Raw genomic sequence first — 242500 nt, 5'->3', positions numbered from 1 at the left:
TTATAAAAGAAAATTTAAATATACCGTATATCGTTTAAAATTTATAGTTTTTCAAAAATAAGATATAACAATTGCTTTGTAAAATAAAAGAAACAAAATTTATTAAAATATTAAATGACAAAAATAACATTTAAGAATTGGTTTGAAAAATAAGAAGATATGATTTTATATAAAAACATTTTATTGGTAGAGCATTTTATAGTTTAACTTATTTAATTATATTTATAATACTTTTCATTGCCAATTAAGTAAAAGCAAATAAACAGTATAAAATAAAAGTAAAAGATTAATAAATAACGCAAAAATAAAAATAAATTTCTCAAAAAGAAGATTATCATTTAAAATGATAAAAATATATGTACAATTATTGATTAATTATGTATTAATAATCTAAAGTAATTAATTAATTAACTATTAATTATTGATTTCTAATATAAAGAAGTTTTATTAGAAAAATTTTATTCATTTTCAGTTAACAAAAGTAATTGCTTAAGTTTTGTTTTGAATTGGTTTAGAGAATAATTAGTTTTCATTTCATTATTTAATATTATGTTCCACAACTTTGGTCCTCGGTTTACAATAGAGAATTTAGTAGCGGAATAATAAGTTTTGGATTGAATGTAGTTGTATTTTGAAAATCTAGTAGGGTATACGTGATTTATTTTTTCAAAAATTGAATAAAATAAGATTGGTAATATATTTTTATCAAGTTTGAACATGAAAATAAGAACTTGATAGAGGTTTAGTTTATATACATTTAGGATATTGAGTTCATTAAATAGTGTTTGTGTGTGTGAGAAGCGATCTACGTTTGAAATTATCCTTATAGCCTGTTTTTGTTTGCTAAGCAATTTTTATTTTCGTCGCGTTAGTGCTACACCAAGCAATGTTTGCATAACTTAAGTAGCAATGAATAAAAGAAAAGTAAATGTTTTTTAAACAAGATCGATGTAATAACTGCTTTGCTTTGTACATTATACCTAAATTTTTTGATATTTTATCTTCAACTACACCTATATGTTCCCTCCAGGATACATTTTCGTCTAGAAACACGCCTAAAAACTTTATTGATTGCTCTCTCTTTATTAATTGATTGTCAATAAAAAGGTCTGGAAGTTCTAAGGGAATATCTGATTTTTTATGTAGGCGATGGAATAAAGTGTATTTTGTTTTAGTAATATTTAAAGATAACTTGTTTGATTTAAACCATTGGGTTTGTTTGTCTAGTTCTTTGTTTAATGTTTGGAATAATATATTGATATCTTTATTGGAATAAAACAAGCTGGTATCATCTGCAAATAAAATTGTATTTAAAATGTTAGAAAATTTATTTAAATCGTTTATATAAACAAGAAATAGAAGTGGCCCTAAAATCGATCCTTGAGGAACACCACATGTAATTGTCTCATAATTAGTTTTTCCTTCATCATAAACTATATACTGCTTCCTATTAGTCAAATAACTCTCGAACCAGGACAAGTTAGTATTTTTTATACCATAACTTTTGAGTTTCGATAGATGGATTTGATGATTGACTGTATCGAAAGCTTTACTTAAATCGATAAAAATAAAATGTTACAAATACTTTCGTTACTTTTTTAAAACCTTTGTGTTTTTAAGTAAAAACTTTGAGTGCCCAAATATCTAAGTGGATCATAAAAACTAGTGATCACTAAAAATTGTTTATTTGCAAAAAATTTTGGATCCACCATAACTATTTTTAAAAATATTCCAAATTTCGCTGAAGGTGTTTATTATACCCCAAATGGAAAGTTTTCAAAAATGGCAGAAAAAGTTTTTAACTAAACCCATTTCTGCAATACTTAGTGGTAAGACCGCTTGGTCCTCTTCATAGCAATTTAACTAAAATATTTATACTTTTGTGATTGTATATACAAACGAATGTACCCAGATAATAAGGATATAATGGTTCGCACTAGTTCTGTGAAGTTGGCAAAGATTTGTTTTATTTTAGAACTTTTTATGGACTAGCTGCGGCTAGCCAGTGATAGCGGGTAATCACTAAAGGACAAAAACTGGCAGAACAGCATTTAGAATTAACAAATATTGGGCAATTTTATTTTAAGCCCATATATTTTCCTTTTAGACCCCGTTTTCTTAACTATTTGAAGTTGTTTTTAGAAGAATCGGCTGTAATTTTTTAGTTAGATATTGGCGTATTTTTCATTACTTTAAAGGCAACAAAATATATTAGACACATGATTATTGACATTTTTAATTTTTATAAACAAATTTGAAAAACAGACTTGAATTTCAAAAATTATTTACGCTACAAAAACAATTATTATATAATGACTTGATTCATAACCATCGAAAGCGGTGCTATTCGGCAATTCATATCCAATCGCCAACATGTTTCTTGATAAATTTCTACTTCAATATGTAACTTTTTTTTCTTCTTTAGCGCTTGCACCTATTTTTTATGAAATAAAGATAAAGATATGCTCACAAAAATAATTTATTGCATTTATACTTATACAACAACGCAGCAACATATATACAACATGGTCACAACATATATGACATAGTTATCATGTTACAATTACATTTATTTTTATTAGTGACAAAGTTAAAGCCATTAACATGACATTAAACCATAGTTACCTAAACTAAAAATTTAGAATCTATTTTATAACTTTGTAAACTATAATATAATCAATATCAAAATGAAAACTTACAATTATAACAAAGTGTAGAATACTTACAGTTATATTTATTAAAACATGTGGTACTTGGATTATTAGGGACCAAAACCCACTCCCAATTTCAGGTCATAAGACGTTTTATGATTGTTCATTTGATTTAATTTACAGCTGAATCAAATATACAATCATAATAAATCTCCTAATCAAGTATATAACACTAAATAAAGTATTTAACATGTTGTGATTAATTAATTTAACACTTTATGATTAAATTGATTAAATTTATAGCATCTTAAACATTTCAGATAATAAAAAAAGGAGTCTGGATTTTAATTATTACCTGTAACTGGTAGGTACAAGGTGTTCAGGAGTACTAAAAATGTTAAGAAGATTTATTAATTTATAACATTTTCGGGCTAGTATCGGACATAGACACAACAGATATCGGCTCAATGTTCTGCTTTGGCAAATCTTTGTTTGACCATTAATAGTTTTTTGTGGTTACCCAGCTCTGGTAATTTTATAAAAGCTTGGCAATGGCCCTGTTACGACTTCCGTGAACTGGCAATCCATAAACGGAACTTTTTCGGTCCTTTAATGAATTTGCTAACATAGTCTAGCCATTATCGGACCAGTCTTTCCTTGCTGTCTGGGTATATATATGTATATGAATGTATATAACTTTGAACGTAAAATGATAATTAGAAAAAATTTAAAACCTGTTGATGATATCTAATTTAAAATAACATAGTAAAAAAATCTTTCAGTAAATCATTGTCTTCATGTTTAGGTTAGGGGGAGAGAATTGTTCGGAATATTTTTAATCCCTGATTCTAATGGTCCAATTTTTTTCAAAAACATTCTAATTAGACTTGAACATGCTTAAATTTAAAATTTGTTCAATATCTGAAAGTTTCATATCAGCAACATCATATATTTGTCTATGTGTGTGTATGTGTTTTATGTGTTTGTATAGAATTTAAGACAAGTCTCTTCTTTGGGATTTTAAGTCAGTTTGCTTCAACTTTTTATTAATAAAATTATAAAATGTCTTTAATTTAGATGTGATTATAGATCAAAAGAGCTAGAACTTTTAAAAACTGTTTGAATCAGTAAAATTTTCTAAAAAACATGTGTTTTTTTTCTCAAAGTTATGTTTTCCACTTAATAATTAAAATTGAACAAAAAAAAACTCTTTTTCTACTATTTCCTCAAAAAATACTCCATGGTTTGAATGTCTTTGCAATAGTCAAAATAATTTTACTACTGAGTGAAGTCATCAGAAAATAGCACTCAAGAACTTGAGATTTCACAGGTATTAAAAATTAGGCTAAAATTAGGATTTATAATGTACCGCAATTATATTATATAAAATTATATACCATATAAGGTCTAATATATTTCCATATATTTTATTTCTATTCTGATTCACTCCCAACAAGGATGCAAGCAACCACTATTAAGATGGGAGTTACTAGAAAACAAAGAATAGAGATATAGAGCAAAGAAACAGTTGACAGAAGACTTGAAAAGTTGAAGGTTGTATGATTCAGGCAAACATGAAGATAGGAGAGAGTTCCTAAGGGTGAAGTGCGGGGAAAAAATGAAAATTTTTAGAGCATGCAGAGACAGATATAGTAAAAGAATGAGACTTTGCTGAATTACAAGTCAAGCGAGAATGAGTTTTATTTGATGGAACTAGAGATGATAGTTCCTTTGAGCAGCGACCATGACAGTATTTGTAGAAAAGAAAAAGAGATGCAACTTTACGACAATGGGAAAGAGGCTCAAGCTTAGCAGATATAGCGATTCCAATTATGTTTACAATGCGTTTTTGGACCTTGTCTAGAAGAGAAGAGCATCATTAGAAAAACCAGCCCAAATATGACAACAGTATTCGAAACAGGGAAGAATAAGAGCTTTGTTAAGGTAGAGAATGGAATTAGGAGAGAGAAAATGGCGAGCACGATAAAGAGAAGCAACCTTAGCAGATGCTAATTTAGCAATCAAGTGTATATATGAAAGGTCAGAAGTAAATGATAATCCAAAAAGACATAAAGAAGAGGAATTAGTAAGAGGGTTGCCATTCATTAATATAGGAATGTCGACAGTACTGCAATAGTTGTTAGCAGAAAATAACTGAGTTTTAATGGATTTAAATTTACAAGCCACTGTGAGCCCCAATCTGTTACAGAATTAAGATCTGATTAAAGATCGGCTGCCTGTTCTAAGCAATCGAAAAGAGAAGACTTTTTGTCAAGACAGGAGTGCAAAGTTGAGTCATTAGCGAAAAGAGCTACTTTAGATGTAAGGTTGTCGGGAAGATCATTAATATATATAAGAAACAAAATACATCAAGGGTAGAACCTTGAGGTACCCCAGAAGTTACTGGAAATAAAAAAGAGTGTTGGCCTTTGACGATAACTTTAATAAAGTGGCTAGAAAAAAAAAATTTGATTATCTCAAAAAATTTCCCAAATACACCATATAAAACAAGTTTATGGAGTAGACCAGCATTGGCATGCTGGTCTTTCTCAAGTATCTTAGATATATCAAGAGCAATGGCCCTAGTCTCTCTGACTCAATCTAATGTACGATAAATTATTTCGGTCACAGCAGTTAGAAAGTCAACCGTAGAGCGAGAGGATTTGTTTGACTCAAGATGGTAAAATAATCAAAGACTCAAAGACCTTGCTAATAACAGAAAGAAGATTAATCAAACGATTATTGGAGGGGTCAGAATGCTCACCAGAGTTTTTGAAAATTGGAATAACAGATTCCAGCAGGCAAGAAAAAAAAGACTCTGTCAAGCACTTATTAAATAGTTTAGAGAGAATCGAAGAGTGTTCTGGAGTACAATTTTATAAGAGTTGTATGACAGAAATATTGTCTGGGCATCAAGCCGTAGAAGAGTTTAATCAAGACATGACTTTAGCAATGGAAGCTGGAGTGATTTGTATGTTTAGCAATGGTTAACCTGATTAATTGGAACGGAAGGAAGAGAATGGCCATAAGATTTAAGAATCGAATTAGAAGAAAAGTTCTTTGCAAACATTTCTGCCTTATCCTTGAGAGAGGTAATAAGATCATTCCACGAATTAGAGATAGAATGTTAGACTCATCTTTGTTAATGAGGCTGTTGAAGATTTGTCAAAAGTGCCTAACTTCTAAAATAAGATACGAGGTTTAGTGAACTGAGAATAATGAAGCTTAGCATGTGAAAGCACCTTTTTACATTGGTTTCTTGCAATAATAAATTGCTGTTTGTTCTCAAGAGAGTTGTTCTTTTGAAAAAGATGAAAAAAATGATTACGATTAGATATAGCAGTCGCACAAGAGGGTGAAAACAATAGAGTAGAATGAGACTTGACTCGGAACCGATGAGAAGGAATAAAAGCATCCACTCCTGCCTGAATCCAGGAAGTTACGTAGAAGGAGCATTTTTCAGCTGCGAGGGAAAAGACATCAGCCCAAGGACCGCCACGAAAAGAATCCCAGTAAGCTTTTGGGTCGTAGTAAGTAGTAAGAATGAAAGCAGAACATTGAGCCGATATCTGTTGTGTTTATGTCCAATACTGGCCCGAAAATGTTATAAATTGATTAATCTTCTTAACATTTTTAGTATTCCTAAACACCTGGAGAAAAAGGAGAAACTGAACACAAGCTAGGATCAAAGACCAGACATAAATCAAGGAGTGATGGTAAATGATAAGGGTTGTCAGGAAAATGAGTCACAAAGTTAACTATCCGAATAAGAGATTGATAAATACAGAAGTTGTTAGTACTCTGATATTTTGCAGCTGTTGATGAAATCAACCTTTCTGAGAGCTACCACAGAGTTCGGGAAACCTAACAACCACCCAGCCTGAGTTTTAAACTTTTAGAGCTGCCACTATCAAAGAGGCATAAGCAAAAACCTATGAGAAGAGTCAAAAAGATCCAGCATTCATCATCTTAGGCAGGAAACAATGTAACGCAAGTTCACATCTATGTCAGTCTAATAGATGAAGAAGGTTTCGAGGTTGTTTAGCAGAAATATTCTGCTTACCCTAAAAACTTTGCTTAGAAGACCTCCTACAAAACAGTAGCTGGATGCAGTTAACATCTGCCTAAGATTAGTATTATCGAGACACCATCTCTAGCTTTTACTCAACCAAGAGCCCCAAGGTAGGGAATTTTTAAGTTGGAGTTTGTTACTCCTAGCCTCTGCCTAAAAAAGCACGCTCTACAAGGCAGCAGAGCACGGGGCAGGTAGTACTGGGTTACATAATACCAGTATCAGAGTGATCGTGACAATCCTGGACCTTACCTGACCTAGAGTAATTAAAAGGAGCTACTTCCTTCAAACAGAACTTTTCAAAATAGATTTAAACATTCAAACAGAACATTTAAACAAAACTCATACACACATAAAGTTACTTACTGTGATCCAACACCACACCAAAGGTTCAGACAGAACACAAACACATATAAACATAAACAGACAGAAAACAAGTATACAGATAGCAACTCACGGGTAAGTGAACACCATGCCAGAGGTTCAGGAAGAATACAAACATACAAATAGCAACTTCTCAATGGGCACACGGACGTCTATAGTACATTCAAGGATGTCCAAAATGGTCCATTTAGACGTCCAAATGCAACGACTTTCGTCCGTCCCTTTTGGACCTATAAAGTACGCCCAAGGACGTCCAGTACAGTTTGCTTGGAGGTCCACAATAGACGCTTTTGGATGTCTTACGAACGTCTAAATTTTGTCCGTTTATTCAGCGTTTAATTTTATTCGGCTCATTCTCATACTGACTCCATTTCTAGCAACTATAAAAATGGAGTCTTGATATAAGAAATGAAGTCTTTTTTTCCCAACAAAGCCTTAACTTAATATACACGTGTTTTTGGGCTTCAACACGAGTGGCAAACCTCATTAGGATAATAATAGGTTACTTCATAAATAATTAAATCCCAGTATTGACACAAATCAAAAAGACCCACAGAGTTACAGCTGCAGTGCATAAACCAAGTTTGTGAACTGTTTCAAGTGGTTCTCCTGAGAGCCTTTTTCATGCATCTGTTGTTGTCAAAATTAATGGTGAATTATTAACAACACTATTTGATTCTTGTAGTTCAGATAATTTTATAAGCAAAAAAATTATTGATACTTTGAAAATAAAAACATTACCCAGTAAAAGAAAAATTTCTATGGCCCTCACAACAATGGAGTCTGGATTAGTGGGTTGTTGTTCAGTTAACCTCGAACTAAATGGTTTACTGTATAATAATGTTCAATTTGGTATCTTGGAAAATCTTTGTAGTGATATCATACTTGGCTATGACTTCCAAAAGCAACACAAAAATCTTATTTTTCCATTTGGTGGAGAAAAAGAAGACTTAATAGTCACAAGGAAAAATAACCTATGTGCACTGCAAAAGGCTAAAATAAAAATACCTTCCTTGTTTACAAGTATTTTAGATAAAACGCAGCCAATAACTACTAAATCAAGAAGATTTAATAAAGATGACCAAAATTTTATTGAAAGTGAAATATCACAGCTATTATCAGATGGTATAATTGAGCCATGTTTCTCACCATGGAGAGCCCAAGTGGTTGTAAAGGATCTTACTAAATCAAACAAAAAAAGACTCTGCATTGATTACTCTCAAACAGTTAATCTTTACACTGAATTAGATGCATATCCTCTTCCTAGAATAGATGATATGATAAATGAACTTGCAAAATACAAGGTTATCTCTACCTTCGACTTAAAAAGTGCTTACCATCAAATTCCTATAAAAAATTCAGATAAAAAGTATACAGCATTTGAGGCAAATGGAAAATTGTTCCAATTTTGCAGGATTCCATTTGGAGTTACTAATGGTGTGTCTATGTTCCAAAGATCTATGGACAAATTTGTTGAAGAAGAAAAGTTACATGACACTTTTCCATATCTTGACAATATAACCATTGGTGGCTATGATCAGGTACATCATGATGAAAATTGTCTACAGTTTCAGAGCGCCTCACAATGTTGGGACTTAACATTAAATGAATCAAAATCTGTCATTTCAGTTCCTTCGATAAATATTTTTGGTTATTGCATTAGTCATAACAATATAAAACCAGATACTGAATGATTACGCCCTTTAGATTTACTACCTCCTCCTTCTGATGTTTTATCACTTCGTCAAACTTTGGGTATGTTTTCTTATTACTCAAAATGGATCCCTTCTTTTGCTAACAAAGTTCGCCCTTTATTTAATGATAAATCCTTCCCAATCGATAGTGGAGCATTTGAAGCATTTCAATTACTTAAAAGGGTTTGAGTTCTATTGATGAGAGCTTACCTTTTGTTGTTAAATGTGATGCATCCGATGTAGCTGTATCAGCTACCTTGAATCAAAATGGTCGTCCAGTTGCTTTCATGTCTTGGACATTAAACAAAAGTAAAATTAATTATCCAGCAGTAGAAAAAGAAGCAGTAGCTATTATTGAAGCTGTTCGTAAATGGCAACATTTATTGTTACGAAATCAATTCCAGTTAATCACTGATCAGCGTTCTCTAGCTTTTATGTTTGATAACCGAAAGAAAACAAAGATAAAAAATAGTAAGATTCAGTGCTGGAGGATGGAGTTAGCAGAGTTTAGCTATACTATATCGTATCGTCCTGGAAGTGATAATGTAGTCCCTTACGCGTGCCTTTTGTGCACGATCACTCTGATACTGGTATTATGTAACCTAAGTGATATACATAACTGTTTATGTCATCCAGGAGTCAATTGTATGCTTCACTCTGTTAAATCTAAGAACTTACCTTTTTCCACGGAAGAGGTCAAGAAAGTTTGTTCTAACTGCCATATTTGTTCAGAATTAAAACCAAAATTTTATCGATCTGCGAATGTTAGTGAGTTAATCAAATCCATACGTCCAATGGATCGTGTAAGTATAGGTTCTAAAGGACCATTGCCGTCTAATTCTAAAAATAAGTATTAATTTACAGTTATTGATGAATATTCTCGGTATCCATTTGCTATCCCGTGTCCAGATATCAGCTCAACAACCGTTGAGAAATGCTTAGACCAAATATTCTCTTTTTGTGGTTTTCCAACTTACATTCATTCTGACCGAGGCTCATCATTCATATCTAATGAACTAAAATCTTACCTTACTCAGAAAGGAATTGCAACAAGTAATTCTACTCCATATCATCCTATCAGTAATGGACAAGTTGAGAGATATAATGGTTTGATATGGAGAAATATTTGTTTGGCACTAAATACCCACAACCTAGATGTTAGAAATTAGGAAGTTGTTCTATCCGATGCCCTTCACTCACTCCGTTCGTTATTATCAACTGCAACTAATTGTACACCCCATGAGAGATTATTCAGTTTCCCTCGACGTTCATCATGTGGAACTTCATTACCCTCATGGTTAACTCCTGGTCCCATTTTTCTTAGACGCTTCGTGCGAACAAACAAAAACGATAATCTTGTTGATAAAGTCGAATTAGTGGATGTAAACTCAACATATGCTAATATTCGTTAACCTGATGGACGAGAATCAACTGTTTCACTTCAAGATCTTGCACCATATTCTGTCCCACAAGAAAAGTCTTATAATATCAACGAGAATAGAATTATTGAATCTCATGATAATGTAAATGCGGAAGTATTTAATGTAAATAGAAGCCCATCACCGAAATCTCATGATAATGTAACTGCCCAAGTATTTAATGTAAATAAAAACCCATCACCAAAAATTACATCTGAAATAAGTGTTAAAGTAAATAAACCAATAAATAAGTCATTTAATGACGTTTTGCGACGTTCTACAAGAACTTGCAAAGTTCCTGTAAAATTTGATGACTTTATACTAAACTGATGAAACTAGTCGTCTTTTCTATATATATGGGAAGATTGTTGTATAATATAATATTCTCCCTTTTATTGAACCAGAACATGATCTAGACCTATGGTATGTAACACGCATAGAACTAAATATACCACTCCAGTTTTCACTATACATAATTAAGTTAGAATTAGCCTTTGATATTTCATTTTCTCTGAATGAACGTGTCTTAAATGGACAAACAACTAAAAAGCTTTGAAAACTCTGTAAACTTCAGAAACTTTTCTTGTGTCATGTTGAGATGCCTGGAAAACACTCCTCCAATCTTCTGGTGCTTCTGCTGGAAACTTTTGATTAATAATAGCCATATCTCTGCCACATTCCATGTAGGAATGACCTCTAATAGGATATGAAACTGTTATGCTGTCAAATCATTCTATTTTATAAACTAGTTGATAAAAGAAACGCAAAACTGTCCAGTTTTTATTTTGTTCTGCACAGGAATCGCAAAAAAATTTGATATGCTTTACATTTTTAGGCAATGACAATTAAAAAAATCATGAATCATAGAACATACATCATCCGAGCCTTTGTTGCCTACAGTTTCATCATAGCAATAAAAATATACTTTTTGAGTAGAAAGAATGTGAATGTTGAAAGAGTAAAATGACAGTCGCCTGGAGAAGTATACATCTTGAGTTGAAATGTTTGGGCATTTCAGATTTTTTTGAAAATCAAAGCAGATTGTTGCACAGTCTAAAGTTTACTGAGCTTATAAACGCGCAGTTCTTTTTCTTTGGTAAAACATTTCAGCTTTTCTCTGATGAAGCTCAAGCGATCCAAATAAAGCATTTTTGTTTCTTAACAGTTCATTAGCAGCAACAGAGTCAATAGGTACTTGAAAATCTATTGCAACTACTTTTTTCTTTGTTAAATAACAAAATGAGCAGGTGTCCTTTCTAGGATATCCAAATGAAATATAAAACTTTGAATTAAAAATTTTACGATAACTTTCATAGGAACACTTTTCTAAAGGATACTTTTCTTTAAGCATGCAGTACATTTTAAAAATATTTAAGTCTTCTGGAAGGTAAAGTCTGGTAGATTTTGTTCTAGCATAATGAGAAGATCGTCCTCGAAATGACTTGACATGCTGCACTATCATATCAATGTTTTCAACAGAAGAAGCATGCTTTGATACACACACATTTTTGTAGAACTCTTATCTCTAACAATGTTCAGATGATACTTAAACAAATAACTATGAAATTTAGATTGTTCAATTATTAAATTTCTGCTTCGTCGACGCATAATGCTATGAACAGAAATAAGAGAAGAAATATACAAATCCTGCTCATCCTTTGTTTTCAAGTTGTTGAAATATGATATAAGTTTTATTCTGTCATCTTCTGTTGTAACTTCAAAACATTTCAGACTAACACAGTTACATGGTATTCCTACAACATGATTTTTTAGTCTCAGATCTCGAGTAAACTCTCTTTTTCTTTCATTGACTGCCCTTTTTTAAGGTTTTTCTGTGACTGTAGGGTTGTTTAGATTAGCCGCCGCCATATCATATATATATATACATATATATATATATATATATATATATATATATATATATATATATATATATATATATATATATATATATATATATATATATACACATATATATACATATATATATATACATATATATATATATATATATATATATATATATATATATATATATATATATATATATATATATATATATATATATATATATATATATATATATATATATATATATGTGGGCAATTCCACGCAATGATCGTAACATTTGACGCTTTTTTAGCCATTAAAAATTAACCAAGAATGGTATCTACATGAAAATTTCCAGAAATGTTAAATACTATTATATAATTTAGTATGCAAAAGTTAAATTATTCAAGTGTTCCACTTTTTTGAAAAATCAACTCAACGGTCGTAACGCTCACTTTTTGACAAATCTAAACAAATAAACTTTGTCAATCTTTATGCAGCCATCCAAACAGTGAAAAAAAAAATCATTTGCTGTGTTCTTTAACTACACATTGAACTTACTATATGGTGAGTTTCATAGTTTTCGCTTGAAGTTTTCCAAGAATTTTGTTAAGCTTTATGTCGTGACAGTCGTAACTGTGACGGTCGTATTGGGTTGTCTAAAATGTACCTACGCCTTTTTTTTCGTCTATCCCACCTTCCTTCCCCCGCATTTTGCAATATGCTTTTTTAATACCCTCCACCTCCCTAAAAGTACCGATGCTTTTAACCTATATATCTAACATTTTATGATATTTTTTTAAATTTAGTGTCTCCTTTCTTTTATAATTGACCCTCTGCCCTCTCATCTCATATTCACCATTTGCCGACCCCCTCTTCTCCTCCGAGCGTACGTACTTTATGGACGATCCCTAACGAAAAAGCCAAAAATGAAAACAACAAATAACGCAATGAATGACATAAAAAATGAATGGTTATAAAAAACAATTAAATTATGTTAAAAGATATTAATTTTATAACATTATCAAGGTTATCCATGATGGTTCTTCAATACTGGGATCGTTTTATTTGGAGTAGGCAACAAACGCTTAATGCTATTTATGCTCCCTGTTTTTTTTGTTTTATTAACTCTATTTAGAACAACTCAATATCTAGGAGTATGTACTTTCATATGCCTCGCAAATGTTTTGAGGAGCCGGGAATCCAATATAGGGAAAAATATCTTAGACAAGTAAATTTTTTTTTACTAATATATAAATTTTAAAATTGTTCTGCAACCCCATTACAAAATATTAAAGAATTTTGCAACCAAAAACTTTCCATTTTTTACTTATAGAAATGCATTTTGGAAATATTTGTAACGGCTTTCGCTTTTTCTATTTTATCAGCAATTAAGGCCCACCTTAGATTAATATCATCTGTGTTGATAAGTCTAACATAAGTTTTGCACCCATTTGGTGCTAAGAGAAAGTCTTTTGCTTTTAGGACGACCACTTAACGAGATTTTACGCTGTTCCAAACAAATCGCTTTAATGACCCTCCTACTCCATCAACTGTTCCTTTACCGTGAGAGGTAGCAAAAAAGTTCCATTTTATACTTTGAAAATGATATTTCACAGAGCGATGTTGTATGAATTTGACCATGTATCTATTTTTGAATTGAGTGCATGGACCATCACTCCATAATATAACTTTTTTTATAATCAATGCAATAAAGGTCAAATATTTCGCTTAAGTGTGTAGTAGTGGCGCGTTTTGTTTTATCATTATTGTCGGATATTATTACAACTGATTTTGGCTCTAATTGGTAACGATAGATTGCAACTGTAAACAAGGTAATAGTTGACTGCGACCAATAAGCAGCTTGAACAGCATCCTGATAACCACATGTATAGTTTTGTGAATAATCAAAGTGTATCAAAATTTGGTCAGGTTCAAGATTTTCTTTTTGACTGTGGTATTGACAAGACTGGTGCTTTTAAGTGAGGTGATGCTTAGTAAACTCTGGTAAATGGTAAATAGTCGCGGAAATGTTTAAAAATACCTTTTATGTTTTTTTTCGTTTTCGGGCAAAGAAACTTTCAATAGTGTACTATCACAACAAATGAACATTTAATTATCCAATATTGGTACGTTAGGGGCTTGCAAAATACATAATATTCTAACCATTCTTCATCATTCGCATTTTCTTACCAATCTTACCACCACAAACTGGCGCATTTATTCAATATGTTGCAGATAACGCTGATATGAATGTAAAGAGTTTAGACGATAATTACACGCTTCACAAAAAGGGTATCATTCAATTAGTTACCACGAAAATTTCATTTACAAATGAAGATCAATTACCACAAATAGATCTTGTTATTAATGAGTTAGTTGCAGATCTTAATTTTACCGTTGAAAATATCATAATTAACATAATTTCATATAACGATATCGAAAGTGGTAACGATAATACAATATGTGAAGGATTTCGTTATCAGTCTAATGAAAAACTAAAAGAATTTGAAAAACAAAGACCTACAGCAAAACTATGGATTCAATAATTTAATATGGTGTTGATTGGAAAGAAGTTTGAACGCATGGTAGATTGGTAAGCTTATTTGAACAGCATTTTCTTGCTCATTATAAAGCTCCAAAAAAAAATTGTTTGTATAGACAAGTATAGATATAAAAGTTTTGTAAAAAATAAACGGAACAATAAAAGAGTGCGACTATCTTGTCTTCTTCCAACATCTGGTTCTGCTAGTCAACACGAGTATACTATCAATCGAGCATACTATATTATCGAGTATACTATCAAGTTCAAGTATGGATGGACATTCAATAGGATCCAGCAGACTGGGGTTGGAAATAAGTTGGTGGAAGTGGGAGCCAATTCAAGCTTTACTCCCATTTGCTCCGGAAATACTTCTCAAAACCATCTTTTGCAATTGCAAAAAGGGTTGTAGAGCAAAATGTAGCTGCAAAAAAGTTATTGTGTTCACCAGTATGTATTAATTGTCGAAAAAGTTATTGGTTATTGTGTTCACCAGTATGTATTAATTGTCAAAAAAGTCAGGTTATTGTGTTCACCAGTATGTATTAATTGTCAAAAAAGTTATTGGTTATTGTGTTCACCAGTATGTATTAATTGTCAAAAAGTCAGGTTATTGTGTTCACCAGTATGTATTAATTGTCAAAAAGTCAGGTTATTGTGTTCACCAGTATGTATTAATTGTCAAAAAGTCAGGTTATTGTGTTCACCAGTATGTATTAATTGTCAAAAAAGTTATTGGTTATTGTGTTCACCAGTATGTATTAATTGTCAAAAAAGTCAGGTTATTGTGTTCACCAGTATGTATTAATTGTCAAAAAAGTTATTGGTTATTGTGTTCACCAGTATGTATTAATTGTCAAAAAGTCAGGTTATTGTGTTCACCAGTATGTATTAATTGTCAAAAAGTCAGGTTATTGTGTTCACCAGTATGTATTAATTGTCGAGGCCAGTTTTGCTCCAATTTTGAATCAATTTCAACCAAATGAAGATTTTGATGATATTATTGATGAGACAGCTAATATATCTTTTTCACATTTCCTGCTAGAAAAAGAAGAAGAAAAAAGTGAAGAAGATATAATATACTAATATATATATATAATAGTATGTAGTAATAATACTAATATACAATATATAAGACATAATATACAGACTCTGTTGAATAAGACTTCTTCAACTTTAAGACTTGCAATATCTCAGGAATCGTGATTCTTAGAAAAAAAAGACAATTTTTGTAGATAAATTTGATTTTTTGTAGACAATTTTTGTAGATTTCTTAAAAGTTTTTATTTCTTAAAAAAAAATAATTCTTTACATCAGTTTTTTGAAATTAGTTACTCATAGTTTCAAAAAAGAACTTTAACAAGTTTAGTAATAAAATAAATAAACAAACTGCAAATTAAACAATAAACAAAGTTGATTTATATTATAACTTGGTTTAAATGATGTAAATCGTTTGATATAAACTAAATCGTTCGCGCTTAAACTTTTTTTTTAAAGTCAAGAAGTCGTTTGGAAAAACAAACATATCGTGATGGTCGTAACGTACTTAGTAACATGTTGAAATGGTAATCTAAAGCACTTTAATGTTTCTTTTTTTGAAACAATGATAAAATATGTTTGAGTATCTTTACTTTTACCATGGTTACCATGGTTGTAGTTTTAAAAAGTTTGATACGAAGCATAGAAAAAGCTTTTCGACTTTTTTTTTGTGTGACGTAACGTCTTGTTTTCATTAATATGCTCTTCTAGTTAGAGTTCGTTTTTATAAAAAATATTATGCATGATGTTTGATTTTGCCTTTTAGTCAAACTTAGAAGTAATAGTTATTCAAAAAAACAGCACTGAAACCTTTTTCAACGCTTCACAACATGACTATATATAAACGTGAAAAAATGCTCATAAAACCCTTACAACTTTTAAAGTATGTTATAGTATGATAAAATGATTTTTTTAATAAATTTTTTTCTTAAAAGTATTCTTAAATAGTTGGAAAATAAATTTAATGAAGTTATTATATGTCGCCGTAAATTTTCTTTTTCTCTTATGTGGTGGATTGCCCATATGTGTGTGTGTGTGTGTGTGTGTGTTATGAAAAACCTCTAAAATTTTGATTGAAAAATAAAGAAATGTAGTTTTTATTATTAGTATGAAGATGTTTGAATTTATTGATTTCAATTTTAAGTTAGATAAAGATTCATGGTCATGAGTTCACAAATAAACTTTTTGAAGGAAAAATATTTTGCCTATTTTATAGTCCGTATTAGTTAAATTTAATAGTCTAAATAAAAAGATATTATTATAGAGCTTTATAGTTAAAGCATAAGTTAATATTGGATAACTACAACTAAATAGTTATAGTTATCAAATAAGTTAAATAATTGACTACTTTCAAACTACGTTTTTTTAACCATTTTGAAAATATTTTATATTCACGCATGGGTAAAAATAAGCCCAATAACGTGCTATTTTGGACTTGGACGTTTTTGAATGTCTATTGGATGTTCAAAAACGTCTAAGTCCAAAATGGACGTCCATTGCACGCCCAAAGACGTATCATTTTGGACTTGGACGAATAGACCTAAACGGTACGTACTATGGACGTCCAAGAACGTCCTGTGCCCATTGGGTAACGGGCGATTCAACACCGCGTCAAAGGTTTAGATAGTATACATATAAAGTAGATTACAGGTGAGCTAAAACAGCAACTAAGGTTACCTTCAAATATATAAAAGACACATTATATATATATATATATATATATATATATATATATATATATATATATATATATATATATATATATATATGTGTATATATATATATTTGTATATATTACTATAGGCATGACCAATTTTAAACAGTACTAATGGCAGGAGGCAAACTCATTCCAACCTTTGCTTAGAAAGCGAATCCCACAAAGCAGCAGGACACGGATCAGGATGAACTGGGTTACATATTATCAGTAGCAGGGTGATTATGAAGACCATACACCTGACCTGACACATTTGACAAATCATCTCATTATCTTAATCTTAAAATCCAACTTCTATCTTAATTGTGAATAATCTATTAAGTGTTAAATTATCTGTTGTTTCCCTTCAATCAACTCTTTTTAAGTTTAGCACATAACTACTAATCGACTCACGGCAATTTCTTGAAAAGTACCTTTACTACGTTTAGGGCTTTCTTTAATTGCTTTAAAATCTAAACCATCACACTAATTGCGTAAACTTTAAACATGTTAACTAAATTGCGTAAACTTAAAAATATGTGGAACAATGACCTTACGGTGACCCGTATAATACGGGTCATGGTAAATCTATTCAATACCGACCGTTTCTATACTTATTCTTAAAATAGTCGTTTTAAATAAATAATTTTTAATAGTTGTTTCAATAATTTTGAGTAAGTGATAGCAAAAAAAAATCTGTCAAAATGTTTATTTTAAGTTAACGATTAACGTTCAATACTTTATAACTACTTATTGTGAAACTGATAACTTCTATAAAAAAATCAGGCACATACTTTTTTATTAAATAAGTTTTTTTCTTTTATAAGTTTTACAATTTATTTTTCTTTTATAAGATTCCATTAGGTTTTTATTACATTTTTTTCTAGGCAATCCGCAACTTATCAGGACCCTTGCCCCGTTAATTAATTTCGAAGAGAATAAAAGTTTGAAATTTAAATCATTTTTCCAATAAGAAAAATTAATTTACACATTAAAGACTTTAATGAGTGTTAAACGCGCAGACTTAACTAATTACCTATGCACACTAATAACTTAGTAACTCTATCGTGACATTAGCGCAAAAAAAATTCTTAAGCTGTTATGATGTTTGTAGTAACTTTAAGCTTTTTTAAAAATCTCCTAACCACTGCGCTACGGCTGCTCTAACATCATATAAATATAACTTTAAAAATGTTTCATTTTGTATTTTAGAAAATTGAAAAAGATTTACTGCTCTAACATCATACCAATATAACTTTAAAAATGTTTTATTTTGTATTTTAGAAAATTGGAAAAGATTTACAAAAAAAAAAAAAAAATGTGCTAGCGACCGGGATTTAAAACTTCACATTGTACTTTAGAAGCGCATCGAGCTAACCACTTTGACCACTAAGGCAAACTAATCTGCCAATTTTTAACATTATATATAACAACCAAAAACGGAATAACTCAATAAAACGGCAAATAAATGCTATAAATCAAAATAAGGTTTTTAAATGAAAGTAAAACTTTATAAAAGTGACCATATGTATAGAAACTTAAATTTTTTTAAAATTCGAAAGAGAATGCTAAAAAAAACCCGAAAGCGCAAGGATTTGAACCACGGCATTACACTTACATACATACACTTTTTGTATAAGAAAATGTGAACGAGTTTACATTTTCTTATACAAAAAGTACTGCGACTCTTTCTTGCCATTAACCAGAGCGTAATGGCTGCCTTGAGTTCTGTACAAACACGTACGAATGAGTATCGGCAGCAGGATTAAACTTGATATTAAAATATTATAGGATGATTTCATTTTTCCAAAACATTAAAGTGTTCTTAAAAAAATAATTTGAATTTCCAAATTTTTTTTTGCAATACCCCAATGTTTTTTTTTTTGAAATCTGACTTTGCCAAGTCAAGTTTACTAAATTCGTCTCTTGCATTCTACCCTAAGAGCTTTATTATTAAGAGAATTATTGTTCCAGTACTTATCTCTTGTTTCGACTACTCGATGTTTATTTCTGCAACTTTAATTTCGCAAGGAATGTATATGGTGAATTTGACCAACAGTTTTTTTTTTTTTAATGGCAATTATTTAATTACCGTATTTAATAATGTAACAAATTTTACAGATCCAACGTCAATTAATGCTATTTTCTTTTAGAGTTAGAGTTTCCTTAAAAAAAAAAAAAAATGTATATATATATATATATATATATATATATATATATATCTAAAACAACTTAAAAACGTAATGCAAGAGTAAAATTAACTTACTATGTACCGCGGTTTCATTTATCTTATAACATTTTGCCGCCGAATTAACCATCATAAAGCATTACGTTAAAGCTGGATTAAATAATACGTATTTTTAAATCCAGCTTTAAGATAATGCTTTGTGATGATTAATTCGTACCTTTTTATTGATTGATATTTAGACAAAATATTATTTGACCTTAAGCAACCTTAATCAAAATAAAACTATATTATAGTTAGAGGCGTTGTATGGATACAAAATCCGCCAAAAAACATCTCGTTCTGTAATGAGCATTTGTAGAAATTATATTTCAATGTATAATAATACGTTGAAAAACTTTCTTCGTTAAATAAATACACCGCGTTTCCGTAAAATATGACAAAAAATAAATAAATCACGCTATAATAAAAGATATAATTGATCATGATGTCGAATTTTACCGCAAAATCGTTTACAAAACTACAAATGATAAGGAAATGAACACATACATAAAAAAAATAACGTTTAAAAAAATGACGGAGATCAGGCACAGAAGCAATACCGTTAGATGGAATAATAAATGAAGGAGGAATAACAAAATCACTGTCATAGGTGGACTTAAGCTAATTCAATTTGAAAAAATATGTCAATTACTAAATAAATTATGTATATATATATATATAAAAAAATTAAAAAAATGATGTACGAATGTAATAAAATTAGCTCAAAATAAAAATAGAGAAGCGTTGTTCTCATGATTATGATATCACTAAAGCAAAAAATAAAACTTTAGTGTACCAAAAACCGCCAAATTTCCAAACCTCAAAAACCAATTTCATAGGTTTACCTAACAGAACCGTTTCGACTAATATGCACATGAACACATACCCAACGACTTCCTTTTCGCTGCCAAATCCTGCTCTCTTCTGTCTGCTCTGTTAACGGTTGTTGGTTACTAAAAATATATGATGTCATTTTTTGAAACAAAAAGATATTTTTGATGCTTTTGGATACTAAAAATATTCAAATAAAACGCAGTTAATGAATAAACAAATAAAACATAGTTAATGAATAAACAAATAAAACGTAGTTAATAAATTGTGTTGAGCTACTTTTAGAAAGAATAACACAGGCAGTGGAAAATAACCTTTTAAAATTGTTTAAATTTTTAAATTTATTAATCAGAACATAGAGAAACACCGTTGGAAAAAAAGATTTATCTCAAAAATATTTCTTTTGTTCGAAATCAGAGTTGGAAATAGTAAAAAAAATAGCTGAAAAGCGAATGCTCACGGCATTGCAAGCTTTAACTCATAAGCAATTGCTTCCGCTAAGAAGTAAATGCTTTGTGCTGAGACATAGAAATCGTTTGTTTTTATTTGTATGCTTAAAAATGGCTGAGCAGGTCCAACTATGTTTACAATGCGTTTTTGCACCTTGTCTAAAAGAGAAAGGGCATTATTGGATATCCGCCCCAGATACGGTAACAGTATTCCATACAAGGACGGATTTGAGATTTTTAGAGATAAAGAATAGAATCCGGAGAAAAAAAAGTGATGAGCACGATAAAGAGATGCAACCTTAGCAGACGCTAATTTTGCAATGGATTTGATAGTTTCCAAAAAAGATCGGAAGTAAGAGTTAATCCAAGAAGATGAAGGGTAGATGAATCATCGAGTACATTACTGTTCATAAATATAGGAAGACCTAGATCATTGCAATAACGATTAGCTGAAAAAAATTGATTTTTATCTGAGTTAAAATTCACCAGCCACTGAGAGCCCCATACTGTAGCAGAAGTGAGATCCTTTTCGAGCTAAAATGCCCCCTCCAAGCAATCAGAAAGTGTTGGCTTCCTATCAAGACAAGAATAAATGGTAGTATCATCAGCAAACAATGCCAACTAAAATGTGAGAATTTCTGGGAGATTGTTAATGTAAATTAAAAAAAGTATAGGGTCAAGGATACAACCTGATACACTGTAAAAAGAGAGCTTATGGAGAAGACCAGCATGCCGAACTTTATCAAAAATTCTTATTCTTTAGAAATGCCGAGAGTGATAGTCAGTCCCTATTTTCAAAAATTCTGGAGAGCAATTAGACTTGTCTAGGTACTGTCCCATTAGTCTTCTTCTTATCATAAGCAAGGTTTTTGAGTCTTTAATTAGCAAACACTTAATCTCTTATTTTGAATCTAATAACCTACTTTCTGATCATCGGATTTCAATTTTCTTGTTCTACTGCTGATGCCACTTTCCAGCAGGATGAAAAATAAGACTCTGATAAGCACTTGCTAAATAGTTTTAAAAGCATAGACGACAGCTCTAGAGAACACTTCTGCAAGACTACAAAAGGTATGTTGTCCGGACCACAAGCTGTAGAAGAGTCTAAGCAGGAAATCACTTTGGATACAGAAGTTGGGGTGATATGAAAGTCAGGCAATTGATTAACCTGTTTCTTGGCTATATCAGGTAGAATGTGACTAATGGAATCAAGAGATGACTTTGATGAAAAGTTCTTAGCAAACAATTCAGCTTTGTCTTTAGGTGAGGTGACAAAATCTGAACCATACAAGAGAGGTGGAACAAAAGATTTACCCTTGTTATAGATACTTTTAAAGATTTTCCAGAAGTCATGAGAGCCTAATTTTTGAGATGAAATATGAGATTTCATGACCTGAGAATAGCAGGCTTTGGCATTAGACAAAACCTTTTTATAATGGTTTTAACAGTAGTAAACAGATGTCTGTTTTCTGGAGAATTGTTTTACTGATAAATATGAAAGTAATGGTTACGATTGGAAATTGCAGCAGTACAATGAGGAAAACCATGGAAAAGAATAAGGCTTAACTTGGAATCGTCAAGACAGAATAAAGGCTGAATTTAAATTTTTTTGCGCCTTATAGTTTTTGGTACTTTAGTCATTTTTAAATTTGTTAAAGAACTTGACTCAAAGAACAGATAGTAATCAGTACACTATTTAATAGTCCAAGCAATTGTCTCATTACTACTAATACATCCTAAGCCAAACAAATTGCTCCAAATGTGGCCTCGACAATGCACGCCAAAAGCACGAAAAAAAGTTAAGCTGGAATGAAGGACGCTATTACTAATAAACGCTGGTACAAAGTTTTAGCTATAAATTCCTCCAATATGATAAAGGAAAAATATAAGGTACCTGAAAAAAAGTTATTAAACCAATTGAAGTGTTAATGACTCAAAAAGAGTATTTTGGCTTAAAAGAATAAGTTTGCACAGATATATTCTTCATAAAAAAAAGCTGGAAAGTTATTACTTTTTACTTCAATGTTAAGGTGTGATCAGGTAGATGTAATCAAGGAATAGGTTTTGTTATCCACTGTAGTTTTAGACCAATTCAGGATTGCAGATTAGACCAATTCATTGATCAGCCATATCAAGATGTACCATATCTGATAATGCTGGCAACTATCAGGGAAATCTTTCAGCTTAAGCAATGTACAATGTAAGCAGAAAAAGATATAAATTTAGTAATATGACAAACCATGTTGCTGAAAAGATAAATGTGACATCAGAGTTATTAAGGCTAAAAGTAGCAAGACCAAGGCCAAAAGTTACAAGGCCAAGGACAAGGCTAAGAGTTTTAAGGTCAAGGCTAAAGCCTACGCAAACATTTTCAAGACCAAAGACTTAAACTTTTGCCTAATTTTAAGGCCAATTATTAACAAAACTGTAGGTAGCAATTCCTGTGACAATAAACCACATGTAAAAATAAACCAAGGTTATGGGCAAAATTCTACGAAGTCAATAAGAAAACATACTTGTAGATATATATGAAAGCCAAAAACAAAAATACATAAAAACAAAGAATGAAACTTTTTATTCTTTAATTTTATGTTTGTTTTTTTTTGAAGGCCAAGGCTAAAACAATCAAGACCAAGGTCAAGGCCTTAATTTTTGGCCTTAAGGCAAGGCCAAGGACTAACAACTGTGTGTGACATGTATAGTGCAGCTGCAAAGACAAGTTTTAAGGAAATACATTGACTCTGTCATTGCATGACACAATAAAAATCTCTGAAATGGTTGATAATAACTCTGATAATAATCTTTTGACAACTGAAGATATACACAGTTTAGCTGCAAAAGTAAAAGTTGTTAAACTAGCAAAAGGAACGTTTACTGATTACTTAAGATTTGACATTTTAATTTAATTTTAATTTTTAGGCAAAGGAATAGATCAAGAGTATAGAAATCTTAAAAATATTTATATTTTTTAAATTGTTTAATTATTTTAACTATTGTATAATTGTTCTGTATTATGTATTAAGCTAAGTAATATTAAAAAGCAGGCAAAATAGATGTATGTGCTACAAAAAAACAAAAACATGCTCAGGTTTAACGAGTTCTAAAATTCTACAGCGTGGTAGAATTCTTATAAATTGTTGTTTTTATATAGCAATATAAATAATTCAATTAGGCAAAACGAGTCACTAAAAAAAAAAGGATAGATGTGATAGATATTAACTTCATTTAGATTTTGCACTTAAATAAACTGTATCTTGTCATTTGAAAGGAATACTAGTTAATACAACACATGTTATCTATAGATGTCTTCTGCCTGATTGATCTTACAGCCAAGAAATAAGATTTTCATTTTCATTGCTTCTATCAAACAAATAAATTAACAAATAAATGAGTTTCTGACTTGGATTAACTGACACAGAAAATATAGTTTTTATTTTCTATAAGTAGTTAGTGTTTATTTACCATAAAACTTTTATATTTTCAGCATTTTTTGTTCTTAAAAAGTTTGTTACTTTTATAAACTAAACTCTATATAAAACGCAGCACACTAATAAATAACTATATAAACGCTAATAATCTATATAAAACCCAGCTCTAATAAATAACTTTTTTCAAAATATAACTAATAACAATTTCATTTAAAAGTAGTTTTTATATGTATAGGGATCAAACAGGCAACAATAAAAAAAGTGATCATTACGAGAATTTCTTTTTTTATACAAAAAACTGATCAGAGCTCAAGAGTATACAAGTAATATAAATAAAATGAAAAAATGAAGCTGTTTTTAAACTTTAAACAACTACACTATTTTATGCATTTTTCAAGTAATTACTAACTGATGTTTTGAAAAAAAAAATATTTCTAATCTAAAAACCTTTTTGATTACATCTGGTATAAATTATAACAGTCATGTGCATCTTTTTACCTTGCCAAAAAATATATTCAAAGCTGGAAACAACTGATTATCTTTTAAAAAAATCATAAAATTTCAAATCAAGAATCCCAGTGAAACTTATTAAAAGGTTTTCTCTATGTTTTGACCATAATGTAAAAAGTTTAAGCAATTTGGAGAAAGTCACTAACTCAATTTCAGCAATTTGTCTGATTCTTACAAAAAATGTCTTTTAAGATGAAAAAAAAATGTCATTTTAATTCTGTGAATGACCCAGATTAAAAAGAAATGATTTGTTTTATTTCATAATTAGTACATATTCTTTTTTTTTTTCCAAATTTTTCTGCATATGCTAACACAACAAAATAAATTCTTTGGTAATTTTACAACTTAATAAAAAGCCTCAAAGCAATTGAAATTAATAATCTTTAAAACATGTTATAAAATATATTATTTATGAACTATTTTTCTAGTATTATATTTCCATCATTTACAATCAGAGCTTGATTCTCTCTTAGAAGCTTCTGGATTTTCTCATTTTCCTTAACATGAACCTGTCATATTTCCATGGAATCTGTCATGTTTCTATGAAACCTGTCATGTTTCGATGAAACCTGTCATGTTTCGATGAAACCTGTCATGTTTCGATGAAACCTGTCATGTTTCGATGAAACTTGTCATGTTTCGATGAAACCCAATTGTCAAAATTATTCAAATTAAGATTCATGCTCATCATTTTTTTTTAACCACTAGATGAACTGAGAACTGTACTTTTATATTCAACCATTAAATCTCTCTTGTTTCCTTAACTGAAAGCTTAAAAAAAAACTACACGTGTCAAGAATAGAAATTTCTAAGTAGTATTGGATTTATGCACACAATCTTCAGTACTTTGCTTATAAAGATTTTTGCTTGTAGATCTATCAAAAAAATTAATGATCAAAACAAGTTTGCTGTGGCTTTGAAATAATTTTATGTCCTGTTATATGAAATAATTTTTTTCAGCATTTTATGCATAGATATCAAATACATTTTTAATCAACAGTTTTTCTACTTTTTATATTAACTACCATTTTCCCCCTTCACATGATAGGTTTTCAGCACCCAACCCGGACAGCAATTTAAAGCATCTCCCCTCCCAAATAAAACAGAGTCCTATTACTGCAACAATCCATAAAACCAATGTTTTATGGATTGAAGTAATTGAGGAGAAGCACTGAAATAAATGGGGTTCAGAAGATTGTCTCTGGAGTACAAAATAGGTGATTTGGAAAAATATATTTCAGAATGGATAGGAGTATACAAGTAATACAAAAAGCTCAGGAGTATGCAATAGTATACAATAGTATATAAGTTCTGGAGTATACAAGCAATATAAGTAAAATCTAAAAAAAAAGTTATTTTTATACTTTAAACAACTACACTATGTTTTATGCATTTTCAAATGATTACTACACATTGAAAGTTACACATTAAGGATGACTTTATAGTTGGTCTTAAAGGCTAAGATTCAAAAGGTTTTTTTGAAAATAAAATATTTTTTTTACCCAAATATTTTATAAATAAAAAAACAAAAAGGAGTGATTTTCAGAGCTTTCTGACTAATGATTAAATGTCATTGGTCAGTATTTCTTAATTCTAGAGCCCATTTGAAGCTTAAAAAACAATAAACGGATATACAAAAAGTGATTTCTTGGTCCATGAGCATCCTAGTTTGATATTCTACAGCTAAAAATGTGATTTTAAAACTTTAATTTTTTGGGTTTTGGTGATTACTGGCCCACAGTATAATGATGATCATACTTTTAATATTCTATAATTTTTTAAATTTAGAATTGGTTTTATCTAAATCTAAAAAATAGCTTATTTGTATATTGCAAAATGTAACCAACAGTAACAACTAAAAGCAAAAAAATTTTAAAAACTTGGAGGACCAACTCAACAGAGGAAGTTAAAAGTTATGTGACAACATATAACTTAACTTCCTCTGTAAATGTAAATGGGTAAATTAGTGGTATACACTTTTTCAATATAACAACAATAATAGCAGAATCATATTATGTAAAAAATATAGAGGATATTATTATAATATAGACACTCCTGAAAAGCATTAATTAATATAACTACAGCAAGCTTTATACAACTCAATTGAATAAAACTCAGTTGAATGGTTAAAACCACAGAAATGATTATTTTTAAAATTCAAAGTGGGCAAAATATATTAATACAATAGTTTTAGTAATAGTTCTTCATGACTGATTATTATAAATACAAAAATAAGTTAATGCTTGAAAATTAACGAATTTGTATTATTTTAATAATAATTTTAAATAAAATCAATGCTTTTTTTAAAAGTGCAAACAGGCAATTGATAATTTTTAATTTATTTTAAAATAATTCATTTCATTGGAATGACTTCACAAATGGTAGGAAAAGCTACAAGAAAAGCAATTGAAAAGATTAAATGAAAAAAAAACAAAGCACAGTTGAGATAATGTTCTTAATTACTTACAACAATTTCGAATAATAATAAAATAAGAACTTTAATCTCTGAAGTTAAAAAAGAAACAACTAGTGCACATTTTATATCTCTAGAAAAAGAAGCGCAATTGCACATTTAGTTGAAAAAAAAAATTATCTTAGTTAAATACAGATATTATATATTATATAATTATTGAATATATTAAATACTTTTATTAAAATAATAAAACAAGAATTTAAAAATAATTATTTATGAAATATGGATTTTCACCAATTGATAAAATGAAAGTAATTTAAATAAGTGAAGCAAAAAACTTAATAGACATGTCGAGAATAATATTAATCGTTCAAAAGTGAATTAATGGGTTCAGCGTTTTTAAAGCGAAAAAATTTCTGGTTTCTATTAACATGCAATAATTAGATAAAAATTTTAATACATTAAATTTAATACATATACAAATATATTTTTAGTAGAACTAATCATATAAATTTATTAATAAATTATTAATTTTTAATCATTGAATTATTGATAAAAAGTTAATTTAATGCAACTTTTTAAAATAAAAGATAAAAACCAAGCAGTATTGAAAAAAATAAATTCGCATTAACATCTTTTCTCTTTTAAACTTTTTTCTTGAATGACCCACTAGCAATTAAAGTAGCAGATCGTTAACAATAAAAGTATTTTAAACGCTTTTTCAAAATTTAAACGATTTTATGAAATTTTAGTATATGCATTTTCCAAAGAGCATCCTGATTATTTGTAAAATCTTGCTTTTTTAAGTTGTTTTTTTTTTGACTGGTTGTTGTTTTCCACATTGATATACATACATATACACAGGCTTGGACAGGAATGGCGTGCGATGGAACGCTATTGCTGAACAGGCAAATTATTTTTTGCTGTTGACATCTCGACCATGACTGTTTAGACACTTTGATGTTTGAAACATTTCAGAAATGCGCTGAAAAAAGAAACGCTAAGCTAAACAGTTTAGCTTAGCATTTTTAAGTCTTTTTTTTTTTGTCTGAAAACTATGAAAAAAATTAAAAAAACAGAAAAAGAAAACAATTCCTCACTAAAAAGAAAATATATAAGCTTTAAAATAAAACTCAAACTCTTTGAAATTTAATTTTTGTTACGCTTTTAATTGCAGCGGAAATAAATTACTTTAAAACTTATCTTTCGAAACATTCTATTAAAGTTACGTAAAATGCTTTTACAAATTACTTCTAATGATTGTTTAATAAATGAAGAAATTTCATTTAAATTGTTGTTTAATTAAAAAGTGAAACTAAAACTATTGAAATGAAAAAAATACAATATTTTTAAATTGCTTAAACATTTTTTTTGAAAAAGTTGCAACAAAAAAAAAAAAAAAAAATTTTTTTTTAATAATAAAGTAATCTTTTTAAAATAGTAATTTTTAATCAATTCATTAGTAAATGAAGTTTTAAAAAAAATTCATTAGTAAGCCAAAAAAAAAATGATTTTAAACAATTCTTTATAAAAATAGAAACAAAAAAAATAAAGCAATTAAATCATTCCGTTGCAACAGGAAGATTTTAATTAAACTTATTCATAATTTAAAGTATTCAAAAAAAAAATCTTATTTAAGATTTTTAAAAAGACATGGAAAAATGGTTTCAAATGTTTAAATTTATTATAAAAAATACATGCCTACTAAAACAATTTACATTTTTACACAAAATGCATTTATTTTAAATGATCATTATAATTAATTTTTTATTTTATTTAAAGCCTTCGCGTAAAATAAAAACGTTAAATGAGATCAACAATTAACTGTTGTTCATAACGTAATGATTTTTTTATTTTTTTAAATTGTTAAAACATTAAAAAAGCTGTGGTCAAACTGTAAAAAAAAACATTAGCATGGTCAGTTACAGAGTGCAATCACACGCCATTCCTGTCCAAGCCTGTATATAGGAAGTTGTTTTAGAAAATGCTTAAAATATAAACTTGATATTCAGTTTGATGTGGTTCCACAAATATCAGAAAAGTTATAAAAAAAATAATTTTGCCAAAAAGATTATCATTTTCTTTTACATCATTTAGGGCTGTAATTAAATGAAATAACTTTAAATATTTGTGTCATACCTGTCAATCTTTTGTGTCAGTCGAATATAACTAATACAAGCAGACTCATCTGAAAGAAGTATGACATGTGGAGCAAGAATGGTGGTATTCACAGAAGAGGCAGCATTTTTTACTAAAGCAACATAATGAGATTCAAAAAAGTGTGTTAATGAATTAAACTAAAAAAAAAAAATCATTTACTAAAAAAAGTTTTTATAACATAAAAATAACTGAAGAACTCACAGTTTTCAAAGTAAAACTTATGAAAATCTAGTCCTTCAACCAAATTTCCTTTGCAAAGAGGTTCGAAACATGTCATTTTGTCATCACAAAGTTTACTGAAATTACAAATCAAATATAAAATATAAAAATTCGTAAAGAAATTAAAAAATTAAAGAAACAAAGTCTATTTAATATGTAAGCATAAAAAAAAATTTCCTTTTTTTTTTGTGCATAAAATATATATTTGAAATTTTCCCATAAATTATTTCCCCATACATTAGATTTTAAAAGATAGAGTTTAAACATAAAACTTAGGTATATAGGTTTTATGTTTTTTTTTTTCTGCATAAGTAAAAAACAAATTTTATCTAAGTGCAAACTAGCATAAGTGCAAACAGGTAAGAACTCAAACAATTTTTAAAACATTGGTTTATGTGCAAATTTACATAAGTGCATACACATGACTATACATACAAGTCAGTGTAACACTAACACTTATGCTAGCTCAAACCTAGAGTTTCTGCAAAAAAATCGCTATTTGACACTGCCCATTTTTTGAATGTACTGCATTTAGCACAACTGAATATAAACCCTTAGTTTCAAGTTATTCAATAACTGATTATTAAACAATTTAATACTAAGGTTTTACATCAGAAACTTCACGGCTAAATAGCATCCCAATATAAGATCATTGAGGGAAGGTTGCAAAAGCTGAGCATGTTAACAGTGTGTTGTTTTTTGCAGCAAAAATATTATTATATATACATATATACATATATATATATATATACACACACACACACACACACACACACACACACACACACACACACACACACACACACACACACACACACACACACACACATATATATTTGTAGTTTATCATAAACCAAAGTCGTTCCTCTCAAAGAATATAAATACTTTATAATAACACGCATAACTAGTATGCTTAAGTAATTATTAAAAACTTACGAATATGTTTCATAGTCTCCCATTGTAATGCTACCAATTAATTTTTGTGTAAGCTTAACAATTTCTTGTTCTTTGGAAACTAAAAACAATTTTGAATTAAGTTATGATATTTAAAGATATTAAATCTATAAAAAAAAAAATGAATTTTTTTTTTTTAGATTTAATTTTATTTTCTACAACAAAAATCATAAAAGATTAATTTTTTTTTTTTGAATTTTTTAATGATTAATCACAACATTTTTTTACTACTTTAAACTTAACTTTATTTAACTTAAATTCATCAGCAGGTTTTAAATTTCATCTAATTTCATTTTAGAGTTCAAAAGTTACATCAATATAAAGTTTTCACCCTCTCTAAAATAAGTGGCATATAAACCAATCAAAGTATATATAAAGTGTTTATAAACTTAACATATATTTTGATTGCCAAAAAACTGTTTATCAAAAACATCCAATATAAAACAAATATAAGTGTTTGAAAAGTTGTGTTAAAATAATCAAAACAAAATTTGTGAGCTGAACAAAACAGTAACTGTATGAGTAACTCTCTTAGAAACAATAAAACACTATGAGTAGGTACTCTCTTAGAAATAATAATCACTTGGTTGTCCTGCTATGATATAAATTTTAGTTGTGCCTTAAAAAGAATTTTTTTAACAATTTAATTAAAAAAACAAAAAATTAATTAAATAAAAACGAAAAAAACAAAAAACAAACTTCTTTGATCATCATCATCAATTATAACTTCATCATCAGATGCCTAAAAAAAAAGAGAAAAAATGAAAACACATTTTTCCTTAACAAAATAAAAATAAAAATAAAAATTATAAAATTATAAAACATACCTTTCTTTGTTTATCAGCAAGAGCTTTTTCTTTGGCTAAAAAAAAACTTATTTTTTATAAATGTTAAGAGAAAATAAAAATGCATGCATATTGTTAGTCGATAGTCAACCTACCCAATAACCCGCCGGTTGAACCAGAGATTCTGCGTGCAAAAACTGTAGTTAATATAGCCCCCTAAAAAATACAATGGTACTTAAACAATAAAGACTAAAAAAAAAAATAATTAAAATTATGTACGCAGGAAAAAACTTTCTCCATTTCTTAAGATGTGGCGGGTTATTTAGGTAGAAATGTGTTGAAATTAGTCAGCATGCATGATTGATGATCTTTGGTAGCATTTATTCTTAGATGAAACTTTTGAATAAATCAAACAGCAAAATATATGATCTACTGTTTGATATATTAAAAATGCTTTTGTTCTCATCATGCTAACCTTCATCCACAACTTCAGCAATTTTCACAGCTTTTTTTTCAATGACAGTGCCACTTCTTATTGGCGTTGATATCACTTTCGATTCATTACCCGTAGTATTTAGCACTTTTGCGCCAGCTGATACAATTAAGCTGGTAAGAAAAGCACCCTGGAGAATATAATACTTATAATAACTAACATAAAAGATGATAAAATTATTCTCGAATGCAGATATATGATAAAAATATATAAAAAATTAAAAACCTTCAGTTTTCTGCGAGCATTGAAACGCTTCAATCCATTAATAGTTTCTTGTCTGTGGAACGTTGATGCACAGGCGTGTCTGTCCTAAAAGACCATAAAACCATAAAAAAATACACAATACATTTCAATTATAGACTAGTACAATTATTTAATAAATGGAAACGCCAGCATTAGGATTTTATAAATGACAGTATAATATAAAACTCACTGAAATCCAAGGATGTTTTAATGCCTCAGCTGCGGTTACTCGTTTTTTAACATCTAATGTCAGCATTGAATCTATAAGTTCCTATTAAAAAAAAGTACAACTCCATAGTTATTCTTGTAACAAAAAATTCACAGCTGTTTTTTAGGCAATAAATGCATTGTTGTAAAAACATTGCATAGTCCTTGTAACAATTGCATATCTGTTGCAATAATTGCAAAGTTGTACTTTTTGCAATAACTGTAAAGTTGTAAAAATTACTTAGTTGTTCTTCTAATAACAATTTCACTGTTATTTTAAAATTTTAAATAACTAACTTGTGTAATTACTTAATACATATACCATATAATTAGCAAACTAATAATGATGTTAATCATAAATACCTTTGCCTCCTTAGTAACCGTATCCCACTCAGGAGATGGATACTAAATTTTAAAAATAATAACAATAACTTTTAGAAAACATCTAGAAAAAATCTACAGATATAAAAACATTTTCTCACATCATAAGCTGCAGCTTTTATTTGTGCATAAAGACGATGTTGATCTTCATCCCAGAAGGGAGGATAACCAACCAATAGAATATAAAGAATGACACCTAAACAAAAAATGTTGTCATAAATTAAAAATCAACATAAAAAAGGTTAAAAAATATTAAATTATTACAATATCATTACAATGATGTCATTATGTAAAATGTGTATATGTTGATTTAATACCACACGCCCATATATCAACAGGCTTTCCATAAGGTTCCCTTCTAAGAACTTCTGGAGAAAGATATCCAGGTGTACCAGCGAAACCATGCCAAACATTTTTATTGTCACATTCAACAGCTAGTCCAAAATCAGCTAGTTTAACAGCAGCACCTTTTTCTTTACTTGCAAGTAATAAATTTTCAGGCTGAAAATTGAATTTAATAACAGTGTAAAACAAATTTTAAGTTAAAAAAAAAATTATGAAAGGCAATATCTTTTTTATACTAATTGGACTGGGTTGATTTAAAATTTGAAGTCACTTTATGTGATGATTTTAAATCTTAAAGTCCACCATTCACTACTTTTTTAAAAAATTAAAAAAATTTTATGTATGGCATTTCAAGAACAAAATTTCAAGAAGAATTCTGTGTATACACATCTATTGATTTACCTAACTGCTTGTTTCATACAATGCTTAATGTTCTTCTCCTATCAGATAATCCTGGTGATTTCATTCATCTCACCATTATTGTGCATTATTATGACCTGTCAAGGATTCCAATATAGAGTTAAGAAATATCAACAAGCCCTCACAAACAAACTCAAAAAGCATTACAAACTAAACATTAATTGGGCTACTATTCAAGATAAACCAAATAGTGTTGTTTTTTTTTTTACCTCTGGGATAGTCAAAATTGTATACAAGGAAAGACTGGCCACTGCAGAACATGGATATATTTGGTACCAGCAACACTAGCAATGCTGGTACCAGCTATGTTCCCTTAGTTGAAAAGCAAAATGTGAAAATTCCACCTCTACACATCAAAATGGGTCTTATTAAACAACTGGAGATAACCCTTTAAAAAGAAAGTGCAGCCTTCAGAAATTTTGACATAAGACAGCTCCTAGATGATAATTAGTTCAAGTAGACCACAAATGACCTTCAATTGACAGCTTGGAAAATATTTTAAACTATGCAAAGAGTTCATTGGCAACCATGGTCCTCCAAAGACATGGATCTCATTCAACTGCTTAACTCATATGATGCTTTAGGATGTATAATTTTTCTAAAGCTCTATTTTTAAATGTCACAAGTGGACTTTTCCCAAACAATATGGGTATTGTAATAGATAAGCATGAAGAGCAATTACAAAGAAAAATGGTCACCTGCAATAGTAGCAGACTTTTGCTGGATGTTGCAACACAATGCTCCTGATGTGCTGTATAAGTGGAAATCTTACAGCAAACACTTCTAGTACTCATAGAAACTGCTTGTAAGAACTGTGTAACTGCTTATTATAGTTTATTGAATACTATGAAGTGTAGTACAGCAAAAAAATATTTTAAAAACTCAAGATTTTTGGGAAAAAAAAAATTCTTAAAAAAATCTAAACCCCTCCCCCCCCCCAATTTTTTTTTTTTTTTTGGGGGGGGGGGGTGTATAAATCTCAACTGATGCTCATACTAGATGCAGGATTGGAAACATTTAATTTTTCAAACAAATATATCAAAAGTTTTAGACAATTAAATAAAAAAGAGACTTTTTAAAATTATTTCTTTCTTGACTTGAACAGAGGTTTAACCATTACACAGGTATTGAACAGAGGTTTAACCATTGCACAGGTATTGAACAGAGGTTTAACCATTGCACAGGTATTGAACAGAGGTTTAACCATTACACATTGCAAAAAAACATTATATTAGCTCAGCATTTATACAAACCATTAAAGCTCTCCGCATTTTCTTGCTTGTGTTAAAGTCAGTAGAGGTGTCCTAAATAGAGTATCCAGCCAAATATCTGGGCTGAATTTGTATACTATCCGGTATGCGGCCCAATAATAAAATAATCTGGTTGGCTACGCCGGATATTTCATGTTAATTAATAATATAAAAAAAATTGTTTTAACTAATACTGCAATCTTAAATGTACACAATTTAAATTGTTTTAACTAATACTGCAATCTTAAATGTACACAATTTAAATTGTTTTAACTAATACTGCAATCTTAAATGTACACAGTTTAGACCTGAAAAAAAACATTCAGTAACTAACAGAAGAAGAGAACACAAATTCTAAAGTGCTAATCTTTTGAAATAATCAAATATAAGTAGATTCAAAAAAAATCTTGTTCAAGTTATACAATTCATATAAATAAGAATTAATTGTGCACAAGAGATACAGATTTTAAAACTTAAACAATAGTATTTCTCTGCATTGAGGTAACAGACTTGATCGCTTTTTCTCATAAATATTTTCATATTCAGAAAAGAATCTCTCCAAAAATGCAGAAGATGCTGGTGGTGCTAACAATTTAAGGGCTAGTTCTTTTAGCAGTATATGATAACCAACCATTTAGTATTGCTAATACTAATTGGTTGGTTATCTAAAGCAACCATCATAGCTATTTTGTATTTGCTTTGACTACTAGTCATTAATATCTTATATCATTTTATGAAATTAACAAAAAATTCTTTTTAAATAAAGTAACTAATGATTTTAATTAAAGTATCAATGATTTTTATATAATAAATGTTATTTAAAAAAAAAAAAAAAATTAAATTTTATAAGCGACGATTTTGAACAATGGTCTCTTTAATAAACTTATATAAAATCATTAAAGCTAATAGACTCAATAAGAAAAAAGATTTTGTTGAAAAGAAACAAAAGAAAAACATTTTTGAAAGCCGATTGAATTAAATAACTTTGATCTTTACTTATGTTTTTATATTATTAAAACCCATTTAAATAAAGTAACAAATCACTGCTAATGATTTTTATTATAAAGTATTAAGAAATCATACATATATATATATATATATATATATATATATATATATATATATATATATATATATATATTTATATATATATATATATATATATATATATATATATATATATATATATATATATACATATATATATATATATATATATATATATATATATATATATATATATATATATATATATATATATATATATATATATATATATATATATATATATAGTATGTATTTTTATTATAAATTTTTAATTTTTTTATTTTATGTTAATATACCTCCCTTAGGCCGAGAAGGCTACTAAAGACAAGGAGGTTACTTAATTGTGGTTATAACCCTCTCTCAACTCTATAACTCCGAAACACGAACCTTGATGAACAAGGCCGCTGCGTGGAGAAACAAGTTGAGCATGGGACGTGGTGTGGATTGAACTTGGAACCTCTTGCTTATGAAGCAAGCACTCTACCACTACACCACAACCACATAAAATAAAAAAATTATATCAACTTTTTAAAGAAAAAATTTAATTTTATCTTTTGTTTATGTTACTGCGAAAAATTGTTAAGAATCTTTTTTTTTTCAACTTTTAAATGTGCGTATTTATTAAATAATCCTTAGATGTAAGTTGTTACTTTATTCAAAAGGGTTTCCCATAATATTATATCATAAAAGTAATAGTAAAGATAAATGACTTTATGATAATGAAAGTTATTAATATTTTATCGTTATAGTTTATTATTTGTTTTAATTAAGTTTTAATTTAATTTTTTTGATTTTAATTATAGTAAAATTTTTTTTTATTTTTCATTTTTTTTTTTTATGAAGATTTATTTGGTTTCTTTAGAATAATTTTATCTTTAAGTTTCTTTATTGTTAAGTTGAGATAATTTTCAGCGCATTTTCAAAATGTATACAAATTTTCGAAACATCTTAACAGTTGTGGTCAAGTTTTCAAAATCAAATAGTATTTGCGTGGTCATATTATAGCGTGAAATCGCAAGCCTTCATGGCCAAGCCTGTGTATCCATCCGGGTATTTAAAAAATGCTATCCACAACATGCCTAATTGTCAACATTTTTTAATTCAGTGAGCATAAAATTAAAAGCAAAGTCTGCTGTAAACAGAATCTTGGTTGTCGCCAAGATTCTGTTAACAGCAGACTTTAAATCATTTTTTCTGACCTGAAAAAATGATTTAAAAAAATGATTTTTACTTTGTAAAAATCCTTCATTTAAATCATTTTTTCAATTACCCTTCATTTTGTTTGATCTCACAGAAAATCTTTCATAACTTGAAGAAAATTAAATTGTATGTAAATAATTTATACAAGTATTAAAGAAGTTTACAAATTTAAAAATAGTTTGCATATTTATTTAAATAATTACAGTACAAAATAAATTGGTATTATTTTATTATTTTTATTATTATTACTATTATTATTATTGTTATTATTAAAATCATTATTGTTATTACTAATACCATTATTATAACTACGACATATTTATAAAACTACATTTATACAACATGTAATTTCTCTTAGTGGATATAAATCTTTAACCAAGCAAATCTTTTAACATGATTTAATTAATTTATTTGAATTAAAAATTTTCAAAAAGTTGAAAAAGCCATTGTTAAAAGATTACTTTATTCATAAAATAATAGTTAATTTTGAATTACTAAAAAAAAATTTTTACCTTGAGATCTCGATGCACTATGTTATTTTGATGGCAATGTAAAACACTCTCTAGGATTTGTTGAATTACATGACTAAATTAATCAAAAAACCCTTTTTTTAAAATAAAATTTAAAAAAAAAAAATTAAATACTACTTGATTTATTATTTGGCATTTTTGAAAGTTGTCTAAAACAATTACCTTTTGAAAGTTGTCAAAAACAATTAGTTTACCTTGCATCTGATTCACTATAGTATTCTCTGGCAACAATGTCTTCAAAAAGTTCACCACCAGTAACTCTTAAAAGAAAATTAGGAATAACTTCAATGTAATTTTTTTCTATTAAAGCATAAAAAACAAAAAAACTTTGAAATTTTGAAAATGAACAAATAAATAACATTTAGAAAATAACTAGAAATTTATTTTAAAAATTTTGGTTATTTTTTATTTTGAGATACTGTATTATTTAAAATTATTTTGAGATTTGTATGTAGGATTAAAAGCTTATAACACATAAAAAAGAAAACAATTCAATAAATATTTCTTTATGATCACTAGTTATGTTGAAAATTTGATGCAAGAAATTAAGTTTACACTTTCTTGTTTTTTAATTATTTTTATTAACCATTTGCTAATCAAAAAAATGATAATATATTTTGATAAATAGCCTTCATAAGGTAATTGCTGGATAGTTAGATAACAGTTGGATGGTAAGGTTAAAGTTGGTTAGAAACCATGATTTCTCTTATCAGAAAAAAATCAAATGGTTTCAAATTTGATTGCATTATTTTTATTTTTCAAATATTGTAAAATTTTTATTTTAGTAGCAGTAAGTTTACACAAAATGAATCTTGAAAAAAATCTTTTGTGAATTTTTGATTTGTTTTTGTCTTGGCCTCTAAATTATTACATAAATTTAAAAATTACTTGCAGATCGAAGACAAGATAATGAACACTTAAACCTCTACATTATTACATTAAAAATGATTGCATAAATTTAAAAATTACTCACAGATCAAAGACAAGATAATGAACACCATCTTCTGGAATACTTGCATGAAGACGAACTAAATAATTAAACTTGAGATCATATATTTTTGCACTAACTTTTATGTCAAATTAAACAAATATATACTTAAAATTTAGAGCTTTCTTTGAGCGCTTACCAATATTAGGATGTTTTAACATCCGACAAATTTTAGCTTCTCTTTCAAGTTTTTGTAAATCTAAAAGTTTTGAAAGAATTACTATAAAACATGTACAAACATATAATCAAATCAACATGAGCAGTGAGAATAAAAAGCTTGCTTGTCTATTTTCTGAAATAAATAGTAAATGGCAAAATCTTTTTTAAAAACAGTGAAAAGCAAACTTTAAACTATCAAATTTACTTGAGCAATTATATCCTTTAAACTTGTATCAGCTATTACAAGGGAATATTGAAGTCATTTTTAACAAAGAAAAATCAATTACAATTTAAAATAAATTAATAGAAACTTGATTCTAAGGCATAAAAGAAAAAAATGTGTGAATACTTACACTGTAATTTATTCTTTATTTATTTTAATCAGTGCAACCATGCAATTATTAGAATAAATTTTTAACTAAAATTTTATTTAATTTAACCTCTAGTTGATAGTTTCTTTGTATTGAAAATTTTTGCTGCAAACTCCATACGATTTTCTTTGTGAATGCATCTTTTAACAATGCTAAAAGCACCTCTAAAAAAAGTAAAAATGTTAAAAGCATTTTTAACAAACATTCTTTAATATAAAATTATATAAAGTTATATAAAATATATACAAAAATATAAGCTAGAAAAAGTCTTTGAAAATAAAAAAAAAGTATGTATAAAAATGTTATTTAAAGAGTTCAAAAAGTGAGCAACTTCACTTTTGGTCTGTGGCATCAGATATAGTTTTTCTAATAATGATTGTATTTTATCATTGCATTGATTTGTTGCAAGGACAAAATGAAAACATTTTATCTTCGAAATAAATCAATGGAATGATAAAATCTCAGTATCTGATTTATAATTTCATATTCTATCACAAAGTAAGACTAGAAGATAGAGTTAGAAGTTAGAGTGTGGTAAATTTTAGAAGTTAGGGTGTGGTGAATTTTAGAAGTTAAGGTGTGGTGAATTTTAGAAGTTAGGGTGTGTTGAGTTTTAGAAGATAGAGTGTGGTGAACTTTAGAAGTTAGGGTGTGGTGAATTTTAGAAAATCTTTATTAGGTCATTAAGAAAGCCAAGTCAAGTATTCTCAATATAAAAATATTTTGAAAATAAAAACAAAACAGATGAACACTTTAAACAATTTTTGATTATGGCAAAAATTGGCATAATTTTTAGTAACTCTTGAAAAAACTACCAACAGCCTACCTCATCCAGGTGAGGTAAAAAAAGATACTTTGGATGTAACAAGTTTCTAAATATTTAGATAAAATTTCTTAATATTAATGGGTACAAGCGTTTCAGCAGCTTGAGAGATCAAGGATGTCAATACCATAAAATAAAATCACTTTTATGGTATTGACAAATACAAATTTTAAGCCATAACCAATGGCCTAAAATTTGAATTTGTCAATACAATAAAAGTGATCTAACTTCATAGTTCATAGTGAGAGAGGATCTCAGAAAAACTTCTTAATTTTCCTGCATATACTACTGCACTTCAACTCAACAGCATTCTATTTAAATATTGAATTAATAAACCTTAACTTTGTAAATAAGGTTTTAAATCTATCTTTATCAATACCATTATATCAGCAATTCCATTTAATTGAGAGCAATTGACAATAGTGAGGTCTTATATGATAAGCTCATTATTTTTTTCGGTCATTGACATAATGAAAATATGGTGCTTACTACACGAGAAAGTGCATAATAGTAGTATGAAAAAATTATGCAGCGATATGTGATATCAAAATTTCTGAGTCACAAAAACATATTTTGGAGTACAACTTTAACTGTGATAGCTTTGTGGCTACTTGCCTGAAATAACTTCACACCATACAGAGAAGGCATCTACCAAAATGAAAATCAAATACTATGCGTAGATACAATCTAAATGCAATCTTTAGGATGGTTTTTTCTCACAGAGCTAACTTTTTATCTCACCACATTTACACAAATTTAATCAAACTAAACAACACTTAATACAAAAGTTCAATTTTCTTTAAAATTCTAAAATATACAATGTAAAAAAATTTCATGCTGTGAACATGACATCAGTACCATATATTAAACTTGTAAAAAATTGAATATTAAATCTTTTTAATTTTTTTTTTTTTTTTTTAATCTCTTTGCTTCCAACAAGGCCGCAAGCAACCACTATTAGAGTAAAAAGTTACTGGAAGAGAAAAGATGAAGATTGTAGAGCAAGATAACGATTGAAAGACGATTTAAAAGAGATTGTTCTAGGAAAAAAACTAGAGGAATAAGAGTTTTTGGAGCACGTAGGAACAGTAACAGAAAAAAGACGAGACTTAATTGAATGACAAGTAACACGAGAGTGAATTTAAGTAGATGGCACAAGAGACGCTAGCTCTTTAGAGCAGTGCCCATTATAGTATTTGTAGAAAAGAAAAAGAGAAGCAACATTATGACTATGTGATAATGGTTGGAGGTTGGTTGTAAGAGCAGGTTCAACTATGTTTACAATGCCTTTTTGCACCTTGTCTAAAAAAGAAATGGCATCACTTGAAGATCTGCCCCAGATATGACAACAGTATTCTATACAAGGCCAGATTTGAGATTTATAGAGATAGAGAATAGAATCCAAAGTAAGAAAGTATCAAGCTAGATAAAGAGAAGCAACCTTAGCAGATGCTAATTTTGCAACAAATTTGGTATATGGTTTCCAAGAAAGATCGGATGTAAAAGTTAATCCTAGAAGATAAGGGTAGATGACTCATTGAGTACATTACCATTCATAGATATAGGAAGATCTAAATTAATGCGATAACGATTGGCTGAAAAAATTTGAGTTTTATCTGAATTAAAGTTCACCAGCCACTGTGAGCCACATGCTGTGGCAGAAGTGAGATCCTTTTCAAACTCAAATGCCCCCTCCAAGCAATCAGAGAGTGTTGGCTTCTTATCACGACAAAAATAAATGGTAGTACCATCAGCAAACAATGCCACCTAAGATGTTTGAATATCTGGAAGATCGTTAATGTAAGTTAAAAAAGTATAGGGCCAAAAATAGAACCTTGAGGAACCCCTGAAGTTACAGAATAAGAAGAAGAGTGCTGTCCATCAAGGACAACTTTTATACTACAATTAGAAAGGAAGGATTCAATAATCTTAAAGATGTTACCAGATACATCGTAAGAGAAAAATTTATGGATAAGACCAGCATGCCAAACTTAATCAAAAGTTTTAGAAATGTCAAGAGTGATGGCCTTAACCTTTCCACTTTTATCTAATGCACAATAAAACCTATCAGTTATTACTGTTAGCAAATCAGCTGAAGAACGAGAAGATTGAAGTCCATATTAATGATCGCAAAGTTGTTAGATTCAAAATGAGAGATTAAGTGTTTGTTAATAAAAGATTCAGAAACCTTGCATTTTGATAGGAAGAAGACCAATGGGACGGTAGTTAGACTCTAATAAGCACTTGTTAAATAGTTTTGAAAGTATAGACGACAGCTCAGGAGAACACTTCTGCAAGACTATAACAGGTATGTTGTCCGAACCACAAGCTGTAGAAGAGCCTAAACAGGAAATCACATTAGATACAGAAGCTGGAGTGATACGAATGTCAAGCAATAAATCAACCTGATCAACAGATTTGCCTTTATTATTGATACTATTAAAGATTCTCCAGAAGTCACAAGAGCCTAATTTTTCACAAAGATTTCATGCCAGGCTGAATCCACTAAGTTATGTAAGAAGCACATTTGTCAGCAGAAAGACGAAAGATTTCTACCCAAGGGCCATCACGAAGAAAATCACAGAAAGAGTCTCAGTCAGCTTTAAGGTAGTTGTAAGAGGTACGACGATAGGAGGATTCAGATGATGAAGAAGAATGAGATAATAGTTTTAGAGAAATCGAACCGTGATCAGAAGCACCTAAGTCTCTCCACATTCACCTAAGGGTGAATGTGAAGAGACTGAGCACTGGCTAGGATCAGAAACAAGACATAAGTCGAGTAGAGAAGGTAAATGATTCAGGTTGTCTGGAAAGTAAGTTTGAAAGTTGACTATTTGAGTTAGGGATTGAGAAAGGCAAAAGTTGTGGGCTTCAATGCTTGCAGAGTCACTGATACTAGGGCCAAGCCATTCAGTGTGATGAGCATTAAAGTCACCAATAACAACAAAATTGGCTGATGGACAAAGAGAAAGGGCTTAGTCAATTTAATCAGAAATAACATCAAAAAGAGTGCAGTCTTGAGATGAAGGAGAGCGATATAAGTAAGGCAATAGAGTGAGGTGGTGCTAAATGAAAGCAAATGAAAGAATAGTCTGTGGATTCAAACTAAGTTTCCTGACAAATAGGTGAATTCTTACAAATGTAAATGCCCAGGCCAAGCATGTGACTATTGGAGTCTTTACGAATTAAAGGAAGAAAACCATCAACACTAAGATCACAAAATGAGACAAATGAACTCAAATTAGTCTCATAAAAAGCAACCCAGCCAGCACAAACACGTCTTTAAAACGTATTTTTTCGCATCTGAAATGTTAACACTTTTTAGAGGTCAGAATTCAGATAAATATAAGACATCTAATAGTAGTCTTCTTTTAGACGGCTTAAGGTAGCTATTATTTGTTGTCTCAAAGATAAAAACTATTAGATGACTTTTTATTTGTTATTTGAATTTAGACGTCTAAAAGGTGTTAACATTTTAGATTCTAAAAACGCGTGTTTGTGCTGGCTGGGAAGTAGGTCTGGTGAACTTTGCAAGAGATAAGATTTGCTAGAAGGAAAATTACTTCAAAAAACCGCGAGTATTATTGAATGATAGGCTTAGAGAACTTGGTGATGACGATGGTTTTTTGTATTTTATAGTTTTTGGTATTTTATTCATTTTTAAATTTGTTAAAGAACTTGACTCAAAGCATAGACAGTACACTGTTTAATAGCCCAAGCAATTGCCTCATTACTATTAATAAACCCTAAGCTGTAACAAAGAGCTCCAAATGTGGCCTTGACAATGCACACCAAAAGTGCAAACAGGGACACCATCCATGCGCAACATGGCACTGTTAATACTTTGATATTTTTCAGCTGATAATGGAATCAGCCTCTCTGAGAGCTACCACAGAGTTCAGAAAACCTGACTACCATCCGGCCTCAGAACCATAAAACTGAGTTTTAGAGCTGTACCCTCATTAGGAGATAATAGAATAAGTTGCCTAGTCATAAAAACATCTTAAACTGAACACAATGTATTAAAAATACATCTGCGACAGCCTAACAGATCAATCTCTCTTAACTGAGAAGACTTATCAAGTCTTGGTCCATAATTTAATTCCAACACAACACAAAATACGATTATTGACAAATCAACTGAAAAATGTGCTTTAAATACGGAAAAAAAAGAAATGCAGAGTTTTTAAAGCAGAATGTAAGCAAAACATTAACTAAATATTTAGGAGCCAAAATTGATTGTAATATTTCAACAACTAACCTCTTGCTAGCAATGAACTAAAAAAATCAACTTGCATAAATAATATCCATTTGATAAAGGCAATGGATTTGCGATTTTGGATTCGGAATTAGCAATACAAAAAAAAAAGAACAACTTGGTAATTGCACAATATTTACTGTTGACCTAAACTAAATATTAAACTTTATTTAACATTCTGTTAGTAAATTGAAAAAAAAATAAAAAAATTAAATAAAAATTTTGAGTTGGCAATTGTCGTCAAGATCTTTATGCAAAATTATGTGAAGAACATAATCATAACTATACTATTTGTAGTGAACATTGTGATTTTTTCCGAAACTATCTTGCCAATAATGATGGTCAAAGATCACTTGTAACTGCTGAACAAACCATTTTTGACTTTACAAACCAACCTTCTATGTTAAATTTAAAGAGAAAATAGCCAACAGACTTCAGTTACTGAATAAAATACAAAAAAAGAAATCAATTATAAAATTAAATGAAATAAATGTTGCTGAAAATAGTAGTACAAATAATGTAACTGTTAAAAATACTTTTGAAAATAAGTATTTATTTTCTCAAGATTTGTCAAATTAAAAAAAAAACTCAAGAACCTAAAGATGAAGCAAAAGATGTTAAAAAAATGAGATGGTTCAATAGAATAAATTAATTTATATAAAAAAATTTTAACAAACACTCATCTAGAATTTTTTGAATGTCAATTACGTATGAATAACCATGTTAAACAAGAAAAACATTGGGTTATTAAAGATAAAATTTTAACTTTGAGGATCTTGTATCGCAGTCAGCTTTTAAAATGTTTAGAAGAGTTTTTTATTACCTGCTAGAAACACTATTATAATGTTTCTTGAAAAATCTTTTGAGAGCCTATTATCTGAGTTTTACAATGAGGGAATGACCTTACTAAAAACGTGAGTAGATACCATGAAAAAATTGGAACTGTAGCCTTTTTTTTTAATGAAGTGCCTTCAAAGCAACATCTTGATTATGACAAAAACAATAACAAGACCATTGGAATTTAATCTAATGGCAGCAGACCAAGTTCTTGTATTGATAGTTTGGGAGTTATCAGCAAAATGGAAACAACCAATTGCATATTTTTAGAGTAATACTACCATGTGTTTAATCAATTCAGCTATGATAGTAAATAATGGTATGATTCATTTGCATAAAACTGGTTTAGCTGTAAGATGTTTTGTTTGTGATCAAAGCTCAAGTAATATTAGAGCTCTCAAATTTCTAGGATTTTCATTAATAAACCAACAAATTTCACATCCAACTCAAAGCATAAGTTTATATAATATTTGATCCACCACATCTTATAAAGAATGTTAGAAACAATTTAATAAAACAAGACATTTTATCTGATGGTAAAAATATAATTGTGGAAGCATTTGCAAGAACTTTATAACTTGGACAAGGTTAATGCCCGTCCAACTTTTGCAATAACTGACAAATCATCATTTAGATCCAGGATCAATATTAGCATGAAGTATTATTGCAAAGCAAAAACACAAATTTTTAATTGTCCAGTTGTTACTGACTGAATATGCTTCTGCAAAACTATTGCCTTAAAATGTTTTGTCAACGGTCTTTTTTATTGAAAATATGGATATTTTATTTGACATCTTAAATTCTTGTAAAATAAAAGCAGATAAACCAACAACAACAACTTGAAGATTTAAAAGTTTGGATTAAGGTGTGGCATTTTTCACAGCCAAAAAAGTATATTCAGTCATTGGAGTTTAGACTATTTCTAATAATCTTTGTCTCACAAACAAGTTGTTTCATGAGGATATTTTTTTATGTTTGCACAGTTCAATTTAATCAAAACTATTAAGTTTTCTTTTTGGAATAACAGACCAACAGCAATGAAATTTAAAACAGCATATCAAAATGTCTAAGTACTACTTTCAATAGAACAATCTAATTCTAACTGTAACTGCCTCCCAAAATCAGATTTTTCTGATGCAGTTATTATTGACTTAATTACTAACATAGTATTTGAGAATCAAATCTCTAAAAATAAAAAAAAATGATTAATAACCATTTGCATAATAACCTTATGCATTACCAAATGTTTCTAGTGATGCAGCTTCACAATCAATTAAACAGGTTTTGAAATTAATTGCAGATGATTTGATAAAGAAAATTCAAGTTTGTCACAAATATGTACATATGCTTAAAGTAACTTATTTATTTACTAATTCTTTTTTACAAAACCTACTTCACAAAATTGAAACTGTTTTTACACTGAAACTTTTATTAACTAAAAAAAATATTATACAAATTATTAAAGTAATAAAAAAAGATTGCAATTTTACATTTCTTTATGATGAACATGTTGATCATGTCTCTCATGTGGAAGAAAGTTTTATTGGAAATTTTTTTATATGCAAATACCTTATTTTATAAGGTTTTTTAATCAATATCTGGTACCACGAAACAAGCTATGTAAAATAAAGTTAGCTTGCATTACGCATGTTTGATTTTATTATATAATTCTAGAAACAAGATATTTCTTTATTTATAAGATTGTTGTTTTTTTCTTTCGGTATTACCAACTATTTAGCATCCAAATAAGGGATATATATTTAAACTAATAAAAAACAAATACAGTGATAACGTGATAAAAAAGATTTATGTAAAACATGTTAAGTTTATATCAAATAATAACTTATTAACATAATAATGTTAGTTAATATAATGTTATATAAGCAATGTTATAAAATAGTTTTAAAACTATTTTAATTTATAAAAGAAAAGTTTTTTTATGGGAGGCCGTCTAGTAAGAGTAATTCAAAAGTTTTTACATTTCATTGAGAGTTCGGCACTATTATGATTATTTGGTCCCAAAAGACATCCCATAATGCAGGAACATAGGAAGATAGCATCAGAAGCCGAAGTGAGTTTAAAATAAACTAAATTAACTTTAGTAGATATACATTTACTAATTGGTCTTAGTGTTAGTAAGTGTTATTTTTAAGGGAAGACATAATATATACTCTAAAAACTCTGGTCAAATAGGTCTGTCCATAATGGTTGTTTTATCTAAGGCGTGTTACAACATATCAAATCAAATGCTACTCAACAGGCTATAAGTGTGAACATTGCACTAAAATCTTATAAATGTTATATTAATGATAACCATACTTGATTTACCAGTACCATAACACAAATTCATTTTTAACAATTTTAAATTCACAAGATTAAGCTATCCAATATACGTGTGAATATCAAAATGCAATCAATCAAATTTTTCTTATCATGCTAAAATTTTTCAATCTAACATTTTTTAGCATGATAAGCAAGTTATTTAACATTTAACCAAATTATAATTAAGAATTACTATTGCATATATGATTTCAATAAAAATTTATTTTTATCAAACTTTTTATATAAATTAATATAAATAAATAAATATATAAATATATATATATATATATATATATATATATATATATATATATATATATATATATATATATATATATATATATATATATATGTTTAAATATTTAAACAAAATATATTATATATCAAGAGTTACATTAAAAAGAATTAAATTATGTGTAAAAAGTTGCTATAGAAACTTTGAAGAAACTTTTTATTAAAACACTTTTAAGAAGTTTTAAAGTTTTAAAAAACAAACATAGTTCTCATTTTTAGTTTTTACAAAATATTTTGATAGGGTATTATTTATTTTTTTATTGTTTATAAGATATTAATTATTTTTGTTTATTTATATATACTCTTTACTAATTTAATGAATAAAGTTATATTTTTAAAAATACAAGTTTAGTATGTGTAATTATTCATTTATATATAATTCATTTTATCTTTGAAAACAATTTAAAACCTCAAACTTCCTGTTTTCTATAAAAATTAGAAGATTTAAGTTTTATTTTGAGTAAAGATGATACTTTGTTAAAGTAGAAAAAAATTGATTGTGCCAATGTTATTATTATTTCCAAAAATTTTTAAAAACAGGCTTTTTAATAAATGAGATAACCTAACAAATAACATGATAAAACATAAACATGAAAACTTAAAAATGCAATAACTTAATAATTTTATTTCTAATTTAAAAAATTGAAATCAATAAGTCTATTTTTATAATTTAATTTCTATATAATAGAACAGTATAACATTTAATAGACTATAAGAGACAAATAGACTTTACAAAAAAATGTTTATGAATATTCCTAGAAGTTCATATGGTGAACTTTTGAGTAAAATTCAAAAACTGAAAAAATGAAATCTCATATTTTAGATTGAAACTATGAAATTTAATACTTTATAAAGTTGAAAATTTCATACATATTTTGTCAATTTAATAAAAACTTAAAATTAAAAACCTAATATAATAAAGAAATAGTTTTTTGTTATAATGTAAAGTATTCCTTTTCATTTGTTATTTATTTTATTTTTTTTAATTTCAAATACTATTTTGTACTGATATTGATACTAATATAGTAATTGTAAATAAAGGCATCCTTTTAACGGTGCTGAATTATTTTAACGTTGTAGCTGTATAATGCGGTACTCTCATTGCGCATTGGAAATCACGATCGTTGGTAAAAAGTAAAAATGAGCTTACTTTCCAAGTTCTTCTTTTAATTCATATATGTCAAAAAACTTGGGACTTTCAGTTGCGGCCATTTTTCTATTCCTCTATTAAAATCTTTTTTTGTTCGTATTTTATTGCGGAGATTTATTAAGAAAAGAAACGTTGTTGTTGTTAAGGGATGGTCGTAAACGATTAAGCGTATTAGACAAAGAAAATTATCTTATAGTTACGTTTGATAAATAATCAGCCCTAAGATGGTCAGATTACTCTTTAGCCATACCTTAATTTAAAAAAAATATATAGTAAAATAAACCGCTTTGATACTGATTATTATATAAATACTCTTTTTTTTCTTTGTTTGAACCTTTTTTCATTTTATCTATCGCGTAGAACATTGAACTGAACCGCTAAAAGATTTTGCAAAACCTTGAATTGTTTCAGTCCGTTTAGTGACGTCTCAAAATATACCCTAGGCATATTTAGGGGTGGTAACTTTTATTCAAATATGGAATATTTTAATAGAGCATTTTTCTTTAAAAAACAGTAATTGTGAGTAGAAGAAGACGAGAATGGATTTTATTAATAAATTCTGAAAGAAAACGCAAGCAGTTTTTTTAAGAACAAATTAAGCAAAAATACTATATAATTTGCATTTGAATAAAGTTATTTATAGCATGAAGAATATATAAGTTACTTTGAAATCAATGAATTATTTAGAAGGGGATGACATTAGGGTGGGTAAAAAGAACTTTCCATTATGCTATAGAAAAACACAGGTTTTTTTTTTTTTTGAGCTATTCAATAAAAGAATTAACTAAACTTTCTAGCTAAAAATCTCCAAAGCCACAATGCGTTGATATAACAGCTTTGTTAAACCTGTTAGATCAACAAACTATTATCATTCATTAAAAATTAGTTTTTAGAATAAAATATTTTACTTTACTTCAAATGCTTTTCTTTTTTTTAATTTCTTACAATTTATTTTTACAACTGCATTATGTTAACTAATATAAATGACTAAATAAAAAAAATAATAATAAAATTTATAACTATTATATAATATCGGTTGATATTGGTTTAACTTCTAATAGAGCGTCGCAATTAACAATCGCGGATCGGTAGTAAGTATTTTAAAAGAACGATGGTAAAAATAGCAAAAAGTAGAAAAAATACCATAAAGAAGATAGAAAGCTTGCAGTAAGTCAGAAGGTGCAACCACGGACCGAGAATATGTGTGTTTGAAGAACAAAGTTACAAAGGGTAAAAGATAATAAATAAATAGTTAAAAAGATAACATAAAGTAACTTTAGAAGGCATAAAGAAGATAAGCAACAGTAAGTCAACATTTCATTTCATTGAATGCACCTTTAAAGAAGATGAGCTACAGTAAGTCAACATTTCATTTCATTGAATGCACCTTTAAAGATGATAAGCAACAGTAAGTCAACTTAACAACAAGTGACCAAATTACCTTTAAATGCAATTTGTAAAAGATAAGCATGATTAAAAAAATGATTAGCTATCTACTTTTTAGTTTTAATAAATCTATCTAATATTATATTTTATTTCGTTATCGACTATTTGCCATACTGACACCTTTATAATTTTTCAAGGTAATAAAAAATGTAAATCGTTTTACATTATTGTTTTACGTAATCGTTAAATGTAAAACGATTTTTACAAAAACGTAAATTTGTATATATATATGTCTAAAGGAAATTGCTGTAAAAATGTGTAAATTTTTGTAAGTAAAAGAAAATAAATATTCAAAAAAGTAAAATTAAAAAAAAAGTTCAAAACAATATCCTCAGGATGCCGGTTCAATGTTTAAAAAAAAAAGAAGACAAATAAGAAATACTTATTCGGAGTCTCTAGTAAAATATTGCTAAACTCTCGCAGCTTATCCGAATAGAACTCATCTAATGTTACTGCAATGAGGGTATTTCTTAGGGTAGATTTGATCTAAAATATTAAGTAAAACCTCAAATGTTTCACTTTTTTGCATATTTGCATCATATAGCTTCATCTTTATATTGCGGACTTATTTTATCTTCTGTAAGTTTTTAGTTAAACATTTTTTCATTCGTTGGTAATAAAAGAAGGACTATCTTAATAAGGTTACACTTTATTATTTAAATTTTTATACTGTGAATGAAGTTCGAAGCCCAATTTTTTATTTATACTCAAGATTCTTTTACGGTTTCTTTAACAGTTTGTATAATTTAATACACTATGGTTTTTTATATTCTTTTTAGTTAGTTATTTTACACATTTTACAAATGTTATCCTTAAGTTGTAATAAATATATATAATTACAATCTGACTGGAGCAAGTAGAAGACGAAATGGTTTATCATCAAGCCCCTTCGTAAAATAGAGAACAAATATAATTTTACAAGTGGTAGTATTATACAAAAGAGTGAAACTAAAAATGTCAACAAAAAAATTACAATATAGAGTTTGAAAAAAATTATAAAGTTTGCAAAGAGGAAAAAACCTTTAAATATATATATATATATATATATATATATATATATATATATATATATATATATATATATATATATATATATATATATATACAAGTCGGTACATATACGTATTGTAAATATATATATATATTGTTAGTCACATGCTTAGCATTTACATTAGTAAACTTTCACCCATTTGTAGGGAAACTAGGTTTGAATCTACAGACTATTCTTTTATGTACTTTCGGTTTGCATCGCTTCACTCTACCGTTTTTTTCTTTGTTCTATATCGTCTCTTAAATCTCAAGACTGCACTCGATGTTATTTCTAATCAAATTGACCAAGCCCTTTCTCTTTACCCAATATTGTTGTAGTTCATCATCTGAATCTCCTTATCATTGTACCTCTTATAACTACCTTAAAGCTGACTGGGACTCTTGCCGTGATTTGCTTTGTGATGATTTACTTTGGGGGTAAAAAACTTTTGTCTTCCTGCTGACAAACGGGCTTTTTACGTAACTTCTTGGATTCAGGTTGACATAATCAGTCAGAATTAGTTAATATTTAGTCAAAATCCGTCGAAAAATAGATAAAATGTTTAGCGACCTATTATTGACTAAAAATCGACGCTTGATTTGAAATGTAAATTCCAAACTTTTTTATATATACGTTTATTAAACGTTGATCTAACGTTTAGAATATCGATTTACATTAGTCAATATTGTAAACCTTTAATCGACCTTAATTAAACGTAAACCTTTATAGATTTAAAATCTACGCTTTAAATCTTTTAATATATACGTTTATTAAACGTCGATCAAACGTTTACAATATTGATTAATATGAGTCGTTATTCTAAACGTTTGATTGATGTTTAATAAACATTTATTATATCATAATATAGTGATACAGCCATTGGTCAGAAGACTCACATAAAAACTTATTATAAAATTATTTTTTATAGGCTAAATAATTAAATTAGACTTAAATGCATTTTCAAGATTTACTTCCTTACAACAACGACCGATAAATAAATAATAAACGAGTGTCGGGTGCGCTATTTTAATTCATGAAAGTTACTAATCTGCCTTACTAATCTACCTTCCTAAATGCCAACAAATCAATGGACTCCAATGTTTTAGAAGTTATTGATGGCGATATTGACACAGTTAAAAAGTATGAGTTGCTGGTCTCTCGTTATGAAAGTCCTGCTGCAAGAACTTTTTTCGTAAGTTTTATAAACAGTTTAAATTAATTTTGTAAACGCTAGTATGATTGTGTAACAGTAGGTATTCTACTTTGCAATAAGCAAGAGGTTTAATAACTAAATATTTATTTTTTTTATTTTAGATGCATTTTAGCTTAATTTAGTTACATTTTGTCGCGACGTTACTAATTTATTTATGTCCAAAATAAACATGGATGGTGCAGGAAATTTCGGAAACTTCTATTCAGAAAATCCTCTATATGTTAAGTTGTTCTGTGTAGCTCCAATTTTGATTCATGAATTTACATTTAAAATATGAACGATTTTACCCTAGATTTTTTGCGGTTAAAATCAGGTTACGAAATCAGAGAATCAGGATACAAATGTAAAAGATGATGTTGCACAAACAGGTGCATGATGAACAAGCGGTAGGAAGATTTTTGATAGGAAGATTTTTGATAATACATAAACCAGAGAAAACAGTGATCCAAAATATTTGCTTATAAGTTTATTAATTTTATTAGTAATCTTTGACTTAATGCATACTTTTATTTTCTACTCATGAGATTAAATTTAAAAAATATTTGATAGATTATATTAAATTATAAAATTTAAAAAATAATTGTTACTATAAAATTTCCACTGTAAAAAGCTTGATAATTTAATTTTTTTTATGGACGTTTTTTATGGACGTTTGTTCTAAACGTTAATCGGGATTTTATTCTAAACGGATAATCGACCAAATCTTAACGTTTTGTCGAAACGTTGTTTTGAAGTTTAATAGAAGTTTGTATCTTTACTGGGAGGTTTTTGATTCTTTAGTTTAGAAGCACTTAATTTCACATCTTGAATTTAATAACTTACATTCTGATCATCAATATGGATTTCGGTCTTCTCGTTCTATTGCTGATTTGTTAACGCTAACAATCGATAGGTTTTTTTGTGCATTAAATAGATGTGGAGAGGTTAAGATTGTCGCTCTCGACATTTCTAAAGCCTTTAATAAAGTTTAGAATGCTAGTCTACCCTATCTGCTTTCTTTATACGGTGTATCAGGTAACATCTTTAAGACTATTAAATCCTTCCTTACCAATCGTAGTGTAAAAGTTGTCCTCGATGGACAGCACTCTTCTTCGTATCCTGTAACTTACGGGGTTCCTTAAGGTTCTATCTTTGACCCTATACTCCTTTTAATTTATATTGACAATCTCCCATAAATTATTACATCTAACGTGGAACTGTTTGCTGATAATCCTACTATTTATTCTTATCTTGTGGGGCTCACAGTGGCTGGTGAACTTTAACTCAAATAAAATTCAATTTTTTAGCTAATCTTTATCCCAATAATTTAGATCTTCCTTTATTTATGAACGGTAATGTACTCGATGAGTATCTACCCTTCATCTTCTAGGATTAACTTTTACTTCAGATCTTTCTTGGTACCATACATCAAATCGATTGTAAAATTAACATCTGCTAAGGTTGCATCTCTTTATCGTGCTCGACATTTTCTTACTCTGGATTCAGTTCTTTACTTCTATAAATCTCAAATCCGTCCTTGTATAAAGTACTGTTTTCATATTTCTCTTTTAGGTAAGGTATAAAAATGAATTGTAAACATAGTTGAATCTGCTTTTGCAGCCAACCTCTTACTATTGTCACATCGTTGTAATGTTGCTTCTCTTTCTTTTTATCATAAATACTATAAAGAGTACTGCTCTTAGGAGTTAGTATCTCTTGTGCCATCTACTAAAATTTGTTGTTGTGTCACTCGTTATTCAATTAAATTTCATCCTTTTACTGTGATTGTTCCTAAGCAATCCAAAAGTTCTTATTTATCTAGTTTTTTTCCTCAAACATGAGTTCTTTGGAACTTGCTTCCATCATCTTGTTATCCTGATTCATATAATTTGCAGTCTTTTAAGTCATCTTTCAATCGTTAAAAGATGATTTAAAAGACTGCAATTTTTTCTATAAACTTCATCTTTTCTCTTCCAGTAACTTCTAACTCTAATAGCGGTTGCTTGTGGCCTTGTTGAAAGTAAAGTTAATATATATATATATATATATATATATATATATATATATATATATATATATATATATATATATATATATATATATTTGTATGTATTTATTTTTTTAACTTTACTTCCAACATGGCTGCAATCAAGCATTATTACAGTTGGAAGTTACTGGGAAAGAAAAGATGAAGTTTATAGAACAAAATAACAATTATCAGAAGACTTAACGTAAAAACACCTAATAACAGACGTTTTGAAAAAAAATTTAAAATGGCTCGCTTATTATAATGAGTTTCGAAAAAATAAAAACACTAAATTATGTAAAAACACCAAAATAAATAAAAAAAGTATTACTACGAGAATCCGGAATTGCTTACATGCAAGACGAACTAGCAATGCTGTTTGCATGTAAGCCATTGAGCATCTGTGCTACTAACCCAATCGACACTTAAAAAATAACATGAACAAATGGGCTCTTCTATCGGAATAATATTTTTTGAGTCTTGAATCTTTTTTTTTTTTTTTGCTGATTTTTCATAGCTGACTTGCTTTTAAAATTTTTTTGTCTAGTTTTCGCTTTTTTGATTCTTGTTCGGGTTTGTCAAAAGCAATAGCATCAGCTGAGGTCATATTATAATTGGCTGGCCGTTTAATTCTTCTACCTTTCTCTTTTCTATTATCTAAATGTGTAATTTAATCTTTGAGCAACATTAAAAATAATTGATATCTTTTTCTTCCTTTTTAACTGTTTCATTTATTGTATTTTTTTTTTAACTTCATGTAGGTGCCCTAAGAAGTCCTTACGGTCTGATCACAGAGCACCGCGGATGAGCATTTAATTGGAAGTTCACTCCTCCTTCCTAACCGTTGTCACAAAATTTGCCCAGAGGTTGTATTTGAACCACGGATTCTTTGTTTTTGAGACAAGTGCACTACCACTGGCAACGGTTGTGTACTACTGCGCCACGGCTACATTTAAACTTCAAAGTAACGCTTCTCGGTTTGACATTCTACTTAATGGTGTTTTAGGAGTTTTAGATGTATTGGTTACAGGCTGAAATAAACTATTAATGTTCTCTTCTTCAACAGCTTCAAAAACTTTGCTATTTTTTTCAAAATATATTTTTGATCGATTGTGTGGAAATAAACCGCTTCTGCTAAAGCCAATATGAGCGTTTTCAGGCTTAAAATGATTTTTTTTGATAAGTTCCTTAAACATGGCAGGAAGCTGTCTATTTTTTTACGATTAAAATCTATTTCTAGTCAAAAAATTGTCTTCTGGTTGCTTCCATTTGCTTTTAACTGCTTTAAGGACACCTTCGTCTAAATACTGTAAAAAATGGCTCGTATGTGTAGGCAAGCGCCAAAGTATAATATTATTATAACGTATATATAAGGTATATAATGTAAATATAAAAATTTACAAATTGCAACATATACGTATGCATATTTATATAATACGTAATAATATTACATATTATATTGATTATGTATATATACACTTATATATACCTTATAAATACGTTTTATATTGATATATGTTTATATATATTCAAGTATTTTATATATATATATATATATATATATATATATATATATATATACATATATATATATATATATATATATATATATATATATATATATATACACATATATATATATATATTTGAGTGTAGACATATATATATATATATATATATATATATATATATATATATATATATATATATACATATATATATATATATATTTGAGTGTAGACATATATATATATATATATATATATATATATATATATATATATATACATATACATATATATATATATATATATATATATATATATATATATATATATATATATATAAATGTATATATATATATATATATATGTTTAAGTGTAGACATATATATATATATATATATATATATATATATATATATATATATATATATATATATATGATTTGAGTGTAGACATCGCGTATAAGAGTGTATGTTATATTAATAAGAAAACATCAAACAATACGAATTCTCTTAATACAAATAATAATGAGAAGTCAGGTTTTTTTAGTGATGTTCATGGAATATAGTAACATAAATAACAAGTTATGGTAGATATTTAGTTCGCTTACGTTTAGAGCATTTATTTGCTTGAGTAACGGCTCGGCACTTTCGTACCTATCTGCTTCCAAAACTAATCGGCTTGCTTGCTTTTGCAAGGAGGTTTAATAAACCCCTTTTGCAAGGAGGTTTATTAAAACTTGTGCTTTTTTTTTGTTTAAATATTTTTCAGGAAAGGTAAATGATTGTTTGCCCAGGCAATATTACAATAGTTAATATAACTATGTATAAATGAACGGTATAAATTTTTTAAACATATTTTACTCAAAAGATGTTTTGCCTTGAACATAATCCCCAGGGTCTTTGAAACTTTATTTGCGACTAACTTTATTTGGCTTTTCCAATTTAAATGTTTATCGAAAATTGTTTTTTGCGTTGAAAAAATTATTATTTTTTTAATATTGTTAATTGTTAATTCTGGTAGTTTAAGTGGAAGGTTTTCATATTTAGATGGTTTAGCAAACAATATATACGCTTTAGTATTTTGAAAAAACAGGAAAATATGGAAATTACATAATACGTTCTAGTATTTTGGAAACACAGGAAAGTATGGAAATTGGTCTGTAATTAGATTTTATCGAGTCATCGACGCTTTTGTATACTGAAATTAATTTTGTTAATTTTAACTGGTCAGGAAAATTCCGTTTTTTAGAGAATTATTAAAAACAAGGGTTAAAGTAGGGGAAAACGCAGGGGAACGCCGTTCCTCTTTAGCCGAAAAATCAAGAAATCGTTCCGCTTCTTTCAATATTTCTTTGCAACGGTTCCACCATCTCGTTTTTAAATTAATTTTTTTTAAATAGGTTTTTCCACAAGTGACGCAACGCCTAATTTTTCTCTTTGTGGTAGTAGATCAATTTCACTTTGCGCGCTGATTTTTATTGAAGTTAGAGAGCTATTTTAATTTTTGGTAAAATTTTGGAAAAACTTCAAGAAAAAACTTTTGCTCACAATTAAATTTAAATTTTATGATCCAAAAGAACTTGTAATAAAATACAACAAACCGTTAAGATTTTTATTGAGTTAATCTTTATACTTATGGAAAATGAAGATTCTTTCAAAAGATTGTGATGATTTAAGCCTAGGAACAAAAAAAGCCCTAAGATTTGAGACGCCTCCCCCCCCAAACGTGACAGCAACAAATTGATAAAATACTTTTTTTACTATTATTAACTAAATTAATATTCATCAACAAATTGTAAATTTCCTAAAATAATTTCATAAACATAGCTATTTCTTGTTTATGTATATACGTTTCTGTTTGAACACCAGAAATTAGCTCATTTTAAAAGTTTTGTCGCTAATTTAACCGATTAATTTAAGCATTTGACGTAAAAGCTGAATGGGCTATTCCGCATCTCTTTGAACAAACTATTTGAACTTTTTAACACCGTTCCACTTCATTTCCTATTCTACTTTACCCCTTATTAAAAATTATAAAAAGAGGTTTCTCTATAATAACTGACACTGCTTTTACAACACCAGGGTTAATTTCATCCAGTCCTGTACTCTTATGTGTTTTCTTCATACTAATCGCTAGTCAAAGTTCGTCAACCGAAAGCTCCGACTTATCCATGAAGCAATCTAATTTTTTCAAGAAATATTTAAATGATTTTTTACTTAACTCGAAAAATTGCACTGGATAGTTTTTTCCTATATTTATGAAAAAGTTATTAATTATAATAAAAAAATATTAAATGTTTCTGCAGTTTCATTATTTACAAAAGCATTTTCTCTATTATCATCTCTCTGCAATTTAGAGAGTTATTGTAAATTGTTTAGATTTAAAGCACAAAATTTAAAGCAAAAACCTTTGCAAAATCAAAATATTTAAGACTTTATTGAAAGCTATCACCTTATCTACGGAAAGTATACGTCGATCTAGTTTTTCCTTAGCTAAATAAATACGTCTTTAGTATAATTAAGGTTATTATTCATAGTTCTTGTTTAATACAAGCCGTTTCATTATTATTTATTATACTAAGTAGGACTTTTTCCAATCTACTGGTTAATAATTTTGTTAGGATTTTATATTCCATGTTTGCGAGAGACACAGGTCTTCAGTAGCTAATACTTTTATTCATTTTTTATGAACACAAGTAATGATGTCCTCCTTTTGAGATGGTATCATTTCACAGCTAATCAGAGCATAGTTAAGCGTTTATTTTATATCTTTTCTAATTAATTCATGAAAAAAAATTGTTCAATTGTGAGCTCATGTAATTTTCTATTTTTTATTTGAGAAATAGTTTTCCTTTCGTTTTCAGGTTTACTTTATCTAACACTAAATTTTCTTGTTCCGTCATTTTTTTAACATTGGCATTTTGAAATAAAAACATTTTTTTATTTTTGTTAAGTAATTGGGTTGGGATCAAATACATATTGTACTTTTTTTTTTTTTATTGTAATAAAATTACAATAAAAAAAAAAAATGATTAAAATTAAAAAAACGTTATGAGAAAAGATTAGATAAGTTGTCTCTCACTACTTTAGTTGTAAGACGGATTCGGGGTGACTTAATTCAAATGTACAAGTTATTCAATAGAAATGAAAAAGTAAATCTAATTAATGAGGTTTTACCAAGAAGTTATCAATCAGCAGGAGGTCATCAAACAAAATATAATCGTGAAGAAACTAGTTTTTACCTCGTCATTATTTTTTAATAAATAGAGCATCTTTTTACTGGAATTAACGACTACATACTTATGTCGTTAATGCTATTTCTGTGAACTTTTTTAAAGGAATACTTGACATATGAATTTTAAATAATATAACTATGCTTCATAATAATATTGCTGTCTAAGTGTGTCTGGTACACTCACCGATTTATCGGTCACAGCTTAAATATATTACTATTATATTTGCTAATATAAGTAGCAGATAGTCTTTTTTAGTCTTTTTTTTAAGTTAAAATGTTATTGAGATATCACTTTCTTCGAAGTTTACTTAAAAATTAATAACAAATTATGATTTTAAATAGAATGAACAAAAAATAGCTTGATAATTAATATTGATTCAAGTAAAAAAATAAAGTTAGTTAAAGTTGATCTTTAGTTAAAAAAAAATAAAAGTTGAAGATATTTGTATTTTTTCTTAACCTAAAATACAAATTTTGTATTTGTATTTAAAAAGCGATTTGAGTTTGTATTTGGGAATCTAAAGTTATTGTATTTGAATTTCTATATATATTTGATCAAATGTATTTGACCCAAACACTATTTGCTGACATCATTTATGGGTGGCCCCTAAAGTACGTGTCAAAAACGTGAAATATCTAAAAGTACCGACAGGTGTATAGCCAAGGCCGTCCCGAAGAAGTCTTTTGAGACGGCCCTGTGTATAGCTGTGACTTTTCAACGCATTTCTCACATTTTTAATGAAAAAAAATTTGCTTTTCAGAATTTAATTGTTTGTAACAAAGGGATGAAATCAACCTAAAAGTATACTTTAACTAGCATTTGTTAAAAAGATTGTCTATCCCCACATGCCATCTCCCTTCCCCGTTGCGGCATGTTGTCAAAGTTTAAATTTTCTTACTGAATAAACTCTAAAACTAACCCCATTAAAAAAATTTAAGAAAACAAATCGCTAAAAGTTTACAGATGAGCTGCTGTTTATTATCAGAGTAGTTTCTGAGGTAATAATTTGGCATTTATTCTGTTATTACAATGCAAGTTATCCAAATATTATGATCAAAAAATGCGGGGTGAAGCCAAGAAAAAGAGTTCAAAAAGGTTTGTTTTTCATATAGTTTAGTATAAGAGGCAAATAAATGCATCCTTTTTTTTGAAATAGAAGTAAAGTACTACTCAAATGAGATTCAGCTGAGACTTCAAAATTTCTTAAACCATTGAACAGAAAGAATGACAAAAGTTGTCAATACAAGGTTATCCAAGTTCCAAACTTCTATTAATCAACCATATTGGATTTGATAAAGAAACAGGACAGTTTGTTTACAAAAAAAAGGCTGAATGTATATCTATTGACAAAAGTTTGTTCCTAACTTTTTTGGTAACACTTTAACTGCCTGTAGTTGCCACAGATGAGGTTTTATGTGTTGATGAAAAGTCCTTATTAACTTTGTACTGCAAACCTGTATCATTTAAACTTTTTAGAGAAAATAAAGTTGAAAATATTGTTTTGAAGCATCAATTATAAATAACCATGGTGAACAACAAAGTAGCAACAGCCCTCAGTGAGCTAGCTATTTAAACTCTATTTTATTCAAAATTTGCTCAAATTCATTTTTAATCTCTAACATTTTATCAGAAAATATAGTTAAAGATTCTTTGTAGAAATATGAATTTATGGCGTTTTTCTCTACATTTAAATGTACATAAAAACATTACTGCGTACTTTGTCTGCATTATGATTTACATAATTAGCGCAGTAACGTTTTTCTTTACATTTAAATGTAAGCGTAATGCATTACTGAATGTATTGGAGTCAACGACGGATTGAGGAATTTTTGGTCTGGCAGAGATAATTCTCTCGACCAATAACTTCCTAAATGTCCTAGAATGTTGACTATGCCATTAAAGGAATTATGCGAAAAATTGTACCTTGACTCTGGTCCGGAGGATGGATACCCCACATGTCCCCTTGGATTGAGCAAAGATTTTGAACTCCCCTTCACTGGTTGAAGTTCAAAATCTTTGCTCTGGTCTAAATGATCTAAATTTATTCTATACTATATGAACTTAATATATAAAGTTAAAAGGTCATAAAAATGAACTTTTTCATACTCTGAGCACACTTTTTATTAGAGTGTTGTACTCTATAAAACATACAACCAATTAATGCATCCAACACCGGCATACCGAAATACCGGTAATAGGGTGGCTTTATACTAGTATTTCGGTTTTGGATATATAACAAGTATTTTAATTATTTTCCCAATTTTGCTTTAAAAAATGCAGTAGTTATACAGCATAACTTGTTTAAAGGAAAATGAAATAAACTTTTCATAACTTAACAAATTATATCATAAATTGACAAATGCTGGACTTTGATTTTGCATGATTAGAAAATCTTTTTAAATCCATTTAAATTAAATTTACTTCTTCCTGGCTATTTATTATTGAACAAGTGTTTAAAAAGATAAATTTCTTAAAATTAAGACAGTTTCCTTTTTAAAAACTAGTTTTAAACACTATTTAAGACTCAATTACTTTATTAATTTAGATAGTAGACAAAGAGGCATAAGCTATGCTGTAACGGAGCAACGGTATACTGTATAAAGTTTTATAAACATTTATATTTGCGTTCAATAAGAAAAACTTTATAAATTTTGAATTAAAAAATAATAATCATTATTTTATTCCTATTTTATTTACTTATTATTATGATTTATATTACTTTAAAACCCAAAAGCACATGTTCCAAAAAGTATTCAACCAGTTTAACACCAACACAGAAAATTCTGTGTAGTGTAGATTAGGGTATTATGAGCACCTAAAGCAAAAATTAAAATAATTTCAAAAATAATTATGCAGGATCGAAAATTTTTTGAATAAACTATTTTTAGTTACTCGTGATTCACATAGATATTTTTCGTGATCCACATAGATATTTAACATAGGTATTTGGGCACTCGAAATTGTTTCTTAAAAACACAGAGGATTTTAAAAAGTGGCAAAATTGCTCATATTACCCAGACCACATAGTAATATGAGCAAATTAGCTAAAATAATAATAAGTAAAAGAAATATCATACTGACAATTAAAACTAACTTGTGGAATATAATGATTCTATATTAACAAAACTTATCATTAAAAGATCAAACTTTTTATTAAAACTATGTATACTACTATGTTTTACGCAACAACAATAAAAAAGTTTAAAAAACAAAAAAATTAGTTCATTACTTCTTCAACTTTATTAACTCAAATTTCAAAAGATAAAATAACAATTTTTTTGAATTTAAAATACACAAAAATATTTAGTATTGTAAAAATATTTAAAGCTTTTCACTATGTTTTTACTCAAAAACATAGTTTTTCACTTGTTTTTATTCAAAAAGAAATTAAAACCAATGCTATTTTACGACTTAAAAAAACTAGGTAATTCCAATGAAAAACACTGGGTAATATGAGCATGTTCGTATTACACAAAAATGATATCTTTAAATAAAGTCAAAACTAAATGTTTCTATGCGTTGTTTTTCAAACAAAAATGAAACGGATTTCTAGCTAACATATTTTTTTTATGAAAAATTAAATTTTATTAATTTGGCATCAAAGTTTCGAGCCACAGATTTATTGGTGCAAGATGATAATATTTCAACAACGCAAAAGATTTAATAGCGTTTTAATTAAATAAGAGCCGCTAATTACTGCATATAAATTTACACTAATTATACTGATTTCTGTTATCATCACATGAAGTTGATTCAAAAATACAAAGCAGCTTTAACTTCACTGCTTACATCTTAGAAATCTTTTAATATGCTCATATTACCCTAATCTAATTTTGTTTACTGCGTGATAAAATCAGTTTGCAAAGTGTAATAAATGTGACCAAGAGATAAAAGAATGGCAATGCTAGTAAAATTGAGATGCTAAAGAGATAACTGCCCCAAGATTCAGCATCGTCATTGGTTTTGTTTTCATTGACTCCGTTGCCATTGGCCAAAAGATCAAAACCTCTGATTACTAATTTCTTCCAAAATCAAGACAAAAGTTTGCTGCCTTTACTTTTTTTTAGGTTGAACACCTTTCACGAACTGCCCTTTTTGCAAATATATCATATCAGTTGAACTGAGCTCGTGGGTTTGTTGTTCCAAAATTGGTGTCGACGATTTAAAATACGCAAATGGTAGTCAAATACGCAAATACAATCAGACTGAATGTAATTCAGTTTGACATTTAATGAGTAGAATTAAATTAAAAATTGCTGATATTTAAATGTAAACGTTACATCAGTTTTGCATTGTGCATACCATTCTGAGTGTACAAAACGTTTTGTACAAAAAACAATCATCCACACCCAATAAAAGCTTGAAAGAAATCTGCAATAACAAAAATAGCAGTGAAAGTGACAACAATGATGACAAAGATAAGAGCACTGATGATGACGCAAACACAACCAATGATGATGAACAAGGTATTTCTAGCGTGTTTCAAGTAGCGATAAGTAAAAAGAATGAATGTTAATCGCTAAGGTGCGCACTGATGTGAAATTGTTTTGCCATTCTTCAACATAAAATAATCAAACGAAAAAACTTTGATAAAGTTTATTAACTAATGTGGCAAGTCTCGGCCCAATGAAATTAGTCATGGAAGCAAATTGGTACAAAATTTGATGCAACACTGTTGCAAACCAATACAACAATAATGTTCATGATAAATAAGCTTGGAGACACAGATTTTAAATTGAAAGCTATGTTAGTGAAACAACTAAATAAGTAAAGACAACGTTTTTAAGCTTGCTGCACTATTTGAACAAGGGTCATCAATGTCAATATAGAAAATGATACCAGTGTTGGACTCACTACTACTTATTGATTCGACAGAATTCGAAAAGATAATCAAAGATTCTTTTGTATTTGGTCGTCTGTAAAACTTGGGGATACTCATAAGATCAAAATTGAAGGTATAAAAATAGCCTTTCATTTTAATGCAAAATCTTTTCTTTTCAAAACTGGTAAACATTTTTATCCATCTTAACAATGATGTGTTGTACAACACGAAATTTCAAAAATTGCTAAATTCAAAGTAAAAAAAGCAACTTTACTTTAAACAATTACGATTTAGAAAATACTGAAAACAGAAAAACCTAACCTTTCAAGGAACACCCCTAGATAATGAAAATAATAAAATGAGTAGATATGAAATGAGTAGAAAATAATAAAATGAGTATATATTTTTTTCACCCGATATTTATTTCTAAGCATATTCTTGCTTATGTCAAATGAGAATGTTTTGCAAATAATCGCGGTGATTGGACATAATAGTCAAAAAAACAAAATGTTGAAAGGTTTGCAGCCTCAACCCCAAAGAGGAGGGCAATCAGTTAATAAATTGATTTAAGCATATTATACTAAACTTAAATTCAACTTAAGTTCTTAAATTTCATTTAAAAATCTTTTAACGTTCAAAAGTAATAGTAATGTATAGTTTACGCCCTCCCCATATGTAAATGGGGTTGTAAGTTTTACATGGTCATAAATTTTAAGCACTATAAGATTATTAACTCAAGTTAAAAACATGTCGACAAATTTTAGTTTAGTACAATATACTAAAAAAGTATATCTTATAGGCTTATTGCCCTCATACTTGGGGTAGAGGAGCAAATTTTTTGGGTAATTTTGTTCCCAAGCTTCAAGCAGTGCAATTTTTTGTGTTGACTTTAAAACAAAAGATTCCCATTAACCTGGAAAAAATAAAGTTCTCATTTGATATATGCATGAACAAACTAAAGTATGTTCATGCATATGTCAAATGGCACTCATGAAACATCAAAAAATTCTGCCTAAATTCTAAAAAAACATAAACATACTTTGGAGCCACGATCTTATTCTAGGCTAGACCGCCTTTACGTAAGAAAAAATTTAGACAAAATTTAGAAACCTTTTTATGAATCAGTAGGTGGTACTTGCTCTAAACAAGCTGGAGAAGAATGTAGAAAACAAAGGTATAATTTAAAAAAATGATTTTTAAAAGTTTAAAATTAACATTATAAAAAAATGGTGATAGACAGTAAAAGTAAATATTAAAAAAGTTTCAACAAAATTTAGTAAAAACTAAATCAAAACAAGAATAAAAGACCTTAAAATTATAAAACTAATGAAAAAAACATCAAAATTTGAGAGTTGTGTTCAATGATTTTTAAAATAAATTTGAGTAATTAGAAAGAGAAAAGTTCAAAGTGCTGATTTAAGAGCAAGAACCTATTGGAAATTGGAATATTATTTTTGTGGGGAAATTTTTTAGACAAACAAAAACAATCAAAACAAAAAAATCTCTCAAAAATAAAAAATAACGCCACAAAAAATAATTCCATAAAAAAATTTGATGGTAAACACGCATTTTTTATTTTATGCCAAACAGAAAGGGGGTAAAAAAACCTGATATTTTTTTAAAGGGGTAGGGGACAGCCAAAAATTGATAGTTTGACAAAGGGGGAGAGGGGGTCAAAGAACCAGGAAAAATTACTGATACCATTTGTAGACGACCTTAACAACGTTTTGAGTTTTATCCCTTACGGATATAGAAAATTAATCAAATGTATTATAAATAAATATTCTTTGCCTTTTGGGTACACACGTTAATTGCAAATGACTAAAAAAAAATAGTCAATTTATGACATTTTAGCTTTGAACATTTTCCCTATCCCTGGCCCTCAGTGCAACGCTGATACTGTTTAGATAAAACGTGCCATCAATAAGTTCTTGTTGAAATTGGATGGACAACAAAGATGGCGCTCGAAGTTGAATCGGCTGAGTATGTTTTATAATGAAACTTAAACTTTTCTTTAAATCAGTTTATATTAGTAAATGATATTGTGAGCCTAATATCATTTACTAATTTATATCAGCCTTTTTTTAGTGTTATAAGATTAATTCAACAGTATTTAAAAGAAAGCAATTTAAGAAGAACACTCCAGACACTTCAGGTAAAATATTTCAACGTGAATACATTTTGCAGCACTTCAATTTTATCTCTGACTTGATGAATTTTTATTCTTTTAAAATATTTAAAATTTTTTAAATAGTTTTCTAAAAATTCAATATTTATATTGTTGTAACTGCTTATATATACCTACTGTCATTCTACAATGACATAGTCATATTTAACCCATCATACGACTACATTGTACGGTTACATTATATACAATGTATTTCTATATTATCAATGTATTTAATTTGTTATTTTTCTGAGTAAATTAAAAATTATTAAACTAGGGTTGTCTATTTTCCAGATTTGACTAGAGTTTTCTTCATGGATTTTTTGAGGTGTACATTATTAAGTATTATTATTATTACTTTGTTGTTTTATGTAAATGTTTACAAACAAGGTGTCGCTAAAACTTTTACAACATAATTAAAACCTACTTTGGATAAATGTGTTTAACGATAACCATAACTGACTTTCAATAATTTAATCTTTTAGTAAATCAAAATGCCTATATTAACTTTACTAATATCAGTGCCATCAAAATTCGTTTGGTGGCACTGATATTGGTAAAGTTAAAAAAATCATTAAAGCCGTAGTAATGTTTATCAGATGTTAATCCTCATTTTAGAATTACTTTCAATAATTCTTTCATATCAAAACATTTATTAACTTCTTCCGCCATGTTCAAGCCTTCCCAGGAAACACATGCGGTTTTTTATCTTATATGTCCCATGAAGAATATTTTATTTTAGATAACTTGGTCACATTCTTTTGCAATTTTTGCAGAAAACTGAGTTTCCAAAACAAAGAAAGCAAAACTTACACAATAGGAAATTAAAATAAATTTAAATAGAAAAAATATTAAAGAATTAATAATTTGTGCGCTGTTTTTATTTTTGTTTCTTTAGGGTGGTTGTTTTTTTCAGCAATGAATTGGATAAGGCAAAGAAAACAAAAAAAAGTTTTAAGTTAACATTAAAAAGAATGATTTTCTTATATTTTATTTGTTTTTTTTTTTATAGGGAAAAGAAAGCAAAAGTATAAATTGCTATCTGTTTGCAAAATATATTATTGAATATATTTTACAAACCTATATGAATATATCTATGTAATGTATGCATATGAGTCATTCTATGCTCACTGGACCAAGGTCCAACATGGACCCCCTCAGATTTTGATGAAACTTGGTGGGTTTGTTAATATCAATAAGAAAAGCAATTCCTGAAAATTTCAGCATAAAATCTTTTGTGGTTCATAAGATATGGTCATTTGAAATTTCTGATTTTTCCAAAAATAAAAACTTCAGTAGCAAAAACATGTTTTGTTTATACTTTGAAGCTCTTTATTTTAAAAACGAAATTTAAGAAAACCTGGTTTTTTTATTATATACAATTCTAGACTTACTTTAATAAAACTTTGACATTGAATTCTTGTCTCATTTTTTCCATAATGGCTACCTAAAAAACTTGTTTGCAAGTATAAAAAGTTGATATTTGATGAGTTAATATACAAAACTTGCAGTATAAGAAGTAAAAAGACATATTTTTTTAGTTTCTATTTATGGAAGGCTTCTAAATTTTTAGAAATTTACTGATAAGATACAATTCAGTAAAAAATTATAGACTTCTAAAAATGGCTGTGGCTAAAACTTAATAAAATGTGCCTCCACTTTAAACCACTGGTAACCTAGGATTAACACTGGTTTTAATAAGATTTTTTTTTCTAATTTAATAGACTTTATTACAGTGATTTCAGAAAAAAAAATAGTGGGTAATCGTGGTTAGTTACAAAATCAGAACAATGAAAATTACTCAAAATGCATTAAAAATAATAAAAATAAAATTGTTGTCGTACTTTAGTTTGTATTATATATTGTAATACAAAGTATGTATGAATTTAAAAGTATTTCATAATCAGTACTAGAAATAAGTCTTTAATTAAGCCTCAATTAAACTCAGTTTTTAAATAGCCCTAGCTCTTTCCTGCCCACTTCCTCTCCCCCGTCCAATAACTTTTTAACATGCACATTTTTTCCCAAAACTTTGAAAAAATTGTAATTGAACACTTCTCCTTACATGGTGTGTCTGGTTTTATGCCTGATGTATGAAGTGCCTTTATGCCCAAACACACCACTAAACATACACATATAAAAACTGAAATTTTGTTTTTAATGTTTTCATATAAAACTTATAAGTAGTCTATTAGGTAAAACTGAAAAGAAAGACTTTTAGTCTAATTTACCTAATATTTAATATCATGACTATAAATTATATTATATTTTTCTAATACATTTACTATTTGACTCCTCCCCATTTATTTAACTTTTGTTTGACTATCATGTGTAAATTTAGATTACAACTTATGCCAAGTTATAAGAGTTGACTTGTCAACACAATGCACAAGTTGATTACATAATAAAGAATATTATTATGTAATAAACAATAAATTTTCATTGTTCTAAAAATTTAGAAGCCTTCCATAAATAGGAACTAAAAAAATGTCTTTTTACTTCTTATACTGCAAGTTTTGTATATTAACTCATCAAATATCAACTTTTTATACTTGCAAATAATTTTTTAAGTTTTTTAGGCAGCCATTATGGAAAAAATGAGACAAGAATTCAATGTCAAAGTTTTATTAAAGTAAGTCTAGAATTGTATATAATAAAAAAACCAGGTTTTCTGAAATTTTGTTTTTAAAATATAGAGCTTCAAAGTATAAACAAAACATGTTTTTGCTACTGAAATTTTTATTTTTTGGAAAAATCAGAAATTTCAAATGACCATATCTTATGAACCACGAAAGATTTTATGCTGAAATTTTCAGGAATTGCTTTTCTCATTGATATTAAAAAAAATCACCAAGTTTCATCAAAATCTGAGGTGGTCCATGTTGAAAATTTTGGTCCATTTAGAATGAAATGTATACTTTATGTTTAACTTTTTTAATTATATAATTACATTTATTTGTTTATCTTTATGCACACGTTTAGCTTATTTGGATAAGGCATTGACTTCATACACATAATGTCTGCGGATTGAATTCCACCACTATCTATTCTTGTGATTGTTCTTCTTTTAAATACTGCTGGTCATATATTTGCTTTTTAACTATTTATCTTTTCTTTTTTGTATAAAAAAATCTTTTTATTGTATGTTTTTGAATGATACACATCTCTTCACATTCAGATTTCCTATACCATTTAAGCCTTTCAGTGTATTTTCTAAGTAAGGCGTACACGCATATATACATAGTTTTTAAATTTCAACTAAGGTATGTTGTCTACAAATTTTTCACATAGCTTTAATTGTTTCATATTACCTTTCTATTCATGTACGTCTTTTATCCATTATTGTTTAGTGCTTTTTAATTTTGGATGCCTGTTGCTTTTTAACATACAACTCTATGCGCTTAGTTCTACCCACCCCCTCCCTTTTGGTCTACTATGTTATTGGTTTGCAAATAATAATTATTATTATTAATAATTGTTATGCAATTATTAATAATAATTATTAATAATTCTTTATGTATATTTCACCAATAACATAGTAGACCAAAAGGGAGGGGGCAGGTAAAAAAACAAAAAAAGTTTGAGATATGGTGGGGTTCAAATAACAACATTCCATGTATAAAGTAAGCGCCTTATCCAAATAAGCTAAATGTGCGCATTTTTATAAATAAACTAATATAATTATATAATGAAAAAAATTGTACATAAAGGTACACACATACATTACATAGACGTATTCATATAAGGTCAGTATATACTTTCACATTAAATTTAAATTTATATATATTTTACAAACAGATAGAAATTTATAATTTCGCTTTCCTCTTTAAAAGTAAAAAATAAAGTATAGGAAAATCATTCTTTTTAATGTCAACTTAAAACTGTTTTTTATTGCTTTGCTTTATCATTCTATGCTTGAAATCAATTTTTTTTCTTTTCAAAGGTCTTTCATGTTCTTCTGATTTTTGAGAAGTTAAAATAATTTTATGAGTGCTTTTAACTTTATAAATTTTAAATCCATATTAGTTTTTAAATCTTTTTGAGTAACTAATGACACAATAACTGGTTGAAATAATTTAATTCTTGTTAAAAACTCAATAAGTGAATAGTTTCCTAACAAAATATACAAACATCTTAACGTTATGTGCTGGAAAATTTCTGAATATTTGTTTTTTCTGCCTACGAGTATACGCACACAGTTTTTTTTTCGAAAAAAGAGAATATAAACATTTGCAGTCATCTATTAAATAGAAAGGTTATTAGAATATAAGTCTTTCTCTTCATTGTTACCTAATAAGCTACTTATAAATTTTTTATGCAGTCTTTTACTAAGATTACAAACTTAATGTCACAACTTTTATATGTGCATGTTTAGTAGTGTGTTTGTGCATAAAGGCACTTCATGCATCAGACACAAAACTAGACACACAGTGTAAGAAGAAATGTTCAATTATAATTTTCTCTGGGCAAAAATGTGCATGCTAAAATGTAAATAGATGAAGAGAGGTGGGGGGGGGGGGAGTAAAAGGGAGTTAAATCAATTTAAAAACTGAGTATATCTCAGGTTTAATTCAAGACTTTTTTCTAGTACTGATTATGAAAGACTTTTACATATGTAATACCAACTAAAGTACATCAATATAATCTATTTTTATTGCTTTTAATGCGTTTTGTGCAAATTTTATTGTTCTGATTTTGTAACTTCCCCATGAGAACATATTTTTTTCTGAAAGCACTGAAATAAAGTCTATTTAATCAGTATAAAACAAAAGTCTTTCGAAGTTTGAAGTGAAGGCACAATTTCTTTCTTTTCTAACTTTTTACTGAATTGTATCTTACAGCAAATTTCTAAAAATTTGGAAGCTTACCATTTATAGAAACTAAAAAATATGTCTTTTCGCTTCTTAAATTGCAGATTTTGTATATTGACCCATTAAAAAACTTTTTATATTTGCAAATGATTTTTCAGGTTTTTTAGGAAGCCATTATGAATAAAATGTGACATTCAAAAATTAAATTTCAAAGTCTTATTAAAGTAAGTCTAGAGTTGTATACAATAAAAAAAACTAGAAGGTTTTCTGAAATTTTGTGTTTCAAATATAGTTCAAATATATACATCTTTATGCTACTAAAGTTTTTATTTTTGGAAAAATCAGAAGTTTTAAATGACCATATCTCACAAATGATTTTATGCTGACATTTTCAGGAATTTTTTTTTCTCATTGATATAAACCAACACACAAGTTTCATCAAAATCTGAGGTAGTCCATGTTGAAATCTTAAAATATTGGTCCATTTGGCATGGAATGACCCAAAAATGATTTTAAAAAATTTAGATTTTGTAATTGACAACTGTAAACAGCTATGGTCTCTTTAAAAAACTTTATATAAGAATTATTAAAGTTAATTCACTCGAAAAGAAGAAAGATTTTGTTGAGAAGAAAAAAAAAGACAACCTTTTTTAAAAGCTGTTTGAATTAAATAACTTTGATCTTAAACTTATGTTTTTATATTATTGAAACACATTTAAATAAAGTAACAAATCACTGCTAATGATTTTTTATAAAAAATATTAATAATATCATATATATATTTTTTTATATTTATAAGTATGTATTTTTTATTATAAATGTCTTTAAATTAAAAAAATTATATCAACTTTTTAAATAAACAATTTAATTATTTTTTTGCTTGTTTACTTTACTATAAAGAATTGTTAAAAATCTTTTTTTATATATATATTGTTATTATATATTGGTTAAAAATCATATTTGAAGTTTATATATATATATATATATATATATATATATATATATATATATATATATATATATATATATATATATATATATATATATATATGTATATATACATATGTATATATAAACCTGAAATATGATTTTTGACCAATATAAAGTATAAGATAAAGTAAAGATAGTCAATAGTGCAATCAATTGGTGCAAATTTATGCTATTTAGGGTAAAAGCATGAAACTTGGCGGACATGTTGATCAAGTTAAAACATTCGTTTTAAGACTCAGACCCACTTTCAAATTGGCCATAGATGGTCTTCATGGAAACTAGCCCCTGTCCATAGCAACAAAATTTTATTTTTAAAATCTAATAATTTATACACCAATTGAAAGCTCAATAAAAATGAAGCAATATAATAGCAATATAGAAACACTATATAGAAAAAATTACCTGATAATAATTAGAGGGCTTTAGAATGCTATAAATTCAGGGGATAAAATAAATATAAAGTATTGCGTGCAAAAATAAATTACAGTTTTTTTTTTTTTTAAATGACAATGTACAAAATTTTGAAAGATTTTTATTTATTTAAAATATAAAATAAGTTTATTTTTTTAATTTTTCCTTATGAAAAATTACTGATAAGACAATCAAACCCATATATAGTACTTACCCCTTGAAATTATCAAAAAATTGAATAAACAGTGGAATTGAAAAGAATACTACGGAGAAAAAGCTTTTGTCATTATGGCAGGGCAACTTCATATCAAAATAGTGGTACTTTAAACAATTGGAGATTGGTTGAAAGATTCCGGGTGGTGTTCTGCCTTAGCGTAAGCAGAGATTTCATCAGTAAGCTAAGTTGTATCATACCTTAATACATCACATGTATCAAAAACAAGAAGAGTGCGTCAGGTAGATTTTAAAGTCTTTTTTTTCATTTTTGTGAAGGATGAGTTTGAAGATCTCACTAACACCTTACAATCAATTTCCAATTGTCCCTCAAAGGAAGATATCAGTAGTGCTTTCTACTTAGTTAAAAGATTTGTTGTGCTACTATATGACCCTACAAGTTCTTACAGTAGTGTAAATGAATACAGAAAAGATTTATTTTCAAAAAAAGGATGTTTCTTAGGCGCCATACCCCCATATTAGTGGGCGTTAAATTCATAATTGTGTCATAAGAGCATTTAATTATAATTAAAAATATGCTTTTACCCCCTGACTTAGGTTTTTAAAGCCCTGCCTCTTGTTACCAATTTATTTTTAACATATTGTGTTTTTATATTTTTTGCTGTGTTTTTAATGAGTTTTTTGATTGATGCATAAATGATCGTTTTTTAAGATTTTTTCTATTTTCTGCTATGGACAGGAGACAGGTGGAGCTATTTTAGAAGTGGGTCTAAAAATGATTATTTTCAATATAATCAACATGTAAGTCAAGTTTCATGTTTTTATCCCAAATTTTTTTTTTTTTTTTTTTTTTTTTTTTTACATCTTCGCTTCCAACAAGGCTGCAAGCAGCCACTAATTAAAGTTGGAAGTTACTGTAAGAGAAAAGATGAAGATTGTAGAGCAAGATAACGATTGACGGACGATTTAAAAGATTGCAAATTATATGAATCAGGAAAGCAAGATGAAGGAAGCGAATTCCAAAGAACTGATGTTCGAGGAAAAAAACTAGACGAATAAGCGTTTTTGGAGCACTTAGGAGCAGTCACAGAAAACTGATGACACTTAATTGAATGACGAGTAACACGAGAATGAATTTTAGTAGATGGCACAAGAGACGCTAGCTCTTTAGAGCAGTGCCCATTATAGTATTTGTAGAAAAGAGAAAGAGAAGCAACATTACGACGATGTGATAATGGTTGAAGGTTGGCTGCAAGAGCAGGTCCAACTATGTTTACAATGCGTTTTTGCACCTTGTCTAAAAGAGAAAGGGCATCATTAGAAGATCCGCCCCAGATATGGCAACAGTATTCCATACAAGGCCGGATTTGAGATTTATAGAGATAGAGAATAGAATCCAGAGTAAGAAAGTGGCGAGCTCGATAAAGAGATGCAACCTTAGCAGATGCTAATTTTGCAACTGATTTGATATATGGTTTCCAAGAAAGATTGGAAGTAAGAGTTAATCCTAGAAGATGAAGAGTAGGTGACTCATCGAGTACATCACCGTTCATAAATATAGGAAGATCTAAATTATTGCGATAACGATTGGCTGAAAAAAATTGAGTTTTATCTGAATTAAAGTTCACCAGCCACTGTGAGCCCCATGCTGTAGCAGAAGTGAGATCCTTTTCAAGCTCAAATGCCCCCTCCAAGCAATCAGAGGGTGTAGGTTTCTTATCACGACAAGAATAAATGGTAGTATCATCAGCAAACAATGCCACCTTAGATGTGAGAATATCTGGAAGATCGTTAATGTAAATTAAAAAGAGTATAGGGCCAAGGATAGAACCTTGAGGAACCCCTGAAGTTACAGAATAAGAAGAAGAGTGTTGTCCATCGAGGACAACTTTTATGCTACGATTGGAAAGGAAGGATTCAATGATCTTAAAGATGTTGCCGGATACACCATAAGAAGAAAGCTTATGGAGAAGACCAGCATGCCAAACTTTATCAAACGCTTTTGAAATGTCAAGAGCGATGGCCTTAACCTCTCCACCTTCATCTAATGCACGATAAAACCTGTCAGTTATTACTGTTAGCAAATCAGCTGTAGAACGAGAAGATCGAAATCCATATTGATGGTCAGAAAGTAAGTTATTAGATTCAAGATGAGAAATTAAGTGTTTGTTAATTAAAGATTCAAAAACCTTGCTTATGATAGGAAGAAGACTTATGGGACGGTAGTTAGACGAATCAGATCGCTCTCCAGAATTTTTGAAGATAGGGATAACAGATGCCGCTTTCCAGCAGGCTGGAAAACAAGACTCTGATAAGCACTTGTTGAATAATTTTGAGAGTATAGACAACAGCTCCGGAGAACACTTCTGCAAGACAATAACAGGTATGTTGTCCGGGCCACAAGCTGTAGAAGAGTCTAGGCAGGAAATCACTTTAGATACAGATGCTGGAGTGATATGAATGTCAAGCAATGGATCAACCTGTTTGTTGGCAATATCAGGTAGAATGCAATTAGTGGAATCAAGAGATGATATTGATGAAAAGTTTTTAGCAAACAGTTCGGCTTTGTCTTTAGGTGAGGTGACAAAGTCTGAACCATACAAGAGAGGTGGAATTATAGATTTGCCCTTATTATTGACATTATTAAAGATTCTCCAGAAGTCACGAGAGCCTAATTTTTGAGATGAGATACGAGATTTCATGACCTGAGAATAGCGGGTTTTGGCGTTAGACAAAACTTTTTTACAGTTGTTTCTAGCAGTAATAAACAGACGTCTGTTTTCTGGAGAATTGTTTTGCTGATAAATATGGAAGTAACGGTTTCGATTGGCAATCGCAGCAGCACAGTGTGAGGAAAACCATGAAGGAGAGTGAGGCTTGACCTGGAATCGTCGAGAGGGAATATAAGATTCCATGCCAGCCTGAATCCACGAAGTTATGTAAGAAGCACATTTGTCGACAGGAAGTTGAAAGATTTCTACCCAAGGGCCATCACGAAGAAAATCACGGAAAGAATCCCAGTCAGCTTTACTGTAGTTGTAAGAGGTTCGATAATAGGGGTATTCAGGTGATGAAGAAGAATGAGATATTAGTTTTAAAGAGATCAAACTGTGATCAGAAGCACCTAAGGGTGAATGTGGAGAAACTGAGCACTGACTAGGATCAGAAACAAGACATAAGTCAAGTAGAGAAGGTAAATGATTAGGGTTGTCAGGAAAGCGAGTTGGAAAGTTAACTATTTGAGTTAGGGATTGAGAAAGGCAAAAGTTGTGGGCTTTAATGCCTGCAGAGTCACTGACACTAGAGCCAAGCCATTCAGAGTGGTGAGCATTAAAGTCACCGACAACAACTATATTAGCTGATGGATAAAGAGAGAGGGCTTGGTCAATATGATCAGAAATAACATCAAAAAGAGTGCAGTCTTGAGATGAAGGAGAGCGATATAGAACAAAGAGAAAGGCAATAGAGTGAAGTGGTGCTAAACGAAAGCACATGAAAGAATAGTCAGTGGATTCAAACCTAGTTTCACGACAAACAGGTGAATTCTTACGAATGTAAATGCCCAGGCCAAGCATGTGACTATTGGAGTCTTTACGAATCAGAGGAAGATAACCATCAACACTAAGATCACAAGATGAGACAGCCGAACTCAAATTAGTCTCACAAAGAGCAAGTAGGTCTGGTGAACTTTGCAAGAGATAAGACTCAACAGAAGAAAAGTTACTTCGAAGACCACGAATATTAGTGAATGATAGGTTTAGAGAACTTGGTGATGATGATGGTTTTTTGTGTTTTATAGTTTTTGGTACTTTATTCATTTTTAAATTAGATTGAAGAACTTGACTCAAAGCATAGATAGTACTCAGAACACCGTTTAATAGCCGAAGCAATTGCCTCATTACTACTAATAAACCCTAAGCCGTAACAAAGGGCTCCAAATGTGGCCTCCGCAATGCACACCAAAAGTACAAACAGGGACACCATCCATGCGCAACATGGCACTGTTAATACTTTGATATTTTTCAGCTGTTGATGGAATCAGCCTCTCTGAGAGCTACCACAGAGTTCGGGAAACCTGACTACCAGCCGGCCTCAGAACCATAAAACTGAGTTTTAGAGCTGTACCCTCATAAGGAGATAATAGAATGAGTTGCCTAGTCATAAAAACAGTGACACAAGCAAACCCATGCATTGAGTCAAGAAGATCCAGCATTCAACATCCTAAACTGGAAACAATGTATTAAAAATACATCTGCGCCAGCCTAATAGATGAAGAAGGGGTGCGAGACTGGTCAACAGATAGAATCTGTTTACCCCTTAAGTCTTTGCCTAGGAGGCCTTCTACAAGACAGTAGCTGGGTGCATTTAACATCTGCCCAAGATGAGTATTTTTATCGAGACACCATCTCTAGCCTTTACTCAACCAAGAGCCCCAAGGCAGGGGGTGTTTTAAATCGGAGTTGGCATCTCCTAGCCTTTGCCTAAAAAGGCGTATCCTACAAGGCAGCAGGACATGAAGCAGATTGTACTGGGTTACATGTTACCAGTAGCAGGATAACCTGATCTGACAACTAGCACAAAAACATATAAATTTGTCACCAATTCTGACAAATAGCACAAAAACATATAAATTTGTCACCAATTGACTGCACTACAAGCCAGTAAATAAAAGTAAATCTTTTTTTCTCAAAATATTTATTATTTAAAGTATATATATATATATATATATATATATATATATATATATATATATATATATATATATATATATATATATATATATATATATATATATATATATATATATTCTTTAACTTCCAAGAAATACACTAAGACAAAGTATTTTCATATATATATAATTAATTAAACTTTAAGCACTAGAGGCCTTTCAAAAAATCATCAGTAGTGCAGTTTATTGCTGTGTATTGTTGCAAGATTTAAACTATTTTTGTATTAAAAACAAAAATAATTTAAATAGCATATTGTTGCTATGATTAACTATTGTGATGAACTAAATTCTAATAATACATAGGAAGTATCAATTAAAAAATCATATTTTTGTTTGTGCAGATGCTTTTTATAAGATGACAAAATAACTTTCATTGTTAAGTTCTAGGAAGTCAAGAAGTTGGAAAAAAAGGTTCAATTACACTTTGGTGGGAACGTTGACAGGTATAAACATGGTTGTCAAATCTATCAGTTGATCAGCCAGTTCTGCAACTAGAAATATGTCAGTTTATTCGCAATCTTAAATTGTTAGTTTTACCAGTATATGTAGCTTGTTTTTTTGCATGCCAAATGTTTAAGGTGATAAATTACATTTTTGCTGTTGCATGTGGTGCAAAGACAACTTGACCAATAGAAATAAAGCTATAAGAAACTAGAGAGAATAAAACAGCAATACTCGAAGAAAGGAAACTAAGACTATATGAAATAGAAAATCTAAATAAAATAAGCCAAAAAAAAATAAGCTAAAAAAAATTGAATATTAAAAAAAAAAGTTGTCAAAAAAATAATATACCTAATATTTTACTTTTTTTTTTTAGGGCATTTGTTCTTTTCCACTACCAAAATTGATACAAGTCGAGGAAAAAAGCAGATAAGAATATAACAAAATAAAATCATTTTTTGTTATACAATTTTTTCCTGACTTTTTTCAGACAGTATTTTTAGGAAATACTTTTTATTTGCGCTAGGAATATTGACAATTTTTAAATTTGTTTTTCAAATGTTTTTGCTAAACTTTACTGTTTTTATCAATGCACAGGAAAGCGAGAAAACTAATTGCTATTTATTTATAAAAAACATTTTTTTTTAAACTTGTTGTTCATGTAAAAAATAAAAAGTCATTAATACTTGTATTTAAATATAAAAAATTTGGTTGTTTTCACAACCCCCATTGAAAAAGTTTACACTTTTGTTGTATTATCCGAATTGTGCATTTAAACCTGTTAGTTTATTTCCTGATGAACTATTGTTATTGATGATGCTCCAAAAGCTTGTGGGTTAGTGCATTGTTAATTTACTGGAATTTTTAACAAAATTTTCCTATTTAAAAAATTTTTTTAAGTTTTTAAAAACATATTTTCAAGTATAGAGAAAAAACAATAAATATAGCAAAAACGTTTTTAAAAGCGAAAAGATGTCAAAACGAATAAACCAAAGAAAAGAAATCAACAACATTTCTCATAGTTCTAGCATACATAGCAAATTAGTTTCTCAATTATACGGGCTGAAATAAATTGTGAATAAATTGCATATAAAAACTTTCAATTGTTGTTAAATTTTTATAAAAGATAATATTTGTTGTTTTTTTTGTATTTTTTTTCATCAACTTGTACCAAATTCGATAGCTAAAAACAACAACCACTCTAAAAAAAAAAGAATACAAAAGTTGTATAAAAGTTTCAAAGAAAAAAAAATTTCTCTAAATTTTTATGTTTTAATTATTAAATTTTCTCGTTTATTTAAATAAAACTTGATATTTTGTTATAATTTTGTTTCCTTATTTTAGGATTGTTTTTTTTACTCAGATAAGTTTAGCTTTTGCTGCAAATTATTGAAACGCTTTATAAGTTAAAAGATACGAACTGCCATCGTCAGTTTGTCTAAAAAAATTACTTTAAATGTGGATGAACAAGGCGTGGGACTGCACGCACTTTCCGGGAAGGCTTGCCATGGCTGTACCAGTTGTTTAGTGAAATAATTGTTTAAAAGTGAAAAAACAAGTTTTCTTACTCTTTTTTTTTTTTCTAGGCAATTAATTCAACCCATTTTTTAAATAATTTATAAAAACCACCAATGTTTTTTGTTATCAACCAGTTAAGTCGTTATTGATTTTCCCACTAAATTTGTTTTTCTTAAACTTGCAGACATTTTAAGCAGAAAATTTAAATTGTTACTTTTTTCTACTATAACCTGTACACAATTGTAAATTAATTATGGCTTGTGAATTTTAACTCTAATAAAACAGCTATTTATTGCATTCTCAAGAAGTTTGTTTTCTGGAGAATTGTTTTTCTGATAGATATGAAAGTAATGGTTATGGTTAATAATTCCAGCAGCACAATGAGAAAACCATGAAGAGGAGTGAGGCTTGACTTGCAATCGTTGAGAGGGAATAAAATATTCCATGCCAGCCTAAATCCGAGACGTTGCATAAGAAGTGCATTTGTCAGCTGGAAGACAAAAGATTTGTACCCAAGGACCATCACGAAGAAAATTACAGGAGTCCCCGTCAACTTTATTGTATTATTGTATTTATTGGGATTCTGATAATGAAGAAGAATGAAATTATAGTTTTAGAGAGATCAAGCCATGACCATAAGCAAGGTGAATGTATAGAAACTGAGTAGGATCAGAAACAAGAAATAATTCGATTAGAGAAGGTAAATGATTCAGATTGTCTGGAAAGCAGTGAAGTGATGCTAAATGATAGCACATAGTAGAATAGAGAATAGTCTCTGGATTCAAACCTAGTTTCTTTACAAATTGGTGAATTCTTACGAATGTAAATGCCAAGGCCAAGCATGTGACTATTAAAGTCTTTACAATCTAAAAGAAGATAACCATCAACACTAAGATCACAAGATGAGAAAGCCAGTTTAAAATTAGTCTCACAAAGAGTAAGTAAGTCTGGTGAACTTTGCAAGAATTAAAACTCAGCAGAAGAATAGTTACTTCAAAGACCATGAAACAAATAAAATACAATAGAAAATCTAAATAAAATAAACTTTAAAAATTGAAAAAAATTTTTTTTTGTCAATAATATAATAAAACTAAATATTTTATTGTTTTTGTTATGTTGTTTTTTAGGCCATTTGTTATTTTCCACTACCAAAAGTCTACGAAAAAAGCAGATAAGAATATATCAAAAATAAATATTTCATACCAAAACTTTAAATTGTTATAAAAAATTTTTTTCCACAACTTGTATCAAATTTGGTATCTAAAAATAACAACCACCATAAAAAATAGAATACAAAAGTTGTATAAAAATTTTTTTTTTTAATTTTCTTTTTTCAAATTATTAAATTTTTCTAGATTATTTAATTATAATTTGATATTTTGTTACAATTTTGTTTCCCTATTTTATAATTTTTTTTTTCTCAGTAGATAAGTTTAGCTTTTTGCCATGAATTATTGAAACGCTTAAAAATGAACTGCCATAGTCAGTGTGTATAAAAAAATAAACAGAGACAAACAAGGCCTGTGCTTCCTGGGAAGGCTTACTATTTGTACTCGTACTTTACAGCTGTTGATGGAATCAGCCTTTCTGAGAGCTATTACAGAGTTTGGGAAACCTGACTACCAGCTGGCCTCAGAACAATAAAACTAAGTTTTAGAGCTCTATCCTTATTAGGAGATAATAGAATTAGTTGCCTAGTCATAAAAACAGAGACACAAGCAAAACCAATGCATTGAGTTAAGAAGATCCAGCATTCAATCTACTAAACTGGAAACAATGTATTATAAATACATCTACACCAGCTTAAAAGATGAAGAAGGGGTCTGAAGCTGGTCAACAGATAGAATCAGTTTACTTCCTAAATCTTTGCCTAGGTGGTCTTCTACAAGACAGTAGTCAGATGCATTTAACGTCTGCTCAAAATGAGTATTTTCATTGAGACACCATCTCTTACTCTAAATTCTATTCTCTACCTCTACCCCTACTCTTACCCCATCCCTGTATGGAACACTATTTTCATATTTGGGCTGGTTCTTATAAAGATGCTTTTTCTAATTTCTCTTTCTCTCCGAAGTCTAAAAATGTATTGTTTATGTTGTTAGATCTGCTCTATCTGCTAAGCATAAGCTGCCATCTCTTTCTCTTTTCAACAAATACTATTACATCTATTAGTATATACAATCACTGCTCAACCAAGCTATTATCTCTAGTTCCATCAACCAAAACTCATTTTTGCTTGAGTTGTCATCCAGCTAAATTGTGTCATTTTTACTGACACATTTTAGCTGGATGACAACTTTCCCTTCATGCTTTAAAAATTTTCATTCATCTAGTTTTTTGCTCACACTTCAATGCTTTGGAACTCTTTCCCATCTTCATGTTTTCCTGACTCATACAACCTACAACTTTTCAAGTGTTTTGTCAACCATTTCCTTGCTTTTTAATGCTATTTTTTGTTTTCTAGTAACTTCTGACTTAATAGTGGTTGCTTGCAGAATTGTTGAGAGGTGAAAAAATTTTAGAACATTTGATCAATAATAACAATTACAGTTTGTCTTTTAGTTATTTTATATTGTTTGTCCTTTTTTTATTTAAATTTTTGTAGCTCAGTATTTGAGCAAGACAACTAAATGGACTGTTTATTAATGAAACAGTTGCTGCATAGACTAAAGTACATTATAACAATAGTTTGTAAAATATTTAATGTAAAGGTAAACATTTTAATACTATCTTTTTAATAATATTATTTTTTTGACATAATAATATTTTCTTTAGTAATTTTTTTGCTTTGTTTTAATGTTATTCACCTCCCCAAGACCAAAAAGTCCACTACAGTTGAAAAGGCTGTTTTATTTTTATTACAACCTCTCAACCCTTTAACTCTGAACACAAACCTTGACAAACAGGTTGTTGTGCTGATAAAAAAGTTGAATTATTGAATTTATTGGATTATTCAAATTTTGTTTATAAAATGGTGTGAGTAATATTTGGCTTTGCCATGTATTAAAAAATTAGCACAAAATATCAACTGAAAGTTAAACTCCTAAAGTTATGAAATATTTTGTTTATAAACAAGTAATTTTTTGAATAAAATCATTTTTTTTGATTACACATACTTTAAAGTAAAAGTGTTTAAATTTATTTAGGTCATCATCAGATTGAGTTTATCTAAAATACATTAACATTAACTATAATTTATCAAACTTCTGCTACTTAAGTTAAACTTAAATTACAAAACCTCAACAAAGTCTCCAAACAGCTCATGCGGGATTTTTCTAAAAAGGCCCTAAGTTAACGGGGGAAAAAAAAAACATTCAGATGAGATGTTATCTGTTAAATAACTAGTTAATAATGCTTTTTTTGAAAATGTTTTAATTGGGTCAATTTTAACATTTTATCAGGCTGGTTCAAATAAATGAACTGTAAGGGACTAGCCTATCGTCAAAACATTTGTTTCAAGTTTTATTCTAATCAATAGATGTACCATTTCCCATTCCATGGGTACTATTCATGTATGGATAGGAAGGTTAATAAACATTCAGTTTCACAAAAAATTTGGTTCGGCTGTTGTATAAAAGGTTAGTGCTATGCTTCAAACATTGATTATTTAACTTTGAAAACATAATTCATTTAATAACTAAAAAAAAATTTTAAAAATTTATTTTAGTTACTTGTTAAGGTAAAGCAGAGGAGGAAAAAGAAGCAGAAAAAACCTTAGGAAAAAAATCAGTTGTTTCAATTCTAATGTTATTATATGTTTTTTGCAGTTTTGGTCTTCTTTTACATTCACTGCAATTTATCCCCAAAAAAAATTAGTTTGAGGAGAATTGTAAAATACGCTGAAAAAATAGATTAAAAATTGAATACATAGCTGTATTACATAGCTGTATACATAGCTATTAATGTACATATTTTACATTAGAAAATTACAAAAATATAAAGTCTACAGCCAGTACATTTGGACATCAAACTAACTGCATCAAATTGTTTGACCATGAAAGAATAAGATTTAAAAACAAAACAGGTATTTATTTGGGGTTCTTAAGTTATCTTAAAAATGAATAGACCAAAGAATTTTAACAAATAAAATATTCGCAATGATTATCAATTATTGACCTTTGCAGTTTTTGTATAAACATGGGTAATCTGCTTGATTGTAGCAAAGGAGTTAGCAATATTAAGTCACTTGGATTTTTTTTGAAGGAATTAAATTAAAAGGAGTTTTAGGAATTAAAATACATTTTCGATGCAGAAAAAATTAAAAACATGTTTTGATCTTAAAATATTTTATTTTTAAACTGAACAGCAGTAGTAACAAAAAACTATAATACCTCAGTCATATGCTACTGAAAATTAATGAAGCTGATTGAAAAATAATTTAGCTTGATGATTTTCTGACAATGAATTGCATGTGCAAAAAGACTGTTTTCCAAACTAGCAAAAAATTAACTTTGGAACTATTGGATTCAAAGTGTCTTTATGATAGCAGCAGAAAGTCTCAAATAGATTTGAAAACAAGGTAATTGAAGTTTATCAAAGAGTTGAAAAAAAGAAAGCCTGTAAATAGATCCTAATTATACTTGTGTTTTGATATATTGTTTAATATGTGCATAGAAAATTAAATATTTTTTATTATACTCTATGAAAAGAGAAAATTTGAAGTATATTTGTAGTCATTGTCTTCTAAACTCTATATAAGTAAGAGTTCGATTTCAAAGGATTTGAAAGTCACAAAATGATTATTTCTTCTTGGTTTTTAGTATTTAAGAGCTCCAAATGTAAAAAAGCTTAATGACTTCATTTGGGAAAAATCGAGACTTTTATGTTAGAGGAAAAATCAAATTTTGAACCCAGAGTCCTTATGTATAATGGTGGCAAGGTCTACAGGACACTAGAACTCCGAGCTAAAAAATAATAGGTTCCAAGAATATTTTTTTATTGCAGATCATAAGTTGCCCAACATTTTCAGGGCTTCTGTACCAGAGACCAGGAAAAAAGTATTTTTAGGACTGTGCATCCCTGTTTAAAACCTTTACTTATTTTCATAAATATTTAATATTTTTATGCATTTTCAGTAGCTATGGTTTTTGTCACTCACAAAAGCCCAGAACTTCTCAATAAGAATAAAATACAAATGTATAACAATGTACACAAAATATGATAAGGGGAAAGGGGGGTTTACAAAACAGTAATTTCCAATAGCAAAAAATTGATGAAATGAATTTTATTCTGTCTAATACTCTAATAATTGAAAATGGTTTGCAATTTGCAAAATAGTTTTTCAATTTCAAGGCTTTATAATTTTTATGTTTATTAGATTATTTAAAAATATATTTAAAAAGTAAACTTAAAATATCAGTGATACAGTGCTTAATCATTTATTTTACATTTCAATTTTGGTTCTTAAAATTGAAATTAATCTTATGAAAAGGGTTAAGTTTTTTTTCACACGGTTTTAAAGATACAAGAGGATGAGAGTTTAAGATGTAAAATTTCAATATATACATTATATATAGTTCAACTCCTCAAGGCCGAGAGGGCCACTAAAGTCAAGAAGGCTACTTTATTGTGGTTACAACCCTCTCTCAATATGTTAATTACAAAATAAAAACAAGGCCGCTGCACAGAAAAACAAGTTAATCGCAGTTCTACCAGGGACATGGTGGGAATCGAATTGTATATAGTTTTTAATATATAAGTTTTGTATGAAAATATTCTCTATTTTTAAAGCAGTTTAATACTGAAAAAACTAACAGAAAAAAACAAAATCATTTTAGCCTTAGTTATCTCTATTGCCAATTTAAACTGGAGCCAGATTTGTTTAAAAAATTTTGCTGGAGCTAAGAACCTGGTTACTAGTGACCTGCTGATTCATTGGTGTTTACATTGACTTAATCAATATATTTTACTTTTGGCATCTACTATTGGCATCAATATCACCCTATTTTCTTGATCTGTTGATTTTTTTTGCAGATTAAGATTATTATTTTAATGCTAAATTATATTAAATGAAAGTTTATAATCACTTCAATTAACTTTTGAAATAAGTTTTCACTTTAAAATTCTTTCCTGTAGTATGAAAACAATTATTTGATTTGCATCTATTAAATATTCCTTCTGTGTAAAACATCAAAAAAAAATTATATAACTTACTATTCTCAATCTTGATCTTGAATTTTGGTGATGAATTTTTAATGATGTTAATGATAATAGAAGTTAAAATGGTGATGATGATAATTTACATTTAATTGGCTTTAAACTTTTTCTCTGCTTTAATTTAACTTTTTTCTTTATTATTCACCTCTCCAAAGCTCCAGAGAAGGCCGCTATAGTGTGTGTGTGTGTATATATATATATATATATACAACCCTCGAATTTAGGAAAAATGAAGTCGGCAATAAATTGCTGACTTCAAACAAAAAAATTTGACACAAAGGGGTTACCATAAAACATAGAAACAAGGTTGGCTATTTTTTTGCCGACCTCAAACACTTTTAGGTTGACAGTTAGGTTGGCATTGCCAAATACTGACCCTAATTCCGAGGGCTGTATATATATATATATATATATATATATATATATATATATATATATATATATATATATATATATATATATATATATATATATATATATATATATATGTATGTATGTATATACCTTGTGAGAAATGAGCAAATAGCTATACAGCCATTTTTTTTTGTATTGGATGTATTTATTATGATAATTGTAATATTAGAACTTTATTATGAACTTTATTATCAACTTGTTTCTCTGCTTAGCAGCCTTGTTTATCAAAGTTCATGTTTTGGAGTTATAGAGTTAAGAGAGGGTTGTAACCACGACTAAAGTAGCCTCCTCGACTGTAGTTGCCTTCTCAGCCTTGGGTGAGGTGAATTAACATTAAAAAAAAAGATATTTTAACATTTTAGCTAGCTTCAACATCATGAAAAATCTGTAGCTAGTCAGTGGCTACATATCAAAGTCTTGTTGACAGCAATATTATTACAATATATCGATAGCTACAGTTCGTAGGTATGTAGCTAACTGTAGTTAGCTACATACCTACGAATGTAGCATAATGACAAATCTTTAGCTAGTCAATAGCTACATAATGCAGCTTTGTAGCTAGTGATATTATAATATAATTATTGCTATAGATGGTATGTATGTAGCTAACTACAACATAACTCCAAAAAAGCTGCAGCTAGTTGATGACTACATATAGCTTTGTTGCTGGCTACTACATAACAACAGTTCTATAGCTACTATGTGACTATAGCCACCTATAGCTTTAGTGGTGTGTATATACATCATGAGACTTTTTAATTAGTGATTTTAAAACAGTATTATTTTAAAACGATATGTATTTAGCTAGTGCTGTTATTATATTATTGTAGCTAACTATAACACAATGGCAATGCTGTATCTATTCGATAGCTATATATTGTAGCTATCAACTTGGTTATTTTAAATTAAACTACCAAAATAATAAGAATTTGAAAAAGATTTAACCACAAGAAAAAAACGTTAATATTTTAAGTGGAGTAAACAGAAATCTGGCTTTCATTTTTTGTAAAGTTACAAAGTAAATCAACTTAACATGTTAGCTTTTAAACAATTTTAGCAAGTTGTTTTTAAATAATTTATTAAGAAAACAGCCATTATCAAGGTCACATTTTTTGTCTATTTTAATATTTGCAATGACCAAAACAATGCAATTGATGCATCAATATTTTTATCTCAAGCCATTATGTTGAGGTGGTTAGAAGGCTTTTCCTATGAGGTAGTGGTCACACCACACTTAATTTGTTTCTCATCAAAGTAGCCATATCAAGAATTATGTTTTAGACTTTATTTAGTTAAAAGAAGTAAAAAAAAAAATTAAATAAAGGAAAACAGAAGTAAACAATTGAGTTGCCACACATACAAACACACATGCACACACGCCATAGTAGTGAACCAGAAGCCTTGCCGGGGTATCTTTATATATTGTATTATAAACTATACTTTTAATTGATGAACTATTAATTAGTCAAATCATGTAAAAGTTGTTTTTAATAAATTATCAAATTAAGTTGCTGTTATATTTTACAACAACTTTATTTTTAGGAAGAGTCAAGTGTAACTTTAAACACAGTTGATAGTGTTGATGGTTTTGTGTCAGATATTAATAATGGGCATTGGGATATAGTATTGCAGGCTATTCAATCTCTCAAGTTACCTGATAAAACACTCATTGATCTCTATGAGCAGGTGAGTGCCAATTTTATATGTTTTAAATAGAAATTTATTTAAGCCATTAAAATGTGTTTCTCATTTAAAAATTAGTTGTGGTCATTTATTTATACATATAGATATATGGGTTTAGATAGTTGTAGAGTTAATTGAACTCCGTGAGCTTGGTGCTGCTAGATCACTTTTGCGGCAGACTGATCCAATGTTAATGTTAAAAAAGCAACAAGCTGATCGATATCTTCGTCTTGAAAATCTTTTGGCAAGATCATATTTTGATCCTCGTGAAGTAAGAAGATTTTCATTCAATATTCTTTTAGTTTAGTTTAATTTAATTTTATATGTACAGTATGTAGGTACTAACTATTTAGGGATTATGGGACTATCAGGGGCTGGGACCATATTTTTATTTCATTATTTCATATTGCAATTTCTTTTACATAACTTGCAAATTGTTATAATCGTTTAAAAACTGTTATATTATGTTTCGCAGTTTCAAAATTGTTATTTTGTTATGAGAGAAATCTATAAATAAAATTTCAAAAGCATTTTGTAAAAAACTTTACATCAAATAAAGATATTTAAAAATTTATTGACAGAAATAAGGTTGCTTTTTTATAAGTTATATTATTCGGTTTGTTATATATTATGTTGTAAAAATTCTATTAACTTGAAAAAAGTCTAATCTTAACTTTATACATCAAATGAATATGTTGACAATTTTTGAAATATTTTACCTAACAAAAAGCATTTAACAAACAAGAAATTTAAGAATCAAAAGTAAAAAATTTTTGTTTCACATAATGGGAGTGATATAGTTAGATGAAATAAATTTCAGATTATAGAGTGATATATTTAGATGTAATAAATTTCAGTTAACATTATTTTACAGCATACTAATTATGTGTATGAAAATTTTTTGAATAAGTTAAGTATTAATTGTTTATAAAAGTTCAGTATTAACTAGTATTATTTGTTCCAGTTTATTAGAAAAAATCTATAATATTTTTGATACAAAATTATTGTAAGATCAATAGTTTTTTTATGTCAGATGTTTTTTGTGAAAATGTTTTTTGTAAAAATGCAGCTTTAAAATTAAAAAAACATCTTTTTTTAGTTTTAGATTTTACTTTAGATGCGGCTACTGTTCAAAAAAACTTGTTAGTTTCTTTTTGAAAGCAAAAAAGTAACTAATTATAATTTCAATTTTCAACTTAATTAAAATTTTCAATTTTAAACTTAATTACAATTATTTTATATATAAAATTCAGATGAGTTTTACGAATTATTAAAAAAGTGTATGTTTGAATATGCAATTTTTGATAATTTAATGCTAGTTATCAGTATTTTTTGTTTAAAAGAATACATATTTAAAAAAATAATATTGCTAGCTTGTTTCATCCTTTGCAAGATTACATTGGTCACATTTTCAAAAATAATGATGACAATTATAGTATTTTGTTTAAAAAGAAAACATTAGGTCCTTAAATGTCAAACGTGAAATGTTTATATAGCATTAAATATTGATTCATAACTAATCATTCAAATGAAAAAACATTTAGGCTTACCCAGATGGAAGTAGCAAAGAAAAAAGAAGGCATGCAATTGCACAAGGTTTTTATTTTACTTAATTATTTGGTTATAATAAATATAAAAAATGATTCTCCTAATTTTGGATTGGTTATAATAACATGAATTGCTTATTAGCTTTGTCTGGTGAGGTTAATGTTGTTCCACCATCACGTCTAATGGCTTTGCTTGGTCAAGCTCTTAAATGGCAGCAATATCAAGGCTTACTTCCACCTGGAACATCAATAGATCTGTTTCGTGGAAAAGCAGCAGTAAAAGGTACAGAAGAAGAGAAATATCCAACTTATTTGAGCAAAACAGTCAAGGTATTATTTGTATTTATAATATGTATGCTAAATAAAAATCAACATAAAAAATAATGATTCATATTTTATTGCCAAGAACTTGATATGAACATGTATGAAATGATTACTTTATTTTGTAAATACTGATTATTATAAAAGATTACTACCACTGTTTACAATAAAAGATCATGTTTTTGACATCAATAGTTGACTAACTTTTTAAGTTTTAAAATCACTTTTATAGGATTTTAAGGTTACCTAAAAATCCCATAATTACAGCAGGAGGACCAACAAGTATGCCACCCTTTATCTTAGCTTCACACAATTTTGGAAACATAAGTTGGATACCTTGAAAAGTTTCTTTCTCATGGTTAGAGCCTTTTACAAACTGGTTTGTCAATCCCAGCTTAATGTGAAGCTATGGAAGCGAAACTTTATTGGAGTCCACTAAAGGCTGTCTTTAGTGGGCTTCAACAAAATTCATTTTTTAAGGCACAACATTCATTTTTGGTCACTCTGTACTCTTGTAATGTTCATCATCTGCTTTACTACTCCACAAACAAAAATCATGGTATATTGTCCTTGTAATCCAAGAAAAAAAGCCAACATCTTAAAGTCACCACAAACATTCCATTTGAATTCTTTTTAATTTATTTTATTAAGAAAATCCCTGACATTATCACACTTTTCTTTCATCTGTACAGAATGAGCAGGAGACAGTGATAGATGTTGATTACCATTGTGAAGTTTTCAAACTCCTTGTTAAATATCTATAAACAATCTTTTGTTCTACAGATTTTTTATAGATAGTTTGACAAGGAGTTTGTCTTTGATTCTACAGATAGCTTAAAAAGACCCAAAAGAAGAGAATAAATCTTACAATTTTAAATTATTATCATAATGTAATTATTTGTAAATTTTTATTTCAAATTTTGATATTGAATTAAAAATGCAATTTTTTATTTATTTTTTTAAAAGCAAAATATTGCAAACAAATATTTTTAACAGTTTCAAAATTCGTTGTTACAGTTTTCTCATCATAATGTCCCATAACTCATCATATCTTCATTGTTTTTAATTCATCATATCTTCATTTTTTTTTAAACTATAAAAGATTGAAAGGACATTGTAGTTTACATATGAACAAATTCTTCATCTTAACAAACTGATATTTGGTACATAATCTATACATTCTCATGGAACTTTATGTTACAGCCATTCTTCTCAGTTTTTTTTTCATGAGAAGGATTACTTTCACTGAGCCTCTTAATAGTCTTATTAATGTTCTTGTGAACAGCTACTGAAGTTTGTTCTGATGTCAGACCAAGAGAAATGTGATGACGATACTAATAATCATTCAAGTGATATTTAATGATATGGTACTTTCGTCTGAGTGACATGTTGATGTTAAACCTTTCCTCAGTATAATCTTTCAGGTAGTCCATGGAGTCAGTAAAAGCTCCAATCTTGTCACCATAACATGGATCTAGTGTCATTCCAAAACAGGTCTCAGTTACTACAAATTAAATGAATTATCTTATTAAGATCATAGAGCATATTACTAATATAATATGTAATAATCTTTACCTGCTTTAAATTTTCTTAGTGTGTCAATACACTCATAATACTCTAGTAGTGCCACAATTATTATCTCATCTAACAACATCAGAACCTTCTAGCAATTAGGTCCATCTAATCCTCCACCATTGTAGCCATGCAGAGTAACAGTCTTTTCCTCTAAGAACTTAGTTAAGGCCTCATTTGAAAATATTACTCTATACACCTGTGTGAGAACATGTTAATAGAGATGCAGATCTGGTGGCAGTATAATATCCAATACCAGACTTTCCAGGCTCTCATTATGAAGGCATGAATTGATGGCATTAAAAAAGCTCTGCATATGCTTGTGTGGTTTACTTGTATCAACAAGTCATTGGTACGGATGGGCTAAACTCCCAAAGGTTCTGAGTTCTCCTAATGTGCCCTTTGTACCAATGCAGTAGGCACTTGCATATTTCCCACCATGGGCAGATAATCCTAGTATAATATTGATCAGCTTAAGGTCTGAAGCTAGGAAGTACTTCAGTTCATGCAGTTTGAGAAGTTAGATAATTTGGGCTAAAATGTAGCTGTTTTTTTCAACATGTCGAACTATTGCCAGTAAAACAGCTTTGTTTATACCTGAGTCTTTTTTATTATTTAGTTGATCCTCAAGTTTTGCTGAATCAAAAAGGTTCATAAAAACCTTAATTGACCCCATCAATGCCGAATCACACAGTTGCTTCTTTGAGGACTATATCTCTTTGTTTGCATATTTAATTAACAAGCACAGGTATATCTTCAATATATACCATATCTTTTTGAACCTCTATATGGTTATAGTAAATGACCAGGGTTGATATTTGACCAGGGCCTGGGCCAGGGCCGGGTTTGTGACCGGGGCAGCATAAGCATTTATACACCCTAAAGTATATTTTTTTATATAAAGTCCATGTTATATTTTGTATATATATGCATATATAAACATCATTATGATCAACATCATCATAATCATCACTAACATCATCATCATTATCATCATCTTTTCTTTCAGCAAATACTACACCTTATAAATACTAAAGTTTATATAAATATGAAAGGATATTGTAAGCCAGCATCTAAATAAATAGCAAACGTATATGTTTATGTCCATATTATGTATGTATAAACCGCATCTCAGAAGCTTTTATTCCTTCTAGACTAAAAGTTTGTAAGTTTTTATTTCTACTCTTCAATTTTAAGTCAAACCTCATTCTACTCCATATTTTTCACTATCTTTAGCAGTTGCTTTGTTAATCATTTTATTTATCTTTTTTATGAGAACATCTCTTTTAAGAACAAATATCCTTTTATTATTCCAAGAAGCCAATGTAATAAGTTCTCGTCTGATGTTAAGCTCTGTTATTCTCAATTTACTAAACTTGTTTCTTTTATCAGATGTTAGGTTCTAGAGACTTTTGGTTAATCTTCAACAATGTCATTAACTAAAGTAGGTCTAACATTTAATCTTATTATCTAACATTTAATCTTTCTTCTGTAACAACCTAAGGCTTGCTGTGGCTTATGGATTCAAATTCTGGACTTTAAATCTGCAATTTTTGTTAGCCAGCAAAACTCACTTATTTATTGCAAAAAAATATTGCAATAATGTTGGTATACCTATATTGATGAATAATAACCCTCTTACTCTCAGACAAAGTCTTAATGCATATTGCAAACGTAATGGGGTCGTGGTGTAGTGGTAGAGCGCTCGCGTCATAAGCAAGTGGTACCAAGTTCAATTCTGGTTCAATCTTGGTTGAACCAGGTTTGTGTTTCGGAGTTATATAGTTGAGAGAGGGTTATAACCACAATTAAGTAGCCTCTTCGTCTGTAGTGATGTTTTCAGCCTTAGGGAGGTGAATTAACATATAAAAAATAATAATAAATTAGACCTGCTTTATCTGCCAAGCTTGAGCCACTCTCCCATTGTTTTAAGGTTGCATTTCTTTTTTTTTCTACAAATACAATCATGGTCAATGCTCAATCAAGCTATCATCTCTATTACAATAAACCAAAACTCATTCTTACTTGTTTCTTATTCAACAAGTTGTATCTTTTTACTGTATCTGTCCCTTCATGCTATAAAAACTTTTATTAATCCGTTTTTTCTCCTTAAAAAAAAACCTTATAACTATTAGCCATCTTCATGTTTTTCTTTTGTATACAACCTACAACTGTTTTTGTCTTCAGTTAACCATTTCCTAGTATTTTTACTTATTCTCTATTTTAAAGTAACTTATAACTTAATAGTGGTTGTTTGCAATCTTGTTGGAAGTAAGTTAGAGTTTGAAAATGTATAAATATATGCCAGTATTTAATAAGTAGTAAATGTAAGCATAAAATTATATTATATTAAGTTTCTAGGCCCCGGCTATCAACCCCTGCTAAATCTTATAGTTTAGCCAGGGCCGCGTTTAAAAAAGTCTCATTTTTAGCCAGGGCCCTGGTCATTTACTATATGGTTAGCACCTTGCTGAAAGGTTAACTGCTAGACTCATTAGAAGCGATCTAGTGAATGTGACCTTGTATTCACACCAACCTCTACATTACTCTAAAATCCTAATTGACCAACATTTTTTCTTATTCCAGTCAACATGCTTTTGATTACATATTCAGGAAGATCATGTTTTCTCTTGGTATTGAATGTGTCTGTACTAATCTTCTGTTGAGAGAGACTCTCCAATCTGTGCATGTAATGATGTTTTAATTGTTGATAGTTTAACTTTACTCTGTTTTTCACTAATAGTTGTTTTCAGAACCTTTGATGCTATCTGTTGAGACAATTTAAAATCTTTGGACATGATAATTTTCTCTATGTTTTTAGCAGTTGATTTTAATTTGCAGGGGTGCCTAATACCTCTTCCTATTTATTGAAAGCAATCTCCACATATTGAGGCATTAGGATTCAAACTTGAAGTTAAACTACTTTCTTTGTCCTGTGATAAGATTGAGTGGATGTACTCCCTTAAGTTAAGCTCAATGTTACTTCTAGCATCATTTCCCAGACTTCAGAGTGGACACTCACATATTTCAACATCTACTTGTCTTACAAGCATTGAAATAGTAACTCTTCCCATTTGCCAGGAAGTTTCTGCACTTTTGACAGTTTTCTTATTCTGCAAAAAAAATAATTTATACCTTGCATTTAAAAAATTAATATTTGTAATATTGAATAAATGACATGGTGGATAAAAAAGATATACCTAAAGAAATACCTCATTCTTATAAATTGCAACTATGCATTTCGGACACAGTTCAGTGGGAAAAGAGTTCACTTCAACATTAGAGCTCCTTCTATATTCTTTCTTACTAGATTCCTTAAAGCAATCTGCACTAGGTTTTGTAGGTTTATACATTGTTTGTTCTTGTTGCAACATTCAAAACAAATTATACTTCTGCACTCCAGGTGATTTCTTTTCCGATTCAAATGTGGTAACATTTTCATTCAAATTTATTTTTTTCCCACTTAAGTACATTAAAAACTTGAAATGTATATTTGAAAATTTATTAATATATTTGAAATATTGACAAAAATAAATACATTATCATTATAATTTTAAATTGTAAAGTTAATTCTCTTCTATTGGGTTTTTAAAGCTATCTTTTAACTTTTGGCTAGAGTTATCCTATTATGCTTATCTGACAATGCTGTGGAAGAAAAATCGAAGGTATTTTCACCTTCAACCTAAACCCTCTACCTGGGAACAGTGATTTGCTTTTTTTGCCTAATAAAAAAGAGTTAAAGTTGAGAGATACTCTTTTTTTTTGTTTGTTTGTTTCTAGTACATAGTTTCAAGTGAATGTATTCAAGAATCTAGTTGTATCTCCTTATCTTGAATGTAGTTATCTCCTTTACTTTATTTTCTCACAAATTTTGAGCTTAGCGTCAACTTCATTGAAGTTTCACATAATTTCCATATAACAGTTGTTCTTGGCTTGATTGTTAACAATTCTCTAATAATAATCATTAACAACTTGTATATTTGAACAACTATTACAACATTATAAATCCCTTGGTCATTATTTCTAAAAGAAAGAAAAAACAATTTTTTGAGTGAATGCATATAAAAGACATTGTGCAAAACTTAAGCGTAGTTAGTATAAGTGAAACAATGAGTAGTTTAACACTATAGTGATTATTAATTGTAATATTCAGTGCTTTTTTTCTAGAAAAAACGGTGCCAGAGCTCATGTGAATTGTTCTTAATATGAAAAGTAAAATTCTAAGCAAATTCTTTAGCAAATTCCATAGTTTTTTACAATTTTCATCACACAAAAGAAAAATGCACATTTTGAAAATCTTCACCAAAAAAAGTTGCATTCCTAGAGAAAAAAAGCACTGGTAATATTTAATATTTGTTTAAATAAAAGTTTTAAACATAACAATATTATTCTCTTCCAAGTAATAGCAATAAAAACATTGCACACTACTAGGATTTTTAGTTCACAAGTAAAACAACTTTAAATGTTTAAGGTTTAACTTCTTTTGCTGAAATATAATTTTGTTTCTAATTACAACACAAGACTCAATAGAACGCGATGTGTTCTAAATTAAGATATTCGTTAAATTTGTTTTTAAATTTAAAACTATCGGAGCCAAAGCCAGAGGTTAAAATCAATCAGTGCTTCTAAACTTTTAAAGTCCGAAAATTCTGTGACATCCCTATTGGAAATTTATAAATATTGTTAATGTTTAAACTATAATTCTATTAAATTATTTTATGTATATATTTTTTATGAGCGTTTTTTTGTGTTGCTGTTTTTTAACTATTTTTTGTTATTATTATCAAATAGTTTGGAGTTAAGTCTCATCCTACATCATGTGTTTTTTCACCTGATGGACAATATCTTGTGACAGGAAGTGCAGATGGTTTTATTGAAGTTTGGAACTATCAAACTGGAAAAGTTAGAAAGGATTTGAAATATCAATCTGAGGTAAAAAATTTTATAAGTTACAAATAATAATGAAAATAATGATTAAAAATTGTTTCCTTGGTAATCTTGCTTGAAAAAATAAAATGAAAATACTTCAGATAAAGATAAAATTAAAATACTCAGGCCTTTATTAAAATTATGTTAATAGTTTTTCCTGGATTTTTGACTCCCCAATCCCCCATCCTCAATTAAAAAAATGCCAGTTTTTGTTACCCAGTTGTTCCCTTCATCTAAACAGAATGAGTAGTAGACAGTGATGGATGTTGAATGAAGTAACACTGCTTTCAAACTCTTTGTGGAACTGTCTATAAACATGATTGAATGACAAATTCTGTCAATTTTCTTTGATACTTTTGTGCAGATTTGATCAAAAAAAGAAATTTTGAAAAAATAATTTTCAAAAAAGTTATTGGAATTTAGTTTGTCCAATTACTTTTGAGCTGATCATTTTCGGGTTTTTTTATAAAATTTTGAGTAATCCCAAATGTTTTTCATAATGGAAGTATTATTTGACATATTTATTAGAAATTTCATTTAAAAAAGTAAACTTGATGAGAAAATGAGAAAAGTTATTTGCCCAATTTTTAGCTGTAGTTTAGAAAAAAATTAAAAATTAATTTAAATTTTTTATTTCTTGCTATTTCTTATCTAACTTCTGAAAATCATTTAATTATATATGAAACATATTAGATAGGCAGTTACAAGCTTACTAATTGAAATGCATAGAAAAATTTACCTAAGTTACATTGATTAAATAATATAAAATTTTAGGTATGTTACTAATTGTTTTATATTTTTGTTCATCATTATTTAATAATGATTTGTGTTTACTAGTTCTTTTGTCAGCATTTACTGCTTTTGTGTGACTTTTCAACAAGTTTAGAAATTATAAATATAATTGTTGTGGTTTACGATTTGTTTGTTTTTTCAATTTTTTATATTTATTAATATAATTTCTTGCACTTGGTCAAAGGTTGTATCTCTTGAAAAATGAATAAAACATTATGCTCTTAAAGGTCATGTTTATGATTATGATCATCGAAATGAAGTAACAATAAACAACAGACATACAACAAATTCCATAAAATGAAATCGCTACCAATACAAATTGATAACCAGCAAGGAAGAATTTCCCAGTAATAAAATTGACTTAAAAATATTCTGCAAGGAAACTTGTGCATTATTCATGAGTTTTTCTTTTTAGGTCATAGTAAAGTTTTTATAGCAAATGGTATTTTCTATTCTAGCAAAGCTATGTAAACTCCATCCAGTAGTTTTGTAGTTAATTGACATAAGCAAACTTGTTTTTTTGTGCAGTCACCTTGTTTGTCAAGGCTCATGTTTTGGTGTTAAATGAATGAGATGGTTGTAACAACAAAAAAAAAGGAGGCTCCCCAGTTGTAGTGGCCCTGTCGTCATGGGGAGGTGAAAAAGTCAAAAAGAAAATTGTTTACTAATGCTTTTTATTATAGTACATATTAATTTTATTTTTTAGAGAATTTGATTAAACACCAGTTAAACCCTAAACAAAAAAACTTAAATAGTTTTTTGTAAAAAATGATTCCCTCAAACATTTAAAATAAGTTGAAAATAAGTTACCCAAAAAAAAAAGAACTAAAATCTTGACCTCAGTCAGATGTTTTTTTTGAAAAAATACTAGACAAATAAGTTTTTGTTTTTTTCTAATTTTGAAAATATTTTGTTATTTAGGATAACTTTATGTTAATGGAAGATGCTGTGCTGTGTTTATCATTCAGTAGAGATAGTGAAATGTTGTTATCTGGAAGCCAAGATGGAAAAATAAAAGTAATTTGCTCTTTTAAAATAATTATTTTTGTCAATTTAATAAAAAAAGGATTCATTTTCAAAAAAAAGCGTTCTCTTTTTAATACACTTGTTTTGTTATACATAACTCATTGTAAATAAATGATTAACTTAAATTGTGGAGGTATGGAAGATACAAACTGGTCAGTGTTTGCGGCGATTTGAAACAGCTCATTCAAAGGGTGTTACCTCTGTTCAGTTTTCTAAAGATTCTAGTCAAATTTTAAGTGCTTCATATGATCACACAATAAGGTAAATTGTTTAATGGTTGCACTAGATCAATTAAAAACAAATCTTTAATACAAAAAAAATGTGCAAAATTTAACAATAATTGAAATTAGTTTTTCTCTCATTATTTTGATTACATTATATAGAATACATGGACTTAAGTCTGGTCGAACACTGAAAGAGTTTCGTGGACATACATCTTTTGTAAACGATGCCATGTTTACACAAGATAACTACCAAGTAATCAGTTGCAGCAGTGATGGTACTGTAAAGGTACATGATGTTAAATCAAGTGCAATTTATCTTGGATTACTTTATTTTTTTATTTAGTTTAACTACCCAAGGCTCCAAAACCACTAGAATTGTGGAAGCTATGCATGGTTTTTTTTTTTTATATACAAAAAAAAATTCATAAGTTTCCTATTTATTTTTCGAACCTCATGATTGTGAGCCAAGTGTTTTTCCACTAGTCTAATACCAGATTACTGTAGGCCCATTTTATTAAAAATTTCTAAAAGAGGTTTTTTAATTTTTTATTAGGTTTGGAATGTTAAGTCAGGTGAATGTGTACACACTTTTCAAGGAGGTATTGGAGGATCAACTGCTGGAATTAGAATTAATTCAGTGCATTCCCTTCCAAGAGCCATGGATCAGTTTATCTTATGTAACAAATCAAGTACAATTTTTTCAATGAATATGCAAGGGCAGGTGTGTAGTCTTTATATTTATTCGCTCCAATAAGAAAAGTTACATTAATTCTAAATTTTTTTAAATTAGTTTTTATTTTTAAAAATATCTCAAAAAATTCAAAATAAGTCAAAAAAATTTTCAATTAAGATATTGCGTTTTTGAAACTTCATATCATGTGGAAAAAAGTTTATGTATTTAAGACTAAATTAGAATCCATCTATTTATCCATCTAATATTAATTCCTACAGTATCCTATAAATTTTGAACATGGTAGTTGAACCTAACGTAAAGTGAAAAGACCATAAAATAAAGTTGTCAATCAAAATTGATTTAAGAAAAGTTAAAAAGTATTTTAAAAGTATTTTGTCTGTAGCATGCACTGTTAATGATGAGGTAAAGCAGTTACATGACTGTATCATGACCACATCATCTTTAAAAAAAAGTACAGTCCTATGATGAGTTTACTCTGCACCATTCAGTGACCTTACTTGAAATTAAAGGTTTTGAGGGAATTAAACCAACATTGCAGCATGTTGTTGTGGAGTGTAATTATCTATTGTTAAATTTAATTATCTGAAAATGAAATGTAGAAATTTGTGGGACACCCTGTATGCATCCTGACACCCTGTAAAAAATCTTGTATACTGTACTATACTATACGGTAGGACTTTTTAACTAGTGTAAGGCCATTCTTATACTTCTATGCATATGTTCTTTAAAATATTTTTTACTTTGATAAATTATAAAAAAATATAAGTACTTTATGTAGATGACTATTGTTTATGATAAATTATAAAAGCTTGTATATTACTGTTGGTTGCAAATGTATAATAAATTTAAAAAGTATGCATATGTAGCAAGTAAGGTTAGTAAAAATGAAATGTTAGTAAAAAACTAGGAAAAATAAAGTATAATTTTTTTACAAATTTATAATATACATTACTTTAAAATCTGCATAAAAAATTAACATGATTTTTTTGCGTCGATGAAATATTTTGAAAGCTCTCAATCTATAGTGTGGTAGTTTAGAAAATGTTAGCCAATCCTGTTGAAAATTTATTTTTGTTGAAACTTTTTTCTCTGTAATGGGTTATTGCACCTTTTCGATATTATACGATTTTATTTTTATTGTCAAGATAATGCGAACTTTCACATCCGGTAAGAGAGAAGGTGGAGACTTTGTTTGCTGTGAAGTATCACCCAACGGTGAATGGATTTATTGCGTTGGCGAAGATTTTGTTTTATATTGTTTTAGTGTAACTTCTGGGAAACTTGAAAGGACAATGGCTGTATGGTTTTTTATATATTTTTTTTTGGTTTAAGTGTTATAATTTTTGTTTGCTTTTGTTCTGTTCAAAATTTTAAATCTGTGCAGATGAAATAATGTATTTAATTGCTTAAAAGGTTCATGAAAAAGACGTTATTGGCTTATGTCATCACCCGCATCAAAACCTTTTATCAACATATTCTGAAGATGGAACAATGAAAATATGGAAAGCATAGGACAATAAGTTTATTAAATGAGCGCAATCATATTGAAGAAGTTGGTTCTTTTATGCGACTGAAACGATATAAGTTTTAAAAAAAACGTTAGCCCTAAAGTTAAAAACATCCATATAAATTTGAAAATCATCGGATGTAAATGGCCTGGCAATACATTGAATATATTATATTCAGCAATTCCCATACTCAGCAGCCAAGTGAAAATACATTTTAAAGTAAATTTTTTTCTGAAGATGTTGCAGAAAATGCTAAAACCCTTGTATACATATCGATAAAACATGTTACACAGGATGATGTATTTTTTGATAAATGGTTTAACCTTTATTTTTGATAAATGATTTTTCATTTGTAAAAAATTATTTTACATGTTGTATCAATAAAATCATGTTAAGCTTTCTTGAAACAAATTGTTTTACAATTAACTTTTTTTCTTTCTTTTTTTTTGTTATTTAAATGCAAGCCACACCATACAATTGACTGCTTCGTTATGTATTGTCTGCTTCAAGAAAATTAAACTTTTTGAGCAGAATATAAATATTAGCTATTCTCTGTTGTTGTTTTATTTTATATTGTTGCAGACAATTATAAAAACAGCTCTGCAGTTTTTTTTTATAGAATGGGTGTTTTTTTTTCCTCCTAAACAAACGCTACATTTCTAGTCATTCAGAAAAACACGTGTTCTAAGGCAGAGGCGTAGCAAGGGGAGGGCAGGTGGGGCGGGCGCCACTCTGAGTGGGGCGCCAAAAAGGGGAAAAAATGATTAAAATAAATGAATTCACAACTCAGATCCAGAGCCAACAATGACTAACAGTCAAACAATTACAAGATCCTGTAATGAACTTTAAAGATGCAGCATCTTGAAAATGTTGGAAAATTATCTCAAAGAATTTCGTGATCATTTGTGTCAAAATGCAATTGAGTATAACAAAGGCAGATGTATGGAATGGGGAATTGAAGTTGAGAGCAGAGTCAGGCGACGGCGAATAATGCCAGGTAAAGGGGCTGGAGATAGTGGCCTTTATGCTGAAGATGAAGTTAGCAGAGTTTTGAAAATGATATTGGATTGAATCAAACAAGAACTAACAACTCGCTTTAGATGATTAAATGATCTCAATGAAAAATTTGGATTCCTGCTCGATGTGAGAATATTACTAAAGAGGGGTGGTAATGAAAATCAAGAAAGTTTGCAGCAACATTGTTTGGATCTGGGAAACTTTTACAGTACAGATATCAGTGGAGCAGAATTATTTACTGAAATCGCAGATTGTCAGATGCTGCTTAAATCTCGTGGGGGCCCAATACCAACAACTCCGCTGGAATGACATTTTTCCAAACTTATGCATTGCATTACAAATCTTACTCACAATTGCAGTGTCAATAGTCAGTTGCGAACGTTTCTTCAGCAGGTTGAAGCTTATTCTTTCATATCTATGAGCTTCAATGGGGCAACAATGTCTTGTTAATTTGGCAATTCTTAGTGTCGAAAGAGAAACTCTAGAATCAACAGACTTTGACGACATAATAGATAAATTTGCTGCAATTAAAGCTAGAAAGATCAAATTATAATATATAAATAGTTTATTGATTATTGGATCTGATTGACCATCTGCTACTTTCAATGACTAATTCACATGAACCATAATGGGTACGTAATTGGAAACATGAGTTAGCATTATGATTAGCATTTGCATTTTTTTATTAAAATTGTCATATACTTGGAAACATTAAGTTTTTTTTTAGTTCACATGTCTGTCTCAGGGGGGCGCCAATTTTCAGCATTGTCCTGGGCGCCAGAAACCCTAGCTACGCCATTGTTCTAAGGATTCAAGCGTTTGTCGCAGTTGTATAAATATTAGTTTAAAAAGATTGATCGAAACTAAAAGTGATACATTAAAAGCTCAACAGTAATGCTTAAAGATATTAATTCCTACCTAATGTTTTAAAATGTGCGCAATTGCACGAGGAATGGCGCAATGTTTTTAATGGTATTATTTGTATGGATTATCTTATTTTCAAACGGAGGTTATACGGCATAAAAAAATATACAAAAGAAAACATAAATTTAGACAACTAAAAAAAAAACTATTTGTAAGATATATTAAACTATATTTAAATCTTGTGTATACTATGAACTGCCATGTGGCTAAAAATAGTTTCGAAAAAATAGTTTTAATTTTTTTATCTTTTTGTCATTTAAACAAACAAATTTATTAATTTATTTTGTTCAAACACCTGGACAGCGCTATTTTTTGACCCATTAAAGAGTTTATAAAAGTACAAAATTCTGTTGTTTTTTTTAGTAACAAAGTTTTTAAAGATTTTTTGGGACCTAATGACTGTTTTTTTAGAGGAGGACTCCGAACTACTAGCTACACCACTGATTATATTATTTATTATACTATTTTGTTGGAGCAATTTACTTGTAAAGATAACCTATTACGCTAACAGACCTATTTAGGAAACTGCGTAGCAGGCCATAAATACTAAAAAGGACACCAATATTTCGATAAAAGGTGCTTAAACTTTACCATAAAAGCTTATTTTAACTTTTAAAAAGATAAGAAAATATTTAAAAAATCTTTTGAAACTGCATTAAAAACACAAACGAAAACTTACTTTAAAAAAATTCTTCTAAATTAATAATTTTTCAATATTTTCACCATTAATGTTGCTGCATTTATTTCACACGTCAGTGTTTTCATCTTCCAAATAATCTTCCTTAGTAGCTTATAAATTGTTCACTATTTCATCTTCTAAATGGATAATTTCTGATGATTCTAAATCTGATGATTGTAGTTCTGACAGTTTTATTAATAACTTTTTGTCCACTAAATTAAAAAATGGAAACTTGTTCAAAACTTTCTTCATTCTTCTACGTTCCAAGGAGATAGAACTGACAAGTGGATCAGAGGATCTCATTACATGGTTAAAGACGTCTTTAAAATTTGCTTGTCTCGAACATTTACGAGCATGTAGTTCACGATATCGAGCAGTCTTATAGAATATCTTATAAAAAGGATATAGGACATTCGTATAAGAAACTAGAACAGGATTTTCTATAGGATAACGCAACCAAATACAACCTAAAGGAGTTTCTTTAGGATAGGATTCCTATACAATCCTGTTCCAAAATCTTAGAGGAGTTCTATTATAAGACACCGTAAATAAAAGTCCTGTAATTACGGGCGTACAGGATTCCTATTCAATCCTGTTCCAAAACACTATAGGTGTTTTATCCTATAAGACACCAAATGAACAATATCCTATAGTTTTATATGCACAGAAATCCTACTTATTTGAGTAGGATTTCTGTACATATAAAACTATAGGATATTGTTCATTCGTTGTCTCATAGGATAAAAACTTCTATAAGATTTTGCAACAAAATTGAATAGGATTCCTGTACATATAAAACTACAAAATATTGTTCATTCAGTGTCTTATAAGACATCGAAAGAACAATAACTTATAGTCTTATATATACAGTAAACCAATTCAATTCTCTTTGAAATTTTATTAGATTGTCTTTTGCAGTTGTTTAAGGGTATTTGATAGAAATATCATGATTCAAAACTTGTGTGTATACAGTATTGGTTATTCTTAAGCATTATCTTTTATTTCTTAATTTGATATAAACCAAGGAATTAAATTCACACACAAAAAAAGAACAACAGAATATTAATTAATTCAGCAAGTCAGTTATCATTATTAACTATATCAATTATTATTATTACTAACATAATGTTCTATATAAACAATAGTTTTCTTTAAACATTAATGTTTCGTTTTGCAAGTTTGTTTTCATCATTGCACTTTGCAGTATTTGCTTTTCTAAACATAGCATAATTAATCCTTGGAAATCGCATAGCTAAGAAATCTGAAAATAAAAATATGAACAAACTAATAGTTGTATATTATATTTATTACACAAAACAGAGAGAAATAGTAATGCCAAATAAAATAATATCAATGCATAACATTTTCAAGTTTATGTCCTCACAACGAAAATTTAACCGAATGAATTGTGTCAAATAGCCGACTAGCCGACTAAGTTCGTAAAAAAACGACTATAGATTGAAAATCACCTACTTTGGGGGAAGGGGGTAATTTTCAAGTTATACACCCCCCACCCCCCACCAAAGTTATATTTTTTTATATAAATTCAAATAAAAGGGTTTAAAAACTTTACATTTTATTGGATAAAAGAGTCTACAGAACTTGTGTAAACGAAATCGTTTACAGACGGTCTCAACTAAATAAACTTAATTTACTTGTTCTATTGGCTTGCCGTTTTTGTAAAGTAGTAAACCTTGAAAACGGGATTAGGCCTAATCTAATTTAATAAAGTTATGAAAATTGCCTTTTTTTCAAATACTAAAGTTTTAATTAAAAAGAAAATCATCTTCATTTACCGAGTTACGGGTGCGTTGTTTTAAAGTTTATATATATATATATATATATATATATATATATATATATATATATATATATATATATAAATATATATATGTATATATATATATATATATATATATATATATATATATATATATATATATATATATAATTAACTAATTAAACTTATTAAACTTAAAATAATACTAATAATAAAAAAATAGTCAAAATATATTTTGGTCATTTTTGGTAATTTTGGTGCTATTTGAGCGCATAAAATCACCCGCAAAATATAATATAAAATATAACTCTAAACTTAATTCTAGTAGAGGTTATAAACAGAGACGTCGTGATAAGTTAGACAAAGTGCAGAGGTTCACCGAGTCAATAATAGAACTGAGGGTCACCAAGTTTATTACAGGTTTGAAGAAGTTGCAGAAAAATCGTTAAAAGGATGAGTTTTGTCTTTCGGGCCACTGAGTACGTCGCGACGCCATTGGTTATAAATACAAGTGAAACTAACATTTGTGCAAAACTTCAGATCAAAAAGTTATCGGCCTTAAAAATAGCGCCTTTGCGAGAGTATAAAACATGAGAAAAACTAAATTATAATAAAAGTTATTCAAAACTCCGTTTTTCAATAAACTGCAACTTCCGACATTTCATTTTAATCGTAAAAACCTTTTTATTAAGTTTTTGTAATTTCTTGCATCTTAATTATTACTCGTACATTATTTTTCTACTTTAAATGTACGCGTATAATTATTTCTTAGACAAAAGATATGTAGATTGAAGCCTACTGTTATTTCAAACTCATCAAATAACCTCTCTAAAAACTCTCTCCAAAAGTTCTTGAGTACTATAATCAAACTATAGCAAAGCTGATTCAACTCACATACATAGGACAGCTCTTTCAACAAATATATATTTAGGACACCGCTTTCAAATTGATTTAAGGACTTGATAGAATATTGTGTTTTATTGTTCTGTCTAATTGCTTTGCTACAGTAAATTTGCAATGTGTTGGTAATATTTTTTGTCAAACTCCTAATCTTTTATCGTCACTTAAAACTTATTTGCTAGTTTTTTTTTTCTTTATTGTTTTTTTTCCCGTAGTTTTTTCCTAATTTTTTTTAAACGTGTTTTTAAGTAGTTAAATTTATTTGAAAACGTTTTTTACGTTAACTTTTTTTGACCTCCTCCCTCCCCCTTGTCAACAATTGTCTAAAATTTTCAGATTTCCCTCTCCTCTTTTTTGTTTATTTAATTATAGAATTATTATATAATTTTTATAGAAATATTATATAATTAGAGAATAACGAAAGATTTTTTTAATAATTGCGGTGCTTCGTTTCTTTGGTAACTCGCCGGTCTTCGTTTCTTTGGTAACTCGCCGATGATACGTCGCATTTAAGAAACCAATTTATTCATAAGTAAACAAAAATTACGTCAGAAGACGGTCTCAACTAACTAAGTTTAAAATATTATAAATAATAATAATTTGAAGTACTAAGCTGTTTAAGTTTACTATACCCTGTTTCAAAAATCCAATACAACTATTTGTGTTAATAAAAATCAAATAACTCTAATGTTTAAGCCCCTAAACTCTAATGAGTCCTGGTGAAATGCTCCTACTGCATTCTTTCTCATAGAATCTGGACCTAATATTCACCTTGAGTAAAACATAAATAGTATCTCTTTAAATCTAATAGTATCTCTTAAAAATTTAAAGATGTCTTATTGGTTGTGCTATTTAATTAAAAATTACGTATCTACAATTAATTAGACTAAGACTTCTGAGAAATCAATAAATATAATTAACAATTAGCAGACATTGCTTTTTTACATCCTTTAAACTTTATTTTTTGCCATTTGTCTGATTAAAAAAATCAAATTTTTACCAACAACCTTATACTTGTTAGTCCTAAAGTTGGTAAAAAAAAAATTTCAGCATTTCAAGTTTTTACTAAATAGTTTAACAAATTTTAAAATTCCGTTCATTGTCTTATTGTTCATAGATTGGTCTTGTAATTAGTTAATAACTGTTATACCTTAAACAGTAATAAAACACATTGCACTGTTTATTAAAAGAATGTCTGGGTAAGTTTATGTATGACGTCATTGGTGTTGTTTTGCATAAACGTTAACCAGCCGTACTAAAATTTATGATACTTAGTCACAATTATTAAACTGATATTGGCTTTGTTTATATTTCTAAAACTCATTATCTAATTTTTTGAGCATTTTATTTATAGCAGCCGTAGTAAAGAGCTTAGAGTTCTGGATTCAGAACCGGAGGTCAGTGGTTTGAAGCCGGTGTGGCCATTTATGCACCATTTGTAGGGAAGGAGGTGCGACTTTCTTATTTGATGCCATAACCTGGTGCTCTGTGATAAGATTACGACTTCTTATCACAAAGCATCTATATAATTAAAAAAAAACTTATAATTTTTGGAAAAAAAAAATTAAGAATCAAACATTATTCTTGAAGCAATTCAGATAATGCATTGCTTTTTTATAACATTCTTTCAAAATGTATAAGTACAAGATGAATGATACCGATTCAAGTTTTTTTCGTTGCCAATTGCATTTGATGATGGTTGTGGAATCTAATAACGCACTCGCGAACAACAAGTTCGCGAGTGCGTTATTAGATTCTTTGAATCAATTCAATTAGAACTTTGTTAATTGATCTGTACCATCAAAATTCACAAATGGTTGTTTTCTTTTCTAGTGATGGCATCTTCTCATACACCATGTGCTTTTGAACATTCACAAACATCTCGTCTCTAGCGTTACTGTTGGCCCTAGCGTTACTGTTGGCCCTAACGTTACTGTTGGCCGTAGCGTTACTGTTGGCCGTAGCGTTACTGTTGGCCCTAGCGTTACTGTTGGCTATGAATTTTACTGAAGCTATGAAACTATGAAGCTATGAAAATTTCGACAGTTCTTTTTTGCTGGACAATATTTCAAATCAAAACAAGAGTTAATCTGTGAGAATGACAACTGTGAGCATAACAACTGTGAGCATGACAACTGTGACCATGACAATGAGTACTTGTCACATGTGATGTACGTTCTAAAAACTTGGCCTGAAAACCATTAGGCGACCCACTCATTACACAAGCTCCATCATAATATTGGAAAACATAATAGTTTCAGTCAAGTTCTCCATAAACTCTCACGAATATGATATGTTCATATTTATTTGGTATGTAGTAACTACAGTTCGCTAAATTTATTTACAACTTGCTTTGCAATCTAGCAAAGTTGTAATATTAACAAACAAAAAATAATAGAAAAAAAAAAATAAAGAACTAAAATACAGAACACTCAGTTTAATATCAACAATAAGATGTCTTTGACTTTGTTTATGTTAAAACAAAGTGAAGTTAAATATAAAATTTCGGAAACAGATTGATATGAAAAATACAACCAATGTAATTATTTATATAAATTTATAAAAGTGGTTAATAAAATTATAATCTTTTGAAACTTTTATTAACATAGGTTATTTAAATTTATAAATTGGCTAACAATAAAATAAAAAAAAAGGTTTTCAAATAAAAATAAGGATGCTAAATTTTGACCAACTACGTTTTTAAAAAATATTTAAAAGAGAAGTCTAGTATGTATTACAATTGTAAAAACTTGTAAGATGACAAGACAACTTTAACATATTCTGAGATAATTGTTTGATAATTATGTAGTTAGTTAACAGCGGTTTTTTTCTAAAAATAATTGACAAGTAGTCAATGACATTATATAGCTATGATGTCGTTCTTTTCAAAAGAGTGTTCCAAAATAAAACATTGTTCAAGCCAAAATTTCATTTTGAGTACTCGGTGTAGTTAAGCCAATTTTAAAATATTATAGTGTCTGTATAATATTTTGTTGACTACGACATATTTCCCTTAAATGATCAGTAAATTATGAAAAGACGATTAAATTAAAATGATAAATTTTGCAGTATCTTAAAATATAAATGTTTGTTTCGAAAAAATCCAGACCAGAGATTCCTTTTTTTTAAAAAAGGAATCTCTGGTCTTTTTAAAAAGTCTTCTTAAAATCACAATAACTTGACCAAATATGAATAAGATTTTAAATAAATTCATTGTTTAGGTAAAATGAGCATCATAGTTTAATCATATGGTCTTTTTTGATCGTTTATTGGCAATTTTTCTAAATTATAAGCTCTTTCTTGGTCGGAATTTTGGTATTTTTTGTAAAAATTGATAGAAATATTGTATTTTGACAACTATATATAGTTAATATACGTCAGAACCGATTAGTGAGTTATATAGTGAGTTAAGGCACATTTTAAAAGGATTTTAACTAAATTCATGTTAACGCCGATGAGCCCAAGTGATCTAAAGACTCCAAAATGGTGTTCTTTAGATTCACTATTAGGGGTAGTAAAAAGATTTTGAAGATTATATATAAAAAAGAAAAGTTTCTTTAAATATTAAAAAAGCCTGAAGCAAAAATAATTATAACATCTAAAGCTTATGTTTGGACATGATACACTTATAAAATTATGTTAATTTCAAATAAAAGAATTCGAATAATTTGTAAATCACCTTAACTACACCGAGTAAGCAAATTATAATTTCGAGACAAAATATTTGTCAATAAAAAGAACTGGCATATTTGATTACACATTTATAATTTTTTCAAGTTTCGATATATATAACTTAAAGTTTTGTCAAGTAAAAATGCACAAAATTGATAAGAATGTCCAGCAATAAAAATTGCTTCGTTAACGTTGAACTTTTTAACTATTTTTTAAACACTTAAAAAATATGCTCAACCAGATACTTATTTTGCTAAATTCTTTATAGGATCTTTGATACGTTTGATGTTCCGTATTTGAATCTTTGTTGTGAGTGTATCGATCATCATTAAAACTTAAATTCATGCTCAAAATTTTCACATTTAAAATTTTCCACAGTGTGATGATAAATTTAATAAAATCAGCAACATTGCTTATGTTTAAACTGTTGGAGGTTGGTGATTAAGTTGTGTGTTTTTTGATATAGCTAGTTAAAATAAAAACTTCATTTAAATCAGTTTCGTTAAATAACTGATTCAGCTTTGTAAAGTTTTATTAAAAACTTCCAAGTTTTTAATAAAACATGGTAAAGCTGAATCAGTTATTTCTCTTTCCACGACATTTTCGTAAAAATAAGTTTTGCAGTATATTCTGTTAGCCGTTTGTTTCTGATGTTTTTGATGAAGTTGATTAAGACAAACAAAAAAAAAGTTTCATTGGTGTTTCAGAGTCTTTCAGGAAATGAGTTAAACTTTTAAAAAATTTTTTATATTTATTACACAATTACATTTGATTTACTATTTGGATTTTATATCGCGTTTATAATTGATTTTAATCATATAAAAGTTGAAAATTTAACCTGCGACAGGTAACATTTTAACAAAAAAATTTGGTCCACCTAACATGCAAGTTGTCTTGACACCTACAACAGTTTTTGTAAAAGAATCTGGGTCATTTAACGCTTTTTCAAAACCAGCACTCCATGTTACAAGAACATTTTTTTAACACACACTTTATCGTTGAGAATAAAAGGGGAGACCGGGGCTAGTTTAGCTACGCATTAAAACAAAATAAAACCCATTTAGTGTTTTATTTTGCTTTAATGGGTAAGTTTTAAGAGAACTAGCATAAAAAAAGTCTCATTTACATCAGTTTTACGAACAGACAATGCAAGTGGAACATCTTTACATTTTGCCAAAAAATCCTAAAAAAAAAAAAACTTTTAAAAAGGGCAAAAGTAATTTTTTTTCTTCCCTTTGATCCTGCTTTTTCCTTGACATCAACATAAAACAATAGTTAAGTACATTAATTACTGCTTGGCTTACTAAAATTACAACTACCATCTGGCAAATGATTGAAGATTATACTTATATCTAATGGGTAAATCCCATATTTCTTTCAAAGCCACTTAGCTACAAAGTTGCTGATTACCTTTTGATCTGAAAAAATATAATGTTTATAAGTAAAGAAAGAACAAAGGAGATTTATTTTTTGTAATTGTCTGTGCTTTTTTTGAAACAAGAGGTTTTTGATTGATCAAATATTTTCCTCTAATACTATTAAAGAAATCCAAACAATGTAACACTATTACTAATACTATTTAAGAGATACTATTAAGAGATACTCTAATACTATTAAAGAGATACATACAATGTAACTGAAACAAAAAATTTTAAACTTTTACATTTTGTGTCAATAAGAACATTCAACTTACTCAGAAATGGATTTTACAATGACGAATATTGAAAAAGGGTAATATGTTGCTGGAAAAACAAAAGAACAAAATACTTGATGAAACTAAAAAAATGTTAAAAGAACAAGAAAAATGGTTTGCTGTTATTACAGATGCTAAAATACAAACAATGTTTCTAAATTTAATGACATACTAAATGAACTAAAAGTTGCAAATAAAAAAATAAATTACTTAGAAAATGAATTTAACGAAATAAAAAAATTTATAAATACAAACGAAGAAATTGTAACATCGAAATTTGAAATTATAAAAGAACAAACTAAAAGAATAAACTCTGAAGTAAAAAACAAAAGTAGCATTTATAAAATAAATAAATAAATTACGATAAATAGAAGATAGATCTCGGCGAAATAATTTAAGAATCAATGGATTGACAGAGAGCGAACATGAAAGCTGGGAAGATAGCGAGTAAAAAGTTCTTAAATTATTTGAAGAGGTTCTTGGAGTTAAAGGTATAAAAATAGAAAAAGCTCACAGAACTGGACCAAGAGACATTAAAAAAAACGGAACAATACTTCTCAAACTATTAAACTACAAAAATAAAGTAGAAATAATTAAAAATCCTGGAAAATGAAAAGGAAAGAACATTTATATAAACGAAGATTTTTGTGGCAAAACAATAAAAATACGAAAGGAACTGAAAGAAAAAATGTTAAATGAAAGATCATTAGGAAAATACGCTGAAATTTCGTATGACAAGCTTATTGTTTGAGAATGTAAACCGAAGAAAAGCGATGAAGGCAACTAAGTATCAAAATTTTTTAGTTTTACTGTTTTGATTATTTTTTTAATGCCTTTTTAAATTAAATAAAAAAAAATAAAACATTCATTTCAAAAAGGGAAAATTTAAAAAGAAATTTCTTTATATCAAAGTTTTAAAATACTAAAATGGAGTCAAATCAAATAAACAATTTTGAGTTAAATACTTTTGATTTTTTTCAAACTAATGAGTTTGTTCTTGATGAAAATTCGGATTCTGATTTAAACTATTTTAATGAAGCAGATGCTTTATTAAACAACTGTTCTTATTTTTATAACAACGAAAATAAAAGAATTTCTTGAGCAAGATCACTTTAATATGATTCATTATAACATAAGAAGTTTAAAAAATAAGTTTGAAACTTTTTGTAATAATATTGAGGAAATGTTCAATATTTTTAGCGTAATTTGCATTAAAGAAACTTAGTGTAGCTCTGACGATGTTAAATCTAATTCAAATTTCCATCTTTCAGGTTTTAAAATCATACACTTAGCACGTCATACTTATAAGCACGGAGGTGGAGTTTTATTTTACGTAAACGAAAGAAGGAAGTTTATTAATAGGCCTGACATGAGTTTTTCTGATACCAACAAAGTGGTTCTAACAGTTGAAATTTTAGCCAAAAAACCCAAAAATATACTTTTAAGTTGTTGCTACCGACCACCAGCTGGCGACATTTATCAATACAAAAATAATAAAGAAAAGTACTAATGAAAAGAAATTAGGTTACATAGTAGGTGACATTAACTTAAATGCGTTTGAATATTACGCAAATTCCGGAATTAAAAAGTTTTACAACGATGTATTTGAAAATGGTGCAATTTCATTGATAAACAAACCAATTAGAATAACTTTAACATCAGCTTCATTAATAGATAACACAATAACGACAGATATATTTAATGCATCTCTTAAAAAAGGTATAATTAAAAATGACATCTCAGATCATTTTCCAATTTTTTTCTCAATAAATGTTGATACTGAATTAGCGCCCAAACTAAAACAAGTTTTCTTTAAACGCTGTTTTAATGCAGCAAATGTTACGTCATTCAAAGAACAATTATCGTTGCTTCACTGGAACCATATTAATACTTCCTTTAACGCAAATTTATGTTTTAACTCATTTTATAAAACTTCTTTGAAATATATGATGCAAACTTTCCGAGGAAAAAAATGACTTTAACAAATAAATGTATCGAATCACCTTGGATTACAGAAGCTCTCAGGAAATCTTCTAAAATTAAACAAAAACTTTATATTAAATATTTGAAATCAAAATCAGAAAAAAGTAAGATAATTTATAAAAATTATATAAAACAATTTGAGAGTCAAAGAAAAAACTTAAAAAAAAAATGCGCACATGGCAAATTTTAAATGAAATTACAGGAAATCATAAAATAAAAACATGCAACTTGCCTAAAGTTTTTAAAGTTAACAATAACTTTTTATATAATCCGAAAGAGATAGCAAATGAGATAAATAACTTTTTTGTAATTGTTGGGTCGAACTTAGCTAAAAATATTCCAAACATAGCTAATACAATATTTTAACCTGTTTTTCCATGTAACTCAACACTAAATATTGATATTTCATTAAAAGAATTTTATATTGCGTATAAAATGTTAAAAGTTAATAAAGCCATAGGCTATGACGATATACATTATAATCGATTGACGATAACATTATAATCGAATCATATGAGATAATAAAAACTATAGGCTTTCAGATTTTTCGGTGCGCAATAAAGCAAAGAATTTTTCTCGATTAACTTAAAATAGCTAAAGTAACACCTATATTTAAAGGAGGAGAAATTTCTAACATAACAAATTATCGTCCAATTTCTGTTTTATCTGCCTTCTCAAAAATTTTAGAAAGAATCCTTTACAATAGGTCATACGAACATCTTTCTATTAATAAAATTTTGCACAATAATCAATACGGATTTTAAAAAATAACTCCACAGAACACGCGATACTTCATCTAACACGAAATATCGCGGATTCGTTTGAAAAATCTCAATTCACTCTTAGAACTTTTATAGACTTGTCCAAAGCCTTTGATACCATAGATCATTCAATTCTTATTAAATAACTAGAGCATTATGGAATCACAGGAAATTTTTTAAATTTACTAAAGAGTTACTTAAATAATCGTAAGCAGTTTATCCAAATTAATGGTTCCTTGTCTAAATTTTTTGAATATAACCTGTGGAGTTCCACAGAGATCTATACTGGAACCTCTTCTTTTTCTTATTTATTTTAACGATTTCTTTAAAGCCACTAAATTAACGACAGTAATGTATGCTGATGACACTAATCTTTTTTTGTCAAATAACAGCAACAGTTCTCTTTTTCAAGATATGAACACTGAATCAGTAAAAATCTCGAACTGGTTTAAATCTAACAAACTTTCAATTAAAATTGGAAAAACGAAATGGATTCTCTTTTATCCAAAATCAAAAAAGAATCAGCTACCAAAGGATTTGTCTTCAATATTTATTGATAAAATACAGATAGAGAGAGTAAGTGTTATTCCTTTCCTTGGAATTCTAATTGACGAAAACCTTACATGGGGAAATCACATTACAACTCTATGTAACAAAATCTCAAAAAATATTGAAATAATATACAAAGCAAGAAACTTTGTTAAAAAATATAATTTAATTCAACTTTATTACTCATTTATCCATTGCTATGTTAACTATGCAAATATTGCTTGGGGAAGTGTTAAAAAAAGTAACTTAGAACCCCTCTATCGGCAACAGAAGCATCTTACATGTGTAATTAATTTTAAAGATCGTTATACTCATGCAAATCCACTTTTAACTGAAATGAATGTTCTTAATTTATACCAACAAAATGTATTTAATGTTCTTTGTTTTATGTTTAAATGTAAAGCAAGTATGACTCCGATATCATTCCATAATTTATATTTGATAAAAAGAAAACTATATATAACTTAAGAAATAATAATTTGATTTACCAACCTTATTTACAAACAAATTTCGGAAGATCCTTTATTTCCTATCGTGGCGCTTTCCTGTGGAACAAAATAGTTTCGAATTTTTTTGATTTTTTTAAGGGTTTGAGTTACGCAACTTTTAAAAGTGAACTAAAAAAAAATTTTAATCTCACTAGATAAAATACTTAAATATTTTTAAGCTCGGTTTTTTTTGTTTTTGTTTTTTTGTTCTTTGTTTTTTGTTTTTTGTTAATTAATATATTTTGTAAACGATTTTTAAATACTGTAAACGGTTCTTGACAATTTTTAAATATTGTAAACGGTTCTCGACGACAGGACCACTAGGCCCTCTACGAGTATCCGTGTTCTTATATTTGATCTATGTATTACGATTATTTTTTATTTTTATTTGAACATATAAGAGCTAAAAAAAAAAACATCAAGAGGTTGCAATAAATGGGTAGAGTTACCAGTTATATAACAAGATACAGCTTTCTTTTGTAAATTCAAGTACCTTTTCACTGTAAAGATTGCTTAGATTATAACTAATTTGACTAAAAATAATAACAAACCAGTCAAAAAAGTGAATACAATCAAACCGCCATGACTTTAATTGTATTGTAAATTAGGTGGTCCACTTTTGGTCCTTGTTGTTCATAAATGTTGTTCATGAAGCGGTAGTGGTGTAGTGGTAGAGCGCTCGCTTCATAAACGAGAAGTTCCGAGTTCGATCCCCACCACGTCCCTGGTAGTACCGCGCTCAACTTGTTTCTCCGCGCAGCGGCCTTGTTCATCAAGTTTCGTGTTTCGGAGTTATAGAGTTGAGAGAGGGTTATAACCACAATTAAGTAGCGTCCTCGTCTGTAGTGGCCTTCTGGATCTTGAGGAGGTAAATTAACCACAAAAAAAAAAAGGTCAGCTTTATAAACATAACCAGAGACAATTTGACTAGAAGCACATATTTGTATATTTGTATACTATGGATTTTCCATGTGTTTTCGGATTAAGTTTTTAAATTTTATTATACAAGGTGGTAACTTGCATCCAATAAACATCTGATGCTTTTATCTTATAATTTTTATTGTTACCATAAAATTTGAAAACTGGCACTCAGTATATTTAATATACTGCCTTATGTCAATTTTTTTTTCGTATAAACGCTGGATAGTACTGCTATGAAATGCTAAACAAAAACAAACTTAAAGATAAATCACAGTACTTTCAACAAACTTAATTCAACACAATATTATACATACACAATATTATATAGTACATACACATATTATATGACATATTTTTCATACAAGATTTAAAATTTATTAGTGTTTTACAACAAAAGTATTTAAATACACAGTCTCACACAGACATATATATATATATATATATATATATATATATATATATATATATATATATATATATATATATATATATATATATATATATATACATATATATACATATATATACATACACACACATCTGTGTATATATATATACATATATATACATGTATATATATATATATACATATATATACATACACACACACATATCTGTGTGTGTGAATGTGTGTGTGTGTGTGTATATTGTGTGAGTGTGTTATATATATGTGTATATATTAATATATGTGTGTATATATTATATATATGTGTATACATTAATATATGTGTATATATTAATATATATGTATGTGTGTATATTAATACATATGTGTGTATATTAATATATATGTATGTGTATATATTAATATATATGTATATGTGTATATATTAATATATATAATATATGTGTATATATTAATATATGTGTGTGTGTGTGTGTGTTTGTGTGAGCGTGTGTGTGTATGTATATGTGCGTGTGTGTATATATATGTGTGTGTGTGTATATATATATGTGTGTGTGTGTGTATATATATATGTTTATATATGTGTATGTGTATATATATATATATATATATATATATATATATATATATATGCGCATGTGTGTGTATATATGTGTGTATATATATGTTTATATATGTGTATGTGTTTATGCTTATACAGACACATATATAAATGTTTATGTATCTGTATATGTTCACATACAGAAACAATGTGTATGTATGTGTGACTTACTGTTTATACAAATGATATTTTAATTTTTATTCATAATAATATTATATATTATACATGTACGACAAAGTTATTGTTTAAGTTGTTTCATGTTTTTGACTATTTATGTAGTGGGGTTACTTTGAACCTTATTCAAAGTTACCCCATATGCGAAAAAATGTATACAATAAAGTATGTTATGCTATAGCAATGGAACATAACTATAGTAGGCTAACAAACTTCTTTAGATTTTACATGCTTAATAAATTTATAAACAAAAATTATGCAACTTAGATAACAAGCTGCTACACTAGCTGAGGCAATGTACAAAGTATTCTGACTAATTTTTTTGAGAACAATATCCGAAATATTTAATTCGTTTTTAAGAAACAATAAACCAAAAAACAAAGTAAAACTTTAAATAATCAAAATATAAACTATTTTTAACACTTAGATGTTTAAGGTTTGAACAGATTCATATAGGTTCTTGCCATAATTACATCTTGAAAAAAAAAAAGATTTGTATTCAAAGTTACCCCGCTATTCAAATTAATCCCGGCTTACGGTAGTCTCAAAGAGTATGAATTTGAGTGTATAAAACTTATAAAATTTGCATTCATTTACAAAAAAATTCTTGGGGCCCTCAAAATAATAAAAGAAAAATTTCGCCTTACAAAATTACAACTTACCCCACCGCGGGGTAAGTTGGTGCAAACTATAAAAATGATTATTAATGTACTATTAATAGGGAGTTTAGGCAATATTTATAGCAAATGTAAATATTTTTTTATATTAAATGCATTATATTCCTTAATATATTTCCTTTTCAAAATGGTTTCAACCACCTCTGTAGCTTATTTAGTTTTAAAGATATACGTGTTTTAATATTTTCAATTCATAGACTTTTTATGAAATATTTTCTTAAAGTATCTCGTTCAATTTTTGGCACCGAAAAAAAAAACTTTTTTTATCTTTTTTTTTTTGCGTAAAAAGTTGCGTAAACTAACTTATAAAATTTTATTAGAAAATAAATTGTAAATCTAAATTATTTGAACAATTCATAAGTAGAATTTTTTGGGGGGTTAACGCAGACGTACCATGAAGTAGTCAAATAACTGTATAATATGTTTGAATATGTTTTAAACCTTTTTGACACAAAATAAATTTTCAAATGTTTTAATTTATAATACGTTGAGCGTAACAAAACTTTGATGATAAATATTAACTTAAATTAATTTTATTTTTCTTTAATAAATTATCAATTGAACAACGTGGACCCAAATAAAACACGCCGAAAACGTCAAAATACGTACAAAATAAAAATAAATCTAAAATTTATTTTTACACAAACAAAAAAAGAAATTAGTCAAAGACTTGTTAATAATTTCAGTATTGTTATAGATTCAAAAAAAGATTTAACCACTTATAGTCTACTGATTCGACTAATTTATTGTTTTCAGCACCTATCATAATATAAAAAATGTTATATTTTTTAATGGGGTTAGGGTTTTTAACTTTTTAAAAATTTTGAAAACAATGAATGAAAAACTCGTTGAATTGTTCTATTTCATTGTGTTTGGCTTTATTTGATTGTGTACTCTCGAGTCCTTAACTCAAGGGGGGGGGGGGGAGGCGTTTGTTATTTTTGGGAAACTTTGCCACCCACACTAAGCTTATTAAGACCCCCTCCCGTTTAATTTTTACTTGTTTTAACAAAAAAATTATATCTAAAAACTAAAAAAAATCAGTGAAAATCAGCTTTAAAAATCAAAAAGTACATACTAGTTACTGATAAGTAATAAAACTTTCAGTGTAAATTCTGACCCTCCCCTCCCCCGGTTCATTAAATCTTGACTAAACCCCCCATCCACTTTTATTACCCCCCTCTTGTATTAAGAAATTGAGATTACATAGATTAACAGACACATGGAAATACTTATACGGATTATCTTATCTATCTATTTGTCTTAAGCTTTTTAATAGATGTTTTAAATCGTTTTGTCTTTGAAATAAATTATCGCACTATTAATGTACCCAAATTTGACTATATGTTGCAAATTATTTGAACTCAGAAAAAATATTTTAATTATCGAATTTCAATTCAAACTTCAGAGTAGGCTGTGTGTGTATTGTTAACAAACAACTTTATACATAATTTGCCTTGGCTATTCCGTTCATAAATTAGACAAAATTGTCTAACTTACTTAACGAAGTGCACCAACAAGAAGGTAAGCCATAGGACTTTGCACTCCATCCGTGAGCTGTCATGTTGCCTAAGGTTAGCCCTCCATTTCTAGATTCTTTCCTTTACTTGATAGGCAGTTCATGTAAAAGTAATAGTAAATTAGCCTAAGGTTAGCCCTCCATTTTTGGATTCTTTCCTTTACTTGATAGGCAGTTAATGTAAAAGTAATAGTATTTTTGCATAAGCTTTTTTTTTTTTTTTTTAATAATAAAAATGTACAGTTAAGCTGCAAATAAACAACAACAAATAAACAAAATTGGTACAGATAAACATATCAGATATGATTCATACTATTTGTAAAGATAAAAACCACTGAACTCAAATGCAGTAAAAACAAACTATTGGAACATAACAATAAAAGAAATAAGATTAATATATACTGTAACATAATTCTAAATTTACATTAAATAAAATTACCTCGCAACCCTAGCTACAAAGAATAAGATCACCTTTTTCAAAATCAATCAATAAAGGAAATGACCATACTTCATCAGGTTCGTTATCATACTTAACAAGGTATGTAGTTCTTCTACCGTTTAATTGATCAATTTGAACCACTTGCGCACGTTCCCAAGATACTTTAAGAGCATCTTCTTCTCTAACACGATGTTGTATAGAAAAACCTACAAAATCAGATGGATTGTTAATAAATTTTGATAAGGAGTGCTTTTTTTGTTGCTCTATTAGTTTGTTTAGTCTGCATCCTGAATTTTTTCCATTAATTCTTTTTTTTTGTTTTCAACAGCTGCATCACGTATTGTACGAGGCTTTAAATTATTACTTATATTATTACTTAAAGATTGTTTGTTTGGTGTTAAATTTGCTTGAATAACAATAAGAAGATTTTGATATAATTCCTCTGAAGACAAGTTTATTCTTTTGCTTCCTTCTACTTTTGTTTTACAAAAATGTTTTTTGTCACATTCAACACATAAGATTATGCGATAAAAATTAAGTTGAGCAAGGAGTACTTTTGATTTCAATGGCTCTTCTATATTAGAAACTGTTTTCTCTGCTTCCTCTAATGATACCCATGCCCTTACATTTAAATTTATCAAATCATTACAAGCTGCAACCTTTTTATGTTGTAGTTTAATTTCTTCTCGATTTTTTTCTTCTTGCTTAGCTAGAAGGTGCATAGCTTTATCTTTTTTAAGAGCTTCTTTTCTTTCATCATATTTGCTTTTCATTAATGTTACTTTAGTTCTTGAATATTTAAGCAATTGTTTTCTTTCTTCATCTGATTTACTATTAAGCCATTCTAATGTTTGGTTCTGAGACCACATTGTCAAAGCCTGGATAGTTTGAACATTTGCATTGGGTTTTGTGCGAACCATTAAATCCAAAATGGCAAAGTCGCTTTCTGATGCTTTATTAGTGACAGGGACATTAGAAGCAGCTTCAGAAACAGAATTAGATGGATTCCAATATTTACCACCTGGTAATTGATCAGCACACTGACGTTCCAAAATAACAAGAATTGAGTGGAAAATAATTTCAAGTGATTGAACAGTTAAAGAATCAAACTCATCATTTTGAGTGCATTCAAACAGCTTGGTGTAAACCACATCTTGATGAAGAAGATTGGTATCCTCAAAAATTTTTCCATTAGCAAACAATAAAGAAGATGCATCGATACAAAGAGATGAAAGTCTAACTTTCAAGCGAAGTAGGTAGGGGTTTACAAATAATATACTATCAAGTGATTCGATAATTCTCCACATTGGACCAGTAAGTAGTTTGTCAATACTACCTAATGCACGGACTTCAGCAATGAATAGAAGCATTAAGAAATTCTGTTATAGAATCCTTATGATAGTATAGGGCAGCTGCATTGTAATACAAAATATTAAATCGATTTCCAATAAATGGAACAAAATAAGATTTATCGTTAGGAGAGGAAAGAAAAGAATTAAACCATGATGCAACACCAGTTTCCTCACTACCCCTTGAATGAAATGCCTTACATATAGTACGAACTAACTGTACAGCACCACATTCTTTACCACTAAAAGCAAAAACAGTTTCAAAATCATTTTGAAGCAGAATTTTTTCAAAAGAATTTAAAACTTTATCAGTTTCAGAAGCAAAATTAGCAAGCAAATGAAGTTTACAGAAAAAATTACTCATGTCCTTCATATTGTCTTTGACGTTTGAGGAAAGAAAATCCCAGTTACTAATTGCAATAGGCAAAAGTTTTTCCCTTAATGTTTTTAACTGTGAGTTAAAAAGAGGATTAACCGAAGAAAGATCAGACATTGTTGATTTTATTGATGTTATTAGTTTAGCAAAATTAATTTCTTTTTCAGTAGCTGAGTTGCTAACAACGTCACAAATGTCATCTACTATATTAGTAAAGTTTTGCAAAACAGTTGCTGCATCTTTGCCAACCACTTCTGACAGACCAAAAGATAAAGTTTTCCCACTAGTTGTAGTAATTTGAAAGTTTTGATAATGCTTATGGTATTTCTGAGTACCATCACCATGCAAACAATTGCCTATATTAGAGTTTTTATTTATCAAATTATTTTCAAGCATTGCTTCCGCAACTTGAAATTGACCTAAAATTGAAGCTTCCTGCATTAACCTACATTTTACAGCGGCTGATGGCAGTCTAGATATGTTCTTTTTGGCTAGTTTGTTTAAAACTACTTTTATGACTTCGTTGACACTATTCATACTCACGTTCATTGAAAGAAGTTTCATTATTGTTTCTCGAATGTCATCACTGTATCTGCCATCTTCAAATGTTATTACTTCGTCATCATCCAGCAAAGAAACCAATTTTTGAAGTTCTAGATTCTCCTCTTTTAAAATGTTTGTCTTACTATATAACGAAACAACTTCCTTCTCTAAACTTATAACATCTTTCATATTGTTGTCATTAATATAGTTGGTTTTATTTTGCAAAATAACTTTTAAATTACTCACTTTTTTTTGCAGCTTTATTTTTTCGTTTTTTAATTCAGAAATGTTTATGTCTGAGTTTTCAAGAATTGAATTAATATCTGTTATTTTATTTTTTAATTGCAATATTATTATTTTTTCTTCATTTTTTAACGAATTTATTTTATTCTTTTTTATTTCTAGCTGAGTATCACAATATTTTATTTTTTTATTCAAATTTCTAACATTAAATGATTCTTTTTTTGACTTTAATAGCTCTAATTTGTTTTCGATATTATTAAGCTTTTCTTCTTTTTCACAATAACACTTTTTAATAAAGTTTAATTCAGCTTTTATTAGAGAGTTTTTTGAAATAAGTATTTTTAGATTGTTTGACATATCTTCAAAATCTTTTAGATGTGTAAAATAATCCATTTGTAAATCCATCATAGATTCCATTTTCCTTATTAAAATTTTCTTTTCTTTTTTAAGCATTTTGTTTTCGCTTATCAGTATTGTTTCTTTAAGAATTTCGGATGCATTCACTGTATTATCAGAAAAATTTGCCACAGGTGGAAAAAAGGCTTTACCTAATAACAATGCTAATTTTTTATTTTTTCGTTGTTTCTTTAATTTTCTGATGGTGTCAACTAATCTATTTATCTTTTTGGCTAAAGCTTTCTTGCAGCAGAACAGTTCAACTTTAAAATCCACACAATATCTACAATATATTGCATCATAAGATGTATCTTTTAAAGCCAAATACCAATCATAAATACTTTCATTTATCATTTTATCTAAATAAATAAAGATTTTCCAGTCATCAATTCGAAAAAATATATAAACATATAAATATATTATTTTAAGTCTTTTACTTATTATATATTATATATATATATATATATATATATATATATATATATATATATATATATATATATATATATATATATATATATATATATATACATATTATATATATTATATATATATATTTCTTTTTATACAATTTACTTAGTTTTTAAGTTTATATATATATATTATATATATATAAACTTAAAAACTAAGTAAATTGTATAAAAAGAAAATTGTAAGTTACAAATAAGACTTACTGATAAACTGCTGTGATTCAATTACCAAATGGTTAGCAAAAACCACATTAACAACACAAAACAAACTCACTTTAGAATACCTTTAGTAAAAATTTATAATAAAATCTCAGCTATATAAAATATTGAATTCAACGTGTGCAAAAATCTTTAGTCAAGTAAAAGAAGAAACGGCAAATTTACCAAAAATATCTAAAGACGGGGGAAATTATGATAATCTTTACTTAGAAAACAAAAAACCCACCCTATAAGACTACAAAAAAAAATTATTGTAGTACAACTTTTTCTAAAAAAAATAACATCTGCATGTACGTATATACTATTTATTTTCATGGGTGGGTTTTTATTCTTCAACACCTACATAAAATCATTTCTGGCGTTTTTTGGACGAAGTTTTTAAAAAATATATTAACGATTTTTTTCCGCGATAAAATGTCACGTGACAAAACTCCCTACCTATTAAGTGCAAAATTAATAGAAATTTTTTTACCATTAATTTTGGCAACAAATTTAAGCCAAAAATTTAATATTACTTTTAGCTGGTACCAAATATTAGTACGTATAACAGCCAAAACAGTAGCCCACTTTTTATCTGTGAAAAAATAAACTGACAAAGATTTTTTCTACGTTTTTTTGTAAGTTATCTTTCTACGTTTTTTTTCAATATTGTTAAAAATTTAAAAAAAGAATTTATATTTATAAAAATATATTTTTTTCCGTAGTAAATGCAATGAGCCAATTTACCCCATGAAAATTTTGCCAACTTACCCTGAAAGCCTTTTTTTTCAATAAACACTCTATAGATCCTAAAAAACTTTGAAAACAAGTCTGACTGGATATAGTAAACCAATTGTGACTGGAACTTTTAAAATAATTTTTTTTCATACGACTAGCTACTTTCTTTGTAAAGTAAAAAGGAAGCGATGTTCCAAAAGTTACGTTTTTGTCCAAAAAACACATAAATCCTAATATCTCCCATGCGCATGCGCGAATCCAGACAATACTAAAGAGAATGATGAAATGGTAAATTAGAAAGACTCTGTGTAATTTTTGTCACTTTCTGATGTAAGGCTCTGAAGATAAACGCAGTTCGTCAGCTTACCCCTGCGGCCCCCGTCTCCCCTACAAGTTCTTTAACGATCATTTAAAATTTTGAAAACCTCTTATCGAATTCAATTGTTCTTTGAAGTTTAAATTCTATTTCATAATAGAAGTTTAAATCACATATACATAATTTAGTCTTTAGATTTAACACAAAGTTTACTAGCACAAGTTTACTAGCTGTAATAAAAGCAATTAAAAAGATTACATTTTTATTTTTCAATGCCTCAAAAATCATTAAAGTAAAAAATAAAGCGTTTAACAAAAATAAATCAATTTAGTTGATTTATTTTTGTCCTCTCTAAAATCAGTTTAGTTGATTTTAGAGAGGACACCGATGTTGACTGAAAGCAACATTAGTCGTTCTTATTCTTTAACTTTTTCTAAATTTCTGCCCAAATTAGTTCAGACTACTGTTGCATGACACTTAAATTTGCGTTAGAAAGACATTTTATCTTTGGCGTCTTCCCTTTCTTTCTCTCTTGAAAACCTATAAACGTTTAGTGATAAGTAGATCGCAACCTTAAACACAAAATATTTTTTAAATTACCAAATATTTAAATTCGATATAATTTAGAGAGGTAACTCAAGAACAAATTGTTTTACATAAAAATAACAATAAATATTCATATATTAAGTTTCAATACAAAACTAATAAAGTAAACCAGGCAACTATAAACATTTGTTTTTAATTTAAACTTATGTAAGATTTTTATAAGATTTTATAACAGATTTTTGTTGGTACAAGTTAGTATTATAAAAATATACAAAGTCTTAATGTAAATATTCCGTTAAAACTTTTATTTTATAAAAAAAATACTTTTTATAAAAAACACGGCGCCGATAATAAAAAAAACAATTAAAACTACGACTAAAAAAATTATAAAACGATAAATTATTAAGACATCGTGCTCCAACCGAATAACACGTTTCTGCAAGCGATCAATCTAAATAATAAAATTTATTGTGAATGATTTTAAAAAATGATTCAGAAAAATATAAAAAAAATTTAAAACTAGTTTTCTTCACTAATAAAACCCAATAAAGCCATATAAAGTATATCATACAAAACCCATATAAAAATGTTATTTATTCAAATACCTTATTGTTGCAATCCTTAAGCTGCTTGGATATATAATCTTTTGGATCACTAGATTTGTCAGATTTGTGACTAGGGGAAGAGTCGTGGTCACTTTCACAAGGTAAAATAAATTGCAAACGACAACGAAGTCTTAAATATAATATTATTTCACATATATCTATCTATCTATATCTATCTATATATCTATATATCTATCTATCTATCTATCTATATATATATATCTATATATCTATATATCTATATATATATATATATATATATATATATATATATATATATATATATATATATATATATACATATATATATATATATATATATATATATATATATATATATATATATATATATATATATATATATATATATATATATATATATATATATTACACGCATATTAAAAAAAAGCTAAAATATTTTTTATTAAATATTAATAATACCTTTGCTCCATGATGCTAGATCGAGGTATCGTTTTCCACAAAGAATTAATGTCATTTATATTGTCTGGGATAACAGCGGACAAAATAAGAAACTTATCTTTTGTGATATTTTTAATATCAAATTCTAAAAAATGCAAATTATTCAAAAAAAATTGTTGGAACTATTATTTAGTAGGATTGTGAGAAGTCATTCAGAATAACTGTTATTCAGAACTCACTTTAACAAGCAATGTCAAAAATTAATTTTATTATCTATGACAGCTTCAATGCTGACAAACTTTAGAAGTTAATAATGAGTTAGTGGATCGTGTAACTTAAATATACAACTACAACTATCAATATATAACCTACATTTACAGGATGTGGAGTAGGGGTGTGCAAAAAAAAAAATTTTAGAATTTGAAAAACTAAACCGTCTAGATTTAAAGCAATTATGTTTGAGCTTACTCACAAAAAATCTCAGCGCCATTGAACCACTCTTTCCTTGCCTTCAAAGCACATATTTGGAAAAAAAAGGACCCAAAAATGACCAAAAACGGATTACTCTAAGTGTCTTGAGGGCAAGGCTAGCATAAATATTTATAATAATTTTTTTTTTCAGTTTAAATAAATATCTGTATTTTTGATTAAAAAGTATGGTCTTTTTCTTTCTTTTAAAAAAACTGTATAATTTACATTTTAAATTGGCTAAAAAACGTTTATTACGAGGTGCGGCGTTGTTTTTATAACCTTTTCAACAATTAAATTCAAACTTTGTTATTTAGATTTATAATACAGTTTGAAAATGTATATATTCAAAATAAGAATAGAATTACTCATTTTATGTACGTTTAACTTATAACTAGACTATTTTTAATTTTATAAGTAGCGATATGAAAAAAAAATTAAGATGAAATGTGTTGTATATATCATTTAACAAGTGAAATAAAACTATATAAAATGTAGCAAATATTTAAATAATGTAATAAGTATTTTTCCGGTTTTTATAATATTTACAAATACACTCTTGGTCATTTAGATTAATGATAATGATAAATAATAAACTTTACAACAAATATGTATAAAGGAAACGAAAAGCGCAAGTTTGAAAACAAATTTAAGTCAAGATCTAATAAAAAAAAGAAGTTTATTATTAAAGCAGCTAAACCTGAAGTTACAGATAACTACTAGTTTGTAAGAAATTTGAACAATTTAGTGTATATTATATATTTAAGAGAGAGAGTGATCTAAATTATCTCAATAAAATGTAATGAACAAAAACAAGTATGCATTTAGATATTCAACTTCCAAAAGGCATGGATATTCTACAACATCAAGCATACCTGCAATCTATACTGCCTAAAACCACCAAAAAAATCATGCTCGCTTTGTAAAAATTTTGAAAGATGTGAAAATTTGGATTGTAACTATGTTTTAGCTAAGGTTAAGAAACCCTGGATAAAAGCAGGGTTTGAAGTTGTTAGTGACACTCAACTATTAAAAAATCTTATTAAACTTGACAAGCAGTATTCTAATTTAAAAAAAACGAAAAAAGAGGCTCTTCTAAAGATTTATCAAATCAGAAAAGTTTTGAGAATTACTTAAAAAAGGTTTTTTAGGAATTAGATTTGAAGAACATTATTAGGACCAACAAAAAATATGTCAACCTTAGCAAAAGAGGATGTAAAAAATGCAATAGAAGCTTCTCCTTATCCATGTGTTATACATTTTGATGGAAAAACTCTTTATGAAATTAACGCAGGAAAAAAGTTCAAGATTGACAGGCTGGCAATTCTTGTGAACATTGAGGGTGAGATTTACTAGCTCCTTTAACTTCCACTTCTGGTGAGGATCAATATACAAGTATTATGAACCTAATAAAGGAATATAAACTTGAATAAAAAATTGGATGTCTGTGTTTTGATACAACTGCAAGTAATACCGGAATCAAAAATGGTTCAATCATAAAGATATCCAACAATTTAAATACATATCTTTTAAAACTAGCATGCAGGTATCACATAACAGAATTAAGAATGGTGCATTTTTGGAAACATACAACAAATGAGTTGACTACAGGACCAGAAAACTTATTGTTTCAAAAATTTAAGAGCCTATTTGAACATCCTAATTTTAGTTATGCCCCAAGTGATCTGTGCAAGTTTTACTGGAAGGAGGTGAGTGGTAGTATAAGTGAAAAGGCTGCTGAAGATTACTTTGAACTTTAGCAAAGCATATATAGAAAGAAAGGGGATAGCAGGAGAAGATAAATGTGGAGATAGAAGAGAGCTGGCTGAATTAGTTGTGACTTATCTATCACCTTCTGTTTATAAAATCAGGAAAACTAGAGCTATCCATCATGTCCGTTTTCTTGGTTAAGCAATATACTAACTGAAAATGCAGCTTTTGTTTTCTCAACTTTACTTTGTTCAAATAAACAACAATCTTGTGAAAGAAATCAAGCTTATCCCGGAGTTTGTAGTCTGTTTTTATGCCAAGTGGTATTTAAAATCGAGTAATATGTCAAAGGTTCCCAACTTAGATATTAAAGACATCAGAAAGGAGATAGAAAAAATGCTAGTACTGAGAGAGATCCACCAAGCTTAGCCCCCTTGTTTAGTTTTAGTGGTTTAAGTGAAGAAAAAATAAAAGTCTGCCTTTCACTTCCACCGCAATACTGGCATACACAGTCTTTGTTTAAAATTTTTGAAAACTATGCCAATAGCCTTTTGTTGTCAATGACCATTTGGAAAGAGCCATCGGCATGATGCAGCAATATGTTCATCATTACAACAATGAAAAGGAAAAACAGAACAGATTGATATCAGTTGACAGAGTTTGCTCTGCTTTCAGGATTTTTGGGAAAAGCTCCGCCAGCCTTACCAAAAAAAGATTATCTGATAATCTTTCCTTCTTAGCGAAGAAAAAAACACGAACAAAAAAAATTAATTAGATAAACTATAGAAGAAACTTCTATGAAATCTTTTTAAATATTGAAAATATTTTTTTTTCATTTAATAAATAATATTGAATCGTGATATGCAAAAACCATATATGTAGGTAATATTTTATATATTACCATATTTTAGGTAAATTTGAAAAAACCTTTTTATTTCTTAATTGTTAATGATTTGTTTTTGAAGACCACTTGATAACCGCGATTTACTAATGATGTAAGGTATTTTGGCACATGTTTGATTTTTTCAGAATATCATTGATACTGCACATAAGGAACATTTTTCACAATAAAATCTCCAAATTTTTCAAAAAAGTAAAAAAAATGCGAAGTGTAGTTTTTGAAGACAAATTAATAAATGTAGTCATAACTTTCATGCATTTATTTTATTCTTATTAAAATATTACAAATAATAAACGTACATAAAATGAGTAATTCTATTCTTATTTTGAATATATACATTTTCAAACTGTATTATAAGTCTAAATAACAAAGTTTGAATTTAATTGTTGAAAAGGTTATAAAAACAACGCCGCACCACGTAATAAACATTTTTTAGCCAATTTAAAATGTAAATTATACAGTTTTTTAAAAAAAAGAAAAAAATCATACTTTTTTAATCAAAAACACAGATATTTATCTAAACTGAAAAAAAAAATTATTATAAATATTTATGTTAGCCTTGCCCTCAAGACATTTAGAGTAATCTGTTTTTGGTCATTTTTAGGTCCTTTTTTTTCCAAACATGTGCTTTGAGGGCAAGGAAAGAGTGGTTCAATGGCGCTGAGATTTTTTGTGAGTAAGTTCAAACATAATTGCTTTAAATCTAGACGGTTTGGTTTTTCAAATTCTAAAATTTTTTTTTTCTGAACACCCCTAATGTGGAGTCAAGAACTTCAAAATTAGAGTTGTATGACTGACCAGTAAAGAAGTTTTTTTATTTGAGAGGGGTAGAGTTATGAAAATTAGACATCACAAATTTTCATCAAAAAACACCATACTTTTAAACATATTATGAAACAGTTTTTACAAAAAAACAACTAAATGTTGTAAACGGATAAAGAAGTAAAGACATTTACAATGTTAATTTTATGCTACAAACTATGTAGCTTGTGAAATATATAGTGCATGCATCGAAATGCTAATGAACTAAAGTGCGAAAAGGTGGAGGTGCTGAAGCCCAATAGCCTTACCCATGGAATTGATTTACAAATAATATTTATAAAACAGAACAATATAAACTCAAGAATAAATATGAAGATATAGATGTTTTAGGTGAAAAAATCTATTATTAAAATGAATATATCAAGATTTGACAAACTGTCTAATTGTCTAATTGATAACATTGAATTACTGAATTTCAAAACTCTGACAAAAAAAATACAAAACCAGATTACATTTAATAATACAGAAATAACAAAAAAGTTGCTATCTTACATACAACTCTTTATTTTAACAAAAACTTAATTGATTTATCAAAATTTATCAAAGAACAAAATAGGAAACATTTTAATTCTTCAACCTTTTCAAACTCATTTGTATTGATAAACTGCTTGCTAGGCGATTTTGTGTTCATAGCCAATTAGATTTTTTACTCAGTTTTAAAGAGATGATGATAGATACATGTTGTCTTATTTTTATGTTTTATATACTAAGTTTGCATTGAATTATATCTATAATAGCCATCAGTAATAAATTTTGTTTATTACTGATGGCTTTATTACTATTAGAAATTATTTTAGCTTTAGATCTAAAAGAATCAGTTTTTTTTCCTTTGAAGTTAAGTAATACGTATTTCAGATTTGCAACAACAGTTTTATTAAACAAGGTCCTACACAACAAACCTTGCTATAACCAAACCTTGATAAGCAAGATTGTTGCACAGAAAAAAAGTGTAGTATAGTAGTTGAGTTGCTTACAAAGCAAGCAATCTACCACTACAGGCCTTAATGACTAAAGAATCAAATTTCATCAAAATTCTACTCTTTGCACAAAGTTAATATTTGCATCAAGTTTCGAAAGTGTATCAAACTAAATTGTTATTATGTCTTAGAAACAAAAAAACTCCTTAGAGACTAAACTGTTTTGTGAAACCTTGATACTATTTTTTTCCTAGTTTACCGCTTGGTGGAAACAAATAAACTATTGCAATGAAATCTGCAAACAATCTGCCATATCCTCAATCAGCTAAACATTTTAAATCTAAATTAAAAACAAATTCAAATGTTGTACTTAATATGGTTGTACCTTGTGATTGAAGTTGTGCACACTCTACCTCTACCTTGTGATTGAAGTTGTGCACAGGCTTGTAAATAGGTGCCTTTGGTATGTTTTATGCCTCTAAAGCTTTACTGAGTGATACTTCACCTTTTTTTGACTTTGTTCTACAGCAAATTGCAATTTCTCTTTTGTCTAAGTTCTTTGTGTTTTACAAATGTAAATACAAATCATTTTTTAGATATTATTAAAAAAAAAAATATGATAAAGGCTGACATTTATCTTTTAATTAATTACTGATTAAATTAATCACTTAATCTTAATGCATAAGTCTAAGCAATAAGCTAATTTTATAAAAAATAATTTCTTAGCTTTTCACTCATAACTTTTTTATGATTGAATAATGCAAATTCAATTTTAAATTTACAAATTACAAAAAATTCAAGGCTGCCTAAATAGTTTTAAAAAAAATTAATTTTGATTTTGAGAGTTTCTCCATTTTTTGAAAAAAAAACAACTTTATTTCTAAGAAAGAGAAATTTAATGTTTGCTAAGGCAAAAATTTAAAAAAATAGTGATTAAAAAATAGTGATTAAAAAAAAAAAAGTAAAACTACAACTCTTAACAATAAAGTGTAACACAATTTTGATGATATTTACAAAATTGCAAAACCAATCACTTTTTTTAGCATTGAAAATAAATTGTTCTCCTTAATATCATCTGGAAATGTTTAAATATTTTTATATCAAATAGTCTCACCCTCTTAACTGTTTATTCTTTAATATTTTGTTCAGTTAAAACTGAAAACGAAATATTTCTCTCAACCTAAAATTGCTGACTTACCTGGTTGAAGATATATTTGAACCTCAACACTTGCACTGGGTGAGATGGGCCCAGAACTTGGACGAACTCGAAAGTTTTCTGGTGTTGTTGTTTTAATCTAAAACATAAAAAAAAGAAGTTTTAAATAAGAGTTAACTATATTTAAAAAATATATATAATAAAAGCATAAGAATACTTTAAATAAACAACACAAAACCTATGTATTAGTTTTATAATACATATATACAAACATTTGTATTTTTGTATCAAGTTTAGAAAAAAATACAAGATTTTTTCAATACTCATAAAATGTTACACTAAAAAGAAGAATTAAAACTTTTAACAAATATCTCTTAAAAACAAAGTTTTAACTTATTTTAGTGTAAAAAATGAAAAGAAACAACAAATATCTTGGTTTTTCCTAAAAAGCACTGATCAACCTAGTTTGTAGAATTACAAATACATTTTAATCAAATACAAATACAATTGTTTAAGAAATATTTTTATCAAATACAATACAAATACAAATATGCCAATTTAGCCCATTATAACCAAATACAAATACGTATTTAACCCCAAACCTGATAATATACTTTCTTTTTCATAAATAGTTTTTCAGAAATTAGAAATGTCTTTAAATAATATCACACAATGCAAAGTTTTAACTTGTGACCTTTGATGTCATAGCTTTTTGCATCTATAATTATTATATGGGGAGAGGGCATATTTTATGTAACACAATAGTATCCATAGCCCTCCTTGAGGAAAAAGATCTTTTATATTAAGAGCTTTTTTATTTAGTCCTTGCTTAGTATTTAACTTTGACTTGGGTTAAAAACAAACATCATATACTTTTATTACAACTCTGTGTTCTCAAGCAATGCTTTTAGATGAGCTTATTGAAGAAGGATATTTGTATGTGCTTACTTCACAACTTCAAAGTGACCTTATAGAGCATAGATTTTCTCAATATCAATAGATGAGTGGTGGAGTAACTAGAAGTTAGTCTAGCTTAATAAAAGAGGTTCAACATTCAGAAATTCTTTTAGTTTGTTGTACTTTAATTAAAGTGTAAAATTTTGGGTGTGTTTGATTGTTTAGGTGCCAGTCTTTAATAAGTTACAGAATGACAATAATCAAGTTTTAATAGACATTTGTTTAGTTCCTAAAGTGTTTCACATAAACTCCTGCTATCTTTGCTAATTGCTAGCAGCTGTCTCTATTGATGCAGTGTTAAATACGTGATTAAGGTCTTTTTTCTCTAGTGGATTTGGAAAGCTCTGATTTTAAATTGTGCATGTCATCAACCAACATTATCTTCAAGTGTTTGTTTTAAACTTATTGTTGTCTTTGGCAGAAAGGCACTTTAACTTATTTTTAACGAAATATTTTATAACTCAAAATATTTAAAAATATAAACAAATATAAATATTTTATAAGTTTAAATTATTGTTGATATTGTTGTGCTAATTAATCTAAAATGAAACAACTAAAACATTCTTTTTATACTTTAAATTGTTCTTAAAAAGTGTTCTAGTTTTTCAGATTGCTCAGATTTGATGTTCTTATGACATTTTCTTCATTTGATGTTGCTAAGTCAATTTTGTTTGCACTACACAGTCCTCATATGCGTTTTTCAGTTGTAATAAGTTTTTCAATATATATTGCACTTATCAATTTGCTGACTGATTTTCTTATAGTTTTTTGCATACTTATTTAGTCTTAATATTTTTTAAATCTCAATAAGATATTTATTGAAGTATATATTTTATGATTAGAGTGTTTGTTAAACTCAATTTCATCCATTATGAATAGGTAAAAAAAATTTCTAATCTAATGATATAAGAGTTTATATCTTATTTTTTGTGAGCACAACTCACAATATCTAATTTTTGATTGGTCTCATATTTCAGTTTTTGATTGGTCCTGTATCTCAATTTTGATTGGTCCTGTATCTTACTTTTTCAAAATGTTACATTTTGTTATTTATAGTCATTAGTCATTGTTCAATTATAATGACTTTATTTGAATATAAAGAATATCACAACAAAAAACCAAGGCGCATTGTTCCATATTTACAAAATTAAAATTACAGTGGTCAGATTTCTCTTTAAAATGACACTTGTCAATTTGTTTTGAATTATTCCATTGCAAGAGGTTCAAAAATAATAAGTAAAAAATAAAAAAAGTTAATGTATAGATAATAGTCTTTAAATATTTATATTACTACGAAATTAACATCAATAACAATAATCAATGATATTGATAACCTATTGATAAGGAGGGGGACCAAAATTAACTTTTTCTAGATTTTTTGTAGTTTAACCACTTTTTCTTAATTAATTTTTTATGCTGATTTCAAATTTCACAAAGTTTTTACTTCATTATCAATATTTAGCCTTCTACTTCAATTTTAATAAAAGTGATTATTTTGGCAAAACAATTTACTGTTAAATTAAATGAAATCATTACTTTCAAATATAAGCGATGTAAACACATGGTAAATTTTTTTTTTCATTTTATTAATAAAACATGTAATGATTATGCCTAGTTATAAATAATACAAAAAATTAGACATTGCACATCATCAAGATGTCTAATATTAATAATAATTTGTTTCGACCTCTATTGAAAGTGCAAAATAACTTTGTGGAAATCATCGTAGGTGATTGTGGATTGCTGTAGTTTTACAGAAAAATCGTGAAATGACTTGCATTCCAAAAGCTGCTACCATGACCAAAGTAACTATAATGTAATCAACATTCATAGAATCTCGAACTAAACAAGCAAGTTTATTTGTGATATATTCATGTTGGTTTAAAAAACTCCTTAAAGTCATCCCAGTGAAAGCAAACTTTCGAAGAACATTTCGAAAGACATTCAAATCGAACATCATTAAATTCAAAAAGAGAAATATCTTTGTTTTTACGCTGGATAAAAGTTTTAAATTCTTTATGATAATTCCATGGTTTTTGAATAAAACTTGGACCAAACAAGTTTAGTACCCATGATAGAAAGGTTAAGGATAACGTTTCCGTACTTTTGTTAATAGATATATCTAACAGAAAGCCTTTGAAAAGGTTATCCATATTCATTTCATTTTCAATTTGGTTTAGAACTTTTTCAATTGCTCTGTCAAAACCTAAAGCTGTATGTGAAATGCAAAACAGTTGACCAGCAGGAATTTCTCTATTGAGTATATCAGCTGTGATTTTAGATATTCCTATATTATGAACAGTACTCTCAGTCATATGAATATCTACCTTCTGTTATAGTTCTTCTGTGGTGTATTTTAAGGCTTCCTGTAACATTTCGAATGTTGTTTTTATTCCATCTGCAATATTTGCTGTAGATTCTGAAGCAATTGCTAATGTAGGAAAAGGAAAATAATATTCTCTGTTAATATGTCAACCAGAAGGTGTAAAGGTCCCAAAATGCTTTTGAGTGGTAGAGTCAGTTGCGTGAGTTATTATATCGCCACTATTTTTAGCTTGAACAACTCTGTCTGCAATCAAGCCAAGAGAATATGTGTGCATCTGTTTTAGTTTTTTACGTTTGGCACTGCGTGTTGGAAGTGTGTTAGAATCAATAAATGTGTTCTCAATAGCTTCGCAATCATTTTTATCGTACTTAGATATACAGTCAGTTACACCTGGAATTTTCCATTTTGTTTAAAAAATTCAATTGCCGATTACTTTCAGTGCAATTTGCATTTCCCTCATCGAGAATCCTTCTCCATCTAACTCTGCACATGCATGGTAGATATCACTTAAGACTAAGTTTTTTGATTGTCGCACATTAAGTGGAACATAAGTATTGTGAGAACTATCTTCAAATATTAATTTTGATTTTGATCTCGCCATGTATGGCAGTTTTGGTTCACTTACATCAACAAACTTAACTCTCTTTTTTTTAATTGGTTCAGTGGCTTTTTCAAAGAACTGATGTTTATTTTTTGTTAATTCTCTTTCAAGAAATTCATCTTCATCTTCAAATTCACTTAACTTGCTATCATCATTATCAACGAACATTATCTGATAAACTGCTGTTTCATTTCTTATCTTTTTCTCCATTTTTCTTTAGTCATTAATAACTTTTTGATGGAAAGTTTTATCAACATTTTGACATGTAAAATTTTTGTTACCGCGCATGTTACAAGTAGATACGAGTAGTCTTCAGCATTCATTGAAATATCGAAAAACTTCTCTAGTTTTTCACGACGTTGTGGATTGAAGCAGAAAATGTCAAAAAGTTTTTTAAGGGATTACCTTGCTTGTTTTTGTCAGCACCTTTTAAGTAGCGATTCATTGATTTCACTTTGCAGAGGTTTCAAAATGGTCTGATATGATATTGTGTAGATATTACACTCTGTCAAATGAATTTCTACTAACTTTGCAACTCTTCGACAAGCACTTTCAAAAGATAATTTATTGTTGACTTCAATAAAGACAAGTGAAAGAACATCTCAGAGTAAAGGCAACTTTGTATGATAAAATTTATCAACTACAGGGAGACTTTCTAAAGGAGTTTGTTTTTATTTTGATTTTTAACCATTTTGTTATTACGTCTTGTTACAATTTTTTTCATTTTAATTGATATCTAAATTTAGTTAACAATAATAGAAGCTAAGTATTCTCTAGCAAAGCTAGAGAATACTTTGCTTCTATTATTTTAAAACAAAAGCTATTTTTTAAGTATATATAAATTTTACGTTTTAACAAAAAAGTTTTATTACATTTTTTTTTAAAACATAACTATCGTTTATTTTAATTCTTATTTATCCAATCAAAATTTAAATTGCATAAATTTTAACATAAAGTTGCGTAACTTTATATGCAAAATAACCGCTGCAAAGATGTTTTTTTTTTGTATCTTTAAAAATGTATAAATAGAAGTAGAAGGCCCACCGCAATAAAATAGAAAAAACTGAATTGTTTTTCAAACTTTTCTAAAAAATTAATAAAGAATAACTGTTTAAACAAAAAATATAGAATTTTGGACCCTGCCTACTATTGATAATCAACAAAATGTTTTAGATGGGATCAGAAATAATACAATACCAATGTGACAATAAAATATATTGATGCTAAATGTTGAAATGATTATCCAATTGACTGCCATCTCTGCTATACCTCATTAAAGTAGTAAAAATCCACTTTATTGTATAAAAGCCAACATTTTTTAAATAAAAATCCACTTTGTCGTATAAAAATTTTTTTTTTTGTATAAAAATCTACTTTGTTGTTCAAAAAACCACTTTGTTATATAAAAATCCACGTTGTATAAAAAAATAACTTTGTTGTATAAGACAAGTATAAATTGAGAACAAAAGTGAAAAACAATTTAGAGTAATCTAATCAAGGAGGTAAAAATTAAAGATATATAACAAAAAATATAAAGTTATCTTTGAACATTATCAAAATTTTGTACTTTATCATCACATGTATATATCACCAACAGCAATTTTAAATATAAGTAAAATTTAAGATTTAGTAACCTTAAATGCAACTAGACTGGAAACAGTGTTTGTTATGGTTATTGTTTGCATTATATCACCAGATTTATTCTCACAAAATACCAACTCATTGGCTGGGCTAAAATATATATAAAAGAACAATATCATGTTTTAATTCTTTTAAAATTTAAAAGTAATTAACATTAAACAGTAATAACATTAAAAGTACACTTAAAAAATACCTTAAATTTATAAAAGGTCCAGCAGATTCCAGTTTACTTTTAGCATGGTTTCGAATATTTCTCTATAAACAAAACTTTTTTTTTGCTTAAATATCATCAAAATACTTGAGTATGTGAAAAATACACAAAGTTTTTTACAAATGAAAATAAAACAAAATATTTTCCTATATCAGTATAAAGAGGGAAAAAAAAACCATGAATGCTTATACATAGATAAGTTTTTGAAATTTTTTCAATAAAAATTCTGGAAAATCCCATATAAATTTATGGTCAACGAGTTGACAAAGGTATTTAAAAGGTAAATAAAATAATTAAAAACTACTGAATAATCATGTTTTTCTAAAATTCTATAAAATCAAAAATAAAATCTCAGTTTTACAGTAAACATCTTTTAAAGCATGATAATTTATTTACTTTTTAAATATAAAATGTCAAACAATGGTTCAGAAATCAATACTTTTTATTCTTATAATTTTCTGTTGCAAAACATTCATCAGCTCTTCTTTTTCTACACTTTTTTTGCATAATCAATAATAGATTCTTTTACTATTTTGCACCATTCATGCGAGGCAATTTTTTTTTCCACATTTATTCTGAATTTATATTAAAAAAACGTTCTTCAACTTTTCTATTTTTTGATGGAATTCTATTTTTTTTAATATAGAGTTTGCTTTCAGTTTGCAAATAACCTCATGTTTTTTTTAACTGAGTCATGCAATATATCTTGTCTCCTAAAGTACCCCAGAGCTGTATGCTAAACTCTGAGTGAGCTGTGTTCTTGTTTGCTAATAACTGATACTTAATTGAAATTATAGCAGAGTACGTTAAAGTATCAAGACAGTTTGTCTTTTTGTTAACTATGGTGTTCATCATGCTGAATGATTGCTCAACATGAGGACTACTGAATATACTTAGGCATGCCTTCAAAATTTTACTAAGCTCTGAATATTTTTTACACTTAAAAACTTCTGCCCACCAATAGATTTAATACAGGTGGAAGTGCATAACTTCTCGATTAAATACTACTTTACTTGTATATACAGTAGGAAAGAAAGCTGGGAGTTTTTTTAGCATTCTCTCTGAAATTTTGTGACCTTGAGACATTTGGTCGATCCCAGAAAGGCATTTTAATAAAGGGTTGTTGAAAGGAAATTTATTAAGTAAGTAAACTGATGATTTAAGATAAGGTTTTATGCAAGGTCTTAAAAAACGATGATTTACCAGAACTTCAAATAACTATTCTTGAAAAATATTTTTCAGCATTACTTCCAAAGTATATTTAATTCGAATATTGATACAACTTTTTATCTCTCAGGTTAAAAAATTTCAACTTTGTAAAAATAAATGATTTAAAAATAGGAAGAATTTCAATGTACTAATATATGTTTAATTACATCAGAAAAACTTTAAACAATTCTAGCTTTTCTTTCTGCACCTTGTTTTGTCAGTTTTTTCTACTCCATTTTACATTTAATTTTTTCTATTAGCTTTTTACTTTTATTTGATAGCCTCATTTTCATTTTTAAAATTTTGTCACTTTTATCTTTATAAAGAGAGATGTTCTGTTTTGATAACCAGGAAAAATAAATTAAGGTAAAAGCAGGCATCATGCTTTGTTTTAGAGTGTTGTATGTGATGCCTGTGATTTGACAAAATATTTTCAGAAATGTACAAAGATCTGCACTGAACTTAAAATCAATGAAGATATCATCCAGTAAATTTTTAGCTACCTTTTGCCAAAAAAATAAGTAAATTTTTTGACAACATTATGCACAATATGATAAATATCACCATCAATATCAAGTAAGCGAGGAACCGCTTTTTTTAACCTTGTTTCAAACCCACTTATTTTTCCTCCTTATATAATTAGTAGAACCTGATATATTGGAAACTAGATTACTTAATGGAATTGTGTCTTTGTAAAACAGTATTAAAAAACTTTTGAAGTGCTGTACCTAGCAATAGTTTAAGCGGTACCAATCCAAAAAAAAAAAAAAGGTCTTTTAGGCTGGGGGCCCCCTTGTCAAACACTTCCCACCACTCCCATCCAGTGGATTTATGAAGTTATAAATATATAACTATGAAGTGCTATAATCGTAGGTAAAAGCGTTATATACGCATTTTATGTACGAAATGGCTAATCACCTATAAGTTCAGCAATTTCCGTTTAACAAAGTCTTTAACCATTTAAAATATTTAAATTGTTTTTTAATATTTTTTATGCGACGTTTATTTATATTAGGTTATTGTAAAAATTTGAATGTATTAGTTTGGGCCCCCATGGAATAATATGGGTATGGCACTGTTTTGGTGTTTACTGTAACAAGCAATAGTGATGCATAGTATTTTAAAACAACTTTATTAGCTTTGTTGCAAAAATATGCTACAAGTATACTAAAAACCTTCTAATTTTTTACCTAGAAGCACTTATCTATGTTGGAAAACATTTTTATATCAAAAACATCCTCAGCATGAAAAGCTTTGCCTAATTTTTCTTGCAGCTTATACAGAGCTTTTTTTTAAAATAAAAAAAAAAGACAACGGTAGAGCTTTGTTTAAGTAAATTTAATCGTTGTGCAGTTTTAACAATGTATATTAGACTTCGAGTAGCTGAGTAAAGATGTTTTACCTTCACTTCCATAATAAAATTCTTTAATACATATTGTAAATCGTACCTAAAACATCAAATCAAGTAATATATAATTATGATGAAAATTATATATTTTAGTGCTCTGTTAGGGGATAAACTCACCGTTTCAGCTTCATCTATCTTTCTTATATAGGCTGAATAATAGTCTTCATTATAGTCTTTCTTTTGAATCCAATTCCAGCGAAACTTGTTTTAAATATTTTTGTCCATCTCAGAAATGTCAGATAAACCCTTAAGTTGCATTTTATAATTTTTCTTCTTGATAGTAATAAAACAAAAACTTTTGTAAACTTTTAAAATAGAATTCAAATCAATTAACTTCTTATGAAAAGGAATTTCTAATAGTCAAAAAGTTAATTTAAACGAATTAAAAAAAAAAATTATTTCGAAAATTGGTTTTGTGAAAATTTGAGCTATAGAAAACATACTTGCTTAAAAATAAATATTATCATATTTAAAATTTATATAACTTTTTCACAAATCAATAGCAAAAAACATCCTGAAATTTTCGGAAACTTAAAGGAGTTTTAAGTGAAATTCTGGAATTCCGAAAATTCACTTCAAACTCTGGAAAAAACTCATCTATGCTTAAAATTTGCATATGTAAAACATTGATAGTTTTTATGAATTATAATATTTATAATTTCACTTATTACTTAGACAAACTAACAAACTTTATTATAATATTGAAAACTGATTTTGCACTCAAAAATTGAATCTTAGTGGTTTCAATGTCCAAAGCTTTTGCTCAAGCAACAACCAAATATACTTACCCTGTGCACTGACTTTTTAGATGTTAGATCTATGTTGCTTCCATTTTGTTCCTAAATAAATTAAAAAAAAAAGGATTCTTTCAAAAACATCAATAATTTCATTTTAGCAGTATAATACATTTAATACTCAACAACATTATTTTAAACATACCACTCGGTTACTTTCACCAAAAGAGCATTCATTAGAATAACTATCAGCATTTTTTTCTGCTTTGTCCAAAATGTTTTTTTTATTTGTGTTATCTAAACTTATTGAAATGCTGTTAAATACTTCATTGGTTGAACTCACATTGTGAAGTCTAAAAAAATTCAAAATTGAAAGAATATATTTAATTTCAAAGTAATAGATTAATAGATAAAATTTATCAATTTTAACTTAAAACAAAATTTAATAATACCTTGCAGTAGATGGAGCTGAAAACATCTGAGGAGGATATTTGTAAACAAAATCATCCTGATAAGTTGTTAAGTTATTTTACAAAGATGAATAATTCATGACTTTTTAAAATAAACAACAATAGTAAATTAAGGAATCATCATCATCATCATCATCATCATCATCATCATCATCATCATCATCATCATCATCATCATCATCATCATCATCATCATCATCATCATCATCATCATCATCATCATCATCATCATCATCATCATCATCATCATCATCATCATCGTCATCATTGCAACTTAATGTTATGCTTTAAAATCTCCTTATTTATTTTTGCAATTATTTTTTGTACAACTGTCCCTCATCATCAAATCACAAATTATAAAAAACAAGCTATTGAACTGACAAGTAATACTTCTAATAAAGTGATTCAAACTCTCTAACAAGTAATACTTCTAATAAAGTGATTCAAACTCTCTCACTTGTGAAATAAGTGATGGGTTTGAGTTCTCTCGCATGTGAGACAAATATTCATTTAAATATGTTACAAATTGTATACAGTAATTGATTAGTTGACATTTAAAAAAATATTACTTACAAATGTTTTTATTCTCAATTCTATTTTATTATAGTAATGCTAGATTATACATATATATATAGAAGTATATTTGATATGTTTCAGAATAAATAAAAATTACCCACAAACATTTAAAATTTAATTTTTAATAAGTGTGGTAAAAGAGCAGTTTGATTGTTTCATAATTCTATTGCAAATTAAAAAACAGTTTTTATTTTTTTTTATTTTTGTTTCTATAGACACAAATAAAACAAACACCTAAGTCAGTTTTGATAAAATTTTTAGAAATTTTAAGAAATTCATTAAAAAATCTTTCTAAATATGGAAAATGTAAGAAAACCATAGCAAAGCAAAAAACTCTTTGTTTGATAGATTTAAAATTCAAAGATTAATAACAAATAGAATTAAATAAGCTATTTATAAAAATCAAAAGATTTTTTGATCTAAAATAAATGAAGCATCACATCTAAAACATTTACAATGACAATGATGGAGTTTGTATGAGAAAAAATGGTTCCTGATAAAAATCAGGTAATTTGATATGGTTTTAGAAAAGAACCACAAAAATTTATTCAATCAGTAATTTTTAGAGATTCATTAATATTTTGGCAAAACTAAATTTAATTTACAACTGGTAAAACAAAATTTAGTTTAGTTTACCATTTGTAACCTAAATAAGGTTTTTGTAAAGAATGAATTGTGAAGACTACAGAATGAATACTGAAGATTACAGAATGAATACTGAAAACTAAAGAGTGAATACTGAAGACTGCTGAATGAATACTGAAGACTACTGAATGAATACTGAAGACTACAGAATAAATATCAAAATTTAAAGAACAACTCTAAGGTCAATGATATTATAAAGATAAAAACATGAATTGAAGCTGAGAAAACAATAAAGCTATTTAAGTAAACTAGATAGACTGAATAGTTGTCATACTGAACTAAACACCTACAAGGGCTTTAATACATACATTAACCAAAGGTAACATACATTAACATAATTAACCTAAGATTTTTAAAAATTAAATAAGCAGTGTCAACCTAAAATGCAAAGCAGTGTGTGTGTGTGTGTGTGTGTGTGTGCACATGCGCGTTTGTATTATTAAGTAAAATAAATAATTTAATAGTCTTACCAAGCCACCCATGCATGAAAGTAATTTTTCAGGTGCAATGTAGCTAGTTATATCATTCTTTCCTACCATTCTAAATGATTGGAAAAAAAAAAAAAAACTCTATGGTTAAAAATACTTAATTAAACAAATATAATTATTACAAATATAAATATTTGCTCAGAACTCTCATGTACTAACTATAGACCAATTTCAATTTCATATCTATAATAATCTATATCTATAATAATCATAATCTAACATTAGCAAGATCCTTGAAAAACTAATGTATTTATAATCTTGATTATACTCATTTTTGAGTTCCTTTAACTGTTTAAATGATTTTCAGTTTGAATTTCCATCCAAACACTCTACATGCCACGCTTTAATAAGTATAACTGAAAAAAGAAAAAAAAGGCACTGGATACTAGTCATTTCGTTGGTGGTGTTTTTATCAACTTACAAAAAGCGTTTGATACTGTTAATCATACCATTTTAATTTCTAAACTTGAACATTACAGAATCCGAAGAGTTGCTTGTAATTGGTTTCAATCTTATCTTTCAAATCGGAAGCAGTTTGCTAGCATTAATAGTTACAAATCAAATACAAACACATAGTTTGTGGTGTTCCCCAGAGTTCTATTCTTAGCCCTTTATGGCTTTTGATTTATATTAATGTAAATCTATCCACTTCTCATCATTCCAATTGTTTGCTGATGATACTAATATCTTGCATGTTAATAAGTCTCATCATTCCTTGCGTAAGAATATAAACTTAGATCTAAAAGGTTCAGTTTATTTGCTAAATGCAAACTTAATTTTTTTGAACTTGGAAAAAACTGAACTATTTTTTTCTTCTCCAAGACAAAAACTTTTATACAACAATCATGTAACTAAATTTAAAATTAATAATTTTTATATCCAACATACATTGTTAAATATCTTGGTATTTTTATAGATTCGAACCTCTTATGGAACTTTCATATAGATGCACTCCGTAAAAACTTAATCAAGCATTATGTTGATAAAACTACCCTTAAGAATCTGTATTTTGCAACTTTTCAGTCTCATCTCAACTACTGTTGTCAGGTTTGGGGACAAATTGGCAACTGTAAAACTAATAAACTGTTTTCAGCTGAGCGCCAATCAATCTGAATGATAAATTTTCAACTCCATAATACAAAAACTTCAAACTTCTTCAAAAAACTTAAAATTCCTACCTTGTCAGCAATAGTTATATTTGCTAATTTCTTTTTGTTTTTGACTCCCTTAATAAAAATTTACCTTCCTTTATTACAACCTTCTTCACTGAAACTCAATTTATACATTCACATTTAACTAGGGCCATTAATAATGGAAAACTAAATGTACCTCACTGTAAAACTTTGAGGTCTGGTAAGTATTCAATTACACATCAATGCATCAGTGAAAAGAATCAAAGTCTTGTGTGCATTTAAATAAGTTTGAAAAATTAAAACTCAAAAGTAATTTATCTTCATTTCTTTATTAAAAATAAAATAAATTTAAACAAATTCTAAAAAAAAATTTACTTTAATTTTTTATCATAATTAACTTCTTTTAGTTTTCTTATTTTTCTTTTTCTTCTTCTATATTTATAGAAACTTTATTGTTTTTGTCATTATTATTTATTTGTTTCACTACTGCTATTTTTATTTTTACTTTTACTTTTTATTAATATTACTTAATTTTAATAAATACTATTGTTTTAGCTGTTACCTTTGCTCTATTAATGAATAAAGTTATTATTGTTATTATTATTATTTCCTAAATTAATATTATTATTATATTTATTTGGTGTCACTCCTTTGATCATGTTTCTGTATGAGTGACTCCTTCCTTGTCAATCATTTATTTATATTTATTCTTAACAATAATATTTTGGTTTTCTTATTTATAATATTATAGATATTCTTATTATTACTATAATTATTATTATTACTATTATTATTATTATTATTCATATATTATTGCAACTAGATGATTGTAAAGTTTGAGAAAAATAAATATCTTGTTGTTGTTGTTGTTGTTGTTGTTGCTTGATAACAACTTTCTTCATAATATAAACTTATTTAAAAAAGAAAAAATGTTGATACTTTATATTATGTTGTATTATATTGTGTTATGTTGTCTTGTATTGTGTTGATACTTTATATTATGGTGCATTTACAAGTTTGTTAGTGAGTTAAATGTTGACAAATGGAGAGTTCATAAGGGTTCAATGTTTATTAGAAAAGCTTAAAAAGGTTTAAAGAGTTACAACTCAAAAGTTTGTGTGTTAGTGTGCTGCTAATAACTGTGAACCAACATATGGTGTAAAGAACTACATATGGTGTAAAAACAATACATGATGTAAAGACCAACATATGGTGTAAAGTCGCAATTAGTTGAAAATAATATTGTTGGTTTTAATATAGAAAATGCAAAACTAATAGGTAAAAGTGAAGGAAAAGAAATGAAAGTACCCTTAGTTATTATGAAAAACATGGTTTATAATAATGTGGTTCAATATTACCATTGATATTCATATGGCTTCACCATGGTCATGGAAAGTGGCTTTAAAAAAATATTTTAACTCTTCCATAATGCCACTTTTAAATATGAAAATGGCATTATAGAAATCTGCTTAAGCCTTACAGTATAAATATAGTAAAAAAGATATAAAGAAGAGAAGACTTTATACCTTTAAAAACTTTTTTTTAAACATCTTACTTTATTTTTGATATTCCATCGCTACTCATCCAACCTTTCACTATCTTCCAAGCAGCTATTCAGTTTCATCATTAAAAAAAATATACTAAAATAATTTTTAGATAAAATTTTATTTTAATTTAAAAATTTATTTTAATACAATAAAATTTGTATTTTAAATTTAGATGTTTAACAGTCAAATGATGTACCTGTGAGTATCCAAGGTGTTTCATATACAATCAGGTACTCTAAATCAAAAATTGTGAGAAAAGTTTCAAGATTAAAATATTCTTTAAAAATTCTCCTAAAAAAAGTACAAAGAAAGATCTTTTTAAAAAGAAAGATCTTTTTAAGTTAATAGCTGTTATAGATGGGTTGCAAACATTTACTTTTTTTGTCATACAAATATCAGAAACAGCCTTATATCTGGTTTTTTATGTTGTCTACAAATATCAGAAACAGCCTTATATCTGGTTTTTTACGTTGTCTAGGCCAAGTTTAAAAAAATTGTGATTCAAAACCTTCACAACAACAGTAATTGTGTTTGGAAAATAAAATAGTCATGACTTTATAAAATCACTTAAAATATATAATATGACTTGATAAAATCACTTAAAATTACCTTTTAATAAAAAAAAAAAAAAATTAGTTTGAAATAATAAATTTTTTTGTTATCAATCAAACTTGTAATAACAAGTCATCACTTTCTTAGTTGATATATACACTATATCAACTAAGAAAGTGATTATATATATACACAACCCTCGGAATTAGGAAAAATGAGGTCAGCAATAGTTTGCCGACATTAATTTTTTAGAGGTCGGCATCAGGTTGGTAAAAAAAATTTTGATACAAAGGTCTTACCATAAGACATAAAAATGAGGTTGGCAATTTTTAACCTTAAGTTCCGAGGGCTGTATGTGTGTGTGTATATATATATATATATATATATATATATATATATATATATATATATATATATATATATATATATATTAGTAGAAAATCACTTGACAAAAATTTTTTTATTTATTTTTATATACACATACACATATATATACACAACCATATATATATATATATATATATATATATATATATATATATATATATATATATATATATATATATATATATATATATATATATATATATATATATATATATATATATATATATATATATATATATATATATATATATATATATATATATATATATATATATATATATGGTTGTGTATATATATGTGTATGTGTATATATGTAAGTGTATGTATATGGATATGTATATAAGTATGTGTGTATTATTATTACATTAGTATAATATTTAATGCTACTTTGTAAACATCTTGTTTTTTTGCTACCATATCATGATTTGTTAAATCTATATCCAAATAACTTAGCCCATAAACAATTCCATCTAAAATCATTCATGTCATGCCAAAAAATAACTTCATTTGTTTGTATTAATGTAATAATAAAATGTTGAAAATTTGATGTTTTGTATTTTATTTGTTTAAAGATTAAAATAAGTAAAGAAATAATTGTTTTAAAGTTAATAAAATTTTATTGACATCTTCAAACACATGACTTTGTAATCCAAATGCATGACTTTGTTATCCTAATGAAAATGCATTAGAAAAAGCAGCATTTTTTTTAGAAATATTAGATAAAAATTTATAAAATTTATTATGTACTGATATCACCATTTTTCAAATCTATAGATATATTTGTCAGCCTGTTGTTATTTTTAGGGACAATCCTTGAAACTTTATTAATCAGTTAAATATTATTTGCTAATGCTAAGTTATTTGCACTTTATCAGAAAATTTAAATAAATTTTCTTGCCAAGAGACTATATTGCCAAGTAAACAAACTTAAATGCAAATTTACTTGAAAGAAATGCTAAAAATGTAATACCCATTCTAATTTATTTTCCAACTACATTAAAAACCATTTGTAAAAGCTACATTATAGTTATTATTGGACATATCTCAAATTGAATAATTATTCAGCATGCCTTGTAGTTTTAATTAAAAATATTGTATTATTGTAAAACATAAATAACATAACAAACAAACAATAAAAGATATAATAAAATAACATTATTTATAAAAACAACTAACCTAATATATTTGGAAAGTACAACTGAAAACAAGTAATTACAAATTTTATAAGATCCATATCCTAAATAGATTTTTAAGTTATATATATACATGTATAGACACACATATATATATATATTATACATATATATATGTATATATATATATATATATATATATATATATATATATATATATATATATATATATATGTATACATATATATTACATAATATATATATATATATATATATATATATATATATATATATATATATATATATATATATATAAATATATATATATATATATATATATGTACGTATATATATATATATATATATATATATATATATATATATATATATATATATGTATATATATATATATATATATATATATATATATATACACACACACATATATATACACACACACATATATATACACACACACACGCACAGAGTTATTCCTGGCAGGTCAAACACCAGTTAACTCGAACTTTTGTTATCTCGAACTATTTTCTATAGTCCCTTAAAAGCAATTGTTTTACTAATAACATTTGACAATTGAGGACTTGTGTATGTAATATAAGTAATAATAAGCACAAAAACATTCATTAAAACACACAGAACGTAAACACAGACATAGAACGTAAACACAGATATAGAACATAAACACAGACATAGAACATACATTAAAAGTAAACATGTAGAGACCATAACTTGCAGGTTATAATAATAAAAAGAAAAAAATACTGATAATAATTGTAGTAATAACAAAAAGAAAATTAAAAGATTATTTTAATAAAAAGTAATAATAATGTCTAAAAGTTAGAATAAAATATTTTTCAGATTTTTTTCAATTGATTTTGCTTAAGATGAAGAAAGGGTATTCTAAGTTGTAGTTTTTCAGGCTCCTGTTACATTCATGAACACACTGATAGATAACCGAATGCTTACCATACTTTTGGCTTTTATAAGATGGTATATTTAGTTTTCCATTGTATAATGTGCTTGAGATTTTCTTGCGCAGCTCATCAATGTGAAAGTTCCACAAATTGCACAAATTAGTTAAGTTTTTCAATGTTAAGATATATTAGGTTAGCATTTGGCCAGTGAATATTTTTAGATCCAAATTTACATTTTTACATAAAGAATGACATGATTTGTTGATATGCAAGAGATTTGCATCATCAGCAAACAGATGAACTGACAAGAAGTGAACAGAGTTAGTTAGGTTGTTAATAAAACCAAATTGAAAATCATTTAAATAATTAAATGAGTTAGAAAAGTCACAGTCTGGAATTCATAAGTTTTTCAAGAAGCTTACTAATTTAAGATAAAAGAGAGATAGGTGTTATTGTATGAAAGTTCAGAGCCATTTTTAAATATTGGAAAATTGCAAGATAATTTCAAAATATCAGGAATTCATAAATTCCATTTATGAATGAGAATATTAAATAGTTTAGAAAGAATATTTGAAAATTCATAGTTAAAATCTATAAGAATGTTTGTGGGAATACTGTTTGGACGCAATGATTTTCTTGAATTCTATTTAAATATAGAAGATAAAATTTCAAGAATATATAATAAAAAAGATTATATATATATATATATATATATATATATATATATATATATATATATATATATATATATATATGCATACACACACATACATTTAATAATGCAGCATTAGATGCGCATTGATGTCATCATACTGAAATATGGAGCTTTGGGGGGTTCAGATTTTGGGGTTAAATATGTATTATTTAGATAAGAACAGACTTTTATTAAGGCATAAAGAATTTTTTTTTTATAAGTCTTTGTTTTTTCTTCTTTTTCTGAATAAACCAAACACACAAAAGTTATTAGGAAAATGCATTTTTAAACAAATATAGTAGATCAATTGAGAGTTTAACTCTTTTATAAACTTTTTTCTCTTGTTTAATAATACTTTAATTATTCTTGCACCAACAAATAATTATCTTACAGGTAAGAAAAAGCGAATATCACTTTATCTCAGGTAAGAAAATATCACTCTTAAAAGAGAAATAGGTTTATAGTTAGTGCATGAAAACAAGGTGAGATAACAATCTACCCAAGTCTATTTTCATGTTAAAAAATCTTTACACTGCTAATAAAATTTGATAAGTATATAACCAATATTATATAATGCATATTGTATAATTAATGTATAGTATGTAACTAATGTATAGCATACAAGTCCATGCATACATTAAACATTGAGCGCATGAATACATAAAAGATTAAGTTCATGTATGCATAAAACGTTGAACCTATGTATAAACAAAACATTGAGTTATAAAATTAATTTAAAAAAGTATAATATCACAATATAATATGTATATGCAAATAAAAAATTAAAAATTTTAAATCATCGATGTTTACCATGTTAGAAATACCAGAATCCTGCATATCAAATACCATGGTGATTTGTTTTCCAGGATATTGCAAACTCTACCATTAAAATTCAAAACAAATAAGTATAAAACAAATTGATAAATAAGTAAATATAAATATGCAAATATTTTATTTTAAGCATAAAGAAATTTAATAAGAAAAAATATAATTTAATATACAATGTAACTTATTATTTAAATATACTGCTAAAAAAAGCTGCAAAAACTTAATAAAAAAAAAAATGTTTTTTCAAAAATAAGTTTGAACTATTACTTTAAAAACAGAAAACTATTTTAAATTTAATCAAGATAATGATTAAACTTTTAATTTTTTCTAATAAGCTCCGAGGTGGTTGGAGAAACAATGAAAAATTAATAATCAGCAGGTGAGAGTATGTTAGAACATGGTTAATTTATATTAACATAATTTATTTTTATATGAAAATAATTCAAATTAAACAAAACTTACATCAAAAAACCTTACATTAATATGTCATCTTACATCATACATCAATCTTACATCAATCTTATATCAATTCTACATCAATTTTGAATCAAAAAATAAGTTGTTTTAAGGTGATTAATACATTTATGCTAGAATCTTACTGGTCTAAACTAATAAATAGATATTCCTGTACAAACCAGAACCTATATATTTTTTTTTTTTGTTATTCACCTCCTTAAGGGCGAGAAGGCTACTAAAGATGAGGAGGCTACTTAATAGTGGTTATAACCTCTCAATTCTATAACTCCGAAACACGAACCTTGACGAACAAGGCCGCTGTGTGGAGAAACAAGTTAAGCATGGTACTACCAGGGACATGGTGGGGATCGAACTCGGAACCGTTATAATTCAAAATTATAAAACAAAAGTTATTCAAAATTATAAAGCAAAAAATGCCTAAAGGCAAGCCAATAAGTATAGAAAAACAAGCAGCAATACTTACTTTGCTTCAAGAAGGATATGCTGTTAGAAAAATTGCATAGAAGTTAAATCTGATGAAATCAATGGCTAGTTACACAATTTGTCGACACAAAGAAACTGGAAGATCGGAAGACAGAAATCAACCAGCCCCTTCTTGTATAACAATAAATACTGGTGACTAACGAATAAAAATCATCAGTTAACACAATAAGAATTGAATTTGAAATTAAAAAACCCAATTATGGAACATTCTAGAAAAAGAATGGAATAATATTTACATAACAACAAATCAAAAAATTAACTGAAAGAATGCCAAGAGTAGTAATGGCAGTGATAAAAGCAAAAGGTGGTTTTTTTGATGAAAAGAAAATTTAATTAGAAAATTTTTTTTTTAAATTTAACATTATGACATGTATTTATTATGCTTAAATATTCCAATAAACAAAGTAAATCAATTTTAAATAATTTAAGTGTCCTAACTTCGATGAGCGCCAGTGTATATATATTTTTTTAAAGTTATTTAGGTGCTTCAAACAGCTCTTACATTCATATCACAGGACACCATGGATATATATATGTAAATATATATATATATAAATATATATATATATATATACACACACACACACACACACACACACATATATATATATATATATAACCAGTTAGGGGTTATATATATATATATATATATATATATATATATATATATATATATATATATATATATATATATATATATATATATATATATATATATATATATATATGTGTATATATATAACCAGTTAGGGGTTATATATATATGTATATATATATAACCCCTAACTGGTTGTCAGAAAGTTTTTCCGTATTTTGTTGACAAAAAGTTAAAATTAAAATGCAAGACTGGAATATTTTTTTTTAATTGCTTGATAGACTGCCTGCCCCAACCAAACCCTCAGTCAATGTAGCAGCACTCCCTTGTGAGTCAGGCTATTTGTCAGTCGATGTAGCAGCACTTTTTTGTGAGTCAGGCTATAAGATAGTCGATGTAGCAACACTCTGTGCATGATTTACAGTAAAAATAATAAAAATAAAAACTTTGTTTATATTATTAAAAACATTCAGAATGTTTTTAAAAACATTCTGGTCAATTAAATTTGCGTTTTTGCGATTTTTTTAAAAAATGATTAATTTGTAATTAAATTAATGGTTTTGACTTTCTGACAACACGAAAATGTTGGACGAAAGTGACATATTTGTTGACAAAAGAATCATTTTATTATATATATATATTTATATATATATAAATTTACCCTGGCGGTCTCAGGAGAGCACAGTGATATATATATATATATATATATATATATATATATATATATATATATATATATATATATATATATATATATATATATCACTGTGCTCTCCTGAGACCGCCAGGGTAAATTTTGGTTTACTCTAAAAAATTTTGTTTATTTACTATTATTGGGTTAAATAAAGTATTTTAAAATAATTTTTAAAATCTAAACTAACTTTTAAACATAGAAATTTTAGATTTAATTAAAACGTCTAAAATAAATTGCGTCATTTTATGATTACATTATCTATTCAAATTAGTACAAACTGTTGCAATACAGATGAAAATAATTATTTTTACAGTGAAAAGCGGTTTTTTTGTCAAAATGGCTGACGAAAAACGTCTAACTTGTGCATGTCGCTTTATTTCCTTTGGAAAAGGATCACATAAACTTATTAAAGTAACGCAGTACAACTTCATATTCAAAATTTATTTTGGACAGAATATGATGTAGAAAAAGAGTGTTGTTCAAAAAACATTTGTAATTCTTGCAAAACAAATTTATACGCATTGAACAGGGGTGAAAAATCAAAATTAAATGATTGGATTGAGAAAATATCTCAACACAAAAACTCAGAAGATCATCTGATATTAGTGAAATATCTGAACAGATCACAACAAATAACCAAAATATCGTTGATAAAATTGTTAAAAAGACATGTCCTTCTTGCTTTTCTACAATAGGTATGATTTCCTTAAACAAATTAAAAATATTGTATAACTTATATAAAATTTTAGTTAATAAACTATTTCTTCAATTTAAAAAAAAATTAAATTTAGCAGAGTCAATGCTACTCAATGCATAGTCTATGATAGACTTATTAAATATTAGTGTATTATTTTTATATGTTTTACAAATATAGTAATACCAGAGTTTTTCCTAGTTTAAATTTCTATTTAGGCAAAAGAATTTCTCACTTTTGGTGTAAGAGTGAAGCGTAAAAAACCTAATTATGCTGGCTGAAGGTCTTGGAAATGTATCCAGTGAGCAAGTTGCTTCTGGGATTATCAAAATAAAAATGAAAAGAGACAAAATTAAATCTGGAGACAAGTCTTCTTTAAAAACCTTTGAAAACAATCTCCTTGTTGTTGTTGGCACACCTGTTAATAAATGCAGCAGAGCATTCGTTAAAAAGTTATCTCTAGAAACTATAATGGAAATCTCTAATACTCTAAACCTGAGTAAAAGAAAGACTAAGCTACTTTGTAAACATATGTGACAAAATTTAGGGAAGAAAATGTTAGAACCTAATATATCAACTCAGATAGAGGAGCTGCATAATGTATTTTCAGATTTTTAAGATGTCAAAACTGAATCATTCATTTCAGGGGATGAAGAGATAAGTCGCAGTTTGGTATTTGTATACCAAACTTTAAAAGATACTTCTGATTTAATTCTTTGTATGATTAATGAAAGAGGTTTGAATCCTTATTGCACTATTGCTAGGATTTCCATTGATGTTGGACAGAGTTTTCTTAAATGCGTTATAAATGTTTTTGATCCACTACGTAAACTATTGAAACCACTAGCTCTGAGTGATGTAAAATATTCAATAGCATTTGATCTAAATCTTTTTATTTGGTTTAAGCAGTCACAGCGGCAAGTATGCATGTCTCTGGTGTGAAGGGGAAAGTACTCTTGAGAGCGGAAAAAAAAAAGAACCTTAGGTTCAATTGATATCAACTACAACAAGTTCGTTGAAGATGGATGCAAAAAAAATCACATGATGGAATTTAAAAACTGTATTTCTCCTTTGTTGTGTACCTTGTGTTTGTTGTGTACCTTGAGTTGTGTACCTTTATGAACCTCTAGAAACTTTAGTGGAACATCTCATTCCTCCACCAGAGTTGCACATTCTTATTGGTATTACTTCTATGTTTGTAAAAATATTAATTACACTGTGGCCTGATTTTGATTCGTGGCTAAAGTTGAATTATATAATCCTTAGAGGTTACCACGGAACTGGTTTGGATGGTAACAATTCACAGAGACTTTTAGATAAATTAGATATTTTAGAAGTTAACTTTTTAAGTGCAGCCTCTATATTACCAAATATGATATTTCTCCAACCTGTAGTTAGCTGTATTAGAAAGTTTTCAGTTATTAAAACAAAAGCTTATAGCATGTTTATTGGAGAATCTATTGCTGAATCAGTTTTAGATTTTAAAAAAGCTTTCAAAAATCTGCAGCTTCATCTTTTGAAAAAGTTTAACTACCAATTTAATATTAGATGGAAAGTTCATATTTTATGTCATCATTTTCCTTTTCTTCAGCATAGTCAGTTTAAGCTTGGTGTATATGCCGAGCAGGCAGGAGAAGGTGCTCACTACTATCACTGTCAAGTATAGAAGCGATAAAAGCGTCATTTGGAACACAATTATTATGCAAAACAGATTAAAAAAAGTGTAATTGAGTTAGGTATAAACAGTTTCAAGTAGTCCTATTCTCTCCTTTTTTAAAATTTTTAATTATTGTGAACTTTGAAGTGATTGAATTATTTTATAAGGAATTTCAATAATTCATGTTAAATTGGTACATTTATTGCATTGATGTTATATTGTTAACTCTGGAATTTATATCAATTTTATCATAAAAGATCTCATTTTTTCATTTTAAAGTTGTATTCTTTTAACAAAAATTGTTTTAGAGGTGTAATACCCTATAAACTTTGAAAAAAAATCCCCGCCTTCCCCATATTATCCCCTCCCCTCCATATGTTATTTTAGGTAAAAACTATTTTTAAAAAAAAAAAATGTTTAAAAGTTAGTTTAGATTTTAAAAATCATTTTAAAACACTTACCTAAACCCAATATTAATAATTAAACAAAAAAAATTAGAGTAAACCAAAATTTACCCTGGCGGTCTCAGGAGAGCACAGTGATATGTATATATAATATATATATATATATATATATATATATATATATATATATATATATATATATATATATATATATATATATATATGTATATATATATACAACAATGCATTGTGTAGGTGTTGTTATCAACCAATAAGAAAATATTTTATAAGCTCTATATAAAACAAAATCATGTATAACTCAATCATTATTATCTTAGAAAGCGGCTACAACATCACTTAGTGTGAATGTTAGTGCCCACACAGTTCAAAGAGGCCTTGCCAAAGAATTTAATCTTTAATCATACAATGGTGCATTAAACCACATCTTTCTCAAAAAAAAAAGATTGATTTATTCAAATTTTGGAAGGAACACAAAGATTAGACTTGTTAAATGGTGGTAATAAATTTTGTATAGTACAAAAATGATAATTTCTTTTGCGCATAACTATATAAAAACATGAACAAAGATAAAATATTTTATTTATGGACATAAGGTAATAAGGTAAAAAAATTCTGATAAAATGTGAAATATAAAGATAAAATATGCAAATGGAACATAGCAGAAGATAAAATAGCAGAAGATAAAATACTAATGGTAAAGTAAGAAAAATGTCAGATTTAGGGTAAACAAATAACAAAAAAACAACATAATTATTACAATTTTTGAAATAAAAAATTGTAATAATAATGTTTAAAGTATACTTACAAGTTTCTCCAGAGCAAATGCAAACAACTTTTTAACCTCCTTCATATCAAATAATTCTTTTTTGTACTTCTTCATATGGAAAAAAACTAAAAAAAAAGCTGAAAAGGTTAAGAAAGCAAACTAACAGTCCTTTATATAATGCTCCTTACAATTATAAAAGCATATTAGCCTTCCTTATTATTTATAAAATCATATTTAAGTGATTAATATGATAAGCATTAAAATGTGTTTTTAAATAACATTAATGATATAATATACGCTTTTTTAATCTTAAACTAATTGTAATTAAATTATAAAGATTTTATTACAGATATTTATTGAATAGTACAGCTAATTATTGAATAAAGTCTTTTTTTTTTACTTTATTCATCTCCTCAAAGTCAAGGGGAGGATTAGAGCCAATGCAATAGTAGACTAGTGGTAGAACACACAATCACAAGGATTAATGTTCTGGAAGCATTTTGCTTAACCTGTTTCTCCACACAGCGGTCTTGTTAAACAGAAGTTCAAATCTGGAGAAAAAATTACAAATAAAATAATTGAAAAAAAAACAACACAAAGATTAACAAACAAGATGGTTGCGCAGAGAAACAAGTTGACTTAGTAGTTAAAATACAATTTATGTAAAATTATATAGTAGTATAGCATGTAATTTCTTTCATAATTTCAAATATAAATAACCATACTAAATACTAAATAAAACCCAGTTAAAGTAAAAACTAGTTTATTAACTAACTGCTAACAATGCATTAAATTTTTTACAGTTTAAGTATCCCTACAAAAATCATCTAAATTTTGCATGTTGTTTTGATTTAATTCAGAAGCATTTGCAAATGAACAACTTTTCCTTCCAAAATATCTGAAGCTCTTCAGATAACTTAAGCCATTTAAACAAAAAAACTGACATTAAATGTAAAAGAATTATTTTTGCATAAATATTTATTTCTACAAGATCCATAGTTAAAAACAATACTTATGATTAGACAAATCCAATAGTCATCATGTATATATGTAAAAAAATATATAAAATATTATTATAGATATAATTTCCACAAGAGGTTTTTTTTTTTTTTTTATCAAATGATTATTTTCAATCATAAAATAAAAATCTGATGCTAAATAAACCTGCATTCTAGTGCATAGTGCATGCTGAACTTGCTATTTTAGCTTTTTTGAGGCAGCATTTAAAAAGTGGTTAAAATAAGTTCAAAAAAAATGTTACAACTATACTAAGCACTATAATTACGATAACTTTATTGTGCTAGTTATGTAGACATTCATGTAGTAACTTATTGTGGAAGTTATGCACACAAATATGTAGTAACTTATTGTGGAAGTCATACGCACATTCCTATAGGAAATTATTGTGGTAGTTATGTACAGATTCATGTAATAACATACTGTAGTAGTTATGTACACATTCAAGTAGTAAATTCAACTGTATAAACCATGTTCTGCTCCTATGACTTTACTCAGTAACGGATCCAGGATTTTTGACCATATAAAATTTGTAACTCTCAAATTGAGGGGGTTTAAACTTTATATGATCATAATTATTGAACGCTGAGATAATACTATGAAATTTAAAATTTATCAATGAATATAAGTCTAGTTGAGTATAGTACAAAAAATATTTTGTTAACTTGTTGCCCCTCACTTTTAGGGGGGGGGGGGAGAGAGAGAGAGGATGAGGTTTTTTTGTTCCCAGCCTCCAATCATCGCAATTTTTTGCAAAGCATTATTATTTGACATAAGTAGAAACATACAAATGTTTGGAATTCCAAAACATTTGTATGTGAAAATTAGCTCAAACACCAGAAAATTCTAGATCCATCACTGATCTGACTGGACAGCGTTGTTGGTCACCTGAATGCTGTCATTGTGTCACAGAAACATATAAAAAAATTTTCTTTTCATAAGATATTATTAAACTACTATTTTGATTTACTTAAAATGATAAGAAATTTACGCAAGGGGTTTCCATGTTTGTCTTTATTTCGTGGGTATAAAAATCCAAGTTCAAAAAGACGCCTGTCAATGTTTCTTTCCATTATATCTAAAAAGAAAAAATAATCAAATGTAAATATTAACTACAGATTTTGTACAACTTAAAAATTTCTAAATTTATTTTTTCAAATTTGTTGAAATTTTTACTTCACATTTCAAAAAGATTTTAAAAAGATTTTCAGTGAAATCACAGACAAGCTCTGTGATTTCACTGAAAATCTTTTTGAAATGTTAAATGTCCGAATTTTTCACTTCTTCTAGTTTTAAATCGCACTCAGTTAAAAGTTTATACAATTTTTCAAATTTGTTGTTGGGATAGTTGCTTGGGCTATAAAATTAATTTTAGAAAAATTAATTTACTGCATGACTGAGAATTCATTGCAAATTGATTCTAAAAGAGGTGGTGTGCCATACTTCTAATGTATGTAATGAATGCAAATGTATATGTACATGTATATGATGAATGCAAATATAACAAATGGTTCTATAATTTAATTCAAAATAGTCTGAATGATATCATGGTTTAACTGTTAGCAATTAAAAAAATTACAAATTAATTGCCTTTTTTTGCCCTGAAAATGTATAAATTTAAAGTACTTAAAACTTTCAAATTTTGTAGGAAAATAACTTTCAAATTTAAACAGAACAATTCTTTTAGCCAAACTTTTTAATTTGAAACAATATTACCGAACTTTTTAAATTAAAAACAAAATAAGACTTTAGCTATTAACTTCTTCTGTTCAAAATATATATATATATATATATATATATATATATATATATATATATATATATATATATATATATATATATATATATATATATATATATATATGTATGTATGTATGTATGTATGTATGTATGTATGTATGTATGTATGTATGTATATATGTATATATATATATATATATATATATATATATATATATATATATATATAAAAGGAATTTAAAGAGCTCATTCATATAAAACAAATTTTTTTTACTTTAAGACAATAATTTAAAACACAGGCAAATCTAATTTCAAAAAATTTTCAAACTGTTCCACCCTACATGACAATGCACAACAAAAGCACTAACAAAGACACCATCCATGTGCAACAACATAAAATAATTAAGATAAAATGGCAAAATGAACAATTTTGTTTAATTCTAAATACGAATCTCTTATTTAAATTGTAAAGAAAACAATTGAATTTTTAAGCAAACGTCAATCTTTAAAATAAAAGTGGACCAGCTGTGGACCAGATTTTTTCTGGTTTAAAATTAGAAAAGATATTATAAAAATTTTTCAAAATATTGGCTTTCAAATCAAAATAAACATAAATTTAAAAATTGTGAACTTTCTTGATGTCACATTTATCCTCTCTGAAAATTCATATCAAAAAACCAAACGATGAATTATTGTATATTAATATTAACTCGAATCACCCACCCCAAATTCTAAAACAAATCCCGATTTCGATTAAAAACAGGCTAAACCAAAACTCCTCTAATGAAAATGTATTCAATTTTTCAAAAAGAAAATTTGAAGATGCCCTTAAAAAAAGTGGTTTTAAAAATTTTGAACTAAAATTTGACCCTGAAAAAAAGAATACAAAAAAACGAAATAGAACTAGAAATGTAAATTGGCTTAACCCCCCATATAGCAAAAATGTTTCCACTAACATAGGAAAAGTGTTTTTAAAATTGGTCGATAAGCATTTCCCGCCTCTAATAAATTACATAAAATTTTTAATTGGAATACAATTAAAATTAGCTACAGTTGCACAAAAAATATGGAAAGAATTATAAAAGGTCACAATAATGCTTTGTTAAACAAAAAAGAAATCCTAAATGAAAAAACTACAGAAAACTGTAATTGTAAACAAAAAAACAATTGTCCAATGAGTGGAAGTTGTTTATCAAAAAAAATATGGTATATAAATGTGTTGTTTTCTCTAAGAATGTACCTGATAAACAATATATTGGTATAATAGAGGGTGAATGGAAAAAACGTTTTGCCAATCATAAGCAATCTTTCAAAAATAAAAAGTATTCAAAAGACACCATGTTGTCAAAATATATATGGGAATTAAAAGGAAAAAATATTGATGATTTTATACTGAATTGGTCCATCCTTAAAACAGTGCCTGCAAAATTTACAGTAGTTAAGACATTAGTGACATCCTGTAATTTAATTTTTGGTATAAATTGAAGTTTTATTAATTTGATCATTTATTTCTGATGAATCTTTGTTGATGCAACGCAGTGTAAAATGAAAAAAAATTTTGTTAAGTGATTTTTTACTAATATATATATATATATATATATATATATATATATATATATATATATATATATATATATATATATATATATATATATATATATATACATATATATATATATACATATATATATATACATATATATATATATATATATATATATATATATATATATATATATATATATATATATATATATATATATATATATATATATACATATATATATATATATTAATTAGGGAAATGACTAAAAATATTTTATTGTTAATTTTCTCGTAAGACCAATAAGAGGTGAAAATATAAGTTCAAACATAAAATACAGTAATAAATGTAAATTTCTAAAAAATAAGGTTTAAAAAATATATATAATGAAGACTTTACCATTTATACCAAACTGTGAGCGCCACTTAAGACAGTCAACCTAATAAAGAAATTTTTGTATTTCATATTATTATTGGGACATTTTTTAAATTAACAACCAAATTGCATTATCCTTTATTATATATTTTTCTTATTAAATTAAAACTTTTATTATTATGTAAAATATTTAAAAAGTAATAATAGTATTAGTGATGTAAATTTTCATTTAATATTTGATTCAAAATTTACCGGTAAAATTTACCTGAAAATTTACCAGTAAATTTTAAATCGAAGAGGGTAAATAAAAAACACAACCCCTTTTCCTCAGAAAAATTTTTATTTTTAGAAATGTGAAATAAAAATATTTACCAGGCGGTAAATTTTCCGGTAAATTTTACCTTTGCAACACTAAATAGTATATATATATATTAAGAATTTCTCTGCTTAATAATTCTCGTCTAATAACTATACAATAATAAATTTAAATAAATAAAAATAAAATTTAGTCTACCCTAAATTTTATTTTTATTTATTGAAATTTATTATTGTAAAGTTATTAGGTGAGAATTATTAGGCAGTGAAATTCTTAATATATATATATACTTTTTAGTGCTACGAAGTTAAAATTTTTACAAGTATCTAGAAAAATAAATTTAACAATAGAATCTGTTTCAGTAAAAGCTCAAACTCTTTTAAAACTATTAAACTTTAAAAGTTTAATTTAAACAGTAACAGTAAAACAGCTGTTTTTTCGTCAAATCTAAACTGCTTTAACCACTTTTTAAAACTTTTCTCTAAAGGAGTCTAGAATTAAATGTTTATACACGCTCTCAGTTATAGTTTATTCAACCTATACTTAGTGTTAGAGTTGTTAACAAGGCCAAAAATAGCAAGGCCATTTTCATGTGTTACAAGGCCAAGACCAAGGCCAAAAGTTACAAGGCCAAGAATATGAGTTTCAAGGTCAACGCCTACGCAAAAATATTTAAGACCAAAGACTTAAATTTTTGACTTAAGTTAATAAAGTAGTTGCGTAAAATAAAGAAAGATTAATTATGTAATTATTTACGTAAAATAAAGAATGAAAACTTCTAATTTTTTAATTTTATGCATTTTTTTATGAAGGCCAAGGCCAAAGCAATCAAGGTCAAGACCAAAAGTTTTAAGGCCTTAATTTTTGGCCTTAAGGCAAGGCCAAGGACTAACAACTCTGCTTAGTATACACTAATTCAGTGACAAATTATTTTTCATTGTGTTATTTTTCAAAATTAGTAACTTTGAATATTTAATTCCGCACAAATTAAAATGAAAATATAGCTCTTTTAATTGCAAAAGTGTTAAAACAGTAGATATATCTTTTGACAGTAAATAGACTTCTTGACATTAACAAATAGTTTTAAAGAAGACAATTTTTTTGGTATGAATCATCATAGCTGTGATGAAATAACACTTGTCTTGTCTTGTGCAAATTCTTAGTCTATTTCTGCTTTTGACATAGTTGAGGTAATGAAATGACATTTAAATGTTTGGCACTGATATGGCCAAAAAAATTGTTAAATTGATCCAAAATAGAACTGCTGGAAAAAAAAAATACATTCATCACATTAATATCATCTGACAATTTTATATCATTTACACTTAGCATTTGAGAGATTGTTTTTTTATACTTAGCATTTGAGAGTTTTTTTACATTATAGGAGAAAAGAGTTAAAGATTTTGATGAACTTGGATAGCTGTGAGATTACCAAAATTGACAACTTATATGATGAAATAAAATGATATGGAAATCCTAATCAATGTGTAGTCAATTATGTAATGGAACAGATGATGTAGTCAATGATGTAATGGAACAGATGATGTAATCAATGATGTAATGGAACAGGAAGACATGGATTATTATGACATGGATTATTATCTGCTAGAAAATTCAAGAAAACTTGTGAAATTCCTCAAGAAATTTAAAGTCTGCAACAGTACCATTCTAAGCTAAGTAAAAGGTTTTTAATTCTAATTCACCAACAAGCAACCATTATTAAGTTAGGAGTTACTAGAAAACAAAGAATAGAGTTAAAGAGCAAGGAAATGATAAACAGTAGATTTGAAAAATTGTAGGTTGTATAAGTCAGGAAAACATGAAGAAAGTTCCAATGAGTTAAAGTGCGAGAAAAAAAAACTAGAAAAATAAAAGTTTTTAGAGCATGCAGGGACAGATACAGTATAAGGATGTTACTTTGCTAAATGACAAGTTAAACAAGAATAAGTTTTTAATTTACTTTTACAAAGTGTTTTTGGACCTTATCTAAAAAAGAAAGAGCATCATTTGAGGAACAAGAACAAATATGACAACAGTATTCCATACAGAGACAAATAGGAGATTTGTAGAGGTATAGAATAATGGAATCAGGAATAAGATAATGGCAAGCGCAATAAAGAGAAGCAACCTTAGCAGATGCTAATTTTGCAATCGATTGTATATATGGTTTCTATGAGAGTTCAGTAGTGAACAATAATCCAATAAGACATCAAGAATAAGAATTCAAGTGAGATGTTGCTAGGATTAAGTGAGAGGGTTGCCATTCATTGGTATAAGAATCTCAAAAGTTTTGAGATTTTTTTCAGAATTGTTTGCTGTAAATAACTAAGTTTAATTGGAGTTAAAATTCACAAGCTATTGCAAGCCTTAATTTGTTATAAAAATTAGATTCAAGATCAACTGTTTGTTCTAAGCAATTGAAAAGAGATGACTTTTTGTCAAGACAGGAGTATAAAGTCATCAGCAAATAGACCCACTTTAGGTGTAATGTTGTCAGGAAGATCATTTATGTAGATAACAAACAAAACAGAACCATGATTTTAATAAAGCAGTTAGAAAGAAATGATTTGATAATCTCAATAACTCTCCTAAATACACCAAATGTAATAACCTTATGGAAAACCAGCATCTCAAATTTTATTAAAAGCTTTAGATATGTCAAAAACAAAAGCCCTTGCCTTGCTGCATCCATCTAAGTCAGCCATAAAACGAGAAGATCAAAAAACTATATTGATTGTCTGACAGTGAGTTATTTGACTTAAGATGGGATGTTAGAAATTTGTTGGTCAAAAATACTCAAAGCCATGAAGCCCATTAAATTCACTTTTCTTTTTATATTGTGTCTTCACCACTTAAATTCGCTAATTCAAGTGGTGAAGACACAATATAAGTGAGCGCTGAAAAATATAACAACTCATATTCAATAAACTTTCTGATTTGAACAGCAAAATAAATAAACTAATGGGAAAGTTTAAAAATGTGTATAGATGAGCAAGAATCCTGAGAATGGAAGCCTCATGAATCCTGCAGTTAATCTATAAAAAGCCATGCTAATTTTTGCAAAAATTCTAGTCTGCTGTGTTTTTGGAGTCAGTGGTTAAGTGAAGCAGCTCTTGAGCCAGCAAATATTAATAAAATTGAAAATCTTTTGCTACGAGAAAACTTAAATAAGCTACCATAAAAAAAAACTATCAGTGCGTTTTTGAGGATCAGATTTTAAGTGGCTCCTAAAATCTGTTTACTCGTATTAGTGATATAATAAAACGAGGTTAAAGTAAAAACATTTGTAAAATTCCAAAAATAATGAAAAACAGTAAAAAGTTTTAAAAATTTTATTGATTAGAAAAGTACCAATATCATGTCTTTTACATCTTGAAAAACTTATCCTGAAACTTGAAAAATCATAAATCAATTTGTTTTTTATACTTGAATTAATTTTAAACATTAAAAAAAAAATTAGCTTTTTTTTTCATTGTAAAGAAAATTGTTTACAATGATACCAAAAGCATTTTTTTTTTTTATTTAGGAAATTTTTTTTTAATCAAAAATAAAAAACCTTTACCATCATTTCAAGTGCTTTTTCCATATCTCCATGCTTGTGATTAAAAAAAAACTCAACATAGATATCATCTTCGTGGACACGCTCAATATCTCGCTTGTCAAATTCTTCTAGCTCTGGACCTAAACTCAAAAACTTTTAAATATTAAAATTTATTATAATGTTAGCAACTTACTTGGGGTGGAGTGGTAGTGTTGCAACTTATATTATTAATGTTATGGTCATGCAACTTATATTAGAGTGAATAGGGCATAAAACATAATAGGCATAAAATATTGTTTTCAAAAATACAGCTTTTGGTGCTTTTTAATACACATTTTTCTAAAACAAAACAAAAAAAAATCCTATAAATATTCCTGCAGTTACAAAACACTTGACCCCTGACAAGTTTGAAATTTAAAAAAATTTACAACTTATATACATCTGGTAGGGGCAGATCACGCATATATAATAAATAAATATATATATATCAACCCTCAATATTAGGAAAAATGAGGTCAGCAATAAATTGCCGACCTCTAACAGTTACAGGTTGGCATCAGTTCAGCAAAAAAAATTTGACACAAAGGATTTACCATAAAACAAACAAACAACGTCAGCGAATTTTTTCTGACCTCAAACACTTTGAGGTCGGCAGTTAGGTCATAACAGGGATTGCAAAATGCGATATCTAGAAAAATATCTAGACTTCAAAATTTTAGTTAATGCAAAACCGTGTACTAAAAACTACAAAACTACAAAAGACTACAAAAGTAATAACACACTAGTTACTAACTGCATTATAAAAGTAATAACACTATAATACAGTCGTGAATAGGAAAAGCGTGTGATTGCACTCTATTCCTGACCACGCTTTTTTTTTTTTGCAACACAACCACAGCTTTTTAGTTCTTGTGAAAACATTTCAAAAATGCGTTAAATAAAGTATAAGGTAATAAAGCGAGAAACTGCTTTTAAAGATTGTATACTATAAAAGACATTTAAATTATTAAAAGATATTATATTGTTAAAAAGCGGATTTTTTACAATGAATGTAAATGTTTTTTTAAAAAATGTGTACAATTAATTTTATAAACAACAACAAAAACGATTGTTTTAATAAACTTTTTGATGAACCCATATCTTTAATAGTTAAAAACATAACAAAGTTCTAGTAATATTTGTTTACACAAAGCTAAATGCTTTTAAATAAAGTTTTTAAAACCCATTAAATAAATTATTATAGAATATTGAATAAAACTTTTATTTAATTCAAAAATTTTTTTTTAATGATGAACGTAAATTTTTTAAATCAATTTGTATTCTTAATTTTATAAACAACGGTGACAACGAATGCATTTAAATAAACTATTTTTAAAAATACTTTTTGATAATTTAAATAAAGTTAGTTTTTTATTAAATGATAATTAAATGATAATTAAATAAAAAGTTTTTTTCTATTTAAAAGAGTTAGCCTAATATTATAAAAACATTAGAAAAGATCAAAGTTTTATAGTTCGCTGCGTTGGTTTGAAAAGGTTATAACTGAAATTTTTTGTATTAGGAGAATTTAAAAAAAAAATTTAATTAAAATTATTTATATCGTTATTCTTTTATTTGCATATGTATTCTTGTTTAGATTGATATACATCTAATGATATGATATCTACACAATATCATATGAGGCCATTTTAAAACGTCTGCAAAGTGAAATCAATGAATATCACTACTTAAAAGGTGTTGACAAAAACAAGCAAGGTGATGTTTTTTAAGTAGATGTATTTCTATGAACAAATCCCTTAAAAAACTTTTTAACATTTTCTAAAAGCTAGAGAAGTTTTTCCGTATTTCAATGAATGCTGAAGACTACTCGTATCTACTTGTAACATGCGCGGTAACAAAAATTTTACATGTCAAAATGTTGATAAAACTTTCCATCAAAAAGTTATTAATGACTAAAGAAAAATGGAGAAAAAGATAAGAAATGAAACAGCAGTTTATCAGATAATGTTCGTTGATAATGATGATAGCAAGTTAAGTGGATTTGAAGATGAAGATGAATTTCTTGAAAAAGAATTAACAAAAAATGAATATCAGTTTTTTGAAAAAGACACTGAACCAATTTAAAAAAAGAGAGTTATGTTTGTTGATGTAAGTGAACCAAAACTGCCATACATGACGAGATCAAAATCAAAATTAATATTTGAAGATAGTTCTCACAATACTTATGTTCCACTTAATGTGCGACAATCAAAAAAATTAATCTTAAGTGATATCTACCATGCATGTGCAGAGTTAGATGGAGAAGGATTCTCAATGAGGGAAATGCAAATTGCACTGAAAGTAATCAGCAATCGAATTTTTAAAACAAAATGGAAAATTCCAGATGTAACTGACTGTATATCTAAGTATGATAAAAATGATTGTGAAGCTATTGAGAACACATTTATTGATTCTAACACACTCCAAACAGATGCACGCATATGCTCTTGGCTTGATTGCAGACAGAGTTGTTCAAGCTAAAAATAGTGGCGATATAATAACTCACGCAACTGACTCTACCACTCGAAAGCATGTTGGGACCTTTGCACCTTCTGGTTGACATATTAACAGAGAATATTATTTTCCTTTTCCTACATTAGCAATTGCTTCAGAATCTACAGCAAATATTGCAGATGGAATAAAAACAACATTCGAAATGTTACAGGAAGCCTTAAAATACACCACAGAAGAACTATAACAGAAGGTAGATATTCATATGACTGAGAGTACTGTTCATAATATAGGAATATCTAAAATCACAGCTGATATACTCAATAGAGAAATTCCTGCTGGTCAACTGTTTTGCATTTCACATACAGCTTTAGGTTTTGACAGAGCAATTGAAAAAGTTCTAAACCAAATTGAAAATGAAATGAATATGGATAACCTTTTCAAAGGCTTTCTGTTAGATATATCTATTAACAAAAGTACGGAAACGTTATCCTTAACCTTTCTATCATGGGTACTAAACTTGTTTGGTCCAAGTTTTATTCAAAAACCATGGAATTATCATAAAGAATTTAAAACTTTTATCCAGCGTAAAAACAAAGATATTTCTCTTTTTGAATTTAATGATGTTCGATTTGAATGTCTTTCGAAATGTTCTTCGAAAGTTTGCTTTCACTGGGATGACTTTAAGGAGTTTTTTAAACCAACAAGAATATATCACAAATAAACTTGCTTGTTTAGTCCGAGATTCTATGAATGTTGATTACATTATAGTTACTTTGGTCATGGTAGCAGCTTTTGGAATGCAAATCATTTCACCATTTTTCTGTAAAACTAAAGGTAAAACCACGCATTCTAAACTGCAAATATTCTTTAGCAAGATATATGCAAGCTTATATAATGATGTCATAAATAAAAAATTCTTTGAATTTAAAGAGCCATGTGTTCAAGGAGTATCAAAGAGACTTTTTGAAAATCTCATTAAAGAAGATTATGGCTTGGAAGTTGTTGATGTAGTTCGAAAATACGCATCAAAGAACTTTGATGATTGCATTATTCTTGCAAATATAATTCGGCAAAGTTTAGCAATAGTTCATCACACCAAAGAGGAAAGCACTGTGGGTTCGGAGAAAGAAACAATGATCGATTACCTGATGAGTAGAACTCATAGCAATCAACTTCGAAAAAAACAGTCACTTTCAACAGTTTCACGTGGTAATGTTCTTAAATATTCAAACCATTTAAGAAATGAAGATTCAAATAACTTAGAGTATTTTGGAAAATGGGTCCTATTGTTAGAAAAATTGAAAGTATAGAATACAGTTGGAACCAGATAAAACTAAGACAAAGTAGCTCAACTAAAAAAGAACAACAAACTAAAAAAGAACAACAAGCTTACATCAGGCATCCAGGAGAAATTCTACTTTAACTTGTTTAAAACTACAAGGCGGCTTGTTTACTAGTGGATCAGATGTCAGTGAATATATTGCAAAAGAGCAAGATCTGATAAAATGCCAAAAACGATTGAAGAATGAAGTAATTTATTTTAGAGATACAAGTAGGTCATTGCCGCGGAAATCAACTCTATTTAAAATCATTATTTTTGATAACAATACAAAAAAGTTTATGTCTATAGAAGAATATGCTACTAATTTGAAGGTTCTACTTGGAAAGTCATCACAGCAATCCACAATCACTTACGATGACTTCCACAAAGTTATTAATATCTAATTTTTTATGTTACTTATAACTAGGCATAGATAACATATTTTATAAATAAAATGAAAAAAAATATTTACCATGTGTTTTACATCGCTTATATTTGAAAATAATAATGATTTCATTTAATTTAACAGTGAATTGTTTTGTCAAAATAATCACTTTTATTAAAATTGAAGTAGAAGGCTAAATATTGATAATGAAGTTAAAACATTGCAAAATTCAAAATCGGCATAAAAAATTAAGAAAAAGTGGTTAAACTACAAAATATCTAAAAAAAGTTAATTTTGGACCCCCCTAATATTAGTTGATTTTTTTTTTGAGCTATAGGTTTTAATTTTTTTTTAATTTCTCTTTTGTTAAGATTTCTTTCTTTTTTATTTAGTTTAGCCTGTTTATAATTTTTTTCCTTTGTCTGTTTTATTCAGCATGTTTTAAATTATCTAAAGAGCCGTGGTCAAACTTTCAAAAAAAAACAATTACACATGTGATTACACGCGCCTCCTGTCCATGACTGATAATGGTGTTATTACTTTTATAACGCATTTATAATATTTATAATTCACTTTTTGTTTTATGGTAAGACCATTGCAATTTATATATATATATATATATATATATATATATATATATACATATATATATATATATATATATATTGTAGTATATATTCAAAAATAGTATATATTCAAAAATAGTATATATTATATATATTGTAGTATATATATATATATTGTAGTATATATTATATATATATATATATCAGGCTTTGTTATGAGATTTCGCTGCGTAGCGAAAACGTGTAACGCATTTTTAAGTAACTCAACTCAGCAAATATATTTTGCATCATTAGAAGTTATATTGCGTCACTAGCGTCTTTTCAAGTACCGCATTGTAATTAAAGTTATTTTATTAACGCGTTAAAAATCATACAGTTTGTTTTTTTCTCACTATAACAAAAGTTACAAATAAAATCTAAGTTCTTATTTAAAAAAATCATTTTTATTATGTTTTTCAAATATGAACTAAATTTTATTTTGAAAAAAAAATATTTTTTTCATGAAACGTAATATAATGTTTGTTTATTTTCTTATGATTTATACAGTTGGTTTTTGGTTATCTTATTAACTGTTAATAAATTTTTTCTTATTTAATTTGTGAACTCTTTTTAATAATGTTTTTAAACAATTAAGAGTGTTTTTTTTGTTATTTATCAGTTACCGATAACATATTCGTGATCATAATTTATTTTCATAAATCAAACGAACGTCTTTAAAACTTTATGTTATTGAATTAACAATAAACAAAATATCTTATTAATAAAATATTTACATCAAAATAAATCGTGCATTTTTTAAACTATTATGACTAAAAATAATTTTTATATTTAAAAGGAATTTATATATTTAATTCCTTAAGATAAAACTTAAAACACTTTATTTTTTTTAACTAATTTTTAACAACAACAAAAAAAATTATGAAACAAACTGTTTCTTTAACAAAAAATCTATTAGTTTACAATTGTGGTTAAATGCTTTTACTTACGACTTTATTTCTTCTGAATAAACGTTACGTCACATTAACGACAATCAAAAGATAATTTAAATAATGTAAAAGATATAAGTTTTTGCGTAGCGCGAAACTGCTGAACGCATAGGCAAATCGCCTTTTCGCAAGCAAAATGCGAGCTGCGTAACGCTTCTTAACAAGGCCTGATATATGTAGTATATATTCAAGTAATGAAGTTTTTAATCGCGCTGCTACTTTTTACAACAGTGCCCTCAAGTCTAGTGGATTTAAAGAAAACATTACTGCCTTTGCCAATGATTCTATAAAAGTTGCAAAATCACGTGCACAAAATATTATTTGGTTTAACCCTCCGTTTTTAATTAATGTCAAGACAAACGTAGCCAGACTTTTCCTAAATTTAATCGATAAAAACTTCCCAAAATCTCATCAATTCCATAAGCTGTTTAACCGAAACAACCTGAAGGTTAGCTATAGCTGTCTTCCAAATATTCGCAACATTATCACTTCACATAACAATAAAATTTTATCAAATTCTTTAAACCTTAATGCTCCAATGTGCAATTGCCGACAGATTAATTTATGTCCACTTAATGGAAAATGTTTAACTAAAAATGTCATCTATTTATGTAATGTTAAGACAAATCCGCAAGATGAAGGCAGATATTATATTGGGCTTACAGAAAAAACTTTTAAAGATCGCCTTTACAAGCACAATAAATCCTTTCATTATGAAAGTGGGTCAAACTCTACTGAAATTTCTAAATTTGTGTGGAGTGTTAAAAAGAAAGGTTTAAATCCTGTCCTTTTGTGGAAAATATTAGACCAGGCTGAACCGTTTAAACCTGGTGGTAAGTCATGCAATTTATGCTTGATGGAAAAATATCATATAATTTCATCCCCATTACCTTTACTAAATAAGCGAAACGAACTTGCGTCTAAGTGTCGCCATGAAAACAAATATATGATGAATAACTTTAACGTCATCAAAGAAGACACTCCACTGTATTTTTAATATATATTTTTTTTGAGATTTGTAACATCTGATGATCGCTATTTGCGTGAAACTCGCAGTAATGTTTTAAATAAATCGAGTGTTATAATTATTTAGTTTTTTTTACTATATATATATATATATATATATATATATATATATATATATATATATATATATATATATATATATATATATACATATATATATATATATATATATATATATATATATATACTATATATATATATATATATATATATATATATATATATATATATATATATATATATATATATATATATACACACATATATATATATATATATATATATATATATATATATATATATATATATATATATATATATATATATATATATATAAGCCTGAGGTTTTTCATCTTGTATGTCCATGCATGAGTATATTATTTTAGACAACTTGGTCACAGTCGTTTTGCAAGTATTTTTTTATTTGGCGTTACGGAAAAAACTAAGTTTTAAAAGGAAAGAAAGTAAAACTAGCAAAATAGGAAATTAAAATAAATTTAAATATAAAAAAAATAATTAATAACTTAAATAATTTTTGTACTGTTTTATTTTTGTTTCGTTAGTGGTTGTTATTTTTAGCAACAAAATTGGATATGGCAAAGCAAAAAAAACAAACAGTTTTATGTCGAAAATAAAAATAATAATTTTCCTATATTTTATTTTTTTTTTAAAGGAGGAAAGCAAAAATATAAATTGTTATCTGTTTGTAAAATATATTTGTATAATTTTAATGTAACAAGTATATATTGTCCTTATATGAAAACGTCTACATAATGCATGCGTATACTTTTATGCATAACTTTTTTTAATATATAATTATATTTATTTGTTGGTAAGTATATGCACATTTAGCTTATTTGGATAAGAAATTTACCAGTAGCAACTTTTCACAGGCGTGTCCACGGCATAGGTTAAACAATTGGCAGTGCTTCAAGCACAAGATTGTCAAAATAACTTGAACCAGTTTTGGTAGATACACTAATCAAATAATCCAATTGGGGCTTTGGTAGAACTTACAATAACATCATCACACTAGTTACCGACTATTTCCAACACCAAGGTCAATCTCATTTGTTTCCTAATGGTACACCAGGAAGAGATTGGTATAACCTTTTCGTAAACCAGTGGAGTCATAGGTTGAGCATCAGAGCCATAGGCAATATTTCATCATTCAGAGCCGCTTCTTGCACGCAAGAAATAGTAGCAAAGTATTTTCACGCAACAAACTGCAAAGAGCATTCAATGTAGCAGGTATCAACAAAACACTCCATGTCATTTGTGGAATTTTGATGAAATTGGCTTCTCTGGTGATCAAGGTAAGCAAATCATAGTTTGCCGGCATGGTGCAAAGCGACCATTAAAATTGGTTGGCAACAAAGAAAAAATCCATTATACAGTTGAAAATAGCATTAATGTTGCTGGTAATCATCTTGCTCCATACATTATTTTTAAATCAAAAAAACGTCTGTACAGAGATTGGTGTTTAAGTGGTCCAGATGATGCCATATACACTATATCTTCATCCGGATGGATGGAAGATAAGCAATAAAAAAAAATTAAAAGGCCTGATATATATATGTATAAAAAATTCAAATTCACTTTTTCAAGGCCAAGGGGGCCAAGACAGTTTAGGAAGCTACTTTATTGTAGTTACAGCCCTCTCAACTCTTTAACTCTGAAACACAAACCTTGACAAACAAGGCTGCTGCATGGAGAAACAAGTTGTAAATATAGTATAAATATTTTGTTTTTTGACTATTTGATATTCAAATTTTTTTTTTGAAATATTTAAATAATTTTTTAAAAGGAAAGATTAAATTTTAAAATGAAAAACAAAAAAAGAGAAGAGAGCTTTGCAGCAAAATATAATGTAAATATTAGAATTAAAAAGAATATTTTATTCTTAAAAGAATACATTAGTATATATTATAATATATTAGATTTATTATATTATAAAGATTTCTTATGTTTAGTTATATATTTTTATTATAAAGATTTATTATATATTATTGTATGTTTTTTTTTTAATTTTCAATTTAGGTGCCCCAAGAAGTCCTAACGGTCTTGTCACAGAGCAACGCGGAAGTGCATTTAACCAGAAAGTTCACGCCTCCTTCCTTACCGTGACGCGAAAAGTTTGTCCAGAGCTCGTTTCGAACCTGGATCTCCTGCTTATAAAGCAAGCGCTCTAACCACTGCGCCACGGCCGCACAATTTATTATATATATATTATTATATATTAGATTTATTGAATAATATATAATGTTAGATATTATATATTACTACATATTAGAATATATTATAAGAATATATTACTATTAAAAAGAATTAAAAACACAAAAAAATACAAAAAATTTTTTTAACATTTTTACAAAGGCTAATGCAGAGAAACAAAAATACATTTTAGGTATGGTTTTTATTTTGTGTGGTATTATTTTAGTTGGTTTTTAAAACACAGTCAGTTATTCAAGTTGCTTATAAATGTTCGTAAATTTAATAGTTTACTATATAAATTTTACATAATCATAATCAATACTTAAAATTGTTCCATAAATTTAATTTATTTATTAAAAATAGTAAAAACATTTTCTGATAAAAATACAATTTAATGATGCATAATATAAGCTAATTAAAATTTGTAAATTTTCTTACATACTTATATCTACAATAGTTTTTGTTTTAACCATGTCAAAAAAAATTCCAGGTATGGAATTTTTTTGACATGGCTAAAACAAAAAAAACTTACTACAGTCGTCCCCCGGTTAACGAACTTAATTCGGAGTACGAACTAGTTCGTTATCCGAAAAGTTCGTTAACCGAAACGCGTTTTCCCATTGGCCGCCATTAAAAAAATTTTAATTGGTGGATTTTGCCGAAATAATGGGGGAAAAAATTCAAAAAATTGTCCAACTTGATAAATAAAATAGGCAAAGGTGAAATGATTGAAACCTGAGATTTATGCACTTTTAAAAATTGAAACAAATTGAAATTGTGCATGAAAATTGCTTGTCAAAGTTTTAGAAAAAGCTAAAAATTGAACATGAACATTGCTTATCAAAAAATGAAAATTCAACAAGAAAATTGCTTGTCAAATTTTTACCAAATTTTTATGGTGCCAATGGTTGATTTATTCACACCAAACTCCTTAGCCAGGTCACTTTGCTTTTCACCTTTTTGCACTCTTTGAATGATTGTCTTTTTCTCTTCAAGAGTGAAAACTTTTCTGCTTTTTTTCGCAGGGTTCGACATTTTGAAAAATCGCAAAATCGAAAAAATCGCAAGTGGGAAAAAAACCTAGAAAAAAGCACAAAAATGCATGAAAAATATTAGTGAAACAAGAAAAGAAAAAATGAAACAACAAAAGCACAACCATTCACCTCCCAGGCTTCCATGACACTCACAAAAGTGAGGGGGAAATGGTGGACGGCGCGCCCGACCTTCACGCGCGTGTGCACGCCATTTGGCGGTCTCGGTTTGTTAACCGAGTTCCGGTTCGTTAACCGGGGGAGGATTTTGGGCAAACTTTCGGTTCGTTAACCGAAAGTTCGCTAACAGGGGGGTTCGTTAACCGGGGGACGACTGTACATGTGGCTTCACCAATATTTTTTTTTTAAGTTCTTTCTAAAAAACATGAGTTTTTTAGAAAAAAATAAAAAAAAAATATTGGTGAAGCCACATGTGGTAAGTGCAACACGAACAAAGGATGGAAAAGTTTAACCAATGCTATGATTAACCATTTGAAGCTACAACATAACATATTGATATCTAAATCAGGATCAAGTGAAAATTATGGAGTAAAGAACATTCCTAAGAAAAAACAAAAACAAAATAAAGCAATAACTGTTTGTCAATTTGTTAAAAAAGAATCTTTACATAAATATTATCGAAAGTTGCGGCTGTTGATGGAATGGTGATCACAGCAATGAGTTAATTTCAAGCTTTTACTGGTTATGTGCAAAAAAAAGGATATAAAATGCCAAAAAGTCTGACAACTAATTCAGGGGTATCAACAGCTTTTATAAAGAAAAATGTACTGAACTTGAGAAAAATTTTGAAAAATTAAAAAATGCAAAGCGTAAATTTGCAATTACAGTGAACAAATGGACAGATTGCATTATTATATGTTGTATATACATAAGAACTCGTGTGCTTGGAATAGACTCAAATACAATTAAATGCTATGTTCTGGGTTTGACAAAAATAATTAAGCAGTCAAATGCAGAAACAATTAAACGTTTGGTCGGAGCTAAGTTGGCAGGCTTATGAACTTTCTTAAAAAATGATGTTATTGCATTAACTAATGATGCAGCAGCCGTAGTGAAAAAATTAGGCAACCTGTTAGGTGTTTTAAATCAACACTGCCAAAGAGTCAAATCATTATATTTCAACCAATTTAAAGAAAACTTTGTGGGGCACCATCTCTGATATTCCTGATTTTTACATATTTTTATGTGCATTATGTAGATAGATTAAGTTTGAAATTTCAGACTCCCAAGTACAACGGTTCAGAAATTATAGCCTTAGAAAAATGACACAGTGGCCCCCCTCAATTTACAAATGGTCAAAACAGACTACTTTAGTGCTGTATAACTTTTTTCTCACTTTCAACAAGTGTCTCATTTTTTCTAGAACTATTTTCTGGATAGTTCTCTCTTTAAAAAAGTGGTTTTTATTAACTTGTGTTAAATTAGAAAAAAATTATGACCTCCTTAAGATTGGTTGAAATATAATGATTTGACCCCAAAATCATACACTGCATTTAGATGTGATGGATTGTTTTTATATACAAAAAAATTATATTCTTGATGAAATGTTTGACAATATAGAAGATTTGGTTGATGATGAAATGGATATATAACTAAAATAATGGGGAAAAATAAAAGTAGACATAAAAACTTAACGGAATTCCATGAATGAATTCAACAATTTTTAATTCTATCAGAATTTATTACCAAATCCTTAATCAAATTGAATTTGGATTCCATTTTAGAAAATAATACTTTTGCACTACAAAACCTTGATGATGTTCTTGCACCAATTGAAACTGCCATGATTAATTTTGCACCATCTTGCACCAGTTGAAACTGTCATTATTAATTGAGTAAAAATGACGCAAACCTAATAACAGCTGAAGGCAGATCTTGTTAAGAAGCACACAAATTCAACAGATTCTGAAAGAGTATTCCCAACAGCAGGTTCAATCAAAATAAAAAGAAGAACAAAACTTAAATTTTAAAACATTCAAATCATTTTTATTTTTAAAAATGTTTTTAGAAAAAAATTATTTTAAAGAATAATAGTATCATTCAAAATTAATTAAACATTTTTTATTGAATTATTATTATTCTTCATTTTTGTTAATGCGTCATTTTACTTTTGATTAACTATTTAAATATTCAAGTACTCAAATATTTTCACATTTTTTATTCTATATTCAAATAGTTGGATGGTCTAGTTAATACCTTAGTATTATTAAAAGAGCAGGGTGTTAGCTAGCCCAATGACACAGCGTATACTGCAGAATTTCCAATGGGTTTAAAGTTCCCAAAACTCTTTTTTTAAGTAATAGGACAATTTTAATAAAAATTCCCAATATTTTGTAGAACAATAACAAGAAATATTCCCAATATGTCAAAAACACGGTAAATAATACTTGGCTAAGACTCTGAAGAGCAATTTATCTAGCTAAAAAATAATTATTGAAATTTAAAACTATATCAGTTAAAACAATTGTTTCATACCTCTTGAAAGAAACCTCTTCCGCAGTTCTTCAATCAATGGTCTATCTTCATTCTAAAATATAAACTTAATTTATAAGTGGTATAAGTAACACTTCTATAATAGAGATTCAGTATAATAGAACACTTTTGTATTAAAAGAAATAGAACACTTTTGTATTAAAAGAAATAAAATACTTTGGAACCTCTCGCTTATGAAACGCTCGCTTCATAAGCGAGAGGTTCCAAGTTTAATTCCTACCACGTCCCTGGTAGTACCGACCTTAACTTGTTTCTCCGTACATCCGCCTTGTTTGTCATGGTTTGTGTTTCGGAGTTATAGAGTTGGGAGAGGGTTATAACCACAAGTAGCCTCCTCATCTGCAGCAGCCTTCTTGGCCTTGGGGAGGTAAATTACAAAAAAAAAAATGTTTACACTACAAAAATAATAATCTGCATGATAAACTCTCAGCAATCTCCATATCATAAGTATGGCAATTGACCATACCCATGATATAGAAGAAATCACAAGATTTGAATGGCCAAGCAGAGCAGATTTAATGCAATGCCCATAATTTAATTTTGTCACCTAGGTGGCAACCAAGATAAACCTGTATGTTTCAATTTTTTTTAATAAAAAAATGATATTATCATATATTATAAAAATATTATCATAATATTATGATTTTATCTCAATTAATATTACAATTATTATTACAATAATGAGATATATGTTTTAGCTTATGTTTCTTTTATTCTATTAGTATCAAACTTCACATAAAGTTCAAACTAAACACTAACAAGAAAATCTAGTTAAACTAGTATATAAACAAAGACTAGATAAAAGATGACGATACTTTTACCCACTTTTTTAGGCAAAGGCTAGAAGAAGCCAACTCCGACTTAGAATACTCTCTGCGTTGGGGCTCTTGGTTGAGTAAAGGCTAGATATAGTGTCTCGATAAAAATACTCATCTTGTAAAAGGCCTTCTAGGCAAAGACTAAAGGGGTAAACAGATTCTATCTGTTGACCAGCAGTTGTCCCTCTTCATCTATTAGGCTGGTGTAGAGGTATTTATAATACATTATTTCTAGCTTATATTTTTGAATGCTGGATCTTCCTGACTCAATGCATGAGTTTTGCTTGTGTCTCTCTTTTTACGACTAGGCAACTCATTCTATTATCTCCTAATGAGGGTACAGCTCTAAAACTCAGTTTTATGGTTCTGCGGCCGACTAGTAATCAGGTTTCTCGAACTCTGTGGTAGCTCTCAGAAACGGTGATTTCATCAACAGCTTTAAAGTATCAGAGTACTAACAGTGCCATGTTGCGCATGGATAGTGTCCTTGTTCATACCTTTGGTGTGCATTGTTGACGCCACATATGGAGCCCCTTGTTACGGTTTAAGGTTTATTAATACTATCTATGCTTTGAGTCAAATTCTTTAACCAATTTAAAAATAACTAAAGTACCAAAAATTATAAAACACAAAAAACCATCATCACCAAGTTCTCTAAATCTATCATTCACTAAAATACGTGGTCTTCAAAGTAATTTTTCTTCTGTTAAGTCTTATTTCTTGCAAAGTTCACCAGACAAAAAATGAGTGAATTCTTAAGAATTCACTCATTTTTTGGGACACTAGGTTTAAATCCACAGACTATTCTTTTATGTGCTTTCGTTTAGCACCACTTCACTTTGCCTTTCTCTTTGTTCTATATCTCTCTCCTTCATCTCAGACTGCACTCTTTTCCATGTTATTTCAGACCAAATTAACAAAGCCCTCTCTATTTATCCTTCAGCCAATATCATTATTGTTGGTGACTTTAATACCACCACACTAAATGGCTTGGATTTAGTGTCAGTGACTCTGCAGGGGTTAAAGCCTACAACTTTTGCTTTTCTCGATCTCTAACACAAATAGTCAACTTTTCAACTTGCTTTCCAGGCAATTTGAATCATTCACCTTTTTTACTACACTTATGTTTTGTTTCTAATCCTAGTCAGTGTTCAATTTCTCCACATTCACCCTAAAGTACTTATGGTCATGGTTTGACCTCTTTAAAACTATAATCTTACTCTTCTTCATCATCAGAATCCCCCTACCATTGTCCTTCTTATAACTACCTTAAAGCTGACTGGGATTCCTTCTGTGATTTTCTTCATGATGGTTCTTGGGTACAAGTCTTTTGTCTTCCTGCTGACATTTACGCTTCTTATGTAACTTCTTGTATTTAGGCTGGCATGGAATCTTTTATTCCCTCTCAACGATTCCAAGTCAAGCCTCACTCTTCTCCATGGTTTTCTTCTCATTGTGCTGCTGCAATTATTAACCATAGCCATTACTTTCATATCTATCAGCAAAACAATTCTCCAGCCTAATGCCAAAGCACACTACTCTTTGGTCAAGAAATCTTGTATATCATCTCAAAAATTGGGCTCTCGTAGTTCTGGAGAATCTTTAACAGTATCTATATTAAGGGCAAATCTGTTATTCCACCTCTCTTGTATGGTTCAGATTTTGTCACCTCACCTAAAGACAAAGCTGGATTATTTGCTAAGAACTTATCATCAATATCATTTCTTGATTCAACTAGTCACGTTCTACCTGATATAGCCGACAAACGTTCGTATCACTTCAGTTTTTGTATCGAAAGTGATTTCTTGCTTAGTCTCTTTTACAGTTTGTAGTCCGGACAACATACCTGTTATAGTCTTGCAGAAGTGTTCTCCAGATCTGTGGTCTATACTTTTAAAACTATTTAACAAGTGCTTATCAGTCTTGTTTTCCAGCCTGCTGGAAAGCGGCATTTGTTATCCCTATTTTTTTAAATTTTGGTGAGCGATCTGATTCGCCTAACTACTGTCCCATAAGTCTTCTTCCTATCATAACCAAGGTTTTTTAGTCTTTAATTAACAAACACTTAATCTTTCATCTTGAATCTAATAACTTACTTTCTAATCATCATTATGGATTTCGATCTTCTTGTTCTACAGCTGATTTGCTAACAGTAATAACTGATGGCTTTTATCAAACATTAGATAGATGTGGAGAAGTTTAGGCTATCACTCTTTACATTTCTAAAGCCTTTAATAAAGTTCGGCATGTTTGTCTTCTCCATAAGCTCTCTTCTTATGGGGTATCAGGTAACATCTTTAGATTATTGAATCCTTCATTACCAATTGTAGTATAAAAGTTGTCGTCAATGGTCAGTATTCTTCTTTATTTCCTGTAACTTTAGGTGTTCCTCAAGGTTCTATCCTTAGCCTTATACTTTTTTTAATTTACATTAACAATGTTCCAGAAACTCTCACATCTGAGGTGGCATTTTCGCTGATGATACCACCATTTATTCTAGTCTCAGTGACCGGTGAACTTTAACTCAGATAAAACTCAATTTTTTACAGCTAATCTTTATCACAACAATCTAGATCTTCCTATATTTATGAACGGTAATGTACTTGATGATTCATCAACCCTTTATCTTCTAGGATATCTTTTAATATTAACTCTTACTTTCATACTTTCTTGAAAACCATACATAAAATTGATTGCAAAATTAGTATCTGCTAAGGTTGCACCTTTTTATTGAGCTTGTCACTTTCTTAATCAGAATTTTATTCTTTATCTCTGTATGTCTCAAATCTGTTCTTGTATAGAATACTGTTCCCATATCTGAAGCAGATCTTCGAATGATACCTCTTCTCTTTTAGAAAATTGCAAAAAATGCATTGTAAACATAGTTGGACCTGCTTTTGCAGCCAACCTTTAACCATTATCATATTGTTGTAATGTTGCCTGTCACTCGTTAACTTGCTCCATAAACATAATCTTTTCTTTGCTCTTCCAACTGTGATATGTTATGTATTAGTGTTTTTTTAAATCCTCTTTTAGTTAAAGGTAACATTTATTGTCAAAAAAAAATTCTACAACACTTTCTTTTCCAACAAGGCTGCAAGGCTTGTTGGTAGTGAAGATGTTGTAAAAAAAAAGAGGATTTAAAAAAACACTAATACGTAACATATCACAGCATATTCCAGGTTACTTCTTTTAAAATTTTGTTTGAACTAATTAAATTTGAATAGGTCTAATCAATAAATAAAAAAAATTTTTTTTGATGATAATTGATTTATCACATGGATAATGACTCCAAGTAATGCTCACTCGTAAACTATTTTATTTCAGAGAAAACTCAAGTTATTATCAATTTAACCAAATCTAAACTCAAGTTATTATCAATTTAACCAGTAACAAAGAATTATTTTAATTAAGTTATCAACTTAATTAAATGAGTTAAGTGAACAAGTTTGTAATTATTTTAATTAAGTTATCAACTTAATTAAGTGAGTTAAGTGAATGTTTGTCTCTGTTTCAGATCTTCTAAACAAAATTCTGATGCTAAATAAAATTAAACTACACTTCATTGGTTTTAAATTTTATCAAACTGGCTTTAAAAACTCTATGTTTATAAATGTTTAAAAACTTTATGTTTATAATCATTTCTTTATAAATTTCCTTTATAATATTTTTTTTATTAATAACATACAGCATAAAAATGTATACACTAGGAAAAAAATCGTCATATAATCAAGGTAATAAAAAAATCGTCATATAATCATAGGTAATATAATCAACAGTTAACTATATAACATATAGCTTAATGTGAAGAACAGTATATTGTATTTTAAGCAACTATTGCTTAATTTATTTTTAAAAAAAACTTATTTTGGCATTACTTTATGCATTTTTTATAAATAAATATATAAGCTAGCAATTTGAAACTTCATATATTGTTAAACAATATTTAAAATGAAGCACAAGTAACAATGATTGTTTATTTTTAGGTATGAGCGAATATCTGTAATTTGCCATAAAAAAAGTATTTCAAAAATCACCTATCACCTATTTTTTAACTTGGTGAAGACACTATTTATGCCAAACCACATTGTGCTGCTATTTATGAACCAAATTAATTAAAAATTGGTAGTCGTTTAATAAAAAAGTTAGGTTATATATTCATATATTTTATTTTTACTGTCATAAATGAAAAAATTCTTTATTTTACAATGTAAATCCTCAGTTTTTTAATGAACAATAGCTCTGTGTCAGTTATGGCAGGTCCTTCTTGAAATTAAAAGGCCCTTTAGATAATTTATCTGCTGTTCAAAATTTGAAGTAAATCTGTTGTGCGCATATTGTTTTCAAGAGTCATCAAGCACACTAGGTATTTCTGAGAAATTAAGGATTTCTTGCACTTTAATCTGTGTTTTACAATCAAAAGTTAACGCTAAATTATAAAGAGGGTTTAAAAATTTTGAGAGAAAAAAAGTTTAAGATTTGAAAAAGCAACTAGCATCAGTCCAGAACCAGTTATCATCTCTCACATTAATACTACAAAAGCAATTTGTTGTCAAAAATGCAGAGATTCAAGTCCTGCAGAATGATATGTCAATATTACAGGAGAAATTGCAATCTATACAGCAAATAGAACAAAACTCAAGACATTCCAAAATTTACTCATCAAGTATTAGGGCTCAAATATATGGCATGCCTATGCGTCATGTTACTTCTCACAGTGTGCCACTGCTACTACATAAAATTGGAGAACACACAGGACATTGTTTCAATGATATTCTACACCGCACTACTGTGGAGTAGATGATGCATGAACTAGGAGTTATTTCAGGCCTACAGACTGCTGAGATAGCTGAGATAGCACAAAAGATCTAATTCAAGTAAAATGCTTTGGCGTCGAAATACCCATGTTTGCTCATGGGTATTTTGCCACCAATTTTAAATGATTAAACTATGATTATACCTTTAATTTTTCTGTTATCATTCAGAACTGGAGGTCCATGGTAGGAAGCTGACTCTGGCCATATATGCACAGTTAATAAAAAATGAGGAGTGAAATTTCTGTTTAAATGCTATTCTGTAATAAGAGCCTTAGGACTTTTTGAAGCGCCTATATATTAATTAAAAATAAAATATAAACTGTACAAAAAAAAGTTTAAAAGTAGTTTTGTGACACATCAGCATAAACGCCCCGTTCTAATATATATATATATATATATATATACATATATATATATATATATATATATATATATATATATATATATATATATATATATATATATATATATATATATATATATATATATCATTGACGCCCCTAATACACCACACTTTTGTTGCTCTCTTTAAGAATCAAGACTAAAGTTTTCTCTTAGAATATTGTTCTCTATAAAACTTATCTTTACGCTGGTTTAAAAGCATTTATATTTTGTATTTAACTGAAAAAAAGAAGTTTTATATTTCATATCTAAATGCTAATAAAACGAAGGAGGCAAGCAAATCATCTCCCAGCTGTCCTATGTGAAATTTTGGTATGTTTTTACTGTATCTCTAAAAACTTTTATTTGGTACAAATTTGTGTGTACTTAGATAAGAAATAACAATACGACAGTTTAGCCTGTAGAAAGTTCTAAAATAGGTCACAGTTTTCTTAAGTAATCCTTGTACTCAAATTTTGTCACTTAAATATTCATAACTTTTTATAGAATCATCCAATTTTGATAAAACTTTCACCATTGTAATACTAATTATAAGCTCTTTCTAAAGATATATAATATCTTAGTATTTAAATAAATAAAATAAAAAATAAAAAATTTATGATCATAAAAAATCTGCTTTGTACAAAATAAAAAATTCATGATCATAAAAAGTCTGTTTTAAAAATTAATAAAAAAGTCAACATAAAATCAATGAAGTAATTTACCTGGTGTTCCATACTCAGACAATATTGACAATGTCATGACAAATACAATATGTATGCAAACAAATTTAAAACTTTGCTTAACCAAAATTAAACTATTATTTCAAAAAAAACAAAAAAATTATAAAAGCGTTCAAATATTTTGCTTTATTCCCGAGTACCCTTTTAATTCATTTATTCAAAGGTTATTAAATAACACTATCGAATATAAAACTATGGCTACAAAACAAATAACTGATTATAGCCATAGTAATTAAAATTGATAAGGGCGGGTTCCACATGCTTTGGAACTACTTACCCGTTATTATTTTTGCATAATTTTTCCTAGTGTTGTTACGACTTTTAAATAATTCAAATGTCGACTAAACCGACTATATTTTCTAAAATCGACTTTTTTGAAATCGACTAAGTCGATTTAATCGAAATATGGGAATTTTTTTTTTTCGAAGTAAATTGTGATAAGAGAAATAAAGTAATTCTTATTCGCTTTTTATTTTTAGATATCATATTTAAATGTAAATGAAACAAAACAATATAAAAGCAGGACCGCTTTGACAATGGGATAATTTATTCCCTAGTCCCAACGATTTAGGTTATTTTAATTTACAATATACTTTATATTATAAAATATAAAAAATTGTTACAATAATACAAAAATTTTTACAATAATACAAATACAAAAATATAAAATATAAAAAATTATTACAATAATATAAAAGGTTATTTTAATTTACAATAATTACTTAAATACTTGCTAAATATCAAAAAGTCTATGTAATCATATTTGCAATGGGGTTGCATAAATGAAATTTAGATTTTTGAGCTTCACGATTTAATTTTGCTCCAGGGCCCCGAGTCAGCTTGAAATGGCCCTCAATAAAAGAATTTATGAAAATCACAAGCATAGAATAAACAAACAAAAAAAGTTTATGAAAAACATAACCGAAAGTTTAATTAGGTATAAATATTGTTAACATGCAATGAATTAGATAAAGCTTTAGATTAGTAAACAAAAAACTAGGTACCATGTAAAACTAGGTATCGTGTAAAACTAGGTATCGTGTAAAACTAGGTATCGTGTAAAACTATGAAAAGCTGTAATACTACATGTTACTATTATTAATTGAACAAACAATAATTAAAGATTGAAAAAATTAAATCGAATAAATAGATATAACGATTTTCTCTTAATACTTTGTATTAAGAGAAAATCGTATTACATAATAAGATTCTTTACAACATGAAAAATCCGTAGAATTGTAAATTCAAAGTCTAGATAACAAAAAAAAATTAAATAAAGTTAAAATACAAACAAATGTATCTAGTAGAAGATTCTAATGATCTTACCTCCAGAATGATTTTATCTTCAGAACTTTTTTTCAAAAACAACATGTATTACAGTACCAAAAAGAAAAACCTTATAAAATAAATATTTATCGAATAAATTATCCTTAATAATAATCCTAAACTTTATACTATAAATAATTACCGAATAAATATAAATTATTCATCGACCGGATCGACTTTTAGTCGATTAATAGAAAATCCACAGTCGATTAAGTCGACTATTCGATTTTTCAAAGTCGACTTATTTCGACTTGTCGACTTTTAGTCGATTTAGTCGAAGTCGAAAGCAACACTTATTACACGCATACAATGTTGTTTGTATAATTTTGAAGTTCTTTTAAAGAAATAGGTTTTTATTATGATTTAAAAAAAAATAACTTATGCAATCAAACAATTTAAAAACATAATTTTTTGTCAGAGCAATTAAATGTTAAAAGTTTCTTTTTTGAAACGATAAATATATTTATATAATAACGGCACACGCGGTAAACCGTCTAGAATTGTTTTGAAAATAGAAAATTATGCTAAATAATCAAAAGAAATCGATGAAGAGGTTTTTAAATTTAATTGCTTTTGCCAAGTAGCACAACGTTGCATCAAGTGAATGAAATGCAATTTACGACTAAACGTTATAAGCTATGATATACGAAATACTTTTTGTTACTTAAAGTTTATATTCTACAATCCATAAAATTTTGTATAATTTATTGATTTCGTTTTTTTTCTTTAATAATTTGTCATATAATCTAAAAAGGCATATTTAAATATATTACTATTATTTTGTATGCATTTAACCGAAAAAAAGAAGTTTTATATTTCATATCTAAATGCTTATAAAACAAAGAGGGCAGGCAAATCATATGTCTTTTTATATATAAAGTATTACAAAGTCCATTATTGTATTTAAGCATGAGTAGAATATATTTGGTTGATGTTAATTTAACAGATATTTCAAGATTTTTGGTAAAGTCTTAAATGGGTGAATATATCTTTATTATAAACTAATCGTACTTTACTACTCAATAATCCAACAAAAATAACTTTTTTAATGCAAAAATGGGGCCCCCAAAGGTTTTAGTGTCTAGGGCCCCAGTTTTCCTTAATCCGGCACTGTATAAAACTTGAGAGTTTTTTAAATTAGGTTTTAGGTAACTAAAATATATAATGATTTTATATAAAAGTAAAAAAAATTGTAAGGTGATTTAATGTATTAAATATTAATTTTTGTCAAAGTAAATGATATATAATACATGAAATAAAAATTACTGTCACCTCGCAAGTTTTTTTATTTTTTAGAAAAACCTCAACAGAAACTGTAAATGCTGTTACTATAATGTTATTATTGTTATTTTTATTTATATCGTTGTAAATATTATTTTAAATTTTGTTTACATCTTGTTATTTATTTATATTTATTATATACAATATAATATTGTTTACATAACAATTTTAAGAATAGCTTCTATAACTACTATTCATATCTAATATAAATATTTTGTATTTTATTTAAGTACTTTAATATTTATTTGTATCAACTTAAGTTAGCATAAATAAATATTTTACTTAGTTTGATGTAGAATAAAACTTAATTAAAATTATTTTTATTTGATAAATCATGACTTACTGAGATTATTACTGATCAGTATTTACACATATGCTATGTAATACGTTTACAAACACATAATATAAAGTACTCTCTATAGCCAACACATTCTATAGAGATTGTTGGAAATCGCTACTCCCTACATTTAGATTTTACTAATCTTTCAAAGAAACTTCTTATTTTTGACGGAAATCAAATATTTTTTTGTCTCACAACTTCTCACATAGTAGAGTTTTAGAATAATTACATAATTGAAAAACTTTTTATTACATAGTTATACAAGAGTTATAGAAAGGTAATTATATATAAGGTAGTAATTGAATATATAAAATATTTTTTAACAAAATAGAAAAATATATTAATCGCAATACTTTACATTATAAAGTTTTTTTTTATTTAATTGGATAGATGAGACAGTTGTCATATTGATGTATAAAAGTATTTCCTCGTGACGCAAATTTTTCCTATTGTTATTTGTAAATAATCGCGGATATCTTGGCTTTTAAAAAATAAGTTAGCCGTCGATCTGTTAATACGTCCTTAGTATATTTTATAGGATTTTTCAAGTCTGAGCATGATATATATTTGTGTGTGTGTGTGTGTGTGGTTATTAAGGTGCTTCCAGAAGTCCTTACGGTCATTTCACAGAGCACCGCGGAAGAGCATTTCACTAAGAAGTACACGCTTCTGTCCTTACCAATGTCGCTTAATGGGCTAGAGCTGTCATCAAACTCAGACCTTTTGGTTGTGAGCCAGAACCTAACCACTGTGCCACGGCTGCTAACTTATCTGGACTCTTTGATTTAAGAAATTTTAAAAAAAAAAAAAATTTATATTTTGATGGAAGTCAAGATTCCGTGTGTAACGGTTTAAGACTTCTAATCAAGCAGGAATCGGTGACTTTTTTTAATGGTGCATGTTTGCATAAGAAAAATTTTTTTTTTAGATAAACATGCACTATTAAAAATTTTCAAAGAAACTTTTGAAAAACTCTTTAAATAAGTTATTCCTTCGAAGACATTACGTTCTTCCAGATGACTTTTAAAAAATCTTTTTATAGTTCTTCGTAACTTATTATTTTTTTTTAGTTTTGATTCTATAAAATGGGTGTATTAAAAATTGGTTTAGATGATCTGATATTGTAGCAGTTAAATTTCCTGAAAAAAGATTTTAAGAAGTTGAATTAGAAAATATGTTATAAACCAAAGTTAAAATTAGGCAAAACTATTTGCAAAGAACTTTTCTTCTAATTCAACTCTTGAATCCTATGGTCATTCTCTTCCTTCCATTCCAATTAAACAAGTTAACCGATTGTTAGACATTCAAATCACTCAATTTTCTGTTGCTAAAGCCATACCTCAATTAAACTCTTCTATGTCTTGTGGTCCAAACAACATTCCTGTCACAGTCTTTACAAAAAAAGTTCTCCAGAACTCTCTAAACTATTTAAAAAGTGATTGACTAAATTTTGTTTTCCTGCCTGCTGGAAAATGGTATCAGCTGTTCCAATATTTAGAAAACTCCGGTGAACATTCTGACCACTTCAATTATCACCCGATCAGTCTTTTTTCTGTTTATTTTATATATTTAGCATGTATATATTTAGCAAGGTCTTTGTTTCTTTGATCAACAAATTTCTAACATCATGTCTTGAGTCAAATAACTTACTATCAGACGATCAATACGGTTTTGATCCTCTAACTCTACGGCTGACTTGCTAACTGTTGTGACTGAAAGATTTTATTATGCATTAGACGGAGGCGGAGAGGATTGAGTTATTGCTCTTAACATATCTAAAGTTTTCGAAAAAATTTGGCATGCTGGTCTACTTCATATGCTTGCCTCATATCCACTAAGGTTGCTTCTCTTTATCGTGCTTGCCATTTTCTTACTCCTGATTTCATTCTCTGCCTCTACAAGTCTCTTATTCGTCTCTTTATGGATTACTGCTGTTATATTTGGGGTGGTTCTTCTAATGATGCTCTTTTTCTTCAAGACAAGGTCCAAAAATGCATTGTAAACGTAGTTAAACCCGCTCTATCTGCTAAGCCTCTTTTCCGTCAACGTAAAGTTCCATCTCTTTCTCTTTTCTACAAATACAATTATGGTCGCTGCTCAAAGGGACTATCACCTCTAGTTCCATCAACTAAAACTCATTTTCGCTTGACTCGTCATTCATCAAAGTCTCATTCTTTTACTGTATCTGTTCTTGCATGCTCTAAAAACTTTTAAGTCTATTTTTTTCCCCCGCACTTCAACCCTATGGAACTCTCTCCCATCTTCATATTTTCCTGACTCACACAACCTTCAACTTTTTAAGTCTTCTGTCAACCGTTTTCTTGCTCTATAACTTTATTATTTTTTCTTGTAACTCCTAACTTAATACTGGTTGCTTGCAGCCTTGTTGGGAGTGAATCAGAATTAAAAAAAAAAAGAGTTTTTAAGTAATTCGTTATTCTAGTAAGCAAAAAATTTAAAGGAAAAAATTTGTTTGAAGCAATGTTACTTAAAAATTCAGAGAACTATCTCAGATTAAAAGTCATTAAAAGATCTGCATAAAAATTACCCATCAAAATTATTGCATGGAAAAAAGTGGTATCAAGTAGATGTTAATAGACTCTGGAATTATGTTAATAGACTCTGGATATGACCAAAAATATTTTTCTAGTAATTTTTATTTCCCATGTTAGAATGAAAGGAAAAATATATGTTTAAACAGAAAGTGCCATAAAAATGTATCACTTCAAAAAAGGCCAAGCACCAAGACCCCACTGGTGGGTGCCATATATTATCAAAAATATATTTCTCCGAAGTATATCAAAGAAGTGAAATTTCACAGAGATTCCATAAATAACAATTTTTTTTAAAAGTAAAATAATATATTGTTGAAAGACGTCTTTAAAAAATACTTTTTTAAAAATTTTTGTTTGAAATGTTATATGTCGATGTATTTACAATTTATAGGATCTGCTGCCATATTTACATCATTTTCATTGTTGGTATATAACATGTGGGAAATTAAATAATAATAATAATGATAGGCTGCGGCGAGAAAATATTAAATATGGATTAAACTAGTAACACAAAGGAAATGAGTTTTTTTTATCTCGCTTGAAAGGGGTAGCAACCCTTTAGCTCCTTGTCGGTAGACGATGAGCTGTAGCAGCAATTCGGTAATAAATTGTAAAACTAGTGCTGGCCAGAGTGTTTGTCTATACAATGTTTAAATTCATTTAGGTTACGAGAGTCAATTGCAGTTTGTGGGAGTAAATTCCATCGGTTGACTATTTTGTTAGGAAAGAAATCAAGTCTAGTAGAGATAGTTCGCATGTTGTTGTTGAGGTCTGAAGCATTAAAGAACTCTTTGAAGAGACATTGAGAGTATCCTCGAGTTATTCGGACAGATGGATTGCCAATTTGTGGGTTAAGTCAATAAATATTTTCTAAGTTATTAATAAATTTAAAGTTGTAGATTAAGTCACTTCGAATGCGTCTATCATTTAGTGAGGTGAGGTGAAGAAATGATAATCTTGCTTCGATGGATAACGCTCTTAGAGACGAAATTGTTTTGGTGACGCGGATTTCTTTAATTGACCGAGAACAGAGTTAGCTTAACATGATTTTATTTCAATAAGAGTGACCCAATTGAGGTTGTGTGAAATGCAAATGTCAAGATCTCTTTCGTTCTAAGAGGAACTGAGAAGCTACATCCCTTGCTGAGTCAAGATATAGTATTGGTGATTAGGCTTTTTACTTTTGTTATAACTTACGATAAGACACTTTTTGTAGTTAAGACGTAAGCGCCAGGTTAGAGACCAAGACGTGATGTTTTTGTTTTGTTTGTTTTTTTATCCATTTGTTCAACCAAAAATTGAAAAATTACAAGTTTATTATAATTTAACAAAATTAGGTTAGGTGTCACTCATATAGTTAAAAACAAATCATTGGAGTGACACCTAAATAAAATAAACAAATAAAAATAAAATTAACAGCAATAATAATAAATAAAAGCATGCGTAAATTAATATAGTTTAAAAAAATAATAATAACGATAAAGCTATAATAAGTTAAATAATAAGACAAAAAATATGAAAATACTCAATAACAACAACAAACAAAAACACTCAATAACAACAGCAAACAGAAACACTCAATAACAATAGCAAACAAAAACACTTAATAACAACAGCAAACAAAAACACTTAATAACAACAGCAAACAACAATAAAAATAGTTAGCAAAACAGCACAAATAGTAACAAATTTTACACAAACGAAAAAGCAAAACACAAAAACGTTATTTTTGGCGAAAAAAGAAAGGTGTAAAAAGTTTGGTAAAATAGAAAAACAGAGAACAACAATAAAAATAATTAGCAACAAACGCACAAATAATAACAAACTTTACGCAAACAAACAAACACAAAAACTATAAAATGAAAGCAAAAACTACAGAACGAAAATGCAAATACAAAAACTTTTACAAAATAAAATAAAATAAAAAACTAATAATCTTTTGTTATTTTTGCCGAAAAAAATAGGTGTAGAAAATTGGTAGCGATTTATTTTTACGTTTTAATTAGTTCTTTCTATTATTATTTCGAACTTTTTTCGAACTTTGCTCTTTTAAGTTGGTACTTTGCTTTTAATTGATTTTTTTTTGTTTTGTTTTTGTTTTATTAAATCTGTTTGTTCTTTTATTCCTTTATTTATTTTCGTGTTTTATTTTTCTTCAATCTTTTAATTCGTTTATACCTTTCAATAATTTTCTTACTTTACTTTATTTTTAACTAATCTTTTTTATTCTTTAAAAAAATTTCCTTCGCTTTTCCTTCTCTCTTTTTTTCCTTTTCACAGTTAGGTGTCTTAGTTACTGTGAAATCTCAGTTGTTATTTACTATATATGTATGTTTGTGTTCTGACTAAGCCTCTGGTGCGGTGTCTACTTACCCGTAAGTTGCTATTAGTATATTTGTGTTCTGTCTGAACCTCTGGCGTGGTGTTCAATCACCCGCAAGTTACTTTATCAGTTACCAACTAGTGACAACAACTATATAACATACCTTAATTTCAAGTATTTCTTTAGATATGTTATTCTTAATGCGTTCTTACTTTTCTAATGCGTCTTAATCCGTTTAATGTTTTGAAGTACTGCTTACAAAAGTAACTTTTTTTAGCTATCCGAGATGAGGCCAGGTTCAGGATCATCGTAGTCACCCTGCTACTGGTAACATGTAATCCAGTACTAACTACCCCATGTACTTCTGTCTTTTAGTGTTTCCTTTTCTAGGTAAAAGCTAGAAGAAGTTAACTCTGACTAAAAGTATCCCTGTTTTTTGTTTTGTACTGTCAAGACCACATAACAAGCCTTAACTTTGGGTTAATTAGTAGGTCTGAGGCAACTGCATAGCTCATTGCTCGGGATCACACTCTCTATCTACAAACATGTCAAGTTCTATTTAACTTCAACCATGAACAAAGTGCCCAGAAATATTTTCATAAAAAAACCCATCATCATCACTTAACTTAAAATTCTTGAAACTCTTGACGAATTTAAAATAAAATTGAAGCAAATGCTCCTAGTTAGTGATGGAGTGCTTGACTTTTTCGGGTGACACAGATAAATTTTTTTGATTTAGTTTAAAGTTTATCTTTGTCAACCCTTCTAAGGTTTTGGTTGAAGCATGCTTAAATACATATAAATATATATATATATTTTTTTTAATTGGAAAGGTTCAAATCTTCTTAATTCTGTGTTTTATTAATAATTTTAGTATTTAATCTTAATTAATTAAATTAAAAAAAAAAAGTTGTTAAAATCCTTTTTTTTATTTTATTGCAAGTTTTACTTTGTGCAAATTTATATTAATCTTTATATACTTATTTATTTAATATTTATTTCTAAGAATTTGTTATTTTACTTTTTATTGATTATTTTATTACTTTAAAAGAAATTTTTTTTTTTAATTTTTAAATTTTTAAAAAAAAAAAAAAAAAAAAATTCTTTATGACCCTGTAACTTTTTTTTTTTATTTTATCTTTTTAAAAATAAAATCTTATTTTATATATATTGGTAACATTTATATACTCTATACGAAATTATTTATTTTTTACGGAATCAATCTCGGGGCTTGGCGATAAGACAAATTGTGTCTTCTTCTTGCCCCGGCCATCTATATATTGGAAATATTGGTTGTACTTATATTTTTATACGGCAAAAAATGAAGAGAAAAAAAAAAACTCAATCTTTTACAAAGATTCGTGGTCTTTGAAGCAACTCTTTATTAGTTAAGTAACAAAAGTTTAATCATTAACAGACTTACTTGTTCTATTTGAAACTAATTTGATTTTTACTGTTTCATTTTCAGATCTCAGTGCTGATGACTATTAAGTCTTGATTCAGAAAAACTCCAATGGTCACACGTTTTGTTTGAGTATATCTTACGCATCAATTCACCTATTTATTAAAAAATCAAGTTTGAATCCTCTGATTATTCTTTTATACGCTTCTGTTTTGCATTTTTTCACTTAATAATATTTTTCTTTGTTCATTATTGTTCAATAGTTATAAACTATTAAAAGTAAAATATAATAGTTATAATAAGTTATAACAATAACAAGAAAAAATCTTAAAAAGTAACTAACTATAGATAAATTAATTTGATTATACTCAACAATATATATTACACATAATACACACTAAATGTTTACATATTATACACGCTAGAAACTTTTAATTTTTGCGTATAATTATATTAATTTTGCTAACATATACGCTGTATATATTAATAAGCAAAATTAAAATAAACATGTTATATAGTAACATGTTTATTTTAACATAATTGTATATATATACATATAAAAAATTTTTTATTATTATTATGATTTTTTAAAATAATGACTTTACTTAAATCTAATTAACTTTTAATTCCTTTATTTCTATATTACTTGTTCAGATATATTTATTAGTTTTTAAGGGTTAGCAGATCTGTTAACCCTTGGTTAGCTAGCCATGGGATCGTCTGCAGTATGAGCCATGTATAGCCATGGGATCGTCGACAATAGTTAACCTTTGGTTAACTAGCCATGGTCGTCTGCAGACGATCTTAAGACGTTTTTAAAAAATTAAAAACATCTGCAGACGTTTTTAAGTAAATAAATTTATATGTAATTTTTCTTGTCTTTACATAAACGTTAAAAAGACTGATATGCAATTGCAAACACCTATTAGAACGAATTTTTGAAGTACAATGTAAATCATAAAAAATTTATTATTTTCAATGTCAAACATTTTTGAAAAGCCTATAAAAAGTCTTTATTATTATTATTAAACCGTTATTCTATTGTGTTTTGATTTTATCAGTAAATAGTATCAAAAATTTTATTTGAAAAAAATATGAAAAATATAAAAACTTTCTGAACTTTTGTTTTGAGATAAAAATTATTGAACAGTTCTAAATTGTTAAATAGTTTTTTTTTTACGTTTAATTCTGACTAGGACACCTTTTGTGATTTTCTTTGTTACGCTCCACTATGCCACTATAAGAGGGATGATAAAAAGGTTAAAGATATATTCTATCTTGTTATAAAGATATTTTCATATTCTTATTTTGTTTAAATTAGGATAATAATTTTTTTTGAATTAAAAGTTTTTATTTGTACGCAATCTTGAAAAAACTAAAATTGCGTAAGTTTTGCAACATTTTTTTTGAGTACATTTCAAAATGGTACATTACAAAAAATGTTTCAATATTACTTTTAATGGTTTTAAATAACAGGTCAATCAAAAGTGAGTGACATGAAGAATAAAGAAAATCATCATAGTTATTACATAAAATAAAAACAATAAAAAAACTTGAACCTTAACGAATCATAAATAAGATATTAACAATTACTTTAGTATATAAGTTGATTCAAAAAGTTTAACCAAGAAATATACAGTGTATTAACTTATGCTAAATGTCACGTCAACCAAGAAATATACAGTGTATTAACTTATGCTAAATGTCACGTCAACCAATGAACAATAGTTCATACACTGAATACATTCAGTACATTATTGTACACCATTAAATTTCCAAGAATCACCTGGGTAACTAATGGCAACCGAGGATATAGAGAGTACCAAGGATACAAACGATGCTAAATAATCATAAATAATGACATTAAACGATGCTAAATAATCATAAATAATAATTTTAAATAATCAAACGATATAAGACTATAATGTCATACATTTTGTGTAATGTATTATAGTTAACATAATTTGTTAATAGATTCCAAAAACTCTGATATACGATCAACAACAATTTTTAATTTATTACGTATTTCAGATATTTCTGTCGCATTTTTTATCGTCATTTGCGAGAATTTTGCTATACCGAGTTTTGTTTGAATTTCACGATCTTTAAAAACACATTCCAATGCTGCATGTAATTGAGCAAATGTTTTACAAAGCTAAAATAATGTCAAATAAAATAACATATACATTCAATAAAATTTCAATATAGATCGATAAAAATGACTTAATAAAAACATAACATTTTACCTCTTCAAAAGTATTGTCTAGATTTATATTAAATAGATGCATTCATTTATACTACAAACAAAATGAAAAATTACGTTTTGCTTGTCTCGTAAACTGTCTTGTGCAAGGGTGAATTTCTCGTAAGTATTAACAAATTCATTTTTTATTGAAATGTGCTTGCTTTGCAATAAACTGTACTTGCGTGCAAGGATTGCATTTATTAAACGGACTTCTTGGACTTGCTCCTGTATAGTAGGAAAAAAAAAACTTAATTTAAAAACTTGTTGAAAGCAAAAGTTTAATAAAAAAGTAAATTAGAAATGGAAACAAAAGAAACATTTGTAAAGTGCGTCAACTAACGCCTTAGAAGAAGTGTTTAGAACAAAAAGAAGAGATAGGGTGTTCAGAGTAATAGGTAAACAGAGGGTGTTTAGAGTAATAAATTAGTGATAGAGAATAGAGGCGTAACTGGATTTTTTATGCTTTTGGCTAATATATTTTTGCCGCCCTAGACAAATTGACATATTTCGGTTTCGAGACTTTTTGAATTGCAAGAAAACAGTAATTGAACTTTTCTTATTTTTATTACGACTATAATGTCATACAATTTGTGTGATGTATTATAAGTTAAAACAATATTGTCTTTATGTTTCACGTATGTAAAACTCATCATTAAAGTATACTAGTCATATATCAAAAGCTCAAATTTTTATTTTATTTACTTTAATATTTGCAAAATCAGTGATTGAAATTTAGTTCATTGACGTTTATTTGACTGGAAAGTCCATGATCGATGATGGGGCGCACAAAGACTTTGTGATGCCCAAGAGAAATTTAATTTTTGCACTTTAACTTAACATTGAGATTTAAAATTTAACATTTAGATAAAAACTTTAAATACTTATAAATATTTTAATTTAAATATTTAAATGCACAATTTAAAATATATTTTATTCTAACATTAAAAAAAAAAATGAATTGCGCACGTTAAAAAATTTAATTGTAGGGGAGAGTCGCCCATTATGAACCGTCCCCTTTTATGGACCACCGATGAAACAAATAAATGCGATTTTATTTTTAAATTTTGGAAACGTAGCATTAAAGAGTGACTTCCGTTCAGTTAAATCGCATTTCAATGATGGCGGTCAGCAAGATTACTTCAAAAAGCTAAGTTAGTATTTTATTTGGTTATTTTTTTCTAAAAGTACACTCGCTTTTTTTTGTGTGTCATTCTACAAATAAATGAACCAGGATAATGCTTCTATGCTAAATGGAAAGCTTTTCCATTTCATTTCTTACTAAATACAAGCGTGTTGCTCCAAATGACATCGTTTTGGTTTTATTTAGTAAAATTAGATGCCCATGTGGTTCTCCCAATATGGACCAACTGCTGTCCCTAAAATGGACCAGTGGTTCAAGATGGGAAACTGTAGTCCATATTGGGGAACATAAGTTCTTATTCTCTTGGATGTTATTATTTTATCATAGGCTATTAATAAATTAAATTATCTTAATCTTATGCTTTATTTTAATCTTTGATTATTATTAGTATTTGAAATTTGACTAGACTATAGCCAGACTATAGAATCTATAATAGATTATAATTATTTAATTATAGTAATTATAGATCTACTAAGTATTTACTATTACTATAATTGACCTATTAAATTTAAATTAGATAATTATATAATAATATAAGTTAAGATATAATTATAAGGCTAAGGGTCTAAAAATAATTACGAATCATTATTAATATTATAGTATTATTATAGTTATAGGCTATAGGCCTAATGATTAAAATTAATTTAATAATAATAATAATAGCCTATTAATAATAATAAATAATGATAAATATTTATTAAGTATTATATTTGTAGTGGTAGATTGTAGTGGGTAAATTTAGACAAATTTATTTTTAAAATTTTGCCCTGTCCTACAATTTATTTCAATCTTTTTTTTTTAATCAGGGGCTGCTGGACTAATGATGATCTTCAACGTGCTATTGAGGCGTACAGAAATGGTGATATTGGCTTGAACAAATGTGCAGCCACATGCGGCATCCCCAAAGCAACTCTAAAGAGGCATTTTGATAATGCTAACAAGTTTGCTAACGGCTTTAAAAAGCTAGGCAGAAGTACTATCCTTCCTGCGAATGTTGAGCTAGAAATACACAACCTAGTTTTAAAATTGGAGGCCATGTTTTTTGGAATGTCGAGGAAAGATTTAATGACTCTGGCATTTGAAGTTGCAGAACACAAGGGTTTAAATAACCCATTCAATAAGGATAAAGGTCAAGCTGGGAAAAAGTGGTATTACAAATTTTTAACCAGGTTCCCTGACCTCTACCTCTGCCAACTAGAAGCTACTTCCATGTCGCGAGCCAGCGGCTTCAACCTGGGGGATGTTGACAGGTTTTTTAATTTACTAGAAAATTTAATAAAAGATGATTGCCTCAAGGCCAATAACATTTACAATATTGATGAATCTGGTATTTCAACCGTGAAAAAAGAAATGCCACCGCGTGCTTGGCCTAAAAGGCAAAAAACAGATAGGTAGCATAGCCAGTGCAGAAAGGGGTGTTAACACAACAGTTGTCTGTTGCGTAAATGCTGGTGGAACACATTATGTTCCACCAATTATTATATTCAAAAGAAAACGGGTTTCTGATGAACTGGGAGATAGTGCACCAGAAGACAGCATTGTAACTTGTTCCGATTCAGGATGGATAAATTCTGAACTTTTTGTACAGTGGATGAGAATGTTCATCAGTCATGTGAAGCCAACAAAAAATGATAAGGTTTTACTTATTTTAGATGGCCACAAATCCCATACTAAAAATCTTGAGGCCATTCAGCTTGCCATTGACAACAATGTCATAATGTTGTCACTTCCACCTTACACAACACACAAACTGCAGCCTCTGGATAAAGCTTTTTTTAAGCCCCTTCAAGTCTACTACGACCAGGAGGTCGAAAAATGGCTGAGACTAAATCCAGGACGTTCAGTGAGTTCATATCAGGTGGCCAATCTTTTTCATCTGGCATATGCAAAGGCTGCTACCATGTCAAGGGCAATTAATGGTTTTGCATCGTGTGGAATTTGGCCATGCTCACGAGATGTTTTTAAACCTCAGGATTATGCGCCATCATTCGCTTTTCAAGCAGGAGACCGCGAGACCATGCTGTCTTCACCACTTACATCAGGGACATTACCAGCACAAGCCCAGGAAGCTTTGATACCAGCATTGGTATGTGTAACTAGACCAGCACAAGACCAGGAGGAGGTTTTGGAACCATCTCATCCATTACGCCTGGAAGTGTGCCACCACTTCCAGGCGTAATGGATGAGATGGTTCCAAAACCAACAACTTATGTGACCCACCCAGTGTCACTGGCTGTTGAAACGTCCCATTCCAAAACAGTTCTGCCACAGGTGCTGGAAAATTTTTTGCTCATCCCAATTTACTCTGATGGGAAATGTTTTTTTAGGTCAGTTGTTGTGTGCACAACACCAGATCTTCAGTCAGCTCAGCGATTAAACGGCAAGCTGGTCAGTCCACTGCTTCATCTGAAGGAACCTGCTATGGCTGACTCACTTCGTAATCAGCTTGTTAGCCATTTGATATCTAATTTGGAAATATTGTCTGTTGACATGCACGGGGATGCCTTAAATGCTGACCAACCCCAGCATCTTCACTTTAACTTGTTAGAAGAGCGTATTGCTCACATTGCCAAACCAGACTCGTTTGTGGGAGAATGGGAGATAAATCAGATCTCCTGTCTTCTGAAAACAAAAATTGTGATTCACAATGCAAACAGGAATGTGCTGATGTATGGTGAAGAACATAGTGGTAACCCCATCACAATGAAGTACACCATGTTTGAAAATAACTCTGGGCACTATGAGGCACTAATTTTTTACATCCGGGCTTTGTCTCCAATTCAGAGACTGGTCCCTGTTCTTCCCCCATAGGGTGCAGGCAAAAGGAAGTGTCGCAAAGAACAGTCAGAAATTCTTACTTCAAGTCTATATAAAAAGCTGTTCCTACAGAAAAGTCCAAAAACAAACACAAAAGTTAAAAAGTCCAAAAACACAAAAATAATTAAAGAAAAAGTAGTAAAGAAATGTAAGAAACCCAAAATGAATTTAACAACTAGTACCAGTATTTTAAATGAAAGTTCATGGCTTTGTTTTATGTGTGGAGAATGTAACATAGAAAATATGATATGCTGTCGATCCTGCAAAAGATGGGCACATGAAGAATGCGCAGGAACTTCAGATTGTGACTTTATTTATGAACTTTGTAAATAAATTTTGAAATATTATTACACATCAGTATTCATGTTTTTGTGTGTGCTAAATGTTAAAATAGTAAAACACTTTATAAATAAAACTGAGTGTATGCATACATGTGCATGAGACTGGTAGAATTAGAATCAAATAAATGGTGGCTCGCTTAAACTTAATACCTTTTTTTTTTTTTTACAAAAAGGACATCTAAAAACCTGTTAAAAATTAGAAGCTTACATACTCTTGAGTATTTATATTCTAATAATTCTATCTTTAGTGTGTATATAATTTGTTTAAATGACCAAGTCAAACCGTTTATAACTAGTCCATAATAGGAACCTCAATGGTCCATATTTGGAGCACAAGCTTAAAGTACCCCCAATATGGACCACTTACGTTTTTGACACATTTTATAATTATTAATAAATCAACCACTACAAGCTTCATATAATATGTTCAGCTGAAGGTAAGAAGTGGTTTACAATATAAAAGTTAACTATTTAAGCAAAAGTGAGTGAATTATACACTCTGCAACAAAAGTGGTCCATAATCGGCGACTCTCCCCTATACAAAAAATATATATTTAGTGTTTTGTTTTTTATTCTTTAGAGGGGTTGGGGGTAAATAACTAATTTTTTGTCTATATTATTTGGTTTCTGACTAGTGGGAGAATTAATATAAAAAAATGCGAAAAAATGGATTTCCAAAAATAAGAAATATTACTTGTGCTTTCTGTAACACTTGATTTCGTTGTAACATTCTTCCTTTATGAACTTCAGCTTGTGCTTCAAAGCGATCAACTATTACACAGTTTAACGTTTATTCATTTTGAACAAGATAGTAACTTTACTAAGATAAAACTTTAGCCAAAAAATAATTTACTGGCAATTTCTTTTAAAGCAGATTTAAGCGTATTTTCAATGTTGGTGTTTAAATTTATTGCCGTATCCAACTCCTCATTTTCTTCACTAAAAAAAAAAAATATCCAACCCCTCATTTTCTTTACTAAAAAATAAAAATAAGAAAGTTCAAGGTTTAGTCTTCTTTGTTATTACTATTACTATAGTTATGATCATTATTAAGGTTATTATTTATCTATTTCAGTTCACATAGATCCATAGAAAACAAAAAACAGGTACAATACATGACAAATTTAAAACGTTTAAGAGCAACATAAGCAGCTCTTAACATCTTACCATGCATTAAGAATAAATATCTAAATCGAGAGTTTGAGTTGAGCAAAATAATGTAATATGTTGGTAAACCAAGTTCAAAGAACATAGTTGTAACACTATCTTGACAATTATAACAAAAAAACTTTAAGCATTATATAGGCAGATTTGAGTCTCTTTAACACAGTGATATTATACTGTTGCCACAAAATGTAATAAAACTGGGTACAATAAGTTTTGAAAAAGCATAATGTAGAAAATGTAGAAGCACCTTAGCTCTGGCATAAAACAAATTTTTTTGATTTAAAATATCACCATTGCCATCAGATACTGTGGAAATGTGTAGGATATTAATAGGCATACCAGCAATATGACAACCAAGATTTAATTTGGCAATAGCAGTGTTTATGCCAAGCATATAGCAAATGCTTTGCTTAAGAAATTAGACAAAAACATTTTATTTAACCTGTAATTGTAAAACTGAACAATCATGACTAGTTGAATGACTAGGTTTGAAACCAAACTGATATTCATCATTTACTGGATTGTGATGAAGCTGAGAAGCAAAAGAGACTTTAGAAGTTTTCGTATACAATTAGATAAAAAAAAATTGCATTGAAGTTACTTGCATCAGAAAATCATCACCAAATTTTTTTTTAAGTAGTGGTACAATAGTTGTTTGCATTATATTCAAAGGCAAATAGCAATGTTTCACTCACATATTAAATAACAATGTTAAATGCAGAGACAATATTTTACCTTCATATTTAATAGCTTCAGCAGCTATACCATAAGGCCCGCAAGATTTGCTGGTTTTTAACCTAGTTATAGCTAAGCTCAAGTCAGAATGATTTATAACATAAAAATCAGATATCAAACCACCATTATCATGCGTGTTGTATGATTGTTTAATAGTCTCCCCAAACTATTAGCAACTGATTCATCACCAGTTACATCCCCTAAGGTGGTTGTATTAAATGTTATTTTACTACTGGACAACTTTTTATATTTTTTTTGTTCAAAAAGTTGTTTGCTAATGTGTTATTGCGGAGCATTTGTTCATTATTTTTGAAGTATGCAAATACAAGCTTAAATTAGGCATGTATATACTTCATTACCTCATAAATGTGACCAGTTTGTAGCTTGTCATATATAACCTATTCACAAAAGCTCTGGCACCTTCATGTTTATCTGCAACTAAATTAGATCATTTAGCAATGCTGTATTCATTGTACTAAATCGTTTTTGCAGGATAAAAATACATGTATCCTGTTGGATACACAAATTATTATCTTAAAATAAGTTTCAAATTTTTTTTGCTCTGCTATGAAACAAATATTTGTACCATATAACGAAGGTAATTGTACAGAATTCAACAAATGAATTAGATAGTTCGAATAGTTGCTGTCATCAGACACATAAACAAAAGAAAGCCAAAATTTACAGAGACTGGGCTTATATCACCTGAATAGGAAGTTCATGCCTCTTTTACTGTTTGTCATCTTTTTAAAAAACATGCATAACATTACAAAACTATCAACCTTCACTATTACATCATGTCGGACAAAATGATTCAGATAAATCGCAGGAAGAAGTTAATAATTTACTAAGTTTGTCATTAGGCACTAAAATGCATGTCAACAACGCAAAAACTCAATTGATTGATTTCTCCTTCGAAGGTTTTATGGGTTTGCCAATATTTGTTGCAGGCAGTAAGTTAAAAACCCAATCCTTACTCAAACTCCTCAGTGTGACCTTACAAAATGACCTTAAGTGGAACACTCATTTCAAAAACATCCATCAGAAATGTTGTGCTGGAATGTCTGCTTGATATCCCTCCTGATTTAATAAGAAAAGCTTATCTTGCCTTAGTCTTTTTGCATATGGTTTATGCTTGGCCCATGCTTTGCGATACCTCTAGCTCTCAATCCATGAAACTTTTAACCATAGAGAAACGTGCAGCAACAATATGAAACAAGCGCCCATGTTCAAATCAATCCTTAAAGCATCTTGAAAGCATCTGCTTCAGATTGACCAAAATAGTTGCCAAATTGAATACTCACCGTCTTTGAGCATTGTTTTTAGTCAAACCTATAGTGCGAAATCTCAGGAATTTGCCTAAGCTGCACCAAAAATCAACTTGATTAATAAAAATTTTTGTGAGTTTTTGTAAATTATCATAAATACTTAGATACTGTATTTACTTAAAAAAGAAATAATAATAAATTGTACAGAAAAATGATGAATTATTGTATCTCTAATAAACTGCTATAACAATGCATTTTAAAAAGTTTTATTGTCAACAGTCATTTTATTGTCAACAAAGATCTTTATATCATGTATTTGATTTTTTTTTTCAAATTTTTTTGTTTAAAAAAACTAATAAAAATTTACTAATGATGCATAACTTTTAAAATAATTTTTTTTTTTAAATAAACCATTTTTTTTTATTAACTACTCAAGTTTTTGGTTTATTACCAAATAAAATGTATTTGGATACACTAAAAGTTTAAATAATCAGTCACATCCAGTGAAATTTATTATTATAAAGTTATCACTTTCTAAGAAGATAAGTAAATATTAAAATCTATATATTTTTTTTACTTAAGATCATTGATTGCAGCCTCGATAATTGATATGCTCTTCTCTATATTAACTCTTAATGAGTTTATTTTCAACATTTTTATTTCTAAATCTGTAGTAGTATCCTCTTGTAAAATTTTATTTTCAGTTACTTCAGATATTTCTTTCTAAATTAAAAAAAAAAAATTTTAAATAAAGAAAATAAAAAACTTTCTCAGTTACTTCAGATATTTCTTTCTAAATTAAAAAAACAATTTTAAATAAAGAAAATATAAAATTTTATTCTCAGTTACTTCAGATATTTCTTTCTAAATTAAAAAAACAATTTTAAATAAAGAAAATATAAAATTTTATTCTCAGTTACTTCAGATATTTCTTTCTAAATTAAAAAAACAATTTTAAATAAAGAAAATATAAAATCTTTAAAATCACAAAAATTAAGCATTTTAATGGTTTTTTGATTAACTATCAATTATTATTCATTGCTATTATTTATTAATATTATTAGATTTTTATTAAAATTTTAATTTATTTTAATTTAGCTACTTATTGACAGTTATAAAAATTGATTTTCATAATGAAAACATTGTAACAAACCTTAAGTGCTTCTTCTTTCGACTCCAGCAATGCAATTTCATTCTCTAATGAAATTTGTTTTGTTGAATTCTTAATTACAACTTGAGATATCAAATCTTTAAATCCTTGAAGTGCCTGAAGATTACAGAAAAAAATCATTTATAGATTAAAAAGTTTATTTATAGATTACAAGCCATATAACTGTGAAAAATGCAAAATACCTTATGACTTATATCATTTTTATGTTTGAGCAAATTAACCTTTAAAAAAATAAAAATCTGATATAAATATCTGATGCATACATACATACATAGATACATACATAGATACATACATAGATACATACATAGATACATACATAGATACATACATAGATACATACATACATACATACATAAATACATACATACATACATACATACATACATACATACATACATACATACATACATACATACATACATACATGCATACATACATACATACATACATACCTACATACATACATAAATACATACATACATATATACATACATACATAAATACATACATACATAAATCTATACATACATACATGTATACATACATACATATATACATACATACATACATAAAATAAATGCTTTGATAACAATAAAGTGTTATCAAAGTTTGATAACACTGATAGTGGCTATGCAACTCTTCCTGTTATCTCCTAATGAGAGTACAGCTCTAAAACTCAGTTTAATGGTTCTGAGGCCAGCTGGTAGTAAGGTTTCCCGAACTCTGTGGTAGCTCTCAGAGAGTCTGATTCCATCAACAGTGCAAAATATCAGAGTATTAACAGTGCCATGTTGCATATGGATGGTGTCCCTGTTAATGCTTTTGGTTCGCATTGTCGAGGCCTTAAGGAGCCCTATGTTACAACTTAGGGTTTACAGGACTGAGAAAATTGCATAGCTCATTGCTTTGGAGGCTGTGCTCTATCTATAATGAGTCAAGTTCTCTTTAAACTTAAATATGCCAAAAGTAAATCAAAACATTAAACATAAAAACCCATCCCCATCACCTAACTGTTTTAATATATCTTTTACTAATATTTGTGGTCTGCAAAGCAACCTTCCATCAGTTGAATCTTACCAAAAATCTTATCTTGCAAAATTCACCAGACTTGCTTGCTCTTAGTGAGACTAACCTAAATTCTGCTAATCCTTCTTCTGATCTCAATGTTGATGGGTACTATCATTTAATTCACAAAGACTCCTATAGCCACATGCTTGGCTTAAGGGTATACATACGCATCAACTCGCCAATTTGTCGTGAAATCAGGTTCAAATCCTTTGACCATTCCTTTATGTGCTTCTGCTTAGCACCGCTTCACTCTATCACCTTTCTCTTTGTTCTTTATCGTTCTCCTTCTTCCCAAGATTGCACTCTTTTAGATATAATTTCTAACCAAATTGAACATGCTCTCTCTCTTTACCCCTCTGCCAATATTGTAGTTATTGGTGACTTTATTACTTATCACACTGAATGGCTTGGTTCAAACGCCACTGACCCTGCTGGCAATAAAGCCTATAATTTCTGCATTTCTCAATCTCTTACTCAAATAGTTAACTTTGTGACTCGTTTTTCTGACAACCCTAATCATTTACCATCACTCCTTGATTTATGTCTAGTCTCTGATCCAAGTTTGTATTCAGTTTCTCCTTTTTCTTCCTTAGGTGGTTCTGACCATGCAAGACTCACCCTATCATTGCACTACTTACTACTACCGTAAAGCTGATTGGGACTCTTTTCATGATTTTCTTTGTGATGGTCCTTGGGCTGATGTCTTTTCTCTCAGCTGAAAAATGCGCCTCGTATGCTATCTCCTGGATTCAGGCAGAAATTTTTTTTTTTTGTTATTCACCTCCTCAAGGCCGAGAAGGCCACTACAGATGAGGAGGCTACTTAATAGTGGTTAAAACCCTCTCTCTCTTGTGCAGCTGCTATATCTAATTGTAACCATTTTTTTCATCTTTTTCAAAAGAACAACTCTCTTGAGAACAGCTATTTATTATTGCAAGAAATCGATGTAAAAAGGTGCTGTCAGATACTAAGCTCCATTATTCTCAGTTCACTAAATCTCGTATCTTGTCTCAGAGTTAGGCTCCAGAGACTTTTCGAAAATCATCAACAGCCTTGTTAACAAAGGAAGGTCTAACATTCCATCTCTCATTCACGGAACTGATCTTATTACTTCTCTTAACTCTCCCAAGGATAAGACTGAACTATTTGCAAAGAACTTCTCTTTTAATTCGACTCTTGAATCTAATGGCCATTCTCTTCCTTCCATTCCAATTAAACAGGTTAACCCATTGTTAGAAATTCAAATCACTCCAGCTTCCATTGCTAAAGTCATAGCTTGATTAAACTTTTTTCTACGGCTTGTGGTCCAGACAACATTCCTGTCACAAAATTGTTCTCCAGAACTCTCTTCAATTCTTCTTCTCCAAACTAGTTAATAAGTGCTTGACTGAGTCTTGTTTTTCTGCCTGCTGGAAAATGGCATCGGTTGTTCCAATTTTCAAAAACTCTGGGTAACACTGTTTCTTTCTAACCACTGTATTGAAGTCATCCTCGAAGACCAACACTCTTTTTTATTTCCAGTAACTTCTGGGGTACCTCAAGGTTCTATCCTCAGTCCTATTTTGTTTCTTATCTACAATAATGATCTTCCTGACAACCTAACCTCTAAAGTAGCTCTTTTTGCTGATGATTCAACTTTATACTCCTGTCTTGACAAAAAGTCTTCTCCTTTCGATCGCTTAGAACAGGCAGCCGATCTTGAATCTGATTTTACTTGTGTAATGGATTAGGGCTGACAGTGTTTTGTAAATTTTAACTCCAATAAAACTCAGTTATTTACTGTAAACAACTATCACAGTACTGTCGACATTCCTATATTATTGAATGGCAACCCTCTCACTGATTCCTCTTCTTTATGTCTTCTTGGATTATCATTTACTACTGACCTTTCATGGTCATATATATTTCATGGTCAAACCATATATACAATTGATTTCTAAATTAGCATCTGCTAAGGTTGCTTAACTTTATCGTGCTTGCCATTTTCTCTCTTCTGATTCCATTCTCTACCTCTACAAATCTCTTTGTATGGTATTCGTCCCTGTATGGTATACTGTCATATTTGGGCTGGTTTTTTTAATGATCCTCTTTCTCTTCTAGACAAGGTCCAAAAACACATTGTAAATGTAGTTGGACCCGGTCTATCTGCTAAGCTTGAGTCTCTTTTCCATAGTTGTAAAGTTGCATCTCTTTCTCTTTTCTACAAATATCATCATAGCCACTGCTCAAAGGAGCTTTTATCTCTAGTTTTATCAAACAAAACTCGTTCTATCTTCATGTTTTCCTGACTCATACAACCTTCAACTTTTTAAGTCTTCTGTCAACCGTTTCCTTGCTCTATAACTCTATTCTTTGTTTTCTTGTAACTTCCATCTTAATAGTGGTTCTTGCAGCTTTGTTGGGAGTGAATCAGAATAAAAAAAAAAAAAGGTTCCTTATAAAAATTTTTGTTTTCATAACAACATTTTAAAATCAGCTTGTTTCTTTTGTTTAATATTTTATTAGTGACTCTTAATGTGGTACTTTTCAGTTAAACAAAGATTGTATGATTTTTAATGGTTGCACTTTATTGATAATTTTTCATGTTTTATAAGATATGTATATCCTTTTTTTAAATTCCCACATAAATTTTTTTCTGTAGAGCTTGCTTTATTCACATGTTGAAATGATTTTTAGTGATTTTTTTGTGGTAGTAACATGGTTGGTATGGATTTGATTAATTCACATTTGGTTGCAGTGAAATTAATACTTTTTATCATTTTTAGTAAGTTATTTTCAAAACTTATTAGTTCAGGAGACTGAGGTAGGCATTTTCTTGATTTAAAAGTTAAGTTTTTTTTTGTATTTTTCAAAAAAACTGTACCTAACTTGTCAAGATACTTTAAAAGGAACTTTGACAAAAAAATTTTTTTTTAAAACTAGTGTGTTTCAAAAGCTTCACTTGTTTTTTTTAGATCATTATGAAGAACATCAAAAATCACCTTAAAAAATGTTGCAAGTTTCCAAACTCTTACTTAAAATTTCCCTGCCTTAGGGCTCTTGTTGAGTAAATAAGTGAGTAAGTTGAGTAACTGCATAGCTCATTGCTTGAAATGCAGTGATGCAGTGAGTTCTGGCTCAGGAGGAACCAAGAGATTTGTGGTTCGATGCCCAATAAGCGACATTGGTAAGGAAGGAGACATGAATCTGCCATGCCATGCTCTATCAATAAATGAGAATTCTTTGATAGAGTATGGCATCTTTAAAATTCTCTTTAAAATCATAAAGACTGAATAAATTACATAGCTCATTGCTTAGGGTGCCATGCTCTAACTATGATTGTGTCAAATTCTCTTAAAACATGATCAAAATACCCAAAAATATTAAACATAAAACACCATAGCCACCCACTAACTGTTTCAATATATCTTTTACAAATATTAGTGACCTTCAAAGTAAGTTACTATCAATTGAATTTTATCTCTTGGAAAATTCACTACTTACTTGCTCTTTGTGATACTAATGTGAATTTGACTGTTTCAAAGACTTGCATACTTGGCACATACTTATGCATCATTTCACCTATTTGTGGGGAAATCAAGATTGATCCTTTGATCATTCTTTTGTGCTTTTGCTTAGCACCTCTTTACCCAATCACCTTTCTCTTTCCTTTCAGACAATTCACTTTCAATTCCAATATCCACATCTTCAGTGAATAATTGATTAAACTAGTCATTTTCATAAGGAATAATTTTTTAGCAGCTTTGATGAGAAAGGTAGCTCGGGAGTAGCGGTTAAATGCAAATTGACTGTGTGGGGGTATTTAATCAAAGTCGCAAGTTTTTGCCCTTTAATGCGAAAAGACAGAGCTAGCAAAATCTCTTTTAAAACTGCATCATTATTATAATGCAGGGAATCAAATAAAAATTTTAAAATTGTATCATCAGTTAGCAAATTTGCATCATAATTTACTAATTCCTCTACAGCTATTTTGATTGGTTGAAGAGCATTCAAAATATTTTTGAAAGCTGAAACATAATTATCGTTAAACTGCTCTAGAGAGTTCAAGTCATTTAATGCTTTTTTTACAGAGTTCATCACTTTTAAAAATCTTTCAACCTTTGTCACAATGCTTTTTTATCCAGTTCTGTGCTTTTCTTTTACATAGTCATGTTAATTGGAATTTCATTTTAATGAAAGTTTAAAAAACATCTAATTTACAAAACTGTTTTTCTACTCATTTGTAAAGCCATATTTATCTTATTTATGCAATTATTTTAAAAAAGTTAAAGGGGTTTGAAGTTATTCAGTTTATTACTTTCAGTTTCAGAGTTGTTACTATAGAGATACTGTTAGAGTTCTCAATGGAAAAACTGGATTCATTTTCTAAAGAATCAATGTGACAAACAAAATGGAATTTCTTTTTGGCAAAAATTTAAAAAACCTAACTAGTTTTCTTATCATATGTAAGGCCACATTTATATTATCTCTTATTTATATTTGGGGTTCAAAATCATTTAAATTATCAATTTCAGTTTCAGATTCCTTAGAGTCGTCACTAGAAAAACTTAATTCTAGAGAATCAATGCAACAATTATTAGGATTTTCATTTTATTTATAAAAAACGTCTATTACAGCCAAGTGTATGGCCTTGTTATAACACAATTGGCGTATAAAATTAGACAATCTTTTAAATATGATCATTACTGCAGCAGTTTCAGTGGCTGATGCAACAACATCTAAAGAAATAATTGTAAACTCTCATTAAATGGGTCAATTATTATCTCAGCTTATATACAGCTTTGATGAACTTTAACTACTTCTAGATTAATAAATAATTTATTGAAATCAATATTATTTAAATATCTTTGATTGAGTAGTCCATTCATCAAATGTTCATCAACTAAATTTTTCACTTTTTCTTTATGTGATTTTATTTTAACAATAAATTCTTTTTTTGCCACAGCACAATATTCCTGAATTAGTTTCATTACATTGTTTTTACCTTTTTTACCTGTAAAAATGGTCACCTATATAACATAGACTACCTTGCAAAATTTTAGCACTGATATCAAATGGGTTTTGGAGAAATTTTTACTTTAAAATCAGCTATTTTTAGCAATTTATTATGTTAGGCGGCCATTTTGATTTCAGTATAGTTTTTGTTTTACAAGTTACTGTTCAACTAAACATGTAATTAAGTTGAAAATTAGCACCGGTATAGTTTTTAGGACAAGAAATCAGAATATGGTATTTGTTTTCAATGAAAATATTTAGAACTATATCAATATGGGGATTGTACTTCACCTACAGATATTCTTGAAATTTTAACAAAGGCAAAAAGGAGACCTGGTAACCATGGTAGCATTATTTTTTGTGAATTTTTTTTCGTTTTTAATAAAATAGATATTTTAATGAGTGTTTTGGTGCAAAGTTTAGAGGTGGGTTTTTTGAAATTTTTTGTAAAAATATAGGAGTATTATATGGAAAAATAAGTATTATAGGGCTGTGTTTATGATTTTTTTTTTAATTAATTAATTGACATTGACAATTTTCATTAGTCATCAAATATTATACAAAAGAAAACCTTTTAACCTATTATTTAAAGAAACTTTAATTCAAATAAATATTTTTTTTTAATAAATTTGCTTTCTAATTACTAACATATTATGTCATCTTTCATTAAAACAAAAGAAACACTCAATATTAAAATGCTAAGACTGATATTTTAAGAGCTGTTGTTTGTTCTCTGTTGTTTGTTCTCTGCTAATCATTAAATAAAAAAAAAATAATTATAAAATCATAGTTAAAAAAATAAATACATATAATATTTAAAAATACTAATGATAAAAGTTTATTCTTTTTTAAATAAATGTATATATGTCTGTGTATTTTGTGTTTATTTATAGCTAAATAAAAAATTGAAAAAAATAAAATGAACAAGATTTTGTGTACAGTTGGTATTTTATCATATGATCAATGTCATAAAATGGTGTACACTAAATGATTTGGCTTAAAAGATTTATCAAGCTATTCAGAGAGAGATTTATTATTTTGAAGATCTGGGCTACCAATATTAAACTTCAATGTGAAAATTTGTTTACATCATGAGCAAATTTTACTTAACCGGTTTGCTAACTCCCAAAAAAATTGCATCGACCCATTTAAAAGACATAAAACTAATATAAAAGCTAACTTTTTACTTTTTTAACTTATTGTGCTGTCTTTTTACAAAAAAACACATCTAGTACACTTTCAATTAGTTTGAAAAATTTTAATTTTTTTATTTTATTTCTAATATTATTATATTATTAATTATTATTTCCTAATTTTGGTGAATTTTATTCATTTTTGATATATTTATAGGTGGTTTGCAAGAAATTAATATTCAACTGGCAAAAGATATGTGTTCAGTTGGTATTGAAACAACACCTAGTTTTAAAATGTGTCCTTTATGTCAAAAAGACGTGGTAAAAAAAATATATGATTGGTTTACTTTACAGGACCACAATGGTGAAGATGATTTTCTGAAACAAACATTTTTTGATGAAGATATAAAAATTACGCAAGAAAAAGAAACTATAAACACCAGTTTTGATAAATTATATGACCACCAGTAAAATTTCATGGGGTTCCACAACATGCTAAAATTTCTCTATGGAAAAGAAAATTAATGCAGGCTACTGATGTTATATCAAAAAAGCTATCAGTTATCCTCAATGTTAATGCAGCAGACCTGAAAAATGATGTTACTGAGGAGCCGAATGTTGAACATCAGAAGAAAGCTGAAGATCTAGATAAATTAATACTTTCAATGCAAGAAAAGCTGAAAACAGAAAACAAAAAAGAAAAGATTCAGATTTTAACATTGGTTCCAGATTCATGATCTTTAAGGAAAACAGCTGAAATATTTAATATTTCAAAGTCAACCATAATTAAAGCAAGAAAACTTAAATTTGAATAAGGAATATTAACACTTCCAGAAAAAGGTAACATTGTTAGAATTGAATCAGATATCATTGATAAGGTGGAAAGCTTCTATTGTAATGATCAATTTAGTAGGCAGTTGCTAGGTATAAAAAATTTTGTAAGTGTATCCAAAATAAACATGTATCAAAGTGATTACTTCTTTGCAATTTAAAGGAATTATTTATTGAATTCAAACTAGAGTAAGCTCAATCCAAAATGGGATTTTCTAAATTTGTTCAGTTAAAGCTAAAATAGTATATTTATGCTGGTCAAAAAGGAACCCATGCTGTTTGTATATGTGCAATACACCAAAACCTAATGCTTATGCTCAGCAGAGTTTAAACTGGAGAAGAATTACCATGAACTTATCGAGAAGATTGTTTGAAACAGAGAGTCAAGGGAATGCATGGTCCATAGATGTAATTGTTGCCCTGGAATTCAAAATATTATAAATTATATATATAACTGCAAATCTATTGCAAAATGAAGGATCATTTGAAGAGAATGACGAAGTGGATGAAGATGAAACAATTGAATACAAACAGTGAAGTTCAACAGATAGAGCAGAGTTTCTAAGTTACTCATCTACAATAAGCGAATTCATTGGAAGTCCTAGTGAAAAACTTGATAGCATAACATCTCACTTTTATATTGCTAAAGCACAAAGTAAATATTTAAATACATTAAAGTCATATATACCCATAAATGAAATTATTATTTTAGTTGATTTTGCAGAAAACTTTAAATTTGTCATACAAGACAAAATTCAGAGTTACCACTGGAACCAACAGCAATGCACACTACATCCTGTATTATTTATAACAAAAACAAAGAGGGGGCTACTAAAAGACAACCAACGTCTTTATGTTTTATATCTGATGACTTAACACATGATATTGGATTTATTTATTGTATAGTAAAAAGAACTGTCCAATTTGTACAAGAAATGTTTCCCAATACCACAAATATCCACTATTTCTCTGATGGTTGTGCTGGCCAGTACAAAAATTGCAAAAAAATTTTAAATTTATGCCATCATGTTGAAGATTTTGGGATGCAATGTGAATGGAATTTCTTTGCAACATCACAAGGAAAGTCACCATGTAATGGCATTGGTGGAACAGTTAAATGACTTGTTTTAAGTGCTAGTCTTCAATGTCCAATTGACTTACAAATTCAGAACGCTGAAGAAATGTTCAATTTTTCAAAAGATAACATATTTGGCATCCACTTCTTTTTTTTAAAAGGCGAAGATATTTTATCAGTCCGTAAATCTTCGACTCTCTGATTGAATAATGCAAAAACTTTACCTGGTACAAGAAGTTTCCACTAATTTAGTCAACAGGATGCAACAAGCATAAATGTCAAGAGTCTCTGAGCAGGAGGAATATAATCTAACATTCAACCTTAATGGCTCACTTCAATATCTTCATTAAATCATTGCAGGAAAATATTATATCTGCAAATATGATATGTTTAACTGGGTTGGTTAGGTATTTGAAGTTGATGAAAGAAATTAAGACGCCCTTGTAAAATTCATGCTTCTCATTTACCTAACACTTCATTACACTGGTCAAGTAGAGATGATTGTTGTTGGGTTCCTAAGCCTCATATTTTAATTATGATAAAAAAAACCATTATCTTCAAGAACAGGGCTCATATACCAGACACAGATGATTTTGCAAAAATCCAATCTTTAAATAAACTCAATCATATTACACCAGTTTTCTTTTATAAGCAATTTATGAATTATTCAGATGCAAGTTCTGGTTTTTTATTGACTAGTTTTTTATTTAAAACTTGTATTTGTTTGATTATTTTGACTTAATATATTGAATTTATTATGAATTTTTCATTTTAACTATTGTTAATGGTTTTTTTTTCTTATAATGGAAGTTTTCAAAATAAGCAATTTCTTAATAAGTAACATCCAATTGTACTTTTTCATTATAATTCCTTTAATTATTTATAAAAATCCTCAAAAAACCCACATCTCAATTTTGTACCAAAACGCTCTTTAATAATCTATTTTATTAAAAACAAAAAAAAATTTTTAAAAAATTAATGCTACCATGATTACCAGACCTCCTTTCCACCTGTAAAATCCAGGAGGTGCAATAAAATCCCAATATTGATAAACATCTAATTGTTTTCATTAAAAACAAATATCATATTCTGATTCCTCGTCCTAAAAACTATACTGGTGCTAATTTTCAGCTTAATCAGTTTAGTTGAACAGTAACTTGTAAAACAAAAACTATAGTAAAATCAGTGCTAAAATTTTGCAAAGTAGTCTATGTTATATAGGTGACCATTTTTACAAAGTATGAAAGAAATCTGAGATGGTGGGTTACAAACCTTAAAGATTTGTCCTACTTTCTCATGGAATACCTTATAACCAATCGAAAACTTACTTAACCAATCAAAAAATTACTTAACCAATCAAAAAATTACTTAACCAATCAAAATAACTGAAATTGTCAGTACAGTGAAAAACCGAATGTCATTTGATGTTTCTTGAAAAATAAATTTTGCTAGATTACAAGGCATTAACAATACAAATACTTTTCCCCCTGCGGATTCAGAAAAGTATGAAAATTAAACCTTGCAGTTTTTACTCAAAATCAATTTTTATATTTACTGAATTGAGAAAGGAACAAGTATTTGTATTGTTAACGCTCTGTTAGTGTTGCCAGTATTAAAAAAAAATAACCTAAGTCATGCGCAGCAAAAGTTTTGATTTGATTTTTACACTTTTCGATATTAGATATTAAATATCAATCTAAGAAAATCTAAATCATGGAAAGAACTTTAACTGATGGTATATATATGTATGTATGTATGTATTTTTATATATATATATATATATATATATATATATATATATATATATATATATATATATATATATATATATATATTATATGTATTTATGTATGTACTATGTCTGTCTGTCTGTCTGTCTGTCTGTCTGTCTGTCTGTATGTATGTATGTATGTATGTATGTATGTATGTATGTATGTATGTATGTATGTATGTATGTATGTATATTTGTATGTATGTATGCATATACATACATAATTACATGTCTAAAAAACATACTTATATTTATATATTATTAATATAAAAATGTTAAAATAGTGTCTAAAATGTTTATAAAAAATTTAGCAAAATTTTGTTTAAATAAAAAAAACCTGTTGATCTACTGTCAACATAGAACCTTCTACTTTGTCTTTTATATTGCTAAGCTAAAATATATAACAGATTTATGTTCTAGAGCAATATTCTAATTTACAGACATCTTTATTACTATTTAAAAAAAAAAAAAAAAGATAATCATCAACAGAAAAAACTACTAAAAAACTAAAATCTACAAAATAAACTGAATGCAAAGCAGAAATCTAAATACAAAAATTAACCAAAGCAATAAACTGCTAAGGTTTCTGCAAAAATGATGCTATGTTTCTGCAACATTTTTGATTTGCTACTATTTGCAAATTGACAAATGAATATCATTAAGATTTAATTCTTTAAATATTAAAAGACATTTTTTTCACATAAAAGAATTTTTTTTCTAACTTATCAATTTCCAAACAATTTTTTGATATGTTAAAAAAAACAAAAATGTTTTCAATAATATTAGAGAAAAATAGATATTCTCAAGAATGAACTTTCAAAAATTATTTTATGTAACATTTCACTAAAATACCTTTAACCGATTATCTTCGCAAACCCTTTTCTGAGCTAAAAACTCTGCTGTGTCTGACTTAATTCGTGCCTAACAAATAAAAATTAGGAAAGCGGAATTCAAAAAAAAAAAAATTTTAGTAATGGTGGAACTTTCAATTTGAAATTAAGAAGTTTGACATTCAAATTTTTGTGTGAAAATATTATATAATTCAATCAAATTTTGAGAAAATACTATATAAAAAACTATATAATACTATATAAAATAGTATATAATACTATATAAGTTTAAAAATAAAACACTCAGATGATTGTAGTAGCTACAATTGCAGTTTTGGAGTTTAAAGTCAACAGGTTTCAAATAAAAGTAAAAGAAAAATCAGTAGACTCTTCAACTGCAGTGCCCCCTGTTATTCAGTTCGAAGATTAATTTAATGACTTTTATGCTTTATTTATGATGAAACTTGCTGGAAATGAAAAGCTTAAAAAAGATATTATTTGAAAGCTAACAATGGTTTTTCTGCTCCAACAAAGCTATGTAGTGACTATTTTATTGCTAAAAACCTATTTTGCAATGTTTCTACATCACATAACAACTTAGATTCAAGACAATATGCTTTGACATTTGATAACATTATTGATATATTATTATAATATGGTAAGATCATTTCCCAATTCTACTGATAATGAAGTTTTTGCTGCACTTTCTACCCTATAGCCAAATTTCTAAAGCACTTAAATAAAATTTTTGTGTTATTAATTACCATTATCTTTGATATTATTATGAACATTATTACTTTTATTATATAAAATATATTGCTACCTTGCTTATACGTATATGGCTACCAATATGTCCTGTTGATAAACATATTGCTACCAATATATCTCCTGATAATAAATATATTGCTACCAATATAAATCTTGAATAGCAATGAATGAAATATAAAAAGTAGAACTTTATACTCAAATAAAATTAAAAACTTAAAAAAAAAGAAGGTAAAAAAGCTATAAAAAAATAAATATATTGTTTTCAAATAAAAAAAAAAAAGTAAAACAGCTGAATTTATACCTTTTGTAGCTATACAATAATAACAACTTTCTTTTGAGTTCTTATTATTTATTTATTATTTTATTGTTATATTTTTTTTTATTGTTGTACAATAAGTTTATAACAGTTTTCGAAGTTTTCATTAATTTTAAAATCTAGTAATAGATTTATCTTCATCAAAAAAAAAAAAAAAAAAAATTGATTTATATTTTATTAGTTTTATTTTTACCATTTAATTTTTTTTAAGTTGGTAAAATATTAACAACCTTTAAAATAATACAATTGTGACTTTCTTCTTCATTTTGTGTCTTGAGATCTTGACATCGAACAGATAAGTTTTCTTCGATTTCTGTTGCCTGGTCACGTTGTTTATGATATTCAGATAACAACTTATTATGAATAACTTGAAGTCTTTTAGTTTCTTCTTGGATGATCTAGAAAAAGAATTTTTATTTACATGTAGTGATCTGCACTGCATGTAAATAAAAAGTTTAACATAAAAATTAATGTATGACTTAAATTATCAAACTCATAATTGATGTCACACAACAAGGTTTGCATTAAATTAAATCAAATTTATTTATTGCACATATTTTATATATATATATATATATATATATATATATATATATATATATATATATATATATATATATATATATATATATATATATATATATATATATATGTAGATATATATATCTACATATATATATATATATATATATATATATATATATATATATATATATATATATGTAGATATATATATATATATATGTATATATATATCTACATATATATATATATACATGTATATATATATATATATATATATATATATATATATATATATATATATATGTATATATATATCTACATATATATATATATATATACATGTATATATATATATATATATATATATATATATATATATATATATATATATATATGTATATATATATATATATATACATATATATATATATATATATATATATATATATATATATATATATATATATATATATATATATATATATATATATATATATATATATATATATATGTATATGTATATAAATTAGGGTTATGACTTTTTTTCAACCCCATACTCCTGTACTGTATTTTGATGAACTTTTACCTAAAAAGCATGAAATGAACTATTATTTGCATATCTTTTGAAAAAAGTTCACCCCACCATTGAAAAATCGATTTTTAACTATTGAAATTTATTTAAATTCAGTTAAATATTTTAATGAGTATAACTTAAAATGTCAGTTTTAAGTTTTTTTAAGACCGGTAAAATTTTTTATTATTATTTTTTTATTTATTTGATAGACTGCCTGCTCAAAACAAAACCCTCAGTCAATGTAGCAGCACTCCATTGTGAGTCAGCCTATAAGGTAGTCGATGTAGCAACACTCCACACTGTTTTACAGTTAAAAAATAAAAATAAAATGTTTTTATTTTTAAAAAATAAAATAAAAATTCTAGCCTTTTAAATTGTGGTTTTGTGGTTTAATTACTTCCTGTAATTAAATTAATGTGTTTTGACATAATCTAAACTTAATTTTGTCAGTTTTAAAAGCACAAACAAGCAAAGAGCCATTTTTTACCACAAACACATTTTCTTAGCCGTAAAGTATAGGAATAAATATATATATATATATATATATATATATATATATATATATATATATATATATATATATATATATATATATATATATATATATATATATATATATATATATATATAGTACTTTTCAATATCTCTCAATTCTGGGCAGTTTGGAGGATTTTCTGTTTTAGGCACAAATTTCACATTATTCTTTTTATACCATTCCATAACTAGTTTACAATAAGGAATTGAAGCTAAATCAAGCCAGAACACAGGTCTGTTATTGTGTGATTTAATGAGAGGTAAAAGGCGTTTTTGTAAACATTCTTCAACATATATTTAACCAGAAAGTGTGGACTGAGAAATATAAGGTGCTGATTTTTTGCCGCAACTGCAAATAGCTTGCCAAATCGAAGCTTTTTTAGCAAACTTGTCATGATTTGTGTATTTAAATTTCTTATCTGCTTTTCCTCTATATTTGGCAATATAATAAACAGCACCAGGAATTTGTTGATGATCGTATATAAGTTTCATCGCCTTCAATAATACAGAAATTTTTAGCAATAAAATTGTCATACAACTTTTTGCCGCGGGTTCTTGCATTTTTTGTTGAGTTTCAGAATGATTGGGCACTTTTTGTGCTTTGAATGAATGAAAACCATGTTTGTTTCTAACTTTTACAACAAAACTATGAGAAAATCCATATATTTTTGCGCGTTCCCTTAATGAAAGGCTTGGGTTATTCTTAAAACTGTTAACCAGTTTTCTAACTAGTTTTATATCTTCCTTTCTTCCACCACCAGATTTGCGTTTGATCGACTTTGTTTGAGAAAAACGTTGAATAACATGACTACTGATGTATTTGCAACAATTTTGCTATCGAATTGTAGCTACTAGCAGGATTTTGTAAATATTTGTGCATAATTTTTTCTCTTACGTCTTCTTCTTTTGTCATTTTTAAAATTAATTTCAAGTTAAATCCAAAAACTAACATATTTTTTTGAAACCACAACACGTTGTAAACAAAATACAAAACAATTAAAAAGATTTTAATACAACTACTGAAAAAAAATGACGTGTTTATTCTTTCACATTTATTTCGTGTACACACTTTAAGAGCATCAATGTGTACATAAAATGACTGATTTGGCTGCAGTCACAATGCAGTTACATACACCAACTGATTTAAGCAGGAAAATGGTGTATTATTGTACATTATTTTTTGCATTACTATAGTTCCAATTAAAGTTGTAGAAATTAACACTGACTTTGGGGATAAATAACTTATGAAGATATTTAATTTTTGATAAAAATATAATTTAAATAACTTTGTGTAGTGTTGTGAGAACATTATATAATAAATGATAATCTATCACAACTTAATCAGAGCTGATGAAGCTGTAAACGCAACGAAGTATACTAAAATTTATGTCAATCTGAAAAGTTAATACAATATTTAAGTTAAATTGGAATAGCCTTAGTCGGGTGTACAACCATCAACTTTATGTTTAGTTAGACACTTTATTAAAAGAAAGGTTTTTCTAGATTTAAAATCTAGTGTCACAAAATCAAATAACCCATTCTAACAAATTGCTAAATAAAATCGCTAAACTTTCTCCTAACTCTTTTTATTGCATGACATAATTAAAACTATTAGGAAACAAAGTATTTAAAAAGGAGTTACTTTTTATCAAATAAAAGAATTAACTCATAATTTTTGTAATATTAAACAATACTAATATGTAATATATTTTTTTACTCAGTAATGTATATGACTTAAAATGTAGCAAAGAACAATACTTAAAAAAAAATATACTTAAGTAAAAGTACACATTTAAAAAAATACTTAAAAAGTACAAAATTTACAAAAATACTACGCAATTACAGTAACGCAAGTAATTGTAATTTGTTACTATCACTGCAAAAAAATGTACTCATAGTTGCGCACCAACAGAAATTGATATTTCCTTTTTCTATTTTTAAGACAAAAAAAACTTTCAATTTGTCTAATATTTAAATAGATGATGGATTTCAGTATATAGAATGTAGAAATGAAATGAACTCAAATTTATTTTTGTGACATGATGCGTTTTGAAAATGGGTTTCTCATATAGTTATCCTCAGCTAAAACTTAATTTAAAAATATTTTTTTTTAAAATGATAAATTATAATATGATATACAATAGCGAAAATATAATAAAAACCATAAAACTGAAAATCACAAATTTCCTATCAATAGACAATAGTATCAATTATAAACTTTTTTAAAAAATGTCCAACATAAAACAGCCATGTAAAAATTTTTATAAAATAAATAGTGTCTTTTAACATGGTTTACTTGTTTATTCATACCAAATTTTTCCCATCATTCATACTTTCATTAAATTTTAAAGTATGCTGAATTAGTATGTTGCATTAGACAGGAAGGTGGGGGAGAGTAAGAAAACTAGACGAATAAAAATTTTCGGAGTGTGAAGAGACAGATACAGTACAAGAATGCAACTTTGCTGAATAACAAGTCAAATGAGAAGGAGTTTTGGCTGATGGAACTTGAGATTATAGCTAGGTTGAGCAACAGCCATAATAGTATTTGTAGGAATATTAGATTGCAGAACCAACTGTTTAGCTCAAGCTTGGTAGATAGAGTAGATCCAACTAAGACATGTACCAGAAAAAATCTGTACGTGTTCTGATGTGGTGTTTACGGAAACTGTGCATCATTTTAAATAGCTAATTGTTTTAAAACGTCATTGTATTAGTGTTATTCAAAAATTTAAACAACTCTGTTATTTAAACAATTAGTTTTAATAAAATGTCATCAAATCAAGATAAGAAGTGAGAAAAAATTTTGCATTCTCTCGCTGAAAATCCTGGTGTATCAAAAAAAACAATTTCTAAAGAGTTGCAGATTGCTTTGAGAACAGTGCAGAGAGTTGTAAAATGATTTCAGGACACTGGCACAATCAAAAGGAAATCAGGAAGTGGAAGAAAAAAATGTTTTGTTAGACGAGATCTTGGTAAAAAAGTTAAAGATGCCTTAGACAGAAAACCGGAGATTTCTTTTCGAACTTTAGCAAATAAATTCAAAACAAGTGTTTCCACTATACAAAGAGTGAAGAGAAATTGTGGTTATAAATTTTATAAAAAAAAAAAAGTTCCTTGTCGTGAAGAAAAGCAAAAAATGTCGCAATTTGTTGACAACAGTCTTCCACACAGGAACAAATAAGAGATTTTAAAGATTTTAAAGAATCAAGAGTAAGAAAATGGAAACCACAATAAAGAGAAGCAATCTTGGCAGAAGTTAACTTTGGAATCAATTGTATATATGGTTTCTATGAGAGGTCAGCAATGAATGATTACCTAAGAAGCCGTAAAGTATAGGACTCAGTGAGAGGGTTACCATTCACCAATATTTAATTTTATATATTACTCAGTTTAACTCCCCACTTGGTGAGCTAATGTAAAAAAACTTAAAAAAAAAAAATAGGAACTTCAACAATATTGCATGAACATGAAAGTTCTTTTCACAGAACTTTGATGTTTAGCAATTTTTCATTCAAAAGTTTTTTTGAATGAAAAAATGCTTGATACCTTTTCGCATTGTGTGCCTCAAATGGTTAAACATTACAGGAGGGATAGAAAAGGGTAAAAAAATTAGAAACTTTTAGTGTAGTATGATACTCATTAAGTTAACGTAAGATTTTCATTAAACCTTCAATAAAAATCTTACGATAACTGACTTATATTGTCTCAAAAAATTGATAATTGCAGATAATCTTTATTTTGTTCAGATATTTTACCAATAAGAGAAAGTTTAAAAAAACAAAATTTTATATGGCCTTCAGATGGTAAAAAAACAGCATAACTATCTTTAAGTAAAAATTGTATATTTTTTTATAAACTAATACGAATACAGATTATGCTTAAGAATTTTAATAAAATTGTTGGTTAACAACAAGATTTAAATAACAACAAAGATTTTCATTGTTTATCTTGAAGGTTCTGTCAATTAAACATTAACACATACTTTATATGAAAATAAAGCAAGCTGTAAAATTTTATGTACAATCTTGAAAATATTTTCAAAAAAAACAGGTTCCCAAAATCCCGTTTTTTTTTTAAATCAGGATTACGCATTTAATTTGGGGATTTTTTTTTTAATTTTTTTGGCTGAGCATTTTTATATTAAAATTTCTTTGGTTGAAATTTGACTATTTTCATATTGAAATTCCTGAATTCATTTTTTTTGTTCGATTGCAATCAAATTCGAACTTTACAAATTCGAAATTCTTCCTATTATGCTTTTAATTAATTAAATTAGATTTATTATAATAATTGAAATTGGATTGCAATTGCATTTTTAAAATTTGTTGGTTCTTAGTCGCATTTATTCAAGTTTCTTACAATTTTTATAGCAATTAGATATTATTTGTTTGTGACTATTTTATGGTATTAGTTTTAATTAAATTAATATTGCTGGTTACTTGAACAGTAAATTTCCCTAAACTATAATGGCTTCTTACATGGAACATGACAAAAAAGTAATTCTACAGTTTGGAAACATTTCTTACGAGAAGAAAAAGGGCAGACAGCGATGTGTAAGTATTCTGACTGGAAAAAAATTTTTAAAATTGGAGGTGGCTCAACGCACTCTCCATACACATTTACTTTCCATCCATAAAATTAACCTGACACCAGCTATTATTTCAGCAAACACACTAGACGAACAACCAACAAAAAAAAAAAAACATTAACCAATCATTTTCTGATGTTGGAGCAAGAAGACAAATCAGTTCCTGCAACACTTGCACAATTAGCAGCCCTTGATGGGATTTCGTTCAGCGTTGTATGATTTTCTTTATCTTTTGATGAATGGACATTACGAGGTAACCGTTGCAACATGAATATTAACTTGCATGGACAAAGTTGTCAGTTCTGGAGCTTTGGCTTAATTTGTATAACAGGATCAATGTCTGCAGATAAGTGTATAAAACTATAAGAACAAAAGCTTGAACAACATGAACATGATTTGCAAAAAGATGTTGTTAGTATTATGAATGACGGAGCATGTGTGATTAAAAAAGTTAGGAGAATATTACCTGTAAATCAACAGTTATGTTTTTCCCATGGTGTGCAACTAGCTGTTATTGAAGTATAAAAAGCAGAACATAGAAAGAGAAATAGATTAACAATTCAACAAAGATGAACAATCAGATATAAAAGACAATTTTTCAGAGAGTAAATCTTGCGAGGATGATGATTTTCTGACAACAATGAATTGTTCAATCTCAATGCTAGTCATAATAGGCATTAAGGAAACCAATGTGGTGTTACTGAGGTAAGTTGTAGTCCAGTGATCAAAAAGGTATGAAAATTAATAGTTATGTTCAGACAATCACCAAAAAAAAGACGATAACTTGCAGAAATATGTTGCAGCTGAATTCGGAAAGCAAATAACTTTAAGAAAAGACTGCAAGACTAGATTGAACATTTGTCAATACTTCAATGCATCTATTTATTAAAAAATTGTTTACAAAAGGCATTAATAGACATAAGTCTACCGGAAGGTGAATCTTTGGTTTTTTCTAATAACAAGGTTAAAACTATATCTGCTACCATTAATGCACTAATCCCAGTAAAAGCAACAGTTGAGACACTTGCTGTCGGGATGCTAATTTGTTTACAGCCGATGTTGCCATAATTTTTTTGTTAAAAAAACTTAAAGATGTTAACAATGTTATAAGTCAATAATTTCATTCACCTCTCATTCTTTGAATGCAACAAAGGCGTACCAATGTAAGTGGGATCCTTCAGTATCTGCACAATCGTAGAACCAACGCTTAGTCTGAATCTGAAATAGAGCTAGTAACAGTTCTGTCTTCAATAAAATGTCACAAATTATTAGTTGAGTTAATGAACCTGAAGTTGAACTTTCTGTTTCAAATAAAGCACTACTTGAAATTGTTTCTGATTTTTCTGACTCTCCATCTGAATCTATTTCTTATGCTCTTGATAAGAGCAAAAGAATAACAGACAAATATAGTAAAGCTATAAAAAAAAGCACATTTGCCCAGCATACCAATTCGATGTGAGACACTGTTGATGAAAATTTAAAAAGAAATACTGTTGTTTGAAAATGGAGGAATATGTGATGATTTTTTGCAAAGAGCACATTATTTTTTAATGACTATTAAGCTACCAGTGTAGAATCTGAATGTGCTTTTTCTGCAGCCAGTCAATTTGCATCAAAAATAAGAAGTCGTCTGGGCAGGGTTGGCATTAAAAAACCCCCAATAAAACCCACAAACCCCAGACAATCGGGTTTTATTGGTTGTTTTTTTTTAAATATTCTATAATCTTATGAACTATTATAACCAACAGTTTAGAAAACATAAGCATATTATAGTTGCTAACTGTAAAGGGAATGTTTCAATTCAAACACAATATTTTTAATAAAAAAATTTTTCACAATGATATTTTTGGAAACTAAATAAATCAAAAGATTCATTCAATAAGATTCTTTAGTTTAAATGCACTTTGATAAAAATTATTACATTTTTGACATATTTTTTACAAAACCAACTATTTATTTTTGATACTGTCTATATATTTGGACAAGCTTTTTTGTCTTTTCACTTCTCACATATTTTATTTCTAACTTTTGACCAGATAAAACAAAAATAGGTTAAAAAATTTTCAATTGATCTAGAAATAAATTTGCCAAATCCTGCAGGTTATTTTTTCTGAGCTGATTTCTTGTTTCTTGGGTTAATGATAGACCACCAATCACTGCATAATATTGTTGATATAATTTGATCGCTTAACATTCTAGTATAAAACGCATCAACCTTTTAATTAAAGCAAAACCAACCAAGGTAAAAAATCAGGATAATGATTGTAAAGCTATTTTCTAGTCTTATTATTATTCATTAAGGTTTACCTATGAAAAAAAAAAAAATTATTTTTATTATTATTCAATCCTATTTTTAATTATTATTTTTCCCTTAGATCTATAAAGACTTATTTTGAAATGAAAGCTCTAATTTAAAAAAATCAAATCCTTGATCTAAGACAACACCAAATTTTTTGAGTTGGATTTGAAGACTGTTGGCTTCTCTAAATATTACTAGATTTTCAATGATATTAAATTGATATTGTGTATGATGGCACCAGCTGTTGCTTCTTACAATGTTTTAGCAAACTTATAAAACTAACAAATGCCAAAAAACTTGTTCCAATCAGAGCAAATTTACTAATATTTGAATCTTTATTTGAAAATCAGAAATTTTATTGAAATATTTTTACAGATTAAGATTATTACTTTTTTATCTTTCACCCAAGGCTGAGAAAACCACTACAGTCGAGGAGGCTACCTTATTGTGGTTACAACTCTCTCTCAACTCTTTAACTCTGAAAACCTGGAGAAACAGGTTTGTTCATTTGAATTTCAAGTTCAAATTTGAAGGCCGATTGAAACTTCAGTTACTTTTTCTCATTCCCCAGCTTTCTATTTCCCATTTTTCATTGACATTTTTAATTATAAAAAATAATTTGAATTCTTGTTATAAATTATTAAATAACATTATATAAAATTATTTTACATAAAGTTTAAGTAAAAAATTATACTAATTTTCAATATCATTAAACAAAAAAAAACAAAAATTTAACAGATACGGAATAAAAATAAAACCCAAAATTACCCAAAAAAACCCACTGGGCCGAGTTTATGCCAACCCTGCAACAAGACAATGAAACTTTGGATGTGTTCTGCTTCCTTAAATTATATTATAAATAGTATTTTTTTAAATCATCAAAAATAATTACATATGTATATTATATATAAAAACAATGAATTCTTTATAATTTAATAATTAAGTATGTATAATATTAAAAAACTAAAGAATTTCCTCGTAGTTTAATAAATTGTTTTTTTCTAAACATATTTTGAATGTGTTTACTTAAATAATATGTTAAAATCTTTCAAAAACAGATATTTAAAAATACTAGGATCCCGGGAATAGGTGAATTTAATCCTGAAATCTTCGGATTAAAAATATAGGTTGGGATTACAAACCCTATTTACACAGTTTTGTCCAATAAAAAAATATTTTCAGGTTTTTATCCTTTTTCATGGAAAAAAGAGGAATGTTTGTTGTCGATATACTTCAAGAACAAATATATATGGCTTTCTGAGGAAATGCCATCTACATAATACATAAAATACCATCTACATAAGGTTTGCGAAACATTGGTTTTACTCTGTTATAGGACTTGATTAAATTTTTTTTCAAAATTACTTATTTACCCATAAATCTGTCCTTTAAAAAGAGTTTAAGTAAAAAGAAAAATAATATTATTCTAAGATTGTTGATTTTAGAATTGATGTCTTTGATAATATTGACCTCTGTTATTTGTCAACTAATTTTATTTTCTGTTATTTGTACACTATTTCTATTCTCTGTTATTTGTACACTAATTTTTATGATGATTTTTTTGATAAACAATAAACCAATTATTAGTTAAAAGCTTTGTTCAATCGAACAGATCCAGTCAAATTTTAAAGTGGAGAAGAGAAATATTTACAACACATAAATATCATTCATATTTTATTAGTAGTATTAACATTATCTTTAACATTATTATGAACAATAATACTTATTTTTTTAATTATGATTGTTATTTTTGTTATTAATTTTTGTTTCATTTTTCTTAACTATTACTAAGTTATTATAAAGATTGCATTACCTGGAAATCAAAATGGACCTTTTCTTTATCTGTTATAGCACGAATGGCTGTTTTAATGTCAGATAACTTCTTTTTCTCACTGTTACATATAACATTTTTATAATTTTTAAAAATTAAACTTTTATTTAAAAATATTTATTGCAAGCATTGAAAAAAAAAATTTAGTTTATAAACTCATATAGCATGCATTTAATATTTTCATTAATATTTACAATTGGAACACTGCATCAAATTAATATTTATGATTGGAACACTGCACTAAATTAATGTAAAAAAAGAAAAAATAGCAAAATATAAAATAAGATAATTTTAAATAAAAAAAAGAAGATTTATTACTTGAGGATATTTTGAATATAGTTAAAAAATATAATAGATAAAATAGAGAATAGATAAAACAGTAAACCTTTCTGAAATTTTTGTTTGTAAGTCATTAATATCTATCTCCAACTTTTGATTAGCAAGAACTAAAGTTCTCAAACTGTTTGTTTTTTGTGAAACTTGCACATTTAATTGCTCCAGTTCAAGCTTGAAAAATTGTTCAAGATCTAAGTATTTTTGTTTGTTAAGAGTTTCTTCTTCTACTAACTCAGCATGTTCAATCTTAAGCCTAGTGCTACTTTCTGCAGTCTGCTTTATCTAAAACAAAAGCAACTTTGTAACTGCTTGTTAAAGATCATCCATATAAAAAGTACACATTTTAAAAATCAAGATCAATTGTTTTATTCTTAATAGTATCATAAACTACTTTAAATTACATCTTTTTCTATTTCTGAACTAAGCAATTCTATTTCATTGATTCTCTGATCTAAAAAAAGTTATTTTTTTAGTAATTAAATATTATTATTAAATAATATGAAAAAATCTAAATTATATTATTTTCATTATTGTCATATCATATCAAATTAGCAAGCACATTACATTCTAAGCAAGCATATGCCATTCTGAGCAAGAACATGTCATTCTATGTAAGTAAATGTCATTCATATGTCATTTTATGTTTTATTTAAATGTCAGTTGAGCAACATAAGAATTTGAGGAATTTTTTAAAGTCAAAATGTGATGTCATCCTAAATACATAGTATTCAATAATCATCAGCATTGTACGTTTGGCCCATCTGTAAGATGGGCCAAATGTACAATGCTGATGATTACAAGTTCTGAGATAAACAGATGTTCTTTACAAGTTCTGAGATAAACAGATTTTCAGTATTAGGAAACATGTTTTTTCCTCCATGTTCTTCATCCATTACTATGTGAAGGATTTGGTCAAGAACACAGCTCTTGGAATTAAGGTTGGCATTCGGCAATGCCAATCTAACTGTTTACCTAAAAATGTTTGAGGTTGGAAAAAAATTGCGGACTTTGTTTTTATGTTATATGGTAACCCTTTGTGCCAAATTTTTTTGCCCACTTTCTTAATTCTGAGGGTTGAGAACATGATGTTGATAACCCATGAATTGTGATTCTTCCAGTTTCTTTTCAATAAAAAGCCTTTGTAACTGACTGACAAACCCATTCCTTCTTCCAGTGTTTATATTGTAGTTTCTGCTACAATCATCTTTGTACTCTTTCATAAATTGTATTAATCAAGAATAGTTGTTACACCTTTAATAACAGTATCTGATTTTCTGTCTGTTAGATCTAGTGCTTGTAACTTAACTCTTTTTTATTCATTCTTTAACACTAACACTTGATATTTTAGGTGACTAATACATTTACCATCAAAGTGCAGTGACCAGTTTTCTAAATGTATTGTTTTCTTCATCTCTTCTTTAAGTTTAATAGCTTCTTTAACATTTGATCTGTATATTTCAGACTGTGAAGGTGTCTAAATGTTAATCCCATCTTGATATAGCTATCAACATATGTTTGCTTCTTTGCTAGTTGATAATTTTGAAGATGTTATTAATTTGGTTGCAGTTTTGGTTTTTCTGTAATTGTTGCTGGTACTTGTGGACTGTTCTTCTGAATCTTCAGACTCTTGATATTCAGCCACAGACTCAGATTTGAAAGTTGGCTTTCTTACTATTGCCGTTACTGTGTTGAAGTAGGCTTCAAGGACCTTTTTCCTCTTTGGATGGATGGTATTTTTTGAACAAACAGCCTTCCCAGTTGAATACCCAACTTGTGATTGCACTTCTAGTGGAACAGTTCTTCTTTTCTTTCTTTTATGTGACTTATGAATTCTTACAAGTTTCTTCATCCAAACTGCCATATTTTTTTCAGTAGTGGAAGCACTTTTCTTATAGGACATTATGATTGAAGATAATACTTGAATATAATTCTGAAAGGCAATAGTAATAAATAGAAGTACTTTTGTACTTCTATATTTGACTCCCATGTGGCGAATACGGATTCATATATAACTATTAACATTGCTCAATCAGGCAGCTTATATAGTCTAAATATTGCTTATTTCCATAACTTCTAGAAGACTCAATTAATTCTTTGCAAAAATTCTAGAAAGTTTCAGAGATTTCTATAAACATCCAGAACAGTCCAGAAAATTCTTCAAAGTTCTATAAGGTTCAAGAAAATTCTAGGCTTCAGAAAGTCATAATGCAACTGCCTACTTACATACTATTTTAAAAACTTTGTGTTGGGGGTGACCTTTTTTGAAAATTAATCAGAATAAAACCGATTTTTACTTTTGAGCAAAAGTTCATCAACTTATGACACAGGAAATTAATTATTTTACAAATATTCATAACCTTAATTAAAGCAATTTTTTACAAGGAGATGCCCTTTCTAGCATTAACCTGTTTTGCAAGTCATGGGGCTGAGTATATTTATTGTAATACTACTACTAAAAGAATAACTAAGCTTTACGAGCTCCTCTTACCCTTATATACAATTAAACTAGGGGCTTTAGTTAGTTTAATGTCAGAAGCAGAACAAAAACAAGTCATTTAAATTAATGGATAAAATAAATAATTTAAATTAACAAATAAAATAAATTAAATAAAAAGATAAAATTACTGATTTTAAATAATCAATAGGATAAATAATTTTAACTAATGAATAAAATACACAAACAAATAACAATTGAAAGTATTATTATTTAAAAAGTGTAGCTACACTTTAATTTACTACTTGCTAACTACAGATACTTACTACAGATACATGCCTACTACAGATACTTGCTTACTACATATACTTGGTTACTACAGATACTTCATAATACAGATACTTGCTAACTTTATATACTTACTACAGATACTTGCTAACTGAAGATACTTGCTTACTACAGATACTTGCTAACTACAGATATTTGCTAACTACAGATACTTACTACAGATACTGCAGATACTTACTTACCAATTACAGTTAATTCGCTTTCTAATGTTGCATAAATGCTTTGCACCTCTGATAATCTATCACTCATTTCTTTGTGTTCTTTCTGAAGATTCAGGTAAGATGTTCTAAAAAATAATTTTTTTTTAAGAGGTATACTGCTCTAAATAATCCCTATTTGAAAACTTTGAATAAAAATCTAAATGAAAAATATTAACAATACAAAAATTAATATAACTTTTAACCAAAAAAAGAAATTGAACTGGGACAACTTTTAAACTAAAAAAATTAAAAGTGAGACAACTTTTATACTAAAACAATTAAAAGTGAGACAACTTTTACACTAAAAAAATTAAAAGTGAGACAATTTTTATACTAAAAAAGCTTTTGTTCTTTAATTTTAAAGCAAAATAAAAAAACCAACTCTACTAGCCTCTGAAATTTTTAAAATAATAATAAATAAGCTATGATATACTAAAATAAAAGAAAATATATTTTACTACTTTGAAGGTAAAATAACTGTCTAATACTCAACAATGACAAAAATTTTCCGTGGTGAATAATTGTAGTTATAAATTCAACAAAAGCAATAACAAATAAAAAATTTACCCCATATCACTTAGTTTTTTTGATAACAGCATTAGGTTGTTTGCAGAAATCTCTTGTTCCTTGTTAAATATTTTACTGAATCTGACAAATTCAGACTCTTGAATATTAAGTTTTTCTTGTGCTAAACTTAATTGTTTGTTTACTATGGTCTGCTCATTTTTAATTCTTAGTTTTGCATCTTTTTCACTCTCAAGTTTTTCTTTGATCAATGGACTAAAGTAAGATAAAAAATTCTGAAAAAACAATTTATTATTTAAACTTTTAAAAAAAATTTACTTGGTAATGAGACATGGTATTGAGAAACAAACACATTAGCTTAAAAGAACTTGCGTTTCTTAAAAGAAACAGTGTAACACCCTGTTGCCAATCAATAATTAACACAATAAAGTACAAACAACATAACTAGGCCACATTTAAACATTAACTATTGGATTACACTTTGATTTTAAATATTAAAATTTATTATTCGTTAACCCATGAAGTATAAAAACTGAGCAGCTTAAGTACAGCGGTTAGAATGCTTCAGAATCAATAAGTTCAAATTTAACACCTACTATGGTCATATAGGCATAGGTAACATAGGTAAAGAAGGTAGCACGGACTCTTGTGAACTCATTAAATGTTCTTTAGTAGTGCTCTGTAACAAGGTCTTCTTGAAGGACCATAATTACCAGGAAAAAACAAAAAAACAAACCCCTTGTAAAATTATTTTATAAATTGTTGCATAGTTGAATAACTTTACCAATATTTACCAGTTAACTTCAATAGAATTTATTTCTTTATGCAACTTGGCATTGATATTACCTAAAACCAAGTAAATAATGTATCCTTAATCAATTAATGTATAACAACCAAGTGAATAATGTATGTGTAATTAAGTAATGTATAATGACTAAGTAAATAATGTATATATGTAATGTATAATAACCAAGTAAATAATGTATATGTAATTATGTAATGTATAATAACTATAATGTTATGTAAGGAAATATAAATGTATTAATTTAAATTATAATCTATATATTAACTATAATTTAAATACTTAGTACTGCCCCTAACATTTTCTCTGCGCAGCAGTCTGATTTTCCAAGGTTCATGTTCCGGAGTTAAAGAATTGGGAGAGGGTTGTAACCACAATAAAGTAGGCTCCTCGCCTATAGAGATCTTCTCAGCCTTATGGAGGTGAATAGCATTAAAAATAATAATAACTATGTTATGTAAAGATATATAAATGTTTTAACTTAAATTAAACTTTATATATTGAATATAACTAATACTGTATAACTTAGATAAAGAAAATAACTAAATATTAAAAATTTATAAAATTAAAATATTTTAAATAATAAAATAACAAATATGAAATTTTAGAAATCTTCAATCAATCAATGCTTGTCTTTTCTTTTATTTGAAATATAACACTTCTTCCCAGCAAGGATACAGGGTCAAGTATTACTATTTTGAGAAACCTACAGAGGGTCTTAAGAATATTTGAAAAAAAGCATTTTTAAGTATAAAAAATTTAATTTACAAATATAATAAAATATAAAAAATATATTATAATAAAAAAAATTGTCCTTAGTAAACAAATGAAAAAAACTGCTACAAAGACTTTTTTTTTTTCTAATTTAAATTCTTGTTACAACCCTCTCTTAACCATTTAACTCTGAAACACAAGGCTTGAAAAAAAAGGCTGTTGTGCAGAGGAACAAGTTGAGCGTAGTATCTGGGGCGTGGTAGGGATTGAGTTTGGTAGGGATTGAGTTTGGTGGGGATCAGATGAGACTGTTTGTTGTATGTATAAATAATAATATAAACTATTGTAAATAAAATACTGCAAGAAAATTTTAAAAAAAATCTGGTAAATATAAACATTAAAAATTATAAAAGCCAAACAATACTAGCTTGTCTGATTTTTTCTTTAAGACGTGATTCAATTCTTCCTTGAAAATCGCAATGCCATTTAAGTTCTTGCACATCAAACACACATTTTTCATGCTCTAAAACAATTAAAATGACAAACTATAAACAATGGACTGATGGAAGACATTTTAAACTGTCTTGTTTTTATATGAACATAATGAATTTAGTGTTTACAAAGCTATTTTTTATTATATAATATTCATGATTTCACAAATCAAAAAAAACATTTTTCATAAAATGTAAATAAGAAAAAAGGCTTGAAACACAAAGTAAAAGCAAAATCAAATGTTTGTATAATTTTTTATTTACATAAGCATTGATATAAATGAAGTATGTTGTACAAAAGTTTTTAAAAAATTGTATGCACCTCCATGAAACACTTGACTTTATTTTGTACTCTTTAGCTAAAAACAATCAGTTAGTCTTATTTATCTTGATTTTGTTGAGGCATTTAAAAACTTAAAGTGTATGTCATAAATCAAAAACTTTTCTTCATAAAAGGATTAAGGATAAGTAGCAGTCATCAAAGAGTTAAACAAGATAATGTATTATCTACATAGAAAAATGTTTTAAGTGGTAAACCTCAAGGACCCATATGATAATTATAACCTATATGTAATTATTTTGTGATGCATTATGGAGCAAAAAATTACAACAGTTTGGATTTTAATGGATGGGAGAGAACTTAATGAAAGACAATTTTAGAGACAGATTTGGGAGTAGCTTTTTCAAATGATCTTGAAGCAGAAATAATAGATTATATCATTTGCATCAATAACAAATTTAATCTTGGGTCAAATAAAAATTTGCACATCACAACAAAAGTTTACTTAAATTACTATACAAAGTATTTGTGCAATATTGAATTTGCTGTTCCAGTAAAGTCTTTAAATTAAAAAAGAGATATTCATAATTTGGAAAAAGACAATTGTGACAAGACAAAATAGTTTCCGATATAAATTTTTTACAGAAATATGTTTCAGTTATTTGTTTTAGTAACTTGTTTAAGTAATATGCTCCAGTAGTATTTTTCAGTAATTTCTTCCAGTAATATGTTGCAGTAGTTTGTTCAATAATATGTTCAAGTAATTTGTTCCATTAACATGTTCCAGTAATTTGTTTCAGTAATATGTTGCAGTTATTTTTCCAGTAATATGTTCAGTAGTCATCAGAATCAGGATTAGAATTATTATGACAACCCTGCATACAAAAAAATGCACGAATAATGGACTGATAAATATCTAGTTGAAGTTGTATCATCCTATCAAAAAATCATTGTGTTTGTATCAAAAGGTTGTAAAAAAGAAGTTTCAATAATCTTCAAAATCAACAACAAAATATCATGTGGAAAAATTGACACTGGAGCTGAAGTTGATGTTATATGAGTCTACCACCAACTTACATCATACTAAAATCTTACTTACACAAACACCAAACTAGGTGGTTATGGCAATAATTATATGCATGCTGGAACAAAAAAAAAAATTTTTAAAGTAAAAGGTTGGTAAAGTTCTATATGGTGGAAATGATAAGCAAACTTATTTTTAGCCTACAAACTTCTTCAAGACTTGCAAGTTAATTGGCAGATTCCACTGGACAAAGATAGTTCTATGTTAACAACAATGAACGAACCATTGGGAAGATTTAAGTTTACACAATTACCTTATGCTTAAGATCTGCACAAGAAGTTTTTCATATAAGATGTCAGTGATCACAAACTGTTCTCAGAAATCGCAAACTGTTTTCATTGATCACAAACTACTCTCAGTGATCACAAACTACACTCAGTGATCACAAATTGTTAAAAAAATTAACAAAATGTTAGCAAACACTCCTCCATGTCTTTAATGGACATGGAGGAGTGTTACTAAGACTGCAAAAATACTATATCAGTTTATAAAGCTGGCAAAGAAATGATTCTGGCTGATATGTTGTAGAGAACTCATACCAATGAAATAAATGAAGAAATCCTGGAAAATTAAATGATTGCTCAAGAGCATATGGTTCTATGCAAACTGTTCAGCTTAAGAAAAAAATCTCAAAAAATAAAAATAAATACTCTCAACAATGTTAAATGTAAAAAACTTAATCTGAAGTTATTTATGTCAAAAATATAAATTTTTATTTCAGGTACTTTCAAAAAAAAATTTTACTAAGTGCTCAGATCTCACTTCATTGCACATCTCACTTCATTGCACATTATTCCACACCAGTACAGGATCCTGGCTATTTTGGCTAAGAGTGAAAGCTTGTGGTCTACAGTGACTAAGGTGTATTTGATAAATTGAAATCCATTATGTAGGGGTTACATCAGTAAAAAATATCATTTTTTATTTTGGGTACTTTCCACAAAAAAATTACCTTTTTGTACATCTTTGCAAAGTTCATGATATCTTCCATATGTTCTATTATAAAGATCTTCTCTTAGTTTTCTAGTTCTTTCTTTTTCTTGTTCTAGAAGATGAGATAATCTTACACAATCTCCCTCAAGTCGCTCTGCCAATCTAAGAATACCTTGAATAGTTGGATTAAGCTTTGAGGAATAAAAGTCTCCTTCCCATGTTACAGTACTTTTATAGGAAGAAATTTGTTCATCATACTCTATGTGATTCAAAGAATTTGTGTCGTAACCTATGTTAAAAAAAAAAAATTTTAACTTAATAATTATACAAAACTGATAAAATTACTATGTACATGTAAAAAGATTATTTTGTTTCATAATTCCATTATGCTCTAAGAATTGTTATTAGAAATTACTTAACACTTTATATTAGAAAAAATAATCAAGCTTGAAGGAAATTTAAAATTCTTGCATCATTAAAGTCAATTGATTGCTTTAAAATTGATTTAAATTTTTCAATCATGAAGCTAGTTAATAAGAGTTTTTGCTAAAAATTTAAAAGTTGGTAAGAATAGATGTTTAGAATCGTGTTTTGTTTTGCCAACTGAGCAAATTAAACACTCACAAATGAATTCTCTTGTAACATGACAAACTTTCATAGTTGAGAAGTGAAAAAACTTAGTTAAAAGCTTTCTTACTTGAAGACTCCTAAGATTAAAACAGCAGCAACCACAAATGCTAATTAAAATTCTTGCATCATTAAAGTCAATTGGTTGCTTTAAAATTTATTTAACTTTTCAATCATGAAGCTAGTTAATAAGAGTTTGCTCTTGTGGAAACACAAGAAGCAAACAGCCTTCCTATTCTGCTCATGGTTTTTGGCAAGATTTGGCGTTATTTGTTCAATGGCCAAATTCATGAACTTTTTTTTTAGAACTTAAGCCCTTTTCATATTATGTTACAGAACCAGCAAATTCCTTTTTTTGTTTAATATATATATATATATATATATATATATATATATATATATATATATATATATATATATACATATATATATATATTTATATATATATATATATATATACATATATATATATATATATATATATATACATATATATATATATATATATATATATATATATTTATATATATATATATATATATATATATATATATATATATATATATATATATATATATATATATATATATAGATCTATAGTTTGTTGTCTTTGGGAAGAGCGGAAGGAAAAAAGTGATTCTTACGCCAACACATACGTCACTTTTAATTACTTTTGACTTTTGTCCAACATTTGTGTGTTGGACGAAAGTAAAAACCATTAATTTAATTACAAATTAATCGTTTTTAAAAAAAACCACAAAAACGCAAACTTAATTGACCAGAATGTTTTAAAAACATTCTGAATGTTTTTAACAATATAAACAATGTTTTTATTTTTATTTTTTTTTATAAAATGTTTTTATTTTTAATTTTTTTAACAAAACGTTTTTATTTTTATGTTTTTTTACTGTAAATCATGCGCGGAGTGTTGCTACATCGACTATCTTATTAGCCTGACTCGCAAGGGAGTGCTGCTACATCGACTGACAAATAGCCTGACTTGCAAGGGAGTGCTGCTATATCGACTGACAAATAGCCTGACTCGCAAGGGAGTGCTGCTACATCGACTGACAAATAGCCTGACCCGCAAGGGAGTGCTGCTACATCGACTGAGGGTTTGGTTGGGGCAGGCAGTCTATCATTATTAAAAAAAAAAAATTCCGGTCTTGCATTTTAATTTTTTCTTTTTGTCAACAAAATATGGAAAAAACTTTCGGACAACATCTAAGGGTTCTATATATATATATTTATATATATATAGAACCCTTAGATGTTGTCCGAAAGTTTTTTCCATATTTTGTTGACAAAAAGTAAAAATTAAAGAGCAAGACCAGAATTTTTTTTTTTTAATAATGATAGACTGCCTGCCCCAACCAAACCCTCAGTCGATGTAGCAGCACTCCCTTGCGGGTCAGGCTATTTGTCAGTTGATGTAGCAGCACTCCCTTGCGAGTCAGGCTATTTGTCAGTCGATGTAGCAGCACTCCCTTGCGAGTCAGGCTATTTGTCAGTCGATGTAGCAGCACTCCCTTGTGAGTCAGGCTATAAGATAGTCGATGTAGCAACACTCCGCGCATGATTTACAGTAAAAAAAATAAAAATAAAAACATTTTATTAAAAAAAATAAAAATAAAAACATTTTATTAAAAAAAATTAAAATAAAAACATTGTTTATATTGTTAAAAACATTTAAAATGTTTTAAAAACATTCAGAATGTTTTTAAAAACATTCTGGTCAATAAAATTTGCGTTTTTGTGGTTTTTTTAAAAAACGATTAATTTGTAATTAAATTAATGGTTTTTACTTTCGTCCAACACGGAAATGTTGGACGAAAGTTAAAAGTAATTAAAAGTGACGTATATGTTGGCGTAAGAATCACTTTTTTCCTTCCGCTCTTCCCAAAGCCAACAAACTATAGATCTATATAAATATATATATATATATATATATATATATATATATATATATATATATATATATATATATAAATCTATATTTTATATATATATATATATATATATATATATATATATATATATATATATATATATATATATATATATATATATATATATATATATATATATATATATATATATATATATATAAATGATTTATATTTTTTCTGAAACCAAAAAAAAAAAAATCTATATTTTATAACAAACCTTTATTCAACATAAGTTATACACTGATAGAAAATAAAAGTGCTGGTTATTACTTTTATTTTGGGATTTATATCTCAGTGATTACCAATAGTAGTTCTATCATCCCATCAAGGAATTTTCTGAGGTTCATGAGATCAAGCGTTTTTTCATTTTTTACAACAGCGTGTCATGTTGGACATAGATGGTGTCCCTGTTACAACTTTGGATTAATTAGCAGGACTAACACAACATTAAAGTTCATTGCTTAGAACACCATTCACTACCTATGATTTAATCAAGTTCTCTAATAACTTGAGACATGACTAAAGTACCTGTAAATATTAAATAAAAATCCATAAACACCAGTGAATTTAGCTGTTTTATCTTTGGATTTCAGTGTTGATGATTACTTTACTTTAATTCAGATCAGTCATATGCTTGGACAGGGCATATGTATTTACATATCAATTCACCTATTTTTCATGAAATCAGGTTTGAATCCTCTAACCATTCCTTTATAGATTGGTCCGAGGATTCAATTGAAATTATCATTTTTCTCCTTTTACTTTATCATTCTCCCTCTTATCAAAACTGCACCTTTTTAGATGTTATTTCTGATCAAACTGACCAAGCTCTTTCTCTTTATCCATTTTTCATCAATGATTGCATGATGGCACTAGAGCTTAAAACTTTTCTTTCAAGATTTCTTACTCAATTAGTTAACTTTGTGACTCTTTTTCCAGACAACCCTAGTTACTTACCTTTACTCCTTTTCTTTTTTTTAGGTGACATAAGAAGTCCTTACAGTCTTATCACAGAGCACCGCAGATGAGCATTTAATTGGAAGTTCATGCCTCCTTCCTAACCAATGTTGCAAAATTTGCCCAGAGGTGGGGTTTGAACCACAGATCTTTTGTTTCTGAGGCAAGTGTGCTACCACAGCGCAACGGCTGCTCCTTGATTTGTGTCATTCCTCTGACCATATCTTATGTCATGAAAATACTATAGCTTTAATAAAGTCAAGAGCCTTTTAGATGTTGTAGCTCTTGACATATCAAAGACTTTTGATAAAGTCTTGACCCTGGTCTTCTCCATAAGCTTGCTTCATATGGTGTATCTGGGAAAGGTTTTGAGATAAAGTCATCTTTGAAGACCATCATGCAACTATACAATACAGTTTTGTTTGTTTTAACTGATCAAAAAATTTATCATCACTTTTAGATCAATTAGAACAGGCTTCCTTTTCTAATGTAACACACTTCCTTTTGGAATTTAACCCAATAAACTTATATTTGTTGAGTTTTTCCCTCACAAATCAATTTCACACAATGCACACTTTTTTAAAGTCTTTTTTCAACCGCTTCTTTGCTCTTTAACAATTTTTTTTCTGGTAACATCCATTGTTACCAGGAAACATATTAATGGCATTTCATTAAGGATTTTTACTTTGCAAAATGCATTAAAACAATTTAATTTTTTTTGATACATTTAGGCAATTTGAAAAAATTAAAGGTTGCAAAAGTGTAGTACCTTATTGTATGCTATTAGTCATTAAGATTGCAGTAACAAGTACTGTAAAAATTAAATAAAAATACTACATAAACAACAGATTATTAAACCTTGCATAATATTTCCTTGTTTTAGCCATTCTATATGTTCTTCAAGTTCACTTTGCAAACTTTTAAAATTGATTTTAATTTTTTCAATACACGATGATGCAACTGTTGTAAACTGACAACTTCTCTTAATATCTTTTTCGATTCCAATCTCCAATGATTGGATGCTAGCTAAATAAGTAATAAATCTACATTAGTTGTTAAAACATAATTAATTACTGAATAAGGTTATTAACTATATCAAAATAATTTCAATTTAAAATATTGTTTTTAAAATTTTTGTAAATAAAGATGAAAATTTATTAAAAGTTATATCTAAAAAAAATCTTTTTGTGGGATAAAAGCATAAAACTTACTTGCCATTTCTCTTTCTACAACATATATGAGTTTATATGTTATTCAAATAATTTGTTTTATAACAATATAACCATTTAAGCAATTTTAGGAACAACTCACTTTTACCAATAAAATCAAATCAAAGTATCTATTAACATTTATTTAAACAATTCAAAATAACATATATATTATTTAAATACCAAAAAGATATTATTTAACCACGTATTTTTTCACAATAACTTATTGCGACAATAATTTATTGTATTAATAAATAATTAGCCCCTCGTGATTGTTAAAAGAACTTGACTCGTGTCGTTCTTAATTACAATTATTTGTTACTCACGTATGTACGTGAGTAACAAATAATTAAGTAACAAGAAATTGTCAATGATAATAGTGGAGAAAAAAGTAGATAGGACATAGTAAAAGAATGCCTACTAGAATGTATTATGACAATATAAAAAATTCTCTCAGTTGAAAAAAACATTTTTTTTATTCAAAACATTTTTATTTATTTATCCTACTTTAAGCATGTGCAGAAAATAGAATATTTTTAAAGCCTTAGATATTAGATAAACATTTTTTGTCGCATAAGAGCATGGTTTTTAGCATCGTTTATTTTCCACCAGTATTAAATGAGCATAAACAACTCCCGTACGCAATACAAAGAGTTTTTTCTTCTTTTTTTTAAGTTTTTTACATTGTTATAATGTCCGGTGATCAAAGTTAGTGAACAGAAACTTTCGGCTTTGGCCGGAATTTCGGCCGAAGTTTCGGCCGAAACCGAAATTTCTGCTTCAACAATTTTTTTACTTTTCCTGTTTCGGCCGAAATTTCGGTTCAAACCGCAACCGAAATGAACCGAAACTTTTATAAGATTTTTTTTAAGTTTTAATTTAGAGTGGGATCATGACGGTTTCCTAATTGTAATTGTTTGTTAGTAAATTAATTTTTAATTATAACAATTGTAGAAATTTTAATTGAAATCACGTTACATAATAGTTTTAAGTTACTTTTCTCAAATCATTCTTAAAATGAATTAACATTTAAGTAAAGCAACCCAAACCAATAGTTTCATCAAAAGTTTCTCAGTGCTAAATTTTACAATGGAAAATAATCGATAAAAAACTGGTTTATGGAATCATTTTACCGTGACAGCTAGTGAATTAAAATACGGAACTTGCAATATCTGCAATTTGAAAATATCTCGTGGATCGCACAATCCAAAACTTCAATAACTTAGCGGACTTTCATCACATCACATTTCATCACATTTAAGAAGTCGTTTACTCTAAACAATCTCCTAACTGAAAAAGCAATATTCAATAATCAAGACAATCTTTCAAATGAAAGAAATAGACTTTTGCCAGAAGACATGAAAAAAAAGTATTCCGCAGAGAAAATACTTCAATTATTACCTTTAGTTATTGAAATGTCTTGACATATTATAGTTTTATCAAACAATGTTTCATGGTGATTGCTTAGATATATGTAAAATAGTTTTTTTTGCTTTAATTCGGTGATCATAAAAGGCTCAGGGATTTTAAACATTCTTTCTCAAATTTCGGCCGAAATTTCGGTTTCGGTTTCGGCTACGGCTTCACTGAACCGAAATTTCGGTACTTTCGGTTTCGGCTCAAATTTCGGTTTCGGTCGATCACTAATCAAAATAGATGCCGAGCAGGCACCCCCTTCCGAACGTTTGTATGACCCATATGAGGGGTTGTTAATTTCTTCATAAAAAAGTGAACAATGGTTATTTTTGCTCCTCTAGTATATCTTGGAAACAGTCGGAAGAGCCTCGTTGCTCGGTACATATTTTGAGACCTATTTGTCTGTTTGCTTCAAATTTAATTTTGCACTAAATTTTAATGTATTGCATAATATAAACCAATTTTTAAGCTAAAATGAGCTTTATGTTTTGATTTTGTGTTTTATCAAACTTCCCTTCAACAAGGCTGCCAGCAAGCACTGTTGGGTGTTACAAAAAAGTAAAGAAGAGATTTAATGAGCAAGAAAACTTAAAGAACTATAAGTTACATAAATCATGGAAACATGAAGAAACATCAGTTTCAAAGAATTGATGTTCCAGGAAAAAAACTAGATTAGTAAAAGTTTTTGAACATAAAGGAACAGTTGCATTAAAAAAATGTACTAACCCTGATCGTAATCAAGAATACAAACTGTAGAAAAGTTTAAGAGAGAAATAAATTAAATTGTAAAATAGTAAAATCTATGTAAATTTAACAATCGTTGTTCAAAGCTAACTCTATTTAATCTCCGTTGAATATAAATAATGTTCTTAAAAAAAGAGAAAATTAAAACAATGATTAATAAAAACTGATATATAGAATTTTATGTTCATTAAAAATTGATTAGTCATACATAAAAATTAAGTGTTGATATATATTGATTGCATATATACTCATCATTTGTTAATCTTTTATTAATGCTTTTGCATGTTCATATTTTTTTCCCGATCTTCATGCATGTTTGGCAAGGCAAAAGCGAATTCCGTTTGTTTTAAGAGCTTTTTCAACAGATAAAAATTGCGTTATTCGTTCATTTATATTTTTTTTAATGGAGTGTTGCCGTCATATTTTTGTTCTTATTATCCCAAAGGAAACCGAGATGTTTTAAATTACTTTGAAACTTAATAGGAGCGTCGTTAACATAAATCACGTTATTGATAATCGAGCTTACTCCAGATATTAAAAATTCAGTTTTTTCTGTATTTAGTTTGATAAAGTTTGATATTTCATGCTTTTGAACGATGTTAATAAGATTTTGAAGACCAGATAAAGTTGAGCTTTGCAAAATTAAACCATCCGCATACGCAATGACACCAGTGTATACCCCATTTATTGAAGTTCTTACTTTGGATTCTGAGACAATTTTCTCAAAAAGATTTTAAGTATAAATATTGTAAAGATGAGGCGAAAGT

At 27.9% G+C, this 242500-nt stretch overlaps 6 protein-coding genes across 7 annotated transcripts; 2 read left to right on the top strand and 4 right to left on the bottom strand.

The window, feature by feature from the left end:
• Window positions 1-9088: 9088 nt before the first annotated feature.
• On the top strand, window positions 9089-10549 carry LOC136087954 (uncharacterized). The gene is made up of 3 exons (XM_065811586.1): window positions 9089-9614; window positions 9666-9908; window positions 10227-10549. Exons 1-3 carry the CDS (start codon window positions 9089-9091, stop codon window positions 10547-10549), a joined length of 1092 nt encoding a protein of 363 aa, XP_065667658.1.
• A 9298-nt stretch (window positions 10550-19847) lies between these two features.
• LOC100200906 (calcium/calmodulin-dependent protein kinase type II subunit alpha) lies at window positions 19848-48796 on the bottom strand. Of its 2 annotated transcripts, none has more exons than XM_065812185.1 (18): window positions 48617-48796; window positions 39002-39096; window positions 38542-38601; window positions 38388-38442; window positions 37609-37674; window positions 37397-37469; window positions 32940-33123; window positions 32724-32818; window positions 32605-32646; window positions 32225-32305; window positions 32017-32100; window positions 31774-31921; window positions 31341-31375; window positions 31213-31255; window positions 30496-30574; window positions 29542-29636; window positions 29320-29431; window positions 19848-20502 (listed from the first exon to the last, which is right to left on the bottom strand). In XM_065812185.1, exons 1-18 carry the CDS (start codon window positions 48676-48678, stop codon window positions 20391-20393), a joined length of 1521 nt encoding a protein of 506 aa, XP_065668257.1. In that variant the 5' UTR covers window positions 48679-48796; the 3' UTR covers window positions 19848-20390. The 2 variants fall into 2 exon arrangements, with proteins under 2 accessions (XP_065668257.1, XP_065668258.1); XM_065812186.1 differs by lacking the exon at window positions 31774-31921 and adding an exon at window positions 31454-31514.
• Window positions 48797-65722: 16926 nt separating this feature from the next.
• On the top strand, window positions 65723-100408 carry LOC100198782 (WD40 repeat-containing protein SMU1). Its single transcript, XM_065812184.1, has 13 exons — window positions 65723-65858; window positions 65964-66030; window positions 87229-87372; window positions 87488-87640; window positions 88914-88965; window positions 89059-89246; window positions 95601-95741; window positions 97452-97547; window positions 97690-97817; window positions 97940-98066; window positions 98334-98501; window positions 99620-99772; window positions 99888-100408. Exons 1-13 carry the CDS (start codon window positions 65833-65835, stop codon window positions 99984-99986), a joined length of 1542 nt encoding a protein of 513 aa, XP_065668256.1. The 5' UTR covers window positions 65723-65832; the 3' UTR covers window positions 99987-100408.
• Window positions 100409-118951: 18543 nt separating this feature from the next.
• On the bottom strand, window positions 118952-122904 carry LOC124808303 (centromere-associated protein E-like). Its single transcript, XM_065812183.1, has 2 exons — window positions 122747-122904; window positions 118952-122431 (listed from the first exon to the last, which is right to left on the bottom strand). The coding sequence occupies exon 2, from the start codon at window positions 122424-122426 to the stop codon at window positions 120516-120518; it is 1911 nt and encodes a 636-aa protein (XP_065668255.1). The 5' UTR covers window positions 122427-122431; window positions 122747-122904; the 3' UTR covers window positions 118952-120515.
• Window positions 122905-124430: 1526 nt separating this feature from the next.
• Window positions 124431-183598, bottom strand: LOC105845491 (motile sperm domain-containing protein 2). The gene is made up of 20 exons (XM_065812182.1): window positions 183412-183598; window positions 176653-176704; window positions 164156-164274; window positions 160302-160341; window positions 157611-157697; window positions 155642-155727; window positions 149794-149862; window positions 147401-147461; window positions 145482-145520; window positions 145294-145348; window positions 142588-142657; window positions 140879-140934; window positions 140632-140779; window positions 140481-140531; window positions 137058-137119; window positions 136858-136954; window positions 131382-131478; window positions 125387-125510; window positions 124946-125075; window positions 124431-124791 (listed from the first exon to the last, which is right to left on the bottom strand). The coding sequence occupies exons 1-20, from the start codon at window positions 183421-183423 to the stop codon at window positions 124645-124647; spliced, it is 1602 nt and encodes a 533-aa protein (XP_065668254.1). The 5' UTR covers window positions 183424-183598; the 3' UTR covers window positions 124431-124644.
• Window positions 183599-194046: 10448 nt separating this feature from the next.
• LOC105846037 (coiled-coil domain-containing protein 178) lies at window positions 194047-239788 on the bottom strand. The gene is made up of 21 exons (XM_065812181.1): window positions 239577-239788; window positions 239224-239391; window positions 234852-235121; window positions 232469-232567; window positions 231323-231374; window positions 230571-230783; window positions 229986-230089; window positions 227423-227472; window positions 227071-227303; window positions 226668-226746; window positions 216562-216729; window positions 215270-215338; window positions 214755-214808; window positions 203724-203762; window positions 203524-203637; window positions 202948-203093; window positions 200054-200139; window positions 199895-199971; window positions 194977-195126; window positions 194590-194811; window positions 194047-194496 (listed from the first exon to the last, which is right to left on the bottom strand). Exons 1-20 carry the CDS (start codon window positions 239581-239583, stop codon window positions 194611-194613), a joined length of 2379 nt encoding a protein of 792 aa, XP_065668253.1. The 5' UTR covers window positions 239584-239788; the 3' UTR covers window positions 194047-194496; window positions 194590-194610.
• Between the last annotated feature and the right edge of the window lie 2712 nt (window positions 239789-242500).

This window comes from Hydra vulgaris, chromosome 12 (genome assembly GCF_038396675.1).
Source record: "Hydra vulgaris chromosome 12, alternate assembly HydraT2T_AEP".
Taxonomy (NCBI): Eukaryota; Metazoa; Cnidaria; class Hydrozoa; order Anthoathecata; family Hydridae; genus Hydra; species Hydra vulgaris.
The sequence above is the reverse complement of the archived record's forward strand: the minus strand, read 5'-3'. Positions and strand labels throughout refer to the sequence as shown.

Coding starts and splice junctions, on each gene's coding strand:
- LOC136087954 (XM_065811586.1), top strand. CDS start 9,089: ATGTCTTGGACATTAAACAAAAGTAAAATTAATTATCCAGCAGTAGAA. Junction 9,615..9,665: donor AATGGATCGTGTAAGTATAG/GTTCTAAAGGAC, acceptor ATTAATTTACAG/TTATTGATGAATATTCTCGG. Junction 9,909..10,226: donor ACAAGTTGAGAGATATAATG/GTTTGATATGGA, acceptor CTGATGGACGAG/AATCAACTGTTTCACTTCAA.
- LOC100200906 (XM_065812185.1), bottom strand. CDS start 48,678: ATGGCCGCAACTGAAAGTCCCAAGTTTTTTGACATATATGAATTAAAA. Junction 38,443..38,541: donor GTTAAAACATCCTAATATTG/GTAAGCGCTCAA, acceptor TTAATTATTTAG/TTCGTCTTCATGCAAGTATT. Junction 29,432..29,541: donor TAAGTTTTACTTTGAAAACT/GTGAGTTCTTCA, acceptor ATGTTGCTTTAG/TAAAAAATGCTGCCTCTTCT.
- LOC100198782 (XM_065812184.1), top strand. CDS start 65,833: ATGGCGCTCGAAGTTGAATCGGCTGA. Junction 65,859..65,963: donor CTCGAAGTTGAATCGGCTGA/GTATGTTTTATA, acceptor GCCTTTTTTTAG/TGTTATAAGATTAATTCAAC. Junction 95,742..97,451: donor ATTTGAAATATCAATCTGAG/GTAAAAAATTTT, acceptor TTTGTTATTTAG/GATAACTTTATGTTAATGGA.
- LOC124808303 (XM_065812183.1), bottom strand. CDS start 122,426: ATGATAAATGAAAGTATTTATGATTGGTATTTGGCTTTAAAAGATACA.
- LOC105845491 (XM_065812182.1), bottom strand. Junction 164,275..176,652: donor GAAGAGGTTTCTTTCAAGAG/GTATGAAACAAT, acceptor TTTTGAGTTTAG/GTCCAGAGCTAGAAGAATTT. Junction 145,349..145,481: donor AACACCTTGGATACTCACAG/GTACATCATTTG, acceptor GAAACTGAATAG/CTGCTTGGAAGATAGTGAAA.
- LOC105846037 (XM_065812181.1), bottom strand. Junction 203,763..214,754: donor TGTTGACAGTAGATCAACAG/GTTTTTTTTATT, acceptor ATTTTTTTAAAG/GTTAATTTGCTCAAACATAA. Junction 199,972..200,053: donor TGCTTTAAAAGAAATTGCCA/GTAAATTATTTT, acceptor ACTGTGTAATAG/TTGATCGCTTTGAAGCACAA.